Below are 288,358 nucleotides of genomic sequence, written 5' to 3' on the forward strand. Positions count from 1 at the left end.
GTCGTTAAAAAAAAACGAAAAAAAGAGAGACGCATGACCCTCATGCGTCTTTATGAAAGACGCATAATCGTCATGCGTCTCATTAAAAGGAGACGCATGAGGGTCATGCGTCTCTCCCAAACCTGGAATAAAAAAAAAACTCCAGTACAAACGAGGAATCATATCTCTAGTCTAGAACAAAAATATAAAAAACCCCGCGTCAATCAGAGAATCTGTCAATGCCCAAATTGACCTAACAGTATCATATGCATCAATTCCTATCAATTTGAAATTTTGATGAAAACCCCTTTTCGTTCCTGCGCCTGTCTGAGTGAAATTCAATCGAATTCTAAAAAAAAGAAACAAAAAATGATGGCAATGGAAGGACATATGGATAAGGCGGTGTTGGATGACATTATACGCCGGCTGTTGGAAGGCAAAGGAGGGAAACAGGTGCAGCTTTCGGAGGCCGAGATCCGCCAGCTCTGCGTCAGCGCTCGCCAAATTTTCATCTCCGAGCCCAACCTCCTCCAACTCGAATCCCCTATTAGGATCTGCGGTCTCACTCTCTCTTTTCCTGTTTTTCGCCCATTCTATGTGATCAAATTTTGCACATACGTGGCATTGGAATTCAGATTAGGTCGCCCGAATTTTTGACAGTGGAATTTTGGGGTTTTTGGTGCTTGATGAAATTCATTAATGCTGGATTTGTTTATATTTTTGATTGGCATGCTGAACGTTTGAGTATGGATTAATTGTATGACCTAGCTTTTTAAGTAATAAAACGCTAATTTAAGGTAATTTAGTTTCTTATAGAAATTCATTGACTAGCTATTGCTGGTTATCATGATGATTTGGGATAATTTATTTGCAGTTATAAAGATTCAAGTTTGTTTACTTGTCAGCTTCTACATGGTTAATTGTCTTGACTCTTGAGGATGTTGGTACAACTGTGATAATCACTTTGCATTTATATGATCACTAAATCATCAAGTGCATATAAGTTGTGGGCAAAATCAGATGCTAATTTATAGCCTGTAATGTTGATATGCCTATCCATAGCCTAGTTTGGGAGTAAATCAAGTTAAAAAAATGTTTTGAAGTAGGTCCCATGATTACGCTACTGTGATCTCTTACGTTTGATTTAGGAAGATATGAGTTAATCACCAGCGGTATACACGCATTAATTTTCTTTGTAAAACTAGAATAAATATAAACTTGCTATCGCCAGTAGGCCCTATTCTACTGGGAGATGGAGCTCCACAGAAGTGGGACATTGCTGACGCCAATGTGTTAGTGTCAAGGAATGACCTTTTCCAAGTATTGCTCGTCTTTGGTCTCAGTGTAACTACAAATTAAATCCTGGTATAACTCCCTATAGTACAGGCTGCTTTAGGCAACTTGGTTCATGTAGCTCTCAATGTTTAAGCTTTCCTCTCGTGCAATATGTGTATGTCACATTGTCACTCTTAGTTCTTGAATAATATTAGCAGTGTACTCATCAATTATTATGTGCTTACAAGTTGCCACATTAGTTGTTGCTCATTGCTTCTCAACTTTGCTATGTGCTGGTAAATGAAATAGCTCTCTTACAGGAGACATACATGGCCAGTACCAGGACCTATTAAGGCTCTTCGAGCTTGGTGGGTACCCTCCTGTCTCAGATTACCTATTTCTAGGAGATTATGTTGATCGAGGTAAGCAGAGTTTGGAAACGATATGCTTACTGCTGGCTTACAAGGTTAGGTATCCAGATAGGGTCTACCTTTTAAGGGGAAACCATGAAGATGCCAAGATCAACCGTATTTATGGATTTTATGATGAATGTAAGAGGCGGTTCAATGTTCGGCTCTGGAAGATATTTACCGACTGCTTTAATTGCTTGCCTGTCTCTGCCGTCATCGATGACAGGATACTTTGCATGCATGGGGGACTTTCTCCTGAGCTCAAACAATTGGACCAGATTAATGAGATCACTAGACCGACTGACATTCCAGATAGTGGCCTCCTCTGTGATTTGCTTTGGTCTGATCCTGATCCTAGGGTACGTGGTTGGACCGATAGTGATAGAGGTGCCTCATGCGTTTTTGGGGCAGACGTGGTTGCAGAATTCTTGCAAAAAAATGATATGGACCTCATTTGCCGTGGCCATCAGGTATAGGACTATCTTCTTTAACTTTCAGGCTCTTTTTCTCGTGATTATTATACTACCCCCGTCATTTAAAATAGGAACTTTTGAAACTATACAGATGTTAATACACAATTGGTAAAGTAAGAGAGATAGAAAGAAAAAACCGATTCAAGTATTGTTAGTGAAGAATGAGTCTGACCTCATTAGAGAAAAAAAGTTGTTAAAATAGAAAGTTTCTAATTTGAAGAGATGGGCCAAAATGGAAATATTTTTTATTTTGAAGGGACGGATGTAGTATCTTTTAGTTGGAGTGTGAGATGGACTGTAGATCTCAGTATGAAATATATGCAATAGAACATCGTGGTTTTCGGTTTTCCTATTATTACAATTATGTACATGTGCTCGTAATTGGATCTTAATGCTTATTCTCTTTTCTTTGGATCTTGTTGAGTGTTTGGCAGTTTGGCTAATGTCTCAATACTAGATCATTGATTCGATAGCTACTGGAAGCTTAACGTATAGCTTAGATTTCGTGTGTCATGCTGCTGTTTTGGAATGATGATTTACCACATGCTAAATGCAGGTGGTGGAGGATGGGTATGAATTCTTTGACAAAAGAAGACTAGTTACCATATTCTCGGCTCCAAATTATGGTGGCGAGTTTGACAACGTTGGTGCCCTTTTAAGTGTGGATGAAACACTAATGTGTTCCTTTGAGATATTGAAACCCTTGTTAGTCAATCCAAAGGTGCCTTTGAAAAAGGTACGATGATTCCTCTTCTTCCTACATATCTCCCCAAAATTGATCTTGATGGTTTAAATTTTGATAATTACTTTCGGCGTCTTGATTGGCAGCCCCCTAAAATTGGAGCGTCCTGATGCACAACGAAGTGCATTTACAAATTTGTTTCAGTGAATGGGTGGCTTGCATTTCTTTGTTCATAAGCTGTCTCGTAGAGAATGTTTGATACTCGTAGCTTAGAAAACTTGGAAGCTGGGAAGTTGAGGAGAATCCATTAGCAAAAGGATTAGCAGGCAAAAGAGATGTGTAAACTGGAAAATCAAGCTGTTTCCCCTTTATGGATTGGAACCCTCTTAGGATTGGGATATTTAAAGAAAGCATTGTGTTTGTTTACATTTGGGTAGCTACAACTTATTCAAAATATTAATGTGATTTCTAGCATCATTTGTACATTCATTCTGACTTCAGCTATGGCTCTTTGTTTGGTAGTCTGATGATCATCAATGCAGCAATAGCAAGTCTGATGATCATCAATGCAGCAATGCAGCAATATACATTTTCTGTATTTAGTGTTAAATACCAGTGGTGAACTTTTTTTCCCTTTCAATTTTGCCTCTAATCAACTCTTAATGATTTTTTTTATAAAAATGTTGTCTGCCCCTATAAAATAAAATTTCTTCAATCAAATAAGAATATATCTTTGTTGGTATATGCTCGGTCTTACAATCACAAAAACAATTATGGATAGATAGCAAAATATAGTACAAAGATTAAAAAGGGACTCTTTAATTTAATCATACAATATACTAAAAATTATAAGAAGTTAGAGATATGAAGTGGAAGTCAACAGTTGGAAGAACGTGGAAGGAGGGACTCTGTTTGAGAAATTTGATTAGTATCAAACCTGGGTGGAAATTTATCTGAATGAGAAAAAGATATGTTTATGTGTTTATGGTTGTATATAAATGAACTTGTGGATGATTTGTGGTGAATGCGGTGTGAATATATGAGAACATGATTGTGAGATCTTTTTGAAGCATGATTATGTGTTGGAAGCATGAATATATGTGTTTGGATGAATATTTGATAAACCCTAGTTCGAAATTGTGAAACATGAAAACTGTGATGTTCGGATAGTAGATTCCGACGTGTGTTTGACTGACCAAACGTTCTTATTTTGGTGCGAATTTTAACTGAGTAAACTTCAAGGTGTCTTCTATGTTTTGTGTAAATTTCAGCCTTTTTGGACGAAAGATGAATTTTTAATGAATTTTTGAAGTTGACTGCGCAGTCCTGCCAGAATTTATTTTCTCGTCCAGTGAGTTTCGTTTTTGATTTGACCAATCTAGAGATGTGATTTTGATATGAAATTTTAACTGGATGATCTTTGACGTGTCTACTGTATTGTGGTAAAATTTCAGCCCCAACGGAGGTTGGATGAATTTTTAATGATTTTTACAAAAGGACTGCGCTGTTCTGCCAGATTTCTATCATACAAAAATAATCTATGTTGTTAAGTTTTGAATGATATACATGATGCATATGTGTTAAGGAACCCATTCTATGATGAAGTGATGTGTTGTTCGTTGATGTAAGCTATGGTGTGTTTCCTTGTGTTGATGAACGTTTGGGATGGGTTAATTAAAGAGACGATGGAAGGAACGTTAGGACATGCATGATAATTTTTGTGATAAAAGGCTGATTGTATAGCAGCGGCTGCAGAGCTCCCAACACAAATCCAATTGAATTTGGAACCTGGATATTTCACAAACAGAGAAATTGATAAATTCCATTCTAATACCCACCATAACTAGAAAGGATGGATTAATAGAATAAATGCAAAAGCCTATATCACAATATGGTGTAACTACAAAGTAGACTTCTCTAAAAATATCAATACCCCACTTATTAATATTTTGAATGTGCACGACTTTTATCATATTTAAATTTAATTTCAAATTTAAGTGTCAACAAAATGGTTGATCTTGAATAACCTGGATAATGATACTACCATTGAAGGCCCAACTTTGTTTGTCCATATGATGCAATATAATTTTTTTTCTTTGAAAAAACCACATATGCTTCTAAAATAGTACTCCCTCGCCGTCCACCATTAGAAGTCTCATTTGAGTTCGGCATGAGTTTTAAGAAGTATAAAGAAAAGTGAGTGAGAAAACATAGTAGAATGTGGAGTTCATTTTTATATAAAAGTGGTTGAATTAGTTAGTGGAAAGTGGAGTATATCTACCACTTATAGTAAAAGTGAACTGTGACTCCTAATGACGGGGTAGAGAGAGTATAGTACTTGTATGATTGCTCTCTCTTTGAAAAAGGTCTTTTATCATGCTAGCTGTGCTACCACTCAATTTCAAGAACAATTCCAAAAATGTGATAGTTCTAGAGGTGTATTTTAAGTCTACGGACTATTATGGGTCCATATATTGTACTCCCTGTAATAATTTTGCGTTCCCCAGCTAGCTAATGTGCGGGATGGCCTACTAATTTATGAAGTAGTTGATGGCATTTCGGGTGAATAACACGCAAGTTTGATAAAGTAAGAGAGATACAGAAAAAATGTTTGAAACATTGTTATTTGTTATTGAAAAATAGGTTTTCGTCGTTAGAGAGATAAAAAAATATCCTATTTTACATAGACATTCAAGTTAGATAAATTTAATTTAATTAAAATTTTGGTAACGGTATGCAAGTAATCATTTCATCGGATGATTATTGCATCTCCCTAAAGTCAGGGTGATTATTTAATCATCCCAATTCATAATATATTATTATTATGCATTGTGAAAATTTAGTCATACTAATAATCTTTTAAGTTATTCTACACCACAATCAATCCAAACACAAAAGTAAATAATTTTAATCTACGTTATTATATGAATGTTATCTAACTCATTCATCATACAAAACGTCCTAATGATATTTTGTTAACATCTGTTGAAAATGTCTACGTTGCATGGCTGGGTATGAAGTTGATGAGCATGTTTGTAGAGATAAGAAGTGGGAAAATATCTGCATATGACCGTTGGACAGCTGGATCCTAGTCAGCAGTGAGTCAGCTTTGTTAGTTAGTTAGTTTTGTTTGCTTAGCTTTGTTTTCTCGGTAGCTATATATAGCTCCCTTCTCTTTTGTAATCACACTTTTCTCATGATCAATAATAGATCAGTTTCTCCATTTTCGATCTATGTTTTCTGGTTTATCATTTTCTACATGGTATCAGTGAAAATTATCTCATTTCCGCTGTAATTCTCTACTTTCATTCCGATCAAATGGCTCCTCGCGGCGGCGGCAATCAGTTCCAGCCGGCGGAGGACAGTTCCAGCCCTTACTACCTACATCCGAGTGATAATCCAGGTCTACAACTGGTATCTCAACCTCTCACTGGTTCTAATTACATAAATTGGAGTAGATCCATGTCTACGGCTCTCTTAGCTAAGAATAAACTGCCTTTTGTCAATGGTGTGTTGTTGAAACCAACTGATGATGATCTGCTTTATCATGCTTGGATCCGATGCAATAGTATGGTTGTTTCCTGGATTAGAAACTCTCTATCACCACAGATTTGTTCTAGCATCATGTATTTAGATGATGCGAAGGAAATATGGTCTGATTTGAGAGATCGCTTCTCACAGTGTGATTCTGCACGGATATATCAACTCAAGCAGAAAATTATGTCTCTAAGTCAAGGAGATGATGATGTCAATACCTACTTCACTAATCTTCGAATTGTTTGGGATGAGTATAAGCATACTCAACCAATATCCTGGTGCATTTGTACAAATTGTAGATGTCAAAGTGCAGCCAAATGGCATAAACATCAGGAAGAAGAGTGTGCTATGCAGTTCCTAATTGGATTGAATGCTTCTTATTCTCAGATCCGTTCTCACATTCTATCTATGGTGCCTTTACCTACCTTATCTAAGGCTTTCTCTTTAGTTCTACAAGAGGAAAGACAGCGCACTATTGGAGGATATAGTGAATCTCCAAAGTATTCTCCTCTGCCACCAGCTGTGAGTGAGCATCCATATTCAGCTAATACAACTTCAACTTACTTTAACAGAAGTAGAGTTTGTACTCATTGTGGAAAAACAAATCACACGGTTGATACTTGCTTCAAACTTCATGGATTTCCACCTAGCTTTAGCAAGGGAAATTTTAAACCAAATCAGAATTTGAAGAATTACAGTAACTCTAAGTCTGTGAATTTTGTTGATGACACCATTCCAGAGACATCTGAGAAGGCTGTTACTTCTTCAGCTATGCCTACATTCGATCAGTGCCAGCAGTTGATTTCTCTACTGCAGAGCCAACTTGCTATTGGAACCATTTCCCTTACACCTTTTATTACTCTACATTCAGTTTTATATGTTCCTTCCTTTACCTTCAATCTCATTTCTGTGAGCTCATTAACCAGCTCCATGTCTTGTAATGTGATTTTCACTCATGATTCGATTGAAATTCAGGAAGCTTCTCGGGCAATTGTGATTGGGAAGGGTAGAAGAATGGGAAACTTGTACACTCTAGATGTACTTTCTGAACAAGCAGCTACTCAAGGTCATTCAACTCACCATACTTCTTCCTCTACTTCCTTGTCTGTTGCTCACTCTTTAAATGTCAATTCTGTTGTTAGTATTGATGTTTGGCATAAGAGATTGGGCCATTTATCTTTTAGCAAATTAAAAACAATGTCAGAAACTCTCTCTTTCAGTAATAAAAGCCATTCCTTGTGTGAAATTTGTCCTCTTGCTAAGCAACAACATTTATCTTTCCAATCCTCTGACAATGTTGCTAAAAATCCTTTTGATCTCATTCATTGTGATGTTTGGGGCCCTTTTACTCCAAGCACACATCAAGGATACAAATACTTTCTTACTATAGTTGATGATTGCTCGAGATTTGTCTGGACTTTCTTGATGCAGACAGAATCTGATGTCAATACCATTCTACATCAGTTCTTTAATACCATTCTCACTCAGTTTTCAAGAAAGATCAAGGCCATTAGGTCTGACAATGCTCCTGAATTCAACATACCCTCTCTTTATACAGCCTTTGGCACTATTGTGCAACACTCATGTGTTGAAACTCCTCAGCAAAATGCTCGAGTTGAGAGAAAACATAAACATCTCCTAAATGTGGCTAGAAGCTTGCTTTTCCAGTCACATCTTCCCATTCATTTCTGGGGGGATTGTATTTTAAATGCCTCTTATCTCATAAACCGTACCCCATCCTCTGTCTTACCTGATAATCAAACTCCCTTTCACCTTTTATTCCAGAAACCACCTTCATATCATCATTTGAGAGTCATTGGTTGCCTTTGCTATGCTTCTACTTTGCATAGAGGCAGAGATAAATTCTCACCCCGGGCATCTAAATGTGTTTTTCTGGGGTATCCTACTGGGTATAGGGGTTATAAAGTCCTTGATTTGGACACCATGAAAGAAGTCATTACAAGACATGTTATCTTCCATGAAAACACCTTTCCTCTCCTTCACCTCCCTTCTTCTCCTTTTCCTCCTGTACCAACTTCTTCTCCTCTGTCTATCACAGAGCCTGCCACCCATCTTGACAGCTCCAACCCTTCCTCCCACCCTAACTTATCCTCTCCTCCTGACTCCATCACCACCAGAAGTGGCAGACACTCTAAAACACCAGCTCATCTAACTGATTTCATATGCAATTCAGTTACTTCTTCATCTCTCTACCCACTATCTGCTCACTTCAGCTTATCCAAACTTACTCCAGATTACCTCAAATACATCATCCTAATGTCAGCCATATATGAACCACACACATACAAACAAGCCTCCCAAATAAAAGAGTGGCAGTTGGCTATGCAAGAGGAGTTATCAGCCTTTATAAGGACTGATACTTGGTTTATCACTGTCTTGCCTCCTGGAAAAATACCAATTGATTGTAAGTGGCTCTACAAAGTCAAGTACCATGCTGATGCAACTGTAGAAAGGTTCAAAGCTAGGCTCGTTGCTAAGGGCTTTACACAACTTGAAGGAGTTGATTTCCTAGATACTTTTTCACCTGTTGCTAAACTTACAACAGTCAAAATGATGTTGGCTCTAGCAGCCATTAATGGCTGGTCTCTGACACACTTGGACATCAACAATGCTTTCCTTTATGGAGATTTGGAGGAGGACATTTACATGACCATTCCACCGGGTCTGGAAGTAGATAGACTCAGTGTTGAGGGGGCCACTCCTGAGTCAACACTGGTCTGCAAATTAAAGAAGTCCCTCTACGGTTTAAAGCAGGCTTCCAGACAGTGGTACCTCAAATTATCAGAGGTTTTGAAAGGATTTGGACTTCAGCAATCCACATCTGACCATTCCTTTTTCTTCAAGTCAGATGCTACAAGTTTCTTTGGGATTGTAGTCTATGTAGATGATATTTTAGTGGCTACTACAGATCCTCAATTAACTGAGGATTTCAAGAACTTTCTGTCCCAACACTTCAAATTCAAGGACTTGGGAGTACCGAAGTACTTCTTGGGCATTGAGATTGCTAGAAACAAGAAGGGAATACAAATTTCACAAAGAAAGTATGCTATGGATCTTGCGAATGAAGCAGGTCTTCTAGGATGCAAGCCTTCATCAATTCCAATGGATCCTATGAAGAAATTGCAACTGGACTCTGGTTCTCCATTGGATGATCCATCAAGATATAGAAGATTAATTGGAAGATTGCTATATTTGTGCATCACAAGGCCAGATATTACTTATGCCGTGCATAAGTTAAGTCAGTTTGTTTCCAAACCTTGTGCTGAACACTGGAATGCAGCTGAAAAGGTCCTTAAATATTTGAAGTGCACTCCTGGAAATGGGCTTTTCTTTTCAAGCAGTAGTAAGCCTACTCTAAGCATCTTCTCTGATGCAGATTGGGCCTCCTGCCCGGACACTAGGAAGTCTATGACAGGTTATTGCTTGTTCCTTGGGAATTCCTTGATTTCATGGAAGGCCAAGAAACAAAATACTATCTCAAGATCCTCTGCCGAGGCAGAATACCGAGCCATGGCTCAAGCAACATGTGAAGTTGTGTGGGCAAAAGCATTGCTTGAAGACTTTGGAGTGAAGACAGATAAGGCTGTTCCTTTGTATTGCGACAACCAATCCGCCATCTATATATGCTCAAATCCAGTTTTCCACGAGAGGACAAAGCATATCGAGATAGATTGCCATACGGTTAGAGAGAAGTTTCAGAAAGGCATCATTAAACCTCTTCACATCAGAAACAATCTTCAAATTGCTGACATTTTTACCAAGCCGCTGGGAGATTCAGCATTTCAAGCTATTTTGGACAAGATGAACTTCAATAGCCTATATAGTTCATCTTGACGGGGCGTGTTGAAAATGTCTACGTTGCATGGCTGAGTATGAAGTTGATGAGCATGTTTGTAGAGATAAGAAGTGGGAAAATATCTGCATATGACCGTTGGACAGCTGGATCCTAGTCAGCAGTGAGTCAGCTTTGTTAGTTAGTTAGTTTTGTTTGCTTAGCTTTGTTTTCTCGGTAGCTATATATAGCTCCCTTCTCTTTTGTAATCACACTTTTCTCATGATCAATAATAGATCAGTTTCTCCATTTTCGATCTATGTTTTCTGGTTTATCATTTTCTACAACATCCAATCTTATTTATCATATAAATCTTATCTATCTCATGTACCAAAATGCTCTCATATTGTTCTCTTTTATGTCTCCCTTAATGTTGAGATATACTACTTCAACAAAAAATAACTTTTTTTTCTAGTTGAAAAAGAAAGTAATGAAGTTTTGTATTTTAATATGAATATTAAAAGAAAGTAATGAAGTTTTTGTATTTTAGAGAAATTATTGTATGTCTCCCTTAATGTTGAGATATACTACTTCCTCTAAAGGAGTTTTTTCTAGTTGAAAAAGAAAGTAATGAAGTTTTTGTATTTTAAGGTCATTCCTCTCTCTAAAATATAAAAAAAACTGTCACTTTATATAATGAAAGATAATAACCAGTAATATTTTATTTTAACAATAGTGACGGACATATGTCCGTCAGTAATATATTCAGATTTTATATTGTTTTATTTTATTTTTCTTTTCCTCCCTAGTGAGAAATTATATTTACAGTTAATAAATCCATTTAACACTCTTTCCCCTTTTAATCTTGATTTAACCTTAGTTTTCACTTTTCACTTTTCACTTTTCACTTTTCACTTTTCACTTTTCACTTTTCACTTTTCACTTTTCACTTTTCACTTTTCACTAATTCCCAACCCCACGGCCCCCCAAAATTCCCTCAGCTCCACGATCGCCCGCCCCAATCTCTCCTCCACCACCCATGACCGCCACAAAATCCAATGCCCTTTGCCATCGCTCCCGTCTGGTTCCCTGTTGTGGCTTCGCTGCCTCATCCGCCGCCCTCTGCCACGATACCACCGTCTATACCCTCACTCCGCTCGTCAAAGTCTCCCCGCCGTCGAATTGTTGTTCCTCATCATCGTCGACGTATCGAGATCCCCGACCTCGCCGCGTCCTACACCAGCGCCATCCAGTACTTGCATCTCTGCCTCTGCGACCAGCGCACAGTCCTCGCCTCCGTCGATCGCCGCCTCCAGCGGCGTGTTCGAATTCCTGGTGAAACTATTGCCGACTCCACGACGGAACTCCACCGCGAGCTGCGGAGAGGCGATGTTGTCGAATTGAGCTTGGCGGTTGGTGGCGGTTTCAATTTTAGAGGAAATTGAGATTGCAAAGTGAGTGACTTTTCAGATTTTCGCTACTTCAAGTAGAAATCTGCAAATCTATACTTTAAGATTTATGAATTTATTTTCAGATCTGCACGTTTTAATTTTTTTAAATGTTTCACTGATATTTCTTCGACAGATTCTCACGAATATGTATTTATATTTTGTTAGAAGCATTGCTTTGGTGGAAACTTGTAAATACCTAGATTTTAATTTTGATAAACATGATTAATCATAATTGGGCTATTTGGCTGTCGAAAGTGATGATGAAGATTCAATGCATGATAGTTTGAATATGATACACTACTATATTGGTTTGACTACCTTTTTCCAGTTTTGTTGATTAAAATGGATGTAATATGCCTTGAAATCCAAATAATGGTACTGTCTGTTTCTCACAAAGTTTATATGATTTCATAGTACTACTAATTTATAGTATCTTATAACTAGTTTTTTTGAAATCTTCATGCAGAGTAGTTTGCAGGAAGCTTGAAGGTATTTCCTATTTATTTCTGATTCTGTATGTAATAGCAAAAACTACCAATGAGAAGAAAGCTTCATGCAGAATAGTTTGCAGAAAGCTTGAAGGTTTCTGTTTCTGTTTCTGTATGTAATAGTAAAAAGACAACTTTGAGGCATTTTGTTGCTAACTCTGATTTCTTTTAGGGAAATTTCAGGATCTGAAAATTTTAAAGAATCAGTTGTATTCAGCAGCTGAATCAAGAAGAAATGATTATTGCAGAGCTATAGCATAAATACAAGGTATGTGAATTTGTAAAATGAATAGTTATATAATATACCTAGTCGTGCGTGTTATATATTATATCGATTTTGTCACGTCATTTTGATCGGTTGCTGGTTTCAGAATTTCATCGTGCATAGTATGGAACTAGGAGCTCCGCCTCCTGGACCTCCCTCGGATATATAGTAAGAATTTTATTTCATTTTGTTGTTTTGTTTATGTTAATTCAATCTTTTCCAATTGCATAGCCTAATCCCTTCAAATGAACACAAAAACTGTAGCTAAGAAGGCACTCCTGATTCTTGTATTCTCTACTCTATTATATTATTATTTCTGAATCCATCATTCCATTAATTTTCTGGAATTAGTAAGAAATACTTATGTATGACATTTATGGTAGATAGATAAATAACCCTATGTAATTGTTCGTTTCAGGCTTTTGTATGTGAATTTCTTTCAAATTACTCGATGGATACTTTTGACAAATTAGGTTTTAACTCATTAACAACTCTTGCTTGGGAAATATACCATTTCAAGAGCTACATTTGAGAACTCTCGAATAGTACCTTTTGATTGTCATTTGATTTCTGATAATTGAGTTATTGACTAGTGAAATTGGATTCATGTTGATTTCTCAGTCACTATTGAACAATTTGAAATTTGTTGTCTTCAACTACAGTGCAGAGGCATGTTATGAAACCACTTTGTTTAAGAATTTCATTCATGGAATGTCGATTGAGATCATTGTGAAATTCATGAATAACTCTTTTCTTACTTTTCACATTTATAAGGTTCATCATTTATTTATCTTCATGAAATCCCCTGTTATAAATTTAAATGCATAAATTTTTTTCTTGAATCTCTCTCTTTTTAGAACATTGCAGGTACATCCATAAGTTCTAATCCGCTCACTTATGCATATTCTTATTAATGAACGAAACATGGTTACTCACAAGATTTTTTGTTGATGTTTCTCAATATTTGTGTAGGCAATCTAAAATTGCACAATAATTGTGTAAGCAGATGACCTCAAGTCAGATGTTTTTGTCCATGGCCGAAGAGGTAAATTATAGAGCAAATACATCATATATAGCTAATCTTGAAAGTTGCATGTAAAAATTGAGGATTGTTTTGGCTGATTTCTGAATTTGTGGATGGGATATTTTTGCAGTTTGATATGGGTGATGTTCTCATCGGTGGTAAACAGAGCAGTGGTATGTCGCACCACATTTTTCACCACTTTTCATAGATTTGATAAAAAATGTGAGATACCTGTTGTATGCATTTTGTAGACTATTGCACCTAAGGATGTTCATCGTTTCCGAATTCTGGGACTTCTCTTATAGCCTGTCCAACGATATTTGCTATGCTTTAGTAATCAGACTAGTAGGGTGTTTGGCTAAGCCTATTTAAAGATGTTAGTAGATTTATGTTAATGGATCATTTGTTGTAGACTGATAGCCATGATCAACCATGCCATAGAAGTATCTGGATTGGTAAATCAAGAATGCAAGTTTGTGGTTCAAAAATATGGCTCATCTATTATGGATATTATCTTGAAAGAGGTAACTTTTCTTGTTTTTGATGCTCTACATTTGTTCCCAATTTCTGATGTTGCTCTCACTGAACCATGGTTTGGTATGTCTACAGTTGCAACCAGATAATATATGTGGCCAACTCGGGGTGTGCGCAGCCCATGGAGCAAGGTTAGTGCTCGTCTTCATAGATAGTTGAGCTTAGATAATAATTGAGGTTTGTGTAGATGGATATCTGATTTCCAGATGCACAAAAGCTTTGCTCAATGATAATTGGAAGGACTGAAGAGAGAAGAAGGTAGAGATTTTATCAGTCGAAGAAGCTGCATAATGTCCTAATCTCGATTTACTGTTTCTGAAGTTGTAATTTACTTATTGCGGGGGTGAGGGGTGTTTCACCTAATCATATATTGTATATGTGAATGTTTAAATTTATAAACTAGAAAATAAAATTTGATGTTTTTTTTGGAAATATGGATTATTAGCGACAGATTTTTTCCTTGAGTAATAAATTTTGAGGTTTACTAACAAGCTTTTTACGGCAGCGCCATTCTGTCCTGTCATTAATCTCTTCCTGGAGGATATATGGATTTTACTGACGGATATTTCCGTCACTAATTTTCGTTTTTTTGTGTGTACACTATCTAAAGTGTCTCTAAGTACAAGTAAAAGTGTCTTAAATATGTTGGAGACGCGTGTTAAAGCGTCCCGTGTTAAAAGCGTCCTAAAAATTAACTCACCGACGCTAGCTAAAAGCGTTCTTAATTGGATTTGGCACGCTCCAGGTAAGGACACTTTTTAAAGCGTCGGTGATGTATTTAGTAACACAAAAAAGCGTCCTAAATTAAGCAAAAAAGCGTCTTTGGAGCTCTTTTTTTCTTGTAGTGTGTATCCCCCGACAAACATTGTCACTTTCCGAATAACAATTTCATCTAAGATTATAACAGCAGGGTTGTGATCAATTGAGATTTTTTAGCCTAATTGAGAATTGAGATGCATTATCCACATGGAAAATATTTTTAGATTAATTAATTATGAAAAGGTAGAATGGTAATTTCATGGTACATTTTATTCAATAAATACTTTTTCTTTTTAAATTTTTTTAATTTTTAATTTTTTTTTGTCAACTACATAACAATTCATATCAACTAAACACATATAATGTCAACTATGGGGGTGTTCGGTTTGTAAGATTTTATCCGGGATTAAATTTGTAGTGTGTTTGGTTTATTAGATTCAATCTCATAACTCAATCCTAGATGGATAATCATGGGATAATTAGTCATAGCTAACCCCCTATGACAAATAATTTCACAACTCAATCCTAGATTGTATCTTGATATTATTTTATCTTGTAAACTGAACACCACCTATGTGTACAATCCATGTCAACTACATACACATATAATGTCAACTACATATACAATTCATGTCACCTATACACATATAATGTCAACTAAGTTGTTGACATTTGATGTGCAGGCTATTGACGATAATACCCGCAAGTTGACATAATCTACTTGCAGTTGACATTTCGAAAATGTTGTGGATGAGTGACTGAAAATGCATCTCAATTCTCAATTAAGCTAAAAAATCTCAACCTAACAAGACTCACAACGTATGTTTTACTTTTGTCTTTCAATATCTTTTTAAATAAAATAAATAATCTTTAGTTGCATTATATATAAGTGTTTTATAATTAAATTTATGAACCAAAAAAGTCACCTTCTTCTCTGTATCGGTTAATTTAATCTTCTTAAAAAAAATCGATAGTAAGAATTGGGGGCGTATAAATGAGTTTTCATGCTAAATACTACAACAAAATAAAGTTAATATTAACTGGGTGATCATTATAGAAGAATTTATATGTCACATTGTTAATGTGAACAACGAAAAATGATGATTCTAGAATGTAATTAGCTTAAAGCTTAAGGTGTACAAACAACATCATATCATACACAAAATAATGCAAAATAATCGGGCATCAACAATATATTATACATTTTCATAATTATAGGATATTTAGTTAAAATAATTATGAAATAGATCAGATTTGTTTTTTGCAAATTTGAAATAAAATCTTATTATAACATTTAACCTAAAATATCATATAAAATTACTAATTAAATTCTAGTAGATACATTATATCTCAAAATCATGACCCTAAGGCCATGTTTGGTTGGCAGGAAAGTAAAGTTGACAAGGAAAATGATTCCTGGGAAAATGAATCTCGGGAATATGATTCCTAATAACTTTACTTTCCCGTGTTTGGAAAATATCAAGATTTTAAAGTTAATATTTGATTTAAACACTAAACTAAAAATATACTTATCATTTTTATTTATAAAAAATAATAATACATATTATTTAATAAATTATTAATTACAAATGATAATAATTATAATATTATATTTATTATTATGATGGATAGTTTAAATATGGATTATACATCATAATATATAATAATAATATAATAAATAAGATTATTATTATTATATTTACTAAAGTTTTAATTGAATAAATTTTTTAATTTAAAATTTTACTACAATTTTATTGTTAATTACTAATTTATAAAGTAATAATTATTATATAATTATAATTATTTTTAATTATTTAATAAATTATTATTATTATGATAATAAAAATTAAATATAAATATTAATAATATAGTTATAATTATGATAATTTGAATTATAGTTATTTATTATCCTGAAATTAGGCATGGTTTATACTTTTAAATTATTTTTAAAACATTGTAATAATAATAATAATAATAATAATAATAATAATAAAACTATACTATATTGCATTAAATATGTAAGAATCCTAAAACTGGGAACAAGAATACCTAAGAAAAGTTAGGATTCAGAATCCTGGAAAGTTGTACTAACTTTCCTTGTTTCAGGATTTTGATTACTTTCTCAGTTTAATTAAAAACCGAAACAAACACAGGAATTTAAAATTTAAGGAATCAGAATACTTTCCCAGACAGAATCCTGGCAACCAAACATGGCCTAAATGTAACTATTCAAATGATTCCGTATAACCACGAACTATACTATCTTGATTATTAATTTGTTTTTGAAATTTAACCAAATTGGGCTTCTTTCTCCTCCCATAAATATGGGAAGAATGAGTTGCAGTTTAATTGGAGCTGGCGGTTTTAAAAGTAAACTAGTGAAGTGAAGTAATTAGACAATAAACTAAGCCTAAATAGTAAATACTCCCTCCGTCCTTGAAAATTTGTCACCTATTTCCTTTTTCGTCCGTCCCTAAAAATTTGTCCCCTTTCACTTTTACCATTTTTGGTAGTGGACCCTACATTCTACTAACTCATTCACACTCACATTTTATTATAAAACTAATATATAAAAGTAGGACCCACATGCCACCAACTTTTTCAACCCACTTCTATTACATTTATTAAAACCCGTGCCGGGTCAAATGGTGACGAATTTTGGGGGACGGAGGGAGTAGTACAGTTGCAATTGCAACGAGACTAGCAAGTCGGAATTTCCATCGTTATCGAATCAGCTCCGAACGGGTCCCATGCCACCGAATGACACTTCGCCACGTCATTTCCTAGCTGGAATGGATTCGCGCCTACATTTTTTTTGCCAAAAAAATTAAAATTAAACAGTCATAACGAATTTCCTTTTACTTTGGTATTTGATGCTTTCCCCGAATGGAATATGCTGTCTGAAATGGCGTAACCGTAAAGCCACCGCCATGAGTAAAAGCTTCTCTCCACAGTTGCTTCCATTTCCTCTATAAAATTTGTCTTCCTTCCTACGCTCCGTATTATGTTCCAGATCTCCCACCCACGCTTCCCTCCTTCCTTATTTAATTGTTTCGGGTACGTTCCGTGTTTAGTCACCGTTTTCTGCACTTTTTCCGTTGTTCAAGCCTTTATTCAGCTGCGCGTTGGTCATTTCGATGCATGAAATGTATTTGAATTTTTCCAGCTCTGGTCACTCTGTCTTGCATGTGAATCTGCATGCATTTTCTCTTCCACTATTCTCTAACTTGACGCCGTTTGTCAAACATTAATCTATTGCTGTTTTTTTTGTGCATTTGGCTGGTAGTTTGATAACCTTTTTTTTTGGTAGATCTTGTTCATTTCATCTGCAAAAAACTGAAGCCCAAAACCTCCTTATCTCAATGCACCAACAGCTAATGTAATACATTTCAGAGTTTTAGTAAACTCTTTGTCAAGCTTGTTAGCTGCTTTCATTTATCAGTTTCCTGTTATGCCACCTGCAGTTATGGCTCCACCAAAGCAAATCTCCTGCCGTCCAGAAGGCCTCACACTCGCCTCTTAATGAAAGGATAATATCTTCCATGACGAGGAAAACAGTTGCTGCTGCTCATCCTTGGCATGAACTTGAGATAGGTACATATCTTGACTATCTACCTTATTTGCCATTACTCAATTAGCCTTGCTAGGCTCAAGCTTTTTTCCCATTATTGTCAATGTAGGACCTGGAGCACCAATTATCTTCAACTGTGTAAGATACTTTCGTTCACCTTTTCATACTATAAATTTAACTCGAAATTTGTGAATATCTCCATCATTTGTACCAAAAAACTTGTTAATACATTCCCAAATGGAAATGGTAGTTTTTGTAGTTTGCCCTTTCTTGTTATTATGAGATTGTCAGATTTTGCTTTGCTTTACTTGGAAGTTCAGTCCACTCTCAACTTGTATCATCACTGCAGGTGGTTGAAATAAGTAAAGGAAGTAAGGTGAAATATGAACTTGACAAGAAAACAGGTTCACTATCTTCAAACGCAAGATATATTTGGTCGATCGTCAACTATTAAAATTTGTTTGCGGTACAGGTTGATTGTGTTCTTTACTCATCAGTTGTGTACCCCCACAACTACGGTTTTGTCCCTCGCACTCTCTGCGAAGACAATGACCCTATCGATGTATTGGTGATTATATTTTGGTGAAACCTTCTTTCAAGAACAACTCGTCTTTGTAAAAGTAATTGTGATGTGTTCTAATTTTAATTTTGTATATTCAGGAACCTGTCCTTCCAGGCTGCTTTCTCAGTTCCAAAGCAATAGGTGTCATGCCCATGATTGATCAGGTACAGTTACTTACTGCCGCGGACCGGCCACATTCATCATAGAATTCAGAAAATGGTTTATTTACTTGATAAATATTGCAACAGGGAGAGAAAGATGACAAGATAATTGCTGTGTGCGCTGATGATCCTGAGTATCGGCATTACACAGACGTTAGTGAGCTTCCGCCCCGCTGAAATTCGATGACTTGTATCCTTCTGAGAAAATACTATACTAATTCTATTTGTTTGTTTTTTTCTATATTGTCATCTTAACTGTAAATCACTCAGACAAGAAAATTGAAAATAAGGATGTTGCAGTCGATGACTTTCTTCCAGCCGCGGTAGCTTATGAAGCAGTCCAATCTTCCATGTCAGTGCTCCTCTTCCATGTATCAGCATCCTCAGCCTTAGCTTGTGCAATCAACTTACTAACCTTTTGTGAATGTTTTTCTCACTACAAAAAAGTCGCCAATTAGTGACGGAACAATCCGTCACTAATCAGTGAAATTTCTTCACTAAACAGATTAGTGACATATCAAGTTTGGGCAGATCCGTCATTAATAAACTTGTCGGTAAAAAGTTTTAGTGACGGTTTTTCCGTCACTAAATTTACTGTGACGGAAACTGTAGGCGACTACTTGGCATTAGTGACGGAGTAATCTGTCACTAATTAGTGTCTGACACTTTTCTTGTTGAGCTATTGGATGCCGTCACTAATTCCGTCAGTATTTTTCTTTTTTTTTGTAGTGTCTGCATTGTCATTTCAATTTCAGCTTATTGCTAGAGTTTGACTAAGCATTTCCACTTCATTATTTTCACCATTTTGATATGATATAATGGATTGTGTGATGCAGGGATCTATATGCAGAGTATATAGTGGAGAGCTTCAGGCGGTAGTTTTCCGCAAGCAATGGTGCTCCATTTTTTCATCTGGATGATAATTATATTGCTACACTTGTATACAATATAAGATGATGACAAATAAGAATTTAAGCAATGGTGCTCCATTTTTTCATCTGGATGATAATTATATTGCAACACTTCTATACAATATAAGATGATGACAAATAAGAATTTAATTGATAGAATAGGATATGGTATTTGCTATGTAAATAGGGATTGGCCTGATTGATTATTCCTTTTCTTCATCTGTATTCGAGCGTACTATTTTGTTTTTTACCGCAGCTCATGCATGTATTCTAACGCCATGTGATTTTAATTTGTCAAATTGCTACATATTTCCAACTCTCACGTCTTACTGTTAATTATCTCTTCCCCTGTAAGAATCCCAATCAGGTCAGATCATTGGATTTCGGGTCAACCTTACTTGGGTTGTGGGTTAAGTGGGTGTGAGCTAATCGGACCAGTCCTACTCGGACTGTGGACTAATCGGGTTGTAATTTTATCGGGTCAGCTGATACGCTCGGATTTTACACTGCTTTAAGGTCTTTATTTGGTCCGTTATTAATGTCAAAATCACAATTCATGTCCATATTTTGCATATTTTTCTCTATTTTGGTATTTTGACGTGTTTTGTGAGATTTGTGCATATTTGAGCCTAAAAAGACAGCAAAAAGTCGAAGTTGGAAATCTGGAGCTTCGAGATGCCCAGCGGTACGCTGCAACACGCACAGCGACCGCTGAGCCAGTAGCGGTCCGCTCCGGAGAAAGTTGTGCTGAAACGAAGAACACGTCCAGCGACCGCTGGGGAGTGCGCAACGACCGCTCCAAGAGTTTACGAAGCTACGGATTATTCACAGCGACCGCTGCAACATAGTGTAGCGACCGCTATCCAAGAGGCAGAGGCTACGGATCAATGTGCAGCGACCGCTGGCCAAGGTGGAGCGGCCCGCTGCGAAATTTGATCTACTTTCTCCCCAAGATTTACCAAACTTAGTCATCTTTTACCTTATTTCATGCTGCTCGATTTTTCCTCTATAAATATCCCCTCAAACCTCTTCATTAGTATCTTCTTTTTGCCTTATAATTCTAGAGCATAAATTTGAGAGAGTTCTTCATTGTGCAAGAGGTTGAAGAATGAATCAAGAGAAGATCAAGGCTACAAGGATTCAACCTTTGGTTTTTATTGCTTTAGTTCTTATGTTCATTTTGTTTTCCCTTCATTCTATGTTTTTAGATTATTCAATTATGTGTAACTAAATTCATAGGATTCTAGGAATGTGTTAGTAACGACTTTGGTTATACGATTCCGTTTTGCTATTTAATATCCGTTTTGTTTTTACTTCGTTTCTTCCCTAAGTTGTTCCATAATATTTCACGTTTGAGTGACACATTCGGTGATGATTAAATATAACTTGCTACATAATCGTGAGAGGAGGTTGGCGAGTTAGATCCACTTAGTAGACACTACAATTAGCTTCCCTTAAAACGGCACTGTTAATTGAGAGTGTGGACTTTTCAAGGGTCTTAGGAGCTTTTAGGAGTTACGGATCTAGGATTGACAACCCTAGTGTTAGTAATCTACGCTTGTGCCGCATGAGCAAAACTTATGTGACTCGTTCTATCGAAGTATAAACCGTGCTAGGGTATTGTAGTTGGAATTTGTATAACCATAACTGTGAACGCACATCCCTGGAATTCTCTTATCTCTCATATTTTACCTCTTTAATTATTTGCAATTAGTTGTTTATTTGTTTTCAAGTTGTTTATTTGTTTTCAAGTTGTTTTAATTTTCAAAATCTCCAAAACTTTCGATTTTCCAAATAGTGAACGAACTTAGTAGAAGGTAGCCAATCTGTGATTGTTTTCCCTGTGTTCGATATCCGGTACTGACCTTTAGCTATACTATATATACTCTGTATACTTGCAGGTTTATTTAGTGCTAATAAAAAGTGCATCATCAACCCTACTCGAACTGTGAGTGAATCACGTTGTAGTTTTACCGGGCTAGAAATTTTCAACCATAAGAGCATCCGCAGCGGTGGCGAAAGACGCCACCGCCGTCCGCGCCGTTGGCAAGGCGCAGGACCGCCGCCGCTGCAGCCGCGCCGCTGGCACGGCGCTGCTCGATGTATCGAGCACGTCCGTGCCAGCGGACGCACACGTGGCGCGCTCCCATTCGTCAACGGCATAGCCGTTGTGTTTAAACTTTTTTTTATTTTTATTTTTTAAAAATCGGTATTTAATTATAAATAATGCTAAAAAATAAAAAAAAAATATTTTCCAAATCCCAAAAATATGGCCGTTTTTTTCCCGTTTTTTCTGAATTTTTTTGATTTTTTTTTATTTTTTTTCCCCAAAATCATCTATAAATACACACATTCATCATCCATTTATCACATCAAATCATCTCTCATTCATCTCTCATTCATAATTCTCATACAAACTATCAACACATTCATCCCCCACTCAAAATCTCAAATGGATTTCACCCATATTATGGCGGAAGCGGAACGCGAAGAACAAGAATACTACGAACAACATCGTGCCGCTTACGAAGCATATGTCGCGGCGAATACCCCTGCTCCTCCTCCTCAACGAACCAGATCAAATCGACGGTACATCCATCGTGACCGGGAGGGAGCCCACGAAAGGCTCGTTGCCGACTACTTTGCCGACCAGCCGCGGTTTCCGGCAGATTACTTCAGGCGCCGTTTTCGCATGTCAAAGCGCTTGTTCATGCGAATTGTCAACACATTGTCCGCACGTGTTGAATACTTTCAAACAGGTGTAGATGCAGCCGGCCGGCAAAGTATCACGGCGTTGCAGAAGTGTACGTGTGCCATCCGACAACTCGCTACTGGGCAAACGGCCGACATGTTCGACGAGTATTTGCATATCGGTGAGTCCACTGGAATCCTATGTTTAAAGAATTTTTGCGAGGGCGTTCGTTCTGCTTTTGGGGATGAATTCCTTCGAGCACCCACCACTGATGATTGCCAACGGTTGCTTCGTCTTCATGAATCAGTCCATGGCTTTCCCGGAATGCTTGGCAGCATTGACTGCATGCATTGGAGGTGGAAGAATTGTCCGACTGCTTGGAGGGGGCAACACTTGAGCGGTCACAAAGGCGGCGGCCCAACGCTTATCCTTGAGGCGGTCGCCGACTACCGCCTATGGATTTGGCATGCATATTTCGGCGTTGCTGGATCCAACAACGACTTGAATGTGCTATATTCGTCACCACTCTTCAATGATGTGATGAATGGTGTAGCACCGGCGATCGACTTCACCATCAACGGAAATATATACCGCATGGGTTACTATCTCGCCGATGGTATCTACCCAAGGTGGTCGACGTTCGTGAAGACGCTCCACAACCCGCACGACCCGAGACGGGTTCTTTTTGCGCAGCGTCAAGAGTCAGCGCGGAAAGATGTCGAAAGAGCCTTCGGGGTCCTTCAAGCTCGATTCAACATTGTGAAGGCCCCGGCTCGGCTGTGGTACGTGAATAATATCGCCGACATCATGTTCACGTGTATTATATTACACAACATGATTATAGCCGACGAAGGGCCGAGGGCGGCTAGCTTCTACGACGAGGACGAAGCCGGAAGCTCAACAGCGAGGTCTCCCCTACGCCGAGGCGAGCATACGACGGTTGGCCAGAGGATCGAGACAAGACACACAATGCGCGATACTCGAATCCACAATCAACTACAAGAAGACCTAATCAACCACATGTGGGCGAAATTCGGCAACGAGTAGTGTCATTTTTAATTTTTAGGATTTTAATTATGTAATTTTTAATTTTTAGGATTTTAATTATGTAATTTTTAATTTTTAGGATTTTAATTATGCAATGTTTAATTTTATTTGTCATTTGTAATATTTATTGTGGGTTTTAAATGAATTTTAATATTATGGAAATGTTTTTGTGTAATTGAATTTTATATTAATTGTGCTCGTCCTTGCGGAAGAGCACAGTTGTGGGTGTTGTGCTCTTGCCAGAGAGCAGGCATGAATAGTACCGCCCGGGCCCACAACCGTGCCGCTGGCAAGAGCACGGTTGTGGATGCTCTAACTCTCTAAATGTTACGGTCTAGTTGGATTAATCCACTGAGTTGCAAAGTATACTGACATTCCTAGTTGATGCATCCGCCATCGATTTAAGAAGAAGACCGGATCTTCCCAAATCTTGCAAAGCCTTTAACGATGATCGCAAGTAAATTTTACGTGAGAGACTCAAGTCTCTCCCAAGAACACTACAGTATTTGCATTATGTGACAAAGTTCAATTAATTCATTAATGTTTGGTTCAAATTTTAAATGTCACATTACATGCACGAGTATTTATTTTTTAATATAACATGATATAAGCAAGTTGGCTTTGGATATTTGAACAAGCATCACCTGAGTTTAAAATGTAGAATATGTAACCTGTCAGTTCATGATGATCAGTAAATAAACCCTATCTTATGCCATGTTTAAACTAAACAACCTTGATTAGTTTTAGGTAAAAAATAATTTAAACTCATGTGGATCTGAATGAGTTGTTTTTCTTTCACAAGATCCCTAAGAGCATCCGCAACGGTGGCGGAAGAGGGCGCGTCCGTCCGCGCCGCTGGCACGGACGAGGGTCGCCGCCGCTGCGCTCGCGCCGCGCCAGCGAGCAGGACACGTGGCGTTGCGCGATTGGGCAACGGCATAGCCATTGCCTTTAAATGTTTTTTTTTATTTAAATTCGGTTTTTAATTAAAAAAAACCGATAGAAATTAAAAAAAAAATTCATTTCCCAAAAAAAATATATCCGTTTATTACCGTTTTTTACACCTTTTAATTTTTTTTATTTTTTTCCCCCAAAAAATACACACTTACATCTATAAATACCCCCACTTTCACACCCAAAAATTCACATCAACCTACACAATTCTCATCTTCATTCTCCAATATCCATTCTCATCTTCATTCTCCCATATCCATTTTCATCTTCATTCTCTCATACAATGTCCGGCCAAGGCGATGACCCCCCTCCCTCTCACGGTTGGAACCCCGAATGGTTTGGTGCACAATCGTTTCCTAGTCCGGAAACAGAATATTCGGCTCCTCCTCAAACCCAAGATTCGGCCGTTCCGGGTGGCTACCGGCCATACCCAATCGACGACCAAGGTGCCTCCGAAGGGCGATACGGGTGGACACCAGAGCCTAGGCCGACCGCCCCCTCCCAAACTCCGCCAGCTCCTACTCGCGGCGGCGGTGTCCGCACACCGTACATGCCGGCGGAGATGGATAAATTGTTCAAGGCGTACTTTGAAATCTCCGAAGATGCGGTGGTTGGCACGAACCAATCCGGCGATCACTTTTGGTGGCGCGTCTCTCGCCGGTACAATGCAAACTGGCCGCCGGGAACGATCGAGCGCAACGAGAGTATGGTGCGCAACTGCATCGGCCGAGCCAACGAAGAAATTGGCAAGTTCAATGGCTATTTCCTCCAGGAGACGCGAAATGTCGGGAGCGGCCGGAGCGAGGTCGACATCATCACTGCCGCGCTGAGCACCTACCAATCCATGAACGGCAAGTCGTTCAAGTACCTCAACGTTTGGCAGGATACGCGGTTCCACCCGAAGTATATGGGAGGCGTAACATCCTCCTCCAGCGGCTCCTCCAAACGGTCAAGGTCGGTATCCCTATCCGACTCCGGCTCCGAAGAAGTGGCTAGCCAACTCGCCGGAGCTAACTTGGGTAGCCCCGACGCCGGACCAAGCGGTTCCCAACGCCGACTGCAAGGAAGGAAGAAGGCAGCGGCCGACCGCCGTCGCGCCGCGACTCCATCTGCCCCCGCTCCCGAACCCGCTCCCTATGTGCCACCTCCACCCCCGAACAACTCGTTGTAGATGCTCTTACACCAACTCAATATGGCCGATAGATCAACTATGACCCCCACGCAACTTCAAACGCACGAGACCATGATAGTGGGTCTCAAAAAACAATTGGGGTTGGTGTCGCCGGATGAGTAGTCTTCCTCGGATAATATTAGCCAATAATTATGTAATTTTTAATTTTTAGGAGTTTAATTATGTAATTTTTAATTTTTAGGAGTTTAATTATGTAATTTTTAATTTTTTGGATTTTAATTATGTCTTTTTTTATTTTATTTGTAATTTGTAATATTTATTGTGGTTTTTTAATGAATTTTAGTATTATGAAAATGTTTTTGTTTAATTGAATTTTAAATTAATTGTGCTCGTCCTTGCGGAAGAGCACAGCTGTGGGTGTTGTGCTCTTGCCAGATAGCAGGCAGAAAAAGTGGGACCGGGCCCACAACCGTGCCGCTGGCAAGAGCACGGTCGTGGATGCTCTAACCCTTTCAAAACACAATACTACTACAATTTTCAGTAAAGTTTATTATTTTGATGATAACAAAACGACGTTAGTTTTTGCATAACTTTTGATGTTTTTGGATTTTATAAATTTGGCACGAGAAACATAATTCATTAAAGCCGTCTAACTAATTTACATTATCCTTTTTGAAGTGGCCAATTAATTCATTCTTATTGTGAACGATTATTTTAAACTCAATTTGCCTCAATTATTTGAAATCCATGCCAACCCAATTTTGGATTATCTAATTTGTCAATTGGTTGTTAGACAAAATAATTAAATAACTTAAATTAAGTAAGACTAATCTACAATACTATTCATCAAATATTAGTTTTTTAGTTTCTTTTCTTTGCAAACATAGTCTTCTTCACCTTGCTAGTCTTTGAGAAACCACCTCTGTGAATTGAGATTGAGTGAAATGGCTGCCTATGGAGCTCTAGTTTCGCTTATGTATATTATAGATCAAATTCAAACACATCCACGCCCTCCTATTTCCATTGACCAAAATCAGGTTGAATCTCTCACTCAACTAATTAGTTCCTTGCAAAAATTTCTTGATAGCTATTCTCCCCACCGTGGCTACACTGAAGAAGAAGATGAGTGGGAGAGTCGCATTGCTGAAGCAGCTTACCATGCTGAAGATGTGATCCAGTCCTATATTGTGGATCAAATTCGTGCTCGGTTAAAAATTGATGTACAACACATCATCTCCTTTCAATTCTATCAAGGTCTTGTTGATTGCCTAAAGCCTTGTTCACAAAATCATGATTTTGGTTTTCAAGTTACTTGCTTCTAATCCCATGATTTTATAATCAAGTTATTTGTTTTCAACAGGCCTGCAGAAGGTGATAGAAGACATGAATTTGATCAAGATTGAGATTGAAGAGAAGGTGGTTGTCCAAGATCAGCTTCACGTCATGAAGTTTGTGAATCCTGCTGCAGGCTTGTCTAGATCTACTTCGACTCAGTAAGAATGTCACCATGATCGGTTTCGATGATGTCTTATTGCAAATGCTGGACAAGGTCACTGGAGGAGGACTCAATCTCCAAATTCTCCCCATAGTTGGAATGGGCGGGATAGGCTAGACCACCCTTGTTCAGAATATCTATGTAAGTCCACTTGTCCACTATCATTTTGATATTCGTGCTTGGTCTACAATTTCTCAAGAGTATAATGCACGAGAAATTCTTGGACAAGTTCTTGGTCAAGTAGACAAGGGGAACGAGGTTGATTTGAGTGAAGATGAACTAGGATTACATTTGTACCAATATTTGATAGGTAGGAGGTATTTTATTGTGATGGATGATATGTGGAACATAGAAGCATGGGATCAAGTAAGGAGATTCTTCCCGAATAATAAAAATGGGAGTAGAATAGTAGTGACGACAAGGCTATCAAACTTGGCATCTCAATTTAACTACCCGAATGGTCTTGATTTGAAATTTTTGGATGAGTATGCTAGTTGGGACCTATTTTGCAAAACTGTGTTCGGGGAAGATGCTTGTCCTCTTGAGTTGGAGGACGTTGGGAAAAAGATTGTGGAAGGCTGTAAGGGACTTCCGCTGTCAGTTGTTGTAATAGGGGGGCTTTTATCAAAATCTGAACGTACAAAAGAAAATTGGGGATTGTTTGAAAAAAAAATTAAGTTCAATTGTAAATTTGGAGGATAATCGAAGTTGCTTGCAAGTATTATACATGAATTATAATAATTTGCCGGTTTATTTGAAACCATGTTTTCTCTATATGGGAACATATGTTGAAGATGTTGTGATTCCAGTCTCTTACCTCTTACCATTTTTTGTTGCTATGGGATATGTAAAACCAATAATTGGCAAGTGTTTGGAAGAGATATATAGTAGAAGAGTATGTAGAAGAACTTGTTGATAGAAATATGCTTATGGTTGAAAAATACAACCGTTGTGGGAAACTCAAATCGTTCGAAATGCATAACCTGTTGAGGGATGTGTGTTTGAGAGAAGCTCGGAAATTGAAGTTTCTATGCGTGTTGGAAGCGCATAGCATTCCACAGGGCATACATTCTTATCGCCGTATTATAAGCAGGGTACAACAATGGGAATATCCAACTCCACTCATTCAAGCTCTGAAATCTGCATCTCTTGTTCTTTGTTTTGCTGGTAGAGCTCCAAAGAATTTCTCATATAACTTTAGATTGCTGAGGGTATCTATGTTTGACGTATCCCCAGATGAAGATTATGAGGAGAATTTTCTTGAGCGAGTTAACTCGCGTCTTCTTTGTATCGATGTTGATGAGTATGCACTATCCAGAATCCCTTCTTCCATCTCTTCCCTCTGGAATTTGCAGACACTGATTATAAATAAGACAGATACGGATTATGTTTTAGATATTTGGAAGATGCCTCAACTTAGGCACGTCAAAATCAGCAACTGGCAGAACAATGATGGTTCATACTATGTCCCCGATCCTCTTAGTGACGAAGAGGATATGGTTTTGGAAAACCTACAGACACTCTATATAGTGTTCAATGTCAAGTTTGGTGCTTAAAAGAATCCCCAATATTAAAACATTGAAGTTGTGCTATCAAGGCATCAGAAGAAGAAGAAGATGACTACCAACTCCACAATATTTGTTGCCTCCACAAGCTCGAATCCCTGCACCTTAAGTCTTCTAAACGATACATCCATTGCATTCCCTCAAGAAGTTGACATTACAATGCACCAATCTTCCTTGGGATGATATGAAGATTAAAATAGGTTCATTGCCCCTTCTTCAAGTTCTCAAGCTAAAAAAGAATTCATTCATTGGCTCTGAGTGGGAAACAGTGGAAGGCCAATTCTTGTTGATTAAGAATTGTGATCACAGACAACACCCACTTTTCACGCCTTGAGCACCTTCATCTTCGCTATGTACAAAGGTTGAGGGAGATTCCTTCATGCATGGGATGGGAGACATACCAACACTTCACTCAATAAAGTTGAAAGGTTGTAGTGCTTTTGAATTGTGGATAACTCAGCTGAAATAATAAAGCTAGAACAAGAGGAACTCGGCAATGAAGAGCTTCAAATCATTAAAGTTCCGACAAATCCAAGAAACTTTTTTATCGGTAACACCTCGACCCTCTTTTCCTTAATGATTATATTTTAATTAGGCTTTTGTTAACATCTTATATTCCCTCTGTAGCAGAGTCGTATTTTTTTTTTGACAAACTGTTGGAGATCATCGGAGCCCGTTGATCTCAATTTCTTATTGAAGTTGTTTCTCTCGTCGTGTACTTCCGCATCGTCAATAGTCCGTCGCGTCCAAGACTATCGGAGTGTGCTGAAAATAATCATCACGTCTTCCAATTATGTTAGTAATGCATAATGTAACATCCTAGAAATAGCCTTGGTTGAAATTTATTGTTCCTACCGAGCATTTGGCGAACTAGAATTTTTCTGTAATCAATTTAACTCCGTAAATAGTCCAAGTAATTAAATTAATTTGAATTAAAGAGTATTAAGTATTATGCATTGTAAGATTACTGGTAATCGTGTCATTACTATCTCTTACCCAATTCCCTTGTAGAAATAAATAAATAAATATTCATGAGTTAGATAGAAAAGGAACTAATTACCATCAACAGTTGTATTGTGAAACTATATTAATGCACTCCCGTTGTACCAAGTTAGATGTACACATTACTTTTTAGTTTATCCCATAAAAAATACTCCATCCTTCCGCGAATAGGAGTCACGTTTTTCCATTTTAGTCCGTCCACAAATAGAAGTCTCGGTTCATTTATACTACTATAAATGTTAATAGGTCTCACATTCCACTAACTCATTTCACTCACATTTCATTTAAAACTAATAAATACAAGTGAAGTCCATATACCACTAACTTTTCCACCCACTTTTCTTAACATTTCTTAAAACATGTGCCGGAAAGAAATGAGACTCCTATTCGCGAACGGATGAGTTATCACGTTTCATTTATTCGAAAAAGTTAATTCACACATTATTATATAAAAATATAGTACTATTTTTTACTCTACACTTAACACACAAAGTAATGTATCTTCTAAAAAAATCTCTGTGGCATCTATCTTAAGATGGAGGAGTATATAATATTGAGTATACATCATTAATTATTTATTATCTTAACACACAAAGTGCTGTATAAGTTCGGATCCGTACGCAATTATCTCCCAATAAAATTGTTTAGTGAAACATATATCATATGCGGATAGCACCATTAGTGACTTAAGAGATAGTATTTGGTGAAAAACATCAATAATATGTTTCATATAGGTGACTTTTTTTTGTCGCGAAATAATTATGAAATAAATCCAAAATTTATAGTTTTTCGGCTGATTTTTGGAGTCGCATGACTCAAATTTAATCAAACTTCATGATGTATTATTTTCATTTCACAAGATTATAGTATTTGAGTATGTGAAAGTGTTCTCAATATAATACTCCCTTCGTCCCATAATAAGAATCACATTTTGTCATTTCGGTCTGTCCCACAATAAGAGTCACATTTACTTTTACCATAAATGGTAAGTATGTCATATATTCTACTGACGCACTTCACTCGCATTTTATTATAAAATCATTATAAAAAAGTGGACCATATATTCCACTAACTTTTCCTACTTACTATTCTTTACATTTTTTAAAACTCGTGCAAACACCAAATGTGACTCCTATAATAGGACAGAAGGAGTAGTTGGTTTCACATGCAATTTGTTAATTTTAGGCTAAATCCAATGTCGTGTGGGCTGAATGGACGAGAACAGCAATCCGAGCATCCCATGGGCTTTTACATGCGGCCCACTCAATAAATAGTGTAATTGTAAGTAGTTTGTCTATGCTATGCATGAAAAATGATCCTTGAATTACAAGATATTAAATGTTTGTTATCTGTTCTTTGTTTATAATGATATTTACTATTTGATTAAACGGCAAATGTAGAAGACCAATTTTAGACTTTAAAATACAATTGACCATTTATTTTTTCACATAACATTAAATATGGAATAAAATATAATAGTATTGTTTATAATCAAAAGCTATCATCTGACACCAAAAGTTTTTTTTTTGAGCAAATATATATGATCAATTTGACCTTTAGTCCAAATTTTAATTTAATAAGTCCAATTCTTCCATATTTTATTCTTCCTATTTGTGACACAGTTTCAGGCCAATCTTTAACCACATCAAAACAGATTATTATAACTCGTATTCCAAGTTATCAATAATGGACGAATTCATCGTGGCTCTAAGGAAAAAATATCTTATAAATGAGAGACGAATTCAATTGATCATAATCAAACGCAGTCACTTTGATACAAAAATTAAAGAAATTTAAAACTCACATCACTACATCAGGCCTCAGGGTAGGCTCGAACTCGAATTGAAGGAAAAAATATTTTATTGTGTAAATTTATAATAGCAGTAATAATAGAATTAAAAATAATACTACTCCATTTTTCATATAAATATCTTCCTCAGACGACGGTCTATCGCAAAGTACCGAAAACTAAAACCCCAAACCCCTTTCCAAAACACCTCTCAGTCTCACCTTCAATCCAATAGACATGAACGGCAGCGGCGGCAGTGGCTTCGGCTTCAACTCCTCCACCGCCACCCCCAACTTCGATAACCTGCTGCTCCAGTCCCTCATGTCCCGCCTCCAACTCCGCTCCCCGACGCCCAATCCCGCGCCGCCCTCCTCTGCCGCCAAATCCCTCGAAGACCTCCTCTTCTCCGATTTGCTCCTCAACCTCTCCGAATCCGATTCGGAAATTGACGACTCATCTTCCTCCTCCAAAACGCAATTAGCGAAGGAAGAATCCAAGCTCGAGAAAGACATCGTCCGTACCATTCTCAGCGGCGAAATCGAGAAACTCAAACCTAACTCCGGCCAGGCTATTGCAATCGGAGAGCACCATATCTGCGTCGGTTTTCAGGAGGAGACTGGTTCCGATTATCGGGTTTGGGAGTGGCACGGGCATATTATGTTGTTTGATGAGGAGAATGGCTACACTCCGGAGTATATATACGGCAATTACTTCGAAAGGCTTGGCGCGCCAAAGAGGAAATTGAACAAGACTGTGAAGATGGGGAGCGGCGGAGATGACGACCGTGAGAAAGACAAGGTGGTGAATGTAGGGTTGAAGGAGCTTATTGAAGGTGGAAATTCGGGGAGTGGACGAGTTCTTCATCGGAATTTAAATGCCAATTCGGAGCTGCCGAGGTTTGTATGAGATGAACACTTGTTTTCCGTTATCATGTGTTCTGTTTTATGCTGGAAGATGCACATGATTGAGCTCGTAGTAATGGTTGTAGTGATATAGTAAGCCGTTTGTTGATGCATGCTCGTTTGCTCAATGCTTGCCAGTAAGGTAGTTATTAATTACGAGACACGCTTCAACTTTTCGTGCGACCATTTCTTGACATAGAGATGTTTTACATAGGGTTTATACCAGCTACCAACCCTTTGCAATCATGTACCAATTTGATTATATTTATTAGGTGTGTATTTCGTACATTTATCTAGTCCGTCTTAAGTGTTCTTTGTTCAGTAGTTGAATTGATTTTAGGAGTTCTTGGTTGTTGGCTGCAATACATCTTTATCTATGCAGTCATTTGATTGATCTAATCGCACTTAGACGGTCATAAAAGAAAAAAATCAGCCAGGTGAAGTGCTGGATGAGAAATGATCTAAAAGATTCATTACATCACAGCTTTCACTCGGAAATCTAGTTTGGTATTCATCTAAGTATGATGTGCATAATAATGATTTCCTAGTCTTAGGATGGGTGACAAGGTGGTCTATGCAGTAATTTTCTAGAATTTGAAACTGATATGGAACCGGCTCAGTGAGTATTACACTAGGTGCATGAAAGGCTCGCAAAGCAGTTTGAGGGTTATGAAACTTTCTTAGAAGGATGTTATTCGAACAGTAATGATCATTCTAGTAGACTAGTAGTTTTCCTTTGTTGGGTATTAGGGTGTAAAAATAAGGCAAGATGCCAAGTGGATCATCATGAACATTTTACACCAGATATTGCTTGGGCAGGGCGTTTTCTGTGGTTCGGGTTCCTTTCATTTCTGTGAATAAAAGTGTTGCTGTCCTGCTTTTTATGCCAGTGCAACTGGTACTTCATCCTTAACTCTATTGGAAGTTGGAACCATGCTGTAGGATTAGTTACTTCATCCTTACTGGAAAATTGCTTACTTATTTATACTCCCTCCAACTCACTACAAGTGATTGATATTAATTTTTTGGTTGCCCCACTACAAGTGATCAATATCCATTTTTAGCAAAAAAATAACACTTTTTTCTCTCCTACTTTATTTTCGCTTTACTTCTCTATTTTATTCTCTTTCCACTCAACTCAACAAATATCATTTATTAAATCTCATTACCGAAAGAAATGCATCACTTGTAGTGGGACGGAGGGAGTATAAACAATAGGTTATCTTAATTGATTTCCTTGCGAACCATCTGCCGGGTGGATTTACATCCATAGTTTAAAAACTGGATTCAGATGTAAATGGCATAACTAATTTTGAGGTAGCTAAAATGCAAATTTGCCTTCTTTTAAGTACTAAGCGACCTTTGTGCAGTTGTCACTTACATGACCATAGTTAGCCAGTCAAAGTCGATGTGCATTCATACAGTCCTTGACATCTTCTCGTATGGGGAATTTGTACAAATCACATAACTAGGATTCCAACAATTTCTTGAATGTTAACTGTTGTCATGTTTCTAATTTCCAGACTGATATACTCCACTTCTGAGATATGTGGAAAGAGGAGCAAAGTAATCTATAGCATTTAGTTGAAATTAGGAAGGACTTCTTATACAAATGCACAATATCTCTGTGGGATGAGATTTCCTGAACACCGCATGCATGCAATTTCATGCCTTTTTGTTTAATAGCTGGGCACGTAGCTGTGTTTCAGAAGCTTATTTGCGGTTGCCTAATGTTCAATGTTGCATTTTATATCAATGGCAGGTTCTAGGTAGGAGATCGATAAAAATCAGAATCATGACCGTTATATGGAAAAGAAGAGGGAAGCAATGGATTAGTTTCATTGTGGTGAAGTTTTGTGCTTTGTTTTCGTTGAGTTTGTGTCGCCAATTGGATGCTTCTGGAGACGGGTACTTTCTGACATTTTATTGTTTTTACAGTACAAGAGTAGCAGAAACCAGATGCTATTACTTTTAGACCATGTTTAATTTGCTTTGCTGATGACATGTGGCTTTTCGAATACTATATTGCGGTCTCATCTATGTAATAATTTCGTAAATAAATGCTTGAATTTGTTGGAATGCAATGGCTCATCACATTATATCATAAATCATCTCCTCATTAGCTTTCAGTCGGTTTATGATGTACACAGCATGTGTATCTACGCTTTCAATAAAAGCTATGAATACTTGATTTGTTTTCCTTTACCTTGACGCCATGTTCATAGTATCAACCCAATCAAAACCAGAACATATAGAATTCCACGTAATCCGAAATTAATTTTATTAGGAATGTCATTTTTGGAAATCCAGAATGTTGATATATAATCCATGGCATGAATGATATGAAGAGAGTAAAAATGAGGAGGCTAGGAGCTAGTGAATTTGGTGACGGCCTTGGTTCCCTCGGAGACAGCATGTTTGGCGAGCTCGCCGGGCAGGACGAGCCTGACGGCGGTCTGGATCTCGCGCGAGGTGATGGTAGGCTTCTTGTTATAGCGGGCGAGACGCGAGGACTCCATGGCAAGCTTCTCGAAGATGTCGTTGATGAAGCTGTTCATGATCCCCATGGCCTTGCTGGAGATGCCAATGTCCGGGTGCACCTGCTTTAGCACCTTGAATATGTAGATCTTGTACGTCTCCGTGCTCTTCTTCACTTTCTTCTTCTTCTTCCCGACCTCCCCACCGCCCTCCTTCGCCCCAACGCTCTTCTCCGGCCGCGGTGGTTTCTTCTCCGCCGTAGCTGGTTTCTTCTCCGCCTTTGGCGCCATTTCAGGATACTTGTGGGGATGATTGATTTCAGGGGAAAGCAGTTAGTTGATTTCGTTGCAGTGCTGCTGGGTTTATTTATATAAAGAGGCTTCAATATCTGCCATACGGAATTACATTCTATTTAAGATCCGTTACTTTGGGTCTATTGTCCTTTCACTTCGCCTACAATTCCGATCAAAATGCAATTTCTAATTTAAGAAATGCATTTGGTTTTCATAGAGTTACATTTACATCTTTGAAAATTATAGACAAGACTAACTCAAAAACGATAATCGTAGAAATGACGTTAGCTTAGTACTCCCTCCGTCCCATAATAGATGGCATAGTTGGAGAATGACACGTAATTTTAGGAGATATTGTTTTGTGTGTTAGGTGAAGAGAGAAAAAAATAATATATTCATATTAATGTGAGAGAGAACTTTTTTCAAAAAATGAAATGTGACATCTTTTGTGGGACAAACTAAAAAGGAAAGTGGAATCTATTATGGGACGGAGGGAGTATATAATAAAGCCAAGGAGAATCTTATGGTGATGCTTATACTACGTCGTATCATTCGAATTTGTAATTTTTATGAATGTTTTGAAAAGTTGTTGCTAAACGAATCGGAATGGTAATACTCTCTCCTTACCAACTAAGTTGATTCGTATTCTTTTACGATTTCCAACTAAGATGAGTCATTTTCCTTTTTTGACTAACAATAGAATATCTAATCAGTTTTACTTTACTTTCTCTCTTGTTTTACTCTCTCTGGTCTCTTCTACTTATTCTCTCTTTTATTTTATTCTATCTTCCTTAAATCTATTTAATAGTACATTTTTTTAATTTTCATGCTTAAAAGAATTGTCTCAACTTAGTTAGGACCATCGGCGGATCCAGGTGGGGTCGCGCGGGGTCGGCCGACCCCACCGGCGGTCCACCGAACACTGCCGGAAAACATCATGTTCGACCTTTGACCTGGTGCAGTTCCGTCTCCGACCCCACGGCCAGCTTCAACTCTACCCGAAGCCTTCCGCCTTTTCCAAAAACTAAGAGGAGAAAGGAACAACCCACGGCAGCGCCTCCCCCTTTGTGGAGGTCGAATTCGACGAGGAGCGCCGCAAGACTTCAACTAAGCACAAAGATCTCAACCCTTTCTGGGACGAGAAGCTCGTCTTCAACATCAAGAATCCCAGAGATCTTGACAAAAAGTCCATAGACGTCTCTGTCTACAATGATAACAAGGAGGGCCACAAGAATTTTCTTGGGACAGTCCGAATATCCGGCAGGTTTGTGCCTGAATCTGAGCAGGAATCCATGGGCCAGAGGTACCCTCTTGAAAAAAGAGGCCCCTTTTCCCACGTCAAGGGCGATATCGCCTTGAAGATTTACTCTGTGCATGGTGGCGCCGCCTCCAGTTGTAGATTTGAGGCGGTGGAGGAGGTTCTCAACCATGTGGAGGGCAATATGGAGGATCACTACAGAACAATACTAATAAGAATAGAGTAGAGATAGATAAGGGGAGGGGTTGCAGAAGAAGCTGAAGTATTCTCAACGAAGAAGATGAACAGAGAGGTTAATATTGATTTTTGGGCTGAGGAGTGGTTAATACTCCTATTGATTGTTGGGTTAGAAAATCTATAAGTAAAAAATCTAATTGATTGCCTCTAGTCACTCGCCGTTAATACTGCTTTTTCATTTAATTCGCCTGCCAATAATTTTCTAAGCCATGTAGTATTAACTTTTTTTCTCCTTAATTTTCCCACCAATTTACATAAATTCCTAATTTATTTAAGTTTATTAGTTAAAAATATCAGTCAATACTGTCCTTTTTAAATAATTTTATCTTTATTACAAGAGTTACAACTTTCTTTATAAATAAAAATTCTATATTTCTACCCAATTATTATTTTGATTAAATAGAAAGTTATAGTAGGAGACTAAGATTAAGATTTTTGAGGGGCATAGGCTTTGCACAAAAAAAATTGGTGCGTTATTGATATTCTTTTAATCATGTTTTATTATTTTTTTACTTTTATTTTGTTTATTTGACCTAATTTTTATGAATATAATAATTATATACTTATGTTTTTTTATTATTGATTTTAATTACCATCCATATTAAGTTAATGGATAAATTTATTTTAAAAATATCTTGAGTTTGTATCTGTTCTCATGAGTTTTATCTGTTCTTCTGGTGCTAATGTTGAACACAATCAACGCCTGGAAGATATGTTTGAAATTATTTCCAATGATAAAATTTCGGTCAGCTTTAAAATATGAATATTCGTAAAAGTTAAAAATATGAACTCGTAAAAGTCAACTATCGTGATAAAACAAAGATAATTTTATTTGTAATGTATTTTTATAATATATATAATATTATTTGTAATAATGGAGTGCTCATTTCAGTTGGAAGAAGAAGGCAGAAGAAGGAAGCTCGGCTTTGAGCTGGAACTAGCCGAGAAGGCAGAAGAAGGAAGCTCGGCTTTGAGCTGGAACTAGCCGAGAAGGAAGTTCGGTTTTGAGCCGAGAAGGGAGTTCGGTCTTGAGCCGAGAAGGGAGTTCGGTCTTGAGCCGAGAAGGGAGTTCGGTCTTGAGCCGAGAAGGGAGTTCGGTCTTGAGCCGAGAAGGAAGAAGCAACCTAGCCGAACTAGCCGTTGGAGCAGCAGTTAGTTAGCTGAGATGTAGCGGTTATTCTTCTTGTTTTCTTGATTCTTATTGTAGTTAGTTAGTAGCAGTTGCTACTTGATTGTAGAGTTTTAAATAGCTCAAAAATCGTGTATGTAGTAAGTAGGAGTTTTATCAATAAAGAGTTTTCCAGTTTCTCTCCAAGATTATCATCTTCAATACTCAAAGTGTGAGTGTGTGTGTTTCTGCATTGTGTGATCTCATACAACAGTGAGTGTGTGTGTGATCTTCTTGAGTGTGTGAAAGCCTTGTGTGTGCGAATCCCAACAAGTGGCGCAGTCTGTGGGAAGGGATATTGAAGCTGATTTGCAGAGGATCAAACGGTTTCAGAGATGGCAGCAAGGCTTGATGCAGAAAAGTTCACAGGCAAGAATGATTATAGCCTGTGGAAGATGAAGATGAAGGCGGTTTTGATTCAACAAGGCTTGGCCGCAGTTCTTGCAAAACCAGAGGAGAAAGGAAAGGCTCCAGTGCTTGATGATAAAGCTCAGGCAAAGATGGAGGAGATGCAGCTCAAGGCACATTCTGCAGTGATTCTGTGTCTTGGAGATAAGGTCTTGAGGGATGTTCAAGAAGCCAAGACTGCGGTGGAGATCTTGGACAAGTTGGATGAAGTTTACTTGGCCAAATCCTTGGCTAACCGGCTGTATCTCAAGAAGAGGCTGTATGCCTATAGTTTTTCTGGAGATAGGTCCATCATTGAGCAGCTAGAGGAGTTCAACAAGATCATTGATGACCTGGGATCTGTTGATGTCAAGATTTTAGATGAGGATAAGGCCATTCTCACATTGAATGCCTTGCCTAGCTCGTATGACCAGTTAAGTGATGCAATTATCTATGGAAGAGATAAACCTATCACCTATGCAGAAGTCTATTCAGCCTTGATGGCCAAAGAACTCCAGAAGACAGCCAACAGAGGCTCTGCAAGCTCCAATGTTCAAGCTGCAGAGGCCTTGAATGTGAAGAAGTTCAAGAAGCAGAACTTCAAGAAGAAGTTTGAGGGCCCTAAACCCTCAAGTTCTGATGCTCAGAAGGAAACCAGAGCTTGCTATTGGTGCAAGAAACCTGGACATTTGAAGAAAGATTGTCATGCATGGAAGAGAAAGATGGCCTCTGAGGGACACAACCAATCTGATTGTGTGGAGAGTGCTGATCCCCCGGCTCAACTTATGAATATTAGTGACAGTGGGGTCAGTCACAGGTGGATAATGGACTCGGGGTGCAGCTTCCATATGTGCCCCAATAGAAGCTGGTTTCATGATCTTCAAGAAGCATCGGGTACGGTTGTTCTTGGAAATAATCATACTTGTCAGATAAAAGGGATAGGGAAGGTGAAGCTAAGCCTACAAGATGGCTCTGTGAAGATCCTGACTGGGGTGAGGTATATTCCAGAAGTGAAGAGGAACCTCATCTCATTGGGAATGCTGGAGCAGAAGGGGTTCACTATATTAATGAGTCAAGGCAAATTGTTTGTGAAATCTGGAGATGCAGTGATGATGGAGGCTGACAGAGAGCATATTCTCTATTATTTGAAGGCTAAGGCTGTTGATGGAGAAAGCAATGCTGTGTCAGATGATTCCCTAATGCTATGGCACAAGAGGCTGGGCCATCCAGCAGAAGGAAGCTTGAAAGAACTCATCAAGAAGGGCCTGATCTCTGGAGATTTCAACAAGATGGACCCCTGTGAGCAGTGTATACTTGGAAAAGCAAAGAAGGCACCCTATCCTACAGGTATTCACTCTTCTACAGCCCCTTTAGACTACATACATAGTGATCTTTGGGGGCCTTCACCGGTGTGTTCAATTGGTGGAGGAAAGTATTATCTAGCTATCATTGATGACTATACAAGGAAGTTGTGGGTATATATTCTTAAGGAAAAATCTGAAACACTCACTAAGTTCAAGATATGGTGTAAGGAGGTGGAGCTAGAGAAAGGAAGGAGTGTTAAATGTCTAAGAACTGACAATGGCTTGGAATTCTTGTCTGCTGAATTTGATATATTTTGCAAAGAGAAGGGTATGAAGAGGCACCGTACTGTTCCTGGTAATCCCCAGCAAAATGGTGTTGTGGAGAGGATGAATAGGACTATCCTAGAGAGGGTGAGGTGCCTACTTCTTGGCTCTGGTTTGAGCAGCAGGTTCTGGGGAGAGGCAGTGTATACAGCAGCCTATCTCATCAATAAATGCCCATCTACTGCCCTGAAATCTGAAACTCCTGATTACATGTGGTATGGAGCTCATAGTGACTACTCAAAATACAAGGTGTTTGGGTGTGCAGCCTATGCTCATGCTAGGCAAAGTAAGCTTGAAGCTAGGGCTCTGAAATGTATCTTGCTGGGATATCAGAGGGGTGTTAAGGGGTATAGGCTCTGGTGTATTGAGCCTGGTAGGCAGAAGGTGGTGGTGAGTAGGGATGTGGTGTTCTTGGAGGATCAGATGCCCTACTTGAAAGATAAGCTGGACTCCAGTGACTCCAGTGAAGTTGAGAGTGATTTCTTCAAGGTGGAGCCTATGGGAGTTGGCCTAGGAGCAGGTGGAGTCACTGACTCAGAAAATGAACCTGATCCAGAGGGTGATGGTGCTCCAGCTCAAGGTAGAAGAAATGATGAGCCCACAGCAGATCCTACCAGAGAGTACCAGATTGCAAGAGATAGGGGAAGGAGAAATGCAAAGCCTCCTGAGAAATTTGCAGATATGGTCTATTATGCACTGTGTGCTGCTGAGAGTATTGATATTGCTGATCCTCTCACCTATAAAGAGGCCATGAGAAGCAAAGACAGAGAGAGATGGATAGAGGCCATGAATGAAGAAATAGAGTCTTTACTCAAGAACAAAACCTGGATTTTGGTGGACAAATCCAAGCTGAATGCAGATGGAAAGGAGAGGAAGCTGATCAGTTGCAAGTGGTTGTTTAAAAAGAAGGTAGAGACCACTGATAAAGACAGAATCAGGTTCAAAGCAAGGCTGGTGGCAAGGGGATTTACACAGCAAGAAGGAGTTGACTTCAATGAGGTGTTTGCTCCGGTTGTTAAGCACACTTCTATTAGGATTTTGTTGGCTGTGGTGAATCAGCTAGATTGGGAATTGCAGCAGCTTGATGTGAAGACTGCCTTCCTAAATGGAGACCTAGAGGAGACTATCTTCATGGATCAGCCAGAGGGATATGTGAAGAGTGGTGAAGAAAGCAAGGTGTGCTTGCTACAAAAGAGTCTTTATGGTCTTAAGCAAAGTCCTAGACAGTGGAACAAGAAGTTTGATGCACAAATGAAGAAGATTGGCTTCATTAGATCAGAGTTTGATGATTGCATCTACATCAAGAGGAAGGGCAAAACACCTATTGCCTATCTATTGCTCTATGTGGATGATATGCTACTTGCAGGACCTTCTATGACAAAAATTCAGCAAGTCAAGGAGGATTTGAAGTCTAGCTTTGAAATGAAGGATCTAGGAGAGTCAAGGAAGATCCTAGGCATACACATTCAGAGAGACAGAGGCTGCAAGAAGCTGTGGATGTTTCAAACTGACTATATTGAGAAAGTTTTGCAGAGATTCAAAATGGAAAATGCAAAAGCTGCATCAACTCCTCTGTCCCAGAGTTTTAAGCTTTCAAAGGAGCAGGCCCCTAAATCTAAGCAAGAGGCTGAGGAGATGAAGTCTATTCCTTATGCTAGTGTGGTTGGAAGTGTTATGTATACTATGATCTGTACCAGACCAGATCTGTCACATGCTATCTCAGTGACTAGCAGATACATGGCTGACCCGGGGAAGGAGCATTGGAATGCTCTTAAGTGGATATTGAGGTACATGAAGTCAACCAGTGGCTGGGGAATTGTCTTCAATGGCTGGGAAGGTGAATCTGAGGAGGTTGTGCAGGGCTATTGTGATGCAGACTATGCTGCAAACCTGGACAACAGAAAGTCCCAGACAGGTTATCTTTTCACCATGTTTGGAACTGTAATCAGCTGGAAATCAGGGTTGCAAAGTGTTGTTGCTCTCTCAACAACAGAATCAGAGTATATAGCTCTCACTGCAGCTGTACAGGAGAGCTTTTGGATTCAGGGAGTGATTTCTGACTTTGGTTTTGACCAAAAGACAATGGTGATTCATTGTGACAGCAGCTCAGCTATGTGCTTGGCTAAACATCCGGGTTTTCATGAAAGGAGCAAGCACATAGACATAAAGTTGCATTTCATTAGGGATGAGATTGAAAAGGGGAGAGTGAAGGTGATTAAGATTAACACCTTGCACAATCCGGCTGACATGCTAACAAAGTCTCTAGGTAGAGACAAGTTTGATCATTGCAAGAAGTTGATCAATGTTTGTGCAAGAACTGAGATGAGCCCTCAGGTGGAGAATTGTAATAATGGAGTGCTCATTTCAGTTGGAAGAAGAAGGCAGAAGAAGGAAGCTCGGCTTTGAGCTGGAACTAGCCGAGAAGGCAGAAGAAGGAAGCTCGGCTTTGAGCTGGAACTAGCCGAGAAGGAAGTTCGGTTTTGAGCCGAGAAGGGAGTTCGGTCTTGAGCCGAGAAGGGAGTTCGGTCTTGAGCCGAGAAGGGAGTTCGGTCTTGAGCCGAGAAGGGAGTTCGGTCTTGAGCCGAGAAGGAAGAAGCAACCTAGCCGAACTAGCCGTTGGAGCAGCAGTTAGTTAGCTGAGATGTAGCGGTTATTCTTCTTGTTTTCTTGATTCTTATTGTAGTTAGTTAGTAGCAGTTGCTACTTGATTGTAGAGTTTTAAATAGCTCAAAAACCGTGTATGTAGTAAGTAGGAGTTTTATCAATAAAGAGTTTTCCAGTTTCTCTCCAAGATTATCATCTTCAATACTCAAAGTGTGAGTGTGTGTGTTTCTGCATTGTGTGATCTCATACAACAGTGAGTGTCTCTGTGATCTTCTTGAGTGTGTGAAAGCCTTGTGTGTGCGAATCCCAACATTATTATATTAATTATCTCGTCCGACCCCATGATTTTTAAATCCTGGATCCGCCCATGGTTAGGACTAAGTATATATAAATGTGTGAAAAGGTGCTGATTTTGTTAGTATTAGGAAATACTCTCTCCATCCCATTTAAGGTAAAATATTTCTAATTTGACACGTGTTGTTTTATAAATAAAAGTAAAGAGATTGGTCTTTCTATATGGGGTGAAATATTTCAAAAAGAAAATTGTTTTATTTAGAATGGAACGGAGGAATAAGAAACTGTGAGGCTTTAAGTAAAGTTGCACCAGCCGCATCAACTTGGTGATATTATGAAAAAAGAATTATACGTCCCAAAAATGCACAAGTATGAAATAAAAACATTTCTCGAGAAACTAGTCAACAACATTTATTGAACGGTTATATGTTACTACTTATCGAACCAAAGAGTCGGTTGATATAATCGTGTTGTGAATGTGATACTCCCTCCGTCCAGAACGGTTTTGTCACATTGATTCCTAAAAAAGCAGTATGAACTTTCTAAAATTCTAATTTTAGAATAGTTAAATAATACATTATCCCTAAACAATATTTTATTTATAACCTATGCGATTACACTACACTATTAATAATGTGGAGTCCACTCTCTACTATAACTACTTATACTACTCTTTATCTTCATCTTTCTTACTTTATCAATTATACATAAAACCCGTGTCGAATCAAATATTCATACTTTTCAGGGACGGAGGAAGTCGTATACTTGTGTGATTAATCTCAGAGCAGCACTGCAAAAGCTCATTACCCAAACCCATTATCGTTCCATATTTCTAGTCCGCCTTGCTCCGATGTCTTTTTGTTCGGGCCTCAAAGACGAAGTGTCCTTATAAGCATCCTTTGGTCACGTTTGTCCTCTTTCTCTCTAAAATTCGGATTTTCTAAGTCTCATTCTCCCTCTGATTTATTGTTTGACCTCACATGTCAACGACTACGATCCTTGGATTTGAAGTCCGACAGGCTAAAGGAGTTTGTTGAAGTAACTCTTCAATAATTTATAATAAAAACTGTGAAAGAAAGGAACTCTTCAATAATTTATAATAAAAATTAGTAAAGTAAGAAAGTGAATGAAAAAAATGAATAAAGTAAGAAAGAGGAAGAGAAAAAGTAGTGTTAGTGGATTGTGGGGTCCATGTCCAAAAATAGAAAGATTCTAAAGTTTTTATTTTTAAGAGAGACGACCAAAAATGGAAATAGTTTCTATTGTAAAAATACGGAGGTAGTAGTATTTTACAACACAAAAGACTCAAAATCACCAACACAAGATCACACACGATAGATTTTGACATGAAACAACCACACAGAACTTCAAAAAAAATATAATTCGATTGGTAACAGTTCTCAATATCACAAAGAAAACACATCTAGCTAAGCAGGAACCAAAAAAATTACTCCACAATTCATTGTTATCATGTGTCTTAGTATCTGTGGCCACACCGTATAAAAATCCACCACTTTCTACCCGTGTTATTTTCATTTCATATATTAGGAATGTGATCAAACGCAAACTCTAAATATTGTACAAACTTCAAACTATGATCTGGACTGTTAGAAAATGTCAACAGATGACAAAATAGTAGCAAAAAAAAATGTCAACACAGTATCAACAGTTGCTGTTGTGTTGATATTGTATTGACATTTTTTGTTGTTACTCCCTTCGTTTCTCCATAGTTGAGTCATTTTTCCATTTTGGAAAGTTCCCCTCATACCCTTTTCTTACCTTTTTGCCGTCTTGGGCCCGCGGATAATGCCTTAAAATGTGCAGATACGTATTTTACCAATTTGGTGGGATACTATTCCTATTTCAATTTATGGATCCAGATAAAATAAAAAATCTCCTTCATACCCTTTTCTTACCCTTTTGCCGTCAATCTTCCATTCACAACAATCTTCCATCGTTGACGCTAGGGCATCGATTCGCTTAGAATTTCATCTGCAAGGATTTCATCTGTTCAGTTCTTCATTTTCCGTTCTTTCTCTATTTCTCTATTATCTTTTTCACCATGACATTCTTTGTGAGTTATCAATTTATTGTCTATTACGATTGAATTTTTCTACCCCCAATTCAATGTAATTGATGAGTTTCAAATATATGTGTAGTCTATTGTGATTGAATTTTTCTATCCCCAATTGAATAGATATAAATCATGCGATTGTGTTTTTCTGGCCACAATTCCAGAAAAATTATGTTTCTGTTTTATTTTTTGATGTGTCTTTCTTTTAAAATATGTTTCATTTCATATGTAGAGACATGGTGCCGGGGCATGATGACACGATGTTGGTGCTGGATTGCAGCTGTGGAGGGGAAAATGTCTTTAGTGTGTGGGCAAGGCTGCACAATCATGGTGCAATGACTCCAGAAAAAATTTGAATTCCAACTAGTTCTAATTTTCATAGCTATTGTGCTTGAATTATTTATATTTGCAATAGGTAGTGGAACTAGTATGTAGTATTATTATTACTCCTTTTTTATAATTCTGTTTTGGTGAACAAGTTGAACATGATGTGCATGTTTTGTTAGTTATCTTTTGAAATACTTGCAAACTACTTCTCCAGTACACGTCATTACATATTGCAAATATATGTGCTCCATCAGTGAAGGATCTGTCACCTAGGTTATGTAGCATTTTCTCAGGCATGTTAAAGACTGGAAAATCAAAAAACTTTTTTGGCTGTGTAGTTTATGATTATTTTTGCTTTTAATGAATGGTCGTTGCTTTCTTGTGTGTTTACCTGATGGTAGGGTGCGTTTTACCTTAAATTCTAGGTGAGTTTTACCTAAGAGCTCTACTCTCAGAGAAATCTCTGTTTTACTTAGAATCAAAAGCCTTGATGTTTACTAATATTCACATTTGCAAATGGATGGCAGAGTCCAAATGTTGATTATGCAGTAAAAGGCAACAGAGATTGGGATAAATGTTCAAAAATTATATCTGATCTGGGGAATATGAATATCGACTAGCTAGCAAGAAGACAAAAATAAGAAGAAATCAACAAAATTTCAGTCACCAAACTCGTGCCTGTGATCTAATAGGTAGTTGGCTGCAAGCTCCTCATTTTTGTTGCAGGCAAAGAATACATCCACGACCAAGCACAATCATCAGATATTGTCACTTGGAGGCATGATGAAGATTTTATCCTCTTTATATTTAAAAAGAATTTCATAATTTTTCTTCTCTAGAAGAGATAATATTTTGTGAGGAGCTATACACAAAATTTTCAATTAACTGCAATCCAACATAACTTGCACAAAAACACTACCCAATCAAGTATAACTATTGGATTTACTGAAAGAAATGATAGAAAGAGGAATGTATGGATGATAAGAAAAAATAAGCAAACACAAAATAGATAATTGATAAGGCATATTTCATGCATCGGTTTAGGGGCAAAATGTATGCTACTTGATCAGTTTATCGCGCAAAGCGAGCTTTCATTGTGCAGGAATGCCGTCTGACCAAGGCAACAAGGCCAAGCTGATCAAGTTGGTACAAAAGGCGAAAAAGGCCAAAAATCGGGTGAAATGATCAAGGGGTGATCAAGCAGTTAGGCGGGGACCACTGCGTTCTAGAAGAAGGACACGTGAGGCTAATAAGCTGGATGATGATCATCATTCTGTTATCAAGGATGACGTTCTAGAAGGGGACACGTGCTGAAACGCAAGACGCAAGGACGAAGCTGAGTCATCATTCTGTTATTGAGGAGCGACGTCATTCTAGAAGGAAGGCACGTATCAATCGATGAGACGCTCGATCACAACGTGAGCGAATATCCTCTTTCTAGATCGTTATCCAGCTGGAGGTCATTGCGGCGAGCTTATAAATAGAGGATGTGCCACCATAATCAAAATCTTCTTTTTAGCATCTTCCTTTTAGTTTCTTCTTTTATTTTCCTTTTTTCCGTTCTAGTTAAGCGTAGTTCTCCAATTCCAAAGATAACTAGAAATGGTTAGTTAGAGAGAGAGCGACCGAAAGGGAGCGCGACAAAATACTCAATATCTGTTCAGGCGTTGTCTCAAGTTTCCAACCGAGAGCTTCTCGGCTTTACTCGCTTTCTTATTTTCTGAAGTTGTTTAGTTTAATTCCATGTTGTTCCGTAGTTAAAGAATCGACCTTTTTGTATTCCTCTTGTTCACAGCACTGTTATGAGCTTTGGGTATAAAAGTTGAAGTTGTTTTGTTTTCGTCATCTTGTTTACTGTTCCAGTTCAGTTTCGTCTTTTAGTCTTCGATTCAGTGTTTAATCATGATGAATGGCAAAGTGTTTGTGTTTTTCGTAGCATGTCTAGGTAGTTAAGTTCTTTTTCCCGCCTGTCGCTTACTTGATCCACTAATTGTGCCAGCATGATAAATAGCTTGATCAAGTAGTTAGTTTACATTTTGCCTAGAATAAACACAGTAGCGTAAAAACTCCCAACTTAAAGCGTGGCAGCAGCCGAACCCTGTTCACTACTCACACACTCGATACACCGGTTTCTCTGTGGGATCGACCTCGTTCTTGCCGCTTTACTGTTAAAGTAGTTCGAGTTTGGGAGTTATAAATTATATTGGTGGTGAGCGAGAGCGAGAACGTCTTGATCAAGTGGCAACGACATTTGCTAAATGATCCACTCGATCAGTGATAATCTGATATTACTTGATCCGCTCGTAACAACATCTCATTCCCCTCCCAACCAATAATGATTCAAAATACGTTTTCAATTTCAAAAAACCATCACAAAAAAAGGTTCACCATACGCAAAAACTGAAATTGGTTCAAAACACATTACTAAATTCAAAACATCTTAAAAAAGGCTTATACTCCAATAAAAAGCATCATTTTGGCGAGAGCTGCTCCAACACCATTAGCACATACTCCTCCGTTACTGTCTCACGCAGTCCCATGAAGAAGTCTAGACGTTCCACCTTATCTAATATAAATCCACACACAGCAAATTGTTGCATAATTGATAGCCCCGACACAACTTCGACGAGATCAAACACTTCTTTACGGGCTTTAGTGAGGTCAAACTCATATCCAATACGGGAAGCCAAGCACTGAAGATGATCATTGGTAGCATCATGCATTTTCCCAAGCATATCAACCAGACCATCATCCATTCCTCTCGCAGCTGCGGCCTTGTGCTTCTTTGCTGATGTATTCTGCGTCGTTGTTTCACGTGCACTACCATCTGAGTCACCATTAGGAGATTGCTGGTCAGACACTTTGTTCGGCATGAAGAAATCTCCGAAGCCCACGTTATAATTATTGTCCACGCCAAACCCCCTGAGGTTCTCTTGTAAACATATGTTGTTTAGTGCATCCATTATGTCCTCCGCACAAACCCCCCGAAATAAAAACATTTGATTAGGTCAATGCACAAGGACAATTAAGGAATTAAATCAATTTAATTAGGTCAAATTTGTCATTGCATATTTATTTATGGTTTCATAACTTCCCTATCAGACAAAGTGAACTAACTAGAAAGAAATTAACTAGAATATCAAACACTGATATATAAAAATCATATCTCTCCCTAACTTGATCCTAAATCTTGGTCACTAACTAACCTAGGTATATCCTACCTCACTTATCAAACTAGCCCTTAATATTATTCAATATTTTATTAATCAGAGTATTGCAATAATTAATTTATGGGGTCGCAAAGCCACATGCTCAGGTTCAGCCAATAATTATGTTTCCTATCTAAATTTAAAGAACTTTCTGACTTTTCAATGCTTGAAGAAATGTAATAAGATTCGCATATTCTTCCAATATATAACAAATATGTTGATATATTATCATAAAATAAATAATAAATAAACATATTATTGTATGACTGATAAACGGCCGTTGCTTGGGAAAAATCTTCCTCCATTGTAAAATTAAACATATTATTGTACATCCTACGCAAAATTATGCCTCACAACCAGCTTCAACTATATCCTTTTAACTTTATTTTGCAAATTGATAGATCGTCGACGGTGGGTGTGGTGTGCGTAAATTAAGGATTTACTAATATTTCCTCCGTTCCACTCAAGATGTCCACCTTTCCTTTTTAGTTTGACTCACTAAAGACGTCCACTTTCTATATTTGAAAATAAATCATTCTCTCCTATCTCCTTATTAAAATATTCAACTAAATTTTTTTTGTCTCTCTATTTACCCACCTAACAATTTCTCTTAAAATCTCGTGGCACTTAAAATGTGGACATTTTAAGTGAAACGGAGGAAGTACATTAAAGACTTTCTTATAGCTTTTGTAATTATTTATTAAATATTGGCTCTCTTTTTTATCATTATATAAATAGGGTGGTTTTGAAGTTGTCTCTTAGTCTCTTTTATCTTAAAAGTATAACTCATATACTATAACCAACAATAAAGAAGATTTAACATCATGACAAATAAAAGCTAGCTAGACACAACCATATGAAAACTAAGACTAATTTATATACTGCTGCAAAGCAGGATTTGTGTTACTTATATGAAAAAAATATATCCAGCTTTTATCTAATTAATGTAAAGAAATATTTTTTTAGACATTATGTTTTATATTTCATTTGTATTGTATTTTACAATTATTTATATCAGTCTAAATCTTATGTATTTTAAATTTAATAGTGAAACATGTCATTACAAATTTTAAACCACCTTGACAGCTATGTTCAAACCACTTTGAGAGCTACATTCAAATCTTATGGGCATAAGAGCATCTCTAGTGGCGGACGTCCGGTCGGACATCCGGTCGGACGTCGCGACGGGCGACCCGGACGTCCGCCATTGTGGCGTTTGGGGTCGGATACGGACGTCCCGTGAGGACGTCGGGTGTCCTCGGACGTCCCTGCGACGGGCGGGCGGACGTCCGCCACTGTGGCAAGAGTCGGACGTCCCGCTCGGACGTCCGAAATTTTTTTATTTTTTTTAAACCCTATATATACGGCTCGTTGAACTTCATTTCATTTGCACCACTTGTTGTTAACAAGTTTCTCTCTTCTTTTACTACAAATTTCATTTCTACTTTTAATGGAGAACGATAGGAACTCCCCGGCCACGAGCGAGTCGCAGACTCCTGCGTTTCCCATCGACCTGGAGGGAAACGCCAGCGGAAATGCGACAACAGTACCGGGAATGGGACAGATGGGTGGGATGGGTGGGATGATGTCCCCTTATATGTACAATTGGATGAGACAGATGGGCGGTATGGGTGGTATGATGCCCAGGGCAGCCGGGATGGGGGGCATGACCCCAAATATGATGATGCCGGGGATGGGGATGGGGGGCATGACCCCAAATATGATGGGACAGATGGGTGGGATGATGGTGGGGATGATGCCGGGGATGATGGCGGGGATGATGCCGGGGATGATGCCGGGGATGATGCATGTGGGAGGTGGTGGCAGGGGCCCTGAACCACTAGCGGACGATGTCTATCGGCCGGTTGTGGATATGCAGTCTACTGATACCCCTTCCACTTATGTTCCGGATACTCAGTTCACCGGCATAGACACTTTCTCTTTTGAGGAGTTGGGGATATCTCCAGTCAGGCAGACGCCCGATGATATGAGCGGGGGCAGGGGGAAGGGACGTGGCAAGGGCAAGGGGAAAGCCCCAGGGTCTTCCTCACGAACGGTGGCAGAGGAGGAGGATGAGGAGACGGGAAAGAGGACGATCTGGAGCCAGTGGGAAAACGTCGCGCTTGCGAAGGCTTGGATTGCAATTGTCGAGGATCCCTATGTCGGTGCCAACCAGCATATTGACAGACTATGGCATCGGATCGCTGAAGCCTACCACACACACAAACCGGCTAGTGCGAAGCGTCGCCTTCCCGAACAGTGCCGGAAACAGTGGGAGCGGTTGAGGCCTAAGCTTAGTCGATTTGCTGGCCTCTACCAAAACAACCTCCGCCAGGCAAGCAGCGGTATGTCCGAGGAGGATGTCCGGAACCGTGCCTTTTCTCAGTACCCTGACAGAGCCTTGAAATTCAAACAATTCGACCAGTGGGAGGCCTTTCTCGTGGTGAAGGATTCCCCAAAGTTTTGTGGGGGAGTCGAATCGGGCTGGGCGAAGCGGACGAAGATCAACGCTTCCGGTGAATACAGCAGCAGTGCTGGTTCGCACGAGCTCCCGGAAGCCGATGAAGTGTCCCCGCTACCGCAATCAGACTCTCGCCGTCGTCGTCGCCCGGTTGGGCAAAAGGCTGCGCAACGGAGGGCTAGGGGAACCAGCAGCGGTAGCGGGTCGTTCGAGGTTGAATCGAAGGCCCCTGCTCCCCAAGAAGATATCGACCGCCTCGCCCGCGCGCAGTTAACGACAAGCTTGGTCCGGACCATGCATAGGTGGCATAGCACGACCGATCCGCTGTACAAGAGGATGCTGAAGGATGTCATCGATGGATGTCGGCGCGATTTGGGGATGCCCCCCATTGGAGATGATGGCGCCGAGCTTAGCGGAGGGGACGACGGGGGCGGCACGGGCGACGGTGACGGCACGGGTGACGGCACGGGTGACGGGGGCGGCACGGGCGACGAGGACAGCGCGGAGTGAGTCGGGCCCATTGGATTATGTATTTTTCTTTTTTTGAATGACTATGTATTTTGCTTTTTTTTTCTAACTATGTTTTTTTTATGTTTTATGGATTTGTATTTTTGCCCGTATTTTGCTTTCCCGTATTCCGTGTCAAAATTATATTTCCGTTTTTACGTAATTAAATTATTGTGATTTTTTTTATTGCAGGATGTCCTAGTGGGAAGGGCGGACATAGGAGAGGATGTCCTAGTGACGTGGCAGTGGGATGGGAAGTCCTAGTGACGTGGCAGGAGGTGTTTTTGGGATGTCCTAGTGGATGTCCTAGTGGGATGTCCGCCCACTGGAGATGCTCTAACAATTAAAGATTCCAGGCTTTCCAGCTATGTATTTTGTACTGTATCTTAAATAATTTGGTCCCGGGCCCATTGAATATTTATAGGGGCCTCCTCATTTCATCCTTTCCCCCTCTTTTTTTTCGTACTTATTTTTCAAATTTAAATCATTACAATATACTCTGGCATAGGCAATATGGCAATCAAAATTACACCTGTCATTGGTTACAACTATTTTTTCAATCATTTAGCTCTTACTCTATCAGTGTATACAAGTCTCATTTTTTCCCGGCACATATTTGAAGAAAATTTTAAAAAAATTGGATGGTAAAAAGTTAGTGATATACGAGTCTCACTTGAATATTTTAATTAAAATTTAAATGAAATGAGTTAATAGACTATGGACCTATTATAATTTATATTAAAAATGAATTGAGACTCTTATTCGCGAACGGAGAGAGTACATTGTGTTTGGATTAATGTTATGTTTTAGGATCCATAAATATGTTACTAGTCCTTGTTGGTTAAATAAGAAGATTGAATAGCAATGTACTTACTCTCTCCGCCCACAAAAAATAATTTTATTTTTTAGTCTGTAGTCTCTTCCCGAAATAGAATACTTGTCCTAAAATTTGTTATGGCCAACTTATAATCTGCAAAACTAAACTAATACGAGTAATATTTAAAAAAAAACTAGTAGAATTATTTAAGTGCTCATTAATTGAAGATATCTGCTGCGAATTTGCACTCCGTTTCTAACCTCTGATGCTGAATTAAATACGCTATGACCGTTACAGCTGGGTCATTAAAATTTCCAAATACACTAACCAGTCTTTATAAATTTCACATTTATTATCTGCTTGCATTGTCCCTCTTAGATAGACAAAATCAATTTTTGCTATAAATCAATCAATAAATCAATCAATTTTTTCTTTATGTTATTAATTTTAGAGTGTTTCGCTAGAATTGGTTGAAATATGTAATTTTAGAGTGTTTCGCTTGAATTGATTGAAATATACATCGAAGTAAGTAAAATAATTCAATTATATAAAAAATATTTGTATGAAAATGTTTGTATAAATTAGAATGGGCTAGCGAATAACAAGTTGTATTCATCCTATTTATTGTGTTGAAGCATTTTTCGGATATGGAGATTAAAAAAGTATTTATTTACTTAATTAAGTAAAATGAGAATAAAGTAAAAGTGGAATAAAGTAGGAGAGATTAAAAAGAATAAATGACTAGGTGATAATGTAACAATTAGGGATGTCAATCGGGCCAACCCGTTCGGGTTGTCGGGCCATTCGGGTACGGGCAATTCGGGTTATGATTTTTTTGGGTTATAAAAGTTCGACCATAACCCTAACCCTTCGGGTTTCGGGCTAACCCAGCGGGTTATTCGAGCCAATGCGTATTTTTAATTCTTTTAATATTTTCAAAAAAATAATACGTATTTTAAATTTTCTTTAATTATATATATATTTTTAATTAATCATTCAACAATGAAATACGTATTTTTAATTTTCTTTAATATTTTAAAAAAAGATTAAGTCATTTAAATTTAAATAACTTATTCATTACATAATTATTTACAAAATATCTATCAATAGTATGTTTATGTTTATGTATTGAAAACTTAAACCAACACTTTGTTTCAAAATTCAAACATAAATCAATTCGTAGAAAATTGAATAAAATTTTCATAACGTGAGAGGTGCATCGCAGATGTAACAAAAATATTTTGAATTGTTAAAGAGTGAATTATCAAGATGCTAGCTAATTGGAGTAACTCTAAGTTTTCTTGAATTATGATTGGTCAAATTTAATTTATTCCAGCTGTAAATAAGTCAAATAATAATTTATCTTTGTTTTAAGAATCATCAAAGTACGCATAATTCAATGACGAAGCGGCGTCAAAACACTTTGCACTATTATATTGGATATATACTAAAAGAAAGCTTTTATATACGAGTATTTATGAATCCATGAACCACATAGTGATTTTTTTCGTGATCTTATATAGTCGGTTGACGTATTTGGATTTTGCATGGTTTTAGAGGGTTGTCTTGGATGATTTTGATTATATTTCTATATTTTGGTATGTTTACATGTTTGTTGAGAAATGATAGAAAATGGATTAGAAAATGTACACAAAATATGTGGATGTGCAGCAGCCTTGTTTGAGTCAATGTTTCTCGCGATTTTGAAGTCTGATAACCTCTAATGCATATCATTCTCTTCGTCTTCGAAAGAGCTTCGCGTGGATATATTGCACGCCTCAATCGGAGCTTTGTAGAGAAAGTTATGACCGTTACAAAAATTGCTCGCCGTGCAGAAGCCTTCAACCCGACGGGCCGACCCGTAACCCGAACGGGTCAGCCCGCCTAACCCGACAACCCGAACGGGTAAGCCCGAATGGCCCGATTTTAAATTCGGGCTGCGAAATTACAACCCTAACCCTGTATTTTTATCGGGTTATTCGGGTCGGCTTGCGGGTTTCGGGTTACATTGACATCCCTAGTAACAATCCAAAACAAAATATGACAACACTAATAAAACGAAAGAGGTATTACTATTTGATATCAGTTTATCATTAATTAGTAAGTTATTAGATGAGCTTACTTACTCAATAATTACATCACTACTATTTCTTTGGCAGAAAAAAGTGTGCATATCGGCAATAAAGGCAACTGTGTCCTTTCACGTGTTATCTTAGTAACAATCTTGATTACTGCGAGTGTTTCCTATCAACGTTAACATATCTAGCAATATCTTGTCCGAACTATCAACTGAATCCTAATAAAAAAATTTCTATCTCATTAAAAATTAAATGTTTTCTTTTTTAAATTGTCCCATTAAAAATGAAACGTTTACAAGGACAACATCTTTACTTTTTCATCTCTCTTACTTTACTCTCTTTTCATTAACTCGCAAAACAACACTGCATAAAATCACGTGCCGAAAACCAAATAGTTCATATTTATTGGGACGGAGGGAGTAGTATAAACAAACTCATTATGAGCATAATCAAATCATACTGAAAAGTCAACTTACGAGCATCTACAACAATGGAGCAACTTCACAACTATAGAACAACCCTCACAACTACTTTTACATGCAAAACACTGTATATTGAATACACTCACGAGTCTCGATTATTGATCATTATGAATACTTCACAAATTTTAATTTTAAAAAAATAACTGCAATATTACACCTAGCCGCACGGGACACGAGTTATGTGCACGCATGACGCCGATTGGCTACGGGGCACGATTGGGGTGCACGTGGAGCTGCTGACACGTGTGGTGTGAGCTTGTGCAATATCTTTTGTGGTGTTATTTTTTTCTCTCGTTTTAAACGGATCAATAATGGTTCCTCATTAACTCATATGATGACTCGAACCTTTGACTTATCGGTTAAAGGGAAAATGTCTTACCAATTAAGCTATGCATTGTTTCATTTGTGGTGTTATTTATTTCTTAAAAAATATCTCATTTGCTAGTAAGTAAAGTCTCAATTATGGAGTACAACCCATGCTTTATAGGTGCAGTCTCATTTATTTTGAATAAATTCTCATTTATTTCAATGAAACATGCATCAAAACAGTGACAGTCATCAGTAAGAATTATCAACAGAAGTGGATATTCAAATACCTAAGTTTTACCAATCACATAAAATAAAAATTCGTGAAGGACATCGAAAAGAATTATGGAAGTTGATATCTACAACTGCTGGCTGCAAAAATAGTGTTTGTTGTATAGAAATCGTTAGCGACAAAATTGAATGAAATAGAAACAACGATATCTTCTTCGTTGGTTATCAGAATTTCCTTCAAAGTTTACAACAACCATCGTCAGTTTCTGTCAGCAACAACTAACAGGGTGATAAGGAGACTGACGATGTATCGTTTAAGAATCATAGTTTTAGATTAGTCATGTATGGTTAAACTGGAACCGGACTGGTAGTTCAGTTCTAGAAACCTGCTCAACATAACCGGAACCAGCATGTTAGAAGGAAATCACCCAATATCCGCAAGATATCAATTATTTGATTATTCTTTACCATACTTAGAAGATGCCAATCACTGTAATTAGGCTAATTAGGTTTACTATATGTAGATCCTCCTAAGGCTATATAGTCTTGTATCTATGTAGCATAACATATCAGTGAATAACATATGAGCCTCTTTACCGATACTTTAACATGGCGTCAGAGCAGGAACGGATGAGGCTCAGAAAATCCTCATCATAGCCCCGATAATACCAATCATGACCCAAGAGCCAAATCAACCGAGAAAACCAATTCCTACATCACCTAAGAAAATAATAAAAAACCTAACTCAGGGTCCACCACGTCATCCCCCCGAACTTATTTAAAACTAAGTGTAGAATAAGTTTGTAGAGTCGGTTGGGACGTGAGTGACCTGAGAAAGCAATAAAGATATCTTGAATTTTCGTGCTGAGGCTGGACGGGGCAAAAATTCAACAAAAGCTGGATAAATGCGGCTGGATTGCGGTGAAAGGTCCAACGGGCCGTTGGGGGTGGCGCAACGGTCACTGAAAATGATGCAGAACCGTTCCAGTGAGGGGCCAGCGGTCGCTGGATGTGGTCCAGAAGTTGTGAAAAATTCAATCAATACAAAAATGAAATTAAACACAAATACACTTAAAACATAAAGCAAAATGTTGGGTTGCCTCCCAATAAGCGCTCTTTTAGAGTCATTGGCTTGATTGTTATCCTCTTTACTCTTTCTATTGATATTATAATTTATAGCATATGTTCTCTATTAGTATTTTGCCTGATCAAGTGAGAAGAAGCCGAGAACTAATTCAAGTGAACTAGCCGTTGGGGCTGGGTTTTAGTTTCTGTTGAAGGCAATTGCAACTACTTGAGCTCAACAAGAGTTGAGGAAGGGTTTGGGAAGTAACCGTCACTCACATACACGCATTCATATATATAGATGGTGTGTGTAAGTCAGAGAAGTAGAACAAGAAAAACAAGCCATGAGAGATTGAGAGCAAGAAATGAGAGTTTCATCCGTGTTGAGTGAGATAATTTCCTGTTGTAGAGAGAGTTTGATCTTGAGAGATGAATGTTCTTGTTGATTAGTTTAGAGCTAGTTTACATCTTGTAATCCACTCAGAGTCAATCAATTCAATATCAGATCTTTTCCATCCGTGGACGTAGGCCTTGAGCCGAACCACATAATTGCCCGTGTTCTTTCTTTTCTCGTTATTGATCAAGCAGTGCAATCGGTTTTCACAACGTGGCGCCGTCTGTAGGAAGAGACGATTGCAGAAAGGGATCGAGATAGGAGGGTTTAGAAGTTGTCTTCTGTGTTTAGCTCTGTTCCTCCAAGTGAGGCACACTACCTGTTTGAAGAATGTCCACTACGAAGTGTGAAGTGGAGAAATTCACTGGCCGGAACGATTTCGGCTTGTGGAGGCTCAAGATGAAGGCGATCTTGATGCAGCAAGGTTTATGGGAAATCTTGAATGGTGGATGCAGCGGTGATGAGAAGAAGCCTGAATTGGATGAAAATGAGAAGGCAAGGGCTCAAGATATGCAATATAAGGCATATAGCACCTTGATACTCAACCTCACTAGTAGAGTCCTTCGAGAGGTTTCAAAGGAAGACACAACAGTAGGGGTTTGGTCTAAATTAGAGTCATTATATTTGTCAAAGTCTTTGGCCAACCGGCTGCACTTGAAGCAAAAATTGCTAACGTTCAAGATTGCAGATAGGAAGAGTGTATTGGAGCAGCTTGAAGAGTTTGGGAAATGTGTAGATGATCTTGAAAATATTGATGAGGAGATCAAGGATGAGGATAAGGCTCTAATGTTGTTAAACTATCTGCCATCAAGTTATGAGCACTTCAAGGATGCTATGCTTCTTGGTAGGGAGTCCAAGATCAGCTATGAAGAAGTCTATTCTGCCTTGAAGCTTAAAGAAGCCCAGAAAACCAACTTCAAAGGCTGACTTCAAGAAGAATTGGAAGAAGAAGTCACAAAAGAAGTCTTGGAAGGGTAAAGGAGCTGATGGGAAGGAGACCAGGTCATGCCATTTTTGCAAGAAACCTAGTCACTTAAAGAAAAACTACTGGTCTTGGAAGAAGAAACATGTCGAGGAATAAAGTGGGAAGAATACTGCTGATTTGTCAGAAGAACTATAGGTCCCAAAGGCTCTGTGTATATCTGAGGATGCAGAGGAACTCTCTTGGATCATGAATTCCAGATGCAGCTTCCACATGTGTCCAACTAGAGGCGGTTTTGATGAAATAAAGGATGCAACTAGATCAGTCTTACTTGGGAACAATCAAATCTGTAGCATCAGGGGAATAGGGAAAATAAAGCTGAGGCTACATGATGGATCTGTTAGATTGCTCACCGAAGTGAGATTCATTCCAGAAATTAAGAGAAATTTGATCTGTGTTGGAGTTCTGGATCCAGATGGGTATTCTTGCATTCTCTCAGGTGGAATCATGAACATTGTTAAAAATGGAAAAGTGGTCATGGTGGCTGAGAGAAGGGGGAGTTTGTACTATCTAAAGGCTAGAGTGATTTCTGGATCAGTGAATCTAGTGCAGAATTTGGATCTAAGAGGTTGGCATCTCAGGCTTGGACATCTAGGAGAGAAAGGAATCAGAGAATTGGATAAGAAGGATCTGATCAAGCTGGGAAATCCCAGTGAGCAGCTGAGGTTATGTTACAATGTGTGCTCGGGAAGAGTAAGAAATTGCCTTTTGCTAAGGGCATCCATAGTTCAGCAGTACCACTAGAATATGCCCATAGTGACTTATGGGGGCCATCTACACCAATCACGTTGGGTGGAGGTAAATATTGCTGGGGTTTGGAGCCCCTTGCACAGCGGAAGTCATGCATTCACAAATAAATCATACATACAGATCTATTTGACCGATTATGAGATTAATTAACTACATGTTAAACAATAAAAAAAGCATGCTAGAACGCACATAATCATGTAAAAGGAATTAAAACCTAAAACATGAATTTCCTACGGATTAGAATTACCGATCTGAACAGTTGCTAAAGTGTGCAGGGAGAGTGTCCTAGCCAGTATGGGAATGTTCGAGCAATTCAGGTGAAAAGGGCGTCAGGATGTTGCTATCCTGACCAGTATGCATGCCAAAAAGGCTCGAGACGGAGAAGAAGGTTAGCTGGGAAGATCAACCGCTAGCAAGGGGGCAAAAGGGTCATATCATGCAGAGAGTCTACCCTAAAAATCAAGGGAGGCCTCCCTATAAAAGGAAGCCACTTGGAGAGAGAATCATCATCAATTAGTTAGTTAACTCCTACGCTTAGTTAGCAATCTCTCTTCGGTAGATCAAGTCCTTCAACATTATCCTTCGCGTTTCTCGTTCCTCGCCACTGCCATGGTCACTTGAAGATCATCAAGATCGCCGGACATCCCATTCTCGCGTTCCAGTCAGCGTACCTCGGAGTGTTAACCGTTTCATCGCCCAGAGTGGAAAAACAATCTTTATTCGCTTTCTTAGTTAATCGCATTTTGTTTTCTTACGTTGGATTTGTTGCACTTTCAATATTTGCTTACTTTGAAGTTTTAGCTGTGATCCAAACGTTTTTTATGAATATGAAGTTGTGTTTCTGCATCGGTTCATGTTTGATTCTGTTTCCTTCTGCCTAGATAGGTTAGATCTAGTTGTTACGGTAATTTCCAGTGTTGAATCGCATGTTTTCATTTCTGTAGTTAATCTCCTTGAGTTTGCAAGTCTAGATAGCTGTTAGATTTCGGATCTGAAATGGTTAAGTGCGAAAGCCCAGTTTACGTGATTTCTGCCACCTTGCATGTTGACCAGTAAGCGTAATTGCAGTTTCTGTGTTCGATCTTTTGATTTGAAGTTTTAATTGTAGATCCGTGTTCTTGAAGTTGTTAATCTGTGTTTTAATGGTGATGAGTCTGTATTTGTTGATCTGATTTGATTCTTGATGAAGAAGATAACATCCACATCCAACCTTGGGACCACTTTTGCTTTTTGGTTACTTTTTGCTTTTGTCCTTTACTTTTCAGCTGGTACCCTACAGATCTGACAGAGTAGCCCCCTAACTACCTCTTTTCCTCTGATATTCCGTTTAGCCTTTTTTAGTAAACTCATACCTTCCACATGTCCCTGAAACCTATGTTCCCCATTTCCCACGTACACAGCTCCATGTCAATCATCTTTCATTTCTCTTCCTAGTCAGTAGAGTACCGTCTTATTTTCTTGCCTAGGTAGAATCTCAACCCAAGCGTGGTAGCTAACCAAACCCTTCCAGAATATCACCACGATACCGAAACGCATCATCTCTGTGGGATTCGACCCTTACATCTGCTATACTAACCAGTAAAATGGGGTTGAGGAATTATTGATACCAGGTTCAGGATTAGCCGGGATTTCCATACGGATCAGTAGGATATACCCTTGCTTGAAGCGACACCTGACTCGAACCTGCTCTTTCAGTGATGTTCTTCGTACTCAACCACGAACCTTCTAATCTGTATCCCGAACTCAGAATCCGACCTTTGGGTGGGCAAAGCTTGTCAGAATCGAAAAGGGCTTGATTAGAAAGGAGACAGAACTCTAGTTCTGTGAAGAACTGATTTTTTCGTCCACTCCCAGAGGGGAGCACGAAATTATGAGTAAAAATTCCCCTTTAATCTTCTTTCTAATCTCCTTTTATATAGAGTTATTATGGGCCAGATTAGGGATCCATGAAGGTTGGACTTGGGCCAAACCTGTAGGACTTTTACTAATTAAATTGAGCCCCAATTTAATACAAGTCCAACAGAATATTATTATCAGCCACTATAGTAAAAAAATATTGACTGCCCGTCACATCCCAAATTACGAGTAATCCGGACTTTACCTCTTTAATTTATTATTTCTCGTGTTTAAGATATAAATATCCATTAATTAATTTAAGCCTGCTATTTGACTTTAATTAATCAATATCTTTTTCCAAGAGTTGTCTAGTTCAAAATCTTTATTTATTATTCTGGAATAAATTCCAACCGGCCGTGTTTCTGAATAATAAAACCTTTTTCGAACACCTCTTGAGGATATTATCAAACTGGACACACCCAACACACGATTCATTGCAATAACAATACTAGCACCTCTACACATTAATCACCACTACCCAAGATATCAGGATTCTTGGATTGCGAAAAATTCGCACCATTTGATAAATCAAAGTAGTGCATAATCAATATCGTATGCTCAATGTAATATCAACAATGATTAAAAAATAACATTCACCGAGACCTCGTCTTTCAGTAAATAGCAAGAAAAACTTATCTCAACTATTAGATCCTTCAGTGCTATACCACACCAGTGTCGTTTATTTCCTAAGGTAAGGAAACATGCGGACTGACATTGCAACCTTTCACGTTAGGTAGCCAAAGCCTATCTAGGTTGTGAAATTCTATTTCTCTTCTACAAAGGACCGACTGCGTCACCTTCTGTGAACGTCGTTCACGACCAGTCTACTATGCAGAAGAATTAAACTTATTTGCTTCTTATACATTTAAATGTTTGAGAAACATCTTATAAATGCATAAGCAAACACCAATACGATAAAATTAATTCTTCTCGCCTTGGGTTAAAAGTGGATTGTAGAGTTTATTGTATACAAGAAATTCTATCCGTGTAACATGCTCGAAATATGCTTTTCAGTATACCAATCCTAACAATTTCCCACTTATACTCAAAATCATGCTTTCGAGTATACCCAATGCTAAAACTCTCCCACTTATACTCTAACCAGGTCTCGAACCATGATACATCGAACTACCATACTTTTCACCTCATGTGTAAATCATGTTACCATATAGGCATTTTGTAAAAAAAATCTGCCTGGTTGTTCTCTGATGATATCTTGGTACCCATAATGTCTCGCTGCGCACTTTTCCTTAATTAATTTCATACTTTCGCTATATGTGATTGTTTAGCTTCATCAGCTCATGTTTCCCTTGAGTTAGACATATGACTAGAGTAATTATAACAAAATATAATACTCATACACATACTCGGAATCACGGTCAAAGCTATTAGGAAGTTACTGAGATTAACAACTACCTTAGTAGTTTCTGATGAAACCACACTTGTAATTTTCATGATAGAGTCTGTGATGTAATCATACTCATTCATGACTCAGTTTTCAACTCCTAACGTTAACACATAGTCAGAGGATAACTCGATCATCAATCAATTATAAAATCGAGTCGATGTAACCTAAAGGACATAACATGGATGTCTGGTAAACTAGAGCATACCGTTTAGTTTTCTTCAAGTATTATAGTATATTCTTTACCCAATCCAATGTCCTTGGCCATGGTTAAAATAATATCATGCTTCTATGCCAACGGCAAAGCTAATATCTAACGTAATACACATCATAGCATATATGAGACTTCCAATTATGGAATTTGTCTCATTCTTCTTGATCTCATTCAATGTCGAAAAACACTTGACTAGAGATAAAATAATTCCGTCTAGAAAAAGAAAAACTTTTTCTTGGAATTTTCAATGCTAAAGTGTCTAAGTATTGTGTAGATGTAGGATTCTTTAAGAAAACATACATTCTTTTTCTAGCAATCTAATGACACAGATGCTTAGAATGTAACTAGATTATCTTAAATCCATCATCCTTAAACTGGGTAGACGACCAGTTTCCTACGCTAGATAACCCTCTTAGTTGTTTATCAACTTTTATAGATGTCATCATCGTAGAGTACCAAGAATACCAAATATAGTGCACTTTCAACTTTCTTGCCCTGTATTACATAACCATTAAGATGTTCCATGCAGATGATCTCCTCAAGACTTCTACTTAAAGAAAACTGTCTTGACAATCATAGTACATACATCTTAATTTATGTAGGCTACAATAGACAATATACAGATCGACTTAGGCAAAAATGGCAGGCGAGAATATAATTCTCCCTAGGTATAACCATTTGCCATTATTCTAGCATTTTGAGATCCATGCTTACACTTGCAGGTCCACTAGCTCCCACTGACTGAAATAGTCTATGGGTAGTATCGCAAGTCTTGCAAACATTCTTGTATATTTAAGATTGTTATTCAGAATCTATCATCTTATCAAGAGTGATTATCTGAATAAGTCATTGCGTCCTTGTAGTTACAGGGATTATGTTCAAGTTGATCTAAGACTGAGTCTTAAGACTCTTTTAGACCCATGAACTTATTATGTTCGCAGAACGCTCCCACTACGACACGACTCTTACAATCTTAGGTACAAACGTTGATTTTCTTAGTGCATAAGTTTCTAATGGTATGATTTCTTGGTTAAGATGGAAAATAGATATTTTCATTATCTTGAGAATTATCATGTTTGTTAGTCTTGTAGTTCTCCTCATAATCTTCATCAAAGAATCTAGTATTCGTGTAAACAAACACATATCTTGCCGTGAAGATTATAGAACCTGTACCTTTTCTATCATTTGGGACAACCTTAAAACATACCTCAGTACACAACTCCAATTACTTGGATACCTTTTCCAAAACATGTGTTGGAATAACTCTACACCTTGTGATGTGCTGGACTAGACTTGCCTCTAGTCCACAACTCGCGTGTTGTAGAAGGTACTGATGTTATGGTAGTTTCTTTAAGGTATAACTCATTGTTTCCAACGTATATCCCATCAATGATAAGGTGTTATTGAGTAAAACTGCTCACTTATCGAACTTTTCTTCGAGAGACTTCGATATCTTCTTATATGACTATCCCATTCTTTAGAAGAATGCTTGGAGTAGTCAACTAGGATTTAACTCCCACTACTGATCTTAACTCATTTGCTCGTCTCCTATGGTGTAAACCATTGAGACTTACTAGTCTTTCTATGTTGCATCTCTATAAGTATTCTGAATCCCTTGAACCACCAAAAGATTCTAACTTATTGTGCATCAACCAGAGTTACCTGACTTTCAAGCTATTTAACAAGTAAGCTGTTAAAATCTCGATAGTCACTTGAGTTAGACAAAATCAGTTTGAACAATTAATAAGTACTTTATTCGCCTTATGATTAAGTACCATAAATACTTTATCATTCATTGTTTAAGAAGTTGAACTGTGGTGTTAAACTCAATCTTTTTGCAATTATATTGTTTAGATACTATGATGTATAATTTGTTTTTCTATGGTACTATGATAGATATTCGATCCACATTTCTCAATAATGCAAGCATTATCAAATGACATCGAACATCATTTAATCATTAACAAGTTTAGAAACTGAAACTGAATTCTTTCCAAACTAAACTGTACCAATAAAACAAAGTCTTATACATCAAAACAAAACAATAAAGTGAGCATAAAAAATAGCTCCCACTGCAACAACTGCCCAACTGGATCTAGATCTCTCTTTTAGAAATTGCATTGTTATCTAAGTCATTGTCCTTATGTAGAAGAAGTCAATCCGACTCACAATGGATCTTCTCTTTTGCCTTTTCACCTAATTTTTTGTGCCTTTATAGCTTTCATTGATGACAATTCAACTCTTCCCTCTTTCCATTGCTAGTCTTCCGTTCGATTGAACTAAGACATAGGAAAGATGCAGCCTTGATGAATTCGTCAACTATCATGTTATCTTCCTCCAAAAGTAATAAAGTGAATACAATGCTGAAGGTTTCCAACTTTTCAGTAACAACCTTCTTGTACTCACTTCTTATTACATTTGACAATGAACTGAGTATAGAAACTATTTGAGTAACTGAATCAGAAGATTCTTCAAAATATTCTAACTCTTTTGGATGTTTCAACAGAATCTGGACAACGTCCTTATTGGATATCCCTCTTTCATCAATATAAACCAAGACGTGTCTTACTACTTAAAAGAAAGTAGTTTGACCTTCTATCTCAAAGAACTTGTCAAGTGCACGCATAAAATGCATTCTTAAACTTTCTTTGTAGAATTTTGTCAAGGAAATGGAGGACATGAATTGGTAAGTACAAACTTTAAGTTTTCAGCAATGAGAGTCTTATCCATTTAGTATTTCCAGTCTACATAATTTTGGTCTTCGAGTTTGATTTCTTTAAGGTTCGCAGACATTATTAAGAATTTGGCTGAGAAGAAATAAAACTATTTATCACATACTATGCTTAATACATAATCGCAAACAACCACAAAACAATTTATGTATCTCGCAACCGTGAAAACCAAAATAAGTACGCCTCTAGGGAGGTCATACAAATTCAGATTCCAACAATTTCCTGGTCACAATACCGACGGATAGTCCAGAGACCACTAAGGTGGCATGGCCGCCAAATATTGCCTAAGCATTTACCATTAATATTTACATCTAGGAATTTCATTTCTGTTTTGATACTCCTTCTAGGGAAGGTCGTACGCCACTAACAAAATCCCATAGCTATCTTATAAATATTCTTAAACATACGAATTTGCAATTTCGTAGGATTATGGCTACCACTAGGGTGGGTCGCGATAATATTAGAAAACAAGCTTCTAGTTTAAGCAACCTACTATAAAGAAGTCTAATCTTATGAAATTGCTATTTCGTAGGATTATTGCTCCCACTAAGGTGGGTCACGATAATATTAGAAACTGTTTCATATATAGACCAATTTATGGAGACCATATACAACACACTGTTGTAATTATCGCTTAGTCATTTTAAATATGGCTTTTGCATAATTATCACATAAGTAGATAAGGCAGATAATCCACTTAAAACATATTGACACCAAATAAATAGATAAATCCATTTAATTCATGGTGATAAATCACACTGGATAATTATTGAAATTATTTAATAAATCTAGGGAGATTTAAATAAATAATTAATTCCTTATCTTATCCAAAATATGAATTTCGGATTTGATAAATTTATCTTGGATATTGACTATCCAAATTAATTTAGGGTTTATCTAGATAGAGTTGAATCTATCTAAATCCTTTTTGGGATTATTCTAGATTTTATAAGGATAAAATCAAATCCTTAAATTCAAGATAAGACTGATCTTGGATTATCATTATCAAAATCGTACTAGGATATTTCAGGATAGAAACAAATCTATCCAAATCCATAAGATAAAATCCAATCACTCTAAGATTTAAGAAAATCTTAAATTATTTAGAATAAGAAACTAGAATAAATCATATCTATTAGGATTTATTCTAGATAAAATTAACTTTATCAAAATCCAATTAGATTAGGATTATCTTGTATTATCTTTATCCAAATTTATCTAGGATATTTTCTAAATAGAAATAAATCTATTTATATCCCTAAAATTAGGATAAACTAGAATTAATATTAGTTAATCCAAGTAGGATTTAACTAGATAGAACTAAATCTATCTTAAATCCAAAAGATAATTACAATACTGGATTAACAATTATCTAAATCTTCTAAGATATATTCTAGATAGATATAAATCTATCAATATCTATAAGATAGAGATACATTTAATTATCTAAATCTACTAGGATATTTTCTAAATAGAATTAATTCTATAAATATCCACAAGATAAAGATAAACATGGATTTTAATTATCCAAATCTACTAAGATATATTCTAGGTAGATATAGATCTATCAATATCTACAAGATATGGATAAACTTAATTAATATTTATCTTAGTCAATCAAGGATTCAATAAGATAGAATAAAATCTATCTAAATCCATATGACAGAAATAAATTTAATTATTCATCCAAATTTATCTAGGATTTCTCTAGATATAATTAAATATATCTAAATTCATAAAATAAGGATAAAATCCAATGTAATTAATTATTTATCTAGTCTAACTAAGATTTATCCACATAGAATTAAATCTAAATAAATCCATAAGACAAAATAAAATAAGATTAATTATTATCCTAATTTATCTAGAATTTGTCTAGATAGAATTTAATCTATCCAAATTCATAAAATATAGATAAATATTCAATTAATCCATGATTTAATCAAAATTAAATTGTAGAAAATCCAACTAAAGATAGATTCAAATTTTATTCAAAATTAATCTTGAATTTATCCAAAATTAGTTCCTAGGTTTTAGGAAACATAACTAATTTTGAAATTTTCTCCAAATTAGTTTCTAGGATTGGGGAAACCATAACTAATTTGGAAAGCTACGCTGCCACACGAGCCCGGAAATGCCACCAACGAGCTCCCACTCGAACTGCAGTCACTGTTGCCCCGTCTCTGCCGCACAAACGCCGCCGTTGGAGCGGTGCACACTGCTGCACGAGGTTGCCCAGCCACCCGTTGTGAGCTGTTCAACGTCTCGCAGCTGATCTGGTTAGCCACTGTACCGCATCAAGGATAGCAGCTGCAGCTGCATTACCGCAGCCGCTACTGCCCTCGATGTGAACCAACAACATGATTGCGACTCGTCCTCACATATCGCAACGAATTGTAATTCAATTCACCACAATCACGTACAAACACGAATTGAGAATTAAATCACCGTCCATGTTATTCCCCAATATAATCATTATTATTCCATGTAATCTTTACTACTTTAGAAATATAAAGTGATTCAAGTAACAAATACATATTATAAGGATTCATATACACGTTTCCGTGAGAAGTCAATCAAAACGACAGCGCTCAATTGTTAATTGTTCTTCGTGTTCGTACATTCGAAACCAAATTAAACACGAACCAAACAATGAACCAAACAATAAACATGAGCAATTCACATGACATGAAATTAATCCACATAATCAGAGCCAAAAATGGGCTCTGATACCAATTGCTGGGGTTTGGAGCCCCTTGCACAGCGGAAGTCATGCATTCACAAATAAATCATACCTACAGATCTATTTGACCGATTATGGGATTAATTAACTACATGTTAAACAATAAAAAAAGCATGCTAGAACGCACATAAATCATGTAAACGGAATTAAAACATAAAACATGAATTTCCTACGGATTAGAATTACCGATCTGATTCTCCAAAGAATCGTCGATTGCTTGCGGCTTCTCCACGTGATGTTCTTCGTACTCAACCACGAACCTTCTAATCTGTATCCCGAACTCAGAATCCGACCTTTGGGTGGGCAAAGCTTGTCAGAATCGAAAAGAGCTTGATTAGAAAGGAGACAGAACTCTAGTTTTGTGAAGAACTGATTTTTTCGTCCACTCCCAGAGGGGAGCACGAAATTATGAGTAAAAATTCCCCTTTAATCTTCTTTCTAATCTCCTTTTATATAGAGTTATTATGGGCCAGATTAGGGATCCATGGAGGTTGGACTTGGGTCAAACCTGTTGGACTTAAACTAATTAACTTGAGCCCCAATTTAATACAAGTCCAACAGAATATTATTATCAGCCACTATAGTAAAATAATATTGACTGCCCGTCCAATCCCAAATTACGAGTAATCCGGACTTTACCTCTTTAATTTATTATTTCCCGTGTTTAAGATATAAATATCCATTAATTAATTTAAGCCTGCTATTTGACTTTAATTAATCAATATCTTTTTTCAAGAGTTGTCTAGTTCAAAATCTTTATTTATTATTCTGGAATAAATTCCAACCGGCCGGGTTTCTGAATAATAAAACCTTTTTCGAACACCTCTTGAGGATATTATCAAACTGGACTCACCCAGCACACGATTCATTGCAATAACAATACTAGTACCTCTAGACATTAATCACCACTACCCAAGATATCAGGATTCTTGGATTGCGAAAAATCCGCACCATTTGATAAATCAAAGTAGTGCATAATCAATATCGTATGCTCAATGTTATATCAACAATGATTAAGAAATAACAATCACCGAGACCTCGTCTTTCAGTAAATAGCAAGAAAAACTTATCTCAACTGTTAGATCCTTCAGTGCTATACCACACCAGTGTCGTTTATTTCCTAAGGTAAGGAAACATACGGACTGACACTGCAACCTTTCACGATAGGTAGCCAAAGCCTATCTAGGTTGTGAAATTCTATTTCTCTTCTACAAAGGACCGACTGCGTCACCTTCTGTGAACGTCGTTCACGACCAGTCTACTATGCAGAAGAATTAGACTTATTTGCTTCTTATACATTTAAATGTTTGAGAAACATCTCATAAATGCATAAGCAAACACCAATGCGATAAAATTAATTATTCTCGCCTTGGGTTAAAAGTGGATTGTAGAGTTTATTGTATACAAGAAATTCTATCCGTGCAACATGCTAGAAATATGCTTTTTAGTATAACAATCCTAACAAATATTTCCTATCCATTATTGATGATTTTTCTAGGAAGTTGTGGGTGTTTATCTTGAAGGAAAAGTCAGAAACCTTTGTGAAGTTTAAGGAATGGTGTAGAGAAGTGGAAGTAGAGAATGGTTGTTCACTGAAGTGTTTGAGAACTGATAATGGGTTAGAATTTTTGAGCAAGGAGTTTGATTCTTTCTGTAAGGACAAAGGAATGAAAAGGCATAGGACAGCTCCATGTAATCCACAATAGAATGGGGTTGCTGAACGTATGAACACGACTATCTTGGAGAGGGTTAGGTGTAAGTTGTTCAGCTCTGGACTACCTAAGAAGTTCTGGGGGAGACTGTGAGCATGGCTGCAGTTATCATTAACAAGAGCCCATCTTTAGCAATAAATTTTGAGACTCCTGATCAAAGATGGTATGGAAGGAGTGTCGACTACTCGAATATGAGGACATTTGGTTGTATGTCCTATGCACACATCAGGCAAAGTAAGTTGGAACTGAGGGCTCTAAGATGTTTGATGATTGGCTATCAGAAAGGGGTCAAGGGATACAAGTTGTGGTGCATAGAACCAGGGAATCAGAAAGTGGTTATTAGTAGAGATGTGCAGTTGAATCAGCCAAGTAAAACCCCAGAACCTGAAACTTCGGCACAGACGGAGGTTCTGGAATCTGAGAGATCAGCTCAGGTGGAGGTTTCTGGAGAAACTAAGAATGGTGGATTTGAACAAACTGAGCAGCAACCTGCAGTAACTGATGAAAATGTACTGGGCAGTAATGTGCCAGAACATGAGAACAATCAGCAGAGCCAAGATGACTAAATGCTAGCCAGAGACAGAACCAGAAGAAATCCAAAGCCATCTACTAGATACAGTGAAACTGAATATCTTCTATATGCACTATGTGTAGCTGAAAAGATTGAGTATGCTAAGCCATCAAATTTTAAGGAGGCTATGGAGTCTCATGAAAGCAAGCAGTGGATGAGAGCAATGATTGAAGATATAGAATCTCTAATGAAGAACAAGACTTGGATACTAGTCAAGAAGCCAAGTGGTCAAAAGCCAGTTAGTTGTAAATGGATCTTTAAAAAGAAGGTGGAGGCTGGAAATAAGATCAGGTTTAAGGCAAGATTAGTGGCAAGAGGATTCACTCAAGAGGAATGGATTGACTATAATGAGGTTTTTTCCCCGTAGTGAAACATGCTTCCATTAGAGTGTTGCTAGCAGTGGCTGCACAAAGAGATTGGGAGTTGGAGCAGCTAGATGTCAAAACTACTTTCTTACGTGGAGACTTAGAAGAGACCATTTACAAGGATCAGCCCGAGGGGTTCTTGATGCATGGAAGTGAGGATAAGGTTTGTCTATAGAAAAAGAGTTTGTATGGATTGCAACAGGCTAGTAGGCAATGGCATCTTAAATTTGATGAGCATATGAAGAAAATGGGGTTTGAGAAATATAAGTATGACAACTGTGTTTATTTCAGAAATAGAAATGAAGCAAGTGTGGTGTATTTACTGCTATACGTTGATGATATTTTGATTTCTGGACCAGATAAAGCAGAAATTCAGAATGTGAAGAAGATGCTTAGAGATGGTTTTGAGATAAAAGATCTGAGATATGCTCAAAGAATCTTAGGGATGGATATTTTGAGAGATAGAAGAAATAAGACACATTGGTTATCTCAAATGAATTACATCAAGAAGATAGTACATAAATTTCAAGTTGAAAGCAGCAAAGGAGCTACGGTTCCAATCTCTCAACAGTTCAGACTCTCAAAGGATCAGTGCCCAAGGAATGAAGCTGAGGAAAAGGAGATGAGCCAAATTCCTTATGCTAATATAGTTGGGAGTGTGATGTACACAATGATTTGCACGAGGCCAGACATTGCTCATGCCATTAGTGTAGCGAGTAGATACATGTCTTGCCCGGGCAAAGAACATTGGCTGGCACTCAAACACATTCAGAGATATTTGAAGAATCTTGATGACCTGGGGATCTTGTTTAGATCAGAAGATGCCACTGAGGAAAATGCATTAGTTGGTTTCTGTGACTCAGACTATGCATCAAATCAGGATTATAAAAGATCTCAATCCGGTTATGTATTCACTATGTTCAACTCAGCAGTAAGTTGGAAATCGAGCCTGCAATATGTAGCAGCGTTGTCAACTACGGAGGCTTAGTATATAGCTCTGACTGAAGCAGTGAAGGGAAGCTACTGGCTGAAAGGAATTGTTGGTGATTTTGGAGTAAAGCAAGGAAGTGTGACTATAAAATGTGACAGCAATAGTGCCATCTGCTTGGCCAAACATCAGACTTTCCATGAGCGCAGTAAGCACATAGATGTGAGACTGCACTTTATAAGGGATGAGGTTGAAAAGAAGGAAGTAAGGATAGAGAAGGTAAGCACAGAACACAATGCTGCAGACATGCTTACAAAAGCTCTGCCGAAGTCCAAGTTTAACTACTGCTTGGATTTGGTGGGTTTGCACCGAAACTGATGTGTTGTTGTATGGTGATGGAGTAGGGGATCTGTATGAGGGGTTGATCATCCATGTGGAGGATTTGTTAGTATTTTGGTTGATCAACTGAGAAGAATCCGAGAACTAATTCAAGTGAACTAGCCGTTGGGGCTGGGTTTTAGTTTCTGTTGAAGGCAGTTCCAACTACTTGAGCTCAACAAGAGCTGAGCAAGGGTTTGGGAAGTAACCGTCACTCACATACAGGCATTCATATATATAGATGGTGTGTGTAAGCCAGAGAAACAGAACAAGAAAAACAAGCCAAGAGAGATTGAGAGCAAGAAATGAGAGTTTCATCAGTGGTGAGTGAGATCATTTCCTGTTGTACAGAGAGTTAGATCTTGAGAGATGAATGTTCTTGTTGCTTAGATTAGAGCTAGTTTACATCTTGTAATCCACTCAGAGTCAATCAATTCAATATCAGATCTTTTCCATCCATGGACGTAGGCCTTGAGCCAAACCACGTAATTGCCCGTGTTCTTTCTTTCCTCGTTATTGATCAAGTAGTGCAATCGGGTTTCACATTCTCAAAGCATATTATGTGACACAATAACCATCTTGCAACATGTGAGAGTTTACGTTGTAAGTGACATCTAGAATGAATTTCTCATTTCATGGGATTTAGATGTTGCACTGCAGGAAGATTGAAAATTTAAATTTAGAAACACCAAAGTTAACTTATGAACTAAATCGGCACTAGAATTATACCTGTCTAACAACTCTCACAAGACCATAGTACTACCTTTTAAAGATGAATACATTTTTGGGTGGGCTTGTATTAAGGGGGAAAACATATTAGACACTTTCTGATATTTATGAATGTGAGAGTTTGTCGATGCACACTCGGATTCAACATTAATATGATATTTTTTGAGCTATGTCCTCACGATTTTATTTTTTGACACTTCCCCAAAAGACATCATATTAATGGAGTTAAGATAACATTTATATATGAAAGGTTGCATACTTGCATGTATGTTTGTGTCCCAACTCTCAATATCAAATTTTCTACTCTGTTTTGTTTAGAAAAAGAAAATTTTTTCATTCTTAGTCCGTTTCTAAAAATAGAAACTCTCCATTAGAAAATTGACCCCACAAACCACTAACATTAATTCTACTACTTTATATATTCCTCTTTCTTACTTTATCCATTTTTTTCTCTCATCGTTCTATATTACCAATTTTGTATTAAATCTCGTGTCATTTCCAAAGTTTTATTTTTAAAAAACGGAGGGAGTAATATCTATATTATGGAGTAACTATAAAATTAAATTGACATATAGGACTGTTGTTCAGAAAATCCAAAAATTTGCAATTTAATGTAATAAGAGCATCCACAATAAGAAACGCCCAGCAATACCCCAGCCATAGCCTAGACACAAACTCCTCATGCCACATCATCAGCACTAAAAATCCTCCTGCCACATCATCAAAACAAGCAAATAGCCCAGCCATAGCCTAGCCACATCACTAATAACAATTATATAATAAATCAAATAATTAACAATCACGCAATATACAGAATTTAATTTACGAGACCGATACGGGAAACATTAATAATACTAATAAAATTAAAAAAAGTACAATAATTAAAAAAGTACAATAATTTTAAAAAAATTACAATAATTAAAAAAGTACATTAATAAAAAAAAGTTCACTCCTCGTCTCCGTCGTCGTCTCCTCCGTCGCTGTCGCCACCCTCGCCCCCGCCTCCGTCGCCAACGTCGCCGCCGCCAAAGTCGCCACCGTCGCCGCCGGTATCCCTCCGTGCCGGCTCCAAATCGTCACGCATGCTCACGAGCAATGCGTGAAGAAAACTCTTCTCCTCGGGGTCCGTCGCCGCCCGCCATTCGGCTAACGTCTTGGCAATCTGACTTCGCGTTTGTTGACGCGCGAAGAATTTGAGGTCCTCTGTGGACTGGCCAAGGGGGGATGCCGAATGGACCTCCTGGGAGTTCCCGGCGACCCCCCTCGCCTCCCGTTGCGCCCGCTTTTGCCCAGCCGGGCGAGTTCAGCGAGCGAACGAACGAGGGGTCGGGACCTCCTGGGTCGTCTCGGGGAGGTCGTGGGAACCACCGCTGCTGCCGCTGTAATCACCGGTATAGTTCAGTCGTTGCTTCTTCGGCCAGCCAGCGTCGACACCTGCCCGGAACTTCTCGGAGTCTTTTAGTACAAGATAGCAGTTCCAGTAGGTGAACTCCTTATACAACCCGGGCTGGGGGAAGGCTTTCTCCGCTATCCTCATGCAGTCATCCTCCGTTTGGCCACTGTGCTGCATGCGGAGGGAGTTGGTGTACAAGCCCGCAAATCGGGAGACCGCAGCCCTAATTCGGTCCCACGCCTTCCGGCAATCCTCCCCGTTGCGTGGCCTCCCCTCCGGGCAAAATGTCTTGTTACCTTGCCCCACAAGTTGACGATTCTCTGGTTGTTCGAAGCGAGAGGATCATCGCAAACACTGACCCACGCCTTGCACACCGCGACGTTCTCCGCGTCCGTCCACCTCCTCCGGACCTGGCAATCCTCACCCGGCTGCGACGACTCGCCCTTCTTCTTCCCCTTGCCCTTCTTCTTTGGGGCGCCCCGATCCCGCACTGCTCCCCCCGTTTGAACGGGAGTATCCGGAACTCCGAGAATATCAAACCCCAACTCCTCTAAGGAAAAAGTCTCAAATTGCGTGAACTGCGCCTCCGTTGGGGTCGATGTGTGCGAAGAAGCAGTCGAAAAATCAAAACTAGGGCGATAGACGTTTTCCTCCCCCGGCGTCCCCTGCGTCCCCGGTACCCCCCCTGTCGTCCCCTGCGTCGGGGGCTGCATCGTCGTCCCCCCCCCCAAGCATCATCTGCATCCCGGGTGCCCAGCCCGGCATCATCTGCACACCGGGCTGCATCCCCGGTACCCCCTGCCACGCCGGCATACTCCCCCCAGCTGCCATCCCGGGCATCATCCCCTGCCACGGGTACATGTTGTAGTACCCTGGCATCGGACCCCATCCACCTCCCACGGGTACCGGGGCAGTTTGAGACCCGCTCGTCACTGGAGTACCTTCGTTGGTGTTCTCCATTTCGCGTTGTTGCTCTTGTACAGAAATTAAGATAGAGATAGTACTCGTTAAAACAAGTGGTGCGAATAAAAATGACGTGCAAAGCGCGTATATATAGTGTTTCGAATTTTTTTAAAAAAAAATACAAAATTCGGCTGGGCGATGCGCTAGGCGATCCGGAGGCTGGAATGACGCCGAGCGGATCGCCCAGCGCCACAAAATCGCCTAGCGCTATGCGGTTTTTTTATCCGAAAACCGCTAGGCGGTTGCAATGGTTCGCCTAGAGCACCGCCTAGCGCCGGCGCTCGGCTAGGAGGTGCGCTAGGCGCCATTGCTGATGCTCTAATAGCCGACAATTAACCGGCAAATTAAAGGAAGGAAAATGGTAATGGAGTATTTAGTGGCGTCACCGTGACGCAACAGGGTTCATTTCTTCCCTTCATAGTTCATAAACCCCTATTTGATTTCCCTCCCAAAATTAAATCCCAAATTTAAGCATGCCTCCGAAGAAAGAACTCTGTAGGTATTTTCAGCGTGGCAGGTATGATTCTATTTCTCTCAGCTCTGCCATTATTCCTAATTTGTATCATCTCAATTCGGGTATGTTTCATCTGCGTTCTTGCTTGCTTTACTTGAATCAATTACTACTTCTTTCGTCACAACCTAATTGCTTTTCGATGCTGTAATTGATTTTGTATGATTATTCACCCATTTATGAATGCGAGTTGATAGAGGGGGATTTTGATAAGTCTTAGTGCCTCACTATGGATGAGTAGCCCTAGCGATCAGAGATGTTACATTTGTTGGAAGATGAGTCTTTGGTGTGGAAAAGTTGAAATTGAAGGGATGAAACTACTTAATTTAACATGTTCACTAATTAAAGGACTTGCCAGCTCAGTTTCATTCCGTGCTCTAGGTGTTCATCTTTTTGGTGCTGATGGTTTGATAGTTTATATGGTCTTCTGCTTGTTTTGGGGGATTAAAATTCAATAACTTCATTTCATAGGTCTCTATTGCTGCGTTTGCTAGATGCACTTTCTAATTAGTGCCTATTTTCTTTTACTTCAGCTGTCAGTATGGCACCCGTTGTAAGTTTCTTCACACCACGCCACAGCAAAGTCAGAGCAATCCTTTTGGATTTGGCGCTCAAACTAGTCGTTCTCCAAATCCACAGCCAAACCCTTTTAGTTTTGGCGCTCAAACTAGTCGTACTCCAAATCCGCAGCCAAACCCTTTTGGTTTTGGTGTTCAGAGCAGTGCACACTCAAGAAGGGGTGATGGCTTTGTATCCAAACCAAATCAAGTCAAGGTTCTTTCTGTGGTTTTTCAAGCAGTTGATTGTGTTTGTAGTTTACAGGGTTGATATATCATCGTATTCGTGCTGCCAGTTATTATGTTTTAGATTTGAATATATTTTTGTGACAGATACATTGAAAAATTACTTGATCTCAAAGTGGTTAATTTTGTTGATATCTTTTTGTCATCCATTTGATAATAAGTGGAGTCGTTTTTCCAACGTAAACAATAGCAGTGCTCCTGCTTCAAGGCAAGCTAATAATCAGCCTTCAGCTGCTAATCATACGTGAGTGCATCTCATGTCTTTCAGATGAATGCTTATTCATTTCCCTTTCTTATATTATTATTCAAGTTTATCGTCTGATGTGATTTGGGTACATATACAGGTGCACCGCCACTGATATCGAGTCCTGCAAACGGGTGATACTGGAAGATCTCGAAAATGAGAAACCCCTATGGAAACTTACCTGTTATGGTCACAGTCGAAAGTATGTTCTAACTTTTTTAGTTCTACCTCTTTGCAATTTTATTCTCAATAAAGGGGAATTTTGAACCCTCTGAATGGTACCCGAAATTCTTCGTATATTTCAACATTTTGCCTATAGTTGGTAGAGTTAGGTGAGGAAGCATAGAACTAAACCAGGCTGTTCCAAATGATGGTGATCCCAAAAGATGAAATCCTGACCTGGAACATAACTATTTTATTCATGCAGACCTTCCGTTATTCGGCCATGCATTGGACTTTATTATACTAATAATAATTGAATCCAATAACAATAGAAATTATTGAGGGAATAATTGAATCGATCCTCTGCTTTCCTATTGCACTCATGTACATCTTCAAGGGAGGCATGTTTGGCACCATTTTAACTACTGTTCTGGGATATTTTGTAGCCGTTATTTCAAGTCAAAACATTTGTCTATTTCTTTATGACTGAAATTTCCTTTAATCTGCAGTGGTCCCTGTGACATTGTCGGTGACATCAGCTATGATGAGTTGCGTGCATTAGCATATGATGATGCCAAACATGGAAAAGACATAGCGTCCATTGTAGGGAAATTCGCACTAATAGATCTTCATTCTAACTCTTGTCTAACACACCAAAATCTGTGTTAGAGTCTTACTAAACCTCCATTCTCTTTCTCTCTTGCTGCTTAAGAATATGGTAATTATACGTATATTTCTGACTAATTGGTTGCTCCAGGTTGAGAGAGAGAGGAATTTGCTCAACTCCAAGTTACTTGAGTTTCAGAACCTTGCACAAAATCCTTACCCAGTTTCTTCAGCTCCTACCCCGAGTTCTCAAAATATGTTTGGTGGAGGCAGTACAATTGCTCCAGTCGTGAACAATGGTTTTTCTTCTCAGGTGTCAAGCTTTAGTCAATTGAGTGGATCATCAAACACAAGGTCTTAGATGAGGCAACTTCTGTCCTTTTTGCTAGAATTTATTATTCATTCACTTGCATAAGTTTAGCTTTCATTAAAAACTCCAGTGTTTAATGCTGGCTCTAGGTCTGCAGCTGCACCTAATTTTAGCTTTGGTCAACCAAACGCATTCCAGAACAATACTCAGCCATCTAGCTTTCAAACAAACAATTCACCTTTCAACACTCCAGGTACACTATTAAATGTGCAGTTATGCTAATGGAGTAATGATCTGAATTCTGAAACGCACATTAATCTCCCACTTTACCTTGTAGGCTCTTTTGGTATCCAACCTCAACATTCTCCCCAAAGCTTCTCTCCTTCTGGTACTACAAGCTCCAACAATGGTGCAATAAGTGCTCAGCAGAATCCATTTTCAACTCCGGCCAGCTTACCACAGACAGGAAACGGGGCGGGTAAACAGTTAAATTTTTTCACCAATGAACCAATTTCAGCTTCCAGTAGCATTGGATTGACCAACACCAGCACCCAATTGATGTAAGTTCTTCCAACATTTCATCAATATTTACTATGCTGTCTCTTTGGTAAAATGGTTAGTTAGTTAGACTGAATATGCACTACATTCTACTAAAATTTGCTTCTCCATCAATATTTACTATGTCTGTCCTTCTGAGAAGCCTTCCATTCTATGTTTCATGCAATTGGAAATCATTATCACGGTTGCTTTTTATTATTTTCCATGACCACTTGTTTGAATTAATATACTAAAATGTCCTGTGATTTTGAAATGTAGTAGCTTTTATGTGCTTCTTATGCTTATAAATCTTTTGAGCAACAACACTCCAAAGGAAAACGCTAATGTGGATGCTGGCATTTGGACGAAAGTTGAATGGAATGTCGGCGAGGTATGCTGGTTGAACCCATCTTTAGGTTTCCTTGCTCACTTTGTTAACATCTTTATTAGAGTTGATTACGGCAAGAGAGGGGAGTAAGTTTTTTCTCGAACTGCACAAGAGTGAGGTTGGTTATGAACCCCATCCTAGAATTCGGGAGTTAAAGGTAGACATATATGATCGAGTATTTAAAGGATCAGTGAATTAAGCATGTTCAAAATTATTACTACTTGTATATATCTATTATATGACCCAAAGTAAATGGTCTGATGTATGTTTGCATTTGGAATTTTAGATCCCAGAAGAAGAGCCTCCGGCGATCTACATTAACTAGAATTGAGTGAGTCGGCAGATGTAAATATAGAAGGAAGAAGTGAAGAGAGGCAGAGGGCAGAGCTTTCAATATGATCACAATTTTATGTTGGGAACTTTATATTTGGTATGTTGCTTGAGAGATTAAGCATCTCTGATAGAGTAAAGGTTGTCACTCTTTGAATTCCTGAGTCAACCCGATAGAATAATTTGCCAAGAGCCCCAAAGCAGGAAAAGGAAATTACAAAATGATAACTGGAAATGCCTACTGACACTAGTCGTCCGTCCCAAATATTGATTCTTGCAAGATACTTCAACTTCACTTGGCTTCAACCTCATTATACAATAAAATAGGAATAATACCATGAAAATAGGAACTGTCGACTCCTGCTCATCTCTCGCAATAGCTGATACACTATCCACTCCCTATCAATCTCTCATCTCAAATACAAAAAGTGAATCCTCATCCTACACGTCTCCCTTTTAATCTGTTTTAATCAGAGATGTTATTTTCTCTTTTCCAATTAAATAATTTTGCATGAATTTGTAAAATTGTTTTTATCGCATTCTTCTAGTTATAATGCGGGTGCATCTAAAATTGGATTTTGGGACATTAAAAGTATTATGACATGGTACGACTTTGATCGCAAATTGGCATGATATGAATTTTTTTTCTAAGACCGGAATTAACGAGGCCAAAAACAGACTTAAACTCGGTTTTAATTTATCCCACCAATTCATATTGAATTGTCCTTTGTCTATCCCATTAAAGCCTATATGTAATACCCCGAAAAAAAGAGAGAAAAAAAAAATCAAATTAATTTAATTAAATCTTTTCTTAGTTGACTTGGTCAGCAAAGTGCATTAATTCAAATATTAAACAAAGATTCTGTAGAAATTATCCTCCTTCGTGATGAGATATCCTCCTCTGTGACCTGCAAATAAATACCAAACAAATCCAAATTTATAGTGTCAAAACATAATTCTCCTAATTCTATCACCATACGGTTTCTCCCTATCTCCACCCACCTTAAAAATCTCCAACAAATCAAATCCAATCTTTACAGATACACACACCCATAGTTATATATATACCCAGACCATTCCACAATCTTTACCTTTCCTTCAAATTTTGAGATAGCAAAAGGAGTAGACAAAGCAGTGAGTTCCATCCCTTCCTGCAATTGCAATTATCCTATCCAAATTGAAGGTATATCCTCTGTTATTTATGAAATCTTCCATGGCATATACATTCGCGGTAGTCCACCAATTGAATTTCTGCAATTTGTTGAATGACACTCTTCTCCCAAAGTTTCGATCTTTAATGCGTTAGAAACTGCCTTTTGTTTGCCCTTCAATCCAATTCTTGGAAATACTTCTGCCTGCCCATTAATAACTGAAATCAAACAATTAGAAAATTTAATAAAGGGTTTAGAATGGGGGAGAGAGAGATGACCGGGGTACCAAATTGGTGCTTCTGTGAAGTAATTTTGAGAGTGAGCTTGATGTTCTGGGTGAATTGTGGAAGAATGGCAGTAGGAGAGAGAGAGAGGGAGGAAGAACAGAGAGGAATTTGAGATAGAGAGAGATGCAGTGATGGTTGGGAGTAAAATATGTTGCTGACTCCTTTCCCTTTTTCTTGTTTTAATTGTTTGAGCACTACTCGTTATATTATTTGATGGGGTCCAATGAGGATTTATTGTATAGTAATTTTAGAGTGGGGAATTGATAACTGTGTATTGTGGATTTGGAAGATATGTATATGTACGTTGGTGGTATGAGTATATGTGTACTATTCTTTTTTTTTCTTTCTTTTTTTCTTTAATTAGTTGTTACTTTTAGATTTGTTGATGGACTAATTAATTGGAACAGTATTGGGTAGAACAAGTATTATGGTGGTTATTATTCTTTAGTTGGGAATATTTATACTTTGCCTAGTTAGGGTGTCCACTATAAGTGGACACGCCCAATAGCCCCGCCCCCGTTTTTTGTCCATAGCCCCAGTTTTTTGTCCATAGCCCCAAAATTCTATTTCCGCCACTATAGTGGACACCTCCAATAGCCCCCAATAGCCCCCAAATTTTATAATCAATTTTCATTTTAAAATGTTTCAAGTAATTACGAACAAATTTATCGGGCTATACGTACGTAGAAGAAGTGGACTATACGAATTAAAAATAATTAACCTGACACGTGGACGAGCATGTGACCCCACCAACGATCACGTGACCACCTTTGACTGCTGATCACCATTTTCCTCCATTACCGAAATTCATAACTCAGCAGTAAACAAATTTTCCTCCATTTTCCTCCATTAAAAATTTTCATAACTCAACATTTTCCTCCATTTTCCTCCACCACCGCCACCGCCGCGGCGGTTGGCGACCGCAATAGGAGCCGCGCCTATAGGCGCGGCTATAGCCAAGCCCGCCGCGTCCTCGCCCCGCACGCGGCTCTGCCGCGTCCGCCGCCTCCCTCTCCCCTCGCCGCGCCCGCCTCCCCGCCGGACACCTCCGCCACTATGGCAGCCCGCCTACCGCCCCAACCCGCGGCTATAGCCGCGGGCATGTTATAGTGGACACCCTTATGGGATAAATTACGTTTTGTTGGCAGATTACTTAGGTGATGTTTTGAGCCATAAAATACGAGGATATAGTTTCTAAGAAATGATGAGAGAATAAATTGAGCACACACTTAGGATGCATGCATTGTAAACATATATAAATTGCAAAGTCTAATTGTTGCATATCATGTTATCTCCAAAAGGGTGAACTTTTACACGTCGTTTGTGGTTGGAGATGAAAGTTGATTGAGGAGTTAAGCGTTTCAGGTGGGCTTTCTTTTTAAATAAGGGCAATGCCCTAAGTATATTTTTATGTGAAAATGATACGAATATTTGTCATGCCGTGTTTTGTTTTATTCTATGGAACCTATCTGATGTGACTTTTGACATCAATGGATAATCGAATTCGGGTCTGTCTAGGGAGTGAGTCTCTATTCAGGCTAGTGTACACCTATGGAGATCGTGAGCCGTCTTTCGGGTCGACCGGTCTAGTGACTTGGAATGTGGCCACATTCCTTGTCTTCAATGGATCAGATATGGTAGATAGCTATGGGAAAATGGTTGATCAACCGAATTTTACGATGGAAATGATTTTAGTGTCTTGGGCGATTTCTAAAGTTAAAACCCCAAGGTCACTCAATGGTGGCATGATAAATACTTTTTATAAAATATTTTCGGCATGAGTCCACTGAGTGCATCAAGTACTCAGCCCTGCATTTCTTTTAAAAATTTGCAGGTTGAGCGTGACGGGTGCGGTGGGTGTTGAGCAAGACCGTTGAAGAAATTTAAGTGTCTAGAATGTGTCATGTCTTCACACGTGACATATTCCTTCTCTCAAATGCTTCCGCTAAGTAGTTGTCATTCTTTTATCGTTGAGATAATATTCCTTATTGAGTTGTTGATTGTTGAGATACTCTGATTTTATTCGAGCTATTCCCATTTGTTTCGAGCTATGGTCGATTTGTGTTGTTTTCCCCTTTCTTCCCCGCTTCTTTAACCATCCCCTAGTCGCGATCAACGTGTTTTCTATCCTTAGAAAATGCGGGCGTGACACTATGACTAACTTTCGTTCTAACCACTCATGCAAAGTATAATCGAGTTTTAGAATAATTATCTTTACCACATCAAAACAAGTATAATCGAGTTTTAGAATAATTATCTTTACCACATCAAAACATTTAACTTGTAGAGGGTTAGAATTTCCAATTGTATTGAATTTAAACTTATGAATATATGATAGGGCTCGTTACAAGCATGGTTTTATAGGAGTTTATTATACTAACCAGGTTGAAAATGTGCGAAAAAATGGTGAATTTAAGTGTGCAGTAGCTAAAAAGTGTTGAAGCGGCAGAGTGCATGAACAACTTAATCAACTCGGAAAGAAGCGAAAAATGGCCAGAGCCGAAGACAAGTTGATCAGTTGGGGACAAGCAATGGAGTCTGGCTAGCCAACAAGTTGATCAAGAGGGAGCTCGCCACATGAAGACATGAGATAATGAGTCATAGGAGAGAGAAAGAAAGATGCTATCTCAAGGGCATTAATGTCAAATTAGGATGAGCTTATCCTAGGGATTTGTGCCCAAGGCCATCCTATAAATAGTGGAGAGAATGCACACCAGGGGAAGTTTTTTTTGGAGAGTCAACAATCATCATCCACAGTCACTATACTTCACACTTGAGTTCATAACATGGAGCAAGGAAACTAGGAGCCACTGGAATAGACGTTCAACCACTACATTCCTCTCTTCTTCCTCATCGAGGGAGGAGAGAGCTAGATCTGCCAGAGCCTTTTTCATCGTTTGTGTTTTCTTTACACCTCGAGGGGTCAAAACATTGTTACCTTGTCTTTAGTTTATCTTTCTGAATCTTAGTTGTTTTTGATGTTATACTTTTAGTTAACTCTAGTTATCTTCCGTTTGTTGATCGATCTTAGCATTTGAGTTCATAATTCTGTTTTTGTTTTGGTTATTGAAGATCGTTTATGAAATGGAGTTTTTAATGCAAGTGGTTTTGGATCTGATGTTCACTGATTTCGTTCCTTTTGTTTAGTTCTAGTTCTGCTCTGTGTTTAAGTTAGATCTGCATCATTTAGTTGTTTAAATTTAGATCTAAGTCTGAGATGGAGTTTGCGATGCATGCTGGTTTGGAGTTGATGATATCTGAGTTAGATTTTGTTCTGCTTATTGTTCACCGTTCTGTTTCCGATTTCGCGTAGTTAGATCTAAGTTTTAGTTCGTCAACTTACATGAGATTAGGATAGATGCTATAGATCTGCTTATTTCTGTTCAATTTGCATGGATCAGTGTTTAATTTGTCTGTTTCTTGTTTTTATGTTAGCTACTCTGTTTAAATCTGCAGTAGTTGTTTCATTTAGTTGCTTTGCGAAGAAAAATGTTGTAGTTCATTAGAGTAGCAGTCCCGGTCACCTTTTCATTATTTTCAGCTTTTAGTAACGCGTTTAGTTGTGTCAGTGGTCCCGAGTTACTTTTTACGTAAGTATCATCCCATCCTTAGTTTAGTTGATCAGTCCAGCATGTCACTTGGTTTTGAGTTTGTCTAGTAAGTTGATCAGTTTAGCTATTAGTCTCAACTTAACCCACTGGAAAGCGTGGCCGCAGCCAAAACCCCTCCAATGTCCCGAACACAACTCGACATACCTCTGTCCCTGAGGAATTCGACCCTTACTTCCCTTTACTAGTTTATAGTATTGTGGGTTAAGGTCTTGAAAGCTTTAAGTCTCTCCGTTTGCATAACCAACGACCAGATAGTAGCTTGCTTGATCTGTTGGCTGTTTAACTTGATCAAGTACGTGAACTCTATGTGCTTTATTTGATCTGCATACGAACTTTAGACCTTGAGACTAAGAGACTGTTAGGGACTCAATTCCCCAACGCTGATCGGCGGCTCGATGGCTCGGCGATCAAAGTCACTCCCGGCGTCCTGCACAGGATCGGCGGTGGTTCTAGCGGCGGCTGTGCGCGGAGGCTCTCCGTCGGGCAGCGGCGAACTAGGATTTGTAGTAAAACTCTTTCTTGGTGGGCAAAAATACGTAAATTTTATTGATGATTAACTTAATGAACATAGCCCTATTTATACACTAAGGACCCTAGGGTTGGTTCGACTCCTAATCCTAATGCATCTCGGGAAAGAACCAACAAAGAAAACCCGAAATAAATAAATAACCAAAATAAGCTAATATCCAAAAATAAGAAACAACTAAAAGGAAATAAATACTCCTAACACTACTTGGAAACGAAATCTCCGAACAAGTCGGGCGGCCTTTGGTTTCTTCTCCCTTTGGTCGTAGCGATCGACGCCCGCATATCACTCTCCCCAATTGTCGACGCGTCCTTCGTGCTTTCGGCCTTGCGTGCGGACCCTTCGCCCGGCTGATGCGGTTCTTGCATGGGGGTCGTATCAACTCCCCCCTCCATAGCAACCTCCTTGTCCTCAAGGAGCACATTCGGAAACTTGCGCTGCACCAACTCAAGTGGTTCCCATGATGGCGACTCCGTACCATCGGACCAACGAACCAAAACATGCTCCAAAGGTCGATCCTCGTGCCACAATACTCGCCTGTCCAACACCCTGACTGGATAAACAACCGGCCTGTCTCCCACGAACTCCGACGGCAACTCCCTGCCTGTCTCCGCGTCGTCGCCTGCCGTAAACTTGCGAAGGAGACTCACATGGAAGACGTTGTGAATCCTACTTCCCTCCGGCAAACGTAACCGATACGCGACTTGCCCAATGCGCTCCAATACCTTATACGGACCGTAGTATCGACGTGCTAGCTTGGCCGATTGAGGACGGGCTACCGAATGTTGGCGATATGGCTGGAGCTTTAATAAGACCTGTTATAAAATCAAGACGTATCAGGAATGAACAAGCCACAATTGCAAGAATGAATGAAGAACTTGATTTGTGATAAGTATGGAGTAACACACGATATTGAGAAAACAATGAAAAACTCTTATTGAATATTGATCTTGATACAATGGATTACTCTCTCTTCAAGTAGAAGTAGAGTATATGTAGCTGAGCTAGACTACTACAAAAAACCGCGCTCAACAGCTCACTAACTACACACTGCAGTTACAAACTAACTCTAACCGAAAATTAACTAATACTTCAACGGCTATGACTGAGCAACGGCTACTTCACAACGGCTACTTCGCCGATCTTGATTAAGCTCGGCTAATCACCGAACTCGATGAAGCTCGGCTAATCACCGAACTCGATTCAGTTCGGCTAACAACCGATATGTAATACCGAACTTGTCATGCAGCGCCGAGCTCGTGGATTCCATCTTCACAATTCTCCACCTGAATCCACAGCTCCTCCACTGCTCAAACTTATAAGATCCTTGCAATACTCAAACTTGTCTTTGCCAAGACATTTTGTTAGCATATCAGCCGGGTTGTCCAAAGTGCTTATCTTCAACACTTTCACTCTTCCTCTCTCAACCTCGTCTCTGATGAAGTGAAGACGAACGTCTATATGTTTGCTACGCTCATGGAAATACTGATGCCGAGCTAAGCAAATTGCAGAACTACTATCACAGAAAATTACCATAGTTCTTTGATTTATCCCAAAATCAGAGATCACACCTTGTATCCAAAAACTCTCTTGCACAGCTGATGTGAGTGCAATGTACTCTGCTTCGGTCGTGGATAAAGCCACAACACTTTGTAAGCCGGACTTCCAACTTATAACAGAACCATACAAAGTAAACAAATATCCAGACTGAGATGGCATGTGCAAGGTCTGGCCTTGTACAAATCATGGTATACATGACGCTTCCAACAATATTCGAGTAAGGAATTTGCTTCATCTCCAAAACTTCTTGCTCAGTTCTCGGAGACTGCTCCTTTGACAGTTTGAAGCTTTGTGACAGAGGAGTGGAGGCTGCCTTAGTATTTTCCATGTTAAACTTCTTCAAGATCTTCTCAATATACTCTGACTGAGATAGCAACAGTAACTTCTTGCTCCTATCTCTCAAGATATTCATCCCCAAAATCCTTCTAGCTTCACCCAAGTCTTTCATTTCAAAACTTTTCTGTAAATCAGCTTTGATCTTCTGGATTTCAGCCACAGATGGACCAGCTAGTAACATGTCATCTACGTAGAGCAAGAGGTATGCTACAGGAGTATCTCCAGCCTTCTTGATGTATATACAATCATCATACTCAGACCTGAGAAAACCATGAATAACCATCTGCTCATTGAACTTCTTGTTCCACTGCCTTGGGCTTTGTTTCAAGCCATATAAACTCTTCTTCAACAAGCAGACTTTGTTCTCCTCTCCCTTCTTTATAAATCCCTCAGGCTGACTCATGAAGACGGTTTCCTCAAGGTCCCCATTAAGGAATGCAGTCTTGACATCAAGCTGCTGCAATTCCCAGTTTCTGTGGTTCACAACAGCAAGTAAAATCCTTATTGAGGTGTGCTTTACCACTGGAGCAAATACTTCTGTGAAATCAACACCTTCTTCTTGTGTAAAGCCTCTAGCTACCAACCGAGCCTTAAACCTGATCCTACCTTTATCTGTTGTCTCCACCTTTTTCTTGAAGATCCACTTACAACTTATGAGTTTTCTATCCTTAGATTCTTGCTTCAAGCTGCTTTTATCCACAAGAACCCAAGTGTTATTCTTGAGTAAAGAGTTCATCTCCTCATTCATAGCCTCTATCCATCTTTCTCTGTCCTTGCTCACCATTGCTTCTTTGTAAGACTGAGGATCCGCATACTCCAGATTTTCAGCAGCACACAATGCATAGTATACCACATCTGCTTCAGCATACCGAGCTGGCTTCCTTATATTTTCTCTCCTTACTCTGTCTCTAGCAAGTTGGTAATTCCTTAGGTTGCCATCAGCAGACTGCGGATTTACTCCACCTTGATCAGAAATGGAGTCTCCTTGTTGCTCATCACTGAGCTCATCACTCTCTGAATCACTGTCACGCGCAGATGGATTCAGGCTTAGCTTCCCTAGCTCCACCTCAAACATATCATAGGGAATTTGATCTTTCTGTTTTCCCTTGCTCAAGTAAGGCATCTGGTCTTCAATGAAAACCACATCCCTACTCAATACAACCTTCTGATTACCAGGCTCAACACTCCATAGCCTATAACCTTTCACCCCCTTCTGATACCCCAGCATCACACACTTTATTGCCCGAGGCTCAAGCTTACTCTTTCTGTCATGTGCATATGCTGCACATCCGAAAACCCTGAACTTTGAGTAGTCACCATGAGTCCCATACCACCTATAATCTGGTGTATCTGACTTTAGGCTAGAAGAGGGACATTTGTTGATAAGATATGCAGCAGTACAAACTGCTTCTCCCCAGAATTTACTGCTCAGACCAGAAGCGAAAAGGAGACACCGAACTCTTTCCAAGATTGTTCGATTCATTCTTTCAACAACCCCATTTTGTTGGGGATTTGTGGGTACTGTCCTATGACGCTTGATCCCTTTCTCCTTACAAAACTCATCAAAATCTCTAGAAAGAAACTCCATTCCATTGTCTGTTCTAAGACACTTCACCTTGCTGTCTTTCTCAAGCTCTACCTCCAAGCACCAATTCTTGAACTTAGAGAAAGTGTCTGATTTTTCTTTTAGGATATAAACCCATAGCTTCCTTGAATAATCATCTACAATTGCCAGATAGTACTTCCCTCCACCAAGAGTGGTTACTGGAGCTGGCCCCCATAAGTCAGCATGGATATACTCTAAAGGAGATGTAGATAAATGCATACCAGATGGATATGGCTTCTTCTTTGATTTGCTCAAGATGCACTGTTCACAGGAACCAAGGTTGCTTGATGTGTTTCCAGAAATAAGACCTTTCTTGGCTAGTTCTTTGAGGCTTCCTTCAGCTGGATGTCCCATCCGTAGATGCCATAGATTCAAGTTTTCAGCAGCCACAGCATTTGAATCACCAATCACAACCTCTCCAATCAGATAGTACAGGCTGTTTCTCCTTTCTGCAGTCATAACCATCTGATCTCCTTTCTTGATCATCATCTTGCCTTCATGAGATGAGAATGAAAACCCCTTTACTTCCAACAAGCCTAATGATATGAGATTCCTCTTAATCTCAGGAATGTACCTCACATCACTGAGCAATTTCACAGATCCATCCATCATTTTGAATTTTATCTTTCCTATTCCTCTAACATTGCAGACTTGGTTGTTCCCTAAGAGCACCGTTCCAGTAGCAGGACTTAGATCTTGGAACCAATGTTCATGTGGGCACATATGAAAACTACACCCCGAATCCATTATCCAAGATCCGCTAACTCCACCATCCATTACATTCATGATTTCTGGAAGCTCTACTCGCTCAACACAATCCGCATTGTTCAGTTTCTTCCCCTCAGATGCTTGCTTCTTTTTCCAAGCAAAGCAATCGTTCTTGAGGTGTCCTGGTTTCTTACACCAGAAACAGGATCTTGACTCCTTTACTTCAGAGCTTGAAGGCTTAGAAATCTCAAATTTCTTCTTGAATTTTGGCTTCTTGAACTTCTTGATGTGTAGGCTCTCAGCTGCACTCTCTTGAGATCTTGAAGCACCTTTCTGCAATTCCTTTGCTCTCAATGCGGCCTTTACTTCAGATAAGGTGATGGTTTTCTCCCTCCCATACACCATCGCATCTCGAAGATGATCAAAATTCTTTGGCAACGCGTTGAGCAGCAGGATAGCTTGGTCTTCATCTCCTATAGTGACATCTATGTTTTCAAGATCATCAATCATCTTCGAAAACTCCTCCATTTGTTCACAAATGCCTTTATCTTCCTGGAATCTATAGGCGTATAACCTCTGCTTCATGCACAACCTGTTAGCAAGAGAGCGAGTCAAATAAAGACTCTCCAATTTTGCTATCACGCCTGCTGCAGTGGTTTCTTTTGCCACTTCTCGTAGCACCTTATCGCCTAAACAAAGGATCACAACACTGTGAGCCTTAGCTTGAATTTCTGCCAACTTGGCCGCAGCCTTCTCATCCAACTCGGCCTTCCCCTCATCACCTTCCTTTTTCTTTTCAAGGGCAGCAGACAACCCCTGCTGGATCAACATTGCACGAATCTTCATTCGCCAAAGTCCAAAGTCGTTGGAACCGGTGAATTTTTCAGCCTCTAGCCTTGCAGTAGCCATTCTTCAAACGGATGATGTGCAGTAGCAGAAATAACCTCAAAACAGCCAGGAAACAATTTCAATTGCCTAAGCTTTGTTCTTCGTTCCCACAGACGGCGCCACTTGTTATAAAATCAAGACGTATCAGGAATGAACAAGCCACAATTGCAAGAATGAATGAAGAACTTGATTTGTGATAAGTATGGAGTAACACACGATATTGAGAAAACAATGAAAAAACTCTTATTGAATATTGATCTTGATACAATGGATTACTCTCTCTTCAAGTAGAAGTAGAGTATATGTAGCTGAGCTAGACTACTACAAAAAACCGCGCTCAACAGCTCACTAACTACACACTGCAGTTACAAACTAACTCTAACCGAAAATTAACTAATACTTCAACGGCTATGACTGAGCAACGGCTACTTCACAACGGCTACTTCGCCGATCTTGATTAAGCTCGGCTAATCACCGAACTCGATGAAGCTCGGCTAATCACCGAACTCGATTCAGTTCGGCTAACAACCGATATGTAATACCGAACTTGTCATGCAGCGCCGAGCTCGTGGATTCCATCTTCACAAGACCAAGTCGCCCACCTCAAACTCTAAATCTCGACGATGTTTGTTGGTCGACTCGCGCATTCGCTGCTGGGCGCGCTCTAAATTCCGTCGCAAGTCCACCAATAACTCCCCCCGTTGCCGTATGACTTCCGCCGCCGATGGAGGCGTCGATCTCGATGGAGCTGCAAAAATCAAACTTGGCGGCTCTCTGCCATAGAGTGCTTTATACGGGGACATGCCCAAACCTGCATGATGGAAGCAATTTAACGCTAGCTCCGCCCAAGGAAGAAAATTTGCCCATTTGGATGGCCGATCTGCTGTGAGCGCCCGCAGATACTGCTCCAAACCTCAATTTCGGACCTCCGTTTGACCGTCGGATTGTGGATGGTATGCCGTGGAAAAATTTAGTTTCGTGCCACTGAGGCGCATCAAATCCTCCCAACACTGGTTCAAGAATACCGAATCCCTGTCGGAGACTAATGTCTTTGGGAAACCGTGATGGCGAACCACTGTGTTGATGAACAAATGGGCCACCCTTAACGCATCGAACCTCATCGGTAATGGTGCAAAATGTGCATATTTAGACAAACGGTCTACTACCACCATGATCACCGTGTAACCGCGGGATTGAGGCAAGCCGGTAATAAAGTCCATAGACACGTCCTCCCAAACTTGGGACGGTATTGGGAGCGGCTGTAATAGTCCCGCCGGCTTCTGGGTAGAGTATTTCGTTGTCTGGCACACGATGCAAGCTTCCACAAACCGCTTCACGTCTCTCTTCATGTTCGGCCAGTAAAAATCCGCAGCCATGCGTCGCAAGGTGCGCTCGAATCCGGGGTGTCCTGCCGACTGCGAGCTGTGATATTCTGTCAATATATGCGTCCGAGCCGAGGAGCGCGAACTCACAAATATTCTGCGGTAATAGTAAACCAGTCCGTCCACTAAGGATAAGTGCGGCGGGGTTCGTCCCTCCTTTATTTTGGCCGTGATTTCCCGCATTTCCGGTGACGACGCGGTTTCTCGACGAAGTAAATCCAGCAGCTGCGGGATAGGATGTGCCGCGGCTGCCAACATCGCGCCGCTCTGCTCGGCATCGGGGCCTTCGTCGACCTCCGGGGTCAGTACCTCAACCCCGTCGGACGGGCCGCCCTCCTCACGCCTAGACAGCGCGTCAGCTGCTCTGTTCGTGATCCCCTTCTTATACTCGATAACGAACTTATACCCCATGAGTTTGCGTACATAGAGCTGCTGTTCTGGCGTCTGGACTATCTGCTGGAGCAATTCCTTTAAGCTCTTCTGATCACTCCTAATGATGAACTCCCTCCCGAGTAAGTATTGACGCCATTTCTGCACTGCCTCGACAATCGCGTATAATTCCTTATGATAAGTGGAAGCGACTCGGCGACGAGGCCCAAGTTTCTTGCTAAAGAAAGCAAGCGGGTGATTTTCCTGCAGTAACACTGCGCCAACGCCCGTATCTGACGCGTCCGTCTCGACGCAGAAAGTCTTTTCAAAATCAGGAAGACGAAGCACGGGGGCTGTCGTCATGGCGCGTTTCAAATCCAAGAAACTAGAATCCGCCTCCGGGGTCCATTCAAATGCATCCTTCTTCAACATATCCGTCAAAGGTGACGCAATGAGCGCGTAACCTGCCACGAAACGACGGTAATAGCCGGTTAGTCCCAAAAACCCGTGGAGTTTCCTAACATTCTTGGGTTTCGGCCACGCCGTCATGGCATTAATTTTGCTGGGATCGGCCATAAGAGAACCATTGCTGATCAAGTGCCCCAAATATTCGACGGTGGAACTGCAGAAAGAGCACTTGGATAACTTGACGAAGAAACTGTTTTCTTGGAGAACTTTCAATACAGCGGACAAATGCTCCCCGTGATCCTCCAGAGTCGGGCTGTAAATCAGTATGTCATCGAAGAAAACAATGACGAACCTCCGTAGCATAGGTTGAAAAACTTCGTTCATTACTGCCTGGAAAGTTGACGGGGCATTTGTTAACCCAAAAGGCATCACCAAGAATTCGAAATGGCCGTCATGTGTTCGAAAGGCAGTTTTAAATACATCCTCATCTTGCATCCTGATCTGATGGTACCCTGACCGCAAATCCAGCTTTGTAAACACCCGGGCCTTACCCAATTCATCAAAAAGCTCATCTGCCGTGGGTATTGGAAAATGGTCCGGTATAGTGGCGGTGTTCAGCGCACGATAATCAATGTAGAAGCGAAAAGATCCATCTTTCTTATGAATCAGTAGTACTGGCGATGAGAATGGGCTGTTGCTTCTTTGAATAATCCCCTAATCAAGCATGTCTTTGACCTGGCGCTCTATCTCATTTTTTTGAAAATAGGGATAGCGGTACGGCCTGACGTTGATTGGTTTCGTGCCCGGCAACAGATGGATGCGGTGATCATAAGGACGCGAGGGTGGCATCCCGGACGGTATGCCGAAAACCGGTCTGTAAGTTTCCAAAACCGCAGCTATGGTTGGTGCAAGATCCCCCGGAAACTCCTCTCGGATCTCGGATGTGGTAGTGGTCGGCTCCGGTTCCAGGAGCATGATCTCATATACTTCCAAACCACCCGACGGGGACCTCAGAGCCACCAATGAGGCTCCAACTATCTTACGGGCAGGTGCGTAACCCCCGTCAACGTAATACGGCTCTCCCCGTGAAAAAATTCCAATGTTTTTCCAGCAAAATCTGCGGTCACCTTCCCCAATGATTCGAGCCAGTCCATTCCCAGAATCACATCTGGCCCATGAATAGGTAGAATATGGAGATCCACCATAAAAATCGCGCCTTGTACCTCTAATTTTGTCTGTTTGGAGACGTGTGTGCAGAGAAGGGCCGCCCCGTTGCCCACAATTACCTTGAATGGACGAATAGGCGATAGTGGCAAGTGCAATGATTCTGCAATCTTTGGGTGGAGAAAATCCCGGTCGCTCCCTGTGTCAATTAAGACACTCACCTCGCGATCATGTGTAACCCCCACGACCTTAATTGGCCGCGATCGACGACCCCCATCCATCGCGTGAACATGCGACACGTCCGTCGGCACAGTCTCATCAGCTGGAAGTCCATCCGACTCCTCATCATCATCCTCTTCGTCCTCCGCGTAGCATAGTAGTCGTTGTTTGCACACATGGCCGACCATCCATTTTTCGGGGCAATAGTAACACAAACCCCGACGGGCGCGCTCTATCTTTTCGGCCTGGGATACTCGAATCGCGCCTGTCCGCGGCCCCTCCCCTCCGCGGTTAACCGAACCCGATGTCTGGGCCGCCGTGGCTGTGCCCGTGCCCGCTGTAGGGCCCCCCGGGATACCTGGCTGACCGCGGCCCTCACGGGTTTGCCAAGGACGACGTTGTGCGGCTGAAAATGCAGGCTGTGGCCCGCGCTCATGCGGAGCTTCCGTCCACTCCAAAACCAAGGCCATCGCGGCTGATAGCGACCCCGGTCCGTGTAACTTCACGCGTTCCTGAACGTCCGGTTTGAGGCCCGCTACAAACAAAGTGAATAACTCCGATTCTGGGATCCCATGGACCCGATTCAAGTATTTTTCGAACGTATTGTGGTACTCCAGTAGTGGTCCTGTTTGCGTGAGTTTTGCCAATAGGCCAAAGTAATTCTGAAAACTCCTCCTATCGAAGCGATGGTGAACATCCTCCAGAAATTCGTTCCATGTAACGAACTCGTTATTCGCACAATAATTAAATACCCATTCAGCAGCCGGTTGGTCAAATAACATCACAGCATAATGTAATCGCTGAGCGTCGGGCATCATAAGGTGATTGAAGTAATATTGGACTCTAGAGATCCAATTTGTGGCGTCCGACCCGTCGAATCGCGGTGGGTCCATCCTCACCCCCGACTGCCTCTCGAACCCTTGCGCACGACCCTGATATCTTTGAGGTGGGTCCCAACACGTTGTCGTGCGATTAAAGGCATCATCGAACCCCCCAGACGACTGCCGTGGATGGCGGTTGCCTTGCGTTGTCCAATCGGGCCCATTACGACCGACGGTATCGCGTCTCGGGCTGGCGTCTGGCGAACTCTCGCGGAAACCCCAATTAGGGTTGCGTCCGCGACCAGCCCTGTCGCCCGATCTCATGCGACGGGTCTCGTCGTACCCCCAGTCATCCCCGACACCAAACCCTGAAGGTTGCTCCGTCTCACGCGACCAAGAAGGGTCAAGATTCTCGACATGACGGGCTGTATCATCTCTCGCCGGCTCGAATTTACCCAATCTCTCCAATCTCTCCAATACAAGGTCGAGGGTCGCGAGGCTGGTTTCCTCAAGCCGCGTCTCCTCCGGGTGGCGAGTGTCGCCCTCGCCGTCGTCCCCATGTGGACCCCGGAACCCCCCACCTTCGCGGCGGTTCGTTCTTGGCGGCCTGCCTCCAAACCTCAACGGCGGATAGGAATCCTGGCGTCCCGAGCCCCAGAAGGCTTTGCCATTGTTGTGGTTGTAGTTGTTGTTTTCAAATCGTGTCATGAGTACTGGATGAAAGCACCAGAAGTTAGGGACTCAATTCCCCAACGCTGATCGGCGGCTCGATGGCTCGGCGATCAAGTCACTCCCGGCGTCCTGCACAGGATCGGCGGTGGTTCTAGCGGCGGCTGTGCGCGGAGGCTCTCCGTCGGGCAGCGGCGAACTAGGATTTGTAGTAAAACTCTTTCTTGGTGGGCAAAAATACGTAAATTTTATTGATGATTAACTTAATGAACATAGCACTATTTATAGACTAAGGACCCTAGGGTTGGTTCGACTCCTAATCCTAATGCATCTCGGGAAAGAACCAACAAAGAAAACCCGAAATAAATAAATAACCAAAATAAGCTAATATCCAAAAATAAGAAATAACTAAAAGGAAATAAATACTCCTAACACTACTTGGAAACGAAATCTCCGAACAAGTCGGGCGGCCTTCGGTTTCTTCTCCCTTTGGTCGTAGCGATCGACGCCCGCATATCACTCTCCCCAATTGTCGGCGCGTCCTTCGTGCTTTCGGCCTTGCGTGCGGACCCTTCGCCCGGCTGATGCGGTTCTTGCATGGGGGTCGTATCAGAGACCTTCACAATATGCCACTCAGCTATTACTGAACGTGTGAAGTTAATTCCTGACACGAACTTGAACAAGAAGAATCACCAACTGGAAAGAACTTCAAGAACTTTCACACAAGAAATAGATCGAACACAAGATGTATGTGGTTCGGTTACAAGAACCTACATCCACGGGAAAGGGAGGACTTCTTTATTGATCAACAGCGTATAGCAGTAGGAGACTACAAGCTCATCACCGAGCTACATACACACTAATTATAGATGACAAACTTCTGTTCTATAATTTCCAGAATCCTCGATCCCGAAATGTAAAGAGATACTCTCAATTCTTTATGTGTGTACGATTTGATATTTTAGTGCACGGACCCAATCTGTGTATTTTGTTGCATTTTCGGACGTAGAGTAGATTTTGACTTTTTAAAAAGGATGAATCAATGCTAAGATTATTCATTACTTTATAATAAATTTTTGCATATCCTAGTATACCATCCTTCATGGAGTAGTATTTAACTAAAAAATGATAAAGCATGCATGTGACTATGTATGGAATATGGAATGATGAGCAAGTTGATTTATGAAAATCAAGACACAAATATTTATAAACAAAGCATGCCTAATCTCCAAAATCTTCTAAAACGTTTTAAGTATATCAAAATATCACAATAACTAATTATGTTATTGAACATCATCTTCTAAAACATTTTAAAACTCCTCTATCTTTTAAAGCATTTTAGATTTCCCAAAACATTTTAAAACTCCAACATCTTCTAAAAGATGCAAACTTAATTCAGGGATTAAATTTGTAATCCACTCTTTACAATATTACCATATGCGACCCATTATTTTTCTACTTACACCACCCTACCTAATAAATTGAGATTCTTTCTCCACTAAAATGTGTATTTTCTAATGGGGCTAATGGAGTCACCAAGGCCTGGACCCAGGAGCTGGGGGAGGTGAAAAAGCCTGGACCCGTGCCAGGGAGAGGCAGGTGGACCCATTGGTTCCCCACCTTGACAACGAAGCGCAGTTCGGTGGTAAGACGCTTCACCTCCGCCCGTTAGGCCGGGGGTCCGAGTCTCTTCGGGGGTAGATGGGGAACCATCGTTGATCCTCCTTTAATTAAGAGAAAAAAAAAACTAACAAACTCATATTGACAGAGATTGGAACTTGGTGAAAAGAAAAGAAAAAATTAAATAAAACATGTACTGAATTTAAAAGGTGAAAATTACTCCAATCAATTTCTCTTCGTAGATATCGTTCCATCTAATTTCAAATCCATATCATGCCTTCTTTCCTACTCATTTGAATCACAGATAAAAAAATGTGTACTATATTCTAAGACCATGTCCCAACTCGATCGCAGTTTCATGGACTTGACTGTAAACTAGATGAAGTGGGAGCACTCCAGCTAGATGTTCAGAAACAGCAGCCAGAGCAGCTTTTGTAGGCCTCCTGTGCAACAGATAACAATTTAGCTCTAAAATGCTTAACTCAAACATTTACTATAGTAATTATAACGAAATAAGATTGAAGATTTAAATGCTATTATCTGTGTCCATTTGATCACTCTAATAGCAAGATTTTTAACCTCAGGTCCCACAAAAGTGACTGTCCATTGCACTGTAGATGGCTTTCCCATGATGATGGTTCAGACTGAACAACAACAACCATACCAGAGAGTGCTCTGGCCTGATAATGTTTGCCTACTAACAAATCCTCATTGTGAATGAACCAAAAGATGGGGATTTCCAGTGTAGACCTGCTTTGTGCATGTAAACCTATATAAACAAATAAAATACATTAGTGAAACATGATTAATTAGGCTTTGAATGGTGATTAAAGTAAGGATACACTGCACTTTCAGGAATGATTTAAACTATTTAATTGACTTGTACATTCATTTACATTCAAGTTACACATGATAAAAACAGGGACTTAGTTTCACAAGAATAAACTTTTGGGAACCAATTTGTTCAATCCAAAAATTGTACATGTATGGACTACGTGTTGACGATAAACTTAGAAACTAACTATGTTTATTCCTAAAACTTATATAGATCAGCAAACATAAACTTTGAACGCATATCCGTAAAAGATACTCCCTCCGTCCCTTAAAAATATGAACTATTTCCGTTTTAGTCAAAATTATGAACTTTCTATTTGTGGGAACTTTTTTCTCTCTAATGAGGTGGAACCAATCCTCCACTAACAATACTTCAAACACTTTACCAATTGTGCATTAAAACCCGTGCCCCTTCAAAAGTTCATATTTTTAAGGGACGGAGGGAGTATTATTATTAGATGCATCTAAATCCATTTTCTTACTAGGAAAAATAATTTCTCAATGATGAAAATCACAATGCATTTCCATGGATTTGAAGAAATTTAATGGCAATGCCCAAATCCTATCTGTTATGCTACAATCAATTTAAGCTTTTAATTTGACACTACAAAGAGCCGTTTTCTTCTTGAAATCACCACCATCATTTCCCCTCTAAAGCTTTGTTTGTTAAAGAAACTTCACAACTTAGATGCCATCCATGAGACAAATGGTCATCTGAGACTTGCTTAGCAATAAAATGAAATGAGATAACTCCCTCACATTTTCTGAAATAAAGTGATCTAAGGTAAATGAACATGCACACAGATAGACACATGGATGTGAGTCCACGAGTGTTGTTTTAGGATATGACGAAACCAACATATGTATGTTTCTGTTCACGTGAATTTGGAAAATACTTCAATGGAGTACGAAATATGTATAAGCACCAGAAAAGAAAACCAAACCTTTCAAGGAAGCATGACCATGTAGCCTCAGTAACTGATGCTGAAGAATAGAAGAATCAAGATATGTACGAAGTGTTTTCCTGAAAGTAACAGAGGTACAGCAGCTGCTCTCCTAGCCACTGAAAATGCCATTGCCAAACAAGGGTAACCTATGGGAAAAGTCAAAAGTTGGATAATAAGACCATAACTCAAAGAAAAAAAAATTCAATCATCTCTCAGAAAGAGATAATCCAGGTGGTCTAGTCTAACAGTGGGATGAACAGGCTCCAAGAACATCATACAAAAGAACGGTTAAGGAATATTAAGAAAATCAAATACCAAGTCCCTAAAAGTACTCAACTATGGTCTTTAACATTGACTTTCTAGACCCATTAGTTTCTTTCATGCCCGCTTAATCAAGGTAGAGAACTTTCAGGAAACTCCAAAATATGATGTTCCAACAGAAATCCATATACTTCAATATATATACGATTTTTAGCAAGGATTTCCTTCAGTTAATTAGCAATACATTCCCTGGCTGTAGCTTTAGATGGCAAGCCTGGTTGGCATTTAAAGCTTAATTAAAATTATCAATGTGTTTCACAACATCTGTAGCTAGAAGCCTAGAACTTTCAGAAGCAATACTAGAATTTCGGTTTCCCATCATTTTGTCTACTGCAAATGTATAGGCTTCCACATGTAGAAGGCTAGAAGCCTAGAAGTCACAACAAAACTACGTGCATAAGAAACTTCCAAGTGCATACTATTATTGAGAACATATTAGATATAGATGGAAATCAAAATTACCAAAGTTGATGCATATAGAACTAATGAAAAAAAAGGCATACATGTGTTGGCTGAAGTGAACCTGCTGAGAAGGTAACACCAAAGAGGAAAGCCCATGCACTAGATTTTCCAGATCAACAGGTAATTGTTTAATATGTCTTACTTTCTGCACAAAAAAACGAAGAATGATTACAAGATTGGATATACTTTATCTAAAATTCTAAAGAATGCTTTTTTCTACATATCTTTACCTCTTGTGTGACAAAAAACAACTGAAAAGAGATTTTTTCATAATAGTGGAATGCACCATCTGCAAGGGATGGAGAAATAATGTGCCTCAAGGAACCCCAGAGGGTTGCCCCTAGGTGTGAAAGGAAAGTGTCACGTGCAACAGTGTAGTTCTGGAATTCCTGCATGACCAGAGTGTGGTCAGGATAATAAATTGGTTTCGACAGACAAGAGAAGAGAGTAATATACATCAATTGTCAGGATTCCATTTTGAACCAAGAACATTATATATCAGACATGTCTAACTTGGAAAAAATAAATAGCAAACCTCATGTGTATCACTGAACAAATTCCAGTTCTCCATGCGTTTCAATGCGTGTATGGCTTTTGTTTTATGACTTTCATCATATTCCTCGCCCTCAAAAGACTGGAGCTCATTTTTCAAATCATGCATGCGCTCATCAAGCTCTATTATTATGATGTTGTAGACGGTCAATTAAAATGTGAATGAAGAGGAAATTGGCAAAGATATCCATTAAGCAAAAGCACATTACCTTCACAGAGTGAAAGTTTGATCTTTCTTCCCCTTACAGTGTCTGAAAGCAAAGAGCTCATATATACCTATCTCAGCTAGAAGGATATCAATGGCATGATGATCATTCTGCAGCATTTGATATGAAATATAGCTCATAAATCCAATTGAATAGATGATACTAACAGCTTGAATATATGCTTTTCGCATCGAATAGATATATTTCACAACACCTTTGATGACTACAGCAAAAGCTTTCTACATGAAGATTGTAAAAGTATAAATGGCGCATAGCACTCATAAATTCTGATATTTCTCGATCATTACAAACATTGTAAAGATAAATAGACAGAACATTAGTTTCCCATTATCAGGAGGTGGAGGTTTATACTGATATGGAGTGAAAGGATATCGCATACAGTGACAACTAGAAACAGACAAAGGTGTACCGACGTGATTCAAAAATAGACCTCACAAAATGAAATAAAAGGATATAGATACACAAATTGAAAATGGCCAACAAGAATTCAGATAAATATATAAAGAGAGATACATGGAATCATGAAAAGGAAACAGGTGATCTGCAGCTTATCCGAATACCATAACTGTGATTAGTTTTACTTCACTTCCTCTGACCAACTAATACCTGCAACTGCACCGATAGTTTTCTCCACATTTGGTAGGCTTTGTTCTGTACCTACTCCTTCTCCGCCTACCGAAGGTCCCCATGAAAAAGGTCCAGCAGACAAGTCGATGAACGCCCACCTGGTATAAAACGGCTAACAACTATTAAGTACCAAGATCTTGACTCGAGGGGGGTAAAGAGAGAAGAGTAGGGAGACTTCACCTTTGATTTCCAATCCACGTATCTGTGAGACATTCAGCATGAAAACCATCTAAGTTTCCAGACTCTAAATCTTTCTTAGTAAAAGGCTTGAACTTTTCATTCTTCCCTTCCAAAAACTGCAAGATATTTTGAAAGATCATACTAGAAGACCTCCCAAAGAGAAGCTTTCATTACAAGGCGATAAAAGCTTCCTCAATCTGATCGTCACAGCCAGTCCAAATTTAAAGATATGAAACTGGTATCTGCCGCTCTTAAGGAATATATCAGTTAGCATTATCCATAAGAAGAATATACCTGCAGAACTTTGCTCTGTATCATATGAGCTGTGTCTTTCCCTTGATATAGCCTCTCAACATTGTTCAATGTGTCCAGGAATCTGTTATACCAGTCTATCTGATAATCATTTATTAAAGAGAGCACATCAGAATCACAAATAAGGTTGGGTGATTTTCCGATAAAGGAATGGAAGAAACTGAAAAACAGCAAAGGTCAAGCTACTTTTTTTGTAATTTTTTTAGTCTCAAACATACTGAACTAGCTCGACAACTGAAAACTTCAGAGGCAGCAAGTACTACCAATAGATGGTACAGAAGGAATGGAAGAAAGCGAGAAACAGCAGAGGTCAGGCTAACTTTTCTTTGTCTCAAACATACTGAACTAGCACGACAGCTGAAAACTTCAAAGGCAGCAAGTATTACCAATAGATGTTACAGAAACATAGGGATGCAAGCTACAACAGTGACTGGTTGATTAAAAACTTAACACGTGTTTGTGTATTGCATAACCAACCAGTTGTTAGAATCAAATTCAGAAAAGAAATCTCAACCAAAGAGAATTGAGTGAATTCCGTCAGGAGGTTAGAAAGTTATAGCAAAGTAGTGGTGGTATGACTACTTAGAAGAGCTCAGCAATATTTTTCAATTTATATGTCACAACCAGATACATAAAATATGGGCGGAACTCGGAAGTATAACTAACCGTGTCAGTCTCTTCCATTATAGTCCAGGAAAACTTTGCCATTGGATGCTTTTCATACAAAGGTCTTTTGATTTTCTCAAGAGCTAACAAATTATTAAATGTATATATTAGGGATATAATAATGTATTAGTCATCTCGCCAAACAGGAAAGAGTAAAAAGCTAAAGAGAAAATACTACTACACACCAAGAACACTCTCTGGAATATTTCCAGACTGACGAATCTTTGTCTGCAAGGTCTTATTCTGCAATATTAATTCGAGTAGAGATTAGTGGAATAGTAGCAACAGAAGAAAGCTGCATTTTAAAGTTAGAATGTATGGCTCGAATATGAGAATGACCAGGTACCATAAACTAGTAAAGTGTGGTTCTTTTCTTACATACAACAACAGCAAACGTAAGTCTGATGAATTAGTTGAGAAGAATATTAAATTTGTCCTAAAACTTGAAATTGAATGTGATCAGACTGTCAATGGAACTTCTTGAGTATGTATTGAATAACCCTGATGAAAAAGGGGTACAAAAGAGGCTACACAATCATAAAACATACCTCCTTAAGAAAGTTTATTTCAGACTCAGACAAGCCTCTCCTGCAGTATAAATTCAGTCAGTGAACTCACCAGCAACGAGATATAAATACAACACCAATTGTAAAAGAAAGACTCTTCTGGATGATCATGATCCCAACTATTTCAGAATCTATCCTGTTCTTTTCTGCATTACAATATCCTTGGTATTTTTCCTCTTCTCTTCCAATATAGTACTCCCTCCGTCCCACTCAAGATGTCCACTTTTCCTTTTTAGTTTATTCCACTCAAGATGTCCACTTTCTATATTTGAAAATAAATCCCTCTCTCCTATCTCCTCTCTCCTTATTGAAAATATTCAACTACCTTTTTTCTCTCTACTTACTCCACCTAACTCCTCCTAAATCCCGTGCCACTCAAGAATGTGGACATGGACATCTTGAGTGGGAAGGAGGGAGTACACATTTCATATTGAACCTTTTATCTGACCTCTCTTCCATAACTAAAGAATCCAGACCTTGAGAGAAGCATACATTATTACAAAAAAAAAACCTTCTATCCATAATAATCAGTTAAAAACGTATATCAGAACTGGGAGCTCTCCTCCAATACTAAAACATATTGAAAGATTTCATCAAAACAAAGCCAAAATAAACCTTTTAAAATAGTTAGGAAAAAAATTGTGTTTTTATTTGGTTCTAAGTTGAAGCTTTTTTTTTATTCAGCTAGCAACAGTAATACAGTATACGATCATAGCGCATCAGAAATGCTCCCTCTATACTGTGTGAATGTCACGCCCTCATTTTCTAAGGATAGAAAATACGATTGATCGCGACTAGGGGAGGATTAAAGAAGCGGGGAAGAAAGGGGAAAACAACACAACTCGACCATAGCTCGAAACAAATGGGAATAGCTTGAATAAAAAAATCAGAGTGTCATCTCAACAATTGACAACTCAAAAGGATTATATCTCAACAATACATAAACTCAAAAGAAACAACATTCAGCGGAAGCATTCGAGAGAAGAATAATATTATGTATGAAGACATAATATATTCGAAACATTTAAAAGCAAACACAAATCTTCACTAGCTCTGCTCAACACCCATCGCGCTCGTCACAGCTCAATCTGCACATTTTTTTAAAAGAAATGCAGGGCTGAGTACTTGATGCACTCAGTGGACTCATGCCGAAAACATTTTATTAAAAAAAAGTTATTTATCATGCCATTAACGAGTGACCTCGGGGTTTTAACTTTGAAAGGGTCCGAGTCACTAAAACATCTCACCAACATCATCATCATCATCAACCTCAACATCATCAACATCACCATACCATATCTGAACATACAAGACAAGGAATGTGCCACATTCCAAGCCACTAGACCGGCCAACTCAAAGAGATAGCACACGATCTGCGGGGTGTACACTAGCCTGAGTAGGGACTCACTCCCTAGTCAGACCCGAATTCGATTAACCATACATGGCAAAAGCCACTTCAGATAGGTCGCATAGCAACACAAAAATATGGCATGACAAACATATTTCGCAAAAATAAATATACTTAGGACATAGTCCTTATTTAAAATAAAGCCCACCTCGTTCACTTAAAATCCTCAGCTTGTCTTTCCGTTCCATTCTCAAAAAGCGTGCAAAAATTACACCGTCCGATCTTTCTTGCTCGCGGAGATATCACTTCTTTTGAGTCCATACTTGCATAGTCCGTAGCATAATCTTCGGCTCGGAAAATTAACATCCAATCTGGAAAACTAAATATTTCTTCCCAAGTTTTTATTAACAGGCCCATCACTCCACTGACTTTGCTAAGATAAATAAACTAATCCAACTTCATATGATCTAGCCCCAAGAATAATTAGACAGCCGGCCTGATCAAAACAAAAATACTCCCTGGCCCAAAAACTCTTGTCCCCATTTTCATCAAAAGCCCAAATCAATTGGGCGACCAATCGAGATCCTCTCATCACTCTCTATCTCTATCAAAATTTCGACATCATCTACTCTCTTCCTCTTCTCTTCTCAAATGTAAAATACCCAAGATCAGAACCTACTTCCCCATCTTCTTCTTGCCGTCTCCTCTCTCAGCGACTCATCTCCGTCTCCTGTCTGCCTCCGTCAAATTCATCGGCGATGAGCTCGACAAGCTCAGCTCCACCTCCGCCTATCTTCTTTCTCTCTCTCGGTGATATGATCGTCGCAATGCACTCTCCAAAGTCGCTGCTGCTGCTCCTGACGTTGGCCGGGACAACCATTCGTTGCTGTCCGCCGCAGATTGCTGTTGTTCGAGACTCACCGCCGCCATAGTTTCTAGCCTGCTGTCAACACGCCCAGGTGCTGCCGCTCCCCGATCCCAACCGACTCCTCCACCGTTAACTGCCCTCCATTGTCGCCGGTGTCGGTGTCGCTCCCGTGCAACTCTCCTCTTTCTGTCGTTTCACCCCACCAAAACAAGCCCCAAATTCCTTTCTGTCTCCCCCAAAGTTCAATATCAACGTCTCTCTCTTCTCTAAACAAAACTAGCAGCCCTGGCTTTCCATCTCTTCTCTTCGCGCGATCATTCTCTGGCACCTCTTAACTTCTGTTCGGCAGCCCCGGACAGCTCCGCTGTCGAGTTGGGGATGTTTTCATCGCCGCTGCTGCCGGACACGCACAGGCAGTGCCGCCGTCGCCTCCTTGTGTGGTGAAGAATCTGCCTATTACTTTTATTCTCCCCTTCCTCTCTCTCTCTCAGTTTTATAATTTAATGAAAGTGGTGTAACTTACAAGACTTGGGAGTATATAAACATCAAGTGAACTGGATTTGTTCCTATCTTCCGGTGGTTACAGATCACGGCCAAAAATTCCTCAACAGAAAGGGAGTGGCTGATTTTGAGCGATTGCAAAAACAATGAGGCTCACTTGGGCTCTTAATAATTGGGCTCCCTCAAGAAAAGAATTGGCTTGATAAAAAAAGGAAACGATCATGGCCCGATTTCTATTAACAGCTTTAGCCCATTCTATTAATCATCGAAAAGAATTCAAGGCAAAATTTTCAGCTACGTAAACAACGTTTTGGAGAACAAATAAAAGGTCGAAAAAGTCGGGGTATTACAGTGAAAGTTGGCGATGTTTAATTATATTATGATGACACCATGAAAGTGATATGATAAGGCATGAGGTCTCTACTATAATTCTTTTAATAGAGTAGACTCAATCAACAATAAAAAGTAGTAATTGACAGAATAATTAGTGCGAGCAGTACTTGTAATTTATGTGACTGACAAGTGGAAGATGGTGAAAGTTGGCGATGTTTAATCTTGTAAAATGGTGTTAGAATTTCTCCAATTTTTGGAATTCTAGTGTGCTCAAATATATGATCAATTTTTGGGAACCATCGCTCTAGTTCTTCTGGATTAAGCTTAAAATCTGCAAAACAAAAACATTGGGGATAGTCATAGATAAAATCCCCCTTGTAAAAACAGTAAGATGATTGAAGTGATCATTCGCAAAAGTGATGAGTGCATCTTGCCATCTCCAGATACCTTGGTTCCCATTGCCTTCAAATCCAATGAAAACAAAGTTTACAGGCATGGGAAGGTACACTGAGTCAACTTCGAAAAGCTTGAGATAATTTGCGATATTACCTAATATCCAAAAAAAATACAACTTCAAGATCTGAAGAAGTGAAATATAAGGCATAAGAACTTCATACACCATGAATAAGGAAATTAATCATGCAAACCAATGCAATTCTTAGCTAGTAAAATTACTGTAAGTCTGCAACTGATAACATTCATCAGGACCAGATACTGCAAAGACAATCTCTAATAAAGTCTGACACATTAAAGTTCTTATAGACCTTTGTGATTCAAGGCCAACCAGGCAATTGAAAACTTTACTGCATACCACACATCCACACCTACGAAGGGGTGGAATAATGAAACCCTATAACACATTAACACTTAGCCTCATTTAAGTACCTGCCTTGGTGAAGTTGGTGGGATCAAGTTTGCTCGGGTTAGATGATTCCAAATCATCAAAACCTGCATGCCGTGAATTCCAATCACAGAGAAGGAAAAAAGTAAGTAAAGATGACATTCATATGACTCGAAGGAAAAGGCAACCAACAATATACGTAAAACAAACTGAAGAATATAGAACAACATAATACCAGTTCGCATAACAGACTCGCTCCAGAAACGACTCTTCTCCTTGAGATTAAACAAGGAGAAAACAGATGATGGTGATTTACCACTTTGACGATTATCAAACGGAGCCCCATTTGACGTATCCTGTAATAGCTGATATAAATCATAAAAAATCAAGTCAATCAAACTACATTTCCACCAAGGCTAACTCAATATTCATCTAACCCCCCGTTTCCCCTCAATTTCAACATTATTTTCTTCAGTCTAGAGCGGCAGGGGCTTATTCAACTTATGTACAAACATTAAAAGTAAAATGACACGATCAAGCAAAAAAATGAAAGCGAGTAAAGCTAATTTAGACGTCAAAGGTTCACTAAATTCCCCAATACAGTTAAAACAATCTAAAATTATGAAAAGAAAGTGACTAAACTATTCAAAGATGACAAAACGGAAAAGAAAGAAGCACTCACCAGAAGGGAAAGCAAGAACGCGAGAAATGTGAGGCTACTGCCTCTCCCTCGTCTGATTTAATTCGAATTAGAGACGCATAAGCCTCATGCGTCTCTCCCTAAGGCCGTGAAAAAAAAAATAAGAGACGCATGAGGGAGATGCGTCTCTACCTAAGACGCATGCGTTAAAAAAAATCCGAAAAAAAAGAGAGACGCATGATCCTCATGCGTCTCATTAAAAGGAGACGCATGAGGGTCATGCGTCTCTCCCAAACCCGGAACAAAAAAAAAGTTCAGTACAATCAAGGAATGATATCTCTATTCTAGAACAAAAATAGAAAAAACCCGAGGACCGAACATCGGAGCCGATCTCCAAATTCAATCTTGATTCACCTTGTACTAGCTTGAGAAACAATAAGCTTGATTGAGAAAAATGGATCAAGGTTTTACCGCGAGTGATTACAAGGGGAAGTGACACCATCCGGTGCGTCGAGATACAATTATCTGCAGTGGACCAGTGTTTTGAAATAAAGGTGCACTTCTCCCTCAGTCGGCCAATAATGTTACATGGCCCTGATTTAAGTAATTATTTGACTTTATAAAAGAAAATACTATAAAAATTTAGTAGAATGTGTTTTATAATAAAATGTGAGTAAAGCGAGTTAGTTGAATATATAGATCATTTGTCAAAAATGATAAAAATTTAATGAGACATTTATTGGTGGATGGACGTAAAAAGGAAAATAGGACATTTAATGGCAAACGAATGGAGTACACGGTAGGGAATTTTATCTCATTTTTATTTTTCATGTCATGAGGTGTGTAAGTGATAGATAAATCACATAACTCTTGCTTGATCACAAAAATTATTGTGAAGTTTTATATGAAGAGTCGAATTTTTATACTAATACTCTCTCCATCCCTGAAAATTTGTCACTTATTTTCATTTCCGTCGTCCCTAAAAATTTGTCACTTTTCACTTTTACCATTTTTTAATGAACCTCACATTCCACTAACTCAATCTCACTCACATTTTATTATAAAATTAACATAAACAGTAGGACACACATGCCACTAACTTTTTCAACTCACTTTCTGTTACATTTCTAAATACTCGTGCCCGGTCAGATGGTGACAAATTATAAGGCATCGTATTATTCAAGATGAATTACTTCGTCGAGAAATTTAAGAGCAAACATTGGAATTTATTAAGCTCGTATTTACCAGATTCATAGCAATAAAGAATTGTTTAGCAATAGTATTTAATTTCCAGAAGAATGTTACACTGAAAAATTAACATCAATAATGAAATAGTTTTACAATCAGAAACTAGAGTGGGCAGTAAACTCATACCACTATCCATGAAAATAATTAAGTTTATTGAATGTTTTTATGTAAGTAGATAGATTATATGATGGTGCCTTGTAAATTGATAGTTCAATTCTCCTTCCATGGGTTTCTGTTGTGATGCTTAACAGTTCTGATAGCTTTCCATACAGCACTGTTACACTTGAAGCCTGAGCCCAGAGCCAGCTGCCACACCCTGTCCCCTTTCTTGATTTTGCTCTTGGCTTCCAAGTAAGCTAGCTCATACCAGATGCTGCTGCTCGACGTGTTGCCAAACCGCTCCAACGTCTTTCTTGACGCCTCCATGTACTCGTCTGTAAGGTCCAGGTTCTTCTGCATCTCGTCTAGCGCTTTCCTGCTCGTCGCCAGTATGCACACGTGCTCGAACGCCAGCTTGTAGTCGGGGATGTAGGGCTTGGACGAGCTGCTCTTCTTCCACACCAGCGACTTGAAAAAATGTAACTGCTCGGAAACAGGCAGCACCAGTGGCCCTAGTGTGGTAATGTTGGCCTTGAGAGCATGCCCTCCCACTTCCACCACATCTTTGCTCACTGACAACCCTTGCTTTCCTCCCGCGTCTTCCTTGAGCTGAATGCTCTTATAGCTCAGGTCGTCCATTCCTTTGTGCGTCCGTACCACCTGCACAAAGGTACGAACAGCATTAGAAAATGTGCAATATATAAGGGCCTTTTGGGAAGTGCCCCATAAAAGAACTCTCACGGGTGCGAATCCTAGTTTGGATTGAAAATGTTCAAACAGTATATAAGGGCTTTTTGGGAAGAGCCCTATAAAAGAACTCTCACAGTGGTATCAGAGCCCTGGTTTGGACTGGGCCTGTATGGCAAAGTGGACCACTTACATGGTTTAGTTGATATTTTGACCGCCACCGCTCAAGGCGGTTGTTGGAGAGCAGCACGGCAGCGGCCCCCATCCGGAAGAAGCAGTTGGGGAGCAGCATGTCCAGCTCGTTCCCGCCATACCAGGTGAAGCTGACAACCTCTGTGCTGACTATCAAGGCATACGAGCCTGGGTAGGCTTTCAAGAGGTCGTCAGCGAGGTCCACTGCGGTTATGCCAGCGGCGCAGCCCATGCCACCTAGGTTGTAGCTCTGGATGGTGTGCCTCAGCTTATAGCGGTTGATCACCATGGCTGAGAGGGATGGGGTGGTGTTGAGTACCCTACAGTTGACTATTAGAATCCTTATGTCTTTGGGGCGGATGCCCGTGGTGGCGATGGGCTCGTCCACAGCGCCAAACATGGACGATGCCGCCTCCTCCCTCCCCACGGTCAGGTCTTTCGTGTAGCCCGGCCGGAACACCACCCGTGGCAGGTATGTCTCGTCGCCTATCCCGGAAGTCTTGAGAACTCGCTGCTGGAATTCGAGCGCTTTCTCGTTGAACTGCCCCGATTTCTTGGCTAGTTCTAGGTATTCATCTCTTGTGATCTGATTTGGTCAAATGGAAAACATCATGAAATTGCAAGACCCTATTGATGTATCATAATGATCTAATTTATACTACTAGTATTTTGTAATGACTCATTCTCTTATGTTTATGGTTATAAATTTAAATTTTAAAAGTCACGCGATTCGAATCTGAGACCTTTCACCTCAGATATTAATCTCTCTACCGGCAAACTCACACACACATGACTCACTCTCCTACTTTATGAACTACACGATAATCTAAATTATTTTTGGAAAATAAATCGGCACATCCTTATTTTAATTTTCAATTTTACTTAATTGAATTAATTAACCAGAAATCATAATGATTTAAAGAATCATTTTGCTATTTTGGGATGTCCATGATTTAAAAAACCATTTACTTTTAGTATGTAGACCAACTCTTTTTCATGCACATTTCATTATAAAACTAACATTAAAAATGTGACTCACATTCCACTAACTTTTTTCTTTATAAAGTCAAACAATTTCTTAGAATTCATTTCAAAATGATCTAATTTAATGAACGAAATATTGAGAGGCTCAAACACATACCTTAAGGTCATTTGGTGGGAGATAGCATGCGAAATCGACGAGATAAGTGGCACGAGGAGTTAAATCAAGACATACATAGAGAAACAAGGACAAGAATCCAATAAAAACAAGTGTGTTAACAAGGTTGTAGTATTCCAAATGGAAAACATCCCATGTGAGCTTGCCCACTTGTGTGCCAAAAACGAGCAGAAGAATCGGGAGCCACGCGAAATAGAAGCCGTGGTTGATGAGATACCCGTACCCGAGCTTCACGTATTTGAGGTTGACGGAGCTGAGGAAATTGGGCAGGCCACGGTGCACCCTGACAGAGAAGCTAGGGGAGCCTGCGTAGGGGCCGGAGCCCTCAACGCCCCGGTTCACGATCTCGGGTGAAAGGTACTCCTCCTGTGGGCTTCTTGCCATAGCATGCAGCAGGTAACGAAAAATGTGTGAATAACATAAAGCGTGGGGTAATAAAGAAGGCGTGCAACAGAATGACAAGGCTTTGTTGCATGACTCCCTTTTGAACAGCGGATTTGTAGGACTTAGGCATTTCGTGTTTCTTCAATCCTGTTGCTTCAAATTCTCAACTCTTCTCTTTTACTTATTACTCCACTTTATATATAATATCATCATGTAAATTATCATTCTTTTGAGTTGGAGTTAAAAGACTCAATATTCTAAATTATTGTAAGGTTTTAAAGTAGGAAATAAAATATGGCTTTTGGGTTATTGTTGGACTAATCTTCAAGTTTCAGCATAATAAAATTCACTTTCAAATATACATAATTCGAGGATTCATTTTTTGAGTACCGAGAACCTGTATTTATAGATCAATGAGTAGATAAGATTTTAGCTCCAAATGTATTTTGGCTACATTCATTTTTCCTCTCAGAGTGAATCTGTATATGTTTTTGGCTCTACAAATTTTCCCCTATTTTATCTTGGTCACCAAGAAAATATTTAAGCTCTAACAAATGTAGGCTCCATTTTAATGTCCCTAGAAATTATATCAAACACCACCTTTTTTACGTGTCCTGTCACACGCTTTGCACATTTTTAAGAAATAGAATTACACATTATACAATATCTAATGCATTTTTCAGTCATGATAGATGTAAGTACTCCTTGGTTCTCTTATAGTTGAGACAAAAAATTTCGAATTCAGAAAGGAATGTTTAGTTTGTTAAATAGATAGATAAAAAAGTAACATAGAGAAAAAAGTAAAAAGTGAATAAAATAGAGAAAATAAAGTAAAAGTAAGAAAAATTGTTAATTATTACTATATAAGAAATTACTCAATTATAAGAGAACTTTCCTAAATAGAAAAATAACTCAACTATGAACAAACGAAGTGAGTATCTTATCAGCTGGACATATGGATCTCACATTTCGAAAAGGAATAGATAAAATTAGGGATATTGACACATAATATCATGGAACTTTCAAAAAGATGGTTTTCCCACGAACTTTGAAATATTGAAAAATAATATCACGAACTTTACCTTGAGTTTGTTATTTCCCACCAGTGAAAAAATTCCGGCTATATTAATAGATTGAAGAAAAAATTTGGTGGGTGTGTTTCAAGAAAAACTATTCTTAAAGATTGAAAATTTTGAAACTCTCGAAGTTGTTGTCAAGAAATTACAAAAAAAATCTGTATCATGATATTATTTGCCAGAATTTTTTCATTGGTGGGAAATAATAGACTCGGGGTAAAGTTCGTGATATTATTTGTCAATTTCAAATTTCGTGGGAAAATCCAACTTTTAGAAAGTTTCATTAGATTAGGTGTCGATATCCTATAGAATTAAAAGAAAACTTAGAAACATAAAAAATAAGACACCACATTAGTACTAGCAGCATTTATGTATCAAAAGAACTGGATTGAATTTTATTCTCTTCTTTTCTGATCTATACACATGAAGTTCATGTAAAAAATATGAAATATTAGTTGTGTTAGTAGTATATCGCAATAATAAACATCAAGATGGAAGAGGGAACAAATTTATTGCAAGGCTATTTATATGGATCTGAAAAACCTTTTTTTTCACGTATATAGATATAATAATAGAAATGTAATCAAATGCAAATTTTAAATATTGTATAAAATTCAAACTATGATCTGGACCGTTAGAAAATGTCAACAAATGACAAAATAACAGCAACAGAAAATGTTAACACAGTATCAACGACTGATGATGTGTTGACAATGTGTTAAAAAATTTTGTTGCTGTTATTTTATCATCTGTTGACATTTTTTAATGGTCAATATCATAATTTAGAGTTTATACAATATATAGAGTTAGCATTTTACTGCTATCCATATTATTATAATAGTATAACAAAGTATATATTTAAAGTAAATTCACCAACAACCGTTGGCATTTTTTATTCAGAAGTGGAGAGAGTATTTGTAAATGTCAAATTGAAAAAAAATTGCCAAAGTAATTCACCAACAAAAACTGTTGGCATTATTAATTAGGTTAAAGATGAACATAAATAATTAGTAAACATCATTCAAATAAAATTGAACATGCATATTTCACTTAATACTGAATAACTAATAATCCCACCATTCTATTAGCGTTAACACATTTTTGGCACAGACATTCCACTAAGTTAACTCATATTTCAGTATAAAATTAATTATTAGTAATTGAGAGTCAGACATATACTCCATTAACTCTTTTTTATCTAATCACTTTCCTTGAATCGAATAAAAATAGAACGGATATATGCAAATAATGAAACATTTCAGAAATTTAAATGGAATTAATTCAAACTATGTTAAAAGCATATCAATAGACTAATGATAATTTGATATTTTCACTATCTCTCACTACCATTGCTAAATACCATTAAACTCTATTTGACCATTTAGTTTGACTACTAAATTTACTGTAAATGTTGATTTAATATTTATAAAAATATGTTATATATAAAAAATTTACACTAAATGTTAAACTCTGTCAATACACTCAAGGAGTTAAAGGTACAACCACGTATGGTCGATTATTCCCATTTACATATTCATATGAAATTATATTCATATTTACTTCTAGGATTGTATAGAAATAATGTGATAAGTGCACTGACTTTGGAAGGAATGGCCAAATTTTGTTTTAGTTAGGTAAATAAATTTATGTATATGCATTGCTAAGTTAGCAAATTAGTGAAATGTAATGAACATATATAGCCAGATAGCAAATTAGTGAAATGTAATGAAAATATAGAGCCCTCAAAAGTAGGGATGTCAATTTAGCCCGCACTCCGTGGGCTGGCCCGAATAGCCAGCCAAATTTATAGGGTTATGGCTGAAAATTTCCAACCCGATAAAATTACAGCCCAAGTAGCCCGCACCCGATTAACCCGCAACCCGTTAGGGCCAGACCCGAAAAACCGATGGGCTGGCCCGGAAACCTGATAAAATTTCTATTGTTCTATTTGTTTGACTGTAATTCGACACTTCATTTATTATTTTACAATATATATTACTGAAAAAATAACTTTCCATTTTATATATTAAATATATAAATTATATTTTAAGTTTTTATTAATATAATACTCCAAATCACTAAATGGAGTAATAGATAAATGAATTAGAAACTTCAAATTCACTAAAAATATATTTAAATTTCTAAACATGCTTTAAAATTTGTTGATGTTTATGTTTTATTTTGCATAATTTCAAATATTAATATTTGATCATGTTTATGTTTGAGTTTAAGCATATATCTCAAATTTAGTATAATTAAATATTTTACATTTTATAAATATAACTAATTTTCACCATTATTTATTGGATGAGTCGTATGTTAACTTTATCGGTAGCAACCCGATTAACCCGATGAGCTAGCCCGAAACCCGAGCTTCTAGGGTAAGGTTGAACTTTATAACCCGGAAAAATCACAACCCGATTAGCCCGCACCCGATTGAACCGCAACCCGAATAGAGTTGGCCCGAAACCCGGTGGGCTGGCCCAATTGACATCCCTACTCAAAAGTGTCGACTCAAACTTAAATAAGATATTCGGCGAAAATAGACCTTATTAGCATAGAAAAAACTTTGATTGTTTTAAATAAACTTCGCATAGGAAAAAACATTTAAGACATCATTTTACATAGTACGCTTAAAATTTTTCCCCCATCAGCCCTTGTATTTTCATTTTATGTCATATTTATGATTTTTGTTTTGTGTTGGTTTCTGTATCTTCGTATCTTCCTGTAATAACAAAATATATTTGCATTTCGAATTTATTCTAAATAAAAACATTTTAATGTATGTAAAAATGATGTCTTAAATGTTTTTTTATGTGAAGTTTTTACATTAATGTTTATCTTTTTGTTGCATGTGTTAGCATCCTCATTTCCATGGAAGAATGGTGCCCCTTACATAGAGAAAAACATTAATACGAATACCAAATAAATGCACGGTTCTTTTATCATATTTTTGTAGTGTTGTTGCATAGTTTGTGGAAAATGTCGAGAAATTTGAGATACAAACTTGCCGGGCAGAAATTACACGGAAAATAAAACAATGAAAATTACACTGAAACAACTGAAAAATTAAACGGAAAAAATTCTGTGGAAAGTGGTAAGCCGAGTCGAGGAGTCCTCTTTCTGCAAGACGAGATACGCCCCGATAGTGCTCTCGGTTTGGTGTGTCGTCCCCAAAGATAAAACAATGAATGATGGAATGATGAATGATGAATGATGAATGATGAATTATAGATGATGAAAGAACTTAGTCTGCAGATAAACTTTTAGCTCACAAAAGAATTTAGTTAGCTCGGGTCTTTTAAGAAAAACCCATGTGTGTTACTGTGATGACTTGACAACTATATAATGTATGTTTTGCTTTTCGGCACATGTCCACTGAGTACTCTTGTACTCAGCCTTGCATGTAGGTCCATATTATTAGTAAGAGAGAAGGGAAAAAAGTAGTACTCCCTCCGTCCCACAAAAGATGTCACACTTGTGGGACGGCACGAGAAGGTTTTGTTTTGTGTGTTAAATGGAGAGAGAAGATATAATTTTTATATTCATGTGAGAGAGAACTTTTTCTAAAAATAGAAATGTGACATCTTTTATGGGACAAATTAAAAAGGAAAGTGTGACATCTATTATGGGACGGAAGGAGTAAGAGCATCCACAATAGCGGCGAGCGCACCGGCTCGCCGATTTTTGGCGCTCGCCGGTTCGCTCGCCGAACTATTGCAGCCGGCGAGCGCCAAATCGGCAAGAATTTCGGCGAGCGCACGCCGATTTTAAAGCGCTCGCCGATCCGCTCGGCGCCATTGCAGCCCCCGGATCGGCGAGCGAATTTATTTATTATTTTTTTTAATTTTCCAAACACTATATATACGCGCTTTGCACGTCATTTTTATTCGCACCACTTGTTTTAACGAGTACTCTATCTATCTTAATTTCTGTACAAGATCAACACCGGGAAATGGAGAACAACTACGAAGGTACTTCAGTGACGACTGGGTCGCAAACTCCCCCGGTACCCGTGGGAGGGTCTCAAACTCCCCGGCTCCTGTGGGAGGTGCATGGCCTCCGATGCCCGGGTACTACAACATGTACCCCATGGCAGCAGATGATGCCACCGATGGCAGCCGGGGGAAGTATGCCGGCTTGGCAGGGGGTACCGGGGATGCAATCCCCTATCCAAATGGTGCCGGGGTGGGTACCGGCGATGCAGCCACCGACGCAGGGGATGCCGGGGGAGGGGGGTACCGGCGACGCAGGGGGGGGAACGTCTATCGCCCTAGTTTTGATTTTTCGACCGGTTCGTCGCATACATCGACCCCAACGGAGGCACAGTACATGCAGTTTGAGACTTTCTCGTTAGAGGAGCTGGGTTTTGATATTCTTCCTGTTCAAACGGGGGGAGTAGGGCGGGGTCGGGGCGCCCCTAAGAAGAAGGGGAAGGGTAAAAAGGTTGGCGAGTCGTCGCAGCCGGTTGAGGACAGCCAGGTCCGGAGGAAGTGGACGGATGCGGAGAACGTCGCGCTGGCCAAGGCGTGGGTGAGTGTTTGCGATGATCCTCTCACTTCGAACAATCAGAGGGTCGTCAACTTGTGGGCCAAGATAGCAGCGGCCTACAAGGCATTTTGCCCGGAAGGGAGGCCGCGCAGCGGGGAGGAGTGCCGGAAGGCTTGGGACCGAATCAGGCAAGACGTCTCTCGATTTTCGGGTTTGTACCACAACGCCCTCCGCATGCGGACCAGTGGCCAAACGGAGGAAGACTGCAGGAGGATAGCGGAGGAAGCCTTCCCCCCAGCCCGGGTTGTATAAGGAGTTCACCTACTGGAACTGCTATATTGTGTTGAACGACTCCGAGAAGTTCCGGGCAGGTGTCGATGCTGGCTGGCAGAAGAAGCAACGACTGAACTATCCAGGTGATTACAACGGCAGCAGCGGTGGTTCCCACGACCTCCCCGAGACGGCACAGGAGGTCCCGACCCCACGTTCGTTCGGTCGCCAAACTCGACCGGCTGGGCAAAGTCGGGCACAACGGGAGGCGAGGGGGGCGCCGAGGGTTCCCAGGAGGTCCAGTCGGCATCCCCCCTTGGCCAGTCCACAGAGGATCTCAAATTCTTCGCGCGTCAACAAACGCGTGCCCAGATGAGATCGACGTTAGTCGAATGGCGGCGGCGACGGACCCCGAGGAGAAGAGTTTTCTTCACGCATTCCTCGTGAGCATGCGTGAAGATTTGGAGCCGACACGGGGGGTACCAGCGGGAGTGGACGCGGCGGCGGTGGCGACGACGGAGGCGAGGAGTGATTTTTTTATGTACTTTTCTTTAATGTACTTTTTAATTAATGTACTTTTTTTATAATTAATGTACTTTTTTTAAATTATTGTACTTTTTTAATTTTTAATAGTATTATTAAATTTTTCCGTATTTGTCTCGTAAATTAAATTCCGTATGTTGCTATGATTGTAAATTAAATTATATAATTGTTATTAGTGATGTGGCTAGGCTATGGCTGTGCTATTTGCTTGTCCTGATGATGTGGCAGGAGGATTTTTAGTGCTGATGATGTGGCAGAAGGAGTTTGTGGCTGGGCTATGGCTAGGCTATTGCTGGGCGAAAGCCATTGTGGATGCTCTAAGAGAGAAATAGTGTTAGTGGAATGTGGGGTCCATATTATTAGGAAGAGAAAATGGAAAAAAGTAAGAAAGGGGTTGTTGAAAACTTTCTTTTTTTAAATGTGCTCTATTTTTCGTAGACAACCAAAAATGACAAATGTGCTCTATTTTTCGTGGATGGGGGAGTATATAATTTGAGAAAATTTTGTTTTCTTTGTATTTTAATCATATCATTGCGATTCTAGTTATAATTTGGGAATATTTCCCCTTCATTAAATCGAGATATATGTAAAATATTCCTATACTTGTTTATTTCAACGTGGTCCTCATAGTCAGTCTCTTGTTCTCTTTCAAATACTTACAATTATTTTAAAGTTCATGAATGCCACATAACAATAGAAGTTATGCATGTTGTGACAGAAATTAATTAGTATTCTCTAAACTTCGATGGATACACGCCATTGGCCTACGAGTTGAGTACACATTACTAATTAAGTCACCATTAAATGCATGGACCATCTAAACCAAGGACCATGGAGATGGGACGAATGGGTGCAACTGAAATTTAACAAAACATCAGAGGTGTATTGATCATTATAATATACTTAATATTTTCAAATAAAAATATTCGTACAATTTCCTCATTGTAGTTATTCATTTGATTTCGTAAAAAAATTATTAATTAAAACTTACACATCGAGATCATTTTTATGTGTCCCAGCTTTTCGTTCTAATGGCATGTACTTCATCTGTCCCATAAAAATAAGGACTTCAGGAATGACACGATTTTTAATGTGAAATTTGTAAGTAGGAGAAACGTAAATAGAAAAAGTAACCTCATAAGAAAAAAAAACAAGACCTTTCATAGAAAGAGGGTTATTTTTTTGGGACGAACCAAGATAAAAAAAAAGAAGAGACTATTTTAAGAGATGGAGGGAGTATATATATTTATATAATTAAGATTTGAGATAAAATAGCTCACGTTTGAGTCCATTGATATGTGATTTTTAAATTATTCATTCACAAAAGAAAAAATGCTATTTTCTATCAAGTAACTCCGTCCCAAGGAAAATGACCCTTTCCTTGGGCACCACGGGATTTTATGTAGCTTTATTTATCTTGCATGTTACGTGGAGAGAGCAAAGTAAGAAAGAGAGAATAAAGTAGAGATAATAGGTGTTTCCATTTTTAGTAATGAGTCATCTTTATTGGGACAAATTAAAAAGGAAAGTGGATCATCTTTAATGGGACCGAGGAGTATAATCTATTGTGGACAAGGGAGTAATTAATGTCAAATGCCGAAGTCTTGAATTTGAATTCACTGTGACCCAACCTTTAAATTTCTATATAGTTTGCTAATAGAAAAAAGGTAGTACTGTCGTTTATAATTATATTGGTTCAAATTTTTGGTTGCACCATTTTTAATAAATGCTTCATGTCGTGGAGAGGCTTCATTTCAATTTCATATGTTGATATTTTTATTGTTGTGTTGATTACAAGAAAAAGATTATCACTGCATTATTAACATTAGCTTGTAGATTCAAGTCACTTGTTGCATTTTATTAATATTATTATCCACCCCAACAAATATTTGTGTCTCCATCACTTGAGTATTGTAATTTTCTAATCCGAAGCGAACAAGGCCGTTTGTCACTATATATAGTATCACGAGGATTAATTAGTGAAACTCAATATAGTTGTTAAGTTGATAATACAAAAATAAAATCGAAAATGTGGAGACTGAAACTCTCTAAAGGTGATGATGATCCATGGCTCACAAGCTTCAACAATCACACCGGAAGACAGTTTTGGGAATTCGAATCGACCCCCGGGGCAGAAGAAGAGCAACTGCTCATTGACAAGGCAAAGTCGCTACGAGGTCAGACATAGTTCTGATCTCCTAATGCGCATTCAGGTCTTTTTTAGTAGTACTATTTTTTTGAAATGTATATATAGGAGATGAAGGATGTTGAGATATTGATAATTTATCCATGATTATATTAGTTTGCAAAGAAGAACATTTGTGAGATGGATCTGGCGAAGGTAGGAAGCGGAGAAGTGAGTGAGGAGAGAGTGGTGGTGGCGTTGCCAGGGGCGCTGAGATTCTACGCCACTCTTCAAGCCGAGGATGGACATTGGCCCGGTGATTATGCCGGCCCTTTGTTTCTCCTCCCATTCTTGGTACAAACTCTCGTCTTCTTCTTCTTCTTCTTTTCTAATTCATAAATATACATAAATTTCAAGGCCGCAACACTCAAACAACTTTCGCCTCTATGTATTAACCACTACCCCTAGGACAACACACACATAGTAAAAAAAACATGCAACATAACTGTAGAATAAGGTAATTTTATTGCTTGATTATTCACAATGGTATAGTACAAGATATATAGGCTAGAATATGACTATACAAGGTAAGATATTGTCCCAATTAAATCTTCCTAATTATGCGCTAGAGATACTCCGTAATCTTCTCATTCAATGCGTAATATTCTCCTTGATTTTGTAGGTGCTCCGGATCTCTTTCCAACACTCTCCCTCAAGTTAAGTGACGGGATCTCCAAAACTTAACTTGCCCGGCACTTCTTGGAAATTCTTTGCGGAGACGGCCTTAGTCAAAATGTCGGCTAGCTGGTCTTCAGATTTCACATACGGGATCTCCACTATCTTCTCTTCAAGGTTTTCCTTTATGAAATGTCGATCAATTTCGACTTGTTTCGTTCTGTCATGCTGCACTGGATTCTCTAAAATGCTGACTGCAGCCTTATTATCACATAGCAGCTTGCAAGCCTTCTGTGACTCCAAGTCTAACTCTCTCATCAATCTTCTAAGCCACAGTATTTCGGTTAAGCCACTTCGAATACCTCGGAATTTAGCTTCGGCACTTGAGAGTGCCACTACCTTTTGCTTTTTACTTCTCCAAGTTACCAAGTTTCCACCAACAAAGGTGAAGTATCCTCCAGTGGATCGCCTGTCCATCAGGTTCTCTGCCCAGTCTGCATCAGTATATCCGTGGATGTCTAGGTGCCCATTCTTCCGAAATAGTACTCCATGTCCGGCAGTCCCTTTCAAGTATCGTACTACCCTAAGCGCTGCCTCCCAATGTTCTTCTTGAGGAATGTGCATGAATTGACTGAGGACTCCTACAGCATAGGCAATGTCTGGTCTCGTATGGGATAAGTAGATGAGTTTCCCAACGAGTCTCTGGTATCTTCCCCGATCCGTAGATTTCGCACCTTTTGTGATTTGGAGCCCATGATTCTGAACTATAGGAGTGTCTGCGGGCCTATAGTCCAACATTCCTATCTCTGCCAAGAGGTTCAGTATATACTTGCGTTGGCTAATAAAGATCCCTTTTCCAGACCTAAGTACTTCGATCCCGAGAAAGTACTTGAGGTCACCCAGATTCTTCATTTCAAATTCCGCTGCCAGATGTCCCTTTAGTCGCTCTATCTCGGCGTCATTATCCCCGGTGATAATCATATCATCCACATAAATTATCAAGCAAGTAATTTTCTTACCTTCTTGTTTGATGAAGAGTGTGTGATCGGAACTGCTTTGTTGATACCCATACTTCTTCATTACTTCCGTGAATCTGCCGAACCATGCTCTTGGGGATTGTTTTAACCCGTATAGGGTTTTCTTCAACTTACATACCTTCTCTTGCCCGAACTCTTCTGAAAAGCCTGGTGGAGCTTCCATGTAAATCGGTTCTTTCAATTCTCCATGAAGGAAAGCATTAGTGACATCATACTGATGGAGAGGCCAGTCTTTATTTGCCGCTATAGATAGAAGTACTCTTACAGTGTTCATTTTGGCAACTGGAGAGAAAGTCTCAGAATAGTCAATACCTTGAGTTTGAGTGTATCCTTTCGCCACCAGTCGAGCTTTATACCGTTCAATACTTCCATCTGGTCTCCTCTTGATGGTGAAGACCCATCTGCACCCTACGGTATGCTTCCCTTCGGGTAGTGGACTGATCTCCCATGTGTGATTTCTCTGCAAGGCTTTCATCTCAACCAGCATCGCTTCCTTCCAATGTTTGATTTTTATGGCTTCTTCAAACGTTCGAGGTATCTCCTCCTCGTACAGTGCAGTCTGGAATGCCCTCGCCATTTTGGAGATATTAGCTTCAGCAAAGCTTGCTATTGAGTATATATTTCTCCTTCCTATCCTCTCTGGTGAATATCTCTTGGGAGGGACTCCCCTCGTACTGCGCGGCGGAAGTACATACTGTCCTGTGTCTTGATCAATAGTGGTATCTTCCTCTGTATCAGGGGGGTTAGAAATAATAGTCGTATCCTCAGAAGGTGTGCCAGAGATTACCTCGGATTTCGGTACGGTTGGATCAGAGGAAGGCGGCGGAAGCGCTGAAGGGCTCGTTTCTGTAGACAAATTCGACTCATGGATGGTACCAACTTGCTCTGGTGGTCCCATATCAAAGTGACTTGGCACATGCCACCGAAGGGAGTCGCTTTCTTGGGTCTTCCCATGTCTCTCACTCTCCCCTGAGTCCCAAGGTGGTAAAAGAATTCTGTTTCGAGGAAGTTGCAATTCATGGTAGTGGTAATTTTCTTAGTTTTAGGGTCATAGCATCGATAGCCCTTCTGAGTGATCCCATACCCCATAAATACACACTTAATTGCACACGGAGAAAATTTGGTTCTTTCTTGTTTTGGAACGTGTACGTAGACGGTGCAACCAAAAATTTTGGGTGGAAGGGATAAGGCTGCAGGAATTTGTGTTAAGGTATCCAGATGGTCCAAGGGTGTTTTTCGATGTAGTGTTTTTGTGGGAAGACGGTTGAGAAGATAAACAGAAGTAGCAACTGCTTCAGGCCAAAAAATTGGTGGGACTTTGGAATCAAAAAGGAGTGCTCTAGTCATTTCAAGGATGATCCTATTTTTCCTCTCTGCTACCCCATTTTGTTCTGGTGTGTGAGGACATGAAGTTTGGTGGATTAACCCGTTATCCCTAAAAAACTGAGACATAGAATTATTCACAAATTCTCCCCCGTTGTCTGACCGTAGGATCCTAATGTTTGTTTGAAATTGGGTTTGAACCATTTTATAAAACATAATAAATTTTTCAACAACTTCTGACTTATGTTTCATAAAATATACCCATGTAGCCCTACTGCAATCATCAACAAATATCACAAAGTATTTAAATCCGGAACTAGTACCAATAGGTGCCGGGCCCCACACATCAGAATGTATTAAAGAGAAAACAGTCTCAACACGTGTATCATTGGGTTTAAAAGAGTTACGGTGGCTCTTGGCCAAAACACACGATTCACAAGAAAAATCTTTCGGAACAAAAAGTTTGAGAAATAAAGATTTCAAATAACCCGGAGAAGTATGACCCATTCTTCGGTGCCAGAGCCAAGTCTCCTGATTGGTGGGTCCGTGAGCAAGCATCGCCGTACCATCATGTCGAGCAATCTCATCTACAAAATAGAGTCCACGGCGTTCAGTGCCACGTCCAATAATCTTCCCCGTCCGGATATCCTGTAAGAGACAAAAGTTCGGTTGCATCAGTAGGGTACAGTTTAGCTCCTTAGTCACGTGACTAATGGACATCAATTTCTGAGATAAGTTCGGCACATATAGACAGTTCGTAATCTGCACATTCGGGAATATTTCTATAGTCCCTGCCCCCTCAACTGGAGTCAACCCCCCATTGGCTGTTTGAATGTGTGATTTTTTGGGTTTCGTAAAATTTCACAAAATCCCTTTTATCAAAGGTCATAGTATCCGTGGCACCACAATCAAAAATCCACCCGGTATCATCAAATTCATCACAATCTCGGGTTTCAAAAGCATATGACAAATTTTCTAGGGGGCAAATGAATTTTTACATATAATTGGGTCAAAATCGGAATTTCTCCTAGTCTGGAGGTCAAAATTAAAGGCTTTCTTTGTCTGGGGTTCAATTTCCTGAACAGGCAAAATCGGGGGACTAAATTGCAATTTAGGAGAAAATCGGGGATTTAATTGCAAGGGTTTAGATTTAGGGTTAGGGTTCGACTCCCCCAGCCCATTACCTCCTTCTTCCTCCACACCGCTGCCTAGCTTCAGTGAGGCCACCATTGCCTCGGTCGTCCTCCCTCCTCCGCCGTCGCCACGTCGCCCTCCGCCGGTTTGGAGGCCGCCGGCTTCGGGCTTCCGTTCCTGCACCGCTTCTCGGTTTCCTTCCATCCCTGTTCCATCTCCATTTCGTCCACCATCTCCAATCGCCATTCTCGCCTTTGCCGATTTATCCTCTTCCCACCAGTCGGGATATCCGATTAATTGAAAGCATGTGTCTTTGGTGTGTTTGTGCATTCCACAGTGGGAACACCAAAGTTTCGACTTGTCTGGTTTGGTGCTTCCCCGGCGGGTGGCGTTCTGGCGTGGTGGCGGTGGTTGGATGCGGTGTTGGGGTTGCGACTGGCGGTGTTCTCTGGCTCCAAAGCCGAACCCTACTCCCGATGATGAGTCGTTTCCAGCAGCGACGGTGGGTGATTCGGACGCCGGTGACATGATTTTCAATCGAGCTGCCTCCCGTTTCACCCACCCGTACGCTTCATCGACTGAGGGATACGGATCCTCCTTGAAGATTTCACGTCTGACCCAATCGTATCTCTCGTGTAGTCCGGTGAGGAATTTGAATAACCTCAATTCTGATTTGATGCTTCGATATTGTGAGACTCCCTTATCGCAGCAATCAACCGTTTTGTGTGGGCATCGGTCGATATCCATCCATAACCCATGGAGTTTACTCCAATAGGCTTCTAAACTTGAGTCTCCCTGGATGACTCTGCTTGCTTTCTCTCGCAGGTCGTAAATCAGGTACGAATCGGCTGAGCTTGCGAACGTCACGGCGAGCGTATCCCACAGGGACTTCGCCGTCTGATGATGCGCAAAATCGGCTATGATATGCGTCTCCATGTTGTCGATGATCCACGAGAAGACTATTAATTCGGTGTATCCCTTCTCTCCCGGTCTTGGTGGAGTCGGGATACCTGTGATGTGAAGGTAGACTCCCCTACCGCCAATGGCTACCTTCATTAGGCGAGCCCATACTGAGTAATTCGATCCATTGAGCTTGAAGGCCACGGTAACGCTCTTGCTTGATCTAATTTTTTCGGCAATTGGTTCGATTCCATCTTTGTTTTCGTCGGTCATATTGAATCTGGTTGGTTCTCGCCGTTTCGGTCGAGAATTGTATATTTGGGGCTAGGGCTATGATGATATTTCTCTGAGCCAAACCTGCTCGGATGCCATGTAGAATAAGGTAATTTTATTGCTTGATTATTCACAATGGTATAGTACAAGATATATAGGCTAGAATATGACTATACAAGGTAAGATACTGTCCCAATTAAATCTTCCTAATTATGCGCTAGAGATACTCCGTAATCTTCTCATTCAATGCGTAATATTCTCCTTGATTTTGTAGGTGCTCTGGATCTCTTTCCAACAATAACAACGAGTTTTCTATTGAATTTTTTCCGCAGATTATATCATTGTTCGTAATGGGCTCTCTAAACACCATCCTTCCGGCGGAACACCGGAAAGAGATACGACGGTACATCTATAACCATCAGGTTAGAAAATTAGTGACCTATACTTTGAGTGGTAGTATAGATTGGTTGTATAGACATATTAAATTTTTTATTAGGATTAGGAAAATTATTAGAAAAGAATTATAAAAAAAACTTCCTAATATGCTCATATTTATTTTCATGATCAATTATACTAAATAGTTCATTCAAGAGTTATTTGTATATAGTAAATGAGTTAAAAATACTTTTCACGGTGACAAGTCGATATAATTGGGATGTCCAAAAATCGAAAAAAATACCTATATAATTAGTTTGGAGGGCATATACATAATTCTTTGTGTTTGAGTTGGTTCAGTACAAGTGGCCTATATTTATAAAATTTAATTGTTGTGCAAACATAAAATTAGTTAACATAGATATTAGTTTGACTTGAATATGTATACTTTGCCACTAGCCAAACGGAGCTATGTTTCTGTTTTATGTCCTAATTGTCTTATTGGACTTAGCCGTCTGTGTGCCTATTTATATAGAAGTAAGGCGTATAACTCTGTAATCCGAAAATAATCTGTTTCGTGTCCGTGGACGTAGCCAACACAACGTTGGTGAACCACGTAAATCTTTGTCTCTTTAAGTTTCTGTTTGTCTCGATTACAAAATTGATCTATTTTGTGCAAACATAAAATTAGTTAACATAGATTTCTTATTTTAGGTGTGTAATTCATAGGGTCCTTATCGATATATAACTAAATTTTAGTGACAAATCGTATAACTTTAACATTGGGGTCATTTTTAGATAACACGTGTTATTTTTAGATTGTGGACGATGTCCTTTATTAATATATCGTAAAACGATTTTAAAATGAACTTCGTATTTTATCCCCTATGTGAACTAAAATGATAAAATAAATAGTGTTATCTAAAAATGTTTGTTACACGGTTATTTATTAATCACTAGTCTACCTCCCAATTCATATATGCTACTAATGAATTAACCTATAACATTGTTGTGTATGTTTTAAAAAGCAAAACGCTCCTAAAAGTAGATGGTAGATTCATGAAGTTATTTTAGTTTATATGATATGTATATAGGTAGATATTGAATGAATGAAAGTGAAAGTGTAGAATATTGATGAAGGGTGGGGGTTGCATATAGAAGGGCAGAGTGGCATGTTTTACACTGCCCTTAACTACGTGAGCCTGAGGCTGATGGGAGAAGGAATGGATGAGGGAGATGGCGCGATGAGCAAGGCCAGGACGTGGATTCTCGAGCATGGTGGCGCTACCGACATTCCCTCATGGGGAAAGTGTTTTCTCTGTGTCCTTGGTGTGTATGAAATATGAATGGGATGGGAATAACGCTATGCCTCCGAGCTCTTGCTTCTTCCCTATATCCTCCCAATCCATCCGGGCCGCATGTGGTGCCACTGTCGCATGGTTTATCTTCCCATGTCGTATCTATTCGCTAAGAGGTTCGTAGGGCCAATTAATGCCGTTGTTCTATCTCTCAGGAAAGAGTTATATCCTCAGCCCTACCACCTCATTCAATGGAATTCAGCTAGATTCCAATGCTGTAAGGAGGATATGTACTCCCCACATCCACTCATGCAAGATATTCTCTGGAAATGTCTCGACACGTTTGCAGAGCCTCTTCTTACGCGATGACCTCTCTCAAAGATGAGACATAGAGCGCTTCGCTATGTTATGGACCATATCCAGCATGAAGACGAAACGACGAATTATTTATGCATTGGACCTGTGAATAAGGTGCTAAACATGTTGTGCATGTGGATTGACAATCCCAACTCGTTGGCAGTGAAAAGGCACGTTTCGAGAGTGAAGGACTATCTGTGGCTAGTTGAGGATGGCATGAAGATGCAGGTGCGTGCGTGCGTATATTTATTAAGATGAATGTATATATGCATGTTGTTTAAATTGGTGATGGCAGGAATACAATGGGAGTCAGTTTTGGGATTGTGTTTTGGCAGTCCAAGCAATAATCAACACCAATCTTTCTAGTGAATATGGTGTGATGCTTCGAAGGGCTCACGACTTCATCAAACGTTCGCAAGTATGTAAGAATTTGTGTGTATAGAAGTATAAGGTGATGAAAAATGTTACTATAATGAGAATAGTATGTGTGTGAATGATAGATGAGAGAGGAAAGCTTGAGTTGTTGGTACCGACATAGGTCTAAAGGCTGTTGGCCATTTTCAACCACAGACAATGGGTGGCCAGTCTCAAATTGTACAGCAGAAGGGCTCAAGACAGCCCTTCTGCTGGCGCAGGTGGGTTCGGATATAAGTGGAGAAGCATTAAAAGCGGAGAAGCTGTACGAGGCAATCGACCTAGTCTTATCCCTTCAGGTTATGCTTCAGCTGCTATTCAACTAATTTTGTGCACATATTGATATATACTAAACTGATCCCTTCTTGCAGAATAGCAGTGGAGGCTTTGCATCGTACGAACTCACGGGATCGTACCATTGGCTAGAGATGATCAATCCAGCAGAGACGTTCGGGGACATCATTATCGACTACCAGTGAGCATTATCTACATTCACATAATTAAAAATGCAACACCAACTTTGAATTGAATTGTTCAGCTGGCTTATAAATATAAATAATGAAATAGGTATGTGGAATGCACATCAGCAGCAATCCAAGGCCTGAAGGTGTTCAAGAAAATGCATCCAGGATATCGAGCAAAGGAGATCAAAAGATGCATAGACAAAGGTGTCAAGTTTATTGAGAGCATACAGTTAGGTGATGGATCATGGTATGGAAGCTGGGGTGTGTGCTACACCTACGGAACATGGTTCGGAATAAGTGGACTGATAGCCGGCGGCAAGACCTATCACAACAGCCCATCTCTCATAAAAGCTCTTCATTTTTTACTCTCCAAACAGCTTGCCTCTGGTGGCTGGGCTGAATTGCTTCCTCCATTTTGAATTAAAAATGAATTGCTTCATTTTTTAGCTCTTCCAGGATGCAACACATCGAGGATGAATTGCTTCCTCGAGAGGAGGGGATTTGTTATGAACTTCCTTGTTCTGAATGTCACAACCTTGTCCGCCATTTTCCTGCAAAATATTACAGAAAGAGTTGAAACTGTAAAAATGTATCCTGTTTCATCAAGATTCAAAATCCTTGCATTACTTTCACAATCTGTAGATAGGTAAATCTACATTGTGCTGAGGTGAAATAGTAAAATTTGAGCTACAAATACACAAATTCTTAAATAACAATTACAACATGTATTTCTATCAATATTCTAGATCATCACCATCACTTCCACAAGCTAAAGGTATATCTCTTTCATCAATATCTTCGCTTCCACAATCTGCAAACTGCTCAAACTCAGAAACAAGCTTCATCTCCTTCGTGATCAGCTCCGCAAGATCAGGCTGTTTCATGTTCTTGTAAGCCTCGACCACAGCCTTCACCAGCGCATCACTAGGAGCGACCTCCCCGTGTTTCAACTGGCTGTGCACGCGCTTCACCCCCTCGACCATCCCAGCTCTCTCATAGCAATGCACGAGATTGATCAACGTCACAACATCGGGCTCGACCCCTTCGTCCTGCATCCTCATGAACATCTTCAATGCATCATCTATCCTCCCGTAAGCAACGTAGGCCCGGATAGCAGCATTGTAAGCAGAAGCGTTCGACCTCAACCCTACTTCCTCCTTCCTAAAAATCCCGCACCACTCGAGAGCGTAGGCGTGCAACCCCACAATGGAGAAAGCCGAGGTCAACATCGCCTGCTTGGCAAACGGCCTGCCCTCGTAGTAGGATGTTTGTAGGTCGCGCACAGCCTCAGCCGGGACACCGCCCTTCTTCAAGACCGTGAAGAGGACCTTGAATGTCTCCTTGTTTGGGGCGACCTTCCCCACCACCACCATCTCGTGCAAAAGCTTGCCACACTCGACAAGCTGTCCGTGTGCAGCATAGCATGCCATGACTTTGTTGTAACCAACGCAGTCTCTCAAGAAACCCGACTCCCTCATCTGCTCCGCTACCTTAATGGCTGAGTCGAGCATCCCCATGTTCTTATAGACGAGCATCATGGTAGCAAAGGTGACCCCATCGGCCAAACCCGTCTTTCTCAGATGATCATACATTGCCTCCGCCTCAGAAAGCATCCCCAATTCAGCATACACATTCAGCATGCTGTTAGATGCCACGATATCCAGGCCCCCTTCGAGCATCTGCATCCTCTCATACATCCCCCTCGCCCCCTCAACGGATCCGATTTTACCATAAGCCTTGATCATTGAAGTCAAGATCACTTGGTTAGGAGCAATCCCAGAGTCCTCCATGGTCTTGAAGTACACATTTGCTTCCTCAAACTTCCCATCCTCTGCAAACGCATTGATCAACGAGCCATACACGATCTCGTTAGGTCTCACATCTAACAGAAGCATCTCTTGCAACACATCAATTGCAATAGAGAAGCTTTTCTTCTCTGCAAACCTAGCAATCACGGCAGAGAACGTCAAGCATGAAGGCTTAAGTCTTGCATCCATCATTTCATTCAAGAATTCCCTTGCTCTGTCAGCTAAACCACCGACAGCAAGCATCTGGATAATAGAGTTGTACGTGCACTCATCCGGCCACGTTCATTGATTCCTCATGCTCTTGAAAAGAGAGATTGCTTTGTCGTACATTTGAGCCTTACCATAAGCTTTGATCATCACATTATACTCCAACACATCCCTCTTCTGCCCAAATCCATCCCTCTCACCAAAAAACAAAGCCTCAGCTTCAGCCCAAAGCCCGTTCTCAGCATAAACATCGAGGAGAGCTGCATAAATCCTCGATGAAAAGCCACCACGGGACTTCACCCTCTCAATCAACAACTTCACACTCTCATTCATCCCAACACCAACATACATCTTAGCAAGCAATGGCAGAGAACTCTGATCAACACATTTCCCGAACCTCTCAATTTCTTGGATCACAGATTCAACTTCTTCAACCATATTACGCTCACTCAAAATCTTGATCACAACCCTATGTGTTGCATCATCGGGGAAAAGACCAAACTCCCTAATCTTCCTAAACCACCCTAGAGCTGCATCTACATCCCCTAAATCAGCATAAAGTTTCAAAAAAATGTTGCACGTCTTCGTATCTGGTCTAATACCTCTCTCCTCCATTGCATCAAGCAAAGCCTCTGCCTTAGACAAATGCCCCTCACTCCCACATATGAAAATCATAGTGTTAAAAGTGAAAGCATCCAATGGCACACTGGCCTTCAACATATCAGAAGACACACCTGCAACCTCCTCCAAACGCCCCGCCTTCCTATACAAATCAATGAGCGTGTTATAAGTAGTCGTCAGGCGCGGCTTCCTCGTCACATCACTCTCCTCCACACCACCGAAATCTCGCGATCTCCCCCCACTTCGGAAGAGCTCAGTCAGCAAGAACTGCTTCAAACTCAAAGCTTCCTCATCACTCTCAAAATCTAGATAATCCAGCTCAACTCTCCCAGCACACCAATCCTTATAGAACTTATCCGCCTTATCAAACTCGCCCGCATCCTTCAACACCTTAATGACAGTGGACATTGTGACCTCATCGGGGAAGACCCCCCTTAGTTTCATGTGCTTGATCCACAAAAGAGCCTCCTTCACCAGCCCTGCCTTCCCATACACATCCACAAGCATCCCATACGTGTTGTTCGTGGCCACAACACCCTTCTCGGACATCTCGATCCAGCAGAGGCGCAGCTCATCCCATTTCTGAGCCCTACCCAATGCGCGAAGCACCACATTGTAATGTATCACATTTCAACATCTCTCCTGCCCTCCAATTCCCGCAAAATCACCGGCAAAATGCCACCGTACTTCTTCTTCTTTTTTCCTTTATTCAAGCTTTTTTGGGACAAATATAAGTCCTTGGAAAGACACTGGAGCTTAAACCCTAGAAAAACCACATCTTTACCATGGTATTGGTGACAACTAAACCTCCAAAATAGCGAGCTCGTAGTGGAGCGAAGGCTGCGAAGCTTACATGGTGAAGAAGATGGAGTTGAAGCTTGTGCCAAAGAACTTCCGCAGCATTGTAACATCATTTTTTTCCAATTTTGAAAAGAGAGGGGGAAAAGTGACATCTAATTGGGCGCGCTCACCATCTTCTCTTCTAGCTCTTGAATGATTTCCTGGCAATATGGATAAATAACCGTGAATAGTCAAAAATGGCTACCATTTAGGGTTCAAATAACCTCCAATGTATAACATGTGTTCCGTAAAATGTTTAGTGCAACTCTGAAGAAAAGAGAGACTTGTCCATATTATAATTCAACAAGCCTTTCACCTCTTTAAGTAAGTTCTCATCAAAATCTTTTGTTCCAAGCATGCTGTTTTAAAATCAATTAGCACATAGCCTCTGCCCCAAAATCATAACCAAGCATGCTCATTGTTTTCATCAAAACTCCAACTTTGTTCATTCAAATTCGAAGTTCGTGTATTTTGTGTTCAACTTGAAAAATAAACATATTGAATCACCTAAATAAGAAAACAAGTAGAAGAATAGGATGCGGTAGATTCTGCCCGGCGGCGGCGGTTCGGCTAGATTGAGCCCGTTTTAACGAAAATTTCACGATCTACCCATTTTTATAACTTTTCAGTGAAAATATGAAGTTTTAAATATTGAATATAAAGATAAAATATAAGAAAATAAACCTTACCGACGACGGCGGCTGCTGGAGTCTTTGAGCGTCGGTCAAGGAAGAAATCGGCGACTAAGCAAATTCTATATTGAAATACGTATATAAATTTTATTTATACAAGATGGAGTATATTTTTATTTTTATTTTTATTTTTATTTTATTTTTCTCAACCTATTTTCATTTTCATGAAAAAATTCATCCATTGAAATATGTATATTGATTTTGCTAAAGGAAATATTATTTGAACTAATTAAATAATTTTCTTTTTATTACAAATAGTTTTTCCTCTTGAATATTAATTATTTTCTTCTTCAACCTTGCCTCTAAAATTTTAATAAATAAATCTACTACTGCATGTTTAAGAAATGTTTATAGGTTTTTGTCTACTATTTATAATTATCTTTACAAATTATTATATCCGGTAATAACTTTTATGCTGATAATTCATGAATTTTGTTGAATGAAGCTGCAAATCATTATTTTTCGAGTTCGAAGAATTATTTTGGCAAGAAATTTGTTTGTGTTGCATACTTTTTGGGATATTTATTGAAACATAATTTATTTAAATAACGGAAACTATAATTTGTTTGGGTACAAGAGTAATTGCTAAAATAAATTTAAAACATCTCCTATCAAATCCAGAAATATTATAATTCCTAAATATTTACAATTATTAGTACTTGTTTTTTTTTTTTTTTTTTGTACCTGACTGAAGAAAAATGATAAGATGAAAAATAGAAAGAATAAAAAAACGTAATTTGTAATGCTTAATTCAAATGCTAAAAATATACAAAAAAGGAGGATTAAAGTATTATTTTCGTAATTTGTTTAAAAAACAAAATTGGGTGCAAAATGTACATCAACAAGTGTTTAAAGATCTCATTATTCTAAAGAATCACTACTTTAAATTTAATTGAGAAGAAAAAAAAACTACGTTTGATTAGTAGCTCCAGTGATAATAGAACATGAACATATAAATAATTATAAACCAATTCATCTTATCGCCGGCATAAACCACACATACAAAATAAATATTTTCATGTTAAACTCATTCTGACATTGATTTGGCTTTTTTAGTTATACTACTATATTAAATTGTATTTCATATTGATTTCATATTATTGTTTTTTTTATTATTATTAAAGTGTGTATGTTATTAAGGATGACATTAGTCTTTATAGCACTGAGTACCCCAAGTGTTGTAATTAATAGTAAATAATTACATGTTTTTTTTTTGTCAGTGATAAACGTAGTTACGTAGATACATAACTAAACTTTTTCAAGATTTTACATTAAAAATTAATATATATATATATATATATATATATATTAGTTAATTTAAAATAAATTGCATTCTACAACAATTAGGAAAAAACTAAAATTTTAAATTAAATATAATATTTAAGAAAAAGTGTTATATACGGTGAATGAAAAAAAATTTAAAATATTAAATCATTGATTTACACTAACCAATTAAATTATGTTAATTTGTGTGATCCTTATACTTTTAAATATGAATATTCAATGGAATTAATAATATCGTGCATAATAAATAAAAGAGAGTAAAGTTGGAGATTCAATAAAATAAAAAGGGGGTAAATGTGTTAGGCTATGTTTGGAAACATTCAATTCCAAATTCAATGTTTAGTTCCACAACAATATTTAGATTTGGAAGTGAATTACAATTCCAAATCTTTCAATTCCACAATTTAAATTCCATATAAAAAATATTTTCACTATATATCCACAACGCATATTTTACTTAGGCTTTTGTTAGGATTCGCACACACAAGGCTTTCACACACTCAATAAGATCACACACACACTCACTGTTGTATGAGATCACACAATGCAGAAAACACACACACTCACACTTTGAGTATTGAAGATGATAATCTTGGAGAGAAAACTGGAAAACTCTTTATTGATTAAACTCTACTCTAAACTACATACACGGTGAGCTATTTAAAGCTCTATAATCAAGTAGCAACTGCTACTAACTAACTACAAGAAGAATCAAGAAAGCAAGAAGAATAACCGCTACATCTCAGCTAACTAACTGCTGCTCCAACGGCTAGTTCGGCTAGGTTGCTTCTTCCTTCTCGGTTCAAGACCGAACTCCTTCCTCGGTTCAAGACCGAACTCCTTCCTTCTCGGCTCATTCCAGCTCAACGCCGAGCTTCCTTACCGAGCTTCCTTACCGAGCTTCCTTACCGCTGAGCTTACCGACTTCTGCCTTCTTCTTCTCGGCTAGTTCCAGGCTAGTTCCAGCTCGGTAAGCCGAGCTTACCGAACTCCTTTCTAGCCGAGCTTCTTCCAACTGAAATGAGCACTCCATTATTACAATTCTCCACCTGAGGGCTCATCTCAGTTCTTGCACAAACATTGATCAATTTCTTGCAATGATCAAACTTGTCTCTACCTAGAGACTTTGTTAGCATGTCAGCCGGATTGTGCAAGGTGTTAATCTTAATCACCTTCACTCTCCCCTTTTCAATCTCATTCAGCTTGGATTTGTCCACCAAAATCCATGTTTTGTTCTTGAGTAAAGACTCTATTTCCTCATTCATGGCTTCAATCCATCTTTCTCTATCTTTGCTCTGCATAGCTTCTTTATATGTGAGTGGATCTGCACCATCAATACCTTCAGCTGCACACAGAGCATAATACACAACATCAGAGAACTTTGTTGGTGGCCTTGTTTCTCTTCTAACTCTGTCCCTTGCAAGCTGATAGTCTCTGATAGAGTCTGATATAGACTCACCAGCCTGGTTGCCCTGAGTTGGAGCCTCTTCTTTATCTGAATCAGACTCACTCCCTGAGTCAATAACTCCACCTGCTCCTAGGCCAACCCCCACAGGCTCCACCTTGAAGAAATCACCCTCATCTTCACTGGAGTCCAGCTTATCTTTCAGGTATGGCATCTGATCCTCCAAGAACACCACATCCCTACTCACCAAGACCTTCTGCTTACCGGGCTCAATACACCAGAGCCTATACCCCTTAACACCCCTCTGATACCCCAGCAAGATACATTTCAGAGCCCTAGCTTCAAGCTTACTTTGCCTAGCATGAGCATAGGCCACACACCCAAACACCTTGTATTTTGAGTAGTCACTATGAGCTCCATACCACATGTAATCAGGAGTTTCAGATTTCAGGGCAGTAGATGGGCATTTATTGATGAGATAGGCTGCCGTATACACAGCCTCACCCCAGAATCTGCTGCTCAAACCAGACCCAAGAAGTAGGCACCTCACCCTCTCTAGGATTGTCCTATTCATCCTTTCCACAACACCATTTTGCTGAGGATTACCAGGAACAGTCCGGTGCCTCTTCATACCCTTCTCTTTACAAAACAGATCAAACTCAGCAGACAAGAACTCTAGGCCATTGTCTGTCCTTAAGCATTTAACACTTCTACCCTTCTCTAGCTCAACCTCCTTACACCATATTTTGAACTTTGTGAGTGTTTCAGATTTTTCTTTAAGAATATATACCCACAACTTCCTTGTATAGTCATCAATGATAGCTAGATAATACTTTCCTCCACCAATTGAACACACCGGTGAAGGCCCCCAAAGATCACTATGTATGTAGTCTAAAGGGGCTGTAGAAGAGTGAATACCTGTAGGATAGGGTGCCTTCTTAGCCTTTCCAAGTATACATTGCTCACAGGGGTCCATCTTGTTGAAATCTCCAGAGATCAGACCCTTCTTGATGAGTTCTTTCAAGCTTCCTTCGGCTGGGTGGCCCAATCTCTTGTGCCATAGCATTATGGAATCATCTGACACTGCATTGCTTTCTCCATCAACAGCCTTAGCCTTCAGATAATAGAGAATATGCTCTCTGTCAGCCTCCATCATCACTGCATCTCCAGATTTCACAAACAATTTTCCTTGACTCATCAATATGGTGAACCCTTTCTGTTCCAGCATTCCCAATGAGATGAGGTTCCTCTTTACTTCTGGAATATACCTCACCCCAGTTAGGATCTTTATAGAGCCATCTTGTAGGCTTAGCTTTACCTTCCCTATTCCTTTGATCTGACAAATGTGATTATTACCAAGAACAACCGTACCCGATGCTTCTTGAAGATCATGAAACCAGCTTCTATTGGGGCACATATGGAAGCTGCACCCCGAGTCCATTATCCACCTATGACTGACCCCACTATCACTGATATTCATGAGTTGAGCCGGGGGATCAGCACTCTCCACACAATCAGATTGATTGTGTCCCTCAGAGGCCATCTTTCTCTTCCATGCATGACAATCTTTCTTCAAATGTCCAGGTTTCTTGCACCAATAGCAAGCTCTGGTTTCCTTCTGAGCATCAGAACTTGAGGGTTTAGGGCCCTCAAACTTCTTCTTGAAGTTCTGCTTCTTGAACTTCTTCACATTCAAGGCCTCTGCAGCTTGAACATTGGAGCTTGCAGAGCCTCTGTTGGCTGTCTTCTGGAGTTCTTTGGCCATCAAGGCTGAATAGACTTCTGCATAGGTGATAGGTTTATCTCTTCCATAGATAATTGCATCACTTAGCTGGTCATACGAGCTAGGCAAGGCATTCAAGGTGAGAATGGCCTTATCCTCATCTGAGATCTTGACATCAACAGATCCCAGGTCATCAATGATCTTGTTGAACTCCTCTAGCTGCTCAATGATGGACCTATCTCCAGAAAAACTATAGGCATACAGCCTCTTCTTGAGATACAGCCGGTTAGCCAAGGATTTGGCCAAGTAAACTTCATCTAACTTGTCCAAGATCTCCACCGCAGTCTTGGCTTCTTGAACTTCCCTCAAGACCTTATCTCCAAGGCACAGAATCACTGCAGAATGTGCCTTGAGCTGCATTTCCTCCATCTTTGCCTGAGCTTTTTCATCAAGCACTGGAGCCTTTCCTTTCTCCTCTGGTTTTGCAAGAACTGCCGCCAAGCCTTGTTGAATTAAAACCGCCTTCATCTTCATCTTCCACAGGCCATAATCATTCTTGCCTGTGAACTTTTCTGCATCAAGCCTTGCTGCCATTTCTGAAACCGTTTGATCCTCTGCAAATCAGTTTCAATATCCCTTTCCCACAGACGGCGCCACTTGTTAGGATTCGCACACACAAGGCTTTCACACACTCAATAAGATCACACACACACTCACTGTTGTATGAGATCACACAATGCAGAAAACACACACACTCACACTTTGAGTATTGAAGATGATAATCTTGGAGAGAAAACTGGAAAACTCTTTATTGATTAAACTCTACTCTAAACTACATACACGGTGAGCTATTTAAAGCTCTATAATCAAGTAGCAACTGCTACTAACTAACTACAAGAAGAATCAAGAAAGCAAGAAGAATAACCGCTACATCTCAGCTAACTAACTGCTGCTCCAACGGCTAGTTCGGCTAGGTTGCTTCTTCCTTCTCGGTTCAAGACCGAACTCCTTCCTCGGTTCAAGACCGAACTCCTTCCTTCTCGGCTCATTCCAGCTCAACGCCGAGCTTCCTTACCGAGCTTCCTTACCGAGCTTCCTTACCGCTGAGCTTACCGACTTCTGCCTTCTTCTTCTCGGCTAGTTCCAGGCTAGTTCCAGCTCGGTAAGCCGAGCTTACCGAACTCCTTTCTAGCCGAGCTTCTTCCAACTGAAATGAGCACTCCATTATTACAGCTTTCAATATTGGTATCACATTCACTGCACACATGAAAGTGGTCAGATATACACCCAAAACTGACCACATCAAGGAGGTGAGCACCCCCTTAACGTAAAATTTTTAGCTTTGTATCATTAATAATATTTTATATTTCATATCTCAATTGTAATAAGAAAGATGGATACACAAGTATAACAAAAGTGTTTAGGGCATTAACGACACATGTGACGGCCGAGCCCCTTCATAAGGGATGCGATAAGAGTCAATCGTGTTGTGTAGAGGTCGAGGGCATCTGCACTGCTGAGATCTTAATCAAATAGTTACTAACTACATTTGAAAGTTAATTATGGTTGTCACTAACCAATAGTTGTGAAAAACTTACTAATGATTTTCAGAAACGTTTTTGACATCGCAAAAGAATCTGAAGTATGCATTTTATAGTCTTGATATGGGAATGGTTGGGTAGAGATTGAGTTCTATTTATTTTAGGTGGCAATTGAATGTACTCCATTTCAAGCTTCTTCTCAAATAGACATCGTATCCATGGTGCATATTGCAGTCACATATTATGACATATTAGTCCATCATCGACTTGGTAAAGATTGTGTTTTAGTAGTATATAAGATGGACAGCCCTCTCCTCTTATAAAGGATATAATTGGCCCAATCCTAAAATGGTATCAAAGCAGGCTAAAGTCGATGTGGATATGTTTGGTCATGTGTGCTAATAGTATGTTTGTCTCACATCGGTTTGGCGAAAGTCATGTTTTCTCCCACATTGACTTGGCAAAAATGAATCCTGCAAGTTAGTTTTATTAATACGGAGTACATTTTTCTCTTCGGTAATTGTCACTAGCAAACAGAATGTTATGGCACGCACCGTTCTAAGTCATTCCCTTTTTTACTATAAAATGCTACAGTGTGGGAGGTGCAGATTATGGATCTGTAAGAATTGGCACCTTTATGGGTAGAAAGATGATTGAATCCATGGCATTTCATAATTCAAAGAAAGTCGAAGGCCTTAATAATAATGGAAAGGGTGAAGATGGCATGGAGTTACTTAAAGCTGAAGCTGCAATGGATTATCTATCCAACATATCCCCACACCGGTTATATTCACATTACTTTTGATACTAATACAAATTTTTTTTTATGAAAATGTTAATGTGAGCTTATTAAGTCTTTCTTTTTTCTTACCAGATATGAGGAACGTTATGTACATAAACTCCTAGAATTTGTATCTGGCAATGAATTTATCGAGAATTATGATGATCCCGTTACAATAATTGATAGGAAGCTTAGTTATGCAGTAGGAGCACCCACAAGACATCCAATCTATGGAAATTTTCGAGTCAAGGTCAGTAAGTTATACAGAATGCGCTTTCTGTATATGAATGAATATGAGAAACTGTTATCATTATTGCATTTGTTTTTCCTGTCAAAACAGTATGGAATCTCAATGAGAATTTCTATAGAAAACCAGGTTTTCTTAACCAAATCATTCAATTAGTGAACTCAAAACTGTGGAAATATTTTCTAGCATCTTATTGCAATACTGTGAACATATGTAATGCACCTGTCCATCACACTAGTGGCAATGTTATAGACACTCTATTTAGTGCCCCTTTGTGACTTTTTCGGTTTTAGTATTTTACTATGTTGGCAATTGAAACTAAAAATAATACTCCTTTCATTCCACAATAGTTGAGTCATTTTTTAATTTCGGGACGTTCCATCATAGTAGAGTCATTTCCTTATTTAGCAAAAAGTAACACTTATTCCCTCACTTTATTCCCTCTACTTTCCTACTTTAATATATCTTCACTTAATATATTTAATATCTCTTTCTTATTCTCCATGCTGAAAAGAAGAGACTCTACTAATATGGCACGGAGAGAGTATATATAACTATCCAACATCGGTATAAAGATTAATGAGAGAATGGAAACCACTATATAAGTCTCATGGGCTATTCCTCCTATCACCAATTGGTATTAGCATGGAACCTCATGAGTTTCTATCATGGTATCAGAGCGTGGCGCCGACTATGAGCCAATTTAACTAACCCAGTAACTGGGCCATAAATTTGGACCAGTTTGATAGGGTTTAGGGCTGGTCCAACCTGATCAGAAAAAAAAAGTCCAATCTCTTTAAACTTCACCTTAAAGGTTAGAGGGAGGGTGTTGACAATTAAAACTAGAATAACATATAACAATCCCATCAGTTTAGTTACAACATTATATCATATGCTATTTTTTAATTTCTTTTAATGGTATAATCACTTCTTGGATCACATATGAGTTGATTATTATTACCTACACAATGTGGTATGATCCATTGATAATTTGCCATGTATTTCTGTTTAGGCATTCAAAGCATTGCTATCTGCTGCTCCTTCCGATGATCAACTCTCTGCACTTGGAGAGCTCATGTATCAGGTATCTTTTAACTATTGACCACATTTTTTTATTGATGCGAGGATTTGGAACTTCATTTCACATTGGGCATTTCCTCGTAGATCAAACATAGAATACCAGAGACAAATGTAATGAGTTTCCTAGCATTCATCTGCGCAACTAAAGTATCCAATGTATGCTGAAAAACTACGTTTTAGTTCCAACGGACGAGGACATGTCAGTTACTATTAAGCCCTTCTTGGTACGATGGGATGGAATGAAGATATGAATAGAACGAAGATAGGAATGAAATGACAATTTATTAATGGTTCAAGACCATTTACGTAGTTTCCACTTATAATTTTATTAATGTTTTTTTTTTTTTCACGGCACATGCTATATTATATGTCTTTGGATTCTACAAAGACATGATAAGGCCAAATCTGTACACGAGATGATAAGAAAATCATCGACACAATACGATAGCAGCACAAAGTAAATTGTCTTGATAAAATTAGTTATGCAATGAAATAATGAATATACAAGCCATTTAAGCAATGGCACCAGTGGTCTAGTGGTAGAATAGTACCCTGCCACGGTACAGACCCGGGTTCGATTCCCGGCTGGTGCAATTCGCTGTGATGATTGACTTCAGTGTTTGGTATTGGGTCACCCACTTCTTCAGATATGTTTGAAGATAGTCAAGTCCAATCTGAGCCCAAACTTTTTTTATTTCCATTTCGGTCCGTCCCCAATTAAGAGTCACACTTCATTTTTACTATAAATGGTAAGTATGTCTCACATTCCACTAACTCACTTCATCTGGCGGAGGTTCCGGAGGAACAGTTTGTGTCTTGGGGAAAAACATATCAAGAAGTGGAGAGCAAATTGCTAAGGTATCTTTCAAGTATTCTTTTATACTAGTTTACAACATATCTAGCTGATATCCATTCTTTACAAACTGCACGTGTGACATTTTATTGTCTCGTTTTATGAACAACACCATCTTTACATGTATATGGTTCATTTATTGGCTGAAGCTGTACTTCCTACTACTAAATTGGTTCATTAATCATAAGCTGAAACCTTTGCAACTGTATACTCTTCCTGAGAGAATTGGTGGTCCTATAAAACCAATATTCGACTGGCTCTGCCAATGATACTGCACCCTTACCTTGCCCCCCTATTTAAGTCTATATTCGAGGTGGTTGATAGGATAAATTTCTCCTTCTCACTTACTTACGGCTGGAAAATAGACCATAACACTGCCAAGTTTTTCTCTCTATTACAGTTGCTTAGTTTTCCAGATCTCAAAATGTTGGTAGTATGCAATGAAGCAACTATGGTTAAGTAAATTTACGATATTGTTCTAACCTCGAACAGCAATTAGTTTTGAACCCTTTATTTCCTATTTATCAAGTTGCATGATTTGCATCACACGTCAGGATGAAAAGCATTTGATATTTTGTTCTAGCCACCATTTTTTCCAAGTATTACAAAGTTTATGCCGGTGTGCAGATTCAGCAGAGGTACATAGCAAGCACTGGCTTCTTGCCTCATGTCTTTGAGGGCTCTTCACCCGGTGCTAGCAAGTTTGGCTATCTGAAAATACGCCTCAGATTGCGTTCGACCTAGAATATGGAACGTGGCTGTCTCGTTTTGCAAGCATTGTGGACATTAGTTTCGTGCCAGCACAGTTTGCAGGTACGTGAAACTGCTACTGATGCCTGTACCTTTTGAATATTTATAGTCTGTGATTTAGATCAAGAATAATTCTTCAATTGCATTATTATTTGAGTCAAATGATAACCATTATATAGAATGATACTACTTCATCTTTACTTCATATTTTGCCTTTTTTCATTTCATGCGCCATTATTCAAAAACATTAGATTCAAGTGAGCGTTTGTATCTTTGACGGAAAATGGTGGAAACATATGTTTTTATCTCTTTTTGCACTCATTTCACACATTCCGTATTATGCATGATTGTTGATGATATTATATTTTTCATTCTTCGATTAGGAATCCCAGGCCGTCTGCAATTAAGAGTTTCTGTTCATTTTTTACTATAAATGGTAAATAGGTCACACATTCCACTAACTTATTTCACACATATTTGATTATAAAATGAATACTCCTCTCTTCTCAGGATAGTTGAATTGTATTCCTTAAATTCTTTTTGGGCTCGTCCCATGGTAGTCGAGTCAAATTTTTTTTTAGAAAAAAACTTTATTATCTCTCCTACTTTATTTTCTTTCCACTTCAACTTTTAAACATCAATTTCTTAAATCACATGCCAAAAAAAAAAGCCTCAATTGACTCTAATCACGGACATGGGGAGTACGTAATAATTATTGCACACTAGTAACACCATTTCCAAATAGATTTTCCCAGTTAAGAATACAAATCAATCACTAGATCAAAATTTAAGCACAGATAAATATTACAAGAGCAAATGAGAATATCTATCAATGTAAGTAAATTTTGTGATCTACAAATTGATGGATTTGAAATCCTGAGATAATCCTCTTGATGATCGCATGTCACTTTCGCTGGCGTATGATGATACGAAATCATCATTGAATTCCTTGTCTTTGATCTCCTCCACCATCTCAACCACCTCTTTAATCTCTGGCCGCCTCTCGAGGTTGGCCTGGCAGCAGCTCAACCCTATTTTCAATAGCTTCATCATGTCACCCGTCACAGCCATGTCCTGATCAAACACCGGCGCGCCAGTGCCGGAGGTTTTCAGCCAGGTGGCGACGTCGACATCAGGCTGTTGGTCTATGACGGAGGGTCTCCCGGTGAAGATTTCAAGTATCAAATGTCCGAAGCACCAAACGTCGGTTTTCTTGGTGAGTTTGGCGGTTTCCTTGTACTCAGGCGACTTGTAAGCGATCATGTGGGGTTTTGCATGGTCTTTGTTGAGGATGGGGATTAAGCCGTAGTCGTTGAGAAGGGGGTTGAAGTCGGCGTCGAGGAGCACGTTGGACGCCTTGAGGTGGCCGTGTGCTGGAGTGAGGCTGGGTAGCTCATTGTGCAGGTAGAGAAGCCCTTTCGCCACCCCTTTCACGATTTTCAGCCGCGTCCTCCACTCTAGTGATTGATTTCCTGATCATAAAAATTTACCGAATTAGGGTTGGTCGTCGATTATAGGTGACGCGTTTTCCTTTTTTTGGATATGTCATTCTAATGACACATTTCCTTAAATGGAAATATCATCACTACTTTATTCTCTCTTCTTTCAACTCACAAAACACAACTGCATAAAATCTCGTGCCAAAAAAAATAATCCACTTAGAGTAAGACAGGAGAGTAGTTTTCTTTATTATTTCAATCTATTCCACAAAATTTTTCACCACGTATTAAACTATTAATAAGGTGGGTCCACCACCCACTAACACTATTTCAATTACTTTTCTCTTTATCTATCATACTTTACCAATTTCGCATTAAAACTCAGTATTCTTAGATATACAAACATACAGTGTCTTGGAGCGGCGAGACTGCCGTTGTGGATAAAGTCGGCTACGAAGAGCTTCTCCTCCTTCTTGTAGTAGAAGGCGAGAATAGGGTGCACATTGCGATGGTTGATGCGGCCGAGCCTCCTCATGTGCTCGTTGAAATCTTCCTTGCTTACTTGGTTCATGTGCTTAAATCTCTTGACAGTCATCTTCTTCCCCTTGAGATCCGCCTTGTATGTCGATCCGAACACGCTGCTGCTTAGAATCTCGGCCGACGACTTCAGCAGCTCCTGCATGTCGAACCTCTCCGTCTCTTCTTTCAGGAAAGTCAGCAGCCTCACGCTTGGCTTCCCGCCTTCGGGCGATGCACTTCCGATGCTTCTTACCATTCGGTTTAACTCCGGGCTGCCCCTTTCCATTCGGTTTAACTCCGGGCTGCCTCTTTCCATTTGGTTTAACTCCGGGCTGCCTCCTTGCTGTTTCTTGCGACACATAAGGAAGATGCAAACTCCTAAAAGGGATACGAGGGCTACCCCGGCGACGACACCAATTGTCGTCTCCGGGAACAGGTGCTGGAAGCTCTCGTCGTTGTTTGCGGAGCATGATTCAAGCGGCGCCCCACACAGCTCTTTGTTTCCTGATTGCCACAAATATAACGTTATTATTTCATTCTATTATTGTTAAAAGGAGTGAATGAACTAACTCCCTCTGCCAACGATTAAGTATCATAAATTAACTCGGCTCGGGTTTCAAGAAATATAATGGAAATTGAGTAGAAAAAATTAGCAGAGCGTGGCCTTACTATTATATACTCCATTAGTTTTATAATAAAATGGGAGTGAGATGAATAGTCAAATGTGGAGTCCATTACTAAAAGTAGTAAAAATTAAATGACATTTAATTATGGACAGACAAAAAAAAACCTTGAAGACACTTAATTGTAAACGGAGGGAGTAATTTATAAAATTACTATTCTAAAGCTATAAATAGATATGCTTACAAATTTTATACTCTTATCGTTGCAAGGTTCAACAATGCATTCCAAATTACATAATAGTAATATGAAATTTGAGTTTTGTTCTTGGGACATTTCCCAAATGGCCAAATACTAATAGAGTATTAGCTGCTTGCTAGCACATTTTCTAATTTTTTGGATGGTTTGAACCCAACAATTCACAATCACAAGCTTTTTAGTTATAAATTGCTTGCCATATTTTGCTTACACTACACAACTATGAAGCTTTGTAGTTTGTAGTCATGATTCATGAATTAAGAACAAACCAATACTTTCATCCCTAAAATTGCTTCTTTTTTTAAAAAAAATCTTTGTAGCTATATGTGTGATATATTTATGCTACCAAAATTCATATAAATATTATTAAACGAGTATGAGGATGGCGATGACATAAGATCCTATATATAGAGTATCTAGCCTATCATTTCCCATTAAGTTCAATATACTATATAATAATCTAAGTTCAATATAAGTGCGCTTTCGAATTTATAGCGATTAAATAACAATGGCAACAATTTACATATAAGGTTCGTAGCAACATGATAATATCCTAAAGTTCAATACATAATGTAAAATACGTTCATTGCATATAGTGAATTGTATTTTTTTGTTCCAGTCAAACATTTTTACTCTATAATTGCTATGTCTTGTATGTGCACACGAATTGTAACTAAACTACACCATCCATTTTATATGTAGTGGACCATATTTGACCTTAATTAATGAATAATGCTCCCATATAGTATATACATACATAAACCGTCCCATTTCTATTTATCAAACTTGACTTTAAAAAAAATTAAAATCCTAACGAATTCGATGACAATCCTCACGCTTTCTTCATACTTCTTGACTCCAGTTTGCATACGCTTTGCTTCGTTCGTTAGCTTCTAATCCTGCCGAAGGCACTGGACTCCATTCCTCAGCAAACAATCCAACTTCTTGTACAGGCCGTGGGTTGCAGACTTCGGTCCACTCCACCGTGGTTCTTCTCAAGCATTGTTTGGATTCAAAGCGAGGATAGCATCAATTACGAGTGACCAAATCCAAGCAGAACATATGTTTATTAGAATATAGGACAAAACAGATGCATTCATTGCATTTATAGTAACAGGCACTTAACACAGCATAGCAATTGAATAAACTTCTTAGCAATTTCCCTACACAAAGGGCAAGAGTATCATTTCACAATTTCCCTCAAATCTCACTGGATTTGAACTGGCAGGAAGCGTCCAGTCAGCGGCTCCCTCGTGTTGAGTTAGGCAAAGTTTGGACAGCAGCTAGGGGATTTACTTGGTATGAGAATGCAAGTTGCCACAGGTCCAAAAAAGCCTTCCTTAAAGAGAGAGCATACTTAACAAGAAACCTGCATCAGCACAACAAGTCCTTACTAATAGTTACCTGAAGACTAAAGTCATAGTATGATAGATGTGATTAAACAGATTCTGTGCAAAATTTAAGGAAAATAAAATATGCATCTCTTCTCTATTGTATCAACTGACGGAGATTGTAAAATTGGCCAAACATTCGCAAACAAATTCAGTTAGCACTACGAAAAACAAGGTTCCGTACAACTAGCTATAAGTCGAGAACAAGGAATATGAAAATGCAATAATGTGAAGACCCAAAAGACTACAAATGTTTACACTTAAAAAACATCCAAGTTGTATAATATCCTGATTTTTCAAATTTATAGATATTACAGTCGATGTCAATGTGTGGTTGAATCCTCAGTCAAGTAATGATTGCACAAATATGTTTTAGTTTGGAGCAGTTATAAAGAGATTCCTTCGTTTCAATTGAAGCAGAATTAATTATACTGCCCTTCAAGACTATCACCTTTTTAGCTGTGAGCTAGAGAAAACTATGAAATGGATAGAGCAAGTATTGCAAAAGATTGCAACAGTCTGTCAGCGAGTTGATAACTATTGAAATAGAGAATCATGATAAGTAAAATCTAAAAATGATGCCAATGATTTCCACCAGTGAGGCCAAGAGTATTCTCACCTCTTCAACATGGCTTGCTTTTTTCTTGTGATGTAAAACATGATCAATAGGAGAGATGCCAACAGAAATTTCCCACTTGGTATTGATAATTGAACATTTCCTAACTTCACACTAAAAGTAGGAAACCACGAGAAATATGGAACTCTGTTACGAGAAAGTTTCAGAATTTCCGCCTTTGCTGTATTATTTTGTTCGTGAGTAGGGAATCCCGGTGCATTATCTTTCTGATGTGCATTATATGGTGTTTGGTCTTTTAAGAATTCAGGTTTGTATATAGAAGTTTGAGATGAACTGGTCATGGAAGAACTCATTGATTGTAAGCGCCTCAGAAGAACCTGTGAGACAATAGCAGAAGCAATTATGTAACAGCAGAAAGTTTCTACTGAAATTACATAAATTAGTTACTTATGGATATTGTTCATGAGCAGCAATGTAAGTATATAGATCCAATAGAACAACCCAGACAAAATGAATATTAATTTCGAAAGAAGCCCCAGTATCAAATAACCCAAGGGATCCACACACACTCAGTCAGTGTGATTTGATCCAACAAATTGCATTTCATGGTATTTTAATCCGAGAGTTGAAAAATAGAACGATGACCACACCAACCATTATAGTGTTCGATACTGACTTCCCACAAAATCCTTAGCTTCTACTTGTCAGATATCCATTTTTAATTACAGAAAAATAGGCAAGCAGTTTAAGATGATTCTTAACTTTAGTGAGGATGCCTTGTCTTATGAAAATATTTAAGAAGATATATAAATTTGACCAAGTTGTTATATACACGACCATTGGTCAATAGTAGTGATTGGTTGATGGAAAGGATGACATAAGATATTGGACGCTATGAAATTAGAAAAAGGATAAGACATTTCTTATGTTACCTGACGCTTCTCAATGGGCAGAACAGCCTTTTCTACCCAGGATATAGCCAGGTTTGTGTCTTTCAAAGTTGTAGCAAGAAGTGTCACAACATAAAGCTCGACAGCTTCTAAATACTTGTCAACAGTGATAAGAAATGGATAGTGAGATCCCCCTGTCTTCTTCACCTAAAACAGGATGGTATTTGTCATCCACATACGTCCAGCTGTTTACAAATTCCTCAAGATAACCTTGAGCAATAGTTGAGAGGCCCTCTGACAATTGGAAGCACACCCTGTGGGGCAATAAAACAGTCACCCTTGCTGACATAATGACATTTAACATAAGATATATGATGTAGCAGATGACGCACTTGGAAAAGGATAATGCATGATTAGGCTTCCCATCATAAAAACATATATATAACTCTCAGATCGAATAACTGATATCTTCAGAATCACCACTTGCCTTCATTCTATACAACGAACATAGATTCCCGATGTATCAGAGTCAACTGTAAAGTCCCTATAGAAGACTAATTCTATCCGAAAACAACGAGATTCAGAAAATTGGAGAACTCAAACTAGGGGGTTTGGGAGGATAAGGAAATTCTCTAATTATCCTTCTCTTGACTAATGTATATATTTTATTTCCTTAAACACCACAATAAAACACTGCTGCTATTGCATAAAACTAATAAGCACATTCACATACATAGTTCTCATGTATTTCCATGCTCCCTTTTGTACTATAGATTATCCAAAAAACGCCCTAGGGTTGGCTTATCAGTTATAGAATTGCATTGGAGAAACATTTTTCCAAATAAGACAGAATCTCTAGTTAAGAAGTAAGAGGCTGTTTTATAAGCTGTTTAGGGGTCTTCAAAAATGTATGGGAAATTAAGCTTTTAAACCACAAGAAGTAGAACCTAAAATTCAAATTAAATATTGCGGAAAATGTACCCCGTAACGAAAACCTGAACAGGAATGAGATTGAGTGAACCAAATAAGAGTTTGAAGTCCTTCAATATCTCCGACGTCCTGCAAATAACCTTGTCAATTGAAATATAAGCAGAAATTTTAGTCAATTAAAGAATTGACCTTGTCAATTGTTTCATGGATTGTACGAGAACCATGCCAGCTGATTCCAGCATATCAAATTCCGAAACCTGATTATTGATCAGCAGTTGTTTAAGAACAGAAGAAGACAACGAGGCCGCCTCATCGAACAAGCAGCAGACGAGGTAACTGCAAATCGGATTACAAAATTACAGTAAATGCGAAGATGAATCCGGGAAATTTCATGAATAGCAGCAGTAGTTACTTTTCAGCGATGTCAATTTGTTCCAAGACTGACGACCTAGGATTTGGATCCCCCGCTGCTGTGCACCTCACAAAACAATTTTTTAATAATAAAAAAAAATATTTTTTTATTTTTTGTGAGGTGCACAGTAGTGCTGTGCACCGCAGGGGATCCAAATCCGACGACCTAATATCCATTTTCCCTTCCAATTCTTTCTCTGCTTCTCTGTCTGTATTTCCTATTTCGGTTCCCTTTTCTAGAGATGCGTAACAGAACACACAGCATATGGAAAATCCAAATCCTTTCAAAAAATAGTTATAGATAGATGGACAATTCGTATTTTAATGGAAAACTAAAATATGAGATAGAAGAGAGAAAAAAAAAGAGAGAAAATGAGCGAATAGAATAGCGTTTGTCAATAATTTAAGAGAAACATTTCATTACTTGAGATTATTTTTTAAGGATACACTAAAACAAAAAAATAATGAAAATATTTTTTATGGACTATAAAATAACTGTATTTACCATGAAAATGAATTTCAATAGAAAAAATGTAAAATTGCTTCGTCCAGACTATGAACCTTGGTCCTCTTTTGAACCTTTCTCACAATCCTAATCCTAAATACACTCAAGCTATCACAAATCAGTAACTCATGTTCTAAATATTTTTGCTGTTTAGCTAAATTTAGTTGTATTTCTTTTTAGATATTCTAACTATGTTGAATTATTTTCTCTTTTGACGGAAAAAACAAAATACCAAATTACTCTTACTTTTTTTTGAACCCTAAATATATGAAGTTAATTTAAAAAAAAAAAAAAAAAATTACTCTTACTTTTTTAATTTTATGTTCTCCCCTATTTCATTTTATATTTATTTATTTTAATTAATATTAATATTGTAATCAAAGTAGGACCCTCGTTCCATTATTTTTTTCACCAACTTTCCTTTACATTTCTTAAAACTCGTGTCGAATTTAAATGAGACTCATAAAGAGGCATGAATGGAGTAATTGGTTAAAATTAAAACATCCCCGCCATCTGCAAATAGACTTTCGGCTAAATCTGCAAACCCAGTCGAGCATGATTAGTCAGATACTACCAAGTGCGGGTTCAGAACACTCATGGTCAAACAATGGAAAAAGAAGAAAGATAATGTACATAAATAGATAAGAAAAAGGTAAGAGAGAGAGGGAGAGAGAGAAGCAAAAATAATAAAGTAGAAAATCAATAAAATAGAGAGAATAAAGTAAGACCATGTTTAATTGCCAGGATTCTGTCTGGAAAAGTAATCTGATTACTTAAATTTTAAATTCCTGTGTTTGTTTCCGTTTTTAATCAAACTGGGAAAGTAATCAAAATCCTGAAATAAGGAAAATTAGTACAACTTTCCAGGATTCTGAATCCTAACTTTTCTTAGGTATTCTTTTTCTCAGTTTTAGGATTCTTATATTTTTAATGCAATATAGTACAATTTATTATTATTATTATTATTATTATTATTATTATTATTATTATCATCATCATCATCATCATCATCATCATCATCATCATCATCATCATCATCATCATCATCATCATCATCATCATCATCATCATCATCATCATCATCATCATCATCGTTATTATTTATTACAATGTTTTAAAAATAATTTAAACCATACTTCAAGATAATAAATAACTAATTCAGATTATCATAATTATAACTATATTATTAATATAGTTAATTTCAGGATAATAAATAACTATAAATTCAAATTATCATAATTATAACTATATTATTAATATTAATATTTATTTTTTATTGTCATAATAATAATAATATTTTATAAATAATTAATTATAATTATAATTATATAATAATATAATAATTATTACTTTATAAATTAGTAATTAACAATAAAATTGTAGTGAAATTTTAAATTATAAAATTTATTCAATTAAAAATTTAGTAAATATAATGATGATGATAATAATAATAATAATAATAATAATAATAATAATAATCTTATTTATTATTATATTATTATATATCATGTATAATCCATATTTAAACTATCCATCGTAATAATAAATAAAATAATATAATTATTATCATTTGTAATTAATAATTTATTAAATAATATGTATTATTAATATTTATAAATAAAAAATGATAAGTATATTTTTAGTTTAGTGTTTAAATCAAATATATACTTTCAAATCTTGATATTTTTCAAACACGGGAAAGTAAAGTTATTAGGAATCATATTCCTAGGAATCATTTTCCCAGGAATCATTTTCCTTTCCAACTTTACTTTCCCGCCAACAAAACATGGCCTAAGAGAGAGTAAAGTAAGAAAGAGAAAAAAAAAGTTACTATATATTGAAATGACTCAATTATGAGGGAACTTTCCGAAATAGAAAAATAACTCAACTATGAGAGAATATAGGAAGTACATTTTCTATCCTTAAATTTTAAATTCAATTGAATTAAATTACAATTCATTTTTTTGTTATTGGTTATGTTAATTATAACAATAAAGAGGAAACGGTGTTAAAACAAAATTTTCACAATATTTCTGATTCGAAATAATTATACAATATTCAATAAAAATAAACTTTCTCTTAAATATGTTTATCACTAACAAAAAAAAAACATGTAATTATTTATTATTAATTACAACACTTGGGGGTACTCAATGCTATAAAGACTAATGTCATCCTTAATAACATACACACTTTAATAATAATAAAAAAACAATAATATGAAATTAATATGAAATACAATTTAATATAGTAGTATAACTAAAAAAGCCAAATCAATGTCAGAATGAGTTTAACATGAAAAATATTTATTTTGTATGTGTGGTTTATGCCGGCGATAAGATGAATTGGTTTATAATTATTTATATGTTCATGTTCTATTATCACTGGAGCTACTAATCAAACGTAGTTCTTTTTTTTTCTTCTCAATTAAATTTAAAGTAGTGATTCTTTAGAATAATGAGTTCTTTAAACATTTGTTGATGTACATTTTGCACCCAATTTTGTTTTTTAAACAAATTACGAAAATAATACTTTAATCCTCCTATTTTGTAGTATTTTTTTTAGCATTTGAATTCAGCATTACAAATTACGTTTTTTTATTCTTTCTATTTTTATCTTATCATTTTTCTTCAGTCAGATACAAAATACGGTTCCATTATTGAGAGATTTTTTTATGAATAAAAGATAAGTACTAATACTTGTAAATATTTAGGAATTATAATATTTCTGGATTTGATAGGATATGTTGTAAATTTATTTTAGCAAATTACTCTTGTACCCAAACAAATTATAGCTTCCGTTATTTAAATAAATTATGTTTCAATAAATATCCCAAAAAGTATGCAACACAAACAACCTTTTTGCCAAAATAATTCTTCGAACTTGAAAAATAATGATTTGCAGCTTCATTCAACAAAATTCATGAATTATCAGCATAAAAGTTATTACCAGATATAATAATTTGTAAAGATAATTATAAATAGTAGACAAAAACCTACTGTGATTTCTTCCCCCAATTCGCCGATTTCTTCCTTGCTCTCCTTCCGATTCTTCCAAACCCGCTGTGTTGCCGTCTGCTCCTTCTCCCCCTACCAGTTCCGGTGCTGCAGGGATTTCAGCCTCTGACCGACGCTCAAAGACTCCAGCAGCCGCCGTCGTCGGTAAGGTTTATTTCCTTATATTTTATCTTTAAATTCAAGATTTAAAACTTCAGATTCTCACTAAAAAGTTTTAAAAATGGGTAGATCGTGAAATTTCCGTTAAAACGGGCTCAGTCTCGCCGAACCGCCGCCGCCGGGCAGAATCTACGGCTCGAGGTGAGCGTCCTATTCTTCTACTTGTTTTCTTATTTAGGTGATTCCATTTGTTTATTTTTCAAGTTGAACACAAAATACACGAACTTCGAATTTGAATGAACAAAGTTGGAGTTTTGACGAAAACAATGAGCATGCTTGGTTATGATTTTGGGGCAGAGGCTATGTGCTATTTGATTGGAACAAAAGATTTTGACGAGAATTTACTTAAAGATAGGGCTGTCAAATCGGGTGCCCGCGGGTACCCGACCCGAAATTTTCGGGTACCCGATCCCGAAAATCCAAAAAATTGCTACCCGATACCCGATCCGAAAAAATTTTCGGGTATCCAGTCCCGAAAAATCGGGTACCCGGATACCCGATTTAAAAAAAATCATATTTCTGGTCCACAATATGTTGTCTTTTCTGCATTGTAGCAGTCAAGATATGCCCCATATTTTGGCCCTTATATTTATCCCCCAGTTTTTTAGGTGAGATGATGATTTAAAGTGGCCATTAAAATTGGGACAGATTGGATTACAGAATGTAACAAACAGAACAAATTGTTAAAACCAAAGTGGAAATTGATACTGTATAACATAATGCTGTCAGTGTCTAATATAGTACCAATGTGCTCCTTAGATTCATATCTGTATCCCAGATCTAAGATTTGATCTAAACCCTTGTGGCTAGGATTGCAATGGTGCTGTGAGGGGGCAGGTTCGAAGAGGACGTCGCTGTCGTGGATAGTGGTGGTATATACTCTCACTAATTCTGATATTTTCATTATGTTAAAACTGCATGATCCGAAACAATGATTGACCGATTAACAGCTGATGCCCCTCGACACTTTTGTCAACCAAAATTCTACTCTTGATTAAAGTCTGTTTGATCTGAGATAGGAACGTTGAAGTTGAAGTCATTTTTGTTAGAATATAGCATCTGGTTTGCTTGTACAGGGAGGAATGCCTAAGAACCCTAAATTCCCTAATTGAATTAATTGATAAATGTGACAAATTAAATAAAAGATTAGTAAAATTATATATATATTTTCGGGTTTTCGGGTATTACCCGATCGGGTATCGGGTTACCCGATACCCGAAAATCCAAAAAATCCAATACCCGATCCCGACCTGAAACCCGATTTTTCGGGTATCGGGTATCCAATTACCCGATTTTTTCGGGTTCGGGTATCGGGTATCCAATACCCGATATCCAATTTGACAGCCCTACTTAAAGAGGTGAAAGGCTTGTTAAATTATAATATGGACAAGTCTCTCTTTTCTTTCAGAGTTGCACTAAACATTTTACGGAACACATTATAAATTGGAGGTTATTTGAACCCTAAATCATAGCCATTTCCGACTATTCACCGCTATTTATCCATATTGCCAGGAAATCATTCAAGAGCTAGAAGAGAAGATGGTGAGCGCGCCCAATTAGATGCCTCTTTTCCCCCTCTCTTTTCAAAATTGAAAAACAATGATGTTACAGTGCTGCGGCAGTTCTTTGGCACAAGCTTCAACTCCATCTTCTTCACCATGTAAGCTTCGCAGCCTTCGCCCCACTACGAGCTCGCTATTTTGGAGGTTTAGTTGTCACCAATACCATGGTAAAGATGTGGTTTTTCTAGGGTTTAAGCTCCAGTGTCTTTCCAAGGACTTATATTTGTCCCAAAAAAGCTTGAATAAAGGAAAAAAGAAGAAGTACGGTGGCGTTTTGCCGGTGATTTTGCGGGAATTGGGGGGCAGGAGAGATGTTGAAACCCTTCTCGATTCCTATTGCGGGAAGCTCAATCCCAAGGAGCAAACTTTGATTCTCAAAGAGCAGAGTAGGTGGGATAAGGTAATTAGGGTTTTTAATTGGTTTAAATCCCAGCAAGATTATACCCCAAATGTGATACATTACAATGTGGTGCTTCGCGCATTGGGTAGGGCTCAGAAATGGAATGAGCTGCGCCTCTGCTGGATCGAGATGTCCGAGAAGGGTGTTGTGGCCACGAACAACACGTATGGGATGCTTGTGGATGTGTATGGGAAGGCAGGGCTGGTGAAGGAGGCTCTTTTGTGGATCAAGCACATGAAACTAAGGGGGGTCTTCCCCGACGAGGTCACAATGTCCACTGTCATTAAGGTGTTGAAGGATGCGGGCGAGTTTGATAAGGCGGATAAGTTCTATAAGGATTGGTGTGTTGGGAGAGTTGAGCTGGATTATCTAGATTTTGAGAGTGATGAGGAAGCTTTGAGTTTGAAGCAGTTCTTGCTGACTGAGCTCTTCCGAAGTGGGGGGAGATTTTTAGATTTTGGTGGTGTGGAGGAGAGTGATGTGACGTGGAAGCCGCGCCTGACGAATACTTATAACACGCTCATTGATTTGTATGGGAAGGCGGGGCGTTTGGAGGAGGCTGCGGGTGTGCTTTCTGATATGTTGAAGGCCAGTGTGCCATTGGATGTTTTCACTTTTAACACTATGATTTTCATATGTGGGAGTGAGGGGCATTTGTCTGAGGCAGAGGCTTTGCTTGATGCAATGGAGGAGAGAGGTATTAGACCGGATACGAAGACGTGTAACATTTTTTTGAAACTTTATGCTGATTTAGGGGATGTAGATGCAGCTCTAGGGTGGTTTAGGAAGATTAGGGAGTTTGGTCTTTTCCCTGATGATGCAACACATAGGGTTGTGATCAAGATTTTGAGTGAGCGTAATATGGTTGAAGAAGTTGAATCTGTGATCCAAGAAATTGAGAGGTTCGGGAAATGTGTTGATCAGAGTTCTCTGCCATTGCTTGCTAAGATGTATGTTGGTGTTGGGATGAATGAGAGAGTGAAGTTGTTGATTGAGAGGGTGAAGTCCCGTGGTGGCTTTTCATCGAGGATTTATGCAGCTCTCCTCGATGTTTATGCTGAGAACGGGCTTTGGGCTGAAGCTGAGGCTTTGTTTTATGGCGAGAGGGATGGATTTGGGCAGAAGAGGGATGTGTTGGAGTATAATGTGATGATCAAAGCTTATGGTAAGGCTCAAATGTACGACAAAGCAATCTTTCTTTTCAAGAGCATGAGGAATCAAGGAACTTGGCCGGATGAGTGCACGTACAACTCTATTATCCAGATGCTTGCTGCAGGTGGTTTAGCGGACAGAGCAAGAGAATTCTTGAATGAAATGATGGATGCAAGAATTAAGCCTTCATGCTTGACGTTCTCTGCCGTGATTGCTAGGTTTGCAGAGAAGAAAAGCTTCTCTATTGCAATTGATGTGTTGCAAGAGATGCTTCTGTTAGATGTGAGACCTAACGAGATCGTGTATGGCTCGTTGATCAATGCGTTTGCAGAGGATGGGAAGTTTGAGGAAGCAAATGAGTACTTCAAGACCATGGAGGACTCTGGGATTTCTCCTAACCAAGTGATCATGACTTCAATGATCAAGGCTTATGGTAAAATCGGATCCGTTGAGGGGGCGAGGGGGATGTATGAGAGGATGCAGATGCTCGATGGGGGCCTGGATATCGTGGCATCTAACAGCATGCTGAATGTGTATGCTGAATTGGGGGTGCTTTCTGAGGCTGAGGCAATGTATGATCATCTGAGGGAGACGGGTTTGGCCGATGGGGTCACCTTTGCTACCATGATACTCGTCTACAAGAACATGGGGATGCTCGACTCAGCCATTGAGGTAGCGGAGCAGATGAGGGAGTCGGGTTTCTTGAGAGACTGCGTTGGTTACAACAAAGTCATGGCATGCTATGCTGCACACGGACAGCTTGTCGAGTGCGGCAAGCTTTTGCAAGAGATGGTGGTGGTGGGGAAGGTCGCCCCAAACAAGGAGACATTCAAGGTCCTCTTCACGGTCTTGAAGAAGGGCGGTGTCCCGGCTGAGGCTGTGCGCGACCTACAAACATCCTACTACGATGGCAGGCCGTTTGCCAAGCAGGCGGTGTTGACCTCGGCTTTCTCCATTGTGGGGTTGCACGCCTACGCTCTCGAGTGGTGCGGGATTTTTAGGAAGGAGGAAGTAGGGTTGAGGTCGAACGCTTCTGCTTACAATGCTGCTATCCGGGCGTACGTTGCTTACGGGAAGATAGATGATGCATTGAAGATGTTCATGAGGATGCAGGACGAAGGGGTCGAGCCCGATGTTGTGACGTTGATCAATCTCGTGCATTGCTATGGGAGAGCTGGGATGGTCGAGGGGGTGAAGCGCGTGCACAGCCAGTTGAAACATGGGGAGGTCGCGCCTAGTGAGGCGCTGGTGAAGGCCGTGGTCGAGGCTTACAAGAACACGAAACGGCCTGATCTTGCGGAGCTGATCACGCAGGAGATGAAGCTTGTTTCTGAGTTTGAGCAGTTTGCAGATTGTGGAAGCGAAGATATTGATGAAAGAGATATACCTTTAGCTTGTGGGTAATTATCTATTTTATTTAACTACTAGTACTATTTTTTTAACAGTGCTTATAGTATCATTTCGGGAACTTGTTTTGATTATAGTTTTAGAACTGTCAGCTAAAATAATAATCAATTTCGTATCAGGTGGTGGATTTCTGTGGATTATATGATGCGTGTTTAGTTACGTTATTTCGATCTTTGAATACTAAACCTGTTTCTGCAATGAGGAATAACTTATTTTAGTTGTTTTGGTGATGTAATTCCTTTAAATTGTTGTTACTTCCAATAGTATACTGTTTCACTGTTATTTATTCTTAGAAGATGTACAGACTAAACATGTTTTTAGAATTTTCTTCTCATGTTAAACACGTAAACTCCAACCAAAATCAGAGCATAAGTCATGTTTAACAGTTAGTTTCTCTTTCTGTGTTGAAATTAAGTTGTTTCCTATGTCTAACTTTACTTATTTTTGGAATTCTGAAAGAAGGCCAGAACAGAGCGAAGAAGATTCCTGGTGTCAAGAAGGTCCTTTCATTGTGATTAGCCCTCTAAAATTTTGATGCCATGCTAACTATGGTTTTACTTGCATCATTGTGTGGAAAGATGAAATAACTACTTTAGGATTTTATGTATTTTGGTTTTTGCAATCTTGAAGATCATCATTAAGAGCGTTAGTTTTTATCTGTGATGAATCAAATTTACCATCTATCTTAGATTATGTATTTTTGGCTGAAGTGATTCACAACCTGTATCATTTGTTGTTTTTGAATTGGTCACTATTATGCCAACGCATTTTTGTTGATCATTGTGTCCATATTTGAATTTTTTCGGATTCTTGATTAGACGTTTGCATCAGATTCACTTTATTTATTTCATAATTAACAGTCACTTTGCAAAATCGTTTCGTTAAAATAGCTTGCGTTGAAAATCATACGTGCTCTCTTCGAAGATATGAACTTGATTTGGAGTTTAAGAAAATATGGAAATGCTTAAATAACAAGGCTCTAGATACCTCTGTTGGGTATGGGAATCGACAATAGTGGTTTAGGGTACTTTGATATTTGGAGAGAAATATGATGAGAAAATCGGATCCGTGGGGAGTCCACGACTATAATAACGAAAATGTACCCACTTTGTTAATTAAATAAAAAAGCCAACAAGGTTGGCGTTTTACGTTTAATTTGTGAATTTAAAAAAATACGGTGCTTATTTAAACTCGTCAACTACATCGGCGTGTTTTGTTAAAAACGCGATCTACGTCGGCGCCTTTTGTGCAAGTAAAACGCCATCCAAGTGGGCGTGTTTATGTTATAAATGCCATCAAAGTTGGCGTGATTTAAGATAAAAACGCCATCCAGGTAGGCGTGTTAGCGTTGATTCAGATATCAGCAAGATTTCTCCCAAAAATGCGAACCCTAATCACTTTTTCTCCCCAATTGCGAAATTCTCTCCAAATACGAAACATCTTAAAGAAACCCTTGCTCGGATCGACACAATCAGCGATTTAAGGGTGAAGATTTCGATTTTGGCTCATTCTTCCAAACATTAGTCTTTCTATTCGGTTAGTATATCTAAATTTTGACCAATATTTGATGGGTTTGTATGATAGTATATATATTGTAATGTAATTAATAGAAATATTTGATAGATTGTTATGATATTATATATTCTAGTATATATATAATTTTTTTATCAATATTTGATGGATTGTTATGATAGTATATATTTGATGCATTTAATGGTATATAATTTTTGACTAATTTTTGGCTTACTCTACATAATGATAAATGTAAAAGTAATACATATTTATTTGTGTTTTACATTATTGCAGATAGTATGCGTAGTGTGCCAATTTATATTGGGGTGGAAAGATAATTCTCGGAGCAGTTATTTCATATGATCCTCCTTTTTCAAAAGGATTTATTATCTTGGATGAAAGTGTTTCTTATGATAAGCTTGTGGAAAAAATTTGTGAAAGGATGGGAATAAGCATATTTGAAAACAAAGTTCAAATAATATGGAAACTACTATATGCGTTGGATCCGGAGTCACGTTTATAGGTACTCTACTTGAAGAAGCTGGACAAAGAGACACTTGGAATTTAAAGTGCAAGGAAATTTTTACTTCAATGATAAAAGTAGAAGAGATATTCTTATTGGAAAAATGCTTGGAGGAAATTTAATTACAAATAGTACATGTTTACATATGTGAAAGGAACCAACATCAAGCTAGGGGCTTAATTAAGACTTGGTCAAGAGCTATTCCCAACCTAATGCTTAACCAATTGCTAAACTTAGCAATAAAACAAAGTGAAAGATGTTTAGTAGATTCCTTCTCTTCTCTGTCTCCATTCTTCTCGATTCCATCCCCCACAATACTCCAAATGTGCAGCCTTTGCATCTACAAAAATAACACAAAAGTGAGGTTAGGAGATGAGCTCATACATTAAAGAGAAAGGAGACACAAGCCCAATTTAGAAGGAGATGAAATAGACTACACAAGTAGCCACGAGGCTGCAATAGAGGGCCTGAGGTCAGCCCCATTTTGTCCTCAAGTCAAGCATCATCAAAGGGGAAATCAACACAAAGGACCTCTAGGGAGTGAACTCATCACCAAGCTCAAAAGAGCAAGGTAAATCCCCCAAATCCAAGGCTGAAAGGTCAGCCTAGAAACAACCCCAAGACTTACACCATTTTGGAGTAAACAACAACCTCACAAGGCTCAAAAAGAGAGGTTAATTGTTAGCTTAAAATAGAAATTGGAGCTCTCCAATGCCTTACACCAAATTAGGCATAGAAGCTTTTAGCTTAAAATTCAAAAGTGAAGGAATCTTTATCCCAAATTAGCCACAAAATGCCAAAGGAGTTTGGCTATAAATACCAGCCCCACACCATCTCCTTCCTCACACCTCTCTACATTCACAAGACACAAGAAGTGCAGCAAGAGAGGAAGGAGTGGCGGCAAGCTTAAGGGCAGTCCGACGCTCGAAGGAGAGGTAAAACACTAGCACACCCTCTGCTTTATTTCGAACATCATGCTAGGCCCAAGAACATAGAATCATGGCTGTAGAAACCTCATAACAGTAGCCTCAATAATTAAGTAATGCCCAAAGCATTCCATAGACTTAATGACAGTAGCAAGTGGAGTTTGGAAAGATTAAGTTCATTCCAATAAGCAACCAAATAAATTCCAACAAGGATTAGCTAGATGATAAAGTAAGGAGACTTAGCTTAGATGATGGACTGTCCGGCGACGAAGTTTCGTCGTGACAGTGGAGACAGCGGAGCCCGAGGAATGCCGCAGGGACTCCGCGGAATAGCCACGGCAGGCAGCAGCAGACAGAGACTCCGCTCGTCGTGCAACTGGAGAAATCCGCCGGCGATTGATGCACCGGCTACGGAGGTGAACGGCGAGGGAGCCGTGAACCAGGTGGAGGAGAAGCCGCCACTGTTTTTGGAAATCTCTAATTGAAATTTGGGGAAGAAGAGGCGCTGCCTCTCGCTTCTTTTCGATCTGAGTTCATTTATTTGAAATTGGAGGGGAAAGGTGATAGAGTTGTAGGCGATGCGCACCATGAACTCCGGTGACGCAGAGGAGCGGCGATTCCGCCGAGGAGGAGAAAGCCGCTAATATTTCTTTTTCATTTAGAGTTCCCAATTGGAAATAAAAGGTGAAATGGGGAATGTGAAGTGGAGTGGGCGAGTTGGCGACGAGTCGCCGGAGAGAGGGGTGCTGGCGGCGAATTCGTCGGAGGAATTAAGGATAGGCGCTGCTGCTGTAGGGATTTGATTTGAGGGAAAAATTAGTTGAGAAGTCACGATGGGTGAAAAGGAGTACTTGGGCCACTTAATGGATTTGGGCCAATTCTTGTGTATAAGGAATACACAAATAAAGAGATTTGGGCTCTAAATTATTAAAAGGACCGATGGATTAGGAAGAGAAAGAAAGTTGAGGTTTTGGGCCAAGGAAATTAATTTGGTATTGTTCAAGAATTCTAATTAAGTTCTTGGGCCGTGATTAATTAGGGGCATGCATTCTAATTCTAATTAAAAGTATAAGAATTTCTCGAGTCTTATTAGAACGTTGTGATATTTTCAAAAAGGTTATCTCCGCGAGCTAAGGTCGGAATCAGGAAAAATCAAGTTAAGGAGTTTTAAGCGAACGAGGTGGGCTTTCTAAAATTCAGAAAATATCTTGCAAGTATGTTTACAATTATTTACGTAAAGTGAAAGTGATGTGAATGTGAGCTTTCGAATTAAAGTGTTTTTATGTGAACTAAAGTGTTTTTATGTGGGCTTTCGAACTATAGTGTTTTTATGTGAACTAAAGTGTTTTTATGTGGGCTTTCGAACTAAAGTGTTTTTATGAGGCGTTCAGTTTACTAAAGTTGTTATGAGACGTGTTTTTATGTGCTTTCTATTTAAGATATGATGTTAAGTGCGAGCTTGCTATTTAATGTGAAGTATTATGAAAAGTGCTATTTGCTTGGTGTTATTATATGATGTTATGTGTTGCTTTACGAGTGCTTATGAAGTGTAGCCTTCGTTGATATTTGAGTTCGGCTTTGACCGATAGAAAAGTGAGTTTATGTTTCAAGAGTGTTTTATGAGGAAATGGAAGTTTTGAAAGTTTTGAGTTCGGCTTCGACCGATAGAAGTGAGTTTTGTTGAAAGAATGTTTACGAGGAAAATGAAGCCTTCGTTGATTTTTTGAGTTCGGCTTTGACCGATAGAAATGAGTTTTGATCCAAATACGTTTAAGAAAAAAAAGGAAGTTTTGAAGGGTATGTGTTCGGCTTTTGATGAAAGAAAGATGAGTTATGATAAAAACGGTTTTATAGAAAAATAAGTTTCGAATGTTATGTCAAGCCATGTTTTGTTTTGAACGTTGCCTATCCGACTGACTAGCAAGGACGATGTCCCTACTAGACCAGGAGTTTCAGAGTTAGTAAATTTGGGTTTGTAGTGGGTTGAGCCCATACATTCCGTTTCACCATGAGTTAGTACATTTGGGGTTGTAGTGGGTTGAGCCCATACATTCCGTTTCACCAAGAGTTTCGAGAATTCAGTTCATTAGGAGGTTAGTGGGCTTCTGTTCCCCAGGAGTTAGTCAGATACGACATATGTTCCAAAAAAATAGATCGACAGATCGCTTTTGAAAAAAGAAAATGTTTTAGTGTTCTCGGACTTTTCTCAAACCCCGAGTTCACTCAAAGAGTGGCTTGACAAAATCAGTTTTTTTTAGTAAAATATATTTCGACACTTTTTACTTTTTTCTCTCTGTTACTTTTTTATCTATCTATTTAACAAACTAAACATTCCTTTCTTAATTCGAAATTTTTTGTCTCAACTATAAGAGAACCAAGGAGTACTTACATCTATCATGACTGAAAAATGCATTAGATATTGTATAATGTGTAATTCTATTTCTTAAAAATGTGCAAAGCGTGTGACAGGACACGTAAAAAAGGTGGTGTTTGATATAACTATTCTTACAACCAATCTTTTTCTAGGGACATTAAAATGGAGCCTACATTTGTTAGAGCTTAAATATTTGTTAGAGCCGCTGGCATAACCGCAGTGGACCTCGCTGACGACCTCTTGAAAGCCTACCCAAGCTCGTACGCCTTGATAGTCAGCACAGAGGTTGTCAGCTTCACCTGGTATGGCGGGAACGAGCTGGACATGCTGCTCCCCAACTGCTTCTTCCGGATGGGGGCCGCCGCCGTGCTGCTCTCCAACAACCGCCTTGAGCGGTGGCGGTCAAAATATCAACTAAACCATGTAAGTGGTCCACTTTGCCACACAGGCCCAGTCCAAACCAGGGCTCTGATACCACTGTGAGAGTTCCTTTATGGGCACTTCCCAAAAGGCCCTTATATACTACTCCCTCCGTCCCCCAATTTGAGTCACTCTTTTCCATTTCGGGCCGTTCCCGAATAAGAGTCACTCTTCTCACTTACTATTTTTGGACATCAAAATTACCCTCTATATTTAGCAAAATTTACAAAAAAATGTCATTATTTACACTACCTAACTCCATTTATTATACAAAAAGTCAAAGGGGCCCCACATTTCACTACCTAACTCCATTTATTACACCACACATTCAAACTCTTCCTTAAAACCCGTGCCGAGTCAAAGAGTGACTCAAATTGGGGGACGGATGGAGTATTTGCACATTTTCTAATCCTGTTCGTACCTTTGTGCAGGTGGTACGGACGCACAAAGGAATGGACGACCGGAGCTATAGGAGCATACAGCTCAAGGAAGACGCGGGAGGAAAGCAAGGGTTGTCAGTGAGCAAAGATGTGGTGGAAGTGGGAGGGCATGCTCCCAAGGCCAACATTACCACACTAGGGCCACTGGTGCTGCCTGTTTCCGAGCAGTTACATTTTTTCAAGTCGCTGGTGTGGAAGAAGAGCAGCTCGTCCAAGCCCTACATCCCCGACTACAAGCTGGCGTTCGAGCACGTGTGCATACTGGCGACGAGCAGGAAAGCACTAGACGAGATGCAGAAGAACCTGGACCTTACAGACGAGTACATGGAGGCGTCAAGAAAGATGTTGGAGCGGTTTGGAAACACGTCGAGCAGCAGCATCTGGTATGAGCTAGCTTACTTGGAAGCCAAGAGCAAGATCAAGTGTAACAGTGCTGTATGGAAAGCTATCAGAACTGTTAAGCATCGCAACAGAAACCCATGGAAGGAGAATTGAACTATCAATTTACAAGGCAGCATCATATAATCTATCTACTTAGATAAAAAACATTCAATAAACTTAATTAATTTCATGGATAGTGGTATGAGTTTACTGCCCACTCTAGTTTCTGATTGTAAAACTTTCATTATTGAAGTTAATTTTTCAGTCTTAACATTCTTCTGGAAATTAAATACTATTGCTAAACAATTCTTTATTGCTATGAATCTGGTAAATACGAGCTTAATAAATTCCAATGTTTGCTCTTAAATTTCTCGACGAAGTAATTCATCTTGAATAATACGGTCCCTTATAATTTGTCACCATCTGACCCGGCACGAGTATTTAGAAATGTTATAGAAAGTGAGTTAAAAAAATTAGTGACATGTATGTCCTACTGTTATATATTAGTTTTATAGTAAAATGTGAGTGAGATTGAGTTAGTGGAATGTGAGGTTCATTAAAAAAATGGTAAAAATGAAAAGTGACAAAATTTTAATGACGACGGAAATGAAAATAAGTGACAAATTTTCAAGGATTGAGAGAGTATTAGTATAAAAATTTGACTCTTAGTATAAAACTTCACAATAATTTTTGTGATCAAGCCTGAGTTATGTGATTTATCTATCACTTACACACCTCATGACATGAAAATTAAAAATGAGATAAAATTCCCTACCGTGTACTCCATTTGTTCGCCATTAAATATCCTATTTTCCTTTTTACGTCCATTCGTAAATAAATGTCACATTAAATTTTTATCATTTTTACAAATAATCCATATATTCAACTAACTCGCTTTACTCACATTTTATTATAAAACAGATTTCTTTTATAAAATCAAATAATTACTTAAATCCGAGCATAATAAATGTAACATTATTGGCAGACTGAGGGGAGAAGTGCGCCTTTATTTGAACACACTGGTCCACTGCAGATAATTGTATCTCGAGTCTCGACGCACCGGATGGTGTCACTTCCCCTCGTAATCACTCGCTGTAAAACCTTGATCCATTTTTCTCAATCAAGCTTATTGTCTCTCAAGCTTGTACGAGGTGAATCAAGATTGAATTTGGAGATCGGCTCCGATGTTCGGTCCTCACATTTCTCGCGTTCTCTTCCTAATCTTGCTTTCCCTTCTGGTGAGTGCTTCTTTCTTTTCCGTTTTGTCATCTTTGAATAGTTTAGTCACTTTCTTTTCATAATTTTAGATTGTTTTAATTGTAGTGAACCTTTGACGTCTAAATTAGCTTTACTCGCTTTCATTTTATTGCTTGATTGTGTCATTTTACTTTTAATGTTTGTACATAAGTTGAATAAGCCCCTGCCGCTCTAGATTGAAGAAAATAATGTTGAAATTGAGGGGAAACGGGGGGTTAGATGAATATTGAGTTAGCCTTGGTGGAAATGTAGTTTGATTGACTTGATTTTTTTATGATTTATATCAGCTATTACAGGATACGTCAAATGGGGCTCCGTTTGATAATCGTCAAAGTGGTAAATCACCATCATCTGTTTTCTCCTTGTTTAATCTCAAGGAGAAGAGCCGTTTCTGGAGCGAGTCTGTTATGCGAACTGGTATTATGTTGTTCTATATTCTTCAGTTTGTTTTACGTATATTGTTGGTTGCCTTTTCCTTCGAGTCATATGAATGTCATCTTTACTTACTTTTTTCCTTGTGATTGGAATTCAAGGCATGCAGGTTTTGGTGATTTGGAATCATCTAACCCAAGCAAACTTGATCCCACCAACTTCACCAAGGCAGGTACTTAAATGAGGCTAAGTGTTAATGTGTTATAGGGTTTCATTATTCCACCCCTTCGTAGGTGTGGATGTGTGGTATGCAGTAAAGTTTTGAATTGCCTGGTTGGCCTTGAATCACAAAGGTCTATAAGAACTTTAATGTGTCAGACTTTATTAGAGATTGTCTTTGCAGTATCTGATCCTGATGAATGTTTTCAGTTGCAGACTTACAGTAATTTTACTAGCTAAGAATTGCATTGGTTTGCATGATTAATTTCCTTACTCATGGTGTATGAAGTTCTTATGCCTTATATTTCACTTCTTCAGATCTTGAAGTTGTATTTTTTTTGGATATTAGGAAATATCGCAAATTATCTCAAGCTTTTCGAAGTTGACTCAGTGTACCTTCCCATGCCTGTAAACTTTGTTTTCATTGGATTTGAAGGCAATGGGAACCAAGGTATCTGGAGATGGCAAGATGCACTCATCACTTTTGCGAATGATCACTTCAATCATCTTACTGTTTTTACAAGGGGGATTTTATCTATGACTATCCCCAATGTTTTTGTTTTGCAGATTTTAAGCTTAATCCAGAAGAACTAGAGCGATGGTTCCCAAAAATTGATCATATATTTGAGCACACTAAAATTCCAAAAATTGGAGAAATTCTTACACCATTTTACAAGATTAACATCCATCGTGAGCAACGTCACCATCTTCCACTTGTCAGTCACATAAATTACAAGTAATGCTCGCACTAATTATTCTGTCAATTACTACTTTTTATTGTTTGCCTGATGCTGTTAGGATTTTGATTTAATTTCCATTGTTGATTATTTACATTTAATCTTTTGTCAAATGCACCTGTAGCTTTTCTGTTCATGCCATCCAGATGGGCGAAAAAGTCTCATCCATATTTGAACATGCAATTGATGTCCTCGGCCGCAGTGATGATGTATCCAGTGCCAGGTATTTTAATGCCCTGTGAACTAGGTGAAGACTTGTTATATTTTTTTTAGTTTGGTTGGTCTATGCTATTGTTTTTCATACTAATTTTTGTTCTCTTCAAAGGGATGATTCTGCAGGTCTTTGGCAAGTTGATATTGATATGATCAGTGTTGTCTTCAGCAGTCTTGTGGAATATTTAGAACTGGAAGGTACATATAACATCTTTAGTTTGAACCCAAAACATGATGCAAAAAGACCTAAATATGGCTATCGGTAAGTTCATCAAGCATTTTCTCTGAGATATGAGGATTAGCAATCAAATTTTGAGATAAACCTGGCTATTGTATATCTTCTCTAAATGACGTTTGCATTATTGTATGTTTAGAGTACTCCCCCCCCCCCAAAAAAAAAAAAAACAATGTTAAGGCATCCATGCGCCTCTGTTCAGTTGTTTTAGACCGTGCTTACACCCCATTTATTACAACAAGAATAGGATGCATGCAGGCTGAATACATTTACTTTGTCTGTGAGTACTTTCTCTAAGTTGACATGCCTTTCCTAGCTACACCAATCCGAAGACATTGGCTACAAGTATATGTGGTTTGGTTAGGTTTCATTATTTCTCAAGTTGTGGAGTTAGTTTTAGTTTGGAGACAGTGCCTCGTAAAACATTTTAACCAAGTAACCCACCCATGGAAATTTAAGGACTGAAAGTTCTATTCCAAAAGGCTGTTGCTGGATTACTTCTAAGTGATGATGTTTTATTATATGCTGATCTTAAAAGATACTATGATGAGAGCTCTGTGCTAACTACTAATGCTTTTAAAAATAACTATACTTGTATTGGATTATGACTGGATTAGGAACTACATTCCTGCTTTAGCTGGTTCTCTAGTATTACTATTACCAGCTATAATTTCTGTAATACAACACAAGCATATGAAGTGCCAAATTTAGAAATCTACTTAATATTCAATTAGCTTCCTGTGTGATCCAGGTTTGGAATGTGTAACTAGCATCCTCTATGACTCATGAATCATGGATTCACTTCTTGATCTACTTATAGAGAGTTCTCTGTTCTACTGATCTGATTGAGTCTACTCTATTAAAAGAATTATAGTAGAGACCTCATGCCTTATCATATCACTTTCATGGTGTCACCATAATATAATTAAACATCGCCAACTTTCACACAGTATAGAAGGAGCATTTCTGATGCGCTATGACCGTATACTGTATTACTGTTGCTAGCTGAATAAAAAAAAGCTTCAACTTAGAACCAAATAAAAACACCATTTTTTTCCTAACTATTTTAAAAGGTTTATTTTGGCTTTGTTTTGATGAAATCTTTCAATATGTTTTAGTATTGGAGGAGAGCTCCCAGTTCTGATATACGTTTTTACCTGATTATTATGGATAGAGGGTTTTTTTTTTTGTAATAATGTATGTCAAAGATTCTGATGCTTTGCAGAATAAGACCTTGCAGACAAAGATTCTTTGAGCTCCCAGTTCTGATATACGTCTTTGAGCTCCCAGCTCCCAGTTCTGATGCTTTGCAGAATAAGACCTTGCAGACAAAGATTCTTCGGTCTGGAAATATTCCAGAGAGTGTTCTTGGTGTGTAGTAGTATTTTCTATTTAGCTTTTTACTCTTTCCTTTTTGGCGAGATGACTAGTACATTATTATATCCCTAATATATACATTTAATAATTTGTTAGCTCTTGAGAAAATCAAAAGACCTTTGTATGAAAAGCATCCAATGGCAAAGTTTTCCTGGACTATAATGGAAGAGACTGACACGGTTAGTTATACTTCCGAGTGTGTATCTGCTTGTGACATATAAATTGAAAAAATATTGCTGAGCTCTTCTAAGTAGTCATACCACCACTACTTTGCTATAACTTTCTAACCCCCTGAAGGAATTCACTCAATTCTCTTTGGTTGAGATTTCTTTTCTGAATTTGATTCTAACAACTGGTTCGTTATGCAATACAGAAACACGTGATAAGTTTTTAATCAACCAGTCACTGTTGTAGCTTGCATCCCTATGTTTCTGTTACATCTATTGGTAATACTTGCTGCCTTTGAAGTTTTCAGCTGTCGTGCTAGTTCAGTATGTTTGAGACAAAGAAAAGTTATAAAAAAGTAGCCTGACCTCTGCTGTTTCTCGCTTTCTTCGTTCCTTCTGTACCATCTATTCGTAGTACTTGCTGCCTCTGAAGTTTTCAGTTATCGAGCTAGTTCCGTATGTTTGAGACTAAAAAATTACAAAAAAAGTAGCTTGACCTTTGCTGTTTTTCACTTTCTTCCATTCCTTTATCGGAAAATCACCCAACCTTATTTGTGATTCTGATGTGCTCTCTTTAAAAAATGATTATCAGATAGACTGGTATAACAGATTCCTGGACACATTGAACAATGTTGAGAGGCTATATCAAGGGAAAGACACAGCTCATATGATACAGAGCAAAGTTCTGCAGGTATATTCTTCTTATGGATAATGCTAACTGATATATTCCTTAAGAGCGGCAGATACCAGTTTCATATCTTTAAATTTGGACTGGCTGTGACGATCAGATTGTGGAAGCTTTTATCGCCTTGTAATGCAAGCTTCTCTTTGGGAGGTCTTCTAGTATGATCTTTCAAAGTATCTTGCAGTTTTTGGAAGGGAAGAATGAAAAGTTCAAGCCTTTTACTAAGAAATATTTAGAGTCTGGAAACTTAGATGGTTTTCATGCTGAATGTCTCACAGATACGTGGATTGGAAATCAAAGGTGAAGTCTCCCTACTCTTCTCTCTTTACCCCCCTCGAGTCAAGATCTTGGTACTTAACAGTTGTTAGCCGTTTTATACCAGGTGGGCGTTCTCGACTTGTCTGCTGGACCTTTTTCATGGGGACCTTCGGTCGGCGGAGAAGGAGTACGTACAGAACAAAGCCTACCACATGTGGAGAAAACTATCGGTGCAGTTGCAGGTATTAGTTGGTCAGAGGATGTGAAGTAAAACTAATCGCAGTTATGGTATTCGGATAAGCTGCAGATCACCTGTTTCCTTTTCATGATTCCATGCATCTCTTTATATATTTATCTGAAATCTTGTTGGCCATTTTCAATTTGTGTATATATATCTTATTGTCTATATCCTTTTATTTCATTTTGTGAGGTCTATTTTTGAATCACGTTGGTACACCTTTGTCTGTTTCTAGTTGTCACTGTATATGATTCCTTTCACTCCATATCAGTATAAACCTCCACCTCCTGATAATGGGAAACTAATGTGCTGTCTATTTATCTTTACAATGTTTGTAATGATCCAGAAATATCAGAAGATGAAGCTGAAGATCGCTTACAAGAGGCAATTCAGGATAAGTTTGCGGTGTTTGGTGAAGTAAGCATTTTCAGCTTCTTACAGTATTCAATTACATAATGGGAAATGCTATATAGCCGAAATGATGACATATTTTTTATTGCTTATGTTCTTTGGAGTCAAGTAGAGAGATCAAGCATTTTCAGATTTAAAAAATGTGTATTAGTTTCAGATTTAAAAAATGTATCTATTTGTTTCCACTATTGTTTTGATATCTCTCGGTCTTAGTGACTGGGTGAACATAGTATTAGTTATTACATTAATTCAGTGGATCACTTCAGTGGGAAAAAAGTTCTATAGAAGGGATAGCAGTAATGTCCGATTTACAAATAGTAAAAAAATTGATTCTTTGTACAAGTAGAGAGATCAGAACTAAAGGAGAACAAACACATTAACACAGTGATCAGATCAATAATATTAGAATAAAATCATAGAACCAATATCCTAACAGTAAAAAGAACAGTCAGAAGCAAGAACTCTCCTACCCAAGCGGAACAGTGTCATTACTGATTAAAGGTCAGATCCTAGAGGGATCTTGCAAGAACAAAGACTCCTTTTGTTCTCTCGAGCCAAATAGTCAGCATTCCCTAACTAATATAACTAACCAGACTGACAAAACTAATTAAGCAAAAAGACGATCCCACAGCAGTCGTGACAGCAACGAGTCCAACAGCAGGGCTACGTTTGCGCCTTTCTGATACTCTATGTATAACAGAATGTTGACCCACCTTGAAAGGCATTCACTAGTCAAGCTGTTTTCAGTTTTCTTTTGTGTGGTTTTTGACCTTGAATAGTATCTCTTTCATAGGTTTGAATGATGAATCAAATATTATGCATGAATAAGCATGAGTAACTCCTTTGAGACTTGTTAAATACAGTGGAAATAATGGGACTGGAGAGTTAATGAAAATGTATACTGACTGGCTGTCCAGTTACTCTAGTGGAGACCGGAGAGTGCAACCTGGGTGCTCATCTTGACCTGAATGGTGTCATTGAGTTACTGAATATGGCTTCTATGAAACCTTGTACAGTATATATATTATTATGATTCTTGGACCTCTTGTTTGTCACGACTTTATGAAAGACTTGAAATTGTGTTGTATCCCTTGCACGGGTCATGAGATGCTGATTTCTTGGCTTTATTTTCCAAGCTTGATTAATAGATTATTCTTCTTGGTATAATGATTGAGCCCCTTCGATTACTGGAAATTGTCTTCAGAATTTGTGAATGCTATGCGCCATTTATGCTTTTACAATCTCCATGTAGAAAGCTTTTGCTGTAGTCATCAAAGGTGTTGTGAAATATATCTATTCGATGCGAAAAGCATATATTCAAGCTGTTAGTATCATCTATTCAATTGGATTTAAGAGCTATATTTCATATCAAATGCTGCAGAATGATCATCATGCCATTGATATCCTTCTAGCTGAGATAGATATATATGAGCTCTTTGCTTTCAGACACTGTAAGGGAAGAAAGATCAAACTTTCACTCTATGAAGGTAATGTGCTTTTGCTTAATGGATATCTTTGCCAATTTCCTCTTCATTCACATTCTAATTGACCGTCTACAACATCATAATAATAGAGCTTGATGAGCACATGCATGATTTGAAAAATGAGCTCCAGTCTTTTGAGGGCGAGGAATATGATGAAAGTCATAAAACAAAAGCCATACACGCATTGAAACGCATGGAGAACTGGACTTTGTTCAGTGATACACATGAGGTTTGCTATTTATTTTTTCCAAGTTAGACATGTCTGATATATAATGTTCTTGGTTCAAAATGGAATCCTGACAATTGATGTATATTACTCTCTTCTCTTGTCTGTCAAAACCAATTTATTATCCTGACCACACTCTGGTCATGCAGGAATTCCAGAACTACACTGTTGCACGTGACACTTTCCTTTCACACCTAGGGGCAACCCTCTGGGGTTCCTTGAGGCACATTATTTCTCCATCCCTTGCAGATGGTGCATTCCACTATTATGAAAAAATCTCTTTTCAGTTGTTTTTTGTCATACAAGAGGTAAAGATATGTAGAAATAAGCATTCGTTAGAATTTTAGATAAAGTATATCCAATCTTGTAATCATTCTTCGTTTTTTTTGTGCAGAAAGTAAGACATATTAAACAATTACCTGTTGATCTGGAAAATCTAGTGCATGGGCTTTCCTCTTTGGTGTTACCTTCTCAGCAGGTTCACTTCAGCCAACATGTGTATGCCTTTTTTTTCATTAGTTATATATGCATCATCTTCGGTAATTTTGATTTCCATCTATATCCAATATTTTCTCAATAATAGTATGCACTTGGAAGTTTCTTATGCACGTAGTTTTGTTGTGACTTCTAGGCTTCTAGCCTTCTACATGTGGAATCCTATACATCTGCAGTACACAAAATGATGGGAAACTGAAATTCTAGTGTTGCTTCTGAAAGTTCTAGGCTTCTAGCTACAGATGTTATGAAACACATTGATAATTTTAATTAAGCTTTAACTGCCAACCAGGCTTGCCATCTAAAGCTACAGCCAGGGAATGTATTGCTAATTAACTGAAGGAAATCCTTGCTAAAAATCGTATATATATTGAAGTATATGGATTTCTGTTGGAACATCATATTTTGGAGTTTCCTGAAAGTTCTCTACCTGGATTAAGCGGGCATGAAAGAAACTAATGGGTCTAGAAAGTCAATGTTAAGACCATAGTTGAGTACTTTTAGGGACTTGGTATTTGATTTTCTTAATATTCCTTCACCGTTCTTTTGTATGATGTTCTTGGAGCAGGCAAACATTGTTGAACTGTTCATCCCACTGTTAGACTAGACCACCTGGATTATCTCCTTCTGAGAGATGATTGAATTTTTTTTCTTTGAGTTATGGTCTTATTATCCAACTTTTGACTTTTCCCATAGGTTACCCTTCGTTGCTACTGTGAACTTTCCTGTTTGATAGTGTAAACTCCAGTTATATATAAGTATTTGGGACTTGTATGAGAAGTAACTTGGTAACAAGAGCATTAACTTGGATTCATTTGCATTTACTCAGAAGTTTAGCTGCTCCCATCCAAATGAAATTGAAGCATATCTTGTCATTTATATCCTTACACCAATGAGTTATGCTGTACATAGATTTAATTTGGCTCTAGCTTCCCCTTTATTTGGTTACTTTGTTGGGCGGCTTGGGCCATGGACCCATTATGTCTTTTCTGTTCCTCTTCTTTTTGATTCTTTTGTGATCAGTTTCTTGTTAAATGTTTGGATGTTCATGACACTTTTAATGCATGCCAACGTGAGTTTTATAACTTCTAATGTGGGGATGAGAGGTGGAATAGACATCTGCATTACAAATTATGGTCTGAATCATACCTTGATGTGCGACAGGACTGGACATGGTCAGTGGGTTGTAACCCGTTTTCTGTTACATACATATTTCCCAATTCCAGTCTGATACCATTGCTAGGAGCTATATACTCACAACTCTTGAGGAGTCAATACAACTTGTGAATTCAGCAATCAATCTTCTTTTGATGGAGCGCACATGTATCCTCTCTTTGTGGTATCACGGTCTTGGTAATATCAACAATCATCAAACAAAACAAAGTCAAGAATCTTTCCCGGAGTACCTCTGTTATTTCTGGAGACAATAGATGAAAAAACAATAGAAAGAACCCTAAATTGATATTAAATGTCTAATTCAGTTCCTTCAGGAACATAGTTTGTACTTTATCCTAATGCCACAATAAGGGGAGACATCTTCATTCTACGTTTACATGATTTTTGTTGTTGGTTTTAAGTTGGGTCTTAAGATCTTATCTATAGTTTAATATTGAAAATTTGTAACTTTGAATGAGTACTTTGAATCTCTTGTTGTTGACACTAAATGAGAAACAGCAGAACATACTTTCAAGCTCTTCCTATCCCAGGAGCGTGAGTTGCTGAACAAGTATAATTATGTCATCAGCCTGTGGAGAAGAGTAAGTGCACAGCTGGAATGACACATCATGCACAGTGCTGATTAGTTCTTTAGTCATTAGGCGAAAACCACTCATTTTGATTTATCTTCTTGGTTCTCTTTCAGATATCAAGTGTTACTGGAGAACTACGTTATGCTGATGCCTTGAGACTGCTTTACACTCTACAGGATGCAACAAAAGGGTTAGCATATCTGCATATTTATATATTACTTCTAACCTCTCAATTACCATTTATTTCTGGTAACATAGTTTTCCGACTTTCCTTTCTTCGTGGTTAATAAAATGAATTCCGAATTTGGCACTAAAACGTTTGAGTTGCTTAAGAATGTTAACGCATCTGACCTCTCTGTATCTGTTATACATTGTCGCTCGCTCTGCCTCCGGTATGGGGCAGATTAAGATACTATTGTTCTGATAAGTTACAAGTGCTATTTTCTGCAGATTTGCTGATTACGTGAATGTGACTGTTGCGAGTCTCCATCCAACCAGGCGGAGGAAAGTAGAGGTGGAGTTTGACATGACTACAATTCCTGCGTTTTTTTGTTGTTGGCCTTGCACTCTGGTTTGTATTAAAGCCGAAGCGACCAAAGCCAAAGATCAACTGAGATGGAGACGTTTTGTAGCGGTACGTAGGGTTGAAGGATGTCTTGGTATAGGTGAAGAGAGGTAGCCATGCCATGGGTAGGCGCAGGAGAATTGGCAAAACAATGAAATGCGTTGTAATATACTTCTCTCTCATACTGTAAAACAAATTTTTCTATACAATATTTGAAGAGCTGTAAATCATTGGAGGTGTCTAGTCGATTAAACTTTTACAGCTTGCTAGATTAACCATAATATTGATTTACTCGACTTTTCAGAGTCGTTTTGCTTATAAAAGTACTAGTTTATCTGCTGAGAAGTGACAACCTAGATTATACTCATATGGTAAGACACTTCTCCTTCATCCAATAAGTTAGAGCTCGAGTTATTAAAGGATACATGGGAATCTATTAATAATCCTCTTTTAAAGAAGGGAAAAAAAATAATCTCCTAGCTCAAGCAACTTGATTACTTAAGAAAAAACATTAGAATAACTATGTAGTTCTCTCAGCTAATCAGTTTATTTTAAAGGTAGCGGTGAATTAAAATGAAAAAAAATCAATCCAACCTAGCCCAACGTAGTAGATATCCTCAATATGTATTTTTATAATGAAGAGAAATTTGTGAGCACAATAAAAATGATATACCTGCGAAAATAGTGATAGCATACCACAAGGTAAGAAGCTTTGCAGCATCCTATTACGCTAGACCAATTTTTTTACATTTGTTAGAACACATCTGCTAATAGGCCCACGTCACACAAAATAGTGCACGCTAAGTTGTGTGACATGAGTTTTAATAGATACTTTGTCAATTCCATGAAAATAGAGATTTTGGGGATGACAAATGTTTTAATACAATATTGATAAAGTGGGAAAGTTAGAAAGAAAAAGTGATTGGAGTATTGTGAAAAATGCATCTCACATCATAAGAGAGAAAAACCTACCAAACATAAAATGGACCAATTTTATAGGACAAACCAAAATGGAAAATGTAACTATTATTTAGAGATGGAGGGAGTATTAGGAAATACACATTTGAGTGGAAAAAGAATCTCATTTTATTAGGTACTGTGTTGTAAGTAGAAAAATAATGGGTCGCATATGGTAATATTGTAAAGAGTGGTTTACAAATTTAATCCCTGAATTAAGTTTGCATCTTTTAGAAGATGTTGGAGTTTTAAAATGTTTTGGGAAATCTAAAATGTTTTAAAAGATAGAGAGGTTTTAAAATGTTTTAGAAGATGATGTTCAATAACATAATTAGTTATTGTGATATTTTGATATACTTAAAACGTTTTAGAAGATTTTGGAGATTAGGCATGCTTTGTTTATAAATATTTGTGTCTTGATTTTCATAAATCAACTTGCTCATCATTCCATATTCCATACATAGTCACATACATGCTTTATCATTTTTTAGTTCAGGGACGGATACACCAGTGGCCAAGCCACCGCTCCAGCGGGGGCTTGGACGCTGCCGGACCCAGACCCTCCCCCTTTGTAGCCACCCCCGCCTAATTTCCGCCCCGGCTCCTCGGATGGCCAGAATTTGAAGACTACCCCTGAATTCGTGTGACTGTAACGACGCCTCTATATCTGTGCGCGAAGAAGAAGACTCAATTGGACTTTTAAGTGGGTTATTAATTTTATTATGTTGTGGACTTTTGGACTTGTGGGCTTTTATATTTTTTGATTCGTAAATTTGTAAAATAATGAAAGGAAATAAAAAAGCCCTTGAAAGTTGAAATTGAAAGCCCAATTGGACTTTTAAGTGGGTTATTAATTTTATTATGTTGTGGACTTTTGGACTTGTGGGCTTTTATATTTTTTGATTCGTAAATTTGTAAAATAATGAAAGGAAATAAAAAAGCCCTTGAAAGTTGAAATTGAAAGCCCAAGTACAGCAGCTCTCCTACGCAAAATTGAAAATACATCTAATCTGCATTCACAATCACCGCATAAGGACACTATACAGTAGTATTAGTATTTATAATTGTTAAACACTATAATTTGTGATTTGATTATAAAATTATGTAGTAGTGATCGAGTAGTTTCTTCTTTCTTGTGCAGGTAGTAGTTATTCATAATTTTATTCATTATGCATCGATATTTTCTTTAAAATCAAGGAGAATTCATTAAATTTTAAATTCATATTTTCTCATAATTGTTAGGTTCTTGTTACTTATTCAAGAGATGAATAATTATTTCCCAAAAACGAATATAAAATTGCTTACTTGCATAAGTTGTTTTAGTCAAAAAAATCCTTTGCTAGCACTAAATGTATGATTCTTCCCAATAAACTTAAAAACTTTTATTAGTGATATACTCCCTTCGTTCCATGGAAGATGATCCCTTCCTTGGACGGCACTGAATTTTATGTAGCTTTATTTCGTGTGTTAAGTGGAGAGGATAAAGTAAGAGAAAGAATAAAGTAGAGATAAAAGTGTTTACATATTTAGTAATATGTCATCTTAGTTGGGACAAACCAAAAAGGAAAGTTGATCATCTTCAGTTGAACGGAGGAAATAGTTGATAAACTCGAGTTTTCCAGTACCCAAGATTTTGTTCACTACTACAAGCTATAAGGTTTCAAGAATTGACGACTCATCGAAAACAATTATCATCTACGGTCTCATAAAAATTGTAAAGATATCATATATAAATTTAATATTTTAATATTATTATTACGTTTTTTAAAATTCAGCACCGACTTATTTAGAAGTCTAGTTCCGTCCCTGTTTTAGTTAAATACTACTCCATGAAGGATGGTACACTAAGACATGCAAAAATTTATTATAAAGTATTGATTCGTCCTTTTTAAAAAGTCAAAATCTACTCTACGTCCGAAAATGCAACAAAATACACAGATTGGGTCCGTGCACTAAAATATCAAACCATACACACATAAAGAATTGAGAGTATCTCTTTACATTTCAAGATCGAGGATCCTGTAAATTGTAGAAACAGAAGTTTGTCATCTATAATTAGTGTGCATGTAGCTCGGTTGTAGTCTCCTACTGCTATACGCTGTTGATCAATAAAGAAGTCCTCCCTTTCCCGTGGATGTAGGTTCTTGTAACCGAACCACGTTCATCTTGTGTTCGATCTATTTCTTATGTGAAAGTTCTTGAAGTTCTTTCCAATTGGTGATTCTTCGTGTTCAAGTTCGTGTCAGCAATTAACTTCACACGTTCAGTAATAGCTGAGAGGCATATTGAGAAGCTCTCATAGTCTCAAGGTCTAAAGTTCGTATGCAGATAAAATAAAGCACATAGAGTTCACGTACTTGATCAAGTTAAACATCCAAAAGATCAAGCAAGCTACTATCTGGTCGTTGGTTATGCAAACGGAGAGACTTAGAGCTTTCAAGACCTTAACCCACAATACTATAAACAAACTAGTAAAGGGAAGTAAGGGTCGAATCCCTCAAGGACAGAGGCGTGGCGAGTTGTGTTCAGGACATTGGAGGGGTTTTGGCTGCGGCCACGCTTTCCAGTGGGTTAAGTTGAGACTAATAACTAAACTGATCAACTTACCAGACAAACTCAAAACCAAGTGACATGCTGGACTGATCAACTAAACTAAGGATGGGATGATACTTACGTAAAAAGTAACTCGGGACCACTGACACAACTAAACGCACCACTAAAAGCTGAAAATAATGAGAAGGTGACAGGGACTGCTACTCTAACGAACTACAACCTTCTTCTTCGCAAAGCAACTAAATGAAACAACTACTACAGATTTAAACAGAGTAGCTAACATAAAAACAAGAAACAGACAAATTAAAACACCGATCCATGCAAATCGAACAGAAATAAGCAGATCTATAGCATATATCCTAATCTCATGCAAGTTGACGAACTAAAACTCAGATCTAACTAAGCGAAATCGGAAACAGAACGGTGAACAATAAGCAGAACAAAATCTAACTCAGAAGTCATCAACTCCAAACCAGAATGCATCGCAAACTCCATCTCAGACTTAGATCTAAATTTAAACAATTAAATGATGCAGATCTAACTTAAAAGCAGAGCAGAACTAGAACTAAACAAAAGAAATGAATCAGAGAACATCAGATCCAAAACCACTTGCATTAAAAACTTCATTTCATAAACGATCTTCAATAACCAAAACAAAAACAGAATTCTGAACTCAAATGCTAAGATCGATCAACAAACGGAAGATAACTAGAGTTAACTAAAAGTAAAACATCAAAAACAACTAAGACTTAGCAAGATAAACTAAAAACAAGGTAACAATGTTTTGACCCCTCGAGTAAAGAAAACACAAACGATGAAAAAGGGTCTGGCAAATCTAGCTCCCTCCTCCCTTGATGAGGAAGAAGAGAGGAATGTAGTGGTTGAACGTCTATTTCAGTGGCCTAGTTTCCTTGCTTCATGTTATGAACTCAAGTGTGAAGTATAGTGATTGAGGATGATGATTGCTGACTCTCCAAAAAAACTTCCCCCGGTGTGCATTCTCTCCACTATTTATAGGATGGCCTTGGGCACACATCCCTAAGGTAAGCTCATCCTGATTTGACATTAATGCCCTTGAGATAGCTTCTTTCTTTCTCTCTCCTATGACTCATCATCTCATGTCTTCATGTGGCGATCTCCCTCTTGATCAACTTGTTGGCTAGTCAGGCTCCATTGCTTGTCCCCAACTGATCAACTTGTCTTCGACTCTGGCCATTTTTTGTTTCTTTCTGAGTTGATCAAGTTGTTCCTGCACTCTACCGCTTCAACACTTTTTAGCTCATGCACACTTAAATTCACCACTTTTTTTGCACATTATCAACCCATGTTAGTATAATAAACCCCTATAAAACCATGCTTGTAACGAGCCCTATCACATATTCATAAGTTTAAATTCAATACAATTGGAAATTATAACCCTCGACAAATTAAATGTTTTGATGTGGTAAAGATGATTATTCTAAAACTCGATTAATCTTGTTTTGATGTGGTAAAGATAATTATTCTAAAACTCGATTATACTTTGCATGAGTGGTTAGAACGAAAGTTAGTCATAGGCTTTAATGGGATAGACAAAGGACATGGATTGGTGGGATAAATTAAAACCAAGTTTAAGTCTGTTTTTGGCCTCGTTAATTCCGGTCTTAGATCAATGCACTTGAGAAAATTCATATGTATCGCGATCAAAATCGTACCATGTGATAATACTAAGGGCATTATGTTTAATGTCCCGAAATCCAATTTTAGATGCACCCGCATTATAACTAGAAGAATGCGATAAAAACAATTTTACAAATTCATGCAAAATTATTTAATTGGAAACGAGAAAATAAAAAATTTCAGTAAAAGGGAGACGCGTAGGATGAGATGGACAGGATTCAATTTTTGTATTAGAGATGAGAGATTGATATGGAGTGGATAGTGTATCAGCTGCGAGAGATGAGGGGGAGTGAATCAAGAGCAGGAGTCGACACTACACTTCCTATTTTCATGGGTTGTTAGTATTATTCCTATTTTATTGTATAATGAGGAAGCCAAGTGAAGTTGAAGAATCAATATTTGGGTTGGGACGACTAGTGTCAGTAGGCCTCCTGCGTGGGTGGGTAGTGTCTTCCATTTCCAGTTATCATTCTGTAATTTCCTTTTCCTGCTTTGGGGTCTTGGCAAATTATTCTATCGGGTTGAGTGAGGACACCTCTCGTGCTTGATTCAAATAGTGACAACCTTTACTCTATCAGAGATGGTTAATCTCCCAAGCAACAGACCCAAAGGAAGTATCACCTACACACTAAATACACAGATTAGTAACATAAGGCAGAAGATCCTTTCGGATTAAAGCAAATACTACAAAGAAACACATTAAAATCTTTTTCATTCATAACCTTGTCTATTTTTGGTGGACGCAAGGAGTATTATATAAGTAGAAACAACAAAATTTCAAAAGTAATTGACATAATTGCAATTTTGAAAACTTTTTTAGATACTAGTAAAGTGATTATATATTTCTCCCAGCCGAAACACACACACAAAACGAGAAAATAGATCAAAATGAGACCTCCATTCCCAGTTCCCAACATAAAATTGTGATCATATTGAAAGCTCTGCCCTCTGCCTCTCTTCACTTCTTCCTTCTATATTTACATCTGCCGACAAAATTCCGCTCACCCAATTCTAGTTAATGTAGATCGCTGGAGGCTCTTCTTCTGGGATCTAAAATTCCAAATGCAAACATACATTAGACCATTTACTTTGGGTCATATAATAGATATATACAAGTAGTAATAATTTTGAACATGCTTAATTCACTGATCCTTTAAATACTCGATCATATATGTCTTCCTTTACTCCCGAATTCTAGGATGGGGTTCATAACCAACCTCACTCTTGTGCAGTTCAAGAAAAAAACTTACTTTTCATATCCCCCTCTTGCCGTAATCAACTCTAATAAAGATGTTAACAAAGTGAGCAAGGAAACCTAGAGACGGGTTCAACCAGCATACCTCGCCGACATTCCATTCAACTTTCGTCCAAATGCCAGCATCCACATTAGCGTTTTCCTTTGGAGTATTGTTGCTGAAAAGATTTATAAGCATAAGAAGCACATAAAAGCTACTACATTTCAAATTTTAGTATATTAATTCAAACAGGTAGTCATGGAAAATAATAAAAAGCAACCGTGATAATGATTTCCAATTGCATGAAACATAGAATGGTAGGCTTCTCAGAAGGACAGACATGGTAAATATTGATGTAGAAGTAAATTTTAGCAGAATGTAATTCATATTCAGTCTAACTAACTAACCATTTTGCCAAAGAGACAGCATAGTAAATATTGATGAAATGTTGGAAGAACTTACATCAACTGGGTGCTGGTGTTGGTCAATCCAATGCTACTGGAAGCTGAAATTGGTTCATTGGTGAAAAAATTTAACTGTTTACCCGCCCCATTTCCTGTCTGTGGTAAGCTGGCCGGAGTTGAAAATGGATTCTGCTGAGCATTATTGTTGGAGCTTGTAGTACCAGAAGGAGAGAAGCTTTGGGAAGAATGTTGAGGTTGGATACCAAAAGAGCCTACAAGGTAAAGTGGGAGATTAATGTGCGTTTCAGAATTCAGATCATTACTCCATTAGCATAACTGCACATTTAATAGTGTACCTGAAGTGTTGAAAGGTGAATTGTTTGTTTGAAAGCTAGATGGCTGAGTATTGTTCTGGAATGCGTTTGGTTGACCAAAGCTAAAATTAGGTGCAGCTGCAGACCTAGAGCCAGCATTAAACATTGGAGTTTTTAATGAAAGCTAAACTTATGCAAGTGAATGAATAATAAATTCTAGCAAAAAGGACAGAAGTTGCCTCATCTAAGACCTTGTGTTTGATGATCCACTCAATTGACTAAAGCTTGACACCTGAGAAGAAAAACCATTGTTCACGACTGGAGCAATTGTACTGCCTCCACCAAACATACTTTGAGAACTCGGGGTAGGAGCTGAAGAACTGGGTAAGGATTTTGTGCACGGTTCTGAAACTCAAGTAACTTGGAGTTGAGCAAATTCCTCTCTCTCTCAACCTGATCAATGGGAGCAACCAATTAGTCAGAAATATACGTATAATTACCATATTCTTAAGCAGCAAGAGAGAAAGAGAATGGAGGTTTAGTAAGACTCTAACACAGATTTTGGTGTGTTAGACAAGAGTTAAAATGAGATCTATTAGTGCAAATTTCCCTACAATGGACGCTATGTCTTTTCCATGTTTGGCATCATCATATGCTAATGCACGCAACTCATCATAGCTGATGTCACCGACAATGTCACAGGGACCACTGCAGATTAAAGGAAATTTCAGTCATAAAGAAATAGACAAATGTTTTGACTTGAAATAACGGCTACAAAATATCCCAGAACAGTAGTTAAAATGGTGCCAAACATGCCTCCCTTGAAGATGTACATGAGTGCAATAGGAAAGCAGAGGCTTGATTCAATTATTCCCTCAATAGTTTCTATTGTTATTGGATTCAATTATTATTAGTATAATAAAGTCCAATGCATGGCCGAATATCGGAAGGTCTGCATGAATAAAATAGTTATGTTCCAGGTCAGGATTTCATCTTTTGGGATCACCATCATTTGGAACAGCCTGGTTTAGTTCTATGCTTCCTCACCCAACTCTACCAACTATAGGCAAAATGTTGAATATACGAAGAATTTCGGGTACCATTCAGAGGGTTCAAAATTCCCCTTTATTGAGAATAAAATTGCAAAGAGGTAGAACTAAAAAAGTTAGAACATACTTTCGACTGTGACCATAACAGGTAAGTTTCCATAGGGGTTTCTCATTTTCGAGATCTTCCAGTATCACCCGTTTGCAGGACTCGATATCAGTGGCGGTGCACCTGTATATGTACCCACATCATATCAGAAGATAAACTTGAATAATAATCAATGTTATCAATCTCGTATGGCGGCTTATGGCGGTTCGCCTAAAAACCGCCCCAGGGATATGGCGTATTAGTATGGCGGATATGGCGGTCAATAATTAAATAAATAAAATAATACTTATATATTTATATATAATTCAGAAATTAGAAAATAATTAAAATATAACATCTAAAACACTTTAAACAATTAATAAAGTATAAAATACAACTCTAACCTCCATGTTTCTTGCATAATGCCCCATTCCTAAATACAATACACACACAATGTTGTCAAATGTCGGATATGGCGGTGCTATGGCAGCGACATGGTGCTACGGCGTTTCCACCTCTGAACACCATGCCATAGAGCCATGGCGCCGCCATATACGCTATTTGATAACATTGATAATAATATAAGAAAGAGAAATGAATAATCTTTGCATCTGAAAGACATGAGATGCACTCACGTATGATTAGCAGCTGAAGGCTGATTATTAGCTTGCCTTGAAGCAGGAGCACTGCTATTGTTTACGTTGGAAAAACGACTCCACTTATTATCAAATGGCTGACAAAAAGATATCACAAAATTAACCACTTTGAGATCAAGTAATTTTTCAATGTATCTGTCACTAAAATATATTCAAATCTAAAACATAATAACTGGCAGCTGATACGAAGTGGAGATTGTACAAGCACACAAATAGGGAAGTGGTTTGGTCAAGTATGAGTCAGTAGAATAGCCCCTCAAATGATGGCTGACTCGGTCAGCTATTCAAGCTAACCGATGGAGAGATATGGGGGAGACAAATCAGTAGATTGTTAGGTTGTTATTTCAGCTTCTTTATTCCTATTTTGTTGCATTAGTTTTCTTATAAATAAGAGAGGACACCAGACGTTGAAAGGCATCTTGGGGAAAGATCAGAAATGGGACGGCGGTAGCCGTAGGCCTCTGCGGAGGATTATCGTGGCCTCCTTCGTGAGGATTGTTATTCTATTTGCTTCTTTCTTTCTGTCCTTTTTATCAATAAATTGAGTTCTTATTTCCTTAATCATAGTGTTCTATTGTTTGAGTTGGAATTCAGCCTTTACTCCTAACAATTGGTGCGGTGAACGATGGTCAACTCTCGGGGAGATTCACGCCTCGCCGGTTTGGAGAAGGCTATAGCAGTGATGAAGCTGCAGTCCCAAAAGACGGCAGATCAAATCGAGGGTTTGAGTGCTAAGTTAGATGACTTCATATGTGAATTTCGAGCTTCTCTTGCTTCCCAATTGATGACCTTTCCGAAGTTATCCAATCAAAGCAATGAAGGCCCTATTGCTGCTGTCATCATCATTGCCGAAAAACAGCCAAAAATCTCACCCACAGCTAACAATATTACCGCAGCAGCAGCAGCCGCAGTTGTTAGCCCGTATCCTTCAGCAGCCATGGCGTCAAAGAACCCACCGGATAAGGTTCCATTCCCCAAACTGTCCGTTGCCTCTAACGGACAGCCACCTCAGGAACATAAAGTTTCAATCCTTGAGGAGACAGCATTAGAGTGTGGTTTGAAAGTGCCTGATGTTTTCGAAGACCCATATGCGGGGATAGTGCATGTTTCGGCGCCATCAGCACCTCCCCTGCCCCCATCACCTGAACTCGAATTCAAAAGCTCATCTCATGTTTCGTCGGAACGGCAGATGAAGCGTAGTGCCAAGGAATTGTGTTTCTCTAGGTCTCTATTCAGTGCCTCTTCACACAAGCCAGGGAATCAACTAGGGCATCGACCACACCGACAGATTAACATCTACAAGCTTGAGTTTGAGCCACCACCTGATCTTCATCTGCGAATTTGTCTAGCCTTGAGGACAAGGCTGTTTTGAGGGTCAGGCATTTGATACGAAGTGGAGATTGTACAAGCACACAAATAGGGAAGTGGTTTGGTCAAGTATGAGTCAGTAGAATAGCCCCTCAAATGATGGCTGACTCGGTCAGCTATTCAAGCTAACCGATGGAGAGATATGGGGGAGACAAATCAGTAGATTGTTAGGTTGTTATTTCAGCTTCTTTATTCCTATTTTGTTGCATTAGTTTTCTTATAAATAAGAGAGGACACCAGACGTTGAAAGGCATCTTGGGGAAAGATCAGAAATGGGACGGCGGTAGCCGTAGGCCTCTGCGGAGGATTATCGTGGCCTCCTTCGTGAGGATTGTTATTCTATTTGCTTCTTTCTTTCTGTCCTTTTTATCAATAAATTGAGTTCTTATTTCCTTAATCATAGTGTTCTATTGTTTGAGTTGGAATTCAGCCTTTACTCCTAACAATTGGTGCGGTGAACGATGGTCAACTCTCGGGGAGATTCACGCCTCGCCGGTTTGGAGAAGGCTATAGCAGTGATGAAGCTGCAGTCCCAAAAGACGGCAGATCAAATCGAGGGTTTGAGTGCTAAGTTAGATGACTTCATATGTGAATTTCGAGCTTCTCTTGCTTCCCAATTGATGACCTTTCCGAAGTTATCCAATCAAAGCAATGAAGGCCCTATTGCTGCTGTCATCATCATTGCCGAAAAACAGCCAAAAATCTCACCCACAGCTAACAATATTACCGCAGCAGCAGCAGCCGCAGTTGTTAGCCCGTATCCTTCAGCAGCCATGGCGTCAAAGAACCCACCGGATAAGGTTCCATTCCCCAAACTGTCCGTTGCCTCTAACGGACAGCCACCTCAGGAACATAAAGTTTCAATCCTTGAGGAGACAGCATTAGAGTGTGGTTTGAAAGTGCCTGATGTTTTCGAAGACCCATATGCGGGGATAGTGCATGTTTCGGCGCCATCAGCACCTCCCCTGCCCCCATCACCTGAACTCGAATTCAAAAGCTCATCTCATGTTTCGTCGGAACGGCAGATGAAGCGTAGTGCCAAGGAATTGTGTTTCTCTAGGTCTCTATTCAGTGCCTCTTCACACAAGCCAGGGAATCAACTAGGGCATCGACCACACCGACAGATTAACATCTACAAGCTTGAGTTTGAGCCACCACCTGATCTTCATCTGCGAATTTGTCTAGCCTTGAGGACAAGGCTGTTTTGAGGGTCAGGCAGTTGATACGAAGTGGAGATTGTACAAGCACACAAATAGGGAAGTGGTTTGGTCAAGTATGAGTCAGTAGAATAGCCCCTCAAATGATGGCTGACTCGGTCAGCTATTCAAGCTAACCGATGGAGAGATATGGGGGAGACAAATCAATAGATTGTTAGGTTGTTATTTCAGCTTCTTTATTCCTATTTTGTTGCATTAGTTTTCTTATAAATAAGAGAGGACACCAGACGTTGAAAGGCATCTTGGGGAAAGATCAGAAATGGGACGGCGGTAGCCGTAGGCCTCTGCGGAGGATTATCGTGGCCTCCTTCGTGAGGATTGTTATTCTATTTGCTTCTTTCTTTCTGTCCTTTTTATCAATAAATTGAGTTCTTATTTCCTTAATCATAGTGTTCTATTGTTTGAGTTGGAATTCAGCCTTTACTCCTAACAATTGGTGCGGTGAACGATGGTCAACTCTCGGGGAGATTCACGCCTCGCCGGTTTGGAGAAGGCTATAGCAGTGATGAAGCTGCAATCCCAAAAGACGGCAGATCAAATCGAGGGTTTGAGTGCTAAGTTAGATGACTTCATATGTGAATTTCGAGCTTCTCTTGCTTCCCAATTGATGACCTTTCCGAAGTTATCCAATCAAAGCAATGAAGGCCCTATTGCTGCTGTCATCATCATTGCCGAAAAACAGCCAAAAATCTCACCCACAGCTAACAATATTACCGCAGCAGCAGCCGCAGTTGTTAGCCCGTATCCTTCAGCAGCCATGGCGTCAAAGAACCCACCGGATAAGGTTCCATTCCCCAAACTGTCCGTTGCCTCTAACGGACAGCCACCTAAGGAACATAAAGTTTCAATCCTTGAGGAGACAGCATTAGAGTGTGGTTTGAAAGTGCCTGATGTTTTCGAAGACCCATATGCGGGGATAGTGCATGTTTCGGCGCCATCAGCACCTCCCCTGCCCCCATCACCTGAACTCGAATTCAAAAGCTCATCTCATGTTTCGTCGGAACGGCAGATGAAGCGTAGTGCCAAGGAATTGTGTTTCTCTAGGTCTCTATTCAGTGCCTCTTCACACAAGCCAGGGAATCAACTAGGGCATCGACCACACCGACAGATTAACATCTACAAGCTTGAGTTTGAGCCACCACCTGATCTTCATCTGCGAATTTGTCTAGCCTTGAGGACAAGGCTGTTTTGAGGGTCAGGCAGTTGATACGAAGTGGAGATTGTACAAGCACACAAATAGGGAAGTGGTTTGGTCAAGTATGAGTCAGTAGAATAGCCCCTCAAATGATGGCTGACTCGGTCAGCTATGCAAGCTAACCGATGGAGAGATATGGGGGAGACAAATCAGTAGATTGTTAGGTTGTTATTTCAGCTTCTTTATTCCTATTTTGTTGCATTAGTTTTCTTATAAATAAGAGAGGACACCATACGTTGAAAGGCATTTTGGGGAGAGATCAGAAATAGGACGGCGGTAGCCGTAGGCCTCTGCGGAGGATTATCTTGGCGTCCTTCGTGAGGATTGTTATTCTATTTGCTTCTTTCTTTCTGTCCTTTTTATCAATAAATTGAGTTCTTATTTCCTTAATCATAGTGTTCTATTGTTTGAGTTGGAATATGATTAAGGAAATAAGAACTCAATTTATTGATAAAAAGGACAGAAAGAAAGAAGCAAATAGAATAACAATCCTCACGAAGGAGGCCAAGATAATCCTCCGCAGAGGCCTACGGCTACCGCCGTCCTATTTCTGATCTCTCCCCAAGATGCCTTTCAACGTCTGGTGTCCTCTCTTATTTATAAGAAAACTAATGCAACAAAATAGGAATAAAGAAGCTGAAATAACAACCTAACAATCTACTGATTTGTCTCCCCCATATCTCTCCATCGGTTAGCTTGCATAGCTGACCGAGTCAGCCATCATTTGAGGGGCTATTCTACTGACTCATACTTGACCAAACCACTTCCCTATTTGTAGGGATGTCAATCGGGCCGGCCTGTAGGGTTTCGGGCCAACCCTACTCGGGTTGCGGATCAATCGGGTGCGGGCTAATCGGGTTGTGATTTCTTTCGGGTTATAAAAGCTCAGCCCTAACCCTAAAAGTTCGGGTTTCGGGGCTAGCCCAGCGGGTTAATCGGGTTGCTACCGATAATATTAACATGCGATCAAACCAATAAATAATTATTAAAATTACTAATATTCATACAATGTAAAACATTTAATTATGATATATTTGAGATATATGCTTAAATTCAATCATAAACATGATCAAATACTAATATTTGAGATATTTCGTAGAATTTTAATGCATGCTTTAGAAATTTAAATTTTTTTTTTGTGAATTTGAAGTTTTTAATATATTTATCAATTATTATATTAATAAAAATTCAATATATAATTTGTATATTTAATATAAAATTTAAAGTTATTTTTAGTTAAAATTAATCAATGAAATGTCGAATTAGAAGTAAAAAAAATAGAATAATAGAAAATTTATCGGGTTTTCGGGCCAGCCCATCGGGTTTTCGGGTCTGGCCCTAATGGGTTGCTGGTTAATCGGGTGCGGGCTAATCGGGTTTTGATTTTATCGGGCTAGAAATTTCCAACCTAACCCTATAAATTTAGCGGGCTATTCGGGCTAGCCCACGGGTTACGGGCTATATTGACATCCCTACCTATTTGTGTGCTTGTACAATCTCCACTTCGTATCAGCAGCACAATGATATATCAACCCTGTAAACTACAAACACAATCAACTGCTTGAAAAACCACAGAAAGAACCTTGACTTGATTTGGTTTGGATACAAAGCCATCACCCCCTCGAGTGTGCACCGCTCTGAACACCAAAACCAAAAGGGTTTGGCTGCGGATTTGGAGTACGACTAGTTTGAGCGCCAAAACCAAAAGGGTTTGGCTGTGGATTTGGAGAACGACTAGTTTGAGCGCCAAATCCAAAAGTATTGCTCTGACTTTGCTGTGGCGTGGTGTGAAGATACTTACAACGGGTGCCATACTGACAGCTGAAGTAAAAGAAAATAGGCACAAATTAGAAAGTGCATCTAGCAAATGCAGCAATAGAGACCTATGAAATGAAGTTATTGCATTTTAATCCCCCAAAACAAGCAGAAGATCATATAAACTATCAAACCATCAGCACCAAAAAGATGAACACCTAGAGCACCGAATGAAACCGAGCTGGCAAGTCCTTTAATTAGTGAACATGTTAAATTAATTAGTTTCATCCCTTCAATTTCAACTTTTCCACACCAAAGACTCATCTTTCAACAAATGTAACATCTCTGATCGCTAGGGCTACTCATCCATAGTGAGGCACTAAGACTTGTCAAAATCCCCCTTTATCAACTCGCATCCATAAATGGGTGAATAATCATACAAAATCAATTACAGCATCGAAAAGCAATTAGGTTGTGACGAAAGAAGTAGTAATTGATTCAAGCAAAGCAAGCAAGAACGCAGATGAAATATACCCGAATTGAGATGATACAAATTAGGAATAATGGCAGAGCTGAGAGAAATAGAATCATACCTGCCACGCTGAAAATACCTACAGATTTGTGAACTATGAAGGGAAGAAATGAACCCTGTTGCGTCACGGTCACGCCACTAAATACTCCATTACCATTTTCCTTCCTTTTATTTGTCGGTTAATTGTCGGCTATTATTACATTAAATTGCAAATTTTTGGATTTTAATATAATGCTGGATTTTCTGAACAACTGTCCTATATGTCAATTTAATTTTATAGTTACTCGCTCCCTCCGTTATCTAAAAATAAAACTTTAGAAATGACATGAGATTTAATATAAAATTAGTAATATAGAACGATGAGAAAAAAATGGATAAAGTAAAAAAGAGGAAGATATAAAATACTAGAATTAGTGTTAATAGTTTGTGGGGTCAATATTCTAAAATGGAGAGTTTCTATTTTTAGGAACGGACTAAGAGTGAGAAAATTTTCTTTTTCTAAACAAAACCGAGTAGAAAATTTGATATTGAGAGTTGGGACACAAACATACATGCAAGTATGCAACCTTCATATATAAATGTTATTTTAACTACATTAATATGATGTCTTTTGGGTAAGTGTCAAAAAATAAAATCGTGAGGACATAGCTCAAAAAAATGTTGAATCCGAGTGTGCATCGACTCACTCTCACATTCATAAATATAAGAAAGTTTCTAATATGTTTTCCCCCTTAATACAACCCCACTCAAAAGGTATTCATCTTTAAAATGTAGTACTATGGTCGGGTTTTTTCTTTTATTGTTCTAAGCTAGAACTTACATTCCTTGTTTGTTCTAGCTTTTTTTTTGATTCCGTGTTTGGGAGAGACGCATGACCCTCATGCGTCACCCGTTAATGAAACGCATGACGGTCATGCGTCTTAGGGTAAGACGCATGATCGTCATGCGTCTTTCATTTTTTTTTAATTTTAAATAAGAGACGCATGAGGGTCATGCGTCTTAGGGTAAAACGCATAACCCTCATGCGTCTCTCTTTCAAACATAAATCGCCTCTGTAGTTTAGTGGTAAGACTGCCGTGTTGTCTCTGTGGAGACCTCGGTTCGAATCCCAGTGCCACACTACAATTTTTTTGTAATAGATAATGTGGCTCTTTTATTAAAGAATCTTCTAATAGATAATGAAAGTTGGGATGATTATATTTAAGAAGACATTCTGATATTCCAATTGTTTAATATAATCATTCTTTAAAAAAGTGGAGTAATTTGGTTTCTTGATTTTTAAATTCAAATGTTAATTCAATTTTTATCAAATTAAGGAAACTCATCAAAATCTTAAAAACAAGTAAAATATGCAGGAGCCAAAATAGCTCGATCATGCAAATAAGATCGTAGTTTACCTTCATTCATGAAATCAGTGTTAGGTTTAGTATACTGAAAAGCATGTTTCGAGCGAGTTCGCGATGTTTTGAGTGAGTTCGCGCGAATAGAATCTTGCTTGTATACGGAAAAACTCTACAATCCACTTTTGACTCGATTCAGTATTATTCGAGCACTTTGCACGAATATAATCAGTATATTAGTACACTGTGTTTGCTTGTGCGTTTATAAGATGTTTTATAAACATTTAAATGCATAAGAAGTAAACAAAGCCTAAGTCTTTTGCTTAGTAGACTGGTTGTGGGCGTCATCCAATTTAAGGTAACTACAGTCGGTTCTATGCAATGCTTTGCAAAAGAAAAAGAAGAATTTCACAACCTAGATAGGCTTTGGCTACCTATCGTGAAAGGTTGCAATGTCAGTCCGATTATTTCTAAGCCTTATTGAAATAAGATGACCTTGGTGTGGTATAGCACTGAATGGATCTAACAGCAAGACGGGTCTTTATGCTATCTACTGAAAGACGAGGTCTTGATAATTAATTTCTTAATTAATGTACGTTAGCATTGAGCATACGATATTGAGTATCTACTACTTTGACTTACCAAAGGTGCGGGTTTTTCGTCACCCAACGATCCAGGTATATTGGGTTGTGAGTTATCTTATTTAAGTATTTTCCTTTTACTATAAAAAAAAGTAATTAAATAAAATTAATGAAGATAATTTTGACAATTACAATTTTAATCGGTATTTGTGACTTGTTGAACCAAACACTTAAATAAGATAACTCACAACTATCTTAATCTACCAAACACCCAATATATATTTCTTAACTAATTGAAACTATGATAAGTATCATGAATTGTATCATGCCTAGTCAAAACATGACATAGCTACCAAATGGGCCCTAATAGTTTAATAGTCCCAATCAATAAATGTGAAACATTTGATTTTTTGTACGAGATTTTATGTAGTGTTGTTTTCTGAATTAATAAAGAGATAGCAAAGTAAAATTGAATAAAAAGTAGAGATATTTCGTTTCCAATTTAGGAAACGTTTCAATTTTAATGAGACAACCTAAAAATAAAACATTTCACTTTTAATAAGACAAAAAGAGTATTTAAATTCATAACTTTTACGGTGTATACAGGCAAAGATAACGGCACCGGAAATGTAAAGGCTGACATGAAAACATGGTTGAGTGGAGCATTGATCAATCAAGACACTTGCAAAGAAGGCTTTGATGGCACAAATGGCATTGTCAAAGATTTGGTTTCCGGTAGCCTAGACCAAGTCACCTCATTAGTCTACAATATTCTCTCGAACATTAACCCTACTACCTCTATCCCGTCACCACCTGGTCGCAATGGCAAAGGCGGTGGCCACGGCGGTAGAAAATTAATTTCTAGCCAAAAATTTCCTAGTTGGTTAAAATCCGATGACCGACGCGTCCTCCAAGCCTCGGCCGCCCCATCAGCCGCGGACGCAGTGGTGGCTGCGGACGGGACATGGAATTTTACTAAGATTATGGATGCTATTGGCGCAGCCCCGGAGCGTAGTACCAAGAGATTCGTTATATACGTGAAGAAAGGTGTGTACAAGGAATATGTGGAGATAAGTAAGAAGAAATGGAATATTATGATGATGGGAGACGGGGTGAATGCTACGGTTATTTCAGGCAACCGGAACTTCATCGACGGTTGGACCACCTACCGATCGGCAACATTTGGTATGTTCCTCAACTTTATTTATTTTGTGATGATACCGGTAAATTAAACAATGAACAAGTTTTTTGTTTTTCACAATAATTAATTGATTTGATCAAATATTAATTGGACTTTTAATTTAATTTGATTTGGCTAGCTGAGGCTGGATTTCAACCAAATTAAGTATTCCCTCATATCCAAATTGATTTAAATAAACACTTGCAATTTAAGTCGGAAACGGCAATATTTGGTAAGTGAAGTCGGCTGATTTGTTCTCGTAAAGTCATATGCCAGCATTAACTATGGCTGAAATCAAACTTAGTTGGTCAAAAAATGAGACGAAACTGAGGGAAAATTTCAAATGCTGAAATTCAGTAGTACTAGTAATTTACTGGATATTTCCATACTCTAAAAATGAGTTTTGGTGTATAAATCTTCTTCAATCATGCACCAAACTCAAACCCATTTGTGGTGTTTTTGTGAAATTATGGTGTTACTGCAAAAATTTTGTGAGACAAAAACACAAAAATGGTGTAAATTTTGAATTTGGTGTAAATTGTTGGAGTAAAACTACTTTTTAGTATGACATCCAAGCCCCTTGGCCTAGCGGGAAAGGGTGCTGGATACCGCGTCCATCCTGGAGGTCTCGAGTTCGAACCCTGGGTGGCGTAATTTGCTTTCCTCCTTGTTATAGGAGTTGATTTGTAATTTCCTCCTTCATATATATGATATAAATATATGAAGTTAATTTAAAAAAAAAAAAAAAAAAACTACTTTTTAGTATGATGGTATACTCAAAAATGAGTTTGAGTTTGGTTTAAAAGAATGAAGATGGTTTTATACGCATAAATTATTTAATAATAGTATATTCTAAACTGTACAAATGGAAAAGACTGCACTATTGCATGTTTGGTTCGATTGTAACAGGCATATGCATGATTTATCATCGAATTGAATGCTACCAGACTGTCTGAGAAAATGTCGTCCCAACAATTAATTTAATATTATTGGATAGATACATCTTTGCTGCATTTAATATTTGTAGGTTTGGAATTGGTATCTGTTACGGACGTTCTCCGTAACGAGGCCGGATGGCTAACTTCTCGGAGAGATAAGGTGATCAAACCTTCGACGTGCCCGAAGGAAAGCTCACGAATTGCTGATTTTCGGACGTTCTCCGATGAACAACAATTTGGAAACGAAATATGATATTCTTGTTACTCAAGACAAGTTGTGGAAAATAATATATTCATTGAATGATTAAAACGATAACAACCTAGCCCTATTTATAATACTAGAATACTAGCTTAGGAAACAAGAAACAAATATAAGAAAAGATATGCAAATCCCTAATATATCTAAACTAATAAATAATGGTAGAATACTCGTATCAACTCCCCCACGGTTAAAATCCACCTTGTCCTCAAGGTGGGAACCACGAACCAAAGACGAGAGTTGAAAGCACAAGCTTGGCGAGGCGTCTCCTCCTGGATCAAACGCATACCGAATAGTTGGACGTGTCACTTCACCTTCTCCATAAAAAATCATCAAGGTAGGATCAAAACAGTCGTCAAAATTCAGCGCTAAAACGTGAAGCTTGTTAACACGTCCACGAACTCCCAAACACGCCGTGTAATTTCGCGGCAGGACCATCCGTGCATCGATGGCAAGCAATGTCGGTGGCTGAAATATTCTTGCAACATCACTATCACGCAACTCTCCCTTTTCACCCAAACAATTCCCAACAACATCTTGGGATGTCACTCGAGCAACGACAGCCTTCTTCACTTCCTCAATGGAATCAACCTCCTCTACATCGTCTAATAATGCCTCTTCCTCCGTCTCTTTACTCATATCGGGGCTGCACGGTGGGTCAATTTCATCAAAAGATGGAACTTGTTGGTCTTCGAGTCTGCCATCTCTACCTTCCCTAGATCCCCAATTCTCACTAGGCAAGCCACGATCCATGAGTTTCTTTGCTACTGCCTCTAATATGGAGTTCTCGATTTTGGCAATCATCAGCTTGAAGCGGTCAAAGTCATTGAGAGAGGCTCTTCTCTTCTGAACAATGAGCTTTCTTCCCCATGAGCACTTTTCCCACTTTCCTTAACATCAGCAGCCTCCATAGCAGCAACAAGAGCTTTCTTCTTTGGAACTCTTTTGATGTCAATCTTAATATCGGTGAGAGAAAGTCTCTTGAAGTTCATCTGGCTTCGTACCATGTCAGGGGACTCAACAAGGGCCCTGTTCTGATCGATGAGCTTCCCGCGATTTCTGTTCACGATCGCGGAGGAGACTAGGGAGGATTTGGAATCGGAAGATGGGGGCTTCAATTTGGGCGATTTGCTGCATATTTTGGAGACGCCGTTTCTGACGCCGGCGGCTTCACCGCCGTACTTCACGCCGCCGCTGACGACGTCGTTTGGCGGGGAGTGGGAGGGGATGAGAGAATTGTGGAAGAACTTCTTGTTGCAATTTTTATGAAGTGAGGGTGAAGTGAGGAAGAGGTGTTAGTTTTGGATTAAGGCTAGAAAATTTTAAATTATGGGTAAAAATGTATTTTGCAAAATTAACTAGGTATCCTTGATATGTAACATGCCAAAATGGGTGGTTACATATGTGACTAAAACATAGATTTTTTAATGGGCTTTGTGCGGGCCGGATACAGAACACGGGCTATTAAGTTTATTAACATAGCTATCAAATGCACAAATAAACCCGGATTAATCCTCTTATCTAATCGAAACATAGCTACCAAACGGGGCCTTAATGTGTTAGTTCTTCGAAAAGTGGACCTTTATTTTCTCTCGTTTTTGGTGTAAATGAGATAACATGTTTTTATCGACGAGCAGTCGAGCACGAGCACCGGCAACCCCACTTCCCAAATAGTCACATAGATATTTATAGAGTATAAAATATAAGATGCAAGTTCCCATAAATTGTTCGCATGTGTATGTAGTCGCACATACGCTCGTATAAAGTCGATAACAATTTTTGACTGTATCCAACACATGTATCACCTCTACACCACACAGTCAATCTTTATGCCCTAATCTATATGTATCTCAGTCACTTTTTATTTCAAATTTAAAAATATAATTGGTACTTATTTTTTCAACTAATGCGTCAAATCAAAATTTTGCAAGAAAAATAAAACATTATAAGCTCGGTATAAATAGAAAATTGAAACCACTATATAACTTTCATGCGCCACTTTTTTATCACTAATTAGTTTTATGATAGAACTGTATGAATTTCTATCATGGCATCATAGAAGGTCGAGTTGGTCGATGACTAAGGACTAAATTTAACTAACCCAAAATGAAAGAATTCGCATATGGAAACCAATTCGACAAAATTGGTGTACTCTCTCTGTCCCTAATAATTTATTACCATTTAATTTGACATGGATTTTAAGAAATGTAAAAGAAAATGAGTTAGAAAAAGTTAATGGGATATGAGTCATACTTTTATATATTAGTTTTGTAATAAAATGTGATTAGGAATGAGTTAATGAAATGTGGGGTCCATTGCCAGAAATGGTAAAAGTGAAAAGTGATAAATTTTAAAAGACGGTCAAAAATAGAAATAAGTGACAAATTTTCAAGAGTATACACCAACTTCACTCACATTCAATTCTTCTATGTGAAAAAATAAACAAAAGTAAATAGGCAAAAGAGAATATGTAGAAAATACCATTGGGATTTTGTGAAGCAGAGAGAGTCCAACTCAACTGGTCCACAGAGAGATCCATGAGATCAAGGCAGTCGGAGACGGCATTGCTTAGCCGGAAATCTCCGAATGCACCGGAGAATTGTAAAACTATGGAGATCACTTGGCGGACTATGTCGATGGTGGACCTCACGGACCCCACAAATTCCGACGCCGGAACCTTCAAGTTTCCCAACACCGACGCCTTCTCACAACTTGCACAACATAAAATCGTTGCTAAAAACAGAAATTTGAACAAACTTGACCCCATATGTATCACGAGCAATTGGTGAATGATATCTGCTACAATTAATTGTTAAAAGTGGAAAAGAAAAGGGTTAATTAAGAGGTGGCATGCAATCTGGAAATGGCTAGAGGATAGTAAAAATGCATGAAAGAAGTGGTCAATATTGGATTGGAAGAATGTTTGTGTAATAAATGGGCAGGTTTGTGATTGTGATATAGCAAAAGGTTAGGAGGCAGGTGGGAGTATTTAAGAAGGAAGGTCTCTGCTTCGAATCAATGCTTCTCATATTTTATTCAATGGCCTCAGCCCTCATTTGTTTTGAGTTCTTGCGTTATTGGGAGGCATTTATATGGGGTATATGATTAAAAAAGAGGTACTTCCTCTCTCTCGACTAAGTTAGGTCACTTCTTTTTTTACTCATTTTGAAAAAATCGTATTTAATAAATAGTTAAAATGTATAATAGTAAAGTAAAAACGAGAAAGTTAAAGTAGATATAGTGAAGTAAAAGTGAGAATAGTGTAGATAAGTATATGATTAAAAAAGAGGTACTTCCTCTGTCTCAACTAAATTAGATCACTTCTTTTTTTTACTCATTTTGAAAAAATCATATTTAATAAATAGTTAAAATGGATAATAGTAAAGTAAAAACAAGAAAGTAAAAAGTAGATATAGTGAAGTAAAAGCGAGAATCGTGTAGATACTTATCTACACGATTCTCGATTTTACTTTACTATATATTCACTTTAACTATTTATTACGATTTTTCAAAACGAGTGCAAAAAAGAAGTGACTCAACTTAGTTGGGACAGGGGATGTATTTAATTGGAGAAAAAATAAAGGAGGTGAAGAAAGAAAGTAGAAAAAGAAAATAGTTTTTATCAAAACAGAAAATGATTGTACTACTACCTCCGTCCCATAAAAATAGGGACATTTGAGACGGCAGGAAAATTAATGCATAACTGATAAAGTAAGAGAGATGATAAGGGGTAGTTAAAATAGTGTTAGTGATAGTGGGACTCACATTATTATTAGTGTTTAATGGTTGACTATAGTGGTATAAGTAGTAAAATAACTTGATGTATATAGGTAATGAGATGGAGTACTTTCTACAAATGAAAATGGACTATTTTTATAGGACGAATGAGAAAAAAAGTGTCCCTATTTTTATGTAGGATGGAAGGAGTTTAATGGAATTATTCATGGCAACCAGTTACAATAGATCTGGATGTAAACTTTGTTGGGGTTTTCGGAGCCTCTTGCACAGCGGAAGACTTATACAAAACAAATAAATCAGACGTAGGATCTATTTGACATATTATGAGATTAATCTATTCACATGGTAACACATAATTGTATGCTAGAACGCAAATAATTCGTGCTTAATAAATATAAATCCTAACACATGAATTCTACGGTTTAGAGCTACCGATTTGATTCTCCAAATAATCGACGATTGCTCGCGCCTTCTCCACGATGATCTTTAATACTAGACCACAGATCTTCTGACTGATTCCTGAACTGTATCTCGATATCAGGGTGGGATGATCTTATCGAAATACTAGGATTCGAATAATGAGACAGAACTTTCTCACGGAGGGGGAGCTGAAAACTCACGGAGGAGAAAATCACTTGAGAAAATCGTCCCCTCCCTTTTAATATGTAAAGGGACGAAATTTTTATCACCATTCCTATATCAATTTTGTCTTCTTTATTCTCCTATTTATATTACGTTCATATTGGGCCCAGTTAGGGATCTATGAAAGGTTTTGGATATGGGCTCCCCCAATTAGCTTTTTACTACTTAAATTGAAACCAAAATTTAATATAAGCTTATATTGGAATATTACGAGCAGCCACTACAGAAGTAATATTGACCTCCACATCCAAATCCGAAATTACAAGTAATCCGGGTTTCCATTTTGTTTATTATTTATTTCCCGCGCTTAAGATATAAATGTCCATTAATTAATTAATGTCTGCTATGGACTTAATTAATTAACGTCTTATTAGTTCCAAGAGTGGACCTAGCAAGAAACACTTATTTATTATTTATGGAATAATTAAATTCCAACTGGCCAGTTTCCGAATAATAAAACCTTGTTCAAGCTCCTCTTGAGGACATTATCAAACGAGACTCACCTTGCGCATGATTCAACGTAATAGCAATCCTAGCACCACTAGATATTAATCACCACTACCAAATATATCAGGCTTATTGGGTTGCGAAAAACTCGCACCATTTGATAAGTCAAAGTAGTGCATAATCAATACCGTATGCTCAATGCTAACGTATGTTGATTAAGAAATAGATATTTTTCAAGACCTAGTCTTTCAGTAGATAGCATAAAGACACGTCTTGCTGTTATATTCATTCAGTGCTATACCATACCAACGTCATCTTATTTCAATAAGGCTTAGAAATAATCAGACTGACATTGCAACCTTTCGCGATAGGTTGCCAATGCATATCTAGGTTGTGAAATTCTTCTTTTTCTTTTACAAAGCATTGCATAGAACCGACTGTAGTTACCTTAAAGTGGACGACGCCCACAACCAGTCTACTAAGCAAAAGACTTAGGCTTTGTTTACTTCTTATGCATTTAAATGTTTATAAAACATCTTATAAACGCACAAGCAAACACAATGTAATAATATACTGATTCTAATCGTGCAAACTGCTCGAATGATACTGAATCGGGTTAAAAGTGGATTGTAGAGTTTTTCTGTATACAAGCAAGATTGTATTCGCGCGAACTTGAGCGAACTTGCTTGAAACACGCTTTTCAGTATATCAAACCTAACAAACTTTTCATGGCAGCCCCTCCGTTCGCTTCCGACTTCGTCCCGTGGCAGAAGGAAATCGTCCGGTGCTATCTTAGGTTGACTTGTTGCAAATCCAAGCCATATTAAATTTAAGCCTAGCACTTATGAGCCTAAGTTTCCCAACTTGATATTGAAACCGAAATTGTGATATTTGGTTAAAATTGTGACTGACTTGAATATAATATATTGAAAATATAGAAAGATTTAGTGGTTGGGATGGTAGAGATAAAGTTTTCTCTATCTTTCTTTCTCTAAATGTGATTAACCGATATAAGGAGAAAGTGTATCTATTCATATTTACACCTATCGATCGGTACCAACTAATGATATTTAACCATTGAAACAATAATGATTTCCTTGATAAGCATGATGCTCAAATAAGAAGATATATAGTATATCAAAAAATGACGCATATTATTTTTGGTGTTCCTTTGAATCATCTTTTTTGTGACATCGGGAACGAAGCCCAGTGACAATTCTGCCCCTACAATTTTCCAATCTTGGATCCGCCATTGAATTGAAAGTGATAAATAAAAGTAAATATATTATGCTCGTAAATTAGATGTGGATCTGCACATGCATCTAACATTTGAGTATCATAGTCTATATTTTGAATATATATTTACACTTGAGTATCATGTAATGGGCAGATCTATATGGAGGATTGAAGGTTGAGTATCATGTAATCAGGGGCAGATCTATATGGAGGATTGAAGGTGGAGAGGGGCAATCGCCCCACCTCATATTTTCCACCCCATATATATATTACACATTTTAAAATTTATTTCTTTGAATCTCTCACTAAATATCCCTCCTAAAATTCTTCAAATTTCATCGGATGTATATTTGCCCATCTTCATACAAATTTCTAGCTCCTCCTATGCATGCATATACTCCCTCCGTCCACGATTAAATGTCTCATAGCTGACCGATTCGGGTTTTAAAAAATTAATTGACTTTATAAAAAAAGTAGATAGTAAATGTTAATGGAGTGTGAGTCCTACTTTTATATATTAGTTTTATAATAAAATGTGAGTAGTATAAGGTAATGGAATGTGTGATCCACTTACTAAAAATAATAAAGGTGAAATTAGATATTTATTGGTAAATGGAGGAAAAAAGAAAAATGGAACATTTAATTAGGGATGGCAAAACAGGTTACCTACGGGTACCCCCGATTTTAGCCTAATTTGTTGTCTCAATACCCGCCCGCAACATATCGGGATTACCTGATACCCGTGTCGGGTATCCCATACACGACATTGTGGGTACCCATACTCGACCCGAAACCCTAATAGAAAATTTTTAAACCCTAATAGCCGACAATGTTCCCTAATTTACTATATTAGTATCGATGGTAAGCTTTAAATAGATTGAGAATAAAAGTGAGGGGACACTCTAAAGCTAGTTCTGGTGAGTTTTCAATTGTATGTTCGTTAGAGTGTAAAAATGTTTCAAAAGAACTCTTAGAACTCTTAGATTTTATAAAGTATTAAACGATGGTATATATCTATTACTAATAATATCGGGTATTATCGGGTACTCGTTACCCGACGATACCGTTTCGTTTTCCGTTATCCTCGGGCAGTGGCGTATACAGCTAAGAACAAGGGGTACAACTGTACGCCCAAAATTGTATGTTCTTATTGTAATATTTACATTGAAGTTTCAAAAATGTCCAGTGCTCTAGTGGTTGCCGAAGCCACTTCTGCACAGGTTTCAGCCGAGTTCGATTCCTCGTCATGGCGTTATGGCCTTTCCCTGTTTTTTTTTGTTTATTATATAATTTAGGTACAAGTACTTGGTTCTTATGTTTGATTATTTATATTTATGGCGTTATGGAATTATAAGTATTAGGTAGTATTACTATATTTGATTATTTTTTATCTCTCATTTATATTTTTAATGTATGTGTATGAATTTATTTTTTTCTATTTTTATTTTAGATATTGGTAGTTTCATTTTATTTATTTATAATGAACATTTTACTTCTTTAGTATGAATTTAGAAATTCAACTAGTTACACTTTTTATTCTTTTGTTCTATGGTTATATTAACTCTAAGTTTAGTTATGCTGTAAAATGACTTTAAAAATTGAACATTATTGTAACATACTATTTTAAATAATATTTTATTTTTAACATGTTATACTCTCTCTGTTCCATAATATATGTCATACTTTTATTTTTAGTTTATCCCACAAAAATGTCACATTTCCTTTTTTGAGAAAAGCTCTCTTTCACATAGTCACATTAATATAAATATACTATTTTCTCTCTCTACTTAACACATAAAATAACATCCCCTAAAAACCCGTACCATTACTCAAGTGTGTCATCTATTATTGGACGGATGAAGTATTTTACATAAAATTCGCATCCCCAATTCAAAAAGTCTGCATACGCCACTGTCGTCGGGTAACGGGTACTCGATACCCGGCGGGTAGCGGGTCAAGATGTGTATTACCCATTAACCGCGACGCATTTTGCCACCCTTGCATTTAATGGCTTATGTACTTTTACGTTAGTAATCAGATGCTTAAATCCTGTTGGCTATATGTAATTTTACGTTAGTAACCAGATGTCTAAATCCGTACGATGTATTGTAATTTCGGTGTTAACTTACCTTTATTTTTGAATTCAGATAAATTCTAGTATAAATTATTAAATTCATATATATCTCTACCAACTTTAGGGTATGCACAAAAGTGAACTCACTTTTCAGTTGTTAATGCGAAGCCTCATTCTATCTAGTACGCCTACAATTCAACTATACAAAATTTTATTGTCATTTATGTTACAAATAAATTTATTTTTCATCTATTTTACATTTTCCAATACGTATAAATTTATTATAAAAGCTAAAATTTTTATTACATGCATGAATCATGATCAATATGTATTTGGACCAATCCAAGGATATCTGAAATTGTTTATTTCCTTATATTTCCTACGTGTATATGTTAAATTATTATAGGATGAAAACTAATCAAATAGGTAATATATAATAAATGCAAATTTGTGCATTTACTTTAAAAGCATCCACAAAGGAGCGCCCTATAAATCGCCCTTTAGGCATTCTATGTTGGGAAATAAACACAGGCAATCACGAATATGAAAGAGAATGAACACAAGAAATTGTTTACTCAGTTCGATACAATGTGTATCTACGTCTGGGGGCGATGCCAAGCCATGGATTTCACTATATAATTTCAGGATGATTTAACAATGAGGGAGCACCTCTATTTATAAGCAACTAGCTTAGAGAGCCCTAATTCTAGTCAAACTAGGAAACATATATCATAAGGAAAAATACTTCAAGGAAACAAATCCTAAACATGATAGGAGATAAATTAGGCTCCATAATTAACAATCTCCCACTTGGAGACTAACAACTCCTAAACAACCATTTCCTCGTGATCTCATCCCTTCATCCGGTTAGCATCGCCTAACCTTCTCTTCAAGTTCCAAGGCCAATTGAAGCTATGCATAGCTTCAATTTCTCTAAGGTCACCACCTTAGTAAACATGTCTGCAGGATTCTCACTGCCAAGTATCTTCACAAGTTGCAGGATTTTCATCTCCACTAGGTGTCGGATGTAATGATACTTCAACTCCACATGCTTTGTGCTAGAATGAAACGCTGGATTCTTCGCCAAGAAAATAGCACTCTGACTATCACTGTAGAGTATGCTACTCTTGTTCTCCTTCCCAAGTTCATCTAAGAAACTCTGCAACCACACCATCTCCTTGCTTGCCTCTGTCGCAGCTACATATTCAGCCTCCGTAGTAGACAACGCAACGGTCTTCTGCAACTTAGAAGTCCATGAAATAGCAGTACCACCATAAGTAAATACATACCCGGTTGTGCTTCTTCTCTCATCAAGATCATTGGACGTCAAGTCTGCATCCACATAACCTGCCAGCTCGACATTCTTGCCATTGAAACATAAGACACTTTCTATAGCACCTCTCAAGTATCGAAGGATCCATTTAACTGCTTCCCAATGTTGCTTGCCCGGATCACCCATGAACCGGCTCACTACTCCCACTGCTTGTGCAATATCAGGCCTCGTACACACCATTGCATACATAATACTGCCAATTGCTGAAGCATAAGGAATTTTCTTCATTTCAGCACGTTCTTCTTTTGTACTTGGCGACTCCTTCTTCGACAGCTTAAAGTGACTGCCTAAAGGCACACTTACTGGCTTCGAATTATCCATGTTGAATCTTTCCAAAACCTTACCAATGTAAACAGCTTGCGAAAGATACAATTTTCCTGTCGCCTTATCATGCTCGATTCTCATGCCCAAAATTTGATTAGCCTCTCCAAGATCTTTCATGGAGAATCGTTCAAACAATTGCCTTTTCAACTTATCCATCTCCTTTTGATCACCTCCTGCGATTAACATATCATCAACATATAATAACAGGATAAGATAGCTCTTGTCAAACCTCTTGTAGTAACAACAATGGTCAGCGTAGCATCTGTTATAGCGAATCTCCATCATGAATCCATCAAACTTCTTGTACCACTGCTTTGGGGCTTGCTTTAAACCATACAAGCTCTTCTTCAACTTGCACACAAGATTTTCCATTCCTTTTACTACGAATCCTTCAGGCTATGTCATGTACAACTCATCCTCCAAATCACCATGAAGGAATGCTGTCTTTACATCCATATGATGTAACAATAGATTTTCTGCAACTACCATACTCAACACTAAACGAATAGTAGTTAGTTTCACAACAGGAGTGAACACATCTGTATAATCAATACCGTATCGTTGCTCAAATCCCTTGACAACCAGCCTAGCCTTGTAGCGCTTGCTACCATCAGCTTCACCTTTGATTCGATAGACCCACTTGCAATGCAATGCCTTTTTCCCTTTAGGAAGTTCCACAAGCTCCCATGTGCCATTCAGGAGAAGAGAGGCAAACTCGTCATCCATGGCAATTTTCCACCTTCGTTTATCAGGGCCTTCTCCTGCCTCTGCATAACACTCGGGCTCACCACCATCAGTAAGTAACAAATAGAAATTAGAGGGCTAGTACCTATCAGGTGCACGTCGCTCTCTAGTCGATTTAGGCAGCGGAATAGTCGGTGGTGGAGTGCTTGGTTCTTCTTCAAGCACCTCTTCAGCATTCTGACTCTCCTTGCTCCCACTCGAGTTTGAGATGTCTAGCTCGACCACTTGGGGCTCAGAACTGCTGGGACTCGACGCCTCCAATCTATCATTGTACAATACCTATTCATTGAAAATGACATCTCTACTGCGAATAACCTTACGGTTCTGCTCATCCCAGAATCTATAACCGAACTCATTGCCTCCATAACCAATGAACGTACACTTAATAGATTTAGCATCCAACTTACTTCTCTCAACGGAACTAACATGAGCATAAGCAACACAACCAAAGATGCGTAGGAAAGATAGATTTACCTCTTTTCCTGTCTAAACCTCCTCGGGTATCCGAAACTCCAAGGGAACTGATGGACCTCTATTAATTAGAAATGCAGCTGTGTTGACTGCATCTGCCCAAAAACTCTTTGGCAATCCACTTTTCAACCTCATGCATCTTGCTCTCTCATTCAATGTTCTGTTCATACGCTCTGCGATTCCATTCTGGTGTGGAGTTCATTTCACAGTTTTCTCCATGTGGATTCCATTCTTGGCGCAAAACTCCTTGAACTTTGCAAGTTCATATTCTCCTCCATTATCGGATCTTAGACACTTCACCTTCAGCCCGATTTCAGTTTCAACAAGGGCTTTCCACTTCCTGAAAGAGTCAAACGCATCGGATTTACTCTTCAGAAAATAAACCCATAGCTTTCGAGTAGAGTCGTCGATGAAAGTCATATAATATTCAGAGCCTCCTAGGGACTTCACAGGTGCTGGTCCCCATAGATCAGTGTGGACCATCTCCAACTTCTGTGTCTTCAAATTTCAGCCTCCTCTTGAGAAACTCACCCGTTTCTGTTTCCCAAACACGCAATCCTCGCACAGGCCAACTTTAACAGTTTTCAGGCCAGGCAGTAAACCTCTTGGGCACATTATCTTCATCCCTTTCTCGCTCATGTGGCCAAGACAAAGGTGCCACAAATCTGCATTATTTGCCTCACTTGCAATTTCAATGCAATCTTTGGAGTTAGTTGTGGTATACAACGTACCCTCCTTCTTACCTCGAGCTACTATCATAGCTCCCTTGGTAATCTTCCAATTGTTGCAGCCAAACGTCACGGTGTACCCTTCTGCATCAAGCTGCCCAATCGAAATCAAACTTCTCTGCAATCCAGAAATGTGTCTGACTCCATTCAGTTTTATCACGGATCCATTGGACGTCACTACCTTCACGTTTCCCTTTCCCACGATATCTAAGGGCTCGTCATCAGCCAGATGTACCTTCCCAAAATCGCCAGAAACGTAGTCTTCCATTATCTCCACATTGCTGCAGGAGTGGAACGACGCTCCAGAATCCAATACCCACGATTCCATCGGACTACTGACACTCAAGACCAACGTCTCGCCATCGTCATCAGACATGGTAGCATTTGCTGTCTTCTTGTCCTTCTGATCCTTATTCTTATACTTTTTCGGTGCCTCACACTGATTTCTAAAATGTCCAAACTCATCACAATTCCAACATTTAACTTTATCCAAATCCTTCTTGGATTGACTCCTTCCTCTGGAATTTGATCTTCCACGATTTTGTTTTCCCTTCGATCTACCTCTCTGTTCTGTATTCAGTGCTGATCCCGAAGTAGAAGATCCTGATTTTCTCCGGCAAACTTCCTCACCAATCATCAGATCTCTTACTTTGTCAACTGTTAGGTTTGTCTCTGCAGCAGTAACTGCTGTCACTGTGCCAGCCCAACTCTTAGGCAGAGACGATAGCAAAATCAGGGCACGAATTTCATCATCGAATTTTATATCAACCGAGTTCAGTTGCGAAGTAATCATGTTGAACTCGTTGAGATGTTGTTGCAACAGCTTTCCCTCTTGCATTCTAAAATTAAACAATCGTCTAATCAGATGTACCTTGTTTGCCGTTGATGGTTTCTGATACATGTCCTCCAAGATCTTTATCATCTCCTTTGTCGACTTTGCTGCAGTCGTGTGATAAGCCACATCCTTGGACAACGATAGCCTAATCGCGCTCATCGTTTTTTTGTCCAGCAGCTCCCACTCCTCATGTTCCATCTTTTCGGGTTTGATTTTTAAAGGCTTCCAGAGATCTTTACCGTACAGGTAATCCTCAATCTGCATCTTCCAAAATCCGAAATCAGATCCGTCGAACTTCTCTATAGCAATTATCTCGTCGATCCCCATCGCGATTTCTGCCTCTTATACCCTAGGCTCTTGATACTAGTTGTTGGGAAATAAACACAGGCAATCACGAATATGATAGAGAATGAACACAAGAAATTGTTTACCCAGTTCGATACAATGTGTATCTGCGTCTGGGGGCGATGCCAAGCCAGGGATTTCACTATATAATTTCAGGATGATTTAACAATGAGGGAGCACCTCTATTTATAAGCAACTAGAGAGCCCTAATTCTAGTCAAACTAGGAAACATATATCACAAGGAAAAATACTTCAAGGAAACAAATCCTAAACATGATAGGAGATAAATTAGGCTCCATAATTAACATTCTATATTCCGCTACATCAGCATTTTATCCTCCGCCCATCCATCAGTAGCGGATCGTCCTATAGCCTGCACTATAGTTTTAACTACTATTTTGTATTTATTTTTTTATTTTTATGTTTGCAAATATGTCAATTACTAGCAAAATAAATACAAAAACACTACATTCACTTAATTAAAAAAAGTTACAACAATATGAAGATAGGAAGATAGGAAGAGTGGAAATTGAGATGAGGAAGAAAGTGTAGTGAAAGGTGTGTAATGAAGTAAAAATTTAGTGATATATATAGAAGAAATTAAAAAAAAAACTAAAAACGTGTTGCATCGTCCGGACCTATCCTTCGGACCCCTACAATGGGGCGGAGGATAGGCCGGAGGATGCAAAAAATGGTTCATCGTCCGCGGAGGATGGGGGAGAATCCTCCGCCCACTTGTAGTGGTAGATGATAGGACAAAGGATGCATCGGGCGGGCTATACTCCGCCCCATTATGGATGCTCTAATAAAATCACGTTGGATTTGGTTATAAAATGACAAGCCGAAAAATCAATTTTCATTACACTCCTAGTGTGATTTCTCCCAAACAAGAAATGCATTTTTTTTAAGAATATAGACACACTTAAAAACAATTGATTAAGATTTAGTTGTAATTTGTCGTCAACTAAAGGACTTTTTTGGTTTCCCAAACTTAAGTGACAAATATAATTAAGATAAAGAATTCACTCGACAACCAAAAGTTGAACTGAGAATATGATAAAATGTAGCTATAAAAGAAGAACACACGTTAATTTTTAATTATCATATTCCTTTACAAATTGAACCCAACTTTAAGTATGAATCATAGCAAAAATATTATCACTATAAATTATTTTTTATGAATAAAAATCAATTTATAAACAAAAGTCAAATAAATATTTATTTAAAATAATTAAAGAGGATGCTGCTACCTTTATCTTCTGCATTGGCGCTACATTTGTGACTTCAAGCCAACGGATCTGCGTATGTGATTGAATTCACAAAGACCGCAGGTGCCCCTCGCAGTGGAGTTGCGCTATTGTGGCTATTTCACACCAATCGCGAATATGGCACCACATTGGATGCTCTTAAGTACTATGAAATGAATTAGAATTTGACTATAGACATGGATTTAGAGTCACTTTTTATATAAGCAAATGAATATAAATTTAAAGGTCGTGCCACAATGAACTCGAACCTAAGACCTTTTTTGGTATCAGACATTACCCCTCAATTATCACCCTTAATTTATGAGGTGGCTGAAGATGGATTTATGTATTTATATGGATCTAGTGCCACCCTTTTCTTTATGGGGATAGTTGAAGATAGATTTAAGTTTGTTCTACCTTACACGCAAGGGGATTTTTCCGAAGTTTTTGTAATATCATTATTATAGTTGAGTATAACTAATGTTGTTTCAGGAACAAATTTCCGGAAAAATCAAAGAACATTGAATTTGCTAAAAACCCAAAGGTTAGAGTGTTATGGTTTCGAAATCACGTCGAAATATGAAAAAATATATTATATAGCATCTCAATCTACAAATGCGCGCCTATATTGAAAGTCATTATAAATGAGTGGATACGTTGAACAATATTGAATCAATAGAATAAGATACAAAAATATTTAACATTGAATCAGTGTGTATTCTAATTCTGTCAAATTAATTCAGTATCTCTCTATTCAATGTCACCTATGCAGGCCAGCCAATACTTATTGTCCACTATATTCATATAAGGCCAATTGTGTAAAATATTATATTTGGAAAATATTGAGGATGTGATCAAATACTAGAAGAATAATTCATTAGATATACTCCCATGCTACAGTCAGGATGAAAACTTGCAGAGTTCTCCTCCATCACAATGCTAGATGATTTGCTAACGATATTTCAAGGCTTCAAGTTTGGAATGAGCCTCTAGAGTTTGTAGATCAACATTTCTAATTCATAAATTATCATAAATTTAATGACTGCTTCACGATAAACTCAATCCCAAAATCTTTGATCTTGGGAGTTTACCATTTTACTACTACTAGACCAGTACACTCGTAGATCACATTCATCGCACTTGTGCTCAATAATACTCCTTCTCTCCCATAATAGGAGTCATATTTGGTTTGAGCATGAGTTTTAAGAAATGCAAAAAAATTGGATTGAATAAGTTAGATGAATATGAGTCTCACTTATATATAATAGTTTTATAATAAAATGCAAGTGAAATAAGTTGGAGGAATGATGGGACTACCTACCATTTATGGTAAATATGAAGTAGGACCCTTATTGCGGGATGAACAGAAATGAAAACATATGACTCTTAATGTGGAAAGCGGGGAATAATACTCATATATTTTCCGTTAAGATAGAAAAACGTAAAAAGAAACAAAAATATGATTAGGACGGTCATGAATTTTAACACAAAATCAAATCTAAGGAGATTGAAGGATTAATAACAAAAGCAAATCTAAAGAAAAGAAACAAAGCGTGTGGGGTATGTGTCGGTGGTCCAACAGAAAGGAATACATTCATTCACGCAAATGCGTGCCAGCCAATTTACATTGAACACAAACACTCCCTTGAAAGGAACTGGGAAATAGTAACAAATACTCCATCCGTCTCCGATTAAGAGTCACACTTTGATCGGACACGAGTTTTAAGAAATGTAAAGAAAAGTTGATTGAAAAAGTTAATGGAATGTGAGACCCACTTTTTTATATTGGTTTTATAATAAAATATGAGTGAAGTGAGTTAGTGGAATATGAGGTCTACTTACCATTTATGGTAAAAATGTAGTGTGACTCTTAATTGAGGACGGACCAAAATGGAAAAGTGTGACTTTTAATCGGGGACGAAGGGAGCATATTATTCTTCAACTATTCCACGGACATATATGCTCTCAATATCTATGGAAATAGGTCACTGAATGGAGGTTTATCAACACGCTCTTGATGGGCGGGCATGAATGAACATTAGACTTCCACACAAGCAACAAAGACATAGGTAAAGAGATCCATATTAACTTGGGTCTGCTCTGATACTATGTAGAAATGTGTCAGTCACGAGTCAAGCATTTAAAAAAATCTTATAAGGAGAGAGTCATCCAAAATATATAGATGATACATAATTTATTACCAAGTTGATATGGGAGATTTTTCAATAATAGTTTCTTGCAAACCACCGACTGATTCCACTAACGATATGCAATCTAAGCGCTCATATGATCATTCAAAACTTGATACAAGTTGGCAATAAATGAAATGAAACCAAATATCTAACATACTCATGGCACGAGTAGAAAAACATGGACTATATAGCTCATATAAATTTATAATCCATAAATCGAAATTTATTTGAGTTACACTGCATCAAATAGCATCCTTCAAATCCTACCTTATTGACTTGGAGGCAGGTCGATTTAAATGCTATTCACAGGAATACAATGATGGATTGCCATCAATATCATGCAGTTCAATTAATTTTATTTTATAGTATGATACAGTTGAATTAATTTAAATCTTTAGAAAAGGTCAAATGTGCCAAATTAAAGATTGACGCGCCCCTTTAGCTAACCACTTCACAAAAATACGTATAGCCAAAAAGTAATTTCTAAATGATAATCACTCCATCGGTTTTTTTTTTTCTTTTTTTCCGTCTGAAAAAAAGTGTGCATTTTATTTTTACGAAAGATGCGACCTTACATTTTACCAACTTATTTCAATTAATATATTTTATTATAAAATTATAACATATATAAAGGTAAAATTCACATTCTAACTTTATATTTTCAGCCGTTTACTCCTTATAGAATCAAATAATTTTATTAAAATTAGAGCAGGAAAAAATGAGACTTTTATTATGGACCAAATGAGTGTATTGGAAAGCACCTTTAGAGTATCTCCAAGTAAATGAGTAAATGCAGAAGTAAAGTGAAACAACTACTCCATCATATTTACCTCTTATTCATAAAAATTCATTCTCCACTAGAAAGGGCACTTAAGAATGTATTATACTTTTTGTAATCGTGAAAATCTATTTTTACCTCTTCTTAACACAAATGGTAAGACGTTACTCCCCTCGTCCCAACTAAGTCGAGTCATTTCCTGTTTTTGATAAAAAAACAAGTGAAATTCTTTAAACACTTTACTTACTGAATTTAGTATTGAGAATTGACCTAAATAGTGAAGGAAAATTTGTTATTTCTTCCGTGCCATAAAAGATATCTCACTTTTTCTTTTTATTCTATTAAAGATATCACATTTTCATTTATGGAAAAAATTCTTTTTCACATTAATATGCTCCCCCGTCCCTGAAAAATATGAACTCTTTCCTATTAAATCCATGGACTTTCTAATTTTAGAAACTCCTCATTTCTAATAAGGTGGGACCCATTCTCCACTAACGATATTTTAAAAACTTTTTCTTTCTATTTCTCTCTTATTTTATTAATTATACTTTAAAACCCGTGCCGAACCAAATGTTCATACTTTTCAGGGACAGATGAATAAAAAATTTATACTCCTATTTTCTCTTTCCACTTAATACACAAAATAAAACCTCCTATAATCTCGTGCCGTCTCATAAGTGTGACATCTTTTAGGGACGGAGGGAGTAACTTTTCAAGCTTCATCTTAAAACCTCATATCTTAAAATCCGTGTCGTCCCATAAGTGTGACATCTTGAAACTTTTTTTATGATTATTGTGGAAACAATCAAAACTTTCTTAAATTGAATGAAAATTTGACTCTTAAAGTATAAATTTAAGCTACATTTATATGAGCCAAGATTTGCGTTGTAGATTAATTTCAAATAACCCTTTCACAAATTAGACACTTGAGATAACTTAAAGCTGTTTTGTTATTTGAACAGCCGTGAAAGGGCAAGGGTTCATCGCACGGGACATAACCTTCGAGAACACGGCCGGCCCCGAGAAGCACCAAGCCGTGGCCTTCCGTTCGGACTCTGACCTCTCGGTCCTCTACCGCTGCGCCATCCACGGCTACCAAGACACCCTCTACGCCCACTCCCAGCGCCAGTTCTACCGCGAGTGCCACATCACAGGCACCGTGGACTTCATCTTCGGCGACGGGGCCGTGGTGTTTCAGAACTGCCAGATTGTGGCCCGAAAGGGCCTCCCGAGCCAGAAGAACACCATCACGGCCCTAGGCCGGAAGGAGCCGGTCGAGAACACGGGCTTCTCCATCCAATTCTGCAACATTTCGGCCGAGCTAGAGCTGGTGAACTCGACCACGCAGACGTATCTAGGCCGTCCGTGGAAGCTCTATTCGCGAACGGTCGTTATGCAGTCGTACATCAGTGCCGCGATACGACCGGAAGCAGTGACGGAACCAGGAATTTAAATAAGCCGGGGCTGAAAAATTTAAAAACTATAACAATAGTAAAATATTTAATTTCATATATAACAACATTACAATTTTAAAAAGTATTAAATAACACTCCTTCCGTCCCTTTGCAATAGAGACATTTCATTTTTAGCTCATTTCGAAAAAATGATAATAAATAATTAAAGTAGAGAAAAAGTAAAATAAGAGTGAGAATAATATAGAGAATACTCTTTTTTATACTCCCTCCGTCTCATAGTAGATGTCACACTTTCCTTTTTAGTTTGTCTCACAAAAGATGTCACATTTCTTCTTTTGGAAAAAGTTCCCTCTCACATCCATTATAAAATTATATTTTCTCTCATCATTTAACACACAAAATAACATCTCCTAAAATCACGTGTCATCTTCCAAGTGTGACATCTACTATGGGACGGAGGGAGTATTATTCTCTCTCTTACTTTACTCTATCTTCACTTTAACTGTATATTTTTAAAAACATAAGTGCTCAAATGAAACGCCTCTACTATCAAGGGAGTAATTTTCTTAGACGAATTGTAGTAAAAAAAAGTTTGTTACTATCAATTTTATATGCTCTATGACAAATCTGTTTTAATAAATTTCATAAATACTCTTTATCTTAGTAAATTTAAGAATATTTGGAACTAGGCTTATTTTCATTATTTGGAGTAATTATGTAGTTTTTTATGATTTGATTTTAATTATTAAGGGTGGAATTAAATTATGATGAAAGTATTTTATACGATGGAGTAATGGACTACATATATGTTAGGGAAAGTAAAATAAATTAAATGCTCCTTTCATTTTGCTCAATAAGATGGGAGTATTAAAATAGGGTAAATATAGTTATTTATCACTAAATTTTATACCATTTGACACGTCAAATATTTTTCCTTCTTCCAATGCTAGAGATATATCCCAAAAAATAAGAAAACAGATCTTTTGCACTGCCCTGTTCATCTTTCTTCCCCACGCCGCTCGCCAGCCATTCCTCTTCCTTCTTTCCATAATTCCTCTTTTTGCATACTTCTCTCGACCTCTTCTCCACTTCGCCGCCCAAATCTTGTGTTCTCCTTCCTAATTCTACTTTCAATTTAAAAAAATCGGGCGGCGGGATTCGCTGGCTCTTGGGGCAGAGACTGGTCGGAGGACGGCTATGTAATGGGCAGTCTGGGTCTGGGGCTGGCCAAGCCCCCGCTGTCCCTATGTAGTTCCGTCAGTGACCGGAAGGGTGGCTCGAGTGGAATGGGGAGTTTGCGCTCGATACTTTGTATTATGGCGAGTATATGAATTATGGGCCGGGTTCCGGGTTGGGGGCTCGGGTTAAGTGGCCCGGTTACCGCGTGTTTAACACTTCGGCTGAAGCGGGAAATTTTACGGTGTCTCAGTTTATTATTGGGAACTCGTGGCTGCCTTCCACTGGGGTGAGGTATTCTGCTGGATTGGCGGTGTAGATCGAACTCTCGGGATTTATATATACGTGTGACTTATATAAATATTGATGATTTTTGTGGCAAAAAATACTACTTATAAGATGTAGCAAGGTGATTTGTTTGCGAATTACACTACTAGAAAAATTACCTGTTATTACATTAAGGTTATCACACTTTATTAAAAGTGCCAGCATAGAAACTCTAACAACACACTGATCTTTCATCACATTTATGTCATGCACTAACATTACATTTGAGTTAAAATGTCATTTCAATAATCCTATATTCACACTTCTATCAAGTGCAAACAATGGAAACTTGCTCCTACGTCATGACGTAGTGGTTGTTATAATCGAATGCTTAAACATGTTTCTATAATAAAAAAATCAAATTAGTAATTAAATTTAGTTTTAGAAGAAAGTAATTAAAAACCACTTATTGAAAAGATAATTGATAAAAATCAATTTAGTCGAAATTACTAGTTCATGTTTTGTTGTTTATTTTGATTGTAATACTTTAACAATTCTTCCATTATTTATTTTATTAATTTACATGACATGATGACATGTATTGTTTATTTATGAAGTGAAAAACATAATCATTTTTTATGTAATTGTAAAAATAGTGATGATAATAATAATCTCTGGTTTTAAATTAATTAATCCAATCAAATATATGTCTAAATTAAACCTATAATGTAGTCAATCACTAATTTTTTTTGAAGGAATAGTAAAATAAATAAAAAAAATTACTCCATGTACAACTTGTTTAAAATAGAGAATCAGAAATAGTGGAGGCAATTTTCCCACTAAATTTTTGTCTAAATTCTTTTCAATGCTTTATATCGAAATTTAAAACACAATTAAAAAGAAAGGGAATAAAGAAACTGTGTTCATCCCCATTTTGCTTTCCTTAAGCCGCCTACAGACGGTAAACCCTATCACTCTCAAATCTCAACACATTCTCGTCGAGAAAAATATTGTACAAAGCCTCTGATTACTCAGCAAATGCGAGGATTGTGTGTTGGCGTGCTCTGGTATTTCTATTATAATTGCCTGTTACGATCATTCTTCGTAACTTATCTATCTTAGCTCACAACATTGATTTCACAAGAATTCAACGATGAACTACGATCATGAGACAATGACAATCAATGAGAATGAACTGAATTAACAATCATGATCGAAAGTCTTTACAACTCGGAGAAACGAATCAAAGAGGAGCTCACGATCCACGATCGGAGCTTATCAAAACGTACAACTCACAATATCAACGCTAAAACTAAAGAAAGAGTAGCAATCGACTATTTATACTCTGTTTCTTAGCTCAAGCTAGCTCACGCCGTCTTCCAGCTTAGTATCTTCCACGTAGGATCCTTCCTATTGGCTGCTAACACGTCATTGCCTTCTTCTCATTGGTCAAGACTCTTTACTAACGCCACGTCACAGCCACCTCACTATATGTCGCATGCATGTACGTTGCATGCATGTATGTTGATCAAGGTTAATAGTCATGCATGCAACAATACTCCCCTCTTAAGGTTCCTTTTCCACAAGGAACCATGGAAATCTGGCTTTAATCACATCCGCAAACTCCCAAGAAGCGTCGGCCGGCGATCTTCCTTCTACAATTTGTGATCGTAACAATCCCCCCCTAAGATTCCTTGTCCACAAGGAATCATGGAGCCAATATTCTCGTGCTTTACCTTCCCATACCTTCAATTTTTCCTCCACACTGATCCCTCCTATGCCTAATAAGAAGCACTCAGAATTGCTCACTGTAGAACATGGCCAGCTACAAGAAAAGCCAAGAAGCATCACTAACTCCAAGTCACCAAGAAACACCACCAACTCCCAGTCACCTAATAGAAAAGCTTCTCGTGGCTTTATCTTCTCCAACTTCATTTTAACCCTTGGCTTAGAGAACCAATGAGCAACCACTCCATGTGAAAGGCGATGGCTTAGTACAACTAACAACCTCATCAAGCTTTCCAAATTGCAATTTGCATATAATTTGCATATATTTGCAGAGCTTTCGTTTAGTGTTGGTTGCAATAACGGACCAATCACCATTCCTGGGTTTATGGCAACCATTTCAATACCTTTCTCTTTGACGAACTTCCAAGCAGCATCCTCAGCCAATGTCTTTGAAAGAACATACCACAACTGCATCTGTTCACAATACTCTGGTGAAGACCACCACATCTCATCAACTACCGTTTCAGGTATGAGAGGCTTCCCTTTGTATGCAACTGCAGCTATAGACGATGTCAAAACAATCCTTTTCACAGACGGCACTTTGGCACATGACCCAAGAACATTCAGTGTTCCCTTCACTGCAGGATCAATCAGCTCCGCCTGTGGATCGGTGACGTTATTGAAGAAAGGAGATGCAGTATGGAAAACACCTTCACAGCCATCAACTACAGAGTCGAAGGACCCTTCTTCCAGTAGATCTACTTTCACCAAATGAAGTCTCTCTTTGGCTCCATCGAGTGCAAGCAAGTGCTGAGTCTTCTTTGCATTATTGGGATTACGAACGGATGCCTTGACGGTATAGCCTTTCCGGAGCAGGAATTTGACGAGCCATATGGCGACGTAGCCCGATGCTCCGGTTACTTGCATATGAGTAGCTCTAGTCATACCACCCCCTTTGAAGACTCTACAACTATCAATTGGAACCACCATGAACTCAACACAATCAACCCTATTACAATGGTGACTGAAATTGGAGTAGAACTCAACACAATCAACCCTACACTTCATCTTCACCTTGGGCTTAGGATCACAATCCAACAACCACTTCATTGAAAGGAAATAAATCCTATGCATCACCAAACTTCCAGCCGATTGTGCACTAGTGGAAAGAAAAAGGTTATCTACTTTATGCCCCATCTTTTGACCACACTCATGTATTTCCATCAATACAGAGATATCCATCAAATCACCTATTCCTACCCTCTCCATTTCCATCTTTGCCTTGGGCCTAGTAAACCAATTTGATGCTAACCAACCAAGTTCACTAGCCATTGTCACGTATGCAACAACCTGCTCCTCCATATCTCCATCATACAACCAACCTAATTCACGCAATACTATCACATAATTCCGGTCCTTTCCTACATTGGTCGATGCCCGTTGCTCATTACTCTCAATACCAATCTCTTTACCATGTTGAGCCATGAACTTTAGCTTCACCGTAGGCCTCGGAAACCAATTGAGCAGCCACGATAGTGACGAGCTATAATATGTCGAGATAGGTAAAACCATAGTCAACTCATTCATTGACGCATTTTGTCGAGCATATGATATGCATTCTGTTCCTTTGAGTGTATCCTGCTCTAATTCCCTCCCTTTCTTCACCTCGGTTGATTTCCCCATAGGAATGAAGCTCTCCATCTCCCGTGTATTAATTTCCATCGACACTCTTGCACCATCCTCCACTCCGATCTCCAATTTTGTATCCATTTCTTCAAATCTCCCACTGTTGTGTTGCTCTATTAGATCCTCATCAGCAATTACTCGATCAACATCGATTGATTTCTGAAAATCCAGATTGTCGGATGATTTAGGAAGCTCCAATTGTAATTTGCAGCTGCCGGAACTCACATCCGTTGTCTCCATCGTCGAGCACATGTCTTGAAGTGACCTCCGTATCTTATCTAAGTCAGCATCTAGTTCTCGCTTGAATTTGCAGAATGAGGCTTCCATCCTGTCCTTAATCCTCTCCCATACACTCTCCCATTCCAACTCTATCTCCTCCTCCTCCGTCAATCGCGTCGCCGACGTCATTTTCCGAGGAACGTTGGCTCTAGATACCATTTGTTACGATCATTCTTCGTAACTTATCTATCTTAGCTCACAACATTGATTTCACAAGAATTCAACGATGAACTACGATCATGAGACAATGACAATCAATGAGAATGAACTGAATTAACAATCATGATCGAAAGTCTTTACAACTCGGAGAAACGAATCAAAGAGGAGCTCACGATCCACGATCGGAGCTTATCAAAACGTACAACTCACAATATCAACGCTAAAACTAAAGAAAGAGTAGCAATCGACTATTTATACTCTGTTTCTTAGCTCAAGCTAGCTCACGCCGTCTTCCAGCTTAGTATCTTCCACGTAGGATCCTTCCTATTGGCTGCTAACACGTCATTGCCTTCTTCTCATTGGTCAAGACTCTTTACTAACGCCACGTCACAGCCACCTCACTATATGTCGCATGCATGTACGTTGCATGCATGTATGTTGATCAAGGTTAATAGTCATGCATGCAACAATACTCCCCTCTTAAGGTTCCTTTTCCACAAGGAACCATGGAAATCTGGCTTTAATCACATCCGCAAACTCCCAAGAAGCGTCGGCCGGCGATCTTCCTTCTACAATTTGTGATCGTAACAATCCCCCCCTAAGATTCCTTGTCCACAAGGAATCATGGAGCCAATATTCTCGTGCTTTACCTTCCCATACCTTCAATTTTTCCTCCACACTGATCCCTCCTATGCCTAATAAGAAGCACTCAGAATTGCTCACTGTAGAACATGGCCAGCTACAAGAAAAGCCAAGAAGCATCACTAACTCCACGTCACCAAGAAACACCACCAACTCCCAGTCACCTAATAGAAAAGCTTCTCGTGGCTTTATCTTCTCCAACTTCATTTTAACCCTTGGCTTAGAGAACCAATGAGCAACCACTCCATGTGAAAGGCGATGGCTTAGTACAACTAACAACCTCATCAAGCTTTCCAAATTGCAATTTGCATATAATTTGCATATATTTGCAGAGCTTTCGTTTAGTGTTGGTTGCAATAACGGACCAATCACCATTCCTGGGTTTATGGCAACCATTTCAATACCTTTCTCTTTGACGAACTTCCAAGCAGCATCCTCAGCCAATGTCTTTGAAAGAACATACCACAACTGCATCTGTTCACAATACTCTGGTGAAGACCACCACATCTCATCAACTACCGTTTCAGGTATGAGAGGCTTCCCTTTGTATGCAACTGCAGCTATAGACGATGTCAAAACAATCCTTTTCACAGACGGCACTTTGGCACATGACCCAAGAACATTCAGTGTTCCCTTCACTGCAGGATCAATCAGCTCCGCCTGTGGATCGGTGACGTTATTGAAGAAAGGAGATGCAGTATGGAAAACACCTTCACAGCCATCAACTACAGAGTCGAAGGACCCTTCTTCCAGTAGATCTACTTTCACCAAATGAAGTCTCTCTTTGGCTCCATCGAGTGCAAGCAAGTGCTGAGTCTTCTTTGCATTATTGGGATTACGAACGGATGCCTTGACGGTATAGCCTTTCCGGAGCAGGAATTTGACGAGCCATATGGCGACGTAGCCCGATGCTCCGGTTACTTGCATATGAGTAGCTCTAGTCATACCACCCCCTTTGAAGACTCTACAACTATCAATTGGAACCACCATGAACTCAACACAATCAACCCTATTACAATGGTGACTGAAATTGGAGTAGAACTCAACACAATCAACCCTACACTTCATCTTCACCTTGGGCTTAGGATCACAATCCAACAACCACTTCATTGAAAGGAAATAAATCCTATGCATCACCAAACATCCAGCCGATTGTGCACTAGTGGAAAGAAAAAGGTTATCTACTTTATGCCCCATCTTTTGACCACACTCATGTATTTCCATCAATACAGAGATATCCATCAAATCACCTATTCCTACCCTCTCCATTTCCATCTTTGCCTTGGGCCTAGTAAACCAATTTGATGCTAACCAACCAAGTTCACTAGCCATTGTCACGTATGCAACAACCTGCTCCTCCATATCTCCATCATACAACCAACCTAATTCACGCAGTACTATCACATAATTCCGGTCCTTTCCTACATTGGTCGATGCCCGTTGCTCATTACTCTCAATACCAATCTCTTTACCATGTTGAGCCATGAACTTTAGCTTCACCGTAGGCCTCGGAAACCAATTGAGCAGCCACGATAGTGACGAGCTATAATATGTCAAGATAGGTAAAACCATAGTCAACTCATTCATTGACGCATTTTGTCGAGCATATGATATGCATTCTGTTCCTTTGAGTGTATCCTGCTCTAATTCCCTCCCTTTCTTCACCTCGGTTGATTTCCCCATAGGAATGAAGCTCTCCATCTCCCGTGTATTAATTTCCATCGACACTCTTGCACCATCCTCCACTCCGATCTCCAATTTTGTATCCATTTCTTCAAATCTCCCACTGTTGTGTTGCTCTATTAGATCCTCATCAGCAATTACTCGATCAACATCGATTGATTTCTGAAAATCCAGATTGTCGGATGATTTAGGAAGCTCCAATTGTAATTTGCAGCTTCCGGAACTCACATCCGTTGTCTCCATCGTCGAGCACATGTCTTGAAGTGACCTCCGTATCTTATCTAAGTCAGCATCTAGTTCTCGCTTGAATTTGCAGAATGAGGCTTCCATCCTGTCCTTAATCCTCTCCCATACACTCTCCCATTCCAACTCTATCTCCTCCTCCTCCGTCAATCGCGTCGCCGACGTCATTTTCCGAGGAACGTTGGCTCTAGATACCATTTGTTACGATCATTCTTCGTAACTTATCTATCTTAGCTCACAACATTGATTTCACAAGAATTCAACGATGAACTACGATCATGAGACAATGACAATCAATGAGAATGAACTGAATTAACAATCATGATCGAAAGTCTTTACAACTCGGAGAAACGAATCAAAGAGGAGCTCACGATCCACGATCGGAGCTTATCCAAACGTACAACTCACAATATCAACGCTAAAACTAAAGAAAGAGTAGCAATCGACTATTTATACTCTGTTTCTTAGCTCAAGCTAGCTCACGCCGTCTTCCAGCTTAGTATCTTCCACGTAGGATCCTTCCTATTGGCTGCTAACACGTCATTGCCTTCTTCTCATTGGTCAAGACTCTTTACTAACGCCACGTCACAGCCACCTCACTATATGTCGCATGCATGTACGTTGCATGCATGTATGTTGATCAAGGTTAATAGTCATGCATGCAACAATACTCCCCTCTTAAGGTTCCTTTTCCACAAGGAACCATGGAAATCTGGCTTTAATCACATCCGCAAACTCCCAAGAAGCGTCGGCCGGCGATCTTCCTTCTACAATTTGTGATCGTAACAATCCCCCCTAAGATTCCTTGTCCACAAGGAATCATGGAGCCAATATTCTCGTGCTTTACCTTCCCATACCTTCAATTTTTCCTCCACACTGATCCCTCCTATGCCTAATAAGAAGCACTCAGAATTGCTCACTGTAGAACATGGCCAGCTACAAGAAAAGCCAAGAAGCATCACTAACTCCAAGTCACCAAGATACACCACCAACTCCCAGTCACCTAATAGAAAAGCTTCTCGTGGCTTTATCTTCTCCAACTTCATTTTAACCCTTGGCTTAGAGAACCAATGAGCAACCACTCCATGTGAAAGGCGATGGCTTAGTACAACTAACAACCTCATCAAGCTTTCCAAATTGCAATTTGCATATAATTTGCATATATTTGCAGAGCTTTCGTTTAGTGTTGGTTGCAATAACGGACCAATCACCATTCCTGGGTTTATGGCAACCATTTCAATACCTTTCTCTTTGACGAACTTCCAAGCAGCATCCTCAGCCAATGTCTTTGAAAGAACATACCACAACTGCATCTGTTCACAATACTCTGGTGAAGACCACCACATCTCATCAACTACCGTTTCAGGTATGAGAGGCTTCCCTTTGTATGCAACTGCAGCTATAGACGATGTCAAAACAATCCTTTTCACAGACGGCACTTTGGCACATGACCCAAGAACATTCAGTGTTCCCTTCACTGCAGGATCAATCAGCTCCGCCTGTGGATCGGTGACGTTATTGAAGAAAGGAGATGCAGTATGGAAAACACCTTCACAGCCATCAACTACAGAGTCGAAGGACCCTTCTTCCAGTAGATCTACTTTCACCAAATGAAGTCTCTCTTTGGCTCCATCGAGTGCAAGCAAGTGCTGAGTCTTCTTTGCATTATTGGGATTACGAACGGATGCCTTGACGGTATAGCCTTTCCGGAGCAGGAATTTGACGAGCCATATGGCGACGTAGCCCGATGCTCCGGTTACTTGCATATGAGTAGCTCTAGTCATACCACCCCCTTTGAAGACTCTACAACTATCAATTGGAACCACCATGAACTCAACACAATCAACCCTATTACAATGGTGACTGAAATTGGAGTAGAACTCAACACAATCAACCCTACACTTCATCTTCACCTTGGGCTTAGGATCACAATCCAACAACCACTTCATTGAAAGGAAATAAATCCTATGCATCACCAAACATCCAGCCGATTGTGCACTAGTGGAAAGAAAAAGGTTATCTACTTTATGCCCCATCTTTTGACCACACTCATGTATTTCCATCAATACAGAGATATCCATCAAATCACCTATTCCTACCCTCTCCATTTCCATCTTTGCCTTGGGCCTAGTAAACCAATTTGATGCTAACCAACCAAGTTCACTAGCCATTGTCACGTATGCAACAACCTGCTCCTCCATATCTCCATCATACAACCAACCTAATTCACGCAGTACTATCACATAATTCCGGTCCTTTCCTACATTGGTCGATGCCCGTTGCTCATTACTCTCAATACCAATCTCTTTACCATGTTGAGCCATGAACTTTAGCTTCACCGTAGGCCTCGGAAACCAATTGAGCAGCCACGATAGTGACGAGCTATAATATGTCAAGATAGGTAAAACCATAGTCAACTCATTCATTGACGCATTTTGTCGAGCATATGATATGCATTCTGTTCCTTTGAGTGTATCCTGCTCTAATTCCCTCCCTTTCTTCACCTCGGTTGATTTCCCCATAGGAATGAAGCTCTCCATCTCCCGTGTATTAATTTCCATCGACACTCTTGCACCATCCTCCACTCCGATCTCCAATTTTGTATCCATTTCTTCAAATCTCCCACTGTTGTGTTGCTCTATTAGATCCTCATCAGCAATTACTCGATCAACATCGATTGATTTCTGAAAATCCAGATTGTCGGATGATTTAGGAAGCTCCAATTGTAATTTGCAGCTTCCGGAACTCACATCCGTTGTCTCCATCGTCGAGCACATGTCTTGAAGTGACCTCCGTATCTTATCTAAGTCAGCATCTAGTTCTCGCTTGAATTTGCAGAATGAGGCTTCCATCCTGTCCTTAATCCTCTCCCATACACTCTCCCATTCCAACTCTATCTCCTCCTCCTCCGTCAATCGCGTCGCCGACGTCATTTTCCGAGGAACGTTGGCTCTAGATACCATTTGTTACGATCATTCTTCGTAACTTATCTATCTTAGCTCACAACATTGATTTCACAAGAATTCAACGATGAACTACGATCATGAGACAATGACAATCAATGAGAATGAACTGAATTAACAATCATGATCGAAAGTCTTTACAACTCGGAGAAACGAATCAAAGAGGAGCTCACGATCCACGATCGGAGCTTATCCAAACGTACAACTCACAATATCAACGCTAAAACTAAAGAAAGAGTAGCAATCGACTATTTATACTCTGTTTCTTAGCTCAAGCTAGCTCACGCCGTCTTCCAGCTTAGTATCTTCCACGTAGGATCCTTCCTATTGGCTGCTAACACGTCATTGCCTTCTTCTCATTGGTCAAGACTCTTTACTAACGCCACGTCACAGCCACCTCACTATATGTCGCATGCATGTACGTTGCATGCATGTATGTTGATCAAGGTTAATAGTCATGCATGCAACAATACTCCCCTCTTAAGGTTCCTTTTCCACAAGGAACCATGGAAATCTGGCTTTAATCACATCCGCAAACTCCCAAGAAGCGTCGGCCGGCGATCTTCCTTCTACAATTTGTGATCGTAACAATCCCCCCTAAGATTCCTTGTCCACAAGGAATCATGGAGCCAATATTCTCGTGCTTTACCTTCCCATACCTTCAATTTTTCCTCCACACTGATCCCTCCTATGCCTAATAAGAAGCACTCAGAATTGCTCACTGTAGAACATGGCCAGCTACAAGAAAAGCCAAGAAGCATCACTAACTCCAAGTCACCAAGATACACCACCAACTCCCAGTCACCTAATAGAAAAGCTTCTCGTGGCTTTATCTTCTCCAACTTCATTTTAACCCTTGGCTTAGAGAACCAATGAGCAACCACTCCATGTGAAAGGCGATGGCTTAGTACAACTAACAACCTCATCAAGCTTTCCAAATTGCAATTTGCATATAATTTGCATATATTTGCAGAGCTTTCGTTTAGTGTTGGTTGCAATAACGGACCAATCACCATTCCTGGGTTTATGGCAACCATTTCAATACCTTTCTCTTTGACGAACTTCCAAGCAGCATCCTCAGCCAATGTCTTTGAAAGAACATACCACAACTGCATCTGTTCACAATACTCTGGTGAAGACCACCACATCTCATCAACTACCGTTTCAGGTATGAGAGGCTTCCCTTTGTATGCAACTGCAGCTATAGACGATGTCAAAACAATCCTTTTCACAGACGGCACTTTGGCACATGACCCAAGAACATTCAGTGTTCCCTTCACTGCAGGATCAATCAGCTCCGCCTGTGGATCGGTGACGTTATTGAAGAAAGGAGATGCAGTATGGAAAACACCTTCACAGCCATCAACTACAGAGTCGAAGGACCCTTCTTCCAGTAGATCTACTTTCACCAAATGAAGTCTCTCTTTGGCTCCATCGAGTGCAAGCAAGTGCTGAGTCTTCTTTGCATTATTGGGATTACGAACGGATGCCTTGACGGTATAGCCTTTCCGGAGCAGGAATTTGACGAGCCATATGGCGACGTAGCCCGATGCTCCGGTTACTTGCATATGAGTAGCTCTAGTCATACCACCCCCTTTGAAGACTCTACAACTATCAATTGGAACCACCATGAACTCAACACAATCAACCCTATTACAATGGTGACTGAAATTGGAGTAGAACTCAACACAATCAACCCTACACTTCATCTTCACCTTGGGCTTAGGATCACAATCCAACAACCACTTCATTGAAAGGAAATAAATCCTATGCATCACCAAACTTCCAGCCGATTGTGCACTAATGGAAAGAAAAAGGTTATCTACTTTATGCCCCATCTTTTGACCACACTCATGTATTTCCATCAATACAGAGATATCCATCAAATCACCTATTCCTACCCTCTCCATTTCCATCTTTGCCTTGGGCCTAGTAAACCAATTTGATGCTAACCAACCAAGTTCACTAGCCATTGTCACGTATGCAACAACCTGCTCCTCCATATCTCCATCATACAACCAACCTAATTCACGCAATACTATCACATAATTCCGGTCCTTTCCTACATTGGTCGATGCCCGTTGCTCATTACTCTCAATACCAATCTCTTTACCATGTTGAGCCATGAACTTTAGCTTCACCGTAGGCCTCGGAAACCAATTGAGCAGCCACGATAGTGACGAGCTATAATATGTCGAGATAGGTAAAACCATAGTCAACTCATTCATTGACGCATTTTGTCGAGCATATGATATGCATTCTGTTCCTTTGAGTGTATCCTGCTCTAATTCCCCCCCTTTCTTCACCTCGGTTGATTTCCCCATAGGAATGAAGCTCTCCATCTCCCGTGTATTAATTTCCATCGACACTCTTGCACCATCCTCCACTCCGATCTCCAATTTTGTATCCATTTCTTCAAATCTCCCACTGTTGTGTTGCTCTATTAGATCCTCATCAGCAATTACTCGATCAACATCGATTGATTTCTGAAAATCCAGATTGTCGGATGATTTAGGAAGCTCCAATTGTAATTTGCAGCTGCCGGAACTTACATCCGTTGTCTCCATCGTCGAGCACATGTCTTGAAGTGACCTCCGTATCTTATCTAAGTCAGCATCTAGTTCTCGCTTGAATTTGCAGAATGAGGCTTCCATCCTGTCCTTAATCCTCTCCCATACACTCTCCCATTCCAACTCTATCTCCTCCTCCTCCGTCAATCGCGTCGCCGACGTCATTTTCCGAGGAACGTTGGCTCTAGATACCATTTGTTACGATCATTCTTCGTAACTTATCTATCTTAGCTCACAACATTGATTTCACAAGAATTCAACGATGAACTACGATCATGAGACAATGACAATCAATGAGAATGAACTGAATTAACAATCATGATCGAAAGTCTTTACAACTCGGAGAAACGAATCAAAGAGGAGCTCACGATCCACGATCGGAGCTTATCAAAACGTACAACTCACAATATCAACGCTAAAACTAAAGAAAGAGTAGCAATCGACTATTTATACTCTGTTTCTTAGCTCAAGCTAGCTCACGCCGTCTTCCAGCTTAGTATCTTCCACGTAGGATCCTTCCTATTGGCTGCTAACACGTCATTGCCTTCTTCTCATTGGTCAAGACTCTTTACTAACGCCACGTCACCGCCACCTCACTATATGTCGCATGCATGTACGTTGCATGCATGTATGTTGATCAAGGTTAATAGTCATGCATTGTGATCGTAACATTGCCCTATCTACAGATTGTTATAACACTTCTCTTTAATTCTCTACATTTTGTTGTGTAATTGAATTTTTGAACCGTTCGATTCGTATATGAATTTTGTAGAGACTCAACAAGGAGACATACTGCATCTCTCGATTTCACTTCAGCATTTTCTCCTTGTGTACAAGGGTCCTAAATTTATCATTTCCTTACCCTAGTCTTGGTGCATTTATTTTAAAATTCTTTTTATGAATCATAGTTGCGTTCTGATTCCATTTAGAATTTGGATAATTTTGGTGCAGATTAAGTTTCTAAGGACTTTGTTGGATTCAATTAGGCTTGGAGCATGGATATCTTTGATTGGATATAGAGAAAACTCTCCAGTTCTTTTTTAAGTTTTCTTTTGAACTGTAGATCAATAAGCGTTTTTTGAACATTAGATGAACAGAGGACCTTTAACTCAATTCCAGTTATACGTTTTAAATCTTGATTTTGTAGCAGGCCTTTAAGCGAAAAGCATGTCAATGTAAGTTGTTAAAACTCAATAAAAGTTACTTGATATTTCACTTCTTGTTGGTTTCTCTACTTTTTGGACTGTGATTTTTTACAGGAAACTGATTTATGATGATTAGGGTTCAGACAAATGTATAATACATTAAACTACTTAGCTATATAATTGGCCTCAAGTTAATTTCAAAATTAGATAATTGATTTCATATGCTGGTATGCAAGATAGATTGTTGAATTTTGTGATAGGTCATGGTTTTACATAGCAGCAGTACTATTTCTTTTGGATTAGCTTTTGAATAGCAACTTCATGGTTATTTTAACTTTATGGTTACTAGCACTAGTATTTGAAGATGCAGTAGATGACATTATGGTTTGGTTACTACTTTTCTTTTCATACCTAACTTGCAAGTATTTTACATTATTAATATCCATCAGTGACATTTTGCTGAAAGAGAGATTTCATGTCTAACATCTTGATTTAGATCAAGATCCTAATCTGATTAGCATCTGAGTCGTGTCTTTATTATAATATTGCAGTGTAATTGTTGACTTTGATTTGTTGACTTTGATATGAGATGGTTAATTCATGGTAAATATACTCATTTGCAGTTTGCTCAATCTTTAATTTTCTTCCTTTATTTCTCATATTTAATTTAAATGAGTATATTTCTATGGTGTTTTTGTGTATGTGGTTCATCTAGTATAGTCTATAAAGGACTAAGGAGTAAACCCTTCAATATCAGTGAGTCTTACATAGACAAGGTTGTTATATTTGGTTCATTTGCTTTTATAGACAAGGTTGTTATATTTGGTTCATTTGCTTTTACTAATTAAATTTTTGTTTTTTGGTGTCAATATTTTAGAAGTGTGTTTGACATGCTATGGACTATGAACTAATAGCTATTACACGTTTAAGTTTTCAAAATGTTTGATTTATGTTTGTGGCTTGAGTGTAATTGAATTTTACATTGAAACCTTCTTACCAGAAATTGTGTCGATATTGTTGCTTCGTCGAATAGATAGGTTATGCCGTATTTCTGATTGCTTGAAACTTGACTGGATGATAAATCAAACATTTTTGAACTAATAGGGAGTGCTTGAACTTGATGAAGGGTTGCTGGAAACAAAGGTAATTGTGGAGCTTGAGGAAGGGCTGCTAGAAATAAAGGTATGTCTTTAACTCTTATTTTTATTTTGTTTTTGTTTATTAATTATTAGACTGTATGTGAGTTAGCCATGGGTGTGATGAGATACTGTATTTTAGTTAGCCATGGAAATAGAGGTACTTCTTTAACTTTTATTTTTGTTTCATTTTTGTTGATTGGACCTGGAACTTAAGCTTATAGACTATTGAAAATTCACTAGGAAACGGACAAGTAAAAGAGTGTTTGTAAATTCATTAACAATTTGAGCTCGGTGTGATAAATTTTCTTTGTCCTGAAGAGCAGGTAACACCTTAGTAATTTTCTTGACCTTATTTATGATGTTATGGAATGTAGCAATTTTTGATTTATCATTGCTAAGATATGTTATTGACACAAATTGATGTAAATATTTTGTGTTTCTAATATCTTAACAGGAACACATGATGTTGGTGCGAAGATGAAGTTAACCAAGTATTCTAGTGCGGATGAGAATGCAATAAGGAGCTTCTAAGAGAAAACTTAAGTGATAGATCAATTGTATAGTCATTTAGAACCTTTTTTGTACCTTTTTATTTAATATTGTATATTTTGATTTCATGAAAATTATTACATAAGTTATTTATATAAAAATATGTTTTGTATTTGAAGTCATGCTAAATGTCATGGGGAATTGATAGTACGTTGGAAAATGGATGTAATTATATATATTTAGATTTAGAAAAATCAAATAATGCAATTTATAAATGTTTGAAGGATGAAAAGATAATTTTTACATATATGTAGGTTAAAACTGTAAATTATGGATATTTGTAGGTGAAAATGTAATTATCAATATTTGTGAGGGGGATTATGTAGATATTTAGATATAATAATGGGTGTGGTCACATTGATCATATCCTTACACTTTTAAGTGACATGAGATTGTGTTTTTCTTGACATTTATGAGTGTGGTAATAGAATGTGTATTATTACACGTTACCTATTCTTACATTTAATGTCATCACACTCACACGAGGTGTGATTATAGATAAAGTGTATTAAAAACATATTCCTTCTAACATTTTCAAGTGTCATTAAAAGCCAATTTTCTTGTAGTGTTACCATGCTTTTTTGTGTTTGTTGTTTTGATAGTTTTACAATTGTTTTTTTCGAATATGGTAGGAGATTGTATTCAAGTGTGATATTATACGGGCTGATTCTTGTAACATCCCTTACTCGTCCGGTGAATCCGTCGAGCAAGTGATATCACTATTCCAATATAAATAAATATACTTGGATCAAAAGTAACATTAAAACCAACATAATATTATGGCATACCATACTTGTCTATTACAACAAAAACCATAATTTGTCATGATTTGTACATAATGTCAAAAGTAGGTTCAAAAGTTTTCCTAGGGCTGTACATGCCACACTATTACAGTAGAACTAGGTCCCATTATATATATATATATATAGGGGTGCGTTATATTGATAACCCCTAAATATCGTAATAACCCTATAACTAAATCTGGACCGCACATTTTTAAAATCACGCGGTTGAGATTCAAACTTAGATTTACTTCATAAAAAAAAAGGAGGAGGGGTAAAACTGTCATTTCGCTCATTTAATTTCGCAGCCGATAAAATGATACTTCGACCTAAAAAATGGCGAAACTATCATTATAAGCCAAAAGTATCATTTTATCAACTTAGAGTATCATTCTATCCGACAAAACTATCATTCTATCCGGCAAAACTATCATTCTATGCAATAAACCTAACATAATCGGCACAATACATAATATACAAACCTACAAAGCAGTAAACGTATCATTTTATCAACTCAGAGTATCATTTTATAAGGTTACTGTCATTTTATCCGCTTAGATTATCATTTTATCAGGTAAAAGTATCATTTTATGAAACAAAAATGTCATTTTATACACCAAAAATACCTATCATTCTATCGGCTGAAAGTATCATTCTATCGGCAAAACTATCATTTTATGCAGTAAACCTAACATTTATAAGCTAAAAGTATCATTTTATCAACTCAGAGTATCATTCTATCCGGAAAAACTATCATTTTTATAAGGTTTCTGTCATTTTATCCGCTTAAATTATCATTTTATCAGGTAAAAGTATCATTTTATTAAACAAAAATGTCATTTTATACACCAAAAATACCTATCATTCTATCGGCTGAAAGTATCATTCTACCCGGCATAACTATCATTCTATCGGCTGAAAGTATCATTCTATCCGGCAAAACTATCATTTTATGCAGTAAACCTAACATTTATAAGCTAAAAGTATCATTTTATCAACTCAGAGTATCATTCTATCCGGAAAAACTATCATTTTTATAAGGTTCCTGTCATTTTATCCGCATAAAAATGATAATTTTTCCGGATAGAATGATACTCTGAGTTGATAAAATGATACTTTTAGCTTATAAATGTTAGGTTTACTGCATAAAATGATAGTTTTGCCGGATAGAATGATACTTTCAGCCGATAGAATGATAGTTTTGCCGGGTAGAATGATACTTTCAGCCGATAGAATGATAGGTATTTTTGGTGTATAAAATGACATTTTTGTTTAATAAAATGATACTTTTACCTGATAAAATGATAATTTAAGCGGATAAAATGACAGAAACCTTATAAAAATGATAGTTTTTCCGGATAGAATGATACTCTGAGTTGATAAAATGATACTTTTAGCTTATAAATATTAGGTTTACTGCATAAAATGATAGTTTTGCCGGATAGAATGATACTTTCAGCCGATAGAATGATAGTTTTGCCGATAGAATGATACTTTCAGCCGATAGAATGATAGGTATTTTTGGTGTATAAAATGACATTTTTGTTTCATAAAATGATACTTTTACCTGATAAAATGATAATCTAAGCGGATAAAATGACAGTAACCTTATAAAATGATACTCTGAGTTGATAAAATGATACGTTTACTGCTTTGTAGGTTTGTATATTATGTATTGTGCCGATTATGTTAGGTTTATTGCATAGAATGATAGTTTTGCCAGATAGAATGATAGTTTTATCGGATAGAATGATACTCTAAGTTGATAAAATGATACTTTTGGCTTATAATGATAGTTTCGCCATTTTTTAGGTCGAAGTATCATTTTATCGGCTGCGAAATTAAATGAGCGAAATGACATTTTTACCCCTCCGCCTTTTTTTTATGAAGTAAATCTAAGTTTGAATCTCAACCGCGTGATTTTAAAAATGTGCGGTCCAGATTTAGTTATAGGGTTATTACGATATTTAGGGGTTATCAATATAACGCACCCCTATATAGAGTTGTGATCATATGATAACCCTTAAATCACGTAATAACCCTATAACTAAATCTGGACCACACATATTTTCTAATCTTGTGGTTGAGATTCAAACTTAGATTTACTTCATAAAAAAAGGTGCGGGGGTAAATATGTCATTTCCCTCATTTAATGATAGTTTCATAAGGTAAAATCCAAATCAAAACTGATAATCGAATCAGCTGCCATGTCGTATGCAATTTGAAATCGGACAAAAATTATGGAGAAATACGTGATTTTAAAACAAAAAAAAGTACTATTATATACAACTGAATTTGATTTTATAAGTATACATGTGAAATAGTTAGTGCTTAAAAAAATTAAATTTTAAGCATTAACTATTTCACGTGCCATTTTAATTATTCAAAATATTGATTAAATATGATATTGAAAATGGTGAGTTGTGTGGACTCACTAATTCAAACCTCCATAATTTCGCGTGCCAGACTTTAATTGCATAGCAAAATATATGTAAACAAACTGACGAAATTGTAGTATATGTGTAATGCCGTATTATGCTTATTTATATTCATAGTAGTATTATGCTTCATTTTATCATTTGAAACTATCATTTTATCATTTCAAACTATCATTTTATCCATTGAAACTATCATTTGAAACTATCATTTTATCATTTTATGCAAAAGTATCATTTTATCATTTGAAACTATCATTTTATCATTTGAAACTATCATTTTATCCACTGAAACTATCATTTATCCCCTGAAACCATCATTTTATTAAGTGCAACTATCATTTTACCTTCTGAAACTATCATTTTATCCACTGAAACTATCATTTTATCAAGTGAAACTATCATTTTACCTTCTGAAACTATCATTTTATCCCCTGAAACTATCATTTTATCAAGTGCAACTATCATTTTATCCCCTAAAACTATCATTTTATCAAGTGCAACTATCATTTTATCTCCTGAAACTATCATTTTATCCCCTGAAACTATCATAATGTGATTCCTCCCAAAATATAAAGTCATTTGCATGTTTGACTAAAACTGTGATTATGAGAGTTGTGTGGACTCACTAATTCAAACCTCCATAATTTCGCGTGCCAGACTTTAATTGCATAGCAAAATATATGTAAACAAACTAACGAAATAGTAGTATATGTGTAATGCCGTATTATGCTTATTTATATTCATAGTAGTATTATGCTTCATTTTAACATTTGAAACTATCATTTTATCATTTCAAATTATCATTTTATCCACTGAAACTATCATTTGAAACTATCATTTTATCATTTTATGCAAAAGTATCATTTTATCATTTGAAACTATCATTTTATCATTTGAAACTATCATTTTATCCACTGAAACTATCATTTGTCCCCTGAAACCATCATTTTATTAAGTGCAACTATCATTTTACCTTCTGAAACTATCATTTTATCCCCTGAAACTATCATTTTATCAAGTGCAACTATCATTTTACCTTCTGAAACTATCATTTTATCCCCTGAAACTATCATTTTATCCCCTAAAACTATCATTTTAACAAGTGCAACTATCATTTTATCTCCTGAAACTATCATTTTATCAAGCGCAACTATCATTTTACATTCTGAAACTATCATTTTATCCCCTGAAACTATCATTTTATCAAGTGCAACTATCATTTTATCCCCTGAAACTATCATTTTATCAAGTGCAACTATCATTTTACATTCTGAAACTATCATTTTATCCCCTGAAACTATCATTTTATCAAGTGCAACTATCATTTTACCTTCTGAAACTATCATTTTATCCCCTGAAACTATCATAATGTGATTCCTCCCAAAATATAAAGTCATTTGCATGTTTGACTAAAACTGTGATTACTGTATAATTTTCTAGTTATAAACATCGTCAACAAATTTCAGTTAATTCCCTTAAAAAGAAAAAGAAAAAAGAAAAAGAGAAACAAATTAAAGAGACGACAATGGCGGTATAAAGTCAAGCTCCACCATGTAACGGTGGGGCTCCTCCTCCTCTTTCTCTCGCTTTCTCTCTCACACACTAACACGCACTTGCTTTTTATGCTCTCTCCACGCCGCTGTCGAAATTGTGCCGTTGAAGCATTGGGCACATTTTCCCCAATTTCGACTGCTTTTGCTGCTTAAGAAGATCGGTGAATTTTGCTCTGTGAAATAGCTGATACTGATAGCGTCGTTTCTCATCATCGGAGAATGATTCATCAAGTTTGAACTTCTTCTCATCATTTCGCGGCAGATTGTGAGTGGAAGTGTTTGAGAGAGCGAGGTCAAGCTTCATAACGAAGTGTTTGAACTCTGACGCTTGTGCTGGTGAATCTCGCCGGAATATACAAAACTTAGATTTAAATGAGGGAAATGACAGTTTTACCACCGCACTTTTTTAATGAAGTAAATCTAAGTTTGAATTTCAACCACATGATTAGAAATATGTGTGGTCCAGATTTAGTTATAGGGTTATCACATAAATATGGGTTATCATTATAACGCACCCCTATATATATATATATATATATATATATATATATATATATATATATATATATTTATATATATATATATAGGGGCACCTTATTCTCCTTTTCACATCTTACATCCTTTTTCCTTCTTAATAATAACCGTTATAATGATGCACATATATATATATATATATATATAGGGATGTATTCATATCCTTTTCTCATATATTCTTCTTTTTCCTTCTTAATCTCAACCTTTAATTTTATAAATCGGATGGCTGAAATTAATCACTGATTCCATTAAATTATAATAACTTAATAAACGATTAAGGGTAGATTTGGTACATGATTATTTGATAGTTATGGAAATCCCATGATTCTCTCATGGGAATATACGGCAGTTTTTTTCCAAAAAACACGTCGATGAAGGAAGGTAATGCTGCGGTGTATATGATTTCGAATCTCTATTTTTTTCCAAGGTTTCAATTATCACAATTCTCAAATCTTTGCTCAATTAATCCTCGGGAGTGTAAGGTTGTCTAATTGGCGTTGGATCTACAGCTTTCGTTTCTAATCAATGGAAGAAGGTAAATCTCGAAGCTTCACGATTCTGTTTTTATTGCGGATGTTTCTGTCTCAATTTGTAGCAGTTTGATTATCTGATTTTTAACCAGAAATAATTAAGTGTATTGTGTTGCCATGGTATAACATGAGCGCTTGCTCTGAAACCTTCCTCCATGGATTCGCTCTCGGCATATCGAAGGTATTAGGTTGAAACGAGACATATAATGCACATCTAGATGAAGCATAATGAATTTATGATCATATGTAATGCATAATTCTTTGAACTGCTATGTTTTCGGGGTAAAACGGTTTTTTCTGGTTTGCGATGTGTGGCGCACGTTGCTTTTTTCCCCGTAAGGGTTTAATAATCCTAGGGGCTAGGGTATAGTATGTAAACATTAATAACAACATTTAACAAAGCTTTGTGTCTGACCCAGAAATAAATTACGTAGGTCTATAACGTACATAGTTTAATGAATAAAGTTTTTAACAATAATGCATCAACTGATTAACCGTAATGCACTATATTGTTTGTATAATGCATAATATATTATTTGGAATGTGTATGTTGTACGAATTAAAACAGGTATGATTTTATGCCTCGTTTTACTAGGGCTTAAATATCAGTTGTTAGCTTTGGATTTTGGCACACGTTTCTTGTTTTTCCCGAAGGTTTTCATAAGCCAAGGGGGTAGGGTATAGTATGTACAAATAAAAAACGACGTTTTTAATAGTGTGCGTTATACGTATGCATACATCAAGGGTTCGTCCAAGTGAAACATTTGACAGATTGAATGTGTGCAAATCGTGCATTGCTTGGCAGCTTATTTTATTCCAAACTTGTTATTTTTTGCTGACCCCTTTTTGTTGCCAATTGTGTGCAGTGGTTGTTGTACCTGAATGTTCCGCCGCGATGAAGCCTGTTGTAGGTCAGAAATTCCAATCATTGGATTTCGCTTTTGCTTTCTACGACATATATGCCCGTGCAGTTGGCTTCGATACGCGCAAACAAGCTATGAGGAAGGTTGATGATGTCACGACCTGGTATCAAGTTGTATGCAACAGGGAAGGAAGGAAAAAGGGTGGTGTGGATGACCAGCTGAATGCTCGTTCTGGTTTCACTATCAAGCGTAGGAAGTTATCTAAGCGGTGTGGTTGCACGGCTAGTATATCCTTCAGGTTTTTCTCGGAAGATGGCTCGTCGGGATACATAATTCACGAGTTCAATGAGATTCATAACCATCACATGGTTGAGACGGAACATCAGCAATTCATGTCTAGTAATCGCAAGTTGGATGATGTTCATCATAAATTTATCCTCGACTGTTCAAGGGCGAATATAGGACCCACGCTTACATTTAAGGTATTGAAGGAGATTCTTGGTGGGTTCGAACTGGCTGGTTGCACGGTTGGGGATATCAGGAATGCCTCACGGGACATCAAAGAATATGCACAAGGATATGATGTACAAATGGTGTTGGATGACATGGCGAGGAAGAAGGAGATTTCCGAGGCTTACACCTATCACTACGAAGTTAACGAATCTGACCAGTTGGTTGCTTTGTTTTGGTGCGACGGTGTAATGAAGAGAAATTACCACATGTTTGGTGATATTGTGTCCTTCGACTCCACGTACAACACAAGTAGGTTGAAACTGACTACTGTGTTATTTATGTTTACTATATGTATCTATTGTATATTATGTGCATTATTACTGGATGTCACTGCTTTACGCATTGCCGCAAGTTGCATTATGATATGTTTACGCTTCTGAAGACAATATATATAGTATGCATTATTAATTGATGTACGTGCATTACGAATTACAATATGTTGCATTATGATATATTTTAGATTCTGACTGCAGGTAATTGTCATGTATGCAGGTACTGTATGATCTTCACTCCTTTCACTGGAAAGGATAATCATGGTAGTCCTGTGACATTTGCGGCGGGGTTGGTTTGCAGCGAGAAAACAGGGGCTTTTGCTTGGCTGTTCAGACATTTTGTAGATTGTATGGGTGTAGCACCCAGGATGATTGTGACCGATCAAGATTTGGGTATGCGATCAGCGATTGAAGAGGTCCTAGTCGGCACACGTCACCATTGGTGTATGTGTCATATTATGCATAAATTGGCAGTCAAGGTACCAAACAGATTATTGCGGGACGACAATTTCAAAACATTGTATACATATAGGGAGTACATCATCAGCTAGAGGACGTCGAATGGTTCAAAACATTGTATACATATAGGGAGTACTGGATACCGGCGTACTTCAGGGATTTTCCCATGGGATCGATGATTCGGACTACGTCCATATCTGAATCAGAGAACAGTTTCTACAAAAATTTTCTGAAGCCCCGAGGAAATATAGCCGAATTCTACATGAATTTCAACCACGCTATAGAATTCCAGCGGAACAGTAGGACAGCTTTGGACTACCACGATGCCACTTCCATACCCATACTCGCAACTACTCTTCCGTTTGAGAAACATGCTTCCACATTATTTACCGACAGTATGTTCAGGAAAATACAAGAAGAAATTGTGGAGGGTAATGACAGATGTCGTGTGCTGAGTTTTATGTCCGGAGAATCTGTTGACACATACAAGCTTGGCGACAGCAAGCGCAATGCATATTTTGTTCGTCATGACAAGACGGATGATACTTACTTTTGCGAATGCAAACTTTTTGGTCGTCATGGTTATTTGTGCAGTCATATATTTTTCTTGTTTCGGAACAATGAGGTGAAAAAGATCCCGGACAAATACTGTGAAAGCCGATGGATGAAGACTCCTTTAGCCAAGGCTGTACACGGGGAGTTTCATGATCCAGTGCTTACCCACTCATCCGCTGACGATAGGCAAACTGTGTCCAAGCAGGCGATTTCGATGTTTTATGGTTTTCTTAGACAGTTTGAGACCGACATCGATGCTTTACGGGCATTTATAGCTGGCATCGAAGAACTTGGCAACTCGCTTCAAACTGGTACTCCGGCAACCTCAGTCGCTGAGAAGAGGCGTATGGTTGAAGAGTTTTATGGAATGGTAAGGCCTGAATCTGTTGCGGTGCATCCTCCCGATGTTGTGAAGACGAAGGGCCACGCCAGCAGCTCGGCAAGCCGTCTTATTTCAAAAAGAGAGAAGGCTATAAAGGATGCGTCTAGGCCTCCTAGACAGTGTAAGGCTTGCCATGAGGTGAGTCATCACGACTCTAGGAACTGTCCTATGCTTAAAGAGATGAGGATGGAGAAAGATGCTCGCAAAGGGAAAAGTCTAGCCTGAATCATATCTTAAAAAAAACAACATTTGTCGTTCTTGGGTCAATTCTTTATTTTTAGTAGGATGGTTGTAATTGTATTCCATGGCTTACTTGTTTTTTTGGATTAATTTTATGGGTTTATTAGAGGCTTATAGATCGGTTCATTTCTCTATTCATAATCATTATTTTAACTCAATGTGTCATGCTTAATATATGAGTACAATATACAAATGCATTATTTGAGGTTACCATTGCATTACACTAGGGGTGATGCATTATTTGGTTAAAATTCACAAACAACGTTTAATAATGCATTACGTAGTACGAATACTTACATTATATGTAGATATGACGCACATAAAACTCAGGCGTACCTTATATGTTGCTTAATAAATGTAATGTAAAATATACAAATGCATTATGTGGAGGTGCCATTGCATTATTCCTACGCATTGGAGCATTATTTGGTTAAAATTCACAAACAACGTTTAATAATGCATTACGTATTACGAATACTTACATTATATGCAGATATGATGCACACAAAATTGAGGCGTACTATATACGGCTCAGTATATTAGGTGTACAATATACACAAGCATTATTTGGTTATGCCTTTGCATTACGCATAAGGTTTGGTGCATTATTTGGTATATGTTGGTCATTATGAGAGTACATCGTCCACCTAAACAGACCAAAAAAACATAACACAAACAAGCAAATAACATAATACATCCATTAATGGTCGCCAGAGTGTTCACATGATAGAAATCAAAAAATGCTATTTTAAAAAACATTGTTCAGTGTATTCAAGCTTGCAAAAAGGAAATAAAGTGCAAATTCTTCCAACAAATACTAGAAATAATCACGCCCTACAACCCATAATTTTCTACCCACTTTTCGAAGTTGAAATTTTTAGGTTTATCTCTCCAGAACTTGGTTGCCTGTTTTTGGTTTGCGGCACCGCGGACATTGTAGGGAGAAGTCAGTAGCACCCTTGCAAATTTGATTCGAAACATTTCAAGACTTTTGCTTCCCTTTGCGGTCAGCCCGCAATCCCAATCTTTATCCTTCTCTCCAAAGTACGTCTCCAAGTGGCGCATTACGTACATACCATCCTCCATTATGGACAGGTTGTTCCGCCACGGCATTGCAACTACATGTGTAGTGCAGCCTCGTATCAAATCAGCCATTCTTGAGTCTTTGCACTTATCAATTGCGTCAGCCAGGAATTTCCACTAAAACAAAAAGACATAATTGTAACGCATACATAAAATGTGTTTTTATGCATTACAGAGCAAGTAACAGAGTAGTCTCATTACATACCAGCATAGATGGCGTGGTCCCATATTTTTCGGCGAACGATGCGTGCTGCTCAGCCAGGGTGTGGTCAATAATATTCATCTTGCTATCCGGCACATCAAAGCAGACCACATATTGTTGTTTCTCCCCCCAAATTGGGAAGAAGAACTACATGATAATGAGAACATTAAATGGTCTTGTATACGGTCCTATACAATTGATTCTCAGATAAATAAGTTTATATTAAGACTGACCAGCTCGTGTTTCTCCCAGTTGCTGTATCCGGCTCCAAGGGCTTCCTCAAAAAGAATGGTCCAAAAATCGGTAAATCGTCTTTCTTCATCCCACCCTTCAAGGATGTCTATCAATGATTGTGCCTACAAACGTGGTCGGTACTTCAGGTACTCAAGTTGCAGATTAAGATTCACTTGGTACGTAGATAACACAAAAGATTTACTCACGCATGGTCGTGTGGAAAAGAAGAGTCTGGACACTGTATCTGGCGCCTTCAGCTTCTCCATATTATTCAAGTATGAGCACCAAGTGTCCACAATGACCGGGCTGACATGTTTAAATGGTGCCAATGAAAGGAACGCAGACTGGACAGTTCGTTTGTAGGAGTCTTCGTACACAATTGCATCCCTGCATATAAATATCAAATGTAATGTAAACAATTGACTAGATAATGCACTCTCAAATCCAAATAATGAATCAATATAATACCAAGTATGTTCATTATGTATAATAAACTTCTAATACTGAATGATTAAATAATGCACACTGAGAATTTCGTAATGCAGTAACTACTTGCAACAATGCACATGTGTAGTATTTGTAGACTTTACAAAGTAATAATTAAATACTCAAAACAAACAGTAAAGATAATCACCATATTCACAACGGAAAGCATAACAAACAGTACATACCTGATTGATTCGTGCGTCTCCGCTGTGCTAAGCACCCAATAATATAGCTCCTTATCGTTACTGTTAGCCTTGGCTGTAAGCCTTACAGCTCGCTCATTGAAAGGAGAGCGCAAAGCCGGACTAGCTCTCCTTACACGTGCCGTTTCAACGGTTGAAGCCACCTGCATATATTAAATATGTGAAAAGTAAATAACCAAAATCCTTACAAGGTGGTATCTATTATTTTGATACCGATCGGACAGCCTCGTTAGCCTTGTTCACCTTCTCCTTTCCTTTACCAAGAACACTCGCAGTTTTTAATGGCAGGTCGTCACCAATTCCACCCGTCCCAGCATCCGCAATCACTAGCCCCTTCTCCTTGGACAGGGGAGGTCTCTGTCAGCGCATTGTTAAAGTACAATTCATTATAATACACAAACTACAGCAAATAGTTCATATGTCCAAACAAATTATCCACTACTCATGACATATTTGTTTAAAACCCTACAAGTAATGCAAATGGCACAATAAATAATGCTGCAAGCCGTGATATTAATGCAGAGGATACACAAAATAATGCACACATAAGAAATAGCTAAAAGTATAGTAAGCTTAACAATCCATCAAATATGTACAAAATACTGCATACCTGAAACAGTGCATAACTAAGATTTGATTTACATAACCAACACAATCAATAGTTAATTTGACAAAATGCATAAGATACTCAATATAATGCATCAAACATATTACATAATGCACATACTACACTGGATAATGCACAATATATCTGACATACCAACTTTACATTAGTACCGACCTTTGTCACGGCAGGCTGTTTCTCCTGCCCACGTTTCAGAGCCATTTCCTTTGTCATGCCTGCTTTGTTCGCTGCCTTTCCCTATGTTTTCAAGTAAGTCAGATATGTGACTTTACAAGTTAAAAAGCTCATGTAATAATGCACTAGATGTTACATTAATTCAAACCTTGACCCCACCATCTCAACATGGCATATCTTTGATTACCTTAACACTCTTTGGTTTTGTTGTTATCACCACCTCCTTACCCCCTTCTCTTACTCCTATAGTTTCCTCACCCGACGAACCCACCTGCATCATAAAATCGTTGATTTAAGCAATGCAAAATAGCAAAAAAACGTGCCTTTGTTAGTTATAAGTCTCATGATTGATACCGTAGCCTCTCCACGTACGCCACCAGCCACCACCAGCCCAGATCCTGGAACCGAAATATGCGCTTCAGTTGGGACATCAGGTACGCCAACATCGGAGGCTATATCAGGCATTGCCGACCCTGCATGATCCACTGCTTCTTCTGGCTGACGCACAACCGGTGCACAATCTGCTCTTGCATCGGTGTGGAGTGGTTCAGCATTTCTGGAGCTCTGTCCTGCTCGTGGGGAAGGCTGTGTGGCAAATGGGTCTGGGCAATCAAAACCGTCTAACACAAATGATGGCCGGGTGAATCCAGTTGCGATTGACTTTTTTTTGTCATAAGCTGCCATCATCTTTTCCATTTCATCAATCCAATCCTGACTGTACTCCTCCTCATCCAGCCTAGCCTGTGTCAGTCGTGTTGTGATCTCGTCATCCCCTTGAAGCTCCTGTTCTGTAATTCCCAGAAGCTTACGTCCAATCTGGCTCCCCACACGGAAGCAGTCGTCTTCCAGTAGCTCCTCGGGTATGCTTTTGTAATCGTCAAGCCAAATTGAGATGGCATTGGCCAACACAGAGCTAGAAGCAATAAATTTGTCTCGTAGCCTCTTCGCTCTGTGGGTGCTTGTAGTGGAGGAATCACCCCCAGCCACTCCGGTTCGCCTTGTAATATCATGCTCGGCCAGCCATCTGTCTTTGTCTAGTCTCGACTCTAACCGCCCAGTCCCAAATTGGTCCCTTTCCAAATCCTCGCGCTGTTTAAGAGACTCGAGGGTCCAACCCTTTATCGTTGGCCATGCGCGGATGACCCGTCTCCGAATATCTACTACGCGGTCGACGTAGGCGCACTATTAATATTGACCAAACAGTGTCAGTGGTCTATAATGCAAAATTAAGTATGCATAATGCAGCATGTGAATACTTGTAATGCAAGATATTACTTATGTGATGGAGTTAGAAATTCACATACCACTAAGAAATGTATTGGTCCATTGAACAAAGCACTTTGTCCTTTTGCGTAGCTTGGAAACGTTGCCTCTAGGACGGAGAGCACATACCCACACCAATTCAAATTTTTAATATCTTGGACATCCTCGATGAAGTGTAGAATTTTTGGCTTGCAATGCCCATCACTAGGTGTCTCGATTAACGCATTCTCCAGTGAAGAGCTTCTTGAAATCTTCACCCCCCCAGTGTCAGCCATCATTAACTCTGAGATGTCGTTCGGGGACATCTTAAACCGTCCCTTTTGACACCTTTCAGCTACCAAGTCGTTATAGACAAAATTTGTCTGAGGGACGTCCGGTCTCGATATCTGTGTAGGGCCCCTTGGAAATCCCAATGTCAAGTGGACGTCCTCTTCGTCCAAAGTGAGTGCTTCACCACCAGGAAGCTGTATTTGGCAGCGGGCGAGGTTGAGGGCATTCAACACCCAAAACGCAAGAAAGCTGGGTATTTCTTTAATGTCGAAACAGAGTACTGCACCGAAACCTATTTCTGTCACAGCCCTTCTCTGCCTCGGATTTAATTGCTTCAAGCAATTCAAAAACTCCGATGGTGTTCGTCTGCAGTAAAGTCGGTCAGTCTTTCTTCCCTTAACTTGCTTCTGTTAAACATCAGCTACTGAGGTACTAGGGGCAGCCGCTGCCAACCAATCCCTCAATTTCTGTGCCAAAGCTACCGGAATCAAATCATCGACTGCATCATCGAGTTCCGATCTTACTCGTTTTTCTGAAATTGCACAAACAAAGAATCAAATTCAAACCTTTTCCATAAAGTAGAGTACGATATGTGTAATGATGTGTTCGTCATAATGTGTTCATATTAATGCAACCGGCGTACTTAATCAGATCACATGAATGATTGCGTAACACATTCGCATAATGCATTAAACATCACTGATAATGCACTAATAATCACTGATAATGCACTCAATATTACTGGTAATGCCAGTAGATACCACTGACAATGCAATCAATAATAATGATAATGCATTAGATAATACTGATGATGCACTAAATATTACTTAACATGCATAAAATACTACTGATAATTGACAAAATATTACTGATAATTCATTACATACTCCTAATAATGCGTTATTATTTCATCGGACTACACATTTTTTCACAGAACCTCTGTACTGCATATTTTATGAAACACAATTCATACATTATGTTCGGAAATTCAAATGACCTTATCACGCATTTCATCCAAAATGCAAATGTACTTGTGTTACCAACAAATTGTAATAAAAAACACACAATTTCAGTTCGACAATTCATACATTATGTTCGGAATATGCATATTTTATGAAACACAATTCATACATTATGTTCGGAAATTCAAATGACCTTATCACGCATTTCATCCAAAATGCAAATGTACTTGTGTTACCAACAAATTGTAATAAAAAACACACAATTTCAGTTCGACAATTAATCTGTAAGGCACGTTTTGATAAACATAATGCATAAAATATGTTACATAATGCTTAGTTCATATGAATTAAACTCCATATAAAAAAAGTATTTTTCAATTTGTAACTAATATACCACAAATAATGCACATAATAACTCCAAAAACCCATGCTTATAGTTCCACAAATCATTGAATATATCTGAAATTATGAACCGTGTGAAGTATTTAGTCATCACACCACACAACATGTATACTGGGGATTTAACAGAATTGCTAAAACCATCACTCACAATATGAAAAAACAAATATTGATTTGAAGCAGGACGATGTAAAATTATACCTGCAGCCTCTGTTACTTGCGATAGCGGACGACCCCTCTTCGGCATTTTCGATCTTGCAAAACCAACAAACACGTATCATGGTACTGGAATTCATCATTATATAACCGAACCCAAAAACGGGTCTGCGAAATCACGAAACCACCGCTTTGGTCTGCAAAATCACAAAAAAAAGACGCCTAAATCACTATTGAAACATACCTATTGGAAAGTAGTCGGGGTTTCCGATTCGATTTCAGCGTTGAAAGCTAATTCCCTCGGAAAATTTGGTCGAGAAAATCAAAAATCTCCAAAAGCGGCGCTGGGGATGTTGAAATATAGGGTTTTCGTAGTGGAGAGAGTGGGAGTAGATGTAAGGGTTGTGGGATTAATGAATGATGAAAGAAGGAGAATTGTTGCGTTCGAAATCCCGTAAAATTAGCAGTTTCCAAGATTTGGCGGTTCAACTTCTGTCAAATGGCCAAATTACCCCTGTACTGCATTACGCCATACTTCTATAATGCAACGCGGATGAAAATTTAGTCACACAATCCAATCCGTCGATTCCCTAGATCTAATGGTTATTATTAAGAAGGAAAAAGGATGTAAGAGTGGAAAAGGAGAATAAGGCCCCTATATATATATATATATATATATATATATATATATATATATATATATATACCAAAAGATGCGCTAGTGAGGATGCGGCGCTCCTAGGACTCTGTCAAAACCTGACTCAAAACAAATGGATAGCATAGTATGAGCTTTAACAAAACGATAACATGATTAACTCTATAACATTAAATTCTCATAAAAACAACATACTGTTAGATTGAAATTTATTAGTTTACAACTTGCTATTTATAGGGTCCCTTACTACTATTTTCCATGTAATTCAATTACTATAAGCATTTAGACTCTTTAATCATCATCATCATCATAAGTTTATTATCTTATTATCCTATACTCGTAAGATAGTCATAGTAATGTTTCATCTCTTAGCATTTATACATTTCTATATCACCAAGATAAATAGCATAGTCAATTCTCAAAACATCATATCACATCACACAACTTCAAAAAATATTTCCACAACTTACTATGTACTCCCTCCGTCCCACATAATTTGGGACAATTTGACCAGACACGGGTTTTAAGAAATGTAATGGAAAGTGAGTTGAAAAAGTTAGTGGAATGTGGGTCCTACTTTTATATATTAGTTTTATAAATAAATGTGAGTAGGAATGAGTTGGTGGAATGTGGGGTCCACTACCAAAAATGGTAAAGGTGAAATGGGTAAAATTATGTGGGATGGACCAAAATGGAAAATTGGGTAAAATTATGTGGGACGGAGGGAGTAATAATCAGTTTTACACAAACTCTCAAACATATAGTCCAAGAAGCGAACGCATATAGCCGACATCAGACACATATAGCCCATATAAGCCAACCATATCATACCGTATAGCCTGATAACATGCACATATAGCCCATATAGGGAGACATATCATACCGTATAGCCTGATGGCAGGCACATATAGCCCGTATAGGGCGAAGGATTCGTCGCATCACGCCATATAGCCCAGTAGTGGGAGCATATAGCCCGTATAGGGCAAGGATCGCAACATCTTCTCAAATCATATAGCCCGATAGCGGGCGCATATAGCCCGTATGAGGCAATCATCCGTCAACCCATATAGTCCATATAGAGAGAGACATCATATTTTAAAATTCTAATATTATGCCATCTCACTCAAATCAGCATTTACAAAATTCTCAAGCACATTTAAGTACACAAGTTCAATGAGAGAATTAAAACATTTAATAAGGATGCAGTACCTCAAAATATGGTGATTCACTTTACTCAATATCACAATATCATAATTAAATATTAAGAGATAAATCTTGACTAACTACTATTTTCCCCTAAATGTACACAAACACCAATACACATGTATATATGCACGCCTAATTTCTATGAATTACTTCCATAGCAACAATTTAATATATACATATATACATATGCGTATGTACTGATCAGTAGCTTCCCAAACTACATGCATATATGTGTCTGTATGTCTCGTAAAAAATATCTACAATTATTCCTCATGTATTAAAAAAATCACACATAACCCCAGCTATAAACTTCTCTAAATCAATATCTCATAATATAAATTTGAATGTGAAAAACTGTGCATTTGGAAAGAGAAATACGCTTTCAACTTCATTCTATCTACAAGCGCACACACACACACACACATACGTGAATGTATAAGGAGGAACACCAAATCAATTTCTACTTCTTATTCTAAATGTATGACCTATTGTGCGCATGAGTGTTTACAGAGAGTCAGAGAATTAATTCTAAATCCAAGAGAGAGGAGTGGTTACAAAGAGATAAAGGGCTGCCGGATGAAAGGAATCGATAGTAATCCCGGAAGAAAGCAGCGGCCAGCAATTACCGTCCCGCTGAGAGAGAGAGTGTTCTTTTTTTTTAATGGTATGATGAACCTGTGGGTAAGTATGTCGGTGGTTCCCCCCTGACGATTGGTTTTCCCCCTTTTCTTTTTAATATTTCCTTAATCATTCTCTAGATAATTCTAGACATGACAAAATAAAGATAAGTTTATATCTCAAGGAATAATTAGGAAAATAATATCGGTGCTTAATATATTGGGAGGATTAATTTCTTTAGTATTTTACATACATTTATATATTCTTGAACCTCTAAATCACATCCTTGAGTGTATACTAATGTAAAATTCTACTAGAATATTTTTCAATATTACTATTTATCCAAGTCATTATTATTTTTTAGTATTAATATAAATTATATATACATATATCATTTTAAACCTAAATCGTATATTCTCGTATCGGAATAGTAAGTTCTTCCTTGCCTATTTTCGGGGACGTTACAATTCTATTTCTCTATGACCAGGCTATCATTTAAGAACTCCTACTTCCATGCTAACAAAAGAGAGAGCTTTTAAAAATATTTCATCCGTATGTGAATAGGTCCCATTTATTTTCGGCACATATTTTAAGAAAAGCTAAAAAAATAGTGAAAATGAGTTTCACTTGTTTATATACTAGTATTATAAGTCGTGCTAGGCACGGGACATAAGAATTTCAAAAAATCGATACAAAATATAATGAATACATTAATAAAATTAGAATTCAAAGTAATGTGAAGATTTATAAAAATAGAAATGTAGTTATCTTGTCTAATTCTACTTCCTAGGGAATGAAACATTTCAAATTCGGCAAACGATTTTATACAATTTTAATTTATGATCTAAGTGGAGTGAAAACAATAAAATTAATGACAAATATAAGATGTGTCACTAATGATAAAAAAATATGATTTAATTAGAATAAAATCTACAAATAAGGAAATATGTATGAGCAAAAAACAAAGAGTAAAAATTAGATAATTGGAATAAACAATGAGCTCAACAATTGTGATTAACAAAAAATAAATATTTATATATAGGAACCAAAACTTAAAAAAACAATTAAATTAATGACAAAGACAAGATGTATGACTAAGAGAATCCACAATGGGGCGCCCGAAGGCGCGCCCGATGCGTGCCATCGTCCTCGGGCGCGCCATCGGGCACCATTGTGGGTGCCGGACGATGCGACGCCCTAAGCCCACGCCCTATGCTTCGTCCGCAGTAGAAGAGCGCCCGATAGGCCATCGGGCGCGCCATCGGGCGCCATTGTGGGCGACGCGGACAATGGCGCGCCCGATCGTCGATCCCGGTCCCGATCCCGAGCCCAGCAGCCGCCGCGTATGTGGAGTTGGCAACAACCTCGATGGCGCGGACGTTGTTGGAAACGCACAAGGCCCTCAAGAAGTGTACGGACCCGGCCAAAGCCGAATACCTCCAGGGGTTGATCGATGAGCTGCGCCGGAAGTTGGGAATTTTGTAGATTAGCCAACTTTAATCGTGTAACTTTTATTTAATCAATGTAGTCTTCGCCGGTTTTTATTTAATCGTTGCGTTTTTTAATTAGTTTGCATTATATATTTGAAAACATTTAAATTAATTAATTAAACAATAGTAAAACCTACAGGGCGTCCCATAGGGCGCCCCACTGCAGGTGGAAGGGTAGGAGGATAAAAAAGATGACGTGGCGGTAAGGCGTACCCCATTGCTAATGCTCTAATGATCCAAGAGTATGAGTTAATTAGAATAAAACAGAAAAGAGATCGTCTCCTTCGCCCACACACAAAATCAAACACAAACTCTTGCTGTCAATTCCGTTCGCCCACAGAAATCACAAATTGAAGACAAAGTTTACTCCTCACCTTCAAGTACGAAATCACCCATATACATCGCCGACACACAACCTCATACACACGCTCGGCGAGTGAAGAATTTAAACAATATTCTTCAATCGCCCACACATAAACGATCGCCCACAAACGTCATAAATCGGTGTTCGAAGAGCTGCCGACACGCTACAATATTTCTAGATCAACAACTATGATCTGAAAATCCAATTACTCAGCACCAAAAGCGGTCGCCAAAAATTATACTACAACTTTATAAAATAAAAAATTAAAAAATATAAGAAATAGCCCAATTAAATTATTAAGATAGTCCACACAGAAAACAAAATGAGATGCCTAATAGTTTGAATTCTGTGAAATGGCCAAATTAAAGAAGCTTGCTAAGTGAATGAATTTATTGGAAACTAGCTGACTGGCGGGTCGTAGATTCGGACGGATTTGATTCAAGGTTATATGGAAGATAACCGAACCGAGAGGATCAGTTAGCAAATTTGTCGTTGCCACTTGATCAAGTCAATCCTTAACCCGACTCCCGCAAAGAAAATATTTATAACTCCCGATTTCGCATAACTTTAACAATAAAGCGGCAAGTTCGGGGTCGATCCCACAAGAAAAAATGTGTTGCGAGTGTGTGTTTAGTGGATAGGGGTTTTTTGGCTGCGGCCATGCTTTAACTTGGGAGTTTTCTAAACTACGAAATTATGCTAGGCAGAAATTAAACTAACTACTCGATCAAGCTCCGGAACAGTAAAAACACTTAGACATTTTAACTAATGCTTTAAATTGAAATCTGCGAGAATGTAAACTAGGCGGAAATTGAAAAGGTTAACACAAATTCCGAAAACAAAAGAACTTTGATTCCAAAAAAAGTCTCAACCAGGTGCGCGAATTGAAATACAAAGTTTAAACTAACTATGAGCGATAACTAAAATCTAACTAATCTAAACTACGAACAGTGAAAGAAAGTTAACTAAGCTAATCTATGAAATTGAAATGACAGAAAGCGAGTAAGACCGAGCGATTCTCAGGTTGAAACTGGAAACAACGACGGACAGCACCAAGGTAACTGTCGCGTTGAATCACTTACGCTTCACTAACTAAGATTCTAACTAAGCTATGCTAAGAACTGAACGAGAATTTAAAGCTAAACTAAACTAAACTATTTCTAACTAAGGAGCTGATGATCTTCATGTGGTGGCGCCTCCTCTATTTATAGATAAAGAGCAACTTTTAGCTGGATAACGACCCTGGCAGGAATATTCGCTCGTACTGGATGTGAGCGACTAATGGATTGCCACGTGTCCTCCTTCGGTGCTTTTCAGAATAGACTGGTGGCCCGATTCGTCCTTTGCGTCTTATGTAGCAACACGTGTCCTCTTCAGGAGTGTCGTCCTTGATAACAGAAAGCTGCACCTTGTCTCTTCACGTGTCCTTCTCCTGAAACAGTGGTCCCCCCGTCTGCCACTTGATTGTCTTCGTTGATCAGTTTACCCGCTTTTTGGCCCCCTTTTTAGCCCTTTTGCACTGACTTGATCAGTTTGGTCTTGATACCTTGGTCAAGCTGTATTCCTGCACTTTTAACACTTGTTTTGCGCAATAAACTGATCAAGTGGCGTGTTTTTCACCCTTAAACCAATGCATGAAATAGGCCTTATCAAACTGCTCACACTTAAAACACACGTGTCCTCAAGTGTAAAAGAAAAGAAAAGAAAAGAAAAGATAAGGCAAATTTCAGGCATGGTTTACTCAACTCAAAAAGAAGAAAAGAAAAAACAAGAATTAAACACATATTTACATGGATACATTAGACCGAATAAACTTCCAACAATCTTACCCGGGGTTGAGGTCAATCCATTTACCAACAGCTTATGTTTTTCCCTTTTTCGCTTGCACTTGATCAAGTTGTCAGTTCGTCAAGATTGCTCATTTTAGAAACCAACTGTTGGGTTCACTCAGTCACTCATTTCTCACCAGAGATGTTAGGACTGTTCACTCAGTATTGCCACAAATTTAATATCTCGAATCGGACTGCACAAGATAGTTCCTTAAGGTCTTTGTTTTGGGTGTAACGGGGCTTAAAGGGTTAATTGTATTAGGGTAAGGTCCTAGGGGTTCTAAGCTAAACTATAGAAGAAAAACACATGAGTCAAGGGACCAAAAATTTGAACGTAATTGTTGGACCGGACCAAACGATTTGTTTTGCCATTGGGTATTTTACTTGGTCAAGAGATGATTTCTAGCCTAACGGGCTTATTTCCTAATTTTAACTTCCCGGGTCAGGTTATCATTTTTTCTGCCCTCTTTTTCTCAGACTACCCCTTTTCTTTTCTTCGATTTTTTTTTTGAACTTGATTGACTAACTTGCTCAACCCAGCTACCCTTTTGTTTTGACTTTCTATCGTGGTCTTCTTCCTTTTCTTGAGAATGATTCATTTTTTCTGACCCCGTTTTCTCACGTATTTGTAAAAGAAGGAAATATGGGTGTAGGTCTAGGTTTTAAAAGGACAGGTACGAGTGTATGAGCTCAACTTGGTTAACTAAGGGTTGCCTTTCTTGATGAGGCGGGTTCGTGGATCGAAAGAAATAAGGCTCAAATGGCTAAGTCATAATGCCTTTAGTCCTTACTACTTGTGCAATCTTCATCTTAATATTAAAAGGTAGCCTCTCGTAAAATTTCTTTTTTTTTGTGAAAATAGTGGAAAGTGTTCCACTTTGGCTTTATAACTCACATATAGAGATGCTTCACAGTTGGTTCTAAAACAAGCGTTTCCATCATACTTGCATCATTCAAACTGAACAAGTGTTTGCAATCAAGTTTTTTACATTTTAAGCATGCTGAATCCTTTTTCTAACTCTTCCCCAAAGCAATCAAGTCTTTCATTTATCCAATTTCATGCATCCTGCCTATTTTTTTATTGACAAAAATTTATTTTATTTTATTTTATTATTTTTTTTAAAATTATCACTATTTTGACATGTAGGATTTCTGGGACTAACCCTCCCCCCTCCCACTACATATGAACTCGTCCTCGAGGGACTGGATGTAGTGGAAAAAAGGGTTAGGTGCAGGTAATAGCAAGATGAAAACCAAGGAAAACTTCTCACACTTAGACCAGACACTGGGCTAAGTGTGAGATAGTGCCAAAAGAAACAAACATGCCAAAAAGCACAGAAACTATCAACTAAAACAGATAGGCACGGGAAACAGGCGACAAATTTCCAAACTTCTCACACTTAGTCCATAAACAGGACTAAGTGTGAAGATGTAAGGGAAAACAACAAACTACACAAATAAGCTGAGTTAAGGGTGATACTGTTGCTTCTGGAAAGGTTATAAGGCATGTTGCAAGTCTTCCATATTGCCTCCATTTCATGAAGAAGGACCTGACTGAGTTGTCCTTCTCTTCAAGATTTGTCAGCCTTACTTTTATCCATGACTGCTCCGGCTGCTTGTCTTTTTGTATCAATTTGACGTCTCCACACCTCGGCTCTTTCCAAAACTTCGTCCACCGTTCCACGACGCATCCCTCCTGGAACCGAGTCATCCTCTATTACTGAGAAGAGGTTACATTCCGCCTCCCTTCGGCGTAGCAAGGCAGTACTGGGGAGAAGGTTCGTTTCCTCCCTTCCATTATCATCTTCAATGCCTACAACCTCCAGGATTTGTAGTGGTCTATCAGTGGAGGGGGATGTGTCTTCGTCATTCGGGTGTGTCGGGCCTTCTTGAGGATGCGTGTTCCCTACTGATGGAGGTGGTGTGGAGGTTGAATTTAAGCCCTTAGAACGAGAAATCCCTAGACGAGCCTTTAGGGCAGTGTAAACCGCCTCAGGGTCTTCGTTGACGGGAAAACTTCTGAGTATCGAGTCAACACGCCTCATGTACGCCGGATCTGTGTATGGAAGTGGGCCAATGAATCTGGGGGGTGATGGTGGGGCTCTAATGGTAGATGGGGAAAAGTTAGGGTTTTCTTGACTGGCTGATGATGAAGAGTTATGGTCACTAATGTTAGTGCTGGATTTAGAGGAAAGGGCAGAGGTACAGGGGCTAGTGTTCTGCATGTTCGGTGATGATTCTAGGGGAGGCTTGCAGATTTGGATGAGGAAATTTGAATGGTCTGAAGTTTGTTGATGAAGAATGGATTTCGAGAGACCCTTTTATAGAAATATCCCGACTGTTGTGATTTTCTGTCTTTTCGGATCTTCTGTGACTCCTTGCCTTCTGATGTGACTTTTCAGGGTGCCAGCTGTCTTCACTTTCTCAATATGCCTTTTTTTGTTTCCCAATGTAGCAGGTGGCGCTTACTGACATCTTTTCAGCGGCTGTGCACGTCTCTTCATCACCTGTTCTAAATAATGCCACACTAAATGTCACCAATTAATTTCAAACTGTAATTGATCAAGCAGTCACGTATGGCTGCTCAACGGGTCACAGTTTGATCAGTTCTCACTCCTTCCAAAACATATGCAAGGAAATTTAAAAACCAAAAACTTAAGAGATAAAATATTTACACTAAATATCTAGGGATTGACTGGTATCCTTAGGGTGTCACTTGATCAGGCTTTGGATTTAGATTTTATTGCTTGATCAAGTAGGCTTCCCTTGTGGACGCAGCCGATCCCTGTACCTGTTTACTGAGAGAGATTAGGCGAGTTTAGTGGAATTTCTTCCACTATTCCCGCTTCGATCTTGTCCCTATATGGTTCTGCTTTGTTTCCGTTCACCAAGAAAGATGGCACGTCAGAGTTGTGCTTCTGTCGTTCGACCGATTCCCCTGTTCTGATCACCATGCCGGTATTGGAGTCCGCCCACCTTGATTTCCGCTTCCTTGACATCAGATTTAGTTGATGCTGAGAGAGTAATTCCTTCTGTCCTCCCGTGGGTTCCCTCCTTCTATTCTGCGGATCAAGGGTGAGTGTTATTCCTTTTGATACTGTAGAACGCAAGTGAGGACCTGGATCGATCTCCATCTGCTCTGATACTTCTCTCCCCATTACCCTTTGGCTCGACACCGTCTTTCCCAGTAATTGAGTCTTTTGTCCTTGTATGTTTAGTTTACGCGGCCCTTGGTGTGCTCGGGTAGGTAGAGTTTTGGCTGCCGCCGGCAGTGTTGGGGTCGGTGTTAATTCCCCTGTTGGAGTGGGCGCCTTAGGTAGTGAGAGACTCTCTTTTGGCACATTTCTTAATGGAACGTTCTGATCAAGTTGTCCTTTGTCCCTTACTGATGGGGCAGCTTTGTTTGATTCAGCTGGCTGTGGTGGTTCACAAAATTCTGGTATTATCTTGTCAACGGATGGACAATCCATTCCCTCAGTTACGGTTGCTTCACACCAGTCAGTTGCTTTTCTCTCGAGCCATGCGTATTCATTAAGCTCAGGAGGAGATTCAGCTAAGAGTTTCTTTTCCATCTTCTTTTGTTCCAAAGATCTAGTGGCTTCTGCTGACTGAATGCTCTCTCTATCCTGGGGCTTCCTCGTAGTTTCATTAATGTCAATAGTTAGTCGCTCTCCTTTAAACTCCAACTTCATTGTCCCACTGCGGACATCAATGATTGTACCAGCAGTGGATAGGAAAGGCCTTCCCAAAAGGATCCCGATAAAATCTTCTGCTTCTGGCTCCGCCATTTTGATGAAAAAGAAATCAGCGAGGTACATAAATCTGTCGACCTTGACAACTTCATTTTCCAAAACTCTCTCAGGGTAAATGCAAGACCCGTCTGCTAATTGTATTTCCAGGTCTGTTTTAACCAGTTCAGGTTCCCCCAGTTTTTTATACATAGAATGTGGCATGATGTTGATGGAAGCCCCTAGATCGCACATGGCTTGTTCTGCTAGAGCGTTTCTCATGACGACAGGAAGTTTAAAAACCCCAGGGTCAGTCTTCTTTGGTGGAAGGTCTTCAGATCGAATTTCTTCGATCGTCTTTCCTTCTTCAATTGTTCTCCCCCTTTTTGCAACTGGTTCGCTAATGCCAGGTTCCGCTGCCTTGATGACTTTACTGAAGGCGTTTGATTCGAATTCCATGTCACGGGCGGGTCTGGACACTGGAGAGCTTGCAGACGAGGTTTGGCAGACCGTTTCAGACTTTAGTGAGACTGTATTGACAATCTCTCTCCCAGTAGGTTGCTGTACGGTGGCGGGAATCTTTCCTTTGTTACCCCTCAGTTCTCCCAATGACATGGCGACCTGGGACAGCTGCTTCGTTAGCATTTCTAATGCAGCTATCTGTTCTTTCTGAGTTTCTTGCATTTCAAGCAAAACATCTGGGGGTGGGACCATCACGTCTCCAGGACCTTCAATTTGTGGTTTGTTGTACCTCAGGGTGAATTGATCTCCTCCATGGCCTGGCTGCTGATGACCGAAAAAACTGTATGGGCCTTGTGGGTTGCTTCTCTGGTGCGGCGCAGCATAGTTAGGCATTCGATTAAATGGTTGTCTCCCTTGATTGTTAGACTGAGGGCCCTGATATTGGTATCCCCAATTCCTGTCCTGTTGATGATTTGCCCAATTGGGCTGTCCTCCGCTTGACCAGTTTCCATGATGCTCCCTGGGCCAGTTTCCTTGAGCATTACTTGACCAGTTCCCTCCATTGGGTGGCCTCTCTTGAATGCGTGTTGGCCACCCTGGATGCCCTTTAGAAGATTGTGTCTGCTGAGTGTACGACTGAGGAGGCTGGCCTTGGTTCGGATCGCTCCACTTGAAGTTTGGATGATCTCTCCAGGGGGCATCTCGCTGTTTTCCCTGGATCCAGTTCCTATTTTGGTTCCAGTGACCAACTGCGTTGACTTGAGCAGGTGAGTCGACTTCAGGAGGAAACTCACAGTAGTAGTAGTGATGCTCTTCGGGTGGGGGAGGTGGTACAGGTCGCTTTTCCTCTGCCTTGACTATTTGAGGTGGCCTGACTTTTTCTACTGCCTCTAGTAGTTTCTTCTCCATTTGTTCGAATCTGACCTCCAGCTTTTCCTCGTTGCGTGCTTCCACCGCATGAGCTGCACCTCTCCTGCCGTATCGGCCTCGGGATGTTTCATATGATCTCTTGGCTTCGATTAGCTTCTCCAAGATATTCTTGGCTTGAGTGAAAGGGGTTTGTGAGAAATCCCCTTGAGCTGCTATGTTTAGATCATCCTTGCTGTCGACATTCAATCCTTCATAAAAAGTAGAAATAACTTCTTTTTCCCCCATTTTGTGATTAGGGCAGGCTTGAAGAAGTCCTTGAAATCTATCCCAGTAGAGGCCCAATGGTTCATCGTAATCTTGCCTAGCCTCCGTAATCTCCCTTCTTAAGGCACTCGTTTTTTACGACGAAAAGAACCTGTCCAGAAATTTCCTTCGGAATTCCCCCCACGTTCTGATTGAGTTCTCTGGTAACCTGGATAACCATATTCCAGCTTCCCCCTTCAAAACGAAGGGAATCGCCTTCAGCCTATACTCCTCTGATGTAGATCCAGCCGGGACCGGCTGGATATTGCAATATCTGCAGAACTCGTCCAGAAATGCGTAGGGGCATTCCTTCGATAGGCCGTAGAAGTGGGACAAAACGGCTAACACACCAGATTTGATGGTGATTCCCCGCATACCGGGTGTGATGGTGATGGCGTGAGTGGGTTCTCTCTCGTCATAGGCGTGGAGAGATCCGATCCCGGTGTCATTGTTTTCTCCCTCCATCTGCTCATCTGGTGTTGGCTTGGGCGGTGTAGAAATACTTTCTTCTTCCTTACTGAACAGGTTGTCACTGGCTGATGACGACGCGGCTGCTGCTAGGCCGGCTTGGTAACGGGTTGTTACGACTCCGGCTTCCTGGACCCTCCACTGAGTATTCGGATTTCTGAGCAAAAGCGGGTTAGTCCAAGGTTTTCCGCGACGGTACCTGTTCATAAACAAACGAAAATAAACTTTAAAATAAATAAACAAACTATGTACACCTATACGCTAAACACATTTGTGAAACAACAACATTTTTCCCCGGCAACGGCGCCATTTTGGCGGGTCGTAGATTCGGACGGATTTGATTCAAGGTTATATGGAAGATAACCGAACCAAGAGGATCAGTTAGCAAATTTGTTGTTGCCACTTGATCAAGTCAATCCTTAACCTGACTCGAGAAAAGAAAATATTTATAACTCCCGATTTCGCACAACTTTAACAATAAAGCGGCAAGTTCGGGGTCGATCCCACAAGGAAAAATGTGTTGCGAGTGTGTGTTTAGTGGATAGGGGGTTTTTGGCTGCGGCCACGCTTTAACTTGGGAGTTTTCTAAACTACGAAATTATGCTAGGCAGAAATTAAACTAACTACTCGATCAAGCTCCGGAACAGTAAAAACACTTAGACATTTTAACTAATGCTTTAAATTGAAATCTGCGAGAATGTAAACTAGGCGGAAATTGAAAAGGTTAACACAAATTCCGAAAACAAAAGAACTTTGATTCCAAAATAAGTCTCAACCAGGTGCGCGGATTGAAATACAAAGTTTAAACTAACTATGAGCGATAACTAAAATCTAACTAATCTAAACTACGAACAGCGAAAGAAAGTTAACTAAGCTAATCTATGAAATTGAAATGACAGAAAGCGAGTAAGACCGAGCGATTCTCGGGTTGAAACTGTCGCGTTGAATCACTTACGCTTCACTAACTAAGATTCTAACTAAGCTATGCTAAGAACTGAACGAGAATTTAAAGCTAAACTAAACTAAACTATTTCTAACTAAGGAGCTGATGATCTTCATGTGGTGGCGCCTCCTCTATTTATAGATAAAGAGCAACTTTTAGCTGGATAACGACCCTGGTAGGAATATTCGCTCGTATTGGATGTGAGCGACTAATGGATTGCCACGTGTCCTCCTTCGGTGCTTTTCAGAATAGACTGGTGGCCCGATTCGTCCTTTGCGTCTTATGTAGCAACACGTGTCCTCTTCAGGAGTGTCGTCCTTGATAACAGAAAGCTGCACCTTGTCTCTTCACGTGTCCTTCTCCTGAAACAGTGGTCCCCCCGTCTGCCACTTGATTGTCTTCGTTGATCAGTTTACCCGCTTTTTGGCCCCTTTTTTAGCCCTTTTGCACTGACTTGATCAGTTTGGTCTTGATACGTTGGTCAACCTGTATTCTTGCACTTTTAACACTTGTTTTGCGCAATAAACTGATCAAGTGGCGTGTTTTTCACCCTTAAACCAATGCATGAAATAGGTCTTATCACTGACCACCCATGCGATTGACGGAGTATATATAATCCATCTGTCCCTAAAGAATCTGCACTTTGGGTTCAGCACGAGTTTTAATGCAAAATTGATAAAATAATAGAGATGTAGAGAGAAAAAGTAATTAAAGTATTGTTAGTGGGGAATGAGTTCCACTTCATTAGAAAGAAAAGAATTTTCAAATTTGAAAAGTGCATATTATTGTGGGACGGAATAAAAAAGGAAATAGTGTATATTCTTATGGGATAGAGGGAGTATATGCTATTCCTTTCGTGCGCCATTTGAAGTTCTATTGTCATTCGACACAAATTCCAATAAATTCTTTGACTTTGTGAATTAGAAATGTAAATGAGTTAGTAGACATAAACCTTACTTTTATAGGATTATGTTAAGATGGCAACCCTTTTTAAAGTGACAACGTACCACCAATCTCGTGCTGCCACGTGGCACGTTATCCAGCAATATTAGAGGCATATCCAGCAATATTCATTTAGTATGCATTTACAGATTGCATGATAATAATAGGTGGATTGATGTGTAGATTGTTGAGTATTGCTGTATAGGCATTGAATGTTTCAGTTGCAGTATATATATAGACAGATTGCTTTTTTATACCGTTATTTTGCTGTATAGCTAATACATCAATACTCAGCACTCCACACAGCAATCCACGTAGTACTATCATGCAATCTGTAGAAATCCATCTAAAACGCTTACTATTATATTGCTGGATACGCCCCTAATATTGCTGGATAGCGTGCCACATGGCAGCACGAAGTTGGTGGTACGTTGTCACTCTAACTATGATGGCACTCTAATGCTCCCCTAGTTTTATATATTGATTTAGTTGAAAGGTGAGAGGAACTTATCTATCAATGAAAAAAAAAACAAATGAAACTTTAAAATGTGGACATGTCGATATTGCATGGAAAATTTTTTCAAGGACGGAAAAAGTAAATTAAATATTATTAAATTAAATTAAACAAAATACTTAAAAAGTAATTCACAAGTCCTATAATAAAACAATAGATATATAAACGAGAGGAACTATAAACACTTAAAAAAAGATACAGATGTATTTATCAAATGTATTTAAGACAAACGTGAATCTATACCAGCAAAATAATAGGTATTTATAGAAAAATCAAATAATATTTAAGCCTCTGACAGTATCTCTTGTTTCCACAAATGAACTAATAATCGAAAAAAATAGAAAATATCAGTAAATACAACATAAAAAGGAGGAAACACATCATTTTACTATTCATATTTACAACTTGTATCAAAATTAAAAAAAAAATTAGTGCTAAAATTTTCATATAACAAACTATTGAGAAGTCCAATTATAAAAATATTAAATTGGAAATTAAATAGCAATATTCAATATGAACTATTGGGAAGTCCAGTTATAAAAATATTAAATTGGGAATTAAATAGAAATATTCAATCGTAAAATATCATTTTACTATTCATATTTACAACATGTATAAAAATTACTGCACAAGCATAATTCACCCAATACTGAAATATACAATCAAATTGTTTAGAAATAAAAAGTTTATAGCAAAGTAGATTGCTACAGTAAACACCCATGATAAAATTATACATACAAAACAGAAATAAATTAAAAAAATGAATAACATACAAAAAAATATAGTATTAAATTGAATTAGAAAGAAACTAAGAACCAATTTATTAGTCCATTGATATCAGTACCTGAAGCTTGAGATAACGGAGTACTACGGAGTACTTAATCAAAGCTGATTTGTCACGACCGTCCTTCTAGGGTATAATAAATGAGGCGATCGCGACTTAAACGGACTTAAATGCAACAAGGAAAATAGGCTGGTTTCATCAAAGAGGTTTTGACCAAAGTATTTAATGAACAATTAAGTATAAGAAAAAAAAGTGACGCTTTAGCAATGAAATCCAATGAAGAATGACTATAATAATTTAGGTCAAAATGGCATGACTCAAAATAATCCAAAACGTAACATGTGTCAAAATCCAAAACAAGAAATCCAATAGTTTCAGTATCAACCCAACAATAAGAGTAATCATGTTTTAGCGGAAGCATCCAAGAGAAGAGTGAAGTCATGTGTGAAGACACGACGACACTCGGAGTTTCAAGACAATTACATCAATTTAATTAATTTGCTCAACACCGCCAACCGCTTGTCGCCGCTCAACCTGCACATAAGGAAAACACATGCAGGGCTGAGTACTATAAAAATACTCAGTGAACTTATGCCGAAAACAACTTATCAAAATAGTATTTATCATGCCAAACATAAGTAACCATCAGGGTTTAGCTTTATAAAGGCCCGAGGCACTCAAAAAAATCATTCCCATTGTAAAAGTCGACTGATCAGTCATTTTTCCATAGACGTTAGCCATATCTGTTCATACATGGCATGGAATGTGGCCACAAACCAAGTCACTAGACTGGCCAGCCCGTACGCTAGCACACAGTCTACCATAGGTGTACACTAATCCAAGTAGGGTTTGCGGCCCTACGAGGACCCAAATTCGATTTAAATAATAGTGGCAAAAGCCACATCAGATAGGCACGTGAAAATCAAAACACGGCATGATAAACATAGTTGCATTTCCATCGATAAAATATTTAGGACATTGTCCTTATTTAAAAGAAAGCCCACCTCGACGGCTCAAATTTCAAGTACTTCTTTCCCTTTGCTATCACGCTTCGTGCGCGAGTTATCACCTTTAGATAATATGTATCACGAATCAGTCTCAATCAACGAACTCAAAATCATGCATGCCCCCAAACGTTTCCCTTTTTCTACCGATTGGTTTTATATTAACATTCACAATCATGGCATGCTCATAATCTCAATTTATTCATACTTCAATGTCAGCTCTACCATCACAACATGGTCACGCATGAGTGTTCTTCGCACAACACACATCATACCTACACATCGACACACACATACACGCCGACACACACACACACATACACGCCGACACACCCACACACATACATGCTCCCCTTTCATCAGTTGTTTTCCCCCCTTTCACTCAATCTATATGCATGAGGGTTCAAGAACACCGATTGATCGGTTAGATGAGAAAAGATAGATCTAAAATACCTTTTCTTGATAGAACGAATGGTAGAACAAAGTAATAGCCTTGATTCTTCAATAATTCTTGAGTTTCAACTACAACTCTTTGTAAAGAATGAAGAGATCTTGAATAAAATAGAAAACAAGTTGAAGAAGAGTGGAAGAGAGAAAGTGACGTGTGGGAGTGAGGGAGGCGTGTAGTTTGGCTAGGGTTGAGGTTTTTTTCTCTCTTATTTATAGAGTTCAAGAATATAATCCCACAATTAAATAAATAAAGGTTTGGGAAGATATGGAGGAGGGAGGTTGGCGTCATTTTTGGGGAGAATTTAGGAGGTTTCAAATTCTATGCTAATTAGCATATGAAAAAATTCTCACGGAGTGAAATAAAATATCACGGAGCAGAATAAAATAATAATTCCATCAATAAAAATAGGGAAGTGGCGTGAATTATGCTTCTTCCACAGGAATCAAATTTCAAATCTTTAATTTGAATAAGATATGGCAAGATTTGCTAGGATATTTGAATTTATTCATGAGAGGGAATACATAAGGGATCAAATAATATAATAAATAATTCATTCTCCCCATAAATAGGAGATTTTCGAAATCTCCCTAGGAACAAGCATGGGGTCGATTTTCTCATGAAGAAAATAAAGAATAATTGGGTTTTGGATTTAATTTGGATAAATACCCCTAGCAATTAATTAAATCCAAGAAAATAAGATTCCTATCCAATAAATAGTAGTGGTCGAAAATTTCAAATAAAATGGGCAATGTAATTATTGATGATCCTATTTAATCTCACTCACCCTTAGAAAATAATTCACCACAATATATTTCACCCCGCATCAATTATTCAAACAGCCACTTCATTTCTCCAACAATGTTGACTATTCAAACCAAATCTCAACTCCAAAGCACAATTAGGTCACATAGAAATCAAGCAATTAATTCACTCATCAATTAATCCACATACTTCACGGCATATTTAACATTTAATGCAAAATTTTAGGGTTAAAAATTAGGGTTCAAAAAGTGGGGCGTTACATGATTTGTAAAGAAATTCTACTGATATCCAAATATAATTTGCAATAGATATATAAAATATATTTCTATGACACTTAATATATCTTTAGCTAAACTGGATGTACTAAATACGTGCAATAATAAAATAGTCTATGCATTGGAAATAAATTGGCAACATAACTTAACCTTGATACAAATATTTATTATAGATTTTGAAAAACTTCTTTAAAAGCAACGTTAACAGTTGAATCATAACCTACATCATCATCATTAAAAACTAAAATCTTTAAACCATCACGACTCGTAACTCTTGAAATAACAACATAAAGTTGTCCACGACTAAATACAGGCTTTTTCAAAAAAACACCAACATGAGCAAGAGACTGAGCTTGGCTTGTTGCTAGTCATTGCGTAGGGCACGATCAATGGAAATTGCCGACGCTGGAACTTGAACGGAAGCCTTGTATCAGAAGGAACTAACGACATCCTAGGTATCAATATCTTATGACCCGAATTAAGACCACCCAAAACTTCTCCTTCCAAAACATGATCACCCAATCGTGTGAGAATTAAACGGGTACCACTGCACAATCCATTGGAATGATCTATATTTCTTAATAACATCACAGGAGTACCAATCTTCAACACTAATTCATGGTTGAGAGTACCAGAACACTTTATTTTATTCAAGAATTCAACACCATGAACTTGATAAAAAGCATTGAGTTGGAATCAGATTTAGATATGCAATCTGAACTAAAGTAAGTATGACCTTCAAACTGATTAAAAGAAATCATGTACTCATTGATAGAGTCAACAATCTTCAATGTAGGAGCCAAAATAGCTCGATCATGCAAATAAGATCGTAGTTTACCTTCATTCATGAAATCAGTGTTAGGTTTAGTATACTGAAAAGCATGTTTCGAGCGAGTTCGCGATGTTTTGAGTGAGTTCGCGCGAATAGAATCTTGCTTGTATACGGAAAAACTCTACAATCCACTTTTGACTCGATTCAGTATTATTCGAGCACTTTGCACGAATATAATCAGTATATTAGTACACTGTGTTTGCTTGTGCGTTTATAAGATGTTTTATAAACATTTAAATGCATAAGAAGTAAACAAAGCCTAAGTCTTTTGCTTAGTAGACTGGTTGTGGGCGTCATCCAATTTAAGGTAACTACAGTCGGTTCTATGCAATGCTTTGCAAAAGAAAAAGAAGAATTTCACAACCTAGATAGGCTTTGGCTACCTATCGTGAAAGGTTGCAATGTCAGTCCGATTATTTCTAAGCCTTATTGAAATAAGATGACCTTGGTGTGGTATAGCACTGAATGGATCTAACAGCAAGACGGGTCTTTATGCTATCTACTGAAAGACGAGGTCTTGATAATTAATTTCTTAATTAATGTACGTTAGCATTGAGCATACGATATTGAGTATCTACTACTTTGACTTACCAAAGGTGCGGGTTTTTCGTCACCCAACGATCCAGGTATATTGGGTAGTGGTGATCAATATCTAGCAGTGCTAGGATTGTTATTATGTTGAATCGTGCTTGAGGTGAGTCTCGTTTGATAATGTCCTCAAGAGGAGCTTGAACAAGGTTTTATTATTTAGAAACTGACCAGTTGGAGTTTTATTACTCTATGAATAATAAATAAGTGTTTCTTGCTAAGTCCACTCTTGGAATTAATAAGATGTTAATTAATTAAGTCCATATCAGACTTTAATTAATTAATGGACATTTATATCTTAAGCGCGGGAAATAAATAATAAACAAAATAGAAACCCGAATTACTTGTAATTTCGGATTTGGATGGGGAGTTCAATATTACTTCTGTAGTGGTTGCTCGTAATATTCCAATATAAGCTTGTATTAAATTGTGAGTTCAATTTAATTAGTAAAAAGCTAATTGGGGGAGCCAATATCCAAAACCTTCCATAGATCCCTGACTGGGCCTAATATGAACTTAATATAAATAGGGGAATAAAAGAGACAGAAAATACAATTAATTGGAGTAGAAAATTCCGTCCCCCTCTATTTTTACAGAGGAGCTCGAAAATTCTTTCTCTTCTCCTCCGTGAGTTCTTCAGCTCCTCCTCGTAAGGAGGGCACTTTCCACGAGTATGAAAACCGGCCAACCCGTTCGATGACACACGGTCCTCATCGTGTACACTAGTCCGAGTAGGGACGCACCCTTGCTAGGACCCGAATTCGATTAAACTCATAGTAGGGACTCACTCCCTACTAAGCAATCATCAACATCAACATCATCATCTCAACAACCTCAACATCATAATGTGAAATGAGAATGTGGCCGCAAACTCAATCACTGGACCGGCCGACCCAAAAGACGGCTCACGATCCCCATTGGTGTACACTAGCCTGAGTAGGGACTCACTCCCTAGTCAGACCAGAATTCGATTTCAATAGGTCTAGTAGGGACAACTCCCTTGCTAAACAAACAGATAGGCATTTCTCAAAACCAAAAACATGGCATGATATTCCCTTTGCAAACTTTATTTTCCTCAAAAACGTATTTGAAACACAAATCACTTTTCTGTCAAGGTCGAGCACCAATTCACATCACATCAACAAAGCCAAGCAATTTATAATATCAGTCAATAAATTAACACATAGCACCACATAACATGCGCAACAACACTTTCACTTTGATCACATATCTCGCCTCATCATTGGGATAAATATAATAAATCAATCACACATAACATGATGCTCAAACCGATATATTAAAACGAAAGCTCTTGAAAACACTTTAGTTCGAAAGCCCACCTCGTTCGTTTAAAGCCTTAACTTGTTTTTTTATTCTGTTCTCGAAAAGCGTGCGTGAAGTCACCCTCTTTGACTCAATCTTCCACAGCTACAAGAAAGTTCCTCACATTCTCAAAGTACTTAATTGCAGATAGCGCAGCGCCATCAGGGACAAGCACCGGATCAGATGGACTCTCGACTACCTTATGCACAGCTCCAGCCTGAACATTATTGAGTACATTGCTGAGAATTATTCCACTTCGTAATCCAAGCCTGAATTCTTCCTCAGAAGGCTCGGCTGGCAGATCTTTTGCCGCCCCTACTCCGATCAGTTTACTCATCCACGCCGCAGCTTCGTATCTCCTTATTACGTCTTCTTCGGCGAGGCGAGCATCCAAATCGAGGCCACGCGATCGACTGCCGTGCTGCTGCAGCACGTCCTCTACGACCGACGCCACGGAAAATGACAATGCGCCTTCAATCGTCGCCATTCCGAAGTCGCTCTATGGAGTTTTCAGGCAATATCTCCAATTGTCAATCGTAAAACAGAATCATTCAACAAGAATTATTAGATGATTTATTATTCTTTGTAATATAAGAAGACAGGAAGATGAGTGATCAGAGCTCTAACGTCAGTGCAGGTACATACACTCTTATTATATATAGGAAAAAAAAAAGTTAGCTTTTGTTCCTATCTTCCGGTGGTTACAGATCATGGCCAAAAATTCCTCAACAGAAAAGGGAGTGGCTGATTTTGTGCGATTGCAATAACAATGAGGCTCACTTGGGCTCTTAATAATTGGGCTCCCTCAAGAAAAGAATTGGCTTGATAAAAAGAATGGAAACGATCATGGCCCGATTTCTATTAACGGCTTTAGCCCATTTTATTAATCGTCGTGAAGAATTGAAGGCAACAATTTTCAGCTACACAAACAACGTTTTGGAGAACAAATAAAAGGAAGAAAAAGTCGAGGTATTACAATCTACCCATCTTAACAAAAAAAATTTCATCCCGAAATTTGCTTACGTCCTTCGAAAATAAAATTTCTCCATCAACTTGTCTTCCAAGCAGCTTCCTCATGTTGTTTAATTAACATTGTAGTTGAAAGTCACATCGCTGCAACTTTTAATAAATTACGCGAGATTAGACTGTATTAAATTAATTCGCGCACTTCCCATCACCCCTCCTGTCTTGCACCCTCTTTTGCGTTTGAACTTCATTTCGTCTTCGCTAACTTCCACTTCTTGAAATTTTCCCCGTATTCTTTTTGTTCTTGTCGTTCAGGGAAAACGTAGGAAATAGTAAAATAGTTCACACGTCAAGCTTGCTCCAACATTTCACGCAATTCCCAGAAAAAGTTTCATGGTCCATCGGTCTCCATCCTCTATCTCGATCCTCTCATCTCATATCTCGATAATTTAGAAGTTTCGCCCCACGTTTCATTCTCGTTCGTTTTCATCGCTCGGGAAAGCAGTGGTTAAGTTTCCAACTTAGAACTATGATTTGCGCGGTCAACTAGGCTTACATTTTAGGCACTCTAAGTTCACAACACAATTCATCATCTCAAAGATCAACAACTTAGTATAACACACATAACACTTTGACACTTCACATTTACATTCAAAACTTTTGAAACAAAAATTTTCTTTACACTTTCACACTTTTCCTCAAAAATTTCCAATCTTACTTTCAATTTTAAAGTATAAGTTTTGACTCAAAACTCAAAACATACTTGAACATCAACTTTCATCCTTCATGTAAAAACAAACAATCCATCGTTCCTCATCTAAAACTCGTTCTTTTCTCAAACATCAACAAATACTGTTCCCGAAATCAATCTCTCACAGAATGATTCTACTTCTTCCTTCTTATAAAATTTTTCTCCTCTTTCTTTCTCAAAAATTTTCTCGTCTTCCTTTCTCCAAAGCTTTCTCATATAAATTTTCACATTAAAATAAATTACCTCTTTCTTGGTTGAGCGTGGTGAAGCGGGATGTTGAGCCTTCAATACACAATTATTATTTTATCTTCTTTTACTTTATTTTGATTATTATTTTAGTCTAGCGAAACAAGTCTATACTAAGACTGAAAAAGACTCTCGGGTCCAGAGCGGAAAGAAAATTTGCTCTGATACGGCGAGTGTCACGACAGCTCTTACTAAGGATAGTATAGACGGGAAACCGCGACTAGGGGAGGAACTAAGAAGCGGGGAGGAAATGGGGAAACAATAAAGACAACAATTTTAACTAACTTCAAAAGAAAAGTTTTAATCGATTGAACAATTAAGCAGCGGAATAATATCTCAAGGTGATTAATGTCATAAAAGTAGTGTAAAGTAAAACGAAAGACTTTATCAAGACAAGGCAGCGGAAATAAGTTATCAAAAGAGAGTCACAGGATGACGCATGTGTATGCAGACACAACGCATCCATAAATTCCTAAAGCCGACTCAACATCCATCGCAACATCTCGCTCAACCTGCACATAAGGAAAACATATGCAGGGCTGAGTACTTGATATACTCAGTGGACACACGCCAAAATATTTGATAAAAGTCATGTCATCCATACCACAGTGAACTCGAGTTTTACATTTAAATAAGAAATATCATCGAATATCACAAAAACAGTTTCATAGCCTGGCCAGGCAACCAATCTCCCCAATTTCTCAACAATCCAACAATCACATCATCTTTCCACAGTGCGACGAAAGTGTGGCCACACTATTCACCCACGAGACCGGTCGACTAGCAAGGACGGCTCCCGATCCCACCAGTGTACACAGCCTGATAGGGTTTGCGGCCCTACTCAGACCCTAATTCGTTTAACACAACCATATAGCCTAACGGAGCAAGCTCAGACGAACTAGGCATCAGACAACAATCTCAACATCAAAACAATCACAGCCCTATAGCCTAACGGAGCAAGCTCAAACGAACTAGGCATCGGACAACAATCTCAACATCAAAACAATCATGGCATGACATACACTTTAAACCACCCTTATAGCTCCACAATCATATTTTTGAAACGTAAAAGAGTTTTTGTAAAGAAAGCTCACCTCGCTTGCTTATACAACACAATTCACCACTTTAAAGCAACTCTTGCTCTTTGTGCCCACGTACGCACAACAATCCTTGTCAACACCACAATACAATCAGTCTTTCCATCAATACATTTATCATGCATGCCCTATCGTTCCTTTCATCGTTTTCTTATACTGCCCATCCCAAACGTTCACCAATATAAACGAAACGAACGCTCAAGCATACATCAACGTGCAACACATAACCACATCATAGGATACGTTCCTTATTCACACATGTATCATGTAATCCACTCAAAACTTGTCAACAAAGCTAATTTCAACAAGACAGAAATCTGGCAAAACAGCGCAGTCGTTTTGTAAAAATAATTAAAAATCCATCCGATATCATTTAAAGCTGAAATTTGGTCACCACACAGTAGACACATCAAGGTTCATCCAGTTAAAATTTCACACCAAATCACATCTTTAGGTCGGTCAAATAAAAAATGAAACTCACTAGACGAGATGACAAATTCTGGCAGGACTGCGCGGTTCAATTGGAAAAATCGTTAAAAATTCACATGTCGATAGGAATGACGAATGATGCAATTCTTCGATGAATCTTGAGTTTCCAACTCCCAAATGATGCAAGAACAAGGAATTTGTAACGCCCCACTTTTTCAACCCTAATTTTCGAACCCTAAGACTATTGCATTTATGAGTGTGGGTTGATCGAGTCAACTTCGTTGATTATGTGACGTGGTTGTTTTGAATAATTGATGTGGGGTGAATTTAAATGTTTTCGAATAATTGATGATTTTTTTTACGAGCTCGAATTTGGTGTTGGTAAAATCACAATGTGAGTTTAATTAAATCCTTTCATTGAGGATTAATTATTAGACTAATTTCCAACACATCTGATGAATTAAATAATTGATACAAGTCCAATCTGATAAAGAATAAATTGTGGACTACACAATTTAAATAAAACTTTAACAGGGACTTGAGCCCAAACTAATACTTATTCGAATAACATCCCCAACCCAATCCCAATTCCTTTTGAGCCCAAGATCCTAAATTCTTCCTTCCGCCGTTAGAACCCCTTCTCCTCACCCTTTGACGCTGAATTCTCCTTACTGCAAGGAAATATCTTTTTCAAATTTTAAAATCAGTCAAAGCCTCAATTAATCCCAAATTAATTGAGCAATCAAACACCAAAAATTACTCCCCTCCCATGTCTCAGCACTTATTCATCTCTTCACCCATTCTTGCAAGAAAAAAAAATCTTTCCTAATTTTAGATCGCAATCAAGGTGAATTCAATCACCAAAAATAGCTCTCAGTACACGGCTATATACATCCTCATACCCTAATCTCCTTCCCTCACACAAATTCGCAGCCGCTCACTTCTCACTATTGAATCACAAAGCGGCGGAGGGAGCAGTAGAAAGGAATTTCATTTTTCCTCACCAAATCCTAATTTCATCACGGTAATCACTCGCTCATGCTCCTTTCATGTTCTTCCTCATAAAATGAAGAATTGTTTACCCCAAAGCCCTTCTGACAGAAACTAGGATCGATTCGGGAGAGGGAGAAGCCAGAAGCTTCAATCTTTTGTTTCAAGCCAATTTGTTCTTTTGAAGGTATAATCTTCTTCCCCAATTCAATTCATCATTCCATGAACTGCATGGCATGTTTCGCACTCAATCAAATCGGATAATCAAATCAATAACCACAATCTGAAATTAATCTTCTAATCAACTAAATCGAAACCAAACTAAGAACTTATCTGCAGGGTTAATCGGGGCTGCTTTGGGGATTAAAAAAAAGGATCTGCCGATCTGGACGGTGCGAACACCACAGCGGCGGTGACCGGTCGATTTGGTGCAGGCGACGGAGCTTTAATTCCTGTAACTTTTGGGTGTCCCCTTTTTGAGAAATACAGTAGAGAGGAAGAGAAAGTCACGATGGAATTGGGGAAGGAAGTATGATTCTTCTATTAATTAATTCCTTAATATTTTGGGAAATGAAGAATGGGAGTGTACGTGTACTTCAATTCCTTTATAAAACAAATCCTTAATATTTTAAATGGAAGTGATATTGTACGTGTACTCTTTCTTTATTATTTTCAAATATTGTTGTGTATCCTTATTAAGGAAATACGTGGACTCCTTTTGTTTCTTTCAAATTTATTAAAATATATGTGTACGTGTGCGGTGTATAGGAAGAGAGTGTACTGTTAAGGAAATGGGAGTATATAATATTTACTACTATTGACTCCTCTTTGTTTTGTAAAAAAAAATGTGAGGGAGTGCACGTGTGTTTTTGCCGTGGGAGTTTTTCTTTTTCTTCTTTGTTTATTTCACACAAAAATAATATTAAATGATGATGATATTGGAAAATTGAAGTATGTGGTGTACGTGTGAATTTAATGAGAGAGAACTATTTATTTTCTCTCTTTCGGGTCAGTGCCATGATTTGAGACTGAGAGTATGTGTCATACATATTCTTAGTGGGTTGTCGTGTTTATTCTTCGGGCTAATTGGTCCACTTTATTTTGTTCTTGCTGGGATGTTTTAAAATAATTGTTGGAGTTGGAACGAAGTTAATTAAATCCTCATGAACCAAGTATCTCTTACCAAAATTGTTGGGGACGTGAGCGGCCGACTGGAATTAATCGAAATATTTAAATTTGATTCGGAAAATTCATAATCTTGAACGGGAAAAATAATTGGAGACATAGGATGCATGCATCTTATTTATTTTATTTGAAAGTGTGTTGATTTAGGTATTATCTAAAAATTTAAAGGTGAATCCTCACAAGTGAAACGTGATACCAAGGGGAAGGAAGTACTTGAGATCTAAGCCGTCGAGGTGGGCTTTCTTTTACTGAAATTCTTTTACGCTTTCAAAAGTAAATTATGGTGTAATAAGGGTGGTTTAAATTGTTATGTCATGCCATGTTTGTTTGATGATGAGATTGTTGCCTGATGCCTAGTTTGTGAGTTCGCTCCATTAGGCTATAGGGCTATGTTAAATCGAATTCGGGTCCTCGTAGGGCCGCAAACCCTACTCGGACTAGTGTACACCTATGGTAGACCGTGAGCTAGCGTACAGGCTGGCCGGTCTAGTGACTTGGTTTGTGGCCACATTCCAAGTCATGTATGAGCAGATATGGCTAACGTCTATGAGAAAATGACTGATCAGTCGACTTTTAAAATGGGAAATGATTTTGAGTGCCTCGGGCCTTTCTAAAGCTAAACCCCGATGGTTACTTATGTATGGCATGATAAATAATTTTTTAATGAAAATGTTTTCGGCATGAGTCTACTGAGTATTTTTATAGTACTCAGCCCTACATGTGTTTTCCCTATGTGCAGGTTGAGCGGCGACGAGCGGTTAGCGGTGTTGAGCAAATTAATTAAATTGATGTGATTGTCTTGAAACTCCGAGTGTCGTCGTGTCTTCACACATGACTTCACTCTTCTCTTGGATGCTTCCGCTGAAACCTGTTTTACTTATTGTTTGATTTTGAAACTACTTTTGATTTCTTGTTTGGAATATTGAGACATGTTACGTCTTGGATTATTTTAAACCTTGTCATTTTGACATAAGTTATGATAGTCATTCTTCATTGGACTTCATTGCTAAAGCGTTACTCTTCTTATAATTAATTGTTCATTAAATACCTGGGTCAAACCTCTTTTGTAAAAGCCTAGTCCCTTTTCTTTGATTGCATTTAAGTCCTGCTAGGTCACGATCGCCGCATTTAATTACCCTAGAAGGGCGGTCGTGACAGTTTGGTATCAGAGCATCAGTTTCTTTCCGCTCTGGACCCAAGAGTCTTTTTGAGTTGTAGTCTACCCTTGTATCGATAGACTAAAGTGTTAACCGTCGAAGGCTCAACACCACAACTCGTTACGCCCAACCACGAAAGAAGAGGTGAGAATATTTTAGCGACTTTTGAAAGGAATTACTGAAATTTTTGAAATCCGATGGAAAAATGGTTCCTTGTGAAAATGGCAATTTTGGGCCTATTGGAAATTTAAGGTAAATGCTATGGCTTTTGGAAAATGTTGTGGTCATAGGAGACGTGAGCCACTATGGGAGTATGTGATTGAAGGTGTTGAATGAGATGGATATTGAAGTGTGAATATGAATTGCATACTTGAGGCGGGGACTTGTTATTACATGTTTGGACTGCGAATTTAACTTGAAGGGCATACATGTTGATTACTTGAGCGGCAAATTTTTTTTTATGCCTATGTGGTCGAAATTGCATGATTACGAAACTGTGAATGCAAAGCATGATGAGTGCATAGTTGCAATTTTGCGATTGTGATACAAATGTCCATGAACTGTATGAATTATGAAATGTGATTCCATGGATGATGGATTGACTGAGTTACTATTTTAAAAATTAATACGCTGGATGAAATGATATGGAATGCCAAATGGTTTATATGGATAAACATGTTTGACTGCGCAATATATGTGAATGACGTTTTATGTGATGATAATTCAGGATTGATGAAGTACGAGGTATCGTATAGAATCATTATGAAAGTGAAATGTGGAATTTTAAAATTTGTTGCAAACGTAGAATCCATATGAAGCTTGAATTAAGCAACGATCGAATATATGTTGAAGTATGAGACTATGAACTATGTCTGAAAAACATAGAGTGGCTAAGAAGTATGCTAGGCTGAACGTGCTCGAACATAGTTGTAAATTGATAACTGCAGTATCAATTTCCTGAGTTGTCACGCCCGCATTTTCTAAGGATAGAAAACACGGTTGATCGCGACTAGGGGAGGATTAAAGAAGCGGGGAAGAAAGGGGAAAACAACACAACTCAACCATAGCCCGAAACAAATGGGAATAGCTCGAATAAAATCAGAGTATCTCAACAATACAAAAACTCCAAAGAAAGACGACTACTCAGCGGAAGCATTCGAGAGAAGGAATATGCCACGTGTGGAGACATGACACATTCTAAACACTTAAATTTCTTCAATGGCCTTGCTCAACACCCACCGCGCTCGTCACGCTCAACCTGCAAATTTTTAAAAGAAAATGCAGGGCTGAGTACTTGATGCACTCAGTGGACTCATGCCGAAAACATTTTACAAAAAGATATTTATCATGCCACCATTGAGTGACCTTGGGGTTTTAACTTTAGAAATCGCCCAAGACACTAAAATCATTTTCATCGTAAAACTTGTGACTGCGCAGTCATTTCCCCATAGATGTCTACCATATCTGATCCATTGATGACAAGGAATGTGGCCACATTCCAAGTCACTAGACCGGCCGACCCAAAAGACAGCTCACGATCTCCATAGGTGTATACTAGCCTAAATAGGGACTCGCTCCCTAGACAGACCCGAATTCGATTATCCATTGATGGCAAAAGCCACATCAGATAGGTTCCATAGAATAAAACAAAACACGGCATGACAAATATTCATATTATTTTCACATAAAAATATACTTGGGGCATTGCCCTTATTTAAAAAGAAAGCCCACCTCAAGTTCTTAATCCAAAATTATTTCCTTTCCCTTGATATCACGTCTCGCTTGCAAGGAATCACCTTTAGCATTTAAATAACACATAAATCATACACAATGAATCAAGTAAATAAATAAGATGCATGCACCCTAATTAAAATCGTTTATCTCGTTTCTCGGTTTTCGATTATTCGGCAGCCGCCCAAGATTCCTCCATTGGCTCCTCGTATTTTTTTTTCATCACGATATCAAAACGTATTCCCAAAATTATTTAAACACATAATTAAATTATCACAACTTTTCCTTCCGTAATTATATTTATTTCGTACTTCAAATCATTTTGAGAATTAAACAAGTATTTCCCCGTGATTAAATTATCAGCCCAAGAATCTAATTAATCCGGCCCAAAGATTAATTATCTCCAAACAAAATGGCAAGACCAAGGATAAAGCACACCAATTCCATAAAACACTGGCCCAAAACTATTAGCAGCCCATTAAGAAAAAAAAAAACAGCACACACTCCAAGCCTAAGTCAGGTACTGACCCAAAGAAAGATAATAACCATGCTCCCATTGTAAAATCACACGTACACTCCTCACTTCCATTTTAAAATATTAAAGAATTATTTAATAATAATAAAAAGTACATGCATACTCCCAATCTTCATTTTTGTGAGATTCACACGTATACTCCCTCAACTAGATTTTTTTTAATCAAGCTCAATGTATAAAAGTAATAATAAGAAGTCAAATATTAAAGGATTTCATAAGGATTTCATCAGGATACCCGTCGGCCCCTTTTTTTTCCTCAACTGTCAGCTCCCTTTCTCCCTCAACTCTCTTTACCCATTCTTATTCTCTAATTAATTTCTCTAACCGTCCGAGATCAATTATTTATAGGCAGACAACTTTTTCAAAATTTGGATTTAAAAAGCATCTAAAAGGCTAAAGAATGAAACTTGTGTAGACTATTGTGAAATCATGATAATATGTAGTGGAATTAAACTTGGGGAGATTTCAAAACTAAGAAAAGTATACCTTGGTTGAATGGCAGGATGAAGAATACCATCTCACGGTATTTCCTTTGGAATTTAGAGAGAATGATTTAAATTTTTTTCAGAATCGGTAGAATATATATATCATGGGTTTGTATCTATAATGATTGGATTTGGTTTAATGGAGAGATTCTAGGGAGTGGAGATATGGGGAAATCATTTGGTGATATGGTTTAGATAAATATATTTGACCAAGTCAACTATGAAAAGATTTAATTAGATTATTTTAATTTTTTTTTTCTCCTTTTTTTTACGGGTGTTACATGAGTGATGGGACAAACGGAAACATATACTTCGAACTAGACGCATTGTTATAATTGTCTATTGTTTTCCATGGATGAGAAGAACAAAACGAAAGGAAGTTTCTAACGAAATCAAGACGAGAAGAAATGTTAGGTGATGTATCCTTACAACGACGAGAAATTGTGCCTGTAATCAAATAAAGTGAATGCAATCGTGCATAACATGTTAATGCGACGACGCGTTACAAATATGACAACACATATGACACGTTGAGGCCATGAGGGTTATTACCATGTTTTAATGAGAATGACCGCTATGGCGTGCCAAAAACAAAATGAAGATGTGACCTTCAAGGACAGTTAATTGCTGCAACGACACCAAGAATCTTGACTTAGAATCTAGAGTTTTCGAGAACGCTTCTATTATCTTCAGGAAATGACGGAGTGCCACCTTTGTAGCTAGAATAGATGAATTTAATTGATAGTACTTACTTGGATTCTCAGAAATTTCTTTCTACGAAGCTCCTTGACAATGGTATTCTTTTCGTGCATTTAAAACTTTTGATTGACCCACAATTTGCAAGTGATGCATCACTGTTTCCTTTTAATGAAAGTAGAGACTCATTCTTGTTCCTCTTGAGTCATTTTCGGAGCCACTCTTAAGGGCATTTTCAATAGTGCTCCTCATGTTGAAACCCGTTCTGATCCAAGTAAGGCTGTTAAATAGATTTCTAAATTCTTGATACAAGACTCTCAAGAAAGACAATGGCCTGATATCTGCAAACACATATGAGGAATAAGTTTCAAGAGACACATACAAAAAAAATGATACACCAACAACACGAGGAGTCAAATATTTTTGCATCGATGCTTAGTTGTAGCAAGCGGCCGAAGAATCGAACGTTATGCCATACCTAGATATTAGGTCTTGAGAAATAGAAAGCTGAGAGAAGCCGTGAACACCAAATGATCACGTTTTGCGGCTCAGAATTTATGTAAGTGGTTTGATCAAGGGATATACGGATAACAACAGAAAGTTGTGAGTCGGAGTATTTAAGATCGTCACATAAGATCATCACTGTACGATAGTATTGGAATGAAAATACGGGCACCCTGATAGATTAAGATATACAAACAAAGGTCGTCGACGAGAGAAAATCGTCCAGCAAGTGGCGAAATTGAATCAATTAAAATGGGAGACAATCGAAAGGCGAAACGCGTGCAAGCACCACCACCACCACCTCCTCCATCTCCGGTTGACCGTGAAATTGTGAAGCTATTCCTAGAGCAAAAACCTCCCGTCTTCGTTGGAATGGGAGAACCGGCCAAGGCCGAATAATGGATACGCGCATTGGAGCGCATTTTTGCAATCCTAGGGTACAATGATAGAGAACGGTTGAGTTGTGTGACCTACCAACTAACCGAGTCTGCTGACTTCTGGTGGGATACCAGGATGAAGACAATGCCCCGAGATCAAGCAGTGGGGATGACTTGGGAAGGCTTCAAGACAGAAATATATAATAAGTACGTGCCAAAGAGCTATCAGAAGGCAAAGGCATCTGAATTCTACAATTTGACCCAAGGGCGCATGACCGTGACCGAATACGACCGTGCACTCAACAGCATGGCCCGGTACGCACCTGATCAAGTCGATACTGACGAAAAGTTGGCTGAAAAGTTCCGTGAGGGACTAAGGCATGAGATAAGGATGTCGTTGGCTAGTCGTGGGAGACTCCTTTAAGCGGAAGCGTTTGCCCTTGCACTAGATATTGAGGCAGCTATGCCCAAGGAGAGGATGAAGGAAAACACTACTTTGGCACTACCTCCACCACACCACTCTCGAGAGAAGAGGAAGTGGGAGGGGAATAGGACCCCATACGACAACAAGAGGTACCAGCCCACCCAGAACCAACCACAGTATGGGCGAGGGCAAAACTCATCCAACCAGAGAGGTGACTTCCGACCCAAGCCACCCCAATGCAATGTGTGCTCCAAGTACCATTTTGGAGAGTGTAGAATTCAGAACACCACTAAATGCTTTAACCGTGGGGGAAACGACCACTTCTCTAGAGAGTGTCCAAACAAGAATGTGGGAATGAGGTCGAGGCAGAACACTCAAGGATCCCGCCAGCAGCCAAGGGCACCGCAAATTGAATCAAGGGGAAATCGCGATCAACCTCCGCGACAACAATAACCTTACCGCCCACGACTTCTTCCCCAGGCTAGAGCATATACCTTGAGTCAGAAACAACCCAAGATTGAATCAGGGAGTCACGAGACCGGAAACCTGGCAGGTATGGGCAAAATCCTCGACACACCTATTGTTGTATTGTTTGATACGGGCGCATCGCATTCTTTCATATCTGAATTATGTGTGGACACCTTAAGTTTGCCTGCTTACAAATCTGAACATAAGATGATGGTGTCCTCACCAGTGGGAGGGGTAATAGAGGTCTCTCGAACATGCTCGAACGTAGAAATTGTTATGGGAGAACTTAAGTTAGTCGCTCACAACCTACGAGTCTTGGCAATGGGGGATTTTGACATAATTTTGGGAATGGATTGGTTAGCTGCGAGTTTTGCTACTATTCGTTGCAAGGAGAGACAAATATCTCTGCAAGCCCCGGGGGAGGAACCCACCATATACTATGGAATCTCGATGAACCGACGAACATCTATCATCTCCGCGCTTAAAGCTAATACGATGGTGAGAAAAGGGCGTCCTGCTTATCTTGTCTATCTACAAGGAGAGGAGAAAGGAGAAAGGAAAGTGGAAGATGTTGCCATTGTACGAGAATTTCCAGACGTTTTCCCCAAACCTTTGCCTGGACCACCGCCAAATCGACAATTGGAGTTCACAATCGACCTAGAGCCAGGGTCGGCACCTGTGTCCAAGGCTCCATACCGAATGGCGCCTAAAGAGTTAGAGGAACTCAAGATACAACTTCAAGAGCTTATGGACCTGGGTTTCATTAGACCCAGTGTCTCGCCGTGGGGCGCTCCTGTGCTTTTTGGCAAGAAGAAGGATGGGTCGATGAGCATGTGTATCGACTATAGGGAGTTGAACAAAATGACCCTAAAAAACAAGTATCCACTGCCGAGGATAGATGACCTATTCGATCAACTCCGAGGAGCCGGTGTGTTCTCAAAGATGGACTTGAGGTCCGGATACCACCAATTGAGGGTCCGAAGGGAGGACATACCGAAGACCACTTTCCGCACGAGATATGGTCACTATGAGTTCGTTGTGATGCCGTTCGGATTGAAAAATGCACCCGCAATATTCATGGATTTGATGAACCGAGTATTCCACCCATACTTGGATAAATTCGTCTTGGTCTTCATAGATGACGTACTTGTCTACTCGAAGAATGAGGAAGAGCAAGAGGAGCATCTGCGAATCACCTTGGAGACGTCGAGGACCGAGAAGCTATACGCCAAATTCAGCAAGTGTGAGTTTTGGCTGAAAGAAGTCAACTTTCTTGGTCACATTGTGTCGGCTGAAGGAATCTGAGTGGATCCCGTCAAGGTTGGGTCTAAGTGTGAGAAGTATGCATGCCCGTTTTCTCTATGTTGTTTGCCTATTTTTGTTAGTTTTTTATGTTTATTGGCATGTTTGATTGCTGGCACTATCTCACACTTAGCCCAGTGTCTGGTCTAAGTGTGAGAAGTTTTCCTTGGTTCACCCTTTTGCTGATTCATGCACCTAACCCTTTTCCCCTGCATCAAGTCCCTCGAGGACGAGTTCATATGCAGGGGGAGGGGGGAGGGGGGAGGGTTAGTGTCCCAGAAATCGGACATGTCAAAATATTGAAAAATTTGAAAAAAAAATTTCAGTTAGTAATAAATAGGCAAGATGCATAAAATTGGATAAATGAAAGACTGGATTACCTTGGGAAGAGCTAGAAAAAAGATTCAGCATGCTTACATGTAGAAACTTGATTGCAAACACTTGATCAGTTTGAATGACGCAAGTATGATGGAAACGTTCAATTTTTAAACCAACTGTGAAGCCTCTCTACATGTGAGTTATAAAGCCAGAGTAGAACACTTTCTACTGTCTTTACAAAAGAAATTTTACGAGAGGCTACCTTTTAATATTGAGATGAAAACTGCACAAGTAGTAAGGACTAAAGGCATTAGGACTTAACCATTTGAGCCTTATTTGCTTTCGATCCACGAACCCGCCTCGTCAAGAAAGACACCCCTTAGTTGACCAAGTTGAGCCCATACACTCGTACCCGTCCTTTTGAAACCAAGACCTACATCCATGTACTCTTCTTTTACAAATAAGTGAGGAAAAGGGGGTCAGAGAAATGAATCATTCTCAAAAAAAAAAGAAGAAGAAGACCACGATAGAAAGTCAAAATAAAGGAGTAACCAGGTTGAGCAAGTGGCTGATCAAGTAAAAAAAAAAAATCAATCAAAGAAAAGAAAAGGGGTAGTTTGAGTAAGAGAGGGCAGGAAAAAGTTGTAACCTGGCCCGGTAAGTCAGAAATTAGGAAATAAGCCCGTAATGCTAGAAATCGCCTCTTGACCAAGTGAAATACCAAATGGCAAAATACATCGTTAGGTCCGATTCAACATATATGTTCAGATTTTTGGTCCCTTGACTCATGTGTTTTTCTTTTACAGTTTAAGCTTAGAACCCCTTGGACCTTACCCTAATACATTAAACCCTTTAAGCCGCATTACACCCAAGACAAAGACCTTAAGGAACTATCTTGTGCAGTCCGATTCGAGGTATTAATTTTGTGGCAAAAACCGAGTGAACAGTCCTAACATCTCTGGTGAGGAATGAGTGACTGAGTGAATCCAACAGTTTGTTTTTAAAGGGAGCAATCTTGACAAACTGACGACTTGATCAAGTGTACGCGAAAAGGAAAAAAACATAAGCTGTTGGCAAATGGATTGACCTCGGCCTCGGGTAAGATTGTTGGAAGTTTGTTCGGTCTAATGCATCTAAGTAAATATGTGCTCAAATCTTGTTTTTTCTTTTTCTTGAGTTGAGAAAACCCTACCTGATATTTGCCTTATCTTTTTCTTTTCTTTTCCTCTACACTTGAGGACAAGTGTGTTTTAAGTGTGAGCAGTTTGATAAGGCCTATTTCATGCATTGGTTTAAGGGTAAAAAGTACGCTACTTGATCGGTTTATTGCGAAAAACAAGTGTTAAAAGTGCAGGAATGCTGCTTGACCAAGGTATCAAGACCAAACTGATCAAGTTGGTACATAAGGCGAAAAAGGCAAAAATTCGGGTGAACTGATCAACGGGGGTGATCAAGCGGCAGACAGGGGGGGGACCACTGCTCCCAGGAGAAGGACACGTGAAGAGACAGTGCGCACCTTTCTGTTATCAAGGACGACGCTCCAAAAGAGGACACGTGTTGTTACCTGAGACGCAAAGGACAAGTCGGGCCACCATTCTGCTATGAAAAGCGTCGAAGGAGAGCACGTGGCAATCCATTAGTCGCTCACATTCAGTACGAGCGAATATTCCTGCCAAGGTCGTTATCCAGCTGAAAGTCGCTCCGTGTCTATAAATAGAGGATGTGCCAACATATGAGGGAGAGCTCTTTTTAGTTAATTTAGTTTAGCTTAGTTTAGCTTTAAATTCTCGTCCATATCTTAGAATAGCTTAGTTTAGAAATTTTAGTTAGTGAAGCGTAAGTGATTCAACGCGACAGTAACTTTGGTTCTGCCCGTCGTTGTTTCCAGTTTCAATCCGAGAATCGCTCGGTTTTACTTGCTTTCTTTTCTTTAAATTTCGTAGCGTAGTTTAGTTAAATTTCAATTACTGCTCGTAGTTAGTTTATGCTTTGTATTTCAATTCTCGCACTTAGTTGAGACTTATTTTGGAATCGAAGTTCTTTTGCTTTCAGAATTTGTGTTAACTATTTTAGTTTCAGTCTCGCTTTAATTTCCGCAGCTTTAATTCCAAGTATTAGTTATAATGTTCCGGTGCTTGATCAAGTAGTTAGTCAATTTAAATTCTGCCTAGTATAATCTAGTGGTTTAAACAACTCCCAAGTTAAAGCGTGGCTGCAGACAAACCCCCCTGTTCACTAAACACACACTCGCAACACATTTTTCTCTGTGGGATCGACCCCGAACTTGCCGCTTTACTGTTAAAGTAGTGCAAAATTGGGAGTTACAAATATTTTCTTTGTGCGAGTCGGCTTGAGGATTGACTTGATCAAGTGGCAACGACAAATTTGCTAATTGATCCCTTCGGTTCGGTTATCTTCCATATACCCTTGAATCAAATCCGTCCGAAACCATCCGAATTCCGCCCAGCCATGATTTGAGACTGAGAGTATGTGTCATACATATTCTTAGTGGGTTGTCGTGTTTATTCTTTGGGATAATTGGTCCACTTTATTTTGTTCTTGCTGGGATGTTTGAAAATAATTGTTGGAGTTGGAACGAAGTTAATTAAATCCTCATGAGCCAAGTATCTTTTAGCGAAATTGTTGGGAACATGAGCGGCCGACTGGAATTAATCGAAATATTTAAATTTCGATTCGGAAAATTCATAATCTTGAACGGGGAAAATAATTGGAGACATAGGATCCATGCATCTTATTTATTTAATTTGAAAGTGTGTTGATTTAGGTATTATATAAAATTTTAAGGGTGAATCCTCGCAAGTGAAATGTGATTCCAAGGGGAAGGAAGTACTTGAGATCTAAGCCGTCGAGGTGGGCTTTCTTTTAAATAAGGACGATGTCCTAAATGTTTTATCGCTGGGAATGAAACTGTGTTTATCATGCCTTGTTTGATTTTAACGTGCCTATCTGGTTTGGCTTTTCCCATTATTATTTAAATAGAATTCGGGTCCTCGTAGGGCCGCAAACCCTACTTGGACTAGTGTACACCTATGGTAGACCGTGAGCTAGCTTACGGGTTGGCCGGTCTAGTGATTGGTTTGTAGCCACATTCCAAGTCATGTATGAGCAGATATGGCTAACGTCTATGGGAAAATGACTGATCAGTCGAGTTTTACAATCGGAAATGATTTTGAGTGCCTCGGGCCTTTCTAAAGCTAAACCCCGATGGTTACTTATGTATGGCATGATAAATAATTTTTTTAATGAAAATGTTTTCGGTATGAGTCCACTGAGTATTTTTATAGTACACAGCCCTGCATGTGTTTTCCCTATGTGCAGGTTGAGCGGTGACGAGCTGTTGGCGGTGTTGAGCAAATTAATTAAATTAATGTGATTGTCTTGAAACCCCGAGTGTCGTCGTGTCTTCACACATGACTTCACTCTTCTCTTGGATGCTTCCGCTGAAACCTGTTTTACTTATTGTTTGATTTTGAAACTACTTTTGATTTCTTGTTTGGAATATTGAGACATGTTACGTCTTGGATTATTTTAAACCTTGTCACTTTGACATAAGTTATGATAGTCATTCTTCATTGGACTTCATTGCTAAAGCGTTAATCCTCTTATAATTAATTGTTCATTAAATACCTGGGTCAAACCTCTTTTGTAAAACCCTAGTCCCTTTTCTTTGATTGCATTTAAGAACTGCTAGGTCACGATCGCCGCATTTAATTACCCTAGAAGGGCGGTCGTGACAGAATTGGTGAAGGATTTGGTGGAGAAGGAGAGGGAGAGAGGAAAATCGTGTGGAAGAGAGGGAGAAGGGAGGGAGGCGTGTGATAGTGTGCTAGGGTTAGGGTTTCTATTTTATTTATTCAATAATTATTCCCACACTTAATTAAAACAATCGTGGAAGAATAAAATAGAGGTCAATAAATAAATCCCACAATTAAAATGAAAATAGGCGTGTATACGGGAAGGGTGATTTTCGAAAATTAGGCATTACTTGGAGAGAAGTATATTCATAAATTACGTAAAATGATATTGGGTATTTCATAAATAAGGTAACAAGATAATTTAAAAATCTCCAAGTGTGGAACAAAAAGGGGGGGAGGGGGGGGGGGGGGCGTGTACTTTAGGGAGTGGCAAGGAAATTGTTTAAATCCTCCAATAAAATAGGAATATGATTTAAATTTGGTAATTTTTTTGTAGAAAAAACTCCCACAAAATAGGTAACAATTAAATTAATTCCCCAAGGAAATTTATAAGTATATGGGGCGAAAATTTTATGCCTTAAAGAAGGAAAGAGTCAAATCCTAATTAAAATAGGATATGGAGAGATTTAATTGGATTTTAATTCAAGGGAGGAAATAAATAAAGTACCAATTAAATCTACAAAATAATTTATGCTCCTAATTAATAGGAGATTTCGAAAATGCCAAGGAAAGGGCAAAGGTCGAAAATCATGTAGCATAAAATAGGGATATTTTGGTTTGGACTTAATTTGGAAAGGTATCCAAAACAATTAATTAAATCCAATAGAGAAAATATTAATTCCAATAAATAGGAAGGCTGAAAATTTCAAATAAAATGGCTAGAATAATTATGCATGCTCCCATTTAATTGAATTCCCACATTGGAAAATAATTCGCATTATTCCACATATCTCACGACAACTAATTCCACATAATTAACTCAATCACATAGAAAATCAATTTCCATAAAAGAAATTCTCATTCAACATCCACATTAAAAAAACAAAAGTCGCAAATTTTCGGGGTGCTACATCCTTCCCCTCTTAACTGAAATTTTGTCCCGAAATTTGGTCGTCTCACATAAACAATTCGGGGTACCTTTCTTTTATATCATGCCACCATTGAGTGACCTCGGGGTTTTAACTTGAAAAGGCCCGAGACACTAAAAATATCTCAGACACAAACTTTCAACTCATCCTCAAATCCTTTTTCCTCATCATTTCAAAAACACAACCATTTCTCCTTGAATTATTTAAGAAACTGCCATATCTGTTCTTTAGAGTGCCGTGTAAGGGGGCCACTTTCCACGAGTATGAAAACCGGCCAACCCGTTCGATGACACACGGTCATCATCGTGTACACTAGTCCGAGTAGGGACGCACCCTTGCTACCGAATTCGATTAAACTCATAATAGGGACTCACTCCCTACTAAGCAATCATCAACATCAACATCAATCTCATCAACATCATCATCTCAACAACCTCACCATCATAATGTTAAACGAGAATGTGGCCGCAAACTCAATCACTGGACCGGCCGACCCAAAAGACGGCTCACGATCCCCATTGGTGTACACTAGCCTGAGTAGGAACTCACTCCCTAGTCAGACCAGAATTCGATTTCAATAGGTCGAGTAGGGACAACTCCCTTGCTAAACAAACAGATAGACATTTCTCAAAACCAAAAACATGGCATGATATTTCCTTTGCAAACTTTATTTTCCTCAAAAACGTATTTGAAACACAAATCACTTTTCTGTCAAGGTCGAGCATCAATTCACATCACATTAACAAAGCCAAACAATTTGTAATATCACTCAATAAATTAACACATAGCACCACATAACATGCGCAACAACACTTTCACTTTGATCACATATCTCGCCTCATCATTGGGATAAATATAATAAATCAATCACACATAACATGATGCTCAAACCGATATATTAAAACGAAAACTCTTGAAAACACTTTAGTTCGAAAGCCCACCTCGTTCGTTTAAAGCCTTAACTTATTTTTTTTATTCTGTTCTCGAAAAGCGTGCGTGAAGTCACCCACTTTGACTCAATCTTCCACAGCTACAAGAAAGTTCCTCACATTCTCAAAGTACTTAATTGCAGATAGCGCAGCGCCATCAGGGACAAGCACCGGATCAGATGGACTCTCGACTACCTTATGCACAGCTCCAGCCTGAACTTTATTGAGTACATTGCTGAGAATTATTCCACTTCGTAATCCAAGCCTGAATTCTTACTCAGAAGGCTCGGCTGGCAGATCTTTTTCCGCCCCTACTCCGATCAGTTTACTCATCCACGCCGCAGCTTCGTATCTCCTTATTACGTCTTCTTCGGCGAGGCGAGCATCCAAATCGAGGCCACGCGATCGGCTGCCGTGCTGCTGCAGCACGTCCTCTACGACTGACGCCACAGAAAATGACAATGCGCCTTCAATCGTCGCCATTCCGAAGTCGCTCTATAGAGTTTTCAGGCAATATCTCCAATTGTCAATCGCAAAACAGAATCATTCAACAGAAAAGGGAGTGGCTGATTTTGTGCGATTGCACTAACAATGAGGCTCACTTAGGATCTTAATAATTGGGCTCCCTCAAGAAAAGAATTGGCTTGATAAAAAGAATGGAAAGATCATGGCCCGATTTCTATCATCGAGAAGAATTGAAGGCAAAAATTTTCAGCTACACAAACAACGTTTTGGAGAACAAATAAAAGGTAGAAAAAGTCGGGGTATTACAATCTACCCATCTTAACAAAAAAAAAATTTCATCCCGAAATTTGCTTACGTCCTTCGAAAATAAAATTTTTCCATCAACTTGTCTTCCAAGCAGCTTCCTCATGTTGTTTAATTAACATTATAGTTGAAAGTCACATCGCTGCCACTTTTAATAAATTACGCGAGATTAGACTATATTAAATTAATTCGCGCACTTCGCATCATCCCTCCTTGTCTTGCACCCTCTTTTGCGTTTGAACTTCATTTCGTCTTCGCTATCTTCCACTTCTTGAAATTTTCCCCGTATTCTTTTTGTTCTTGTCATTCAGGGAAAACGTAGGAAATAGTAAAATAGTTCACACATCAAGCTTGCTCCAACGTTTCACGCAATTCCCAGAAAAGTTTCATGGTCCATCGGTCTCCATCCTCTATCTCGATCCTCTCATATCATATCTCGATAATTTAGAAGTTTCGCCCCATGTTCCATTCTCGTTCGTTTTCATCGCTCGGGAAAGCAGTGGTTAAGTTTCCAACTTAGAACTATGATTTGCGCGATCAACTAGGCTTACATTTTAGGCACTCTAAGTTCACAACACAGTTCATCATCTCAAAGATCAACAACTTAGTATAACACACATAACACTTTCACATCCCAAACCAAAACACTTTGACACTTCACATTTACATTCAAAACTTTTGAAACAAAAATTTTCTTTACACTTTCACACTTTTCCTAAAAAATTTCCAATCTTACTTTCAATTTTAAAGTATAAGTTTTGACTCAAAACTCTAAACATACTTGAACATCAACTTTCATCCTTCATGTAAAAACAAACAATCCATCGTTCCTCATACTGTTCCCGAAATCAATCTCTCACAGAAAGATTCTACTTCTTCCTTCTTATAAAAATTTTATCCTCTTTCTTTCTCAAAAATTTTCTCGTCTTCCTTTCTCCAAAGCTTTCTCATATGAATTTTCACATAAAAATAAATTACCTCTTTCTTGGTTGAGCGTGGCGAAGCGGGATGTTGCGCCTTCAATACACAATTATTATCTTATCTTCTTTTACTTTATTTTGTTTATTATTTTAGTCTAGCGAAACAAGTCTAGACTAAGACTGAAAAAGACTCTCGGATCTAGAGCGGAAAGAAAATTTGCTGTGATACGGCGAGTGTCACGACAACCCTTACTAAGGATAGTAAAGACGGGGAAACCGCGACTAGGGGAGGAACTAAGAAGCGGGGAGGAAATGGGGAAACAATAAAGACAACAATTTTAACTAACTTCAAAAGAAAAGTTTTAATCGATTGAACAATTAAGCAGCGGAATAATATCTCAAGGTGATTAAAGTCATAAAAGTAGTGTAAAGTAAAACGAAAGACTTTATCAAAACAAATCAAGACAAGGCAGCTGAAATAAGTTATCAAAAGAGAGTCACAGGATGACGCCTGTGTATGCAGACACAACGCATCCATAAATTCCTAAAGCCGACTCAACATCCATCGCAACATCCCGCTCAACCTGTACATAAGGAAAACATATGCAGGGCTGAGTAATTGATATACTCAGTGGACACACACCAAAATATTTGATAAAAGCCATGTCATCCATACCACAGTGCACTCGAGTTTTACATTTAAATAAGAAATATCATCGAGTATTGATAAGGCCTATTTCATGCATTCACAAATAAATCATACATATGGATCTATTTGACCGATTATGGGATTAATTGATACACATGTTAAACATTGAATTGCATACAAAAACGCACAAAAATCATGCTTAAGGAATTAAAATCCTAATTCATGATATTCTACGGTTTAGGATTACCGATCTGATTATCCAAAGAATCGACGATTGCTTGCGCCTTCTCCACGTGATGTTCTTCGTACTCAACCACGAATCTTCTAATCTGTATCCCGAACTCAGAATCTGACCTTTGGGTGGGCAAAGCTTATCAGAATCGAAAAGGGCTTGATTAGAAAGAAGACAGATTATCAGTTTTCTCAAAAACTGATTTTTTCGTCCACTCCCAAAGGGGAGCACGAAAATTAATGGTTAAAATCACGTTAAATCTCCTTTCTTATCTCCTTTTATATAGAGTTATGATGAGCCAGATTAGGGATCCATGGAGGTTGGACTTGGGCCAAACCTGTCGGACTTTTACTAATTAAATTGTGCCCCAATTTAATACAAGTCCAACAGAATATTATTATCAGCCACTACAGTAAAATAATATCGACTGCCCGTCCAATCCCAAATTACGAGTAATCCGGGCTTTACCTCTTTAATTTATTATTTCCCGTGTTTAAGATATAAATATCCATTAATTAATTTAAGTCTGCTATTTGACTTTAATTAATTAATATCTTTTTCCAAGAGTTGTCTAGTTCAAAATCTTTATTTATTATTCTGGAATAAATTCCAACCGGCCGGGTCTCTGAATAATAAAACCTTTTTCGAACACCTCTTGAGGATATTATCAAACTGGACTCACCCAGCACACGATTCATTGCAATAACAATACTAACACCTCTAGACATTGATCACCACTACCCAAGATACCAGGATTCTTGGATTGCGAAAAATCCGCACCATTTGATAAATCAAAGTAGTGCATAATCAATATCGTATGCTCAATGTTATGTCAACAATGATTAAGAAATAACAATCACCGAGACCTCGTCTTTCAGTAAATAGCAAGAAAGACTTATCTCAACTGTTAGATCCTTCAGTGCTATACCACACCAGTGTCGTTTATTTCCTAAGGTAAGGAAACATGCGGACTGACACTGCAACCTTTCACGATAGGTAGCCAAAGCCTATCTAGGTTGTGAAATTCTATTTCTCTTCTACAAAGGACCGACTGAGTCACCTTCTGTGAACGTCGTTCACGACCAGTCTACTATGCAGAAGAATTAGACTTATTTGCTTCTTATACATTTAAATGTTTGAGAAACATCTTATAAATGCATAAGCAAGCACCAATGCGATAAAATTAATTCTTCTCGCCTTGGGTTAAAAGTGGATTGTAGAGTTTATTGTATACAAGCAATTCTATCCGTGCAACATGCTCGAAATATGCTTTTCAGTATACCAATCCTAACAATCTCCCACTTATACTCAAAATCATGCTTTCGAGTATACCCACTGCCAAAACTCTCCCACTTATACTCTAAGCAGGTCTCGGTCCATGATACATCGAACTACCGTACTTTTCACCTCATGTGTAAAACATGTTGCCATATAGGCATTTTGTGAAAAGTTCTGCCAGTTTGTTCTCTGATGATATCTTGGAAACCATAACGTCTTGCTGCGCACTTAATCCTTAATTAATTTCATAATTCATCTCTATGTGATTGCTTAGCTTTATCAGATCGTGTTTCCCCTGAGTTAGACATATGACTAGAGTAATTATAACAAAATATAATACTCATACACATACTCGGAATCACGGTCAAAGCTATTAGGAAGTTCTGAGATTAACAACTACCTTAGTAGTTTCTGATGAAACCACACTTGTAATTTTCATGATAGAGTATGTGATGTAATCACACTCCTTCATGACTCAGTTTTCAACTCCTAACGTTAACACATAGTCAATGGATAACTCGATCATCAATCAATTATAAAATCGAGTTGATGTAACCTAAAGGACATAACATGGATGTCTGGTAAACTAGAACATACCGTTTAGTCTTCTTCAAGTACTATAGTATATTCTTTACCAATCCAATGTCCTTGGCCATGGTTAATATGATATCAAGCTTCTATGCCAAAGGCAAAGCTAATATCTAACTTAATACACATCATAGCACAATTGGGACTTCCAATTACGGAACTTGTCTCATTCCTCTTGATCTCATTCAGTGTCGTAAAACACTTACTAGAGACAAGATAATTCCATCTAGAAAAGTAAAACCTTTTCTTGGAATTTTCAATGCTAAGTGTCTAAGTATTGTGTAGATGTAGGATTCTTTAAGAAACATAACATTCTTTGTCTAGCAATCTGATGACATAGATGCTTAGAATGTAACTAGATTATCTTAAATCCATCATCCTTAAACTGGGTAGACGACCAGTTTCCTACGCTAGATAACCCTCTTAGTTGTTTATCAACTGTTATAGATGTCATTATCGTAGAGTACCAAGAATACCAAATATAGTGCACTTTCAACTTTCTTGCCCTGTATTACATAACCATTAAGATGTTCCATGCAGATGATCTCCCCAAGACTTCTACTTAAAGAAAACTGTCTTGACAATCATAGTACATACATCCTAATTTATGTAGGCTACAATAGACAATATACAGATCGACTTAGGCAAAAATGGCAGGCGAGAATATAATTCTCTCTGGGTATAACCCTTTGCCATTATTCTAGCCTTTTGAGATCCATGCTTACACTTGCAGGTCCACTAGCTCCCACTAACTGAAATAGTCAATGGGTAGTATCGCAAGTCTTGCAAACATTCTTGTCTATTTAAGATTGTTATTCAGAATCTATCATCTTATCAAGAATGATTATCTGAATAAGTCATTGCGTCCTTGTAGTTACAGGGATTATGTTCAAGTTGATCTAAGAGTGAGTCTAAAGACTCTCTTAGGCCCATGAACTTATTATGTTCGCAAAGAACGCTCCCACTACGATATGACTCTTACAATCTTAGGTACAAACGTTGATTTTCTAAGTGCATAAGTTTCTAATGGTATGACTTCTTGGTTAAGATGGAAAATAGATATTCTCATTATCTTGAGAATTATCATGTTTGTTAAGCTTGTAGTTCTCCTCATAATCTTCATCAAAGAATCTAGTATTCGTGTAAACAAACACATATTTTTCCGTGAAGATTATAGAACCTGTACCTTTTCTATCATTTGGGATAATCTTAAAACATACCTCAGTACACAACTCCAATTACTTGGATACCTTTTCCAAAACATGTCTTGGAATAACTCCACACCTTGAGATGTGCTGGACTAAACTTACCTCTAGTCCACAACTCGTGTGTTGTAGAAGGTACTGATGTTATGGTAGTTTCTTTAAGGTATAACTCGTTGTTTCCAACGTATATCCCATCAATGATAAGGTGTTATTGAGTAAAACTGTTCACTTATCGAACTTGTCTTCAAGAGACTTCGATATCTTCTTATATGACTATCCCATTCTTTAGAAGAATGCTTGGAGTAGTCAACTAGGATTTAGCTCCCACTACTGATCTTAACTCATTGCTCGTCTCCTATGGTGTAAACCATTAAGACTTGCTAGTCTTTCTATGTCACACTTCTATAAGTATTCTGAATCCCTTGAATCACCAAAAGATTCTAACTTATTGTGCATCAACCAAACTTACCTGACTTTCAAGCTATTTAACAAGTAAGCTGTTAAAATCTCGATAGTCACTTGAGTTAGACAAAATCAGTTTGAACAATTACTAAGTACTTTCTTGGCCTTATGATTAAGTACCATAAATACTTTATCATTAATTGTTTAAGAAGTTGAACTGTGGTGTTATACTCAATCTTTTGCAATTATATTGTTTAGATACTATGATGTATAATTTGTTTTTCTATGGTATTATGATAGATATTCGATCCACATTTCTCAATAATGCAAGCATTATAAAATGAAATTGAATATCGTAGAATCATAAATGAGTTTAGAAACTGAAAATAAATTCATTCTAAACAAGACTGTACCAATAAAACAAAATCTCTAACATCAAAACAAAACAATAAAGTAAGCATTAAT

General features: G+C 38.5%; 11 protein-coding genes, 4 long non-coding RNA genes, 1 other non-coding gene and 9 pseudogenes across 32 annotated transcripts; 15 read left to right on the plus strand and 10 right to left on the minus strand.

Annotated features, from left to right (window-relative positions):
• Positions 1–202: 202 nt before the first annotated feature.
• LOC121795257 (serine/threonine-protein phosphatase PP1 isozyme 9-like) lies at positions 203–3,304 on the plus strand. The gene is made up of 4 exons (XM_042193755.1): positions 203–538; positions 1,575–2,134; positions 2,694–2,873; positions 2,966–3,304. Exons 1-4 carry the CDS (start codon positions 277–279, stop codon positions 2,987–2,989), a joined length of 1,026 nt encoding a protein of 341 aa, XP_042049689.1. The 5' UTR covers positions 203–276; the 3' UTR covers positions 2,990–3,304.
• Positions 3,305–11,116: 7,812 nt separating this feature from the next.
• Positions 11,117–14,343, plus strand: LOC121795259. Of its 6 annotated transcripts, none has more exons than XR_006049439.1 (8): positions 11,117–11,603; positions 12,067–12,182; positions 12,261–12,356; positions 12,460–12,521; positions 13,326–13,398; positions 13,508–13,550; positions 13,629–13,901; positions 13,987–14,343. It is a non-coding gene; the product is annotated as an uncharacterized LOC121795259 (long non-coding RNA). The 6 variants fall into 6 exon arrangements; XR_006049440.1 differs by having other exon boundaries at positions 11,119–11,603; positions 12,072–12,182; positions 13,790–13,901; XR_006049442.1 differs by having other exon boundaries at positions 11,119–11,603; positions 12,072–12,182; positions 12,272–12,356; positions 13,790–13,901.
• A 3,778-nt stretch (positions 14,344–18,121) lies between these two features.
• Positions 18,122–20,191, plus strand: LOC121795258 (annotated as a pseudogene).
• A 6,383-nt stretch (positions 20,192–26,574) lies between these two features.
• On the plus strand, positions 26,575–29,407 carry LOC121793808. The gene is made up of 2 exons (XM_042191845.1): positions 26,575–26,954; positions 27,061–29,407. The coding sequence occupies exons 1-2, from the start codon at positions 26,645–26,647 to the stop codon at positions 27,195–27,197; spliced, it is 447 nt and encodes a 148-aa protein (XP_042047779.1). The 5' UTR covers positions 26,575–26,644; the 3' UTR covers positions 27,198–29,407.
• Positions 29,408–31,699: 2,292 nt separating this feature from the next.
• Positions 31,700–34,561, plus strand: LOC121797359. The gene is made up of 2 exons (XM_042196115.1): positions 31,700–32,447; positions 34,216–34,561. The coding sequence occupies exons 1-2, from the start codon at positions 31,789–31,791 to the stop codon at positions 34,220–34,222; spliced, it is 666 nt and encodes a 221-aa protein (XP_042052049.1). The 5' UTR covers positions 31,700–31,788; the 3' UTR covers positions 34,223–34,561.
• Positions 34,562–34,717: 156 nt separating this feature from the next.
• LOC121793939 (histone H2B.9-like) lies at positions 34,718–35,282 on the minus strand. The gene has a single exon (XM_042191961.1). The coding sequence runs from the start codon at positions 35,219–35,221 to the stop codon at positions 34,820–34,822; it is 402 nt and encodes a 133-aa protein (XP_042047895.1). The 5' UTR covers positions 35,222–35,282; the 3' UTR covers positions 34,718–34,819.
• A 39,605-nt stretch (positions 35,283–74,887) lies between these two features.
• Positions 74,888–78,638, plus strand: LOC121795260 (zinc finger CCCH domain-containing protein 46-like). 3 transcript variants are annotated; one of them, XM_042193759.1, is made up of 10 exons: positions 74,888–75,029; positions 75,557–75,797; positions 75,973–76,070; positions 76,171–76,272; positions 76,742–76,835; positions 76,990–77,192; positions 77,298–77,401; positions 77,486–77,708; positions 77,965–78,076; positions 78,360–78,638. In XM_042193759.1, the coding sequence occupies exons 1-10, from the start codon at positions 74,986–74,988 to the stop codon at positions 78,396–78,398; spliced, it is 1,260 nt and encodes a 419-aa protein (XP_042049693.1). In that variant the 5' UTR covers positions 74,888–74,985; the 3' UTR covers positions 78,399–78,638. The 3 variants fall into 3 exon arrangements, with proteins under 3 accessions (XP_042049693.1, XP_042049691.1, XP_042049692.1); XM_042193757.1 differs by having other exon boundaries at positions 75,557–76,070; XM_042193758.1 differs by having other exon boundaries at positions 75,557–76,070; positions 77,968–78,076.
• A 555-nt stretch (positions 78,639–79,193) lies between these two features.
• Positions 79,194–79,636, minus strand: LOC121795261. The gene is made up of 2 exons (XR_006049443.1): positions 79,495–79,636; positions 79,194–79,311 (listed from the first exon to the last, which is right to left on the minus strand). It is a non-coding gene; the product is annotated as an uncharacterized LOC121795261 (long non-coding RNA).
• LOC121795262 lies at positions 79,453–82,943 on the plus strand. Its single transcript, XR_006049444.1, has 2 exons — positions 79,453–79,586; positions 82,259–82,943. It is a non-coding gene; the product is annotated as an uncharacterized LOC121795262 (long non-coding RNA).
• Positions 82,944–95,890: 12,947 nt separating this feature from the next.
• LOC121796664 lies at positions 95,891–103,700 on the minus strand (annotated as a pseudogene).
• A 3,513-nt stretch (positions 103,701–107,213) lies between these two features.
• LOC121793890 (3-ketoacyl-CoA synthase 10-like) lies at positions 107,214–109,726 on the minus strand. The gene is made up of 3 exons (XM_042191913.1): positions 109,321–109,726; positions 108,181–108,765; positions 107,214–107,960 (listed from the first exon to the last, which is right to left on the minus strand). The coding sequence occupies exons 1-3, from the start codon at positions 109,720–109,722 to the stop codon at positions 107,412–107,414; spliced, it is 1,536 nt and encodes a 511-aa protein (XP_042047847.1). The 5' UTR covers positions 109,723–109,726; the 3' UTR covers positions 107,214–107,411.
• Positions 109,727–118,131: 8,405 nt separating this feature from the next.
• On the plus strand, positions 118,132–126,896 carry LOC121796665 (annotated as a pseudogene).
• A 77-nt stretch (positions 126,897–126,973) lies between these two features.
• LOC121795674 lies at positions 126,974–130,696 on the minus strand (annotated as a pseudogene).
• Positions 130,697–139,228: 8,532 nt separating this feature from the next.
• Positions 139,229–139,299, plus strand: TRNAG-GCC. The gene has a single exon. It is a non-coding gene; the product is annotated as a tRNA-Gly (tRNA).
• A 1,862-nt stretch (positions 139,300–141,161) lies between these two features.
• On the minus strand, positions 141,162–142,523 carry LOC121796666 (annotated as a pseudogene).
• Positions 142,524–143,848: 1,325 nt separating this feature from the next.
• On the minus strand, positions 143,849–147,704 carry LOC121795263 (annotated as a pseudogene).
• A 2,999-nt stretch (positions 147,705–150,703) lies between these two features.
• Positions 150,704–156,285, plus strand: LOC121795264 (pentatricopeptide repeat-containing protein At1g73710-like). 7 transcript variants are annotated; one of them, XM_042193766.1, is made up of 6 exons: positions 150,704–151,011; positions 151,096–151,167; positions 151,837–151,898; positions 152,539–152,686; positions 152,777–155,540; positions 156,007–156,285. In XM_042193766.1, exons 4-6 carry the CDS (start codon positions 152,626–152,628, stop codon positions 156,080–156,082), a joined length of 2,901 nt encoding a protein of 966 aa, XP_042049700.1. In that variant the 5' UTR covers positions 150,704–151,011; positions 151,096–151,167; positions 151,837–151,898; positions 152,539–152,625; the 3' UTR covers positions 156,083–156,285. The 7 variants fall into 7 exon arrangements, with proteins under 7 accessions (XP_042049700.1, XP_042049695.1, XP_042049697.1 ...); XM_042193761.1 differs by having other exon boundaries at positions 152,539–155,540; XM_042193763.1 differs by having other exon boundaries at positions 152,539–155,540; positions 156,010–156,285.
• A 4,789-nt stretch (positions 156,286–161,074) lies between these two features.
• LOC121796667 (3-ketoacyl-CoA synthase 6-like) lies at positions 161,075–162,394 on the plus strand (the record flags this gene model as incomplete). The annotated part of the gene is made up of 2 exons (XM_042195471.1): positions 161,075–161,305; positions 161,734–162,394. Coding segments are annotated over 2 exons (735 nt in total), but the record flags the coding sequence as incomplete, so codon positions are not given.
• A 47-nt stretch (positions 162,395–162,441) lies between these two features.
• Positions 162,442–173,040, plus strand: LOC121796668 (annotated as a pseudogene).
• A 5,624-nt stretch (positions 173,041–178,664) lies between these two features.
• LOC121795267 lies at positions 178,665–187,960 on the minus strand (annotated as a pseudogene).
• A 2,361-nt stretch (positions 187,961–190,321) lies between these two features.
• On the plus strand, positions 190,322–212,270 carry LOC121795265 (annotated as a pseudogene).
• Positions 192,255–195,120, minus strand: LOC121795268 (60S ribosomal protein L14-2-like). The gene is made up of 2 exons (XM_042193768.1): positions 194,569–195,120; positions 192,255–193,334 (listed from the first exon to the last, which is right to left on the minus strand). Exons 1-2 carry the CDS (start codon positions 194,569–194,571, stop codon positions 192,891–192,893), a joined length of 447 nt encoding a protein of 148 aa, XP_042049702.1. The 5' UTR covers positions 194,572–195,120; the 3' UTR covers positions 192,255–192,890.
• A 14,195-nt stretch (positions 212,271–226,465) lies between the features above and the next one.
• LOC121796456 lies at positions 226,466–226,857 on the plus strand. Its single transcript, XR_006049769.1, has 3 exons — positions 226,466–226,476; positions 226,560–226,642; positions 226,774–226,857. It is a non-coding gene; the product is annotated as an uncharacterized LOC121796456 (long non-coding RNA).
• Positions 226,858–232,700: 5,843 nt separating this feature from the next.
• LOC121796670 (protein FAR1-RELATED SEQUENCE 5-like) lies at positions 232,701–235,974 on the plus strand. Its single transcript, XM_042195472.1, has 4 exons — positions 232,701–232,710; positions 233,572–234,319; positions 234,574–234,769; positions 234,886–235,974. Exons 1-4 carry the CDS (start codon positions 232,701–232,703, stop codon positions 235,972–235,974), a joined length of 2,043 nt encoding a protein of 680 aa, XP_042051406.1.
• Positions 235,975–236,667: 693 nt separating this feature from the next.
• Positions 236,668–244,632, minus strand: LOC121795270. 4 transcript variants are annotated; one of them, XM_042193773.1, is made up of 14 exons: positions 243,585–244,632; positions 242,754–242,802; positions 242,291–242,583; positions 242,092–242,144; positions 240,301–241,061; positions 239,351–240,178; positions 239,184–239,267; positions 238,979–239,059; positions 238,411–238,554; positions 238,180–238,340; positions 237,715–237,895; positions 237,508–237,630; positions 237,278–237,421; positions 236,668–237,189 (listed from the first exon to the last, which is right to left on the minus strand). In XM_042193773.1, exons 5-14 carry the CDS (start codon positions 240,562–240,564, stop codon positions 236,824–236,826), a joined length of 2,376 nt encoding a protein of 791 aa, XP_042049707.1. In that variant the 5' UTR covers positions 240,565–241,061; positions 242,092–242,144; positions 242,291–242,583; positions 242,754–242,802; positions 243,585–244,632; the 3' UTR covers positions 236,668–236,823. The 4 variants fall into 4 exon arrangements, with proteins under 4 accessions (XP_042049707.1, XP_042049708.1, XP_042049705.1 ...); XM_042193774.1 differs by having other exon boundaries at positions 238,441–238,554; positions 242,291–242,636; XM_042193771.1 differs by having other exon boundaries at positions 242,291–242,636.
• Positions 244,633–288,358: the final 43,726 nt, after the last annotated feature.

The sequence above is a fragment of the Salvia splendens genome, chromosome 3, assembly GCF_004379255.2.
Source record: "Salvia splendens isolate huo1 chromosome 3, SspV2, whole genome shotgun sequence".
In the NCBI taxonomy this organism is placed as follows: Eukaryota; Viridiplantae; Streptophyta; class Magnoliopsida; order Lamiales; family Lamiaceae; genus Salvia; species Salvia splendens.

Coding starts and splice junctions, on each gene's coding strand:
- LOC121795264 (XM_042193761.1), top strand. CDS start 152,626: ATGATGTTACAGTGCTGCGGCAGTTCTTTGGCACAAGCTTCAACTCCA. Junction 155,541..156,006: donor GATATACCTTTAGCTTGTGG/GTAATTATCTAT, acceptor GAATTCTGAAAG/AAGGCCAGAACAGAGCGAAG.
- LOC121793808 (XM_042191845.1), top strand. CDS start 26,645: ATGGCTGCCTATGGAGCTCTAGTTTCGCTTATGTATATTATAGATCAA. Junction 26,955..27,060: donor CTCCTTTCAATTCTATCAAG/GTCTTGTTGATT, acceptor TGTTTTCAACAG/GCCTGCAGAAGGTGATAGAA.
- LOC121797359 (XM_042196115.1), top strand. CDS start 31,789: ATGAACGGCAGCGGCGGCAGTGGCTTCGGCTTCAACTCCTCCACCGCC.
- LOC121795260 (XM_042193757.1), top strand. CDS start 75,565: ATGGCACCCGTTGTAAGTTTCTTCACACCACGCCACAGCAAAGTCAGA. Junction 76,071..76,170: donor CCTTCAGCTGCTAATCATAC/GTGAGTGCATCT, acceptor GTACATATACAG/GTGCACCGCCACTGATATCG. Junction 76,273..76,741: donor TGTTATGGTCACAGTCGAAA/GTATGTTCTAAC, acceptor TTTAATCTGCAG/TGGTCCCTGTGACATTGTCG.
- LOC121795270 (XM_042193773.1), bottom strand. CDS start 240,564: ATGTCCCCGAACGACATCTCAGAGTTAATGATGGCTGACACTGGGGGG. Junction 238,341..238,410: donor CTAACGAGGCTGTCCGATCG/GTATCAAAATAA, acceptor TAATATATGCAG/GTGGCTTCAACCGTTGAAAC. Junction 237,896..238,179: donor GAGACGCACGAATCAATCAG/GTATGTACTGTT, acceptor ATTTATATGCAG/GGATGCAATTGTGTACGAAG.
- LOC121796670 (XM_042195472.1), top strand. Junction 234,320..234,573: donor ATTGTGTCCTTCGACTCCAC/GTACAACACAAG, acceptor TCATGTATGCAG/GTACTGTATGATCTTCACTC. Junction 234,770..234,885: donor TGCGATCAGCGATTGAAGAG/GTCCTAGTCGGC, acceptor GTATACATATAG/GGAGTACATCATCAGCTAGA.
- LOC121795257 (XM_042193755.1), top strand. CDS start 277: ATGAAAACCCCTTTTCGTTCCTGCGCCTGTCTGAGTGAAATTCAATCG. Junction 2,135..2,693: donor TCATTTGCCGTGGCCATCAG/GTATAGGACTAT, acceptor TGCTAAATGCAG/GTGGTGGAGGATGGGTATGA. Junction 2,874..2,965: donor CAAAGGTGCCTTTGAAAAAG/GTACGATGATTC, acceptor CTTGATTGGCAG/CCCCCTAAAATTGGAGCGTC.
- LOC121793939 (XM_042191961.1), bottom strand. CDS start 35,221: ATGGCGCCAAAGGCGGAGAAGAAACCAGCTACGGCGGAGAAGAAACCA.
- LOC121793890 (XM_042191913.1), bottom strand. CDS start 109,722: ATGGCAAGAAGCCCACAGGAGGAGTACCTTTCACCCGAGATCGTGAAC. Junction 108,766..109,320: donor TCCCACCAAATGACCTTAAG/GTATGTGTTTGA, acceptor TGACCAAATCAG/ATCACAAGAGATGAATACCT. Junction 107,961..108,180: donor CAAAATATCAACTAAACCAT/GTAAGTGGTCCA, acceptor ACCTTTGTGCAG/GTGGTACGGACGCACAAAGG.